Source organism: Psittacula echo (assembly GCF_963264785.1).
Source record: "Psittacula echo genome assembly, chromosome: 6".
In the NCBI taxonomy this organism is placed as follows: Eukaryota; Metazoa; Chordata; class Aves; order Psittaciformes; family Psittacidae; genus Psittacula; species Psittacula echo.
The window spans coordinates 20203488-20448039 of record NC_137743.1 but is presented as its reverse complement, the minus strand read 5'-3'; the positions used below and the strand labels follow the sequence as shown (position 1 = coordinate 20448039).

General features: G+C 40.4%; 4 protein-coding genes across 4 annotated transcripts in view; 1 reads left to right on the top strand and 3 right to left on the bottom strand.

Annotated features, from left to right (window-relative positions):
- Positions 1 to 18831: 18831 nt before the first annotated feature.
- WDFY4 (WDFY family member 4) lies at positions 18832 to 162707 on the top strand (the record flags this gene model as incomplete). Its single annotated transcript, XM_080620258.1, has 61 exons — positions 18832 to 19092; positions 26351 to 26465; positions 27078 to 27181; positions 28604 to 28747; positions 29183 to 29372; positions 30705 to 30894; positions 33903 to 34063; positions 34378 to 34830; positions 36117 to 36221; positions 37092 to 37282; positions 39881 to 40488; positions 46037 to 46130; positions 52558 to 52772; positions 53449 to 53561; positions 54522 to 54729; positions 55002 to 55078; positions 55747 to 55965; positions 56997 to 57181; positions 59630 to 59861; positions 61855 to 62006; positions 62525 to 62636; positions 62750 to 62940; positions 64513 to 64665; positions 65074 to 65147; positions 65975 to 66136; positions 67988 to 68079; positions 69099 to 69198; positions 69978 to 70183; positions 70784 to 70953; positions 71495 to 71620; positions 72090 to 72251; positions 72358 to 72555; positions 74047 to 74164; positions 74721 to 74878; positions 75316 to 75554; positions 77931 to 78040; positions 79556 to 79747; positions 80291 to 80430; positions 93749 to 93826; positions 94679 to 94882; positions 95613 to 95664; positions 96990 to 97156; positions 105593 to 105741; positions 106855 to 106975; positions 109230 to 109315; positions 110217 to 110279; positions 133210 to 133252; positions 134057 to 134176; positions 134846 to 134963; positions 135668 to 135777; positions 140988 to 141141; positions 142573 to 142664; positions 147873 to 148085; positions 148588 to 148735; positions 149646 to 149803; positions 151486 to 151644; positions 155395 to 155574; positions 158367 to 158549; positions 159140 to 159227; positions 161463 to 161574; positions 162641 to 162707. 61 exons carry the CDS (start codon positions 18832 to 18834, stop codon positions 162705 to 162707), a joined length of 9585 nt encoding a protein of 3194 aa, XP_080476384.1.
- LRRC18 (leucine rich repeat containing 18) lies at positions 115295 to 116074 on the bottom strand (the record flags this gene model as incomplete). Its single annotated transcript, XM_080621107.1, has 1 exon — positions 115295 to 116074. The coding sequence occupies one exon, from the start codon at positions 116072 to 116074 to the stop codon at positions 115295 to 115297; it is 780 nt and encodes a 259-aa protein (XP_080477233.1).
- A 9740-nt stretch (positions 162708 to 172447) lies between the features above and the next one.
- On the bottom strand, positions 172448 to 209659 carry VSTM4 (V-set and transmembrane domain containing 4; the record flags this gene model as incomplete). The annotated part of the gene is made up of 8 exons (XM_080621040.1): positions 172448 to 172573; positions 184461 to 184522; positions 185319 to 185425; positions 190132 to 190165; positions 194209 to 194316; positions 195873 to 195941; positions 203825 to 204223; positions 209605 to 209659. The coding sequence occupies 8 exons, from the start codon at positions 209657 to 209659 to the stop codon at positions 172448 to 172450; spliced, it is 960 nt and encodes a 319-aa protein (XP_080477166.1).
- Positions 209660 to 230579: 20920 nt separating this feature from the next.
- Positions 230580 to 244552, bottom strand: part of TMEM273 (transmembrane protein 273) — a 20092-nt gene continuing 6119 nt past the window's right edge. Inside the window, exons 3-6 of the mRNA XM_080621272.1 lie at positions 244428 to 244538; positions 242198 to 242222; positions 231513 to 231539; positions 230580 to 230679 (exon numbers count right to left, since the gene is read on the bottom strand). Of these exons, the coding sequence (XP_080477398.1) occupies positions 230634 to 230679; positions 231513 to 231539; positions 242198 to 242222; positions 244428 to 244538 (209 nt within the window). The 3' untranslated portion in view covers positions 230580 to 230633. The remainder of the gene's footprint in view (positions 230680 to 231512; positions 231540 to 242197; positions 242223 to 244427; positions 244539 to 244552) is intronic.

Genomic DNA, 244552 nt, shown 5'->3' with positions numbered 1-244552 from the left:
AATGGTTTGCATTTACCCTAATTCTTCTGTGTGCTTCATAGCTCCTTTTCATCCCACAGCTTCTTTTTCAGGGTGTGTGTTCCTCAGCAGTACTGACCCAAAAGCCACAGGGGCCCTGCTGGTGAAGCAGAGCTGGTAATACACTTTACCTGTAGCCCAAGTCAGTTCTTCACCTGTGTCTGTCCCACACCACTGCCAGCTGCCCCTTCAACACACATACCTTGCAAGAGGCATTTTGAACATATATAAATATATATATATAAAGCCCCTGTGTAAAAGGTGTCAGAGCTCAGAGTAGCCTGTGGTGATGCAGGAAGGAAAAGAGCTCAAGTAACGGCTGATTTAGCTAATTCTCCCTACATCAAGTTTTGTCTGACTCAGATGCTGCTTCAAAATGGCAACAGTATTGAAGCCTTTAATTGCTTGTGAAGGACAGTAATTGCAATCTGAAGAGTACATAAATTAAATATACTGAAGTTCATCTGGCAGTTCATCTAGGGACAATTTCAGTGCAGTAATTTTTCTTAAAGGAAAGGATTGAAAGGATTGTAAAGACATGAAATATGAAGGAGTAAGCTTTGCAAGTTTTACTTCCAGTGGATTTGCATCAGGTCTCTCCATGAATATGTAATCATGTAGTAGAAAATAAGGGATATCCGGCCCAGCCAGGGATATATTAGCCCCATATTTCATTGCTAAATGAAAGTTAGTAAGTACAGGGGTGATAGAACTTGGGAAAACAAAGATACAGTTCAGTGACACCAGTTCTCCTCTCTCACCTAGCAAAGGTACTCTTTGAGAGGAGTTTGAAAATACCCTGATTAAAAATTTTAGACAGAAATGCAATAAAAGGCACTTAAGGTAGGTTCCCCAGCTTGAGAGTACCTGAAGTTGTGTGCTATGTCTCAGACAGTCCTTACATCAGCAGTTTAGAGTAATGCTTGCCTGCTATTCCAGAACACAATTTCACTACTGAAGCCTAGGGCTATGATACCAGAAAAAAACCTTACATGAATAGGCAGAAGAAGTTACAGTGAACTCACAGCAAGCATCAAATTTGTTCTTGCATCTAAACACACTCTACAAAGACTACAAAAACCTTTATTATGGACCTGAACTGCACAAATAGCCTTAAGAGCTCTGACTAGCCTCACCTGGCAACCACCCACATCCTCTGTCCATAGGCTTAGAAGTTTCATTTAAGTCCAGGCTTGAGCCTTTACTCTTAGTCTAAGTTATCTTGTGGAAGTATTGATCTTTAACTCAGCTATACTGACATATAGGTTTGGACTATGGGATGTTTTCCCAGCTTGACCTTGTATCTGCCTTGTTGCTGTGTATCTATGTAGTAATCGCTAGATTGTGGCTGATACTGGTAACTTTCATCCAAGCCAATTCTAACTATGACATGTGGGTGGTTTTCTTGGCTTGACCCTAAACCTGTTTTGTCATCATGAATGTGCTTGATCTGGACTCTTGATTGAATGTGACTATCATGTTGAAGTCCTTCTTCCTTACCTCACTCAGGTACTGTGGGAACTACCTACGCTACTGTGCTGTTCCTCCTTTTCCCTTAGGGAGTAAATGGGTACTGCTGGTCATCCTATTCCTGAGCTAGGCTAAAGGGGTCCCAATATGTCAGGCTTCTCAGAGAGACTTAAGCTACTGGACTCTAAGGTGTAAGACTTCGGTGATCGACTGATCTGAGGCAAGAGATTCCTAATCGTTTGAGATACCAACGTCAAGATATCTACCAGTTGTTGGAAATCATTGCTGTCATGGTTATCTCTCTCTGCTTGTCCAAATCCAGAATAGCAGTCTAGGACTAAGCATCTACAAGGCTAGCAAATAGAAATCAGCTGACTAACCAAGTGCTAGAGAAGCACTACTATTTGTCTTTCATTTGAATCTAAAAATAAATGTGCTCATTAATTATCTGATGCCTGTTTAGAATGTGGAAAGACTCTTCTGTACCTCACAAGTGTTTACCATTGATTGTTAAGCACACATAATGAAGAAAGGTGATATGGCCTAGGGATTAGAAAACTTAAGAGAAGTGGGGAGGTATGGCCTCCAGCCTTAATGCCAACTGATTTTCCATGGCTAAAGCAAGATATTCAGTTCCAGGTCTCATTCACCTCCATGCAGTGTTTTGAGACCTGGGACTGGCAAGTGCTATCTAGTTGCAGTGAATGATAATGATAACAAGCTACTGCAGCAGGAACACTCACTGAAGATATGATTCATCTGTTGGTGCCAAGGCTGACGGCTGGAGGCTATGAAACATGTCAGGTGCTTGAGATGGAAGACTGTGTGGGTCAGTGAAGTTGCTGAATCTGGGGGATGAGTGAATGGATCTCTGTTTCCCCAGGCTGTACACACAGCATGTTGTCACCTACCAATTATTATATTACATTTCCTTTTTCCCTCCTCCTCATCTTCTGCTTCCATATGCAGGCCAAGGACTTGTTGTAACTAGCTGATTCTTATATTTTCTTTACTCATCAGCAAGATGCATCTGGATCTAAGCCCAAGATCTAATCACCCTGGACTTTGGCACTATTGAAATCCAGAGACAGTTTATTTAGACTGCAACTTTGGTAACAATCTAGTCCCATTTGGTATAAAATGGAGTTGATGGAAAAGGGTCCAAAGAAACAAGGAGGATGATGGTGTGCATTTTGAGATCAGTAACTGCAGCAGCATTGCCTCTGCAAGGCAAGCTAGAATAGTTATGTACACAGGAACTGCAGGAATTCTGCTGAAAAAGACTGGGCATAAATTGACAACTTTTCAAGTATCTAATGATCAGAAGGAATTCCAGTTTGATATGACCATTATTTCCAGGCCAAGAGATCGCTGATTAGAACTTCTTGATGGTGATGTCATCTGGTTTTCCAGGTGAAAAGGGCCACTGGTCTTTCAGCACCCAGTAACTAGCCATTTTATTGACAGCCTTTGGAGATACAGCAAGAAATCTGGAGACTGTGGAGAGAATTCCCATGTTCTCCTTTTAAGTTGGCCTCTTTAGTACCAGGTAAAAAACTTTCTTAAAAGAAACAAATCATCTATAAATCCAAAGATTCTAGGCTTCTCTAAGCCTTGTAGATAGTAAGACAAAACATATTCCTATGTCATACTTAATTGTGTGTATATTCTAATCTGTATTAGTCTTTGTGGTATCATCCTTATTACACCAAAGGCAACACCAGGAACAGAGATAATATGTCACCTTAAATACCAGAAATCCTTTTGCTATTGCGGTATTCCAAAACATGTCTACAAGCAAAGTTTCCGTTACTAATGAAGGCAAAGGGCTACTGAGACAGGGTGAATGCATGTATTGCACCTCATTTGCCTTTCACAAGGTAAGGAGAAAAATTGCATATGGAATGGATACTAGCTATATGGACAGTCAATACTTATTTTAAATGGTGTCTAGATGATAGCTTTAATAATGGGACAGACAGAAATCTTTTTACCTTTGCAATATCTACTGGAGACACCCCAAGGCAGATCAGAAATTTTTAATTAATTTTTTCTGCTCCATACAAGACCTAGTAGATATTTTCCAATCTGAAGCAGAATGATAATGACACTGCAACTTGTCTCAAAGCCAGATAAAAATCTGAGTAACATAATTAAGGCAAATACAAATAAATTGTTACCAAATTGTGCTTGGTTTGAAATCTGTTTCAAATCTGAGAGGCTACTCGGATGTTTGAGGACTAAGGCGCATCTCCTACAAGGCTGAGGGACACACTTGTTTAATCTTGCACAGAAGTTAATGGGGAATCTAATAGAAATCCACAACTAGCTAAGGGACAGCTTCAAAGACTATGAAACCAAACTATTCTTGGTAGTGGTAGATGCTAAAACAAAAAGCAATGCTCCCACATTTCAGATTAGAAACTCAGATTGGAGATTAGAAAAACTTTTTCACCAGGACAGTGGTGCAGTACTGGGGCAGATACCTACAAAGTAGGTGAGATATCAGTCTTCAGAGGTTTTCAAGATGGCTAGATTAGTCTGGATTTGGTGCTAGCTCTGCTCCAAACAGAAGGCTGGCCTAAGTAACCTCCAAAGGTAATTTCTGTGAGCCTTTCCAAAACCCTGTTTTCTGATGCTATATCTGTTGGTTGAACAAAATGCTACCTTTTTCTCCAAACTTTGCCTTACTATCACCTTCAGAAAAACTCTTTTCAGAAACTTTGTAAGAAATGAATTCCGATTTTCCCTGAACTTAATTTTCTGATTCCAACACAGAAAAGCATTTAAAGGCTTAACTTAAACTATGAGAGACTATTCACATGCTTCACATCAAAATACATGGTTAACTGACCTGCTGGATCAGAATTTATTGGAGTAGTTCATGTTGCTTGGATTTTGCATTATGTAAATAAAGCATAGAGCCTCAGACTTCAAAGGAAGCTGCATGACTGTCACAGTTAACTGTGTTGTCCAGCCCAGGTCTCTGATTCTAGTTGTGTTATCTACACAGGTATGTATCCAGTTGAACCTGACATCAGTCTGCTCCCACTGAGATCTTCCAGTAAAATTTGTCTGAATTTCTCTGAGATTCCTGGGACAGGTGGGATTTGGAAGTCTGGAGACATTATTGATTTGTCCCTCATTCATCTGTTCCTCTACACCCCCAGACCCTCCCTGCACCTTTGAGAACATGACAGCAATATAACCTGTCAGGAGCTGCAGGACCTCATGAATCAGCCACATTAAAATGCGGTAACCTGGGCCATCACTTATCCTAGCTGTCATCTATGGGCCTAGAAGAAATGAGGTCCTTGATTCAGAAATGTATTATTGAAAACTTAAATGCTGTCTCTGCAGAATGGATTTTTAATTTTAGTTTCTTATTTATTTATTTTTTTTTTTTAGTAGCAGGAACCAAAGAGCAGTGCATGCGTATTTTAAATACTGGGGACTGAGGCTGGCATCCTCAGGAACATATCTCCTCTGCTGTCTCAGGGAAAAATATCGTCATTTAGGCCAATCTGATTCAAAATGAAACTAGGGTGAAAACTGGAAGCTAGGTGAAAAATGAAGTGAGCTAAAAATTTCAGACATGCTCTTATTTTAACACTGACCCATTTTTCTTCTGTTTCAAATCTTTTTAAGCAGAGGAGGAGAAAATAATGAAATTAAAATAGACTTGCAGTTACAGACTTCTGGACTTAGGTTTTGGAGGCCCAAGTAGTATCTGTGGCTCTGCCATTGGCTGATAATGTGGCCTTGGGAATGTCACTTCAATTCTCAATGTCACTGTTTCCAGCCTGTGAAATGGAGATTGTAATATTGATCTCTCTGATAAACTTTTCAAGAGGTATGGAAGAAAAACACCCAATAAAATGGGTTTAATAGAAGCAATATTACTTACGTAGCAAAAATGTGGCCTGAAAATTTCTTCCTGTAATTATTTTTCGATCAAAATGTAAGAGAAAATTGTGAAAAGTATTTTTGCTTTTTAAATAATACTGTTGGCATTTCCATGGGTGGGGGAGGGGAGATTTAGGGACCATAGTCTTTTTAAATCATCATTCAGTTTAGAGCAGATATAATCCTAATAAAAGTAACCTAAATTTTGGTAATCGGCATGCATCATTTCAGTGATACTTGTTTCTCAGAAGCTGTCACATACTTGTTTCTCAGAAGCTGTCAAATACTTCTTTCCTTTCGCTACCGCAGTATTAATATATGTAACATACTTATTTGGACTATCCAACTGTGCATTTATACAAATGTCTGCTCAGAGACAATCTCCTATGAAATCTGTCCACTCATAGCAGCTGCAATGTAATGAGTCTGCATAGAAACTTCATTTGAAAATCATAAATTTGTAGCATAAAAATCTCCCGTGGTTCTAAATCCTTAGCAAGATAGTTCTTAAGTGTGTGTTCCTACAGGAAATTTGCAGCTTGGGAGAAAAACGTACCGAAAAGCTGTACATTACTGGATTTAGAGGCAGAACCAAACTGCTAATTAAAGTTGTATGAATAGGATTTTTTTGTTTGTATGTTTAAAACCAACTAAATAACCCTCTACAAATTATTAACTTCCCACAAATGACACTTATTTCAGGATAATCTGTTTCGTATAGTCATAGAATAGTTTGGGTTGGAAGTGACCTTCAGAGCTTATCTAGTACAACCCTCCTGCAATGAGCAGGGACATCTTGAACTGGATCAGGTTGCCCAGAATCACATCCAGACTGGCCTTGACCATATCCAGGGATGGCACATCTACCACCTCTCTGGGCAACTTTATTCAGCCTTGCTCATCTTTTTGTTCAATGTTTAAAGAAAAATGCTTTTTTAAAACAAAACATCAACTAGTTTAATTTTAGAAGTATTGAAAAATCCTCTTCTATTAAATATCCTTTTTTTTTTTTCTTTGCCAAAGCTGACCCATTTCACAAGTAATTAGCTTTCCCCTAAAAGTCCATTCTTCATTCACAATCTTTTATCTCCTCTGCTACATGCTGACACCTTTGTAATCTGTACATCTAGAGTAAGAGAGTCAAAGTAGACAATTGTTTTCTAAGTGGCTTCTCTGCTGGGTACTCAACTGAAACCTGTCCATTCCAGAGACTGGTGAGAGTCTGCAAGTATCATCCTATAAATGCTCAAATTGCTGGAAGTAAATAAACAGAAAAGTAAGTCGTTATCTTTTGTGCTACGATACTCTCCTATCTCATTTAAGATGGACTGAGGAAAAGAAACAGAAGCTGCTAACCATGACAGTGAGCTGCATACCTGCAGCTGCGTAGGATTTCTGCTGTCTCATATAACAGCAGACCTCGACAGCCCTTCTGTCGTACTGCCACCTGGTGACGCTCGGGGAGGAAAGTGCCAACACAGAAAATGCTCTGAATTAAGACGGCCCGTGTTACCGCTGAGATTCCCCAAACCAGGTAATGTGTGGAGCTCGCGCAGAGGCTAAAAGGCTGTAAGATGTTGTTTTGTATTTTGTGGTCCGTATGGAAAAAACAGGTGCCTGGGAAAGGAAGAGCTCTGAGCATCTCTGCCAGGAAATGCCTGTACTTTGCAAAGGCAGGCTGTTTGAATTTTCCATCTTCTCGTATCATTTGAGCAACAAAATATGAAGTAGGAATAGAAAATAAAAGTTTAAAGGAAACTAAAAAGGATAATAACTTAAATAGAAATAAAAATACCATTAGAGCCTGGCATGTCTACATTATTTAGTCATACACTTGTCATCTGTCTATTTTGGATGCCTTTTAAGATGGCTCCGATCTCTGAGCTACTTCTACAATAGTGCAGAATAAAACACAAACCTTGGGACTGACTTTGGCAATTTTTTTTTCCATTGGTAACTTCTCCAATGGTGTGAACACAGGTTCTGGTATTAATCTGTTGTTGCATAGTTGACATGAAGGGGGCAGACCTTGCAGATTACATTCTGAATGTATGTTGTTCTCAAACTTTTACAAGGTAGACTTCTGCTTCACCCAAGTTAGAGGCATCTTGCACATTCCTCTAAGCATGGTATAGTGAGCAATACACTGCGCTATGAAATAATTATTCAAATTTCACCTCATAACTGCTGTCTGGTTTTTAGACAGTTTAACAACTCTGCTACTGAATAAGCCTTCTTAGACCTCCGTATGAAGCCTGCTGTTCACATTTCCCTGCCTACAGGCAGGAAATTCTTACATGCAGGCAGCCCTAGAGATACTCTATCTGGACTGGTATCTTAACATGCAGCTTTGCAGAAGGAATTTGCCTGTTTGTGAGCTCTGAACTACTGTTCTATGGCCTTGGAAAAGTATTACAGCTAAAAGGACTCCTATCTAAGCCTGTTGCACTTCCCTCTTGTGGTAAGCCTCTCTGCAAGGTAACTATAGCTTTCTTTTACCAGTTCCTCCTTTATTCCATGTGGTAGCAGCCTCTGCTTCAAATGAGAAAGCCATGCTTTCAAGTTCCGCTGAATACACTGAGCTTGCAGAAGATCCCACAGCCAATGACTAGCTTTTTGTTGCTCTAATTTGCTTCTTTAACCAAGTTTTTCAGTGTGTTTAGAGCTAGGGTTTAATTTCAAGTCTAACACTACCTCTCTGCTAAGCATCAGTAGCAATTTTGTGTATCCCTATAGGTCCAGTTCCTAGCACAAAAGAAAACACTAATGTAAAATCTGGCTATAAGTGAAGTTGAGATGAAGGAGTTTTTTCTTATTATTTTCCAGCCTAGAACAGATTCATCTGAACACCTTAAAAGCAGTCCTTTCCTAGGAAAAAAAAAATAAAACCCACTCCCCAGGGAAACCACTTGGCTTCAAGAAGTTTTTTTACACCAGAGCATACCAGGTAGCAAAACTACTGGTTTCATCAGTTTGTCCCCATTCCTTCTGTCCAGAATTTTGTATGGCAAAAGCTAGCAACCAAATGAAATTGGAGTATATTAGTTCTATAAATGAAGAATTAAAGAGATGGGAAGAATACAGGAGTATAGTTTGAGAGCTACAAGAATATTTGTAGAACTGCTAGACTCATCTATGAATGAGGTGTGACAGCTACTTAAGCATGCTTATTAGCTATTTGAAGGTACCTGAGTAGTTACCACTGTGGGAAAGCAGCCTTCCTGGGTATGTGCAGAGACTCTTGGAGTACAGCTTATAGGAGAGCAAGGTCACAGGAGCAGGCATTTATAAATACACTTGGAAGCTGTGAAGAAGTGAATATTAAAATAGTAGTAGTTAGTAGGGGATACATCAGAGATGGAAAAATGTCTGCTCTCATACTTGAGTTGCAAGGATTTTGCTTAATTCATTTAGCCTGAATTTCAGGCTCCCTATTTCCTCTAAGACAACAATGAGAGTTCTGTAGCTACACAAGCTACACAACATCCTTGCAGAGAGTTAAGAGGTGTGTTAAACAGGAAGTAGCACCAGTTTCTGAGACTTAAGAAAATGGTATTTGCAGAGGTTTTGGTCTTGCTTTTGCAGAGAAAGTAAGAAGAGTAAATCTTCTAAGAAAACAGCTCTTGGTCGATATGTACTTATGTAATTATATCTTTAGTCTGAGGCTGTGTCCTGGAGTGGTATTTTCTGATAAATACTATGTGTTAAAGTCTACCTTTCTGTTTTGTAAATATTCATTAAAAATTTCCTGTATCATGAGTCTTCCACTTGATAACTTTTGAGTTGATCATGAAAACAGTGAATTCCTGTATATCCTATAGTACAAAGTTAATCCGAGGTACAGGAGACGGGAGAAATGGTATGCCATTATATTTTGCCTTTCAACTTCCTCAATCTCCTTAGATTAACATGTCTTCCAGTGGGGAGATCATGTGTTCAGTCAAGCTGCCCGAAAACTTTTCTGCACAACATTTTTGCTACTCAGTGGGTGGCATTTAATCAAAATAGCAGCTTACCAGAAGAACTTTCATATTTGATACTTTTTTGATTCTGGAGAAAAAAAAATCCATTCATTTGATCAAGGTGTTTGGGCCTGGCAGTTTGAAACCAAGAGTGTTTTCACTTTTGTTACAAGCATATTTTTAAGTGTGGTTTATTTTTTCCTGTGTCTTTAAAAGCTGATATTGTTTTACTAACTGTGGAGTAATTTTGGTAGCATTTAGTTATGCACAGAATTTAGAAAAATGTAGTTCAAAATTATTTAGGGTATTTCTGTGATTATATAGTCCAGTGATTTCCCTCCCCTCCCCCGCCCAACTACTTTTAAAGGAACCAAAAAAGATGAGCGGGGGGGGGGGGTGGGGTGTGTTGTCAAGCAGCAGACTTCCTCTTGTTGTGTAAGCGTTCATAGAAAAATACTTCAGGATTGCATAGATTGAAAAAGGCTGAAAATCACTGCTCCAGCCTGACCTTTAAGATGCAGGGTATTGGATATCCTTTGGTTCGTTCCTGTTTAAACAAAAGCATTGGAGAAAAAAAATTTTAATTTACAGATTTTTAAATTTTTGTTGATGGAGGGAATTTGTTCTGATTTCCAATGAAATGTTTTGAAATAGCAGAATTTCATGTAACAAAATTATTCTTAACATGTAACACTGCTACTGCTGATCAAACTTTACCAATGCCATGGAAGGCTAGATGCCTGGAGACAAAGGATGGGTTGCAGACTGCCTGGTCTTGCTCAGGTGGAAATGCCAGGGGAAGAAAATGGATCCCTCTCCAGAGACAACTTAGGAGCTTGAGCCCAGCACTCTGCATTACCTTGCCTTTTAACAGTCTGTCAGTCATGCTGCCAGAGTAGTCGGTCATGTAACCAGACCTCCTGATCCAGACTCAGAGTGCTCAAGTCCAAGGGGTGATGGCATGTAATTGGCAGAGAAACGCTGCCTTGCATATACGCTGTACGTCTTTACTGGCTACCAGTCTCATGGTTTCATCAGCATGACCTCCATTTAATTTAAAGCTGAAATTTAGTTATCTGTGCAGGTGTACAAACATGCAAGTTACCTTACAATCTGAATAATGCGGTCATGCCTAGCAGTACTGACAGAAGCTGGCTTTTACTTCTCACCTCCTCAGGGAAGCTGTACAGAGAAAACCAGGCCAAACAGGTGCGGTGGCCATCTCCGCTGCCCCAGGCCTCTATACTGGGCATGATGTGCTGAGGAATGCAATGAAAGCATTGCGTTCTTCTGTATGTGCACCACAGGGAGAGGAGCTGAGCTGCTCAAGCACACAGTACTGTGGCTTTTCACTTCATAGCCTGCTGCTTTCACTTCTTTGGGAAGATTTGCTGAAGGAGCTGAATGCCTTTTTCATTGCAGATTTCAAGGCTGCTGAGAAAAATGATGAGTGAAAATGATGGTTAAGTAGATGGTTTAAATTTTTGCATTGCCTTTCTCTGTGGTCTCTCTGGCAGCTTCTGTTCTGCCATTGAAAAGAGGGAAGGAGAACGAAAGCCAAAGCTGCTTCCCTTTATGATGTTAAAGAAATGAAAAATGATTTGAGGAACATTTTTTAATCAGCATTCTTTTTATCAAGAAAAAAGATGGATTTTAGCAGGAATGTTGAAGAGTAAGAATAAAACCCCTGCAGTTAACTTTTGGACACTGCAATGTTGAAAGGGACATGTGTTTAACTGGCTTTTTTTTTTTTCTAGATTGAAGGTTATGAATGTGCAACAGAAAAATGTATTGTCTCAGCAAAATCAGCTGCATTTCATTTCTTACATCTACAAGGAGAAAAATTTGCTGAAGGGAGAGATACAGGCTTTTCAGCAAAACTCCATCCTATTTGGGCTTGCAGCTGGGTTGAGCTATTAGCCCCTGGGGCAATGGTAACTGCACAGCAATTGCCGGAGGACATGTGTTGCTCTTGGTGTAACAAGGCAGCCCATTTGGCGAAGCTAACGCAACTGAAATGTACTGGAAGCCCGGTTTCTGAAGAAATCTGTAGTAGCTGACCTCTAGCCTTAAGCTGACAACTGCTGTGTTTCTAGATGTTCTGGACTACCAAGATACCTCTGTGTGGGTGATATTAATGTAAATGAAACAGCGTTTTTCCCACTTGTCTGTGGAGATTGGAGTGACAAAGAAAAGGGAAGTTAACAAGAATCAACATAAGGGACACTATTTGTGCTACGAGACAGGTGGACCTTATAGTTATCTCCAGATCCCTGCCTCAGGAAGCCACTCTAAGTCCAGCTCAGGCAGGACATCTCATCTCCACTGGGCTGTGCATGATCTAATGAAGAATGCTGCTCCTACCAGATGGCAGTTTCCAGTTGGTGCTGGTAAAGGTAGCTCTTGAGTTAGAGAGGTTATTAGCGATCTTTCTAAAAACCTTAAACCAAGATGAGGGTTCCTTTGAACTAGGTGCCCTGCATATAGATGCAAATGCAAGTATGTGGGAGACATGCCCTTTTTCTTCTGTGAGATTGGGTGAAAAAGCACAAAGAAAGGAAGGATTTTTCTCTCCATTTTTGTGGGTGGAAGAACAGTGCAAGGGGTTGTAATGTAAGCAGCCCAAACTGACACAGAGCGTTGTGGCACTGTCTCCTACTACACTGGTTATTAGCTTGTCTTTACCCCTTGAGTTATTTTTGCCACAGATAATTTGATTACAGCTGTTTTGCTCCAGTGAAGCAGAGATTAAATGGGAGGGCATGTTGAAACTCCTGGCTTTAGCAGCAGTTAGCAAACAATGAAAAACAGAAATGGTGCTTCCTCTACTGTGTGGATTAGAAATCTACTAATGACTGTGTGGCTGCTTGAGCCCTGACAGCGTCTAGTGAAGGGAGCACCGTGGGATAAGTTTCCCAAAAAAGCTCTTGGGAAATAAACCTCTCTGATGGAACAGCATGGAGGGGCTGCTGCAAATGATCATGTTTTGTGGTTTTAAACTGATGCTAAAAGGGTAAAGGGTGGAAATGGAGTACATTTAGGCCTGCTTCTGAGTTAGGAATGGGAAATCAGCTATGTGCTGAGATGATATGAGTATTCTCTTCACAGTGTCTGTGCTTCTGCCATTCATCTTGCCACTGTGGTTTTGGCTAGATTGCAGCTGGGAAAGTATCAGCTAAGAGTGAATGACTTCAGGCAGAAAAGTAGTGGATGTGTTGGTACAGCCTTTCTCAGGCTGTGTGAGCTTCCTCAGCCTGTGCTCAGAGGTGCCCTGAGCCCCCACAGACGTGTTGGTGCAGCACTGAGCTCAGCCAGACCTGTGCTTGCTTCAGTGGGGCTCACGGAAGTGTAACATTCACTCGAGCTACCCTGGGTGTGTGTAGCTCAGTTTGACCTTGCATCTGCTTGGAAAACACTCTGTAGATTATACTTGGTTTAGCTAATGCTTTCCAAACCCTGATCAGTTTAAGGCTACTCTCTGTACAGACAGGAGTATTGTCCTCAGATTCTGTATTTCCATTTGCATCAAAGCTATAGAGCTGCTGAATCCCTGGTAAGATCTGTAAAGTGGTGAACTAAACCCACAATTTTTCTGCTGCTTCTATTGTTGATCTTCCTTTCAATGAGTACGTTTCCACAATAAGGGAGGAGAACAATCCTCTAGAATTGTTCTGACCAGAAACATCGCTGCATTGAGAGGTTGCTGTGATGTACAGGCAGTCTCTGTCCTGTCTTACTACTTAACCCTATCAAGCAGTTGAATTCATCTCTTCATGGCTTCCCTTTTCCACCTGCAGAACTGTCAGGAGTCTCTAATCTGGATACTGCTCTACCTTAGCCGGAAGAGAAAGCTAGTTTTCCTCCTGAATACTTTCTTAGGCATGTGAGTGAAGCAGGTGTTAACAAAAACCAGATGGCTTTAACTACCTAGGGTAAAATAACCTCAGGTTTCAATCACTCTAAGGCTATGATCCCACTGATTCTCAAAGTTATCATAAAATTTGCAGGTAAAAGCAGTTTAGAAAACACTTGAATTTCCTGACTAAAAATGTTTAAACTCCACCTCCCCTTAAAAAGCATATATAAAGCCTTTCAGACGTGTTATTATATAGAACAAAGAAAAAGCAACTAAACAACTGAGAAGTAGCTTTCTCCCAGCCCTGTAGTTAATCTAGGCTCCTATATATTGTCAGTGAGCTCTTGATTTTAGTGGCTGTCTTGACCATTTTAGCAGCGAGGTCAAGGACTTAGCATTCACCTCAGCATTCAAATGTATTTATCTTTTGGTGAGGCACTGGAATGGGTTGCCCAGGGAGGCTGTGAATGCTCCATCCTTGGCGGTGTTCAAGGCCAGGTTGGATGAGGCCTTGGGTGGCATGGTTTAGTGTGGGGTGTCCCTGCCCATGGCAGGGGGGTTGGAACTAGATGATCTCAAGGTCCTTTCCAACCCTAACTATTCTATGATTCTATGGTTAAGGATACTGGCTTTGAGGAAAGATTCCAACTGTTGCCTTTCCTTTGGGCACAGGTTGCAGAGAAAGCATGAGCTTTGTGGTACTGTATTCCTGTAGCAGTCTGGAAAGCCTTACATTTAAAACCAAAATGAACCAACACCCCCAACACACATACACCTCTTATTTGTGAATATGGTATGTGGGCAAATACCTGGTTACTTTTGACCCCGGGAGAAGCATTCAATGCCTGCCACTTTTGTGCATAAACTGAATTATTCTAAGTTGCTTTGGGAGCTTGGTGGCTCTTGAACATGTGGTTCATTTGCTCTTCACTTCTGCTTTCCTCAGGAAGTAAGTGCAGCAGCTAATCAGGTGATTCACAGTGGAAATTTTAAAGAGCAGAGTGGGAGCTTCATACAGCAAGATGCCTAGTAGGACAGAAGCAGTAACACTCATTTCTCTGGAAGTTGTTATTGACTTCAACAGGAGCTGCGGAATCCAGGAGCCTAGGTATGTCAGAGATTTGTTGTGAAAGCAAAAGGAAGAGATTGTTAACCGTTGGAAACTGCAGCACTGTCTGCATCTGGTTTGTTGTGGTAGGATCATTTTTAAACAGCAAAGGTTTCAGTCAAAGTTCACCCTAAACTTCAGTACAAGGAGGAAAAAGGATCAGTGATTTGCTTGTATTTCTTAATCTAGGGATGATAATAGGATTGCTGCTGCTAGTGAAGACTTGCTAAATTTCATTTAACTAAATGTCTTTATCTAATGAGATGCTTGGAATTGCCCTGGTCTTGTTACGACTAGATTGTTCGTGACTGACCAGAAGTATTCTGTTTGCTCTTGAGATGAGTGTATTACTTCATTTCCAGGAAGACCAAATCTCAGAAGCAACTATACCAGTATCTTTGTTTCTCTCTTGGCTGCAGTAGGGACGTATGGAAGTCGGAGAAGAAACTGTTCTCAATTAGCTACTTAGAAGCTACTTTTAGAGCAGAAAAAAATGAAGAGTGGGTACATGAGAGAGGTCCAAAGTCAATTTTATAGCTACTTCTGGATTGCCTAAAGATGCTCTTCAAACAAACATGAAAAGCAATGCAGTTAAGTGTTCAAAACTAAATTATTTGTGAGATTGTACCACAGAAATGACTTGTCCAGCTTAAACATACTCAGAAAGTAAAAATATGCTTGGACATATGAAGTCCTAGTGTAAATGAATGCAGCTCCTTTGGTAGTGTCATATCTTCGTGAAACAAGTTGCAATAATATTTATATTGCTGAAAAAGAAGGGGCCATGTCCTATTGAAGTGGAACTAGTTCTCTGAACACTATTCAACCTTCTCTAAGTAGACAAGTGTTTTAAAACCCCTCTGTTATTTGTATTTTGTCAGCTATTTGTATTTCAAGGCACCAGTCAGGTTAGGCTTCTGTTGTGTAAAGAACCATGCCAGACTTAGGAAGAGAGAATACCTTCCCCATAGAATTTATAATTAAATGGACTTGGCATGGATTAGTAGGATATTGAATTTTGCTACTTGTTTTAATTCATTGCAGCCCTCTTATTGGAGAAAATAAGTAGAGCAACATCAAAGTTTAACTACTTTTGATGATGTGTTTAAGTTTGCTTCATGAAATATGTAAAGTATGACGACTAGATATAGAACTAATAGGTGTAGATAATTTAAGAAAGGCAGTTGTAGATAATTTAGGAGGGACAGAGATAAGAGAGTAGTAGATGGTCAGTGTCTGGCATAGTGGTCATTATGAGGTACTGTTATTTCTTGTGAGCACAGAGTGGTGTGAGCCATAAAGAGGCATAGAATCTGTGAGATAAGATGGTTCATTAAAAAACCCTTTCTTCCCTTTTGTCTTACCAGTTTGAAAAAGCACGGCCACAATGCAGTGTGATTTCATACAGGCTTTATTTAGATAGAGCAAAAGGGAAAATATATGAATAGGTTCCACTTCCTCTTTGTTACCTGACACTACTTTCTGAATTATAGCATCAGGTTTATTTGATATATTTTCACTTTTATGTCTTTTAAAATCTTTATTGTTTAGACTTTACTTTTTGTATCATTGTGATATTTGCAACTCATCTAAACTGAAATAAGACATTAATTTACACTGATGATCAGGACAAATGGTGGGATGTAGACAGGAACCAACATGTAAAACCTTTTCAAAATATCTAAGCTATCCTATTAACTGGGGATACTGGAATGCTGGACCCTGTGATGAGTAGTCTAGGAGAATAATTATCATCCAAGAGGAACAGAAAATTTGAAGGATTTAGAAGTCTGAATGAAACTGTAGATGCAGAAAAGGCTACTTGAGGAAGGAATATTTAACGCAGATAGTGCAAGTGAACACAACAGTTTTATATCAGAAGGACTGATATTCAGCCTAACATGCCTCTGGTAGTCTGGACAGTTGGAGTAAAGGAGGTAAATCATAATCCTCAAATGTCTTGCATAGTTTGTTGCAATTAGGTCTTCATTAATGCAGCTGTGTGTACACATTTGGTTTTAATAGTTTCCACAGGGAGGGGAAGAATTCTTTCATTACATAGATCCATAAAGTGAGATTTTTTTTGAGTGACAGCTCTGCTTGCCTTAGCTGTGCCACCAGCAAGAAAGGCCTGCTAAGTAAGTTATGACTAGAAAGAGATAAAATTGGTGAACACCTTTGCAGTGCCATTCAGTGTAGTACAGTTCAAGCAGTGCCATTGATTGGTCAGTCACTGACCTTCTGAGGCCAGCATAAGCACTTCATTTCACCTCTCCATGCCTCACTTTCACAATCTGTAAAATGTCTCTGTAAAGGACTTCGGGCTTCTCTGTACCAATGACTAAGGTGGAAGCAGTCACTGCAGAGTGAGTTACTTGTTACTTAGCATTGATTTAGGCTTAGCAGAGTAGCTTCCAAGGTGAGAGATTTCCCTTAGGAAGAGAATGGTGCCATTTGGGGTGTGAGAGCATCTTCATTGAAAATGTAACTCTGAACTATGCTGAAGCCCCTAGAACCGTACCCAGGCTTTCTCAATACACTGTATAACTTCATGATGACTCAAGTGGGCTGAAAACCCATACCAGGGTTAAGTATAACATATGACAAATGTAACTCCCACACAGTCATGAGGAACAGAGTCTTCCTGTTTATTCTGCAGACAGTCATTGCACTTTTTCTGCTCGCAGAGCTGTGTTGTCTTAACACAGATAATTAAGGAAAATGACAGCAGCAGAATATAAAGTGTTGTTGAGGTAGGAAGTTCCAGATTGACATCCTTGGAGGCTGATCAAAATTTCATACCACTCCATCTCCTGGTGAGAACAGAGTATGGGCTCTGGTAGAATAAGTTTCCCTCTGCTGTACTGTGAAGGATCAGCTTTTACATCCAAGTGTAGGTGTCTGCTGGGATCATCAGTTTGCTGCAGATGGTGTGGTGCACTGTGACAAGATAAAGTCACCCTCTTCATCTCTACTGTATGGAGCTACTGTGTGAGTGTGTAAATGAAACTGGTTCATCTGGCTTGGAGTGGGCAGGATGCAAGCAGTATGCAAGCTGTATAGTTGTTGGTCAGTGAAGGAAGAGAATCCCCAATATAGTATTAGTGTTGGCTCATAATTCCTAAACCAGGCTCATATGTTTTTTTTAAGATTTAAGAGGTGTATGTCTTTGTAGTGCAGATCTGACTTATTTTTTTTATTAAATTTGCTTTTTGGCATTTTTATTGACAAGCTGGGATGGCAATCAAAGAGACACTGTAGAGAAGAAACCTATTTCCCAAAAAATGGAGGTACTCTGGTGTTTTTCTTAGAGTAGGTGTAATGTTTCTAGGCTCTTAAGAGACAATATATTTAGTTAGTAAAGTGATGAGCTACGTTCATCTTGGTTAAAACTGCCCAGCTGCCTGCCCACACTGTGATAATTAATGTGTCATATTTTGAGTAGTCAGATGATGTCCTAGACATCAATAAGCATACGCCTGATTTTGCTGGAAACTGGAGGTGCCTGATTTCCACTGGGGTAAGCATTGTCATCGGGTAGGCTCTGAGTAGCATGTGAGTTCACAGAAGGCTATGGCAAAGGAGTAGGGTTGCTGTGGATTTAAGGCTGTGTCAGTGACCTCCCAGAAGATGATGGGTGTAAACAGGGTTATAGAGTAGATCAACTCATCTCAACCTAGGGTTGAGATGAGAATGCCAGTAGGATTCCTCTATCTGTAATGCAAAATGGACCCCTTGTAAGTTCAATTTGATGGAAATGAGGCTGCTGGAAGCACCTTGCTCCTTCACTGAGGCACATCAATTTCAGTTTACAGAATGAGCAGAGCACGTAATGTTGTGGTAAAAACACCTGCCTCTTGTACAGAGCTGTACATCTGCAGTATGAAAGAGCTGAATGTTGCTGCCTGTTTGGGCCAGCACACCCATGTGGGGAAACCTTGGCTTTTCCACACAGTTCCTATTCCAGCCAGTGCTTCAGCCCCGCTATAGGTGTGGAGTGCATCAGAGATGTGCAGCTTAGTTTAGCATCTGTACTAAATGAAATGTGTTATCTGACTTTTAGGTAGTGTTCTTCTGTTGCAGATCTGATGATGATAATAGCTATGACTTATTTTGCAATTGGGGTGACTGAAGTATAGGGAGATCATCTGGCTCAGTGGCAAAGTCGGGGCTGAAGTCCATATTTCCTGCATGGTTTACTTGGTTTACATGGGTTTTTTTTCCCAGTTTGTCCTGCTAAAGCCCAATGAGTTGTGTAGCACTTGGACATGTGTCTCATGGGAGAGAACTTGTTCATGTGATTGCAAGGTTGTAATGCTCTTGTCCAGGAGCAAAGTGCTTTGCCATCATAATTGGAGAAGAGTCAGTGGCTACCAGTGTTTCCATACTTCTAAACTCCACACTTCCAATGGTTAAAACTGTTAGTGTCTAGTGTCATGAGGCAGTTGACTGGTAAGAAATGATACTGACTGTAAATAACACCATATTTTACCTTCAGGTCTCATATCAGCATGGACAATGCAGCTGAACTCATGTGGCAGCTGGAAGATTTGCCCAGCAAAGCAGAACAGCAAGAGCAAAGCCCTGATGATGGAGACAAAGCTGAAGTGCCAGGAAAGCCTGCAAAGAGCAAAGAGAAGCCACCTCAGAGCCGTACCCTTCAGTGGGAGACTCTAGGCAAACAGTTTGTAGAGTATGAGCAGCTGGCTCCATTTCTAATCCCAGAGGAGCAACAGAGAAGGCTACTGGACTTTCTTCCTCTGTTCTTAAAGGTTTGTTTTCCTTCCTGTCTTTGTTGCAGATGCCAAGGATGTAAATTTGAGTTTCTCTTGCTCTATCTGCCAGTGGAGTTAACTGCAGCATGATCCCTTTGTCTAGGGGATAATTACTTTTATTCCACTGGGAGTCTAGGGAACCAACTATGTTAGCATGCAAAGAATATATGGGGGAGCACTACTTTACTTTCATAAGTGGCTAAATTCTGTTCTTGGAGTCAAGGGATATTTTGATGAGACAGGCATGTTTCAAACTGAGTACCCTGTGAAGAGATCACTTCATGTCTGCCCATCTATTTTACACATTTTGTGGGGGGCTGAGCACAGTTTCAGTCTGGGAAAATGTAGTTGTGGAATGCAGCCAGCTAGGGGGAATGCAGGGTTACAGACTTAAGATAGATTTTTTGGGCTAATGACAGCACTAAAGTCTAATTTTAGGGTTTGAGAAAGATGTTGTGTTAGAAATGAGAAAACTGTGGCATGAGGAGAGGAAGGTCATACTGTGGGTGAGGGACACAGCTAAGAACTAGAACATTTCAGTTAGCAGGATGGCCTACCTCATGCCCTTCCATCAGCAAAGAATTTCTGAGATAGTCATATTAAAAGATGAAACTGGAAGAGCTCTGTATTGAATGGAAGCATTATGAATTGGTTTTGCTTGTCTGTGAAAAATATAGGAAACTGAATGGACCATACAGTGACAAAGTAGCAGAGCTTATACTGAGAGGAGCAGAAAACCTGGCCTATATTTGAATGTACCGTGGCCATGTTGTAGTACAGAATTGTTTTCTCTTGAATTACCTTGGGTATTTATGGGTATCAAATCTGAGTTTTTACACTTTCTCACTGTGTGTATCTTTCAGTAAGAAAATAAAAGCTTTTTTTGGTGAAACAATATTTTAATGATGGCATATTTCAACCGTCTCTACTTGTGAGTGACCGAACTCAGATCTGTCTGTTTCCTACCTAGCTGAGTTGGTTTTCAGAAAACAAGTCAGTGGGTAGGTGAAAAGTTAATGGTATGGTCACCCTGTTTAAATGGAACATAGAATGTACCATTTATATGGGACATAAAAAGTGATGCTGTAGTGAGAGGGACATCTTGAACTGCGTCTGCAAGGAAACCACTGTGCTCAGGGCTATGAAATCTTTGGTGTCCATGACAGCAAAGCATAAACATTTCCTCATCTGGATGGAGCATGAATCTATGAAGCTTGTAAGTCATTGTGCAGAGCAGGGCTCTGAAATCACTGTGGATGCTAGTGTCAGTTAACAGCACTGAAATAGGTCACTTGGTGTCAGTGTGGCACAAACAACTAAATTGTGAGTAGGATCTGGTCATGTTTATGGTGAAGAGTTTGCTGTGTTCAAGTAAAAGCTTGCCTTGGTCCAAGGCAGTCCAGAAAAAAATGAATGTAAGGGTCTGAAAAGGCAATGAGTTCATAGCCTGGAGACACAGAAGCATCCTTCTCATCTAAATGACCTATAGATATTTGTGAATAGTGAACAAAACTTGCATTTTTCACCACTTCCTCAACTTCTGGATTTGTTGGCATTAAAGAGTGTCCCTCCTGAACCAAAGGCTATATTTAAGCATAAGCAGTGTTTCTGTGCATAATGTGCCCATCACCGGCAACAAATCTCTCTCTCTGCTTATGGCACTTACATGTAATAGCTCAGGCTTGGCTCTCTTGAGAGCTCACCACTGCTTTAAAAGGTCTCAAAAATTCTGGCTTTGCAAACGGGCAGAATTCTTTCCTCAGCCTTCAAAGAATGTTCTTCAAAATCATATCAGGACTGATATTCTAAGTCTTCACCTTCTTATGCCATGGATCTGCCTTTTAAATGCCACACCGAAAACTGCACTTTCCTTTTTCTGAGACAGCACAACAACAAGATACAATCTTTTTGCTTTGAGAAAGAGCCATCTATTCTGCATTTCCTAAAGCTGTTTTCAGACCTTCTGTCTTCCTTCCTCTCGAAGGTCCATGGAAAATATATGGTCGTAATTCTTTGAGCATATAAATTCATCACAACAAAGATAAGCTTTGCTGTGGAAGATCCAAACTGTCTCCAAACTCCTCTATCCCCTTCTTGTAAGCAATGTATTGCAGGCTTTTTGTGAAATTCTTCTGTTGAGATTTTCCTGTCTGAAATTTACAATGAAATATAAATTCCCAGATGTCAAGGTTTCTGAGTTCTGTAATGGTTTTTGTTTTTAAATACCATACAATGAATCTGAAGTAAGCAAGTCTTGGCAAGATAGGATTATGTAGAACAACTTCAGATTTGCTGATCATTAACTAAGTATGAATATAAGAATGCCTTCCACGTGAAGGTCATTTTTTGGAGTGAAACTTTCAAAGGACTGAGGAAGTTGTTGTTACTGAATGAAGGTGATGAAAGCTATAAAATCTAGAAGTGTTAGGAATTAAAAGTTGGAGAGCAAACCAGGAAATTACTTATTTTTCATGACATATGAGAAATAAACTTTAGTACCAGTGGGATCAAAGACAGCTATTCCCCAGGAGGCAAGGTATCGCTAAGGGACATTCAATGTTGTGCATGTGTATACCATTTCCCTTCTGTACAGCTGAACTTCACATGCTCTAGGGTTGTAGAAAGCGATTTCCTGAATTGCAGTAATGCTCACAAGGAGGAGATTTTAAATTTCTAAAAGATATTTCAGCTACAGAATATATTCAAAGTAGAGATGTGACTTCTCATTAGCTTAACACTTGATTTTGTGTCCTAAGAGAGAGATTCTTCCCCTTCACTTTTCTTTGATGTATCTGTGGAAGTTCACAGTGCTTTGTAGGCGTTTAGATTCAGATGCAGGGCTAGAGCAATTTGACCTTGCACCCTTGATTTAGGAATACATTGTGGAGGACCTGGCCCCTTAGCTTTGAGTAATCATGTACTTCACCATATGACTTGTACTCCCTTCATGTACTAGCCCTCTGCTTTGTGCTAAAGCCCTGGGCTGGCCTGGGAAAACACATCTCAGTTTGAGTTATACATGTTATGAAGTTCTTACAGAAACTACTTCACTTCCTCCTGTTTACCAGGGGACTCTGTATAAGTCATCTCCCTCCTTGGGAGATTTTCATCTCCTGCTTTTCCTTTTCTTATTTGATTATGCAGATGCCAGTGCATCTCTGTCCTTTTGTTTCAGAGTGCTTTAGCTCTTACTCAGTTGGCTGGAGAGAGAGGGCACTAACCAGGAGCCACCTGGGGTGTGTGGGCTCATTACTCACTGATACTCCTTGATGTAGAAGGGAAAGGTGTAGGAGGAAAATATTAGCCATCTGCTTGTGATTCAGGCCTAGGCTGGGAGTCATTTTAACGTGCCTTCTATCTTTCCTTTGGGGGCCTCAGAAAGTATCAGAATGTTCTATTATATGGATGGCTTTTGAGCTAGCATCTGTCCATGGAGCATGGAAAAGGAAGGACAGATGGCAATAGCAGACACGGGGACCTTGTGACAAAATCTTAAACATGTAGAAACCGACATAAGAGGAAGAAAGAAAATCAGATTACATTGATACCATATTATTTGAGTTTCCACTGAAGGCAGATATCGTACAATGGAGTCAGGTAGATACTCTTCCAGATATAGATGTTTTATAGGCTCAAAGATGACGATGGAACTCATTAGGTCTGCTCTTAAAGGGGAGTGTATTCTAGAGGTTGGTGTCTGAGTCACAGGAAGATCACCTATAAAATCATAATCAGAACATTAGTGTCCTGGTCTGTAGTGAGATGGACTAGCTAAATATTTGCACAGTGATAGCATCTGTCAGTTGTTGCTTTCATGCTGCATCTTTTAAAATTTAGTCTGCTCTTTCTGTTAGCAGAAGAATGATTATAACAGGTCTTTTCTGAAGTGTTTAGAGCGTGTTTCTCTTTGAGGCAGAGGAGCAGGAAATCACTGCTTTCTTATGAAAAGAGTACAGGTTAAGACAAGCATTGTGTATTCTGTGGTTGTAGGTTTCTTGTCATTGTGTTTGCCCAGCTTGCTTCTGCTCTTTACAGATCTTCCCTCACGTCTGATTCAGAAGTGCAGGAATTGGTGAATTTTGCTCCTGCAGCTGAGGTTTTCTTAAAACCATTTGTGGTCAAAATCTGAATAAAACTAGTGCTTTTTAAATAATGTTGATTGATTGATTGAAAATTAATTGGTAGGTATTCTGTGTGATTGCATTTCACTCCTTTGTAGCCCAGAAAAAAAAAGAGTTGAGTGCAGTTCCAGAGTTCAATGCAGTAAAATGAATAAAAAGTAGGTGCTTGCCTGATTGGCAGCAGATGACTGGCAGTTCATGAGGAGAGAAATAGCTTGTCCACAAGCTGCCATCTGCAAGGAAAGAACAAGTAATTAAAAGCAATAGTAGGGAAGGAAATAATGTTTGTAGAGGATGTTCTTTCACAAAGAGTTGCACTAATTTTTTGGCAGACAGTGTTATGGAGCATCTGCTCTGAAGTATTTTAGGAGAACAGATGTCTTCTTATTTCTGTTACCTTTCTTTCCTTGTCTGGCCTTACGGCTTGATTTTTCTGAGCTTTTAAAACAAGGAGACTTTTGTATACAAAATTTTCAAGGTTGCTAGTACAAAGGTGTCTCAGCCTTGTATTTAGGGGTGAATGCTGCATTATTGCTAGTACATTGATGTATGTAGTGTTAGATGTTCTGTGTAAAAGTAATGGTACCTGATTCTCAGAGTTAGGTGCAATAGTATTAGTCTACTGCAATATTTTTTATTGGTTTTGAATTCTCTTCCTCCCTCCCCCAAAATTCAAGGCTAAGAAACATTTGAGAGGGAACATGTTTGTCATACTCAGAGCTGAGAACCATCAAGACTTGCTATTGTTACCGTTGTCAGTTTTGCATTTAATTGCTTGTCCTTTCTTGAATATATACATAAACTTATGTATAAATTGTTTATAAACTTGTCTATAAATTTGTTTTCCTTGGCTAGTTATACATTTGGGCCTATACCTTCCACTCTAAATAGGGGTGCTTATTATTTCATAGGAAATGTTTATAAATCCTGATCTGGTAAACGTTTACTGCCATCATTTCAGCATTTTAGAAGTGCTGTTTTTCCTATTGGCACCGACCTGTACTAGTGATGTAAGCTGGCTTATAATGTTGTAAATTCCTAGTCAGACAGGAGTGTCACTCCAGGCCTGGAAGCCCTCTCATAACCTCATAGCCAGATTGGTTAGGCAACTCCTGTTTCTGCAAAATCGCATCCATATAGAGTTCTTTTTTCAGCTCCTTTCCCCATGTTTCCTTTTAGAATCATAGAATCATAGAACAGTTAGTATTGGAAAGGACCCTAAGATCATCAACTTCCAACCCCACTGCCATGGGCAGGGATACCTCACACTAAACCATGTCACCCAAGGCTCTGTCCAACCTGGCTTTGAACACCCTGAGGGATGGAGCATTCACAGCTTCCCTGGGCAACCCATTCCAGTGCCTCACCACCCTCACAATAAAGAACTTCCTCCTTATATCCAATCTAAACTTCCCCTGTTTAAGTTTCAACCAATTACACCTTGTCCTATCACTACAGTCCCTAATGAATAGTCCATCCCCAGCATTCCTATAGCCCCCCCTTCATCTACTGGAAGGCTGCTATGAGGTCTCCACGCAGCCTTCTCCTCTCCAGCCCGAACAGCCCCAACTTTCTCAGCCTGTCTTCATATGGGAGGTGCTCCAGTCCCCTGATCATCCTCATGGCCCTCCTCTGGACTTGTTCCAACAGTTCCATGTCCTTTTTATGTTGAGGACACCAGAACTGCACACGGTATACCAAGTGAGGTCTCACAAGAACAGAGTAGAGGGGCAGGATCACCTCCTCCGACCTGCTGGTCACGCTCCTTTTGATGCAGCCCAGTATACGGTTGGCTTTCTGGGCTGCAAGCACACACTGAAGCCGGCTCATGTTGAGTTTCTCATCGACCAACACCCCCAAGTCCTTCTCCGCAGGGCTGCTCTGAATCTCTTCTCTGCCCAACCTGTAGCTGTGCCTGGGATTGCTCCGACCCAGGTGTAGGACCTTGCACTTGGCATGGTTAAACTTCATCAGGTTGGCATCAGCCCACCTCACAAGCGTGTCAAGGTCCCTCTGGATGGCATTCCTTCCCTCCAGTGTATCAACCGAACCACACAGCTTGGTGTCATCGGCAACCTTGCTGAGGGCACACTCAATCCCACTGTCCATGTCACCGACAAAGATGTTGAACAAGACCAGTCCCAACACTGATCCCTGAGGGACACCACTTGTTACTGGTCTCTAGCAGGACAGTGAGCCATTGACCACAACTCTTTGTGTGTAACCATCCAGCCAATTCTTAATCCACCGAGTGGACAATCCATCATATTTATTTCTCCCCAATTTAGAGACAAAGATGTCACGTGGGACAGTGTCCAGCGCTTTGCACAAGTCCAGGTAGATCATGTCAAGTGCTTTGCCCCTGTCCACAGTTCCGTAGCTCCATCATAGAAGGCCACCAGATTGGTCAGGCAGGATTTCCCCTTAGTGAAGCCATGCTGGCTGTCATCAACCACCTGCTTGTTTTTCATGTGCCTTAGCATGCCTTCCAGGAGAATCTGCTCCAAGAGTTTGCCGGGCTCAGAGGTGAGACTGACTGGTCTGTAGTTTGAATTTTTATTTGTAGTTTGAAGTTTTATTTCCTTACTTTGGAACAAAGATTATTTCTGTATGGCAAGAAATTCTGAATTTGAGCCTTACTTTCCTTCCAAAATGGGGTAGAATTGAAAGGTAGAAATATGATGAAGGTATTAAAAATATCTACAACAGCAACAAAAAAAGCCAAGAACCAAACAACCCCAAACCAAAAAAGCTGTAACCTCTTGAGGGTACAGGGTGTTTATGTTGTATTTTGAAAGGGACTACCATGCTTTTTGATATAAATAATTAGAGATACAGGGGCTATGAGAAACACTTCCATTGTTTTGATTGTATTCAGTGTAGAAAATAATGTAAATGCTGTCTAGTAGGTGCATTACGTGATTCAAAAGGTAGCTCCAAGTTGACTTCTGTATCCTTAGTATCAGGATCCTGCCTGTCTGGTAAATACTGCTTAATGGACTACACTGGCTGGGGAAGGGAATTTTGGAGGGGAATACTAGCTTTATGTTTGCTTATTTATATTTATTAGTACTTCTCAATCTACCATAAAGATGCTGTATCAGAAAGACTTAACAGTTATGCTTGGATTTCAGGCCTGTGAAGAGTCTGCTGGAGTAATTGTATTCCCCAACATTCAGCTGTTAGCAAGTGAGGTTTCCAAGCTTCTGACAAAGGAAATTAAGAGGACCCTCAGTGGCAAACCTGCAGGTAATGATCTGATATCACATCCACTAGATCCACTTCTGCCAATGTGCTGTCATTCAGCTGTCCTCTGTGCTTACCATGAGGGGAAAGAGGAAAGTGCTAAGAGTAGCAAGCCAGATCTTTTGGTAGGGTTCAGCTAGCATAAACATCCTAGTTTTGGATGTAGCATCCCAGTTCTGGATCATTACCAGTGAAGAGCTGGCCTTGTATGACATGTTGACTTTGGTTTTGGAAGTTCTGTAGCTTGAAATGTATAATACTGAAGCTAGGAAGTAAAAGAGTAGGCTATTACACTATTCTGAGGAGCTCTCTTTAATGAGAAAAATACTGCTAGCTACACATGGCTTTCCTGGTGGCTGTCATACACTGGTCAGTTGGCAGACTTCCTATACTGAGCTGCTATTCCCAGTGAAGCTTGTCAGTTTGAAATACGTAGTTTACACAAACTGATCTGAGCCTGATGCTGAATCAAAATCCTTTTATGTCCATCTACTCACTTCAATGGACTCCTGCTACTGTAATTTTGTTAAATTTGTCACATCTGTTAAGAAAGGATGAATACAGAATTTTCATCTTTCATTAAGGAATTAAAGTTTAATGTTTTTGTGGCAACAGAGGAAGCTCGTCTGGCTTTGGAGCAATTGCTACAACAGAATGGGGAAGGAGAAGATGGCCATTTGCTGCTGAAATCAGTGTATCTGCTCTCACAGACTGACTTGGTAAGAAAAGTTACTACAGAGTGGGGGGGTGTGTTTGGTATTTTGTCTTTGTTTTTTTCTTTTCTATTTGAGAAGCTGGGTAGCCACCCCAACAGTGGAACACCTAAGTTTAGTAATATTCATGTTATCTCCAATGCTTTGTGCTTCAGCAAGCCCAGGGTATGCAGTCTGATGGAGGACACACCCACAGGTTTATAGTCCAGGCTTTTCTAAAAGAGGGAAGTAGGTCCTCTGTACTTTCAGGTACCTTTTGTTTTGATCATTGGGCAGTTGTTTGTTCTAGCGTTCCCCTGATTTTATTTATTTTATTTTTTCCTCTGTATATCACTGCTCTTCAACATTTCTTTGTCACTCCAAGTTACATATCAAAAAGATTACTACTAAGGATCTGTCTGTCTGGTAATGCAGTGGTTGGATTTTCCATCCTGAAGCTTCTCACTTTGAAGCATTTCAGAGCACTTCGGAAGTTCTGCTCATACAGCCATTCTGAACGCTGTATGGCATCAAGAGTGTATTTATCCCTGACACTGAGCTGAGCAGCTTGTCTCATTCTTATTCAGATACATGAAAATAAAATCTCACTGTCAGTTTGTAGTGGACATGTTCTGTGTCATAAGGAGCTCTATAAAATTATATATAGTTAGTCACAGCATGACATTCCTGGTGAGGTTTGCATTTTTCATGGATGTAAGACATTGATATTTTTTGTAGCACAGACACTTGCAAAACTTCGTATCACAAACCTCACTTCTCCGTTTAATTTGCTGCGGATTCTTCTTGTCATTATTGTGTGCCAAGCAGGCACACTGGGACTTCTCAGTAAGTTGTACACAGCAGTAGTAAAGATGGGAAGAAAATAAGCATTGAGAAATATTGTAGAGGAACAGTATCTTTTGTATTTATAAAAGCTATAATTAGAAGTGTGTGTGCAGCTATTCAATATGTTACAAAAGCAAAGGTGTTATAGCTAAATTGCTATGGTGGGTCAAGGAGGGAATGGAGAATTTGTGCTTTTAATATACCAGGCCTCTATTGCTGCAAGGTGTCCTGTGAATTAGTGATAAAGGGGTCAATGTCTGCTTCTGGACTTACTATTTTAGTTGCTAGTTAGTTTGCTGTTTGTGTGCTTTATTGACTGTAGTTCTCCTTATGCAGGATGTAATAGGTATCTCTGCCAAAGTTGTAGTTCAGATGGAGTGGGAAGTCCTAGGAACACCTATAGCAACACATAGTGTTTACTTCTGCCAAGTGGATTTGTACAGCCGTGCTGTATGTATGTATACACACAGTTGTGTGCCCTAGAGCACTTGTATGCATACAATGATCAACTTTTTCATCTGCCATGACTACACTCCGTGTGTTGAAACACAAGGAAACTGTGGTCAGCTTCTGGAGGATGTGATTTTTCTTTTCCTTGCTTAGAGAACTATGTGGACTATCATTGGATCTGGCCTTCCAGCAGCTCTGATGCAGTGCCTGTACCTTTTCTTTACTTTTCCTCTGAAGAAAACCAGTGATGGACAGACAAGTGAGGATGACACCCAAACTCAGGAAATGCTTGTTAAGGTGAGGTGAACTCTCAAGAAAGAGTTCATTTGCCCTGGATACTGAGATGTTCATTTAGGCTTTTAGCTAGTGATTTACTCAAACTGCCAAAAAAGGAGTAAATTTGGATGGAAAACTAGTGAAGAAGCATAAGGAGAAGTATAAAACAATCTGAGATGGTGCACTGTATATCTTTTTTTGTGGTTGTTAAACAAAACACCATGACTTTAAGTGGGAAAAAAATCCATGGAAAATATCCTAGTGGCAGTTCTATTTGTTCATTTCACTTCATCTTTTCTCCTAGTATTAGGGAGCATTATTACTAGGCATTAGTATCAAACTATAATCCCCAAATACCCCAATCTCACACCCCCCACCCCCCCCCAGTGGGTATTTCTTTATCTCCCAGGTGTTTGTAAAGGCTTTTATTGTAGCTGATGTTTGTTTGCTTTTCAGATAATGCTTAACATGTACAGAGAGGAACAAGGTGTAGAGGAACTTCTGGCAGCTGATAAGCTTCAGTCATTAATTATAGCAACTGCTTCCCTCTGGGACCAGTGTAGCCACTCCTGGAAAGTACCTACAGGCCGTGTGCTGAGAACAATTTCAAAGGCTCAGACCAAAAACAGCATTGTGTACCTACAAGGTTTGGCTTAGAAATTTGGCTTTTCCTTTTCTGATAGCTCCACTGAGAATGAAATCTCAAGAAGAGTCTCCCTGGGATAGATTTTTATCTCTACACTCAGTTGCAAATCATGGGCTCTTGGCTTTCTAGACAGGAGCTTTATGTAGTACTGATAGCCATCCGGAAAGTGAAGCTTTTTCTACAGAAAAAAAGTAAAATTACAAGCAAGGGCCAATCCCACCTGATCACGGTAATGCAGGAAAGGATAATGGTATCATGGTTTTTTTATGGTTGCATGACTCAGTGTGTGAGTCTAAGGCTCATGCATACTCTAAAAACAAAGTTGAGGGCACTGCCAGAGGAATGAAGTCTTTTGGGACAACTTTATGACTGATTTAACCACATCCTCATTTCTTCCTAGATTTTACTAGTGTAAGAAATATTTTGTTGTTAGGTGCAAAGACAATGAGTCTCCATTTCTTAAAATTCAAAAAAAAAAAAAAAAATAATTCTATAATCCAGACTTTGCTGTCACTATATCGTTTCATGGAGTAGCTGCATGAAGGTACTTTTATTTTTCAAAATAAAAATTTGGCTTCCTGGGTGAGATTGAAAGACTGAGGAATAATATTTCTTAAAGTACTAAACTGTTGAGACATTTTGAAGCTGCCCTGGAAGGACTAGCCATCAGATTAGGCTTTATATTAGGTATTTAGATTAGGCATTAGATTCAACCCGCCTGGACACATTCCTGTGTAAACTTATCTAGGTGTTCCTGCTCTGGCAGGGGGATTGGACTAGATGATCTTTTGAGGTCCCTTCCAATCTCTAACATACTGTGATACTGTGATACTGTGATACTGTGATACTGTGATACTGTGATTAGACAGGAAAACTAGGCTTCATTGCTCAGAGCAGTATGTATATATTCCATTACATATGCCTTATTGAGCAAAGAATTAATCTCTGAACTCTGCATAGAATGTGTGATTGACTTAGTCCAAGACAAATATGTCAGCCTCTACTTACCTTGTAATCAGACAGCTGGATTCACTGCATATGAATTTTGGTGAGTGTATGTTTTGGAAGTTTATACTCCTGAAACTGAATATGCTTCTGGGGATTAAATAAAGAAATGCACACATACTTTAGAACCAGAAATGTTCTTCACGTAGCCTCTGAAATGAATGTGATGTTCATCTATCCTCTTATCTTTCCTTTCTAGAAAAAAAGTTAACTGACTGCTATTTTGCTGGGAAATAACTTTTCAGACTTGATGTTCTGTTGTTGTTAGTAATTTTGAGCTTGTTTTACTGTCATTTCTTATAAACCTGCTATATTGTTTCCCCACAGCTGTGGACTGCATTAAAATAGCTATTCAGAATCTCTTTAAAGTGGCTGATACCCTACCTGCTTATGATGTGTGCGAAGCTGCTAGTATGGTCTTGTGCTTTGTGAAAGATTCCTATCCCATATCCTCAGCTTTATTAACAGAGTTTGAAAACAATGATGGCTACCAACTCCTGCTAAAAATTTTACTGAGGTAAGTAGAGAGGTTTTGAGTGTAATTCTAGAGGGTAATAAAATGTTATTTTCAGAAACGCACAGTGGTCTTTTTTACAATATGGCTTATGTAGGTAATCCTGTGTGGATGTAAAGCCAGTAATAAAGACCCCAATAATGGATCTTTCACTGCTGTTTTAGGAAGAGAAGCAGTACCCAACTTCTTCTACTGAAACCATAACAGAAATTAACAGTAGGAGAAGTTAGTCTACAACTGGAACAGTGACTTACTGAACATAAGACAAAGGTTCTTCATCAATTAATATTAAAGGGGATGTAGGTCAGAGACATATGTCACAGTTAAGGTGAATATAGGAATACAGTCTTTTTGGGAGGGAAACCTAATCTCCTTGCTGTGCAGAAAACAAACAAACAAACAAACCCCACCCAAACTTATATCTGAAAAGGTTGCTCTTCACAGCTGAGATGAATATGAACATATCAGGAAAAAAACCCACTAGTTATCCTAATCAGAAGTACAAAATGGAATCTTTTACTGTCCTTGCCTCCTTACATTGTCTAACCAGGTTCTCAGTTTGCAATGTCAAAACAGTACATTATATCACTTCCCTAGAAAGCACTTAGGAACTTTGTTCTGGTTTTCTTTTATATCATATGAAGAGAGCATTTCCAGATCTTCTCAGTTTAATACTGTTTCCATTCTGGCTTTGCCTTTTATCATAGAATCATAGAGTAGTTAGGGTTGGAAATGACCTTAAGATCATCAAGTTCCAACCCCCCTGCCACGGGCAGGGACATCTCACACTAAACTGTGTCACCCTTCCAATCTCTAACTCACTGTGATACTGTGTGATACCCAAGGCTCTGTCCAACTTAGCCTTGAACACTCTGGGGAATGGAGCATTCACAAATTCATTCCAGGCAACCCATTCCAGTGCCTCATCACCCTCACAGTAAAGAGCTTCCTCCTTATATCCAATCTAAACTTCCCCTGTTCAAGTTTTAACCCATTACACCTTGTCCCATCACTGCAGTCCCTAATGAACAGTCCATCCCCAGCGTCCTTGTAGGCCCCCCCTTCATCTACTGGAAGGCTGCTACGAGGTCTCCACGCAGCCTTCTCCTTTCTCAGGAGAGAACTAACTAACTTTCTCAGCCTGTCTCCATACGGGAGGTGCTCCAGTCCCCTGATCATCCTCGTGGCCCTCCTCTGGACTTGTTCCAACAGTTCCATGTCCTTTTTATGTTGAGGACACCAGAACTGCACACAATACTGCAAGTGAGGTCTCGCAAGAGCAGAGTAGAGGGGCAGGATCACCTCCTTCGACCTGCTGGTCATGCTGCTCTTGATGCAGCCCAGGATACGGTTGGCTTTCTGGGCTGTGAGTGCACATTGCCAGCTTGTGTTGTTTCTCATCAACCAACACCCCCAAGTCCTTCTCTGCAGGGCTGCTCTGAATCTCTTCTCTGCCCAACCTGTAACTGTGTATTCTTGTATTATTCTTGCTGTGTATTTCTTTTATTTCTTCTCCAACACTTGCAAGATCTTTGGTCCCTGGCCAGTACATTAGACTGAGGGGAGTGTTTTGTAATTTGGATCTAGGGGACTGTAATTTGAATCATGAATGCAAAGGTGTCTGTAGGTGAGTGTGATTTCTCATGATTTTTGGATGGCACAAAATAATTAACTTACAATTGGAAAAAGTCTGGTCTTTTTTGGCAGTGTTTTCTTTAGTTACCGTAGATTGACTAACTCTCTCTTATAAATAACCTGTGTGTAGATGTATATCTCTGGTTGAATTGGGACCACATAAGGACAGAAACACTCAATCTTTTATCAGTTAGGGATATGGCTGCCCCCGTCCTTTGAAAGTGATGTGGGACAGAAATAGCATACAGGTGCTTAGTGCTTCTGATTTATCTCCCTTGTCGGCATATACTGGCAGAAGGAGAGAGACAGAGCTGCTTTCCTGAACATTTTGCATGACCAAGTTTCATTTTCTCTGATGTTTGGGATTTCTTTTTCAGGTAAAAAGAATCTTGCTGACCACTTGCTTTCCTTCGAAAATGGATACTGGCATTTGCCCTGGATTTTTTTTTCACACCTCTCTTTCTTGTTTGGATTAAACCAGAATATTTGTTTTGTTTTTTTCCAAAATTTCCACAGCTTCCAGTATCAGTCTATTGGTCTACCACTATCCATGCCTAGATACTGCAGTTGTCTTTAAGCATAGATTCAAAACCCGCCTGGACACATTCCTGTGTAACCTTATCTAGGTGTTCCTGCTCTGGCAGGGGGATTGGACTAGATGATCTCTTGAGGTCCCTTCCAATCTCTAACATACTGTGATACTGTGATACTGTGATTCCTCTAAGCAGTACATAATAAGATGACATGATAAGCAGCTCTCTGCCTTTGACAGACTCTCATTTCAGTCTAAACTGTAGCATATCCGGGGTTACAGTTCAAGCTATTTCCTTACTAGGAGAGACATGCCATCTCCATGTCTGAGTCACAAAGCTCAGGAAATACAATATTTTTTCCCTTTTTAAGGGCTGAGATTTTTCGGGTACTTATCTCAGCTAGCCCCTTACCTTGCCAGCAACATGCCTACCTTTTAATGTGAAGTGCCTGTTTTAATTTTTGATTTCTCACAAAATTAAATTTTTTTCTCCCCAAAACAAGAATTTTTTGAGATAATTACTTTTTTTTTTTTTTTTTAAAGTACATGTATCTAGACTAAATTTCAACATTTATTTTCCTTTTCTTCAGAAGACACGTACAGTGGCACTTCAGTTTTCTTCTTTAGTTTTTGTTCTAATTCAAAATGTGCCACTCAGGTGTGGAGTTACTGTTTGTAAGATGATTAAACAAGTCACAGAATAAGACAGTAAGACAGCAAAATAGGCTGGGAAGGAGCAGAGACTAAAACAGGTAGCTCCTATGTGCTCAGTACCTGGTGATATATCCAGAATATTTGCATTACTAATGCATGAGCGTATGACTGTCCCAAATTTTGTTCCTAGATGTGAAGGGTTGCAGCAAAATGAAGGAGACCCTTATCTAGATGAGATCTTGGACATGCTGACCTGCCTTACAACCTGTGGAAAAACTGAATTGAAAGTTTCTGGCAATATTGTACATCCGCAATTACCACACTTTAATTTTGAATGGACACGGTCTTCTGGTACAGTATATATATATATGTGGTTATGTAGGTGGGCTGTAGAAGAACAACATTCTATTCATTATGTGTCTTAATATGGTAGGAAGAGTAGAAGATGGAATCTTCTGATCTATGTACTTAACCCTGTATCAAACTGAACTCACTGTATCAACTGTAGGGTCCTGATCCAAGGTTGAGAATCTGCTTCCAAATCACATCCCTTGTGTCTGTGATTTCTTTTCTACACTCAGACATGATTTAATATTGTAGTTATGGTGCTTGCAATCTTAAATAGCATTGACCTAGAAGTGATTTCACCTGTTTTTATCCCACAGGAATGACGGTGAAAAACCTTCAAGCTTTTCAGGTGTTGCAGTCTGTTTTCCAGAAAAGTAATGATCAGTACCTGTGCGAAAGAATCTTGGCAGCAATTGGTACCATATGGGCCTGGGACACAGTCAACTTCTTTCTTCTGGAATGGACACTACAACCTATCAACCAGTTTATTGACATAATCCATTTCAAACCACACCCAGTCCAAGTCCAGTTCTTCAGACTGGTGGAGTCCATAGTGCTAGACCTGTCCTATGTCCCCCATGAAATTTTGAAGAAGGTTCAGTATTTGATAAAGGAAAACATAGTGCCATTCTGCACCTTAACAGCTCTCCGGTGCCTTCTCACCATGACCAAGAAGGACCTGTTACTCAGTGATATATTCCGTGATTCTGGGCTCTTAGGCCTACTGCTGGCACTTTTAAGGAAGCAAGCTAAGATCCTGAGGAAGTCAGGTGCAACTTAATGTTATTCATAATAACTGTTGAAGTAGCCTGATCAATAGGAAGAAACTAATCTCTTTCTACAGTCAAATTACAAATTTTATATTGTAACTAGATTTTTTCTGGCCAACTGGTCTAGAACGTGGTGATATATTAAGCTGGGTTTTCTCTGAAACCTTCACTGTTTATCATTCTGTTTACTAGCCTAAACAGTTCTAGGCTATTCTTCACTAGTCTATTATTAATTATTCTAGAGAGTACCACTCAGACTACACTTTAAAAACAGGTCTCAATTTGGGGTTCTGTAGAGCTCAAGCTTGAGAGTAGAGGAAAAAAGAGTTTTTCAGAGTGCTTAGTTCCTCTGAAAATGATACTTAATCCTAAGAACTGATTGAAAGCAGTTTCTTGAATTTTGGCCCTATATTACTACCACCCATTGTCATCTGACATCTCTTATCATGAAAACAGGAAGGTAATAGTCCTGATGTGGTAACTGTGGGGTACAAGCCAACTTAGGGGACAGACTCACATAATTAAAAGTTCATAACTGCTATTTTTAAAAAAAGAAAAATGCATTAGCACATTTCCTGTGATATATGAATTGGGAAATGTCTTAAAGTTTCAATGCGATAGTTGTTTAATAAAGTAGGAGGGACCCATAATAGTAGGTATAACTTCTGATGCAGCAAGCACAATTGAATTATTTATGCACATTTATTCCAAGCAGCATAAGGAATATGAATTGCAACAGAAGATCTGGAGTGCACACATCCATTACCTGTGAGGACACTTAGATTTGTGTTCTTGATGTCAGAGAACTAGTTTTGTAGAAGAATACTTAGATAAGGATTTCAAGGTTCTTGAAAACTGACCTGCTTATGAGCTGGTACAGAGATAGTTTATTCTGTCTTGACATTAATTTCACTGCTTTAGATCACTTGGTGATCTAAATTTGATAGAATGAGTGATTGAATGGCTACATAATTTGTAAATTTAGGCACATAGATAAAGAGGAAGTAGAAACACTGCTATTACCACTATTGCCTATAGTTATGTGTGAGGTCCGAGCTGCAGAATGTGGAATCAGACCTGTGTTTTCCAGTCCCAGACTAGACCCTAATAACTAGAGAATGTCTTGTCTGTATTTTGTTGCTCATATTAGGGCTCAATATGAGCAATATTTAAGAGAAAACTAGAATTTGCTGGAGAACTGGTTTTCTTTCTTGGTTTAATATATTTTAGGTATAGGTTAACCAGGTCTTGTATAAATTGTATTATGACTTTTGATATACTGACAGCTGGAACCCATCTGCCTGGTCTGGAAGATGGCACTGAGAAGGAATTAAATGCTGTGATGCTGCAGATGGTGGCTGCTCTCACTGTGAGGTCTGTGAGGAACACCGGTAAGAAATTACATGACTACCTTACTTTTGTGATATTTGGCAGTAAGTGGCCATGATGCCTATTAAGGAGCACCAACAAATTTTCCAACTTCCATGCTTCAGTAAGAAGTGGTGGACAACTCTAGAAGAGTAGGGATAACAGTTTTTTACACCAGGAAGAAATGTGGCAAAGATGTTCGCATCCTGCTTAAGGAGCCTTATCCCAGTAGTCACCCTTCTTCCCTCATCTGTGGGATAATTCTGAATTGTTTACATAGAAAATACGAGTCATCTTGTAGAAAGCAAAACTGTGTGAGAGTTTTGTGTGCTGTTTGCTCATCCAGATTTTCTTCCATAGTATCTATTATTTGAAATCTTGATGGGATCAGACACATGCTGGGTAACACTTACACATGTAGAGTTGGTATACCTAACAGGTGTATATGTAGGAAATCTTGTGGAACATAGTAATACAGAAGTGAACTCTTCTGAATACTAGAATCCACTCACTTAATATTCACTCTTGAATCCTAGAATCATCATGCTTGCAGCATCTTACAGTGCAAATACAGTCACAAATTATCAAACAGTCCCCTTCATAAACTGAAGAGATTTTTAAGCTGAAAACTAGTAAGGAGTCTTTTCATTCATTATTGTATTGGGAAGCTGTCATCTCTGATGATTAGAAGCTATGCTCATCCAGTAATTTTTTTCCCTAGCTGTACTTGTGCTGTTCAGTCTGTGTCGTCTTTAGCGTAACTAACTGCTCCTCTTGCCTCTCCTGCTGTATCTGTAGAAATGTGGCACTTCACACCAACACTGAAAATCTGCCTGTGAAAACTATAAGTAAAGGATAGTTTAAGTAACAAATAACACTATGTTTGTCTCCAGTTGTCCTGAAGGACTATGGAATGGTGCCATATATCAAGATATTTTTGGATGATGAGCGCTACAGGAGTGCTACTCTCAGCATCTTGGAGCAGCTATCAGTCATCAACTATGAAGAATATATGAGCATTATTATTGGGGCCCTCTGTTCTTCTACTCAAGGGGAACTACATCTGAAACTAGATCTGCTGAAGGTAATTAGTGTGGCTTCCCACTTGGTTGCTGTTTTCTTGGCAAATTGCTCTTAATCTCATACCTAGCACTGTGGTTTTTCCAAGGAAGGTAATGTCAAACTTAAAAGAGCCATGGGCTAGTTTTTAATTCTGGTAAATTAGGCACTTTAATTTTTAGCAGTGTGTGTAGTCAACACCTTCACTCAGTATCAGATTGTGAAGTATTTTGGAGACTTAAATAGGAAGGATAGAGAACTGGAAATGGTGAAGGGCACAGTTGTATGAGCAGTTCTATGTAATGTGACAGTGAAAGGAGAAACAGATGCGAATAAAAGTAGAGGAGAGGTAGAGGGAGGATGTGAGAAGAGGTAAAGGGGTAAGACTGGAAGAGACAGGGTAGGCATGAAATGAACAGCTTGAGACTCTTAGGTTTCCAAGGTTCAGACTTTGCTATCCTTAATTTTGTCATCTCTCACATTCATCAGTGTCATTAAAAACGAAATGTGAGATGACGGAAAGAATGTGTCTTGTGAATGTTTGGAGGAATAAATTAGAGCTATTCATAGCCTGTATTGTGTTTATATAGGATATGATCCTGAATATACAGGTTCTGATAAGCAATGAAGCAGGGGAAAGAATTGGTGTGCTTTATTTTGGTTTAGATCATGGGTATCAAATTGAAAAGCAGCAGTGTTATATGTTATATAAAGATTCATTCTACCTTCTCTATCAAGTGTGAACTGAATTAACCTTTCAGCACAACAATAACAGCTGCTTCTGTGATAGAAGAACCATGTTACTTTAAAAAAACAAAAATGTGACAAAGTTTATAGCTTTGATTTAAACAGTAAACTTTAACAGTATCTGTGGAAAAGTTGAGTACAGTGTCCAAACTAATATGAAAATAATTGCAGCTTCAGTGTCTAATTTTGACAAATGATAACTATATTAAGGCATAATGTAAGCAAATGAATTTATTATCTACACCCATTGGGACTGTGATTGTGTTACACACAAATTCAGATTGATTTGCTAATATATATTTAGCTGTTAAAGCCTGAGCCCAAATGCAATTAGCACTGCCATATTCCAGAGTGGCACATGGACAATTATGAGGAATAACAAATAATGGAATGTGAAATAAATTCTGTTAACGTTAACTGAGTTAGGGGATTTCCAGCAGACATGAATTTTATAGATTCAGGACAGAGGAATACTAACTCATAGGCAATTAAATTCTAACTGAGTTAGAGCTGGAGGAAATGTGGTTACTGCTGACCTTCTCTGAAATGTGTTAAAGCCATCCTGATAACTTCAACTCTGAGTTATTAAATTTACTCCCTGTTCAGAAGTCTCTGCCTGGTTTGATACATTATCATACAAAATTGAATGACAGTAATAAAGTTCCTCCCTCTCCCTGCAGTTCTGGTAACCCTTTCTCACAGTCCTAGATCCCATTACAGAGATATCTACTTGTGTTAAAACTGTTCCTCTTCAGCAGGTTGTGAAGTGGAATTCATTCATGGGATATCTGTTGGGAAGCTCTCTATGTAAAATAAGCCCTTTCCAATGTGAAAAGGTACAGCCTCCAATTTCAAAGGTCCCTGGCACCTGAAAGAGCATTACATTTATAAAATTAATTGTGCAACATCCCCAAAACCTGGAATGGATTACATTCAAAGACAGTAGACGGTTTCCTTGCAAGCCCTTTTTTCTTACTGATTTTATTTCCAACACTACAGATCTTAACAATTTACTTTAGATTTGTTTTAAAATGGCTCATTTTAAAAATAATTCAAAATTTACAAGTGGTATAGGTTGCTTTTTATACATGTGTAATATTGTCAAATGTCATTCGCTTATAGTCTGCTTTAAGCCTGTTGAAGTTAGAGAAAATCTAATTACTTTGTTATCTTGGGATCTGACTCTATGGCTATTTTCCTCTAAAGTATTGTGCAAACTTTAAAAATATATCTTCTGAGAAAGAGAGTTATTCTTGCCTTCCTCAATGAACAGAGCTTGCTGCTTGCAGTATTCTTCCGGTCATCCTGAGTCACTCCTTTTTTGAAAAGGGTCTACTCAGTCAAATGAGCAAGTCTAGCATATTCAGGGCTGTACGAAGACTTGCCTATAGAGAGCTGTACCTTTTTGTCAGTTCCTGTATATGGTTATTTACAGTTGTATCACTGCTTTCGTTTTAGGCAAAGGCTGATTTCTTGGGAGAGTTCGAAATGACTGATGAAAGAATAGCAAAGATTTGAAACTACCTCTGGCCAAACTGACTAGGACATGTAATGCAGGATTAATGAATAATAATGATATCTTTGCTTATTCCCATGTGCCCTATTCCATACCTGTTAAGGTGACTCCATGGGTTGCTCCTGAGGGTGCATTCAAATCTCAGTTATTTGACTCACTGGATATATAGGGGAAGGGAGGAGGAGAAAAGTTTTGCCGGGATGAGCTTTACTTTGACCAACTTTTATTTTTATTTTGAAGAATGACATTTCAACAAAAGGATTTTGATGTAAACTTGGAATTTTAAAATACTCTAAAGCTTCTTTGTCCCTTGATTTAAGTGTTTTGGGTTTTTTTTTGTCTCGTTCTTAACATTTGTAGTCACTCCTGAGGATACTCGAGAGTCCCAAAAGCCATTCAGCTTTCAGAACCTGCAGTGGATTCAATGGACTCCTGTCCCTTCTATCAGACATAGAAGGTGCATTGCAGGACCCTCCATCTGGGCTGTGGGCATCAGTTAGACAGAATTGTATATTGGAGCTTGTTTTCTACACACTTCAGGGAATAACAGCAGCCCTGCACCTGGACCCTGTCAACAGCAGCTTCTTCCAGAGGAATGGTTTCTTTGAAAAGATGGCAGAGGATCTTGGGTCACTTGGATGCTTCTGGACACAAGCGGAATACCAAATGTCTCTGAGCCTTGAAAAGACAAGGACATTTGCAGAATTCTTGGATGCAGCTTTCTGTTCTTCAGAACCTTTCCCAATGTGGCTGAAGAACTGCATATGGATTCTGAATTTTCTTGATCATATGGTTAAAGGAACCCTCCATCTGGAGAGTTACTTCAAGGAGAGAAAGCCAGAGATGGGAGAGGCATCAAGAGATGATCAGGAGGGACCCCAAGCTCAAGAAGAGCATCCTGTTGCTTTCAAAAGACCAGGCAACAAATTACCTACCTCTGCGTTTAGGCTATGTGGAAACCCTGAGAAGTAAGTCTTTACTACAGGAAATATAATAGCAAGACTGGTATCTGGATTTTATACAGCAGTAAACTGAGGTAAGGTGTGGCATAACCTGCCTAGAGCAAACAAATCAGTCCCACAGTTCCAACTCCCAGGCCTGCAGAGAGTAGAAATCACCTCTTTTTAAAAGGTAAATGATAGTAAATATTGGGACATAAGTCCTCGGTGGAGCAGTGAGTCGCACAAGCCAGAGAGTGGCAGAGTTTGTGCTGGAGGTTCTGACACATGCCATGTGGAAGCAGGAATGGGCTGTAGGAAATGGTTGTTGAGTCTTGATGGTCTTGATGTTTGTTTTTAGTCTCAGCTTGAGTATGCCCTGATTAATTTTGACTTTTTCAATTATGTGAAAAAATGTTTTCTGGTCATCTAATACATTAAAAATAAAAGCTATTTAAATTATTTAGGTGGTCCCCCATGCAGGTGTGTACAGGCACATATGAACAGACACACACAAACAGACACACACACTCTTACTCATTCATTCATATAGCTGAAATAGAGAAAACTGGAAAAGGAATAGTAATGCTGCCTGCCTGGATTATATAAAAAATATATGTCCTTTGCAGGAAGGAAAGACTACACCGGAAATCAACATAGCTGTTAGCTATGAATCAGTTCTGAATAACTTGCATTTCATAACTTATGAGATCTTCTGCCCCTTCATGTGTCTGTAGCTTTATCTTGGATCTCTCAGTCCTTTTCTCAAAAATGTTTCTGGTTGTAGTTACACTTAAATGGCTACATTTATAACTGAGATTCCTTCAGCCCTTATTGTAGGTTATTCCACAATCATTTTCCAGGTTTAAAGACCAAGTCGTTAGCTCTGCCACTTGTAGCTAGCAGTCACTGAAGTCAGCAGAACTTTTATCCCCTGAGTACTGAGGCTGGCTGCGTAAGTATTTCTGGTAGTATTTGTATGTATTTGAAGAAACTAGAAAAACCTACAGTAGAGTTCTTTTCTCCTTGTGCTACTGTTTGTAAAGAGTCATAGGTATGTTTGCTCTCTATTATCACTCTTTCAATTACAGTTGAAACTTCTGGTTAGATACTTAGTGCTGGGGATAGGACTTGGTGGCCAGAAGGAAAGAATAGTTGTTTCAAAGTAGATCTTCCTAGCCCCGTTTGGAAGAATGTGGGTCAATGTCCATAGCCTGTACCTTAACTGTGTGTATAAGAGGGGCCCTGTGAAGACAAGGGAGAAAGAGTAGGTCTGTGGCAATACTGGGAAGGGTATGGTGCTCTCTTCTGCTTGTCTTTCTCAAGTTACTAGATCTGAAACATAAAGCAAGGCTTCCTAGGTCCTTGTGTTGTTTTGCCTGCTGAGCTGTGAGTCTGTGCAGTAAGTGAATGAATACCATTTGTGAAGAAAATAATAATGCAAATTGGGATCTATTCTGTTCACATTGTCTGGTTTTGAATAGTTTGGCTTTGGTTCTGGGATGTGAAGACACAAAAGGAAGCCAGATTAGCTTGAGCTAGCTGGAGAGTGTTGAGGACAAGTGTGTGCAAACACAGCAGAGGAACATGTCCTGGCAAGATGTTGATCTTCCAAGAACCATAGAACAATTTAGGTTAGAAGGGACCTTAAATATTATCTAGTTCCAAACCCCTGCCATGGGCAGGGACACCTTCTACTAAACAAGGTTGCTCAAAGCCCCAGCCAGCCTGACCTTGAACACTTCCAGGGATGGGGCATCCACAAGTTCTCTGGGCAACCTGTTCCATTGTCTCACCATCCTCACGGAGAAGAACTTCTTTATATCTCACCTAATCTACCCTCTTTCAGTGTAAAGCCATTACCTCTTGTCCTATCACTACACATCCTTGTAAAAGGTCCCTCTCCAGATTTCTTGTTGGTCCTCTTCAGGTACTGGAAGGCTGCTATGAGGTCTCCACGCAGCCTTCTCTTCTCCAGGCTGAACAACCCCAACTTTCTCAGCCTGTCTTCATAGGAGAGGTGCTCCAGCCCTCTGATCATCTCTGTGGCCTCTTCTAGACTCGCTCCAACAGCTTCACATCCCTTTTGTGTTGGGGTCCCTAGAGCTGAACACGGTGCTGCAGGTGGGGTCTCACAAGAGTGGAGTAGAGGGGCAGAATCACCTCCCTTGACCTGCTGGTCATGCTCCTTTTGATGCAGCCCAGGATATGGTTGGCGTTCTGGGCTGCAAGCACATATGCCAGGTCATGTTGAGCTTTCCGTTGACCAACACCCCCAAGCTGTCCTTCTCAGGACTGCTGTCAATTCAGTCTCCACCCAGCCTTCATTTGTGCCTGGAATTGCCCTGACCCAGGTGCAGGACCTTGCATTTGGCTTTGTTGAACTCATGAGGTCTGCATGGGCCCACCTCTCAAACCTGTCCAGGTCCCTCTGGATGGCATCCCTTCCCTCCAGCGTATCAACTGAACCACACAGCTTGGTGTCATTGGCAAACTTTGCTGAGGGCGCACTCAATCCCACTGTCTGTGTCACTGACAAAGATGTTGAACAAAACTGGTCCCAACACCGATCCTTGAGGGACACCACTGTCATTGATCTCCACTTGCACATCAAGCACTTGACCACAACTCTCTGAGTATGACCATCCAGCCAATTGCTTATTCACTGAACGGTCCTTCCACTAAATCAGCATCTCTCCAGTTTAGAGAAAAGGATGTTGTGTGGGACAGTGTCAGATGCTTCAGGCCACACAGCCTGTGTCATTTTCCAGCTGTAAATTTTCTGAAAATAAAAATAGGAAATCAAGTTCCCAGAGTTCCTGCAAGCCTGTGGTTTCCCGGCTGCAGCTTCCTCTTAGCTGTGCTCCACAGTCACACTTCCTCCTGAAGAAGGGTTCAGCCTGAGGCTATGCAGCCTGAAAGGAGGAACTTGAGTGTAATCAGTGTAAGTGGCCTGTAATTCCCCATCCTGCAACATGTATTTAACATCCCCAAAGAGAGGGAAAGGAGGTCATCTTGCGGGAACCTGTGACTAAGATACAGGAAAATCATCATTTTAACTGGATAATATTCTAGCCCCTTATACTGTCCTGTGATCAGTGGCGCTGCAAGCTGCTGAGCCATAGGGGAATCAGCGTTTTCATTCCCATCTCAAAACCAGTCCTCTGTGTCCCTGCTCCTGCATTAATGTTTGAGACACCTTCTGCAACAGATGGGGTCTCTGTTTCTCTCTAGCTCCTGGTGATTAGAGATAGCTTGCTGCAAGCTGTTAATTGAGACTGATCTTTCTTTGGAAGGGAAACCCGTCCTCATGCCCACCCTATCAGAATGGCTGCTACTGCTATTGTTACCACAGATTCACAGAGCTAATGGCTATTCGCATTCTTTGCAGCATCTCATTTTGTCCCCAAACCCTCTTATTTTTCTTAATTTTAAGTAGCAGCCAATGCAGAGCAGATTTGGGATTCATACCATGGTACTGATGGGGTAGATGGATTGGATCACAGAGCTGACTGTGTAACCCTGAGGCAGGAATGAAAAAGATGGGTATTTGTGGGAGTGAGGAGTTGGTACATAGAAACTGTTTTTGTACTAAGACAGAAAATGAGGGCAATCACATTGGAAAACCACACAGAAAGCTAGAGACAAGGGTTATATAATATTCTGAGAGGGGAGTGAGTGTGCAGTGCTGGCAGGGAATTTGAGGTATAGTTCAATGCTGGCCAGGGACTCTGGATTTTCTTTTTCAACAGCCTTGGAGAGTGCTAAACCTGCCAAGCAGTTCTCAAAGATAAGAAAACCTCTCCTTATAGTGATAGCAACTTATTAACCATTTCATAATTTTGTTTATTTTTAAAGGATCACTTTCTATTGTTGTCTTCTAATAGTCACATTTTGTTGGCTCACATTTTACCTTTATCTTTACTTCATATTTACTTAAAAACTGGACACATGGCTTGGCAATATAATTTTAGTGTTAAGATAGAAGTTTGAGTTGAACTGGGCAGCCTCTTCCAATGCTTGACAACCTTTTTGGTGAAGAAATTTTTCCTAACATTGAATCTAAACCTCCTCAGTGCAATTTGAGGCCTATTGCTTCTTACATGGGAGAAGAGACTGATACCCACCTCACTACAGCCTCCTTTCAGGTAGCTGTAGGTCTCTCCTGGGCCTCTTTTCTCCAGGCTCCCCAGGTCCCTTAGCCATTACTCATGAACTTGCTCCAGCACCTCAATGTCTTGTAGTGAGGGGCCCAGAACTGAGCACAGTATTCAAAGTGTGTCCTCACCAGTGCTGAGTACAGGGGGATGATCATATCTCTAGCCCTGCTGGCCACGCTGTCTCTGATACAGACCAGAATGTTGTTGGCTTTCCTGGCTGCCTGGGCACAAGTTCATGTTCAGCCAGCTGTTAAACAAGGCCCCCAGGTCCTTTTCTGCCAGGCAGCTTTCCAGCCACACTTTTGGTCCTATTATACTAGTGGTCCTGGATTTTTGCTTTTAAAGGTTGTTAGGTTTTGCAGGAGATGGGAAGAGAGTGTAATTTCAGGATACTTTTTTTCTTGTTCGGCATTTAAAAACTCATACATATTCATGTCAAGTAAAGGTGTATGTATCCACACTGGAGCCACTGCTGCAGTAAGTACTTAGATCTGATTTCAATTAATCACACAGAAAATACCACAAATAAGCAATTTCTTTGAAAGTCTATTTCTTGAGAGTGCAGTAAGAATTATTTGTCACTGTGTGGCAGTGTGCTACACATTACTTGCAGGACTGATGTCTTAAATGAGCCTTTTTGGAAGTGGCTAATATGTTAATTATGGTGTTCTTACCCTTCTTTAGGTCCCTTGTAAAAGCTATTTTCTTCAATGTTCATTCTTTTACTTGTAGCCGTTGTTTTATACAGCACATAAAGCATATTGGTTTTTTTGAGTCTAATTATGGCTGTTAGATGTTGCTTTTGCTTTTCTCATGACATCTATTTGGGACAGATGTTTCTGACAGCGCTCGTCACAACTCCAGTTCAGGGGTGCACCCAGAAATGCTGATGATACTCTGAATGTGATGAACCTGCAGTGCCTAAACTAGAGTTACTGCTATGCTGTGGCTTCATCATTGAGATATATCTGACCTCTGGCCTGCATCACGGCATAAGCAGATCTTCTCTGTGGTAACTCTAATACCTCAGTTCCCTGCTGTGCCTGAATATGTAAAAGTGGTACTCCGAAAAAATGAAAACTGGTGAGGAAGCATCAGAGATATCCATCTGGTTGTCTGTTCTCGGTACTGCAAATACCTTCGAAGGCAAAGTTCATTTGAAGTGGCTGTGGCATACCTTTAAATGTGCAGGTCCCTAAGATACGAGCTTATGAGCAGGTTATGTCTTGTCCTTGTTACTTCAAGAAGACCTCCAGATGCTCCAGGTCCTCTGTATTGTTTGTTTAGCTTCAAATGCTGACCCTGGTTACTGCCAGAAGGATTTAATGCTGTACTCAGCTGGAAAAGTGTTAAACCCTCTTTGCTGTCATTAATAATGATAATTATGATGGTACATCTTACGCTTCTTTTTCCTGCAGGTGGGAAACGGGAAACTACACTATTGTACATCCGGGTGCTGTCTGTGTCATGGTGAGGTTGCTGCCAAAGCTGTACAAAGATGGACACTCTCAGGTGAGCATGAACGTATCAAGTGCCATCTAAACAGCTACTTTTCTGTAGCTCTATTTCCAAGAATTGCTTGCTCTTTGCGGATGTGGATGTACTGAAATTTAACTAGAACTCCGGTAGGAGGAACAGCACAAATTTTACTGAGTCAGCAGATGTAAGAACAACACAGGCTCTTGGCTATCAGTTTGACTAAGTATTTCTATACCTGTCTGATGCAGTGCCTTGTCCCAGGCAGGCCTTGATCCCAGAATACTCACTGTAAAGGCATAAGTGTGTAAATCCCTTGAAAATAGTTTAAAATACTGCTAATGAACACAGAAACTGGAACAATTTGCCTTTTAAGTCCAGCAGTCCGTAAACTTTCAATGTAGCTTAGAATTTGCTTCGCTTTTTAACCTTCCATACACACCCCCACTCTGAACAATTATATTGCCTGTATTGTATCTGCTATCTGGTATAAAATACTTGAATACAATTAAAGTACATATGGAGGGATTGAAATAAACACAGATTGTTCATCTGGAGCTATAGAAGGTAGGAGTACAACTAACTGCTGGCACATCCCAACTCTGTGTAGCAGAACCAAGACATCAGCTGTGAAATTTTGCTATTTACAGTAATTAATTAGCTTCTGAAAAACAAGTAGAACAGTAAATTGGATGAGAAACAATGTCCTCAAGTAACTAGGACCTGGCTGTAGGACTGAGCTCTGTGAGAGAGAAGACCTGTCAGACCTTCGGTAGATGGCAGTGTTCTTAAAAGTATGAAGGACTAGAGCACAAATTCCAGCAATTTCGGTTATATATTTAAGTGCATTAATCTTTTTTTCCTTTCTCCTTTTTATTTTTAGTCAACAAGAAATTATTGTTCAAAATGTTTTTTCAGTATTTCTATTGTGAATGAGATTGCCTCAGGTAAAATGGGACCCCTGTTATGCAGGATCTTGAGTCAGACTCTGGCTAGAAATTAACACATGTTCTGAAGAGTTTTTCAGCAAATGATCCACAAAAACAATAGAGTAAAAATAGATTTTTTTTTTCTCACAAATTCTGTTTAAAAGCATGTGAGAGAATGTGTGGAAGCTTATGTCGCATACCTTAGGCAGCTCACTGATGCTGCCACGTAGTAACACAAATGACGGGACTTTAGCACCTTTAATCATAACATATGCCATTGCATGACCCCTTGAGCAATGATATGCTACTCGCAACATAGGAGTCAGGAAAGATCTGATGCAAAAGGTGGACCTCAATGGCTAGTGAAGGGCAGATACTTGGTTGGATAACTGAAAGGTTCTCTCTGAATAGCTATATTCTTTTCCAAACAGGGTACTTTTATTTCTTTTAGTGCAATAGTGTTTGACAGCTATATGAGAGATGAAATAATTTCTTTGTGGATGGAGCTTTTTTACTGCAGGCATTCACTCAAAAATAGAGTCAAACAGTACATTTTTTTTAGGAGCAATGATGAAAACCAGACAGTAACTCATCCCTTTCTGCTTGTTTTAGTGCTGTGGTAGATCTTTAAGGCCCAGGTGTTCACGACTAATCTGGAAAAATCTTCAGAATAAATTGAGGTCATGTGCAAGTCCTTTGCTTTCACATAAACAGCAATGAGAAAGAGCTGCTTTTACAGAAACATTAATAGAACTCAATAAAATTAATGTACTTGGATTCTGACCCTCACAGATAATATCCATTTCCTGCCAAAATTGCAGCTTCTCAGTGACCTTTGTGAAACCCAAGCAGTGATGGGCTGAAGCAATGTCAAGCCTGCAGCACAGAAAAAAACAGTAGCAGACAGCGAAATAGGTGATCTTGCACTTCAGCCATTTCTTCTGGCTGTCTAGAACAACAATTTAAAAGCTGAAGCAAATAGATTTGTGGTTGTATATTAATGCCATTCCTAAGTACGATCAAAAATCATTTGAATATCCTGTGGGTATGAAAATTTGCTTAAAAACTTTAAAACCACCTAAAAAGACAGTCTTTGAGTCAGTAAGTTGTATACAGAGGATCATGTTCATGCCTAGGACTGGTACTAAAGCTTCCCATCAGTTCACATCAGACTGCATACAGTTTGATCAAATGCAAGGTGGATTTTCCCTTTATTAATATGCTGCCTGTTCTGTGATGAAAGATAGCATTGTCACGTATTTCAAAAACTAAACAAAGTGAGAGTTAGAGGTTAACATCCTACTTCAGATAAGTGGCTCAGGATATTCACAGGGGTTTTTCCAACCTTAAAAAGAAAGAAGTTTCCCCTCAGATTGTATCTCATCCTTGTCTGGCATTTTGGAACTGTGGCTTTTAAGACTCCAGTGTCATGCCAGGTCTTTCTCATTTGCGATGTCAGACGAGGAGATCTAGATCTGACAAGGCTGGGTAAGATAAAGAAAAGAACTTTTGAGAAGAGAATCAAATAATTCATTTCTGTGTCGTTGTCCTGGCAGGTTTCTTGTATGGACAAGAAAAATCCTCACATGATCAATTATGTGAATTTTCTATACTTATATTAAATAATATTATTGCTTCCACAGCTGGATTTGTCCTCTATATTTTTATCCATGTCTCTACTACAATGAACCGCTGTCATTCAGTGTTATCAAACTAAAACACTGTGCATCAATAAGGACTATACACCTTTTGTAAAAGATCTGTATCCCTGTTTTAAATTTAGCTTCAGTTGTTCTCACTGTAGATGTTAATAGCATAATTCTTGCTAAGTATTTGTATTTCTTAAAAGCGTAAACTCTTTCTAAACTGAAAAAGTCTCTGATAGAGTTAGATACAGCCTGACTCTGTGGCATGTGAGACTTGTCTGCCTTTAGACTTGTATTAGTGATATCACTGCTAATGTAACTGTTATTATTACAGTGATTTCCTAAATTACTGCACTACATTATCTGCACAAGGAAATTCTTTGGGTATTTAGCCTGAGCTTTATTCCCCTTTGGGTTGTGCAGTCAAAGCACCGGGAGAAAGGAAAGGAGAATGAATCAGAACTCTGGTAGGAGGAAGGAGAATATAAACACCCTGGCAGTGGGTCCTCCAGCCTTGAGGGGTAACCGAAGGTCAGCCCTTTTTCCCTGAGCACTTTCTTGTAGGCTTTGCTCCAGCCTTGTCTCCAGGGGGACTTTTCTTTGCTGAGCCTGATTACTGCATTACTTCTTTTTCTTTATAAGAAAATGCACAGCCTGTCTCTATGTTCTTTTCCAAGGTTATTTTGGGCTTTTAGTAAGAAGTTTGTTTGTTCATTGATCAACCGACTTCTGAAGCTTTCACTGTTTATTCAGACCAAGCAGTTTTCTTTCTGTGCTTCCAACCCCACAGCCTGCCCTTTTATTTGTCCTGTTTCTCTTGTTCACTTTATCCTTAAAAGGCCGCCAGTATCTCTAAAGTTGCATTAGAATCTTGATACCATACCATAGATTGAAGACATAGGAGCTCTGCCAAGAAACCCTGGCTAACTGTACCAGAGATAATTTTCTACTTTGTCTCATATCAGTTATAAGGTGGCACACAGACACAGCTTTGCCTTCCTTTCAGGTGTCTGATGAACGTCACATTATAGCACTGCACAGTAGCTTAGAAAAATGAGGAGACACTGCATTCAGCTAATACTGTCGGGAAAAAAAATACTGCAACTAAAGGTAATTTGATGAGCAAGAAATCTGTCAGACCACCAGAATTAACAAAAGGATTCTTAACATTGCAAAGAGATTTTGTTGCCTGGCTTCAGATGGACAAGTCTTGTTAGTATATTACTAGGCAAAAGGAGCCCTGATATTCATATGAGGAAATCTCTGCAGCTTCTCTTACACACAGTCTGTACCTCAAGGGGAAATGTGAAAAGTCTGATGGAGATCGTGAAATTTATGTGGGGCATTTAACGAGGCCCTGTGTAGGTCCATGGGTTTTTTGAAAAGTAGAACCAGTTCATGCAGTTCATAGTGCTTTTTCCCCTGTCTACTTGCAAGGAGTGCATGAATACAAATTATTCTGTAACTTTGTAAAACTCAGTTATACATACTGTCAGCAAAGCAAGTTTTGTTTCTTAAGGTCAGTGAGCGAAAGTTAATCAGAAAAATATTGTGATAGAATGGAAATGCACTTGCAGTTGAGAACTGTGCATCAAGAATTTGAGCTGTGATAAAATTATGAATTTGTTTCATAACATTCTAAGAAAAAAAATTGCACAGATGATTTTCAGAAGTGACTCAACCTCTCTACAGACAATGGGTTTTAAGGTGATGAATTTCTAACTTTTCTTTTGAAAACACAATTTAAAATCCTGGGTTGCTTGGAACCTTTTGAAAGCATTATTTTCAATGCCTGAATTGCTTCTTCATTAGTAAAACTAAATCTCTGTGGTATGATAGGAAGTTAATCCTAATTTTCTATGAAGGGCTCCTAGCTTTTCAAGTGTGACTCACATCCCTGGCAGTGTTAAAGGTCAGGTTGGACAGGGCTTTGATCTACCTCATATAGTGGAAGGTGTCCCTGCCCATGGCAGGGGGGAGGAACCAGATGATCTTTAAGGTCCCTTCCAACCCAAACCATTCTGTGATTTTAGGTGCTCTGAGATTGAAAAGTAAGTTCGCTTTTTCCAATTGCACACAGAATTATTACTGTATAATTGTTAAACTTAAGGAAATTGCATCCTTTTGAAGTGAACACATACTGCCAAAGGCTCAAAGTTCATGCTTGTATTGAGCATAGCATAATCATACTGAAGATGGGTTACAGTGAATTAAATTCAGCTACAAAGTTTTGAAACTATGGGCTCTAAGGAGGAAGAATCTGGGAACTCCTTAAGCAGATTGGGCAAATTGCTAGGTGATACATTGCACTTTAGACTTTAATCTGAAATAAAGCTGTGAGCTCAACTACATTCTAACTGCACCTTCAATATCCTGATTCATGGTGCAAGTAATATGTGTTAGGAAAAATCAATCCATGCATATAGAAACACACAGCCTGGTTCCTGGCTACCATTAATATTTCTACTAAAATCTCATTTTACTGGAACTAAGATCCATGAAAACAGCGCATTTTATTCAAAACAAGACAATACTGGTATTGACGAAGCTGCTAAGCTAATGAAAACAATTTTTTTGTATACCATTATGCTTTATAGGATTTATTTTGGATTGAAACAGTAGTTACACTTAATCAAGACCTGTGTCTTTCTCTGTTTTCTCATGGTTTCATACATTTAGATACTTTCCTGCATCCAGTCAAAAAATGAGTAAAATAGTAATTGGAAGATCAAAAAAATTAAGTGAGGCTTTGATATACTGTAGCAGTGCCTTTCTGAAGAATAGTGTAGTTTATTCTGGTGGGTGGTTTCTGCATGTAATGAGGTGCACAGTGAAACTTCAGTCACTGGAAATGAACAGTCAGAGAAAAGAAAATGTTGTCCAAAGGACTTGCCCTTCAGATATCAAAAATAGTTACGTTTACAAAAGCAGTATGTATGTTGCATTGTCTAAGTGTTGCAGTTGGGGCTTTTGATTGCTAAGCGCTTTGAAAACAAATTGCTTGTTGGCTTTGAAGTTGTCCTGTACTGGTTTTGTTCAGTCTGGATGCAAAAGAGCTGAATTCCTCTTCGCACTTAATAAACCAGCTTATTCTGAGTCCAGTGAAGTAGCTTCTCTTTGTGTTCTGAAATCAAATACTAATGTCCTAATCTGTGTGTCTGCCACCATTGCTGTCCTTTTCTTTGAAAGTTTGCATAGATATTTCCTAGAAAAGCATATGAAAAAGCCAAATAGCTCTTGGGGGTAGGGAACACTTCATCTTTGTAAGATTTGTGTTTAAATATATGATGCACTGTTACTTTTGTGTCAAATCTAGTTAGGTCCATAGGGTAGGCTCCATTCCTAATTCCTCTAAATATAATTTATTAGAATTGAGGTACTTCTTGAAGACCATTAAGAAGCAATAATGAAGTAAAGCTTCAATTCAGCAAAACATGTAGAGAGGTGTATTTAATAAGTATTTCATGCAATTGCTAAGTACAGTTTTATTTAAGAACAGTGCTTTTAGAACAAAAAGTAGGTCATGTCAATGCGACACTCCATATATTTAATGTTAAATATATTCTGATTTACTGCATTGGTCTTGGAGCTTATGCCTAGTAATCTGACCTTGATGGTGGTCCCTTTTGAATAACAGCTGATTGCTCTTTTCCTTCACTACCAGGGGGCTGTGGCAGGAAAGCTCAAATGTAGGTGGCTGAGGAGCTACTCGGATATATACACACTGTTCAAGTCAGAGCTTTACAGAGCAGCCGTGCAGTTGCACTTGAGCCTCTGACTTTAGAAGCTTCTTTTCTGGGGGCCAGATTTTTACACCCAAAGATAAAAAATCAGTCATGATGTGGTTTTAGCTGCATTCCACTGACTTCAACTCTATGTCCATTTCAGCTTTCACAGGAAATCCAATGTGCTGTGGTTGATCATATCCAGTCCCTGGTGAAGTCAGAGAAGAGTCGCCAGGTTATGTGTGGAGCTGGCTTGCTGAGCACCATCATAACCTGCTGTGAGGATGCCTTTCGCAGTGAGAGCCATCCACTGCATCTGCCCCTCACTAGAGTGTTTGAGAAGCTTGCATCACAGGCCATTGAGCCAAATGTGTTAAGGTATCAGATTGTATCTAATGGAAGCAATTTGCTTTAGTGGTGCAAATTTTTCGCAAAGTTTATGTAATAATTAGATACTTTGTGTAGTGCTGTAATTCAGCAGGACTCAGCTTTTTGTTTCAAGTCTGAATTTATGCTGCTTACATATTGATCACAGGACATATGCTTAAATGACTTGCTGAAGATAGTATAAGTCTGTAGTGTTCTGCTGCTTCATCTCTGTAGGGGTTGTAAAGCTATTTATAAATGGTAACTAATTAAGTAATTACAAAACAACTAGGGTTATTCTCCTTTGTTATTCATATGGAGAAGCTGTTTCTTGAAGAGTTAAAGTGACTTTCTCTTAGCTTGGGCCCATGTCAATGACAGATGTGTAGTCTTGTTTCTCAACCTCTGTTGTTTTGACTTTGAGGATGTACTTTCTTCTTCAATGCTAACAAATTCTAGGCATAAGAGTACTTAATAGGGATCAGAGTGCAGGTGAAATTGAATATGCAGTGGAAGGCTGGATTTTTTTTACTCAAAAATGTAACAGAATTTCTTTGGGAAAAACAAACACAAACAAAAATATTAGTAGTATTCAAACATTGCTGGAGAAAATAAACCTTGATACCTTGATTGGTTTCTTTTTTTTTTTTCTTTCTTTTTTTCACTTTCTTTCTTTTTTTCGTGTTAGGCAATTTCTTTGGTTGAGAGGCTCACCACCACTATCTTCCAGGCCCAGCACAAAAAAGACTGAGATGCTTTCATGTCAGGGTGGTGATTCAGCTAACACAGCTTGGAATGAAGGTAAGCACACAATGAACAATGTTGCTGATACAGTGGCTCGATTATAGATGTCTCTGTAATGACAGGAAACTGCTGTTGGAGTAGCTCGCTCCAAGACAGTCACAGTAAAGGTGGAGTATGCCTGGCTGTCTTAGTCTGGGTGTTGCCCAGGTTGGGTGGTACTTGATCAGCACTGAGCTGTTCTAAGTATCAGCAGAGATCAAATTATAACACATGGGCTCAAGACAAATGATAATATAGGCTCGGTCTTTGCTGGATCAGACATGGAAGTGATCTATAAAAATACTTATCACATTCCACAAACCAAGTGGAGTGTCTTCTGGGTTTGTAGCATGTTTTCCCTGTGGATTATAGCTAGAAATGGAATAAATATGTGAATAAGGAGCACTGCTTTTTGTAATCCCTAGAGATATCCTAGTAGTCTGTCTTGATTATACAGGCCATTTTCCATCCAAGTCCTTTCTCTGTTCTAACATATTCTGTAGGTGAAAGGCTACAGCAGTAGTATTTGGTGCTTAAACTACTCTCGTGCCTATGAGACACCTGATACAGCATGGTACAAATTTGAGTCTTACGTTCTTTGCAGTTATTCTTCAGATCCCCTTCCACATGTTAGTTTTAACTATTTTGTTATGGCAGAATTGAATGGTCTATGTAGAAATAAAATGGAAGAATGTGTCAGGAACTATTTTTTACCAGAGGTGAAGTTTGGAGCTGCCTGTAGATGTGTGGGGAAAAAATATGGCTATCAGTTCTGTAAGCTCATTCTCCTACCAGCCTCCCAGTTTGAAATTCCATCAGTGCAATATTGCTGAGGATTTCTGCAGGCTGCTGAGGATATGTTATTTGAAGAGCATGCAGTGCTATTCTTAGCAGTCATGAATTGAATATGGACAAAGCCTGTGACTGAAAAAAGTATTGCAGACACTGATCTGGTTAGGCACTATGTTGATCTTCTAGGTTCAGAAGAGGACATGGTGGACAATAAAACTGATCCTCAGACAGTTGTGCCTGTCAGCAGCAATGCTTGGATGTCTAGGGGATCTGCATTGGCACTCCAGACTGCAATGAGTCTCATCTCCATGACGTCACCTAGAAACTTCCAGCTCCGCAACACTGCTTTGGCTCCATCATTTGTGGAGTTTGACATGTCCATTGAAGGATACGGGTATTGCTGCTGTTGTTTTTCTCTTTAGCTGCTCTGCAGTCCCTGAGACAGTTCTGGACACAGAAACTAATCACTTCTCTCTCCATCTTAGTTAATCCTTGTGCCCTATCACTGCCTTCCTTGCAGCAGTGTTGCCAACCTATTTTGTTACTGTCTTATTGCTGATGGCTTAGATTCTGCCTTGCTGCCATGATTCTGCTCTATTAACTCACTGGTAACTTTCATGGAGAATTTTACATTTCTAATGAATGTCTGCTTGCTTGCTTTTGTAGGTGTTTATACCTCCCTACCTTGGCCACTGTCATGGGACCCAGTGCAGAGAAGTCTGTCTCAGGAGGAATTGGCATTGGTAAGCACATTGACTCCTCTACAGCTTCCTGAAACCACTCAACATTCGTAAGAAATGGCAGCAAATAAATTGTGTATGTCAAAACATTTCTGCCTCTGTGTTCCAATCCAGATCTGAGCTGTATAACGCAGAATGCTAACCAGAATGTATTATCTGATGCAGCTTAATAGTATGATGCACTAGCTTTAACATTAGCAATATGAACTTAAAGCAGGCTGCTAAGAAAACGTTCTTAACAAGTAAGAGCCACCAGATTTAGGGTAATCTGCCATGGAAGGAATAGAAACTGTCACTTAACATGAAATGTGATTTTCCTATAGATCAAAATAATCTATTGGGTGAACTGGGAAATGGCTGTAGCTTTTGCTTCCTGATTTTTTTGAATTTTGATAAAACTTGTTTCTACCTTTTTGCCAATTGATGAGCTAGTAGTCATTTCTCATCAGTCAATTCTAGGTCATTTAAACATGTACACATGCTCATATGAGCAGTCTCTATGATACTGAAGATAGACAGTGAAATCTAATAGAATGGAACAGAAATTAAACCTCATATTCTAATGTAGGTTCTTAGATGGTTTGGGCTACAAATGAAGCAGAAAGCAGTTTGTTAATGTGTCTGCACAGAGAAACCAACTCCCTTACAGTATTTTTGTTTTCTGTCTACAGGCACCAGAATGTTCCCTCCCTCAAGTGGCCTGACACTCTCCTGCTGGTTTCTGGTTAGCAAGTTTGGTTTGGTGCACAACAGTCACCCACTCCGTTTCCTCACAGTTGTGAGGCACATGTCAAGAACAGAGCAAGAATTTGTTTGCTTTTCAGTAAGCTTCCTCCCACAAGACCTTTCTTTGGTCATTTCTACAGAAGAAGTAGAATTCCAGCCACTCGGTAAGGCTCTTCTCAGTCAAGCTGCAGTGCTGTGTCCCCTGATTATCTGGATTTTTTCGTTAAAAAATTTCCTCTTTTTCAAGTACCCAGGACATCAATGAGACCTTTTATCTCTTCAGTTTTATTCTGGCAGCCTTTTGTGATTGTAATTCTTAGTCATATTTCAGTTTTAAGTTTGCTGTAAGCATTGAAAATTATTTTGTGGCCTGCAATACATGATAAAACTTACAGATAGTTTAAGGAAATTTTTTGGATGTCAGTTATATGGTTGTGTGCAGCTGTGGGGGCTGGACTTGAACCAGCTACCTGTTCTGTGTGACAGTAGGCAGGTTTGGAGAGGAGGGCTGAGGAGTTTGGGTGTGATCTAGCTTCCTAAGCAAACAGCTCATTTCCTTTTCTCACTTTCAATGCCAGGTGATTAAACTTTTTTCCTTGTTGATATTTATCCTTTTCTACTTAATGACTACAGTAGGTGCTTCAAATGTGAATGTGATTGAACATTGCAGAGGAGGTTGGAAATGGAGTAGGAATAGTAGCTGGGATTTGTCATGCACAGCTGACGTTGTGCGAGTGCTCTGATTCCCTTGGATGATGTTAAAAACCCCAGCTTGCCTCTTTCATAAAAACCACAAATTAATGTGCAGAGTTTTATCTTCTCGTGAATTCACTAGGAAATTTACTCTGTGTCAGCTAACTCAGTGAATATCCAAAGGGGTTCTCCTCCTGGAGAGTATGTTGCCTTTGTCCTAGTCCACTCTATGTTTGCAGCATTGAGGCAGCCAGCAGGTGTTATTTGAGAGGATTGGATAGCACATGGTATGCTGGAGGGATCTTGCAAGTTGTGCAGGTCTCAGGTCCTGATAATGGACCTTCAGGGAATGTTTTAAAGACGTTGAATGGAATAGCACCAAGTGACTTTATACACAGAGAAAGAGTTGTGTTCTTTGTGTCGCATTAGATAGTTGTGTTCCAGAGGCAGGGGAAGGTGAGAGAGACTTCCTATTGACTGCTGGTTGGTTTTGCTGTTACAGATATCATGGAACCTGAGGATGAGGTCTTAAACCCCTCCCCAATTCCAGGACAAGTCCAATTTGGCTGTGGCAAGCTGCTGGTCACTGGCCAGTGGCATCATCTCACAGTGACAGTCGCTAAAGAAGCAAAGAAGAACTGCATTGTGTCAGCTTATATAAATGGTCAGATGCTTGGCTCTGCAAAGGTAAAAGATGTCTGCACAGATTTTGTGCCTGACATTTGCCTTTTATTGCTCTTCATTCTCATCCTCCTATGCATACTCCATGATGTTTCAGTATTAACCTGAGACTCACAGCATGATGACTTACATGTATGACATCTGCCACTCTGTGCATACTAACCAGGATATATTTGTGTTGCTTTTCAGAAGTATGTTATCAGCTTATACTGGTGCTTTGAACTAGTTTACCCCGTCCCCCACAGCATGTGGATAACCAGAGTAATTTTTAGTGGTGAAAAGAGTAATTTTTAGTGGTGACAGTCATCTGAAAATTGGGGTTACCTAGTTTGCTGGTAGCTCAGGGTTATGTTCATGAAATCCAGTTGTACCCTTAGGCCAAAGTTTTCTGAATTGACTAGCAATTTTGAGGGCATCTCAGTTTAAACCCAAGATTTTCACAAGCTGTCAGCTACAGAAAGTACATCACATTAAGGTGTGATCAGTGAATCCTGAACCAAAGGTACTTTGGATTTAGGCTAAAACCTCCAGAGGTGATGAGTTATATAGGGATCCTCAATTTTTTAAGAAAGGTCTGGAAAAGTAGAAGGTCGCAGAGTATTAAGCTTGTATGGCTGGCCAGCTCTTTGCAAGAATCCCAAGATGGATACAATTTCCTCAATTATCTTACATGGGTATGTTTCAAGCTATCCTCTTCCTGTTACACCCATTGAACAATCAGTTGATGAATCAGCGGCTTTTTTTCCCACTGGCATTCTAAGTATTCAGGAAGATAGGTGTTCTTCCTGGCTAGAAGTTTTGTGAGAAAGCTCTTGAATTAAAATAGTAATTTTTTTTTCAAGATAATAGAAATGAAATAAATGTTCCAGTTAGGAGAAATTTGTAAATTTCCATGATATCAACTCATGAGTTCATTGCAAGTGTTCGTGAAGCTAGTATTTCCCATAGTGTGCTATTTCTTGTGATCTGATTGCACAGGAATCAGTTCTCAAATGGTGAATTTCTCAGGTTGTATGAGATATCACAAGAAAGCAATCTGAATGCACCTGAAGGGTTAATAATCTACAGGATAACTGAGAAAAACCCTGGTTTATATTATAATTATTATCATGCTCCTGTTTTTTAAGTTAATCTGATATTATTTCTGAGATCTAACTTTTGGATTTTGAATATTGTGTATTGTAGCTCTGGTTAGTGTAGTATGTTCTTTTGTTTTGTTTTTTAATAGAACCCTTTTATTAATTAAAACTTGTAACCTTGTTCTCTTCTTCCTTTTTCCCATATTTCAAATCAATCTCAGTACATGCAAAGCTCGCTTGTGTGTTTTATACTTCCCTGGTAAAAGCAACCTGTTTCATTCTGAATATTCTCTTTCCCATACTTAAGAAAAATGATCTGTCTTCTAAATACCTTTTGGGACCTATATCCTTTTCAAGAATGAAACTTTAATTTAATTTGCTTTCCTTCAAATGAGATTGTGAAAGTCATCAATAAAACTAGGCCTAAGCATTGCAATTGATTAAAGAATTCACAGCAAATGTGTTTAACATACAATGAAACAGCTCATAATAAATAAAACAAGCTTTAGTAAATAGAAGATTGTCCCAGTGCTGGGGTCTCAGACATGATGCAAACTTTCATCTTGATGTGTACGGTAAAGAAAAGATTATGTAAGAAATTAGAATTGTACAAAGGCTGTTAACAATTTTGAAAGCTATATTTGGGTGGTTTGCTGCATTGCTTCAAGCCTAATATTTGTTCACTTAAGTATCAAGTCCTGCCTCCTAATATTGACCAGCCCTGTCTTCTACATTTCAGCAGTCAGAGATCAGTAAATGCTAAGAGTCTGTCATCCTAACAGCAAATTATTAAAGGCAGGGCTAAGCTCTGAAGTACAATATAGTTTCTCTATACCAAAATATTAAAACTACTTCCTGTTAGAGCTGTCCATATTTAAATAAAATTATAGATTCAATTTAGGAGGTTGAAGCCTTATTTTGATAAAAAAAGTCAATGGTCCAAATTCCTAAACTGTGTTGCTTTCATTGAAGCTAATTGATACACTTGAACATTCTACACTCTTCAAAAACTGTTCTTTCCCTGGACGCCCAGTGCAAGGTGTGATCTGTAACTTGGCTTTCTGTATTGAATGTCACAGTCTGTGTTACGAAGTTTAAAACAGGAAAAATAAGCCTGGGATCAAGATAGGGTTTTTCTTTGCCAACACTTGAAGCGATTTTGACTGTGCTTTTTGAACAAAAAGTAGGCTTGAATGTTCCAAAATACTTACATTTTTGATACTTCTGAAAGTCCAAACAGTAGCTGATAATTGTGTTGAACAGCTGTCTGAGACTTCGCAGAGGAAAGAGGCAGCAGGCAGTACCTTCCAGGAAAAAGACCTTAAGTTACCCCAAGTGTATTGAGTCCCCTAAGTGAATTCTTCCTTGGTTGCAGATGCAGTATCTCCAGCCCTTACCAGGTAGCTGTATTTCCATGGAACCCTCTTCCTTTGTTGATGTCTATGGGTACATAGCTACGCCCAGAATTTGGAAACAGAAGTCCTCCCTGACCTGGCGCCTTGGCCCTACATACTTGTTTGAAGAAGCCGTCTCTGTGGAAACCATGGAGGTGATTAATAAGCTTGGCCCACAATATTGTAGCAATTTCCAAGCAGTACAGCTTCAAGGTATGTGATAATTCTCATCCACCAGTATTTGTCAGGCAGTGCTCTTTTTATTCTTATAATCTGCCATTAGTATTCCAGCTGTGCCTAAAACTTGCTCTAAAAGCCTGGAACTCTGTGTTACTGAGTGGTGTATAAGACTGTAGTAAGATATCATAAGGATCTTGTAACATACTGTAAATTGGGAAGAAGAAGAAAGCAGAAATCAAGCAGCAGAGAGAGATGGAGAATGAAGAGGGATAATGTCCTTCAGGAGATGTAAGACTGCAATTTCTGTTGGACAAATGTTAAAACAGCAACTTTAACTGAAGTGTTCTGTATTTATGGTGCTACAGAAAAAACACATCAGAAAAAGAAGCATTGTCTTTAATTGCAGGTGTCTGCAGAGTAGGACAGAGTGCAGAGGAAAGAGGGGTAGGGGAATAAGTTACATTCCATTTAATGAAGAGGCTTTTTAACTAAAGTATGCTGTGAGCTTCAATTATTAAACAGGCAGACAAAACATTTCAGTTATTGATTACTATTTGTTCAACAAGTAGTGCATTCATCTCTGTACTAGAGCTTGGGATGAAATGAGATGGTCATCTCCTGTTTGAAAAAAGAGGATAATCTCACCTGCTGATGCTCCAGCCTCAAGCAAAGAGAGTGCTGTCTATATAGACAAAAAACCCTAATAAAATCTCCAAGTCAAGATTGGGAAGGGGTTGTTGAAAGAGAAATTATATCAGAATAAAGCCCTAAAATTATATTACCACCAATAGAAGTCAGAAGGTTTAAATTTTTAAAGTGTTGAGTCTATGAAGTCTGGGATGTTGGTTCTCTGCGTGGTGGTCTTCCTAGCTGAACTTCAGTTCTAGTCATGGATTGTGGCTGTCTGATTCCAGAAATGCCCTGATGCAGGGAAGTCACAGGGCGCTATGCAAGCTGTAATCTCGTAATTGTGAAATTTTACCTCTCTCATCATCTCAGATCTTTTTTTGGGGGCGTGCAGGTGGGATACAGGAGCAGAGGGGGAATATGGTACCTAACATCTCCCTGATTTTTCAAAACACCCAATGAAGCTTTTCTAATGGAAAGTTTTACTTAAAAAAATGTCATCCTAAACACCCAGATGTTATGGTTCATTCCTTGAAATGGATTTAAGGCCTTGTTGCGAACAGCAGTTAAAATTGATTCAGCGGTGTTGTGTCCCATCTCACCAGTATCTCACTAAGCAGCAGCAGCTGTGCAAAGGCTTAGCCATAAGTCTGTGATCTACTGGAAGGGAAATAGGTGACACAGTTTTTGCACATTTACTTCTAGTTAATCTTCATGAAGAATATAAGCTAATTGTTTTTGCCTATAAGGCTATGTCACAAGCATTATTAAACAGTTTCATAAATCAACCGCTTTCCTAGTCTATAAAATTGTCAAAAATACAAGATTTTTTTTTAAAGGTGCACATAGTTTTTCCAAATGCAAGCAGAAACAGAAAAAAATTGAAGGAAAAGTATTTGAGAATTTCATATAATCATTAAGCTGCTGAACTTGGTAATTTTCAGAAGCCTCCCATATGTTGTGAGTTGGCAGCTCTGACTTTTGCCTCTGTCCTTTTTCTTCCACATGAATCTTTGCTCCTACTACTCCTGAGAAAGCTCACAGTAAAATGGAAGGCCTCTGTAATGTTTTCTTTGTCCAGAAAGTTTATTTATATTGTGTGGACAGAGAAGGTTTATTCTGGACTCTACTGAGCTTTCTGAGATACTGAGAGAGGTTGCAGGATCTATACAAAGCAGTGACCAGAGGAGACAAGTAAAGCATATTTCATATTGGTGCTTATACTGGCAAGACGCCATCGATTGTGTTGCAAAGGGCGAAGGTTTTTCCTCATTATAGTTAAATCAAAATCAAATCACTACCTAAACTTTGGTTAACTTCAGTTATTTTTCATCTCTTTCTTCTGTCTCATGTGCTGAGGATGCAAAGTGCCTCCAGAGGCAATCTCTCTTTGTTTTAGGAGAGGACCAGTACAGTGATCATAATCCGACTTCTCTGGTGGCAGAAGAGAAGATTTCTTTTGGGATCAATGCCATATGCTCATCTCTTACTACAGTCCAAGATATAAAGAGCTTCTACAATGAAGTAGATGGCCGGCTGATTGCCAAAGAGGTCACAAATTTCCCTCAGTTATCTTAAGCACACTTTTTCTTGTTTCTAGAGCAACTTTTGTGACTTTGTCTTAGTTGTGCACCTTCAGTGATCCCTCCCCCACCCAAGCTTCTCTTCCCATTCTTTAACTCCATTCTACACATCTGTGGAGAGGAATAGACTGGACATTGTGAGCACAATGTTAAAAGCCTTTCTTAAAACAGCAACAGAAGCCATAGTTTTCAGGATTAATGATAATTCATTTCAGTCTGTGATTTCACAGTCTTCAAAATGATCTTTCACATGCTATACAAGCATTCCTGCCAATTCCAGGCCTACTGACATGTCAAAGTAATGGGATTGTGGGAAATTTTAGGTGGGTGAATGCTTGTCCTAACAATCAACTTTGAAGGAAAAATAAAATGTTTTAATAGTCTAAAAGTAATAAAATAAGCTAAAGTATTAGAGTGTATGCTTGTAACTTTACTTCTTCCTAGAAGTACAAGGGTTTTTTTTAAGATGTCTTTTATCTGCTTTAGATTGGGATTAACTCTCGGGACAGTTCAACTCCAATATTCCTGGCTAAGAATATCGCTGGACACCTCTCAGGTTCCTTGAGGACTATTGGGTCAGTTGCTGTGGGCCAATATGGTAAATGCACTATGCTTTAATGTTTCATATTTCTTAAGAGTTGGGCCTTTCTGTGCCCAATAACAAATTCAGTCCATGTAACTCCCTGATAGATTAACACTGTGATTTCCTAGGGGTAAGAGTGTTCCAGTCCTCTCCAGCAGCTACTAGCCTGAACTTTATTGGAGGACCTGCCATTCTTCTGGGTGTCATTGCTATGGCCTGTGATGACCACACCATGTATGCAGCTGTCAAAGTCCTGAGCTCCATCCTGAACAGTAGCCCAATGAGTGAAAAATTGATGAGGCGCGTGCATGGTTACCAGGTAGGTAGATACTCTTTTGGTCATTCATTCTGGTTATAGTCTGTCTCTTGGAGAACCTTATCTCAAAACCTATCGATGGTAATAAACCAAACATATCCTGGCTGTTGGCACTTATAGTTGGAACTTAACCATAAATTAGGTTAGTAAGTTAAGTAAGTTAGAAGATCTTTGAGAGGGGGATATAGGATAGGGCTCTGAATCCTGTGCTTACAGTCTCTGGTAACCTCTATAACAGTGTGTCTGCTGATGGGAAGGTGGGGACAGGTGTCTCCTGGTCAGACATAATTTAATAATCTAAATAAACCAGTGCAACAGATTTGTGAGCTGTGCACCCTTAACCTTTTATCAGACCCTCCCACAAAAGACCACTTCTCAGGTAGATCTGCTCTCTCCTCTTGGTTCGTCCAGCCTAAGATTCCTCTTTACAAAACTGCCCAGTGTAGGGCTGACAATGGATTCCTATGGTTCAGTCTTCACTGTGTGTTAGGAATTGTTCTGATATAAATAAGCGCTGCCTGGATTTTATTGATTAGGTCTTTCCTAAATTCACCTTTTAAACTGGAAAGCTGTGCAAACTGAAGGGCTTCGATGTATCTAAGCACTATATACATAACATTGCATGAGTTAAAACTCACATGTGAAGTTTCAGTTCAGTATCCTTTACTTTATGCTGTGTAGACTAAGTAGTCTTGTGAAAAAGAGAAGACTCTTTAACAGAGACAGTTCCAAATGAAACTCGTAAGATTAGGGCTTCATAAATTATTTATTATATGCTTTCCATTTTCCCAGTTTGTGAACTGTTCATAAATTGATCCTGATTCATATGAATATATTTATAATACTTAGATATTGCTTGCCTAACCCTTTCTTGTAGGTGAATGCCTGTCTGTGGATTGTGTACAAGCTGTTCCTTTCAACTTTATGGTATATAGTGTTCTTCTCATGTGGTTGATCATCATATTGCAATGGATACTCTTTGTTTGGTTGTCTGAACCTTTTTTTTTTTTACAGCCAATTAACAAAAATGTCTTTATGTACTTTCAAATGAATTCTGTTCCTCCTAACCTATAAAAAGGTAGTGGCTCTCTGAACATTTTTTTCTTGCTGTGTCAGGAATTCATTGAATAATCAAAGATAGACTCAGTTGAGAAACTGGCAAGGTTTCACACAAATGTCTCATTTGAAGAGGTCGATGTTCATATTTGTTTCAAACTAACACCATTTAGAAGCAACTAAGAACATACCCATGAATAATGATGTAGAAAACCTACTGTGGTTATTTCCAATTATACTTGCATGTTGCTTTTTGTAAATTCTATTCAGAAAAATGTGGCATGTATTTTGCTCCTGTTCAATGCTAGAGAGCTATCAAACTCCTTCAAAAATTTACCCTTTCACTTGCTACACAAAATTTCATGCTTGGACTGAAATCTTCACTTTCTTCATGATGTTTATGTGCATTTGTCTTGAATTAAAAAATAGTGTAATATGTTAGTTTATAAATACAAATTTATACTCAGCAGATACTTAAGTTGGGTTTTTTTGTTGGGTTTTGGGTTGGCTATTTTTCAGTTGCTGGCCTATCTATTGAAGATGAAGACGCAGCTATTAAACAACAGGATTTTGCAGTTAATTTTCTCCCTAGTGGGCACAGCTGAGCTTGGCTTTGAGTCTTCAGTCATAAAGAATTATAGTGCATTCCAGTATGTTCTCTGCAGCTTCGAGGTAAATCTGTTGATATTACTTCGTGGGTTTGGCCTTTTTTTTTTTTCTCTAATGACTCTATAGTATGAGGTTTGGTTTGTTCATATCACCTCCTGGATCCAGTATTTGGGATGGGGTGCTGTAAGGTGATTTTCCATGCTGTGGCTCATGGTCATCTGTCACCATGGCTCCCCACTGTCCTCTGGTGCAGTTTCTGGAGTGTTCCTGCAGATCCTGAGGGTCTACTCCTCAGGGCTAACTCAGGAGCAGCAACTCCTCACACTGGTAGGAATTTCCCACTGCCTGCAGGTTGTCATTGCTGACTGAGAGTTTATGATGTTATCCTCCCTGAAATACATGTAGCTGCCACAGGTACTGTCCTTGAAGCTCAGCAGAGCAGTAAAACGTCTGCTTTCCTTTGTCTTTCAGCTTTGGATGAAAGCACCAGAAAATCTTGACCTTGCTCTTTTTTCACATCTTGTGGAAATCTTGCAGTCCTCCAGGTATATAGCTAGTGTTTGAATCAGAAACCTGGGAAAAGCTCATCTGTAACCTGAAGCTGGAACTGTGAGGTGGATATTAAGGGTCCTAGTTGGAATCAGTGAACTTTGGGAGTGAATCATTCCTTTATTGCTCTTTCAAGGCTGGAGTTAGTGACTTGATCAGCCCCTGAGTTGGCTGTGGGGTCAGGCTGGGAAAAGCTATCTCGTAACCTGGTTCTGTACAATGAAAGTTCAAATGTCTGCTGGGGAGGGGAGATCTGAGTACTTGAGCTGAGTGTGAAATAATTAATAAATAAATAAATAAATAAATGGTTGAAGGTGTGTTTAAGTCCAAAACACAGCCAGAAAGATTTTTTAAAACAGTATGCTTTTTTAATCATCTGTACCGGAGTCAACTGTATCTGAAGAGAGATTGCTTGGCAGAGGGGCTGAGTAGAACAGGATACTAGATTCCTCCTTTTTGGTACCAGAAAGCTTTATGCAGAGCTGTTTGGTGTCCCTTTCTGAGTTTTACAGGAACAGCATTTATTACCACCAACTCGTTGCTTTAAAATAGAGTAAGGGTGTTTTCTTTGAACTCATCGAAGTGCAGCAGTTTCTAGGGGAGAAGACAAATGGGAATGGTAGAGAACACACAAAGAAGTTTTCAGATCTCCATCGCTGACACATATTCAATTTGTCTGACGATGTTTGAAATGTTGCCAAGGCAACATTAGAAGCCAAAGGTGCAAAGTATCAGAGCAACCTGAGAATTTTTTTTAGCTGAAATACAGCAAATTTAGTTCCTTCCAGTAAAAGCTTCTAATAGTCCCTGTGCTTTTTTACAGAGATGGATGTCAGAATGCTGCAGTTGCCTACCAGGTGCAAATGGTGCCCAAGCTCATTTTCCTCTTCAATGATCCTGAAATTAGTAACTCCAGGATTACTGTGGCCTGCACTATTCTCTCTCATCTGTTGCAAGGATACTTTAACACAAGGGATGTTCTTAGGTAACCTTCAAGTCTATAGCTCTTTCTCAGTTTGCGGATAAGCTATACCTCTGCCGGAGTTAGAGAGCACTCTATAGTAGAACTTCCTTCACCTCATCTTTGCTAAGATCCCCCATATCTGTGGCAACTGAAGGATCCCCATTGATGAAACCCTTTTTCATGCCTTCAAAACAGAGTTCAGTCCAACCTTACATTTGTGTGAAGATGGCTTGGGTGATGATCATTACAATAACGATACAAACAGTTCTGCTGGTATGACTGGAACTAGTCAAAGTCTGTACTTTGGTTTCACTAAGGCCTGCCCTGAAAATATTGCAATCGTTATAGTATTGCAACTTGGCCACAGTCAATTATGTACCTAATTCTCTTGTTTTGGCTTATATCACAGTAACTATCACTTTTGTTCTTGAATTTCAGTCAGTTAATGCATGTTAATGTATGCATGTTCCTATCCTGGGCTTTCATGTGTTAACCTATTATTTTTTCATACAAGTGTGAGAAGTGGATTTAGTATATCAAATTTGTCATGTAGTAAGGAGTGTGAATGAGCATTTTTCTTAAAAGATCATATTTTTTTATTCCATGGTAATTTGATTGGTTGTCATGCCCAAGAGTGATGGGCAAGTGGATAAAGACAGTCCCAATCCTTCCAGCTGCAGGACAGCAGAGACTATAGTACACTCTCAGTGTGCAACAGTGAAAGGTGTTGGGGTTTCTGCTGGTCCCAGACTTTTGATGCATCTAATGGATGTGGACACACTTAATGCATGTGGACTGTTCAAGTGTTCTGTCACTTAAGAAATGTCCTTGTGGACAGGAGGAGTTATGCACTTTCACTAAATGTGTACTTCACATTATCCATCCTTAGAACCTTACCTTAGGTAATGTGTTAAAGCAAACTACAGGTGAAAATAGATTGCCAGTCCTCCCTAAGTATCTGCTGAGGTTTCTCTGCTCTTCTTTGTGTGCTTGGAAACCAAGTGGTGACAGCAGTGATATCTGAATCATAGAATCGTAGAATCATAGAATAGTCAGGGTTGGAAAGGACCTTAAGATCATCTAGTTCCAACCCCCTTGACATGGGCAGGGACACCCCACACTAAACCATGCCACCCAAGGCCTCATCCAACCTGGCCTTGAACACTGTCAGGGATGGAGCATTCCCAACCTCCCTGGGCAACCCATTCCAGTGCCTCATCACCCTCACAGTAAAGAATTTCTTCCTTATATCCAATCTAAACTTCCCCTGTTTAAGTTTTAACCCATTAGCCCTTGTCCTGTCACTACAGTCCCTGATGAACAGTCCATCCCCAGCGTCCTCGTAGGCCCCCTTCATCTACTGGAAGGCTGCTCTGAGGTCTCCACGCAGCCTTCTCTTCTCCAGCCTGAACAGCCTCAACTTTCTCAGCCTGTCTCCATACGGGAGGTGCTCCAGTCTCCTGATCATCCTCGTGGCCCTCCTCTGGACTTGTTCCAACAGTTCCATGTCCTTTTTATGTTGAGGACACCGGAATGTCACAGGCAATTCAGTCTTTTGTATGAACAGAGTGCTAAACTCAATGTTGCTTTTCTCCTGGTGAAAGATCTTTAAAATCAAGAAATAGGTAAAAATGTTTCTCTAGTAAAATAGCTATTACTTGCATTTGTAGATACATGTCCTTCTTATTTGCTTTCTAGTGTATGAACTTTTGCATTCCTATTTCAACCCTATTTCTACAATGATTAGCATTTCCAATGGTTGTTACTAACAGTCATTGTCAATGAGTACTGATATTTGCATGTAATCTCAAAGTAATTAAATGAACGTTTGTCTTTCTGCTGACCAAAATTGCTTCCCTCTTTCTCTGCAAGGATTGGATTGTTTCTTGTTTACACTTTGAAACCTTCTTCTGTGGATGAAAATCATATTTGCCTGGATGGTGTGGCTGAGATGCCGAATGAAGGTGAGAAGCTACCATTGGTGTATGTGTTCAGATAGATCAGTAAAGTACTATCCTTCTTCCCCAAGTCACGATGAACCACAAATGCAACATAGTGTTTCTGCCTGCAGTGGCAGGAAGAGACAATTCAGATGGCTTAATATGGAAGGTCACCTGCATTGAGGTGACCTGAAATTGTAGGGAAAACTTCTGTTGCTACAAAGGCCTGATGTGAAGAATAGTGAAGTCACAGTCACTGTGTGTATACATATCTCCTCAAGAAGATTTGACCTACTACAAGATCCTCCTCCTGCTAAAGGAGTTCCCCTTTTGTCCTCTCTCTGCTAAAACACCAACAATACTTTGGCTGCATTGTCCAGAAACAACATAATGTTGGATTTCACAGATATACAGAGGGATGAAGGCCATTAAATTAAAATTATCCTAAAACTAACGTACTAGGCTGTTACAAGGAATAAGATTTCACTTGGCATCCTGGATTTTCTGTGAACACTTTGCTACATTTACAGTTGTACCACATAATGTGGAAGTCTGCACCTTTTAAAGCGTCTGCATATTTATATCAACTTTGTGTGGGGGAGCTTTCAGGCAGCTGACTCTTTCCTTGTGATATTTCACTTGAGACAATATTGATTATTGTACCTCCAAACAATGTATTAAGGAGGCACTGATTACTGTAGATATATATATAGACATCACAGCTCAGCATTGCAAATCAGATTGCCTATTTACATTTCCCTCTCTAGTTAAACTGAGATTGCTTCCTGTGGATTGTTATTCAACATGTAGTCTGGATGAGTTTCAATTAACTCTGAAGAGAGGACTTTGACAATATAAGCAGTGGCCTGATGTTAGCAGGAATTCTTATATCTAAAATCTGATGTCTGCATCTTTTTATTCTACAAAAGACTGATATAAATACTTCCACTGGGCTAATCTAGTGCAAACAAGGTTGTTCATCAAAGCAATGGAACATGTGTTTCATCTCTTCATTACTCTTTATTACTTTCTGATATTTGTAGCCTTAAGCCACACATCTGGAAGGACAATCTGGCTTCGAAACCAGTTACTGAAGATGCTGTTAGATGTAATGCGCTCAGACAAACTTCATCTGTCCTCTGAGTAAGTAGGAACAATTTAGGGAGGTATATGTAAGTGTCTCTGCCTTCTAGATTTCCTCCTTGTTGGTGCTTGGTCAGGACACACTGATAATATTTGAGTCTCAGCAAAACAGTAAGTAAATGCAGACTGGATTCTGAGTTATTTTTTGTCAGTGATTTATCTGGCATTCACATATCTGATGCCCATTTTGAAAAAAATATGTTTTCAAAAAATGTCTCAAAGTAGGAACTCATGTATTGCTGTTTCTTCTGCATTGCAAGGGTTGAAGAAATCACAGCTGTCTTTGAAAATCAGTTCAAGCTCATGTGGGATTACTTGCACCCCTCTATTGTAGCCATGAGCATGCAGTTACTATAGTTCTTCCTTGTATAACTGAAAGACAGAGGTCTTAGTGCTGGGTGCTGAAACTGCATTTTCATTTGTTAAAACATGTTGGACTTCAAGATTTAAGCAGGAATTTTGAATTTCATAGGTTGAAAAATATAGTCTGTGATGTAGTTTACTTCAGTTCTTGATACACACTATCAGAAGGAGCTTTATGTTAATGAACCTTTTTGTCTGACAGTAATATAAGGTTGGATTTAGTAGGAATTGAGTGCCTTGAATTGTGTGTTTAGTTTTATAATTCTGTGTTGCGGTATGCCCTTAATCAGACTTAATTTTTTTTCCCAGAGAAACTTGAGTTTCTAGGTCACTTAGAGATAATTTTAAAACAAAATCTCCTTTCTGTCTTCCACCATGTCTCCTTTCATTTGTTTTAATTTCCCTGTTTGTCCTAGGCAACAAGAAGAGACATTTTTGGCGCTGGGACCAGACTGGTTTCTGCTGTTCACACAGAGCTACCTGCACTCTAGCACAGTTGTGCTAGGAATCAAGCTCCTTCTGTGCTTCCTCCACAATCGCTTGCTGCTGAACAAATTCAAGGAGGGGATAGTAGCTGGGCACTGGCTGGAGAACAGCTCTGCAGGAGTGACTATTCTAATGGGTATGTGTTGGTTTAATGTTCCCAAAACAATCCCTTGATCCAGCTCAGTGATAGGAAATTGCTGAAATGATAGGAGAGTTCCTACTGATCTAAATAGACCAAGAACCGATACTACTTTCTAGGGCAAGTCTGTCCTAGTACTTCAGCTTTTCTGTGCTGAAGAGTGGAGAGCATTGCTTCTCCCTTGCATTTCCTATTAGCAGTTGCAGAGAGATGGCCCTTTTTGTCCTGTATAAAATTGGGCTAGTTGGTAAGCTTGTGAGGTGTCAAGATGCCACCTTATGCCCTGAAACCTTCTACTTCTTTAAGATGCATTCAGCTTGCTTTTTTGGTAACTAGACCTGTGGTTCTGAGAAGGGGAAGAGAAAGGAAGAAGAATTCAGGAAGAATCTCTTGTAACAAAAGTGATAGTGGGAAAATCTGTGATCTGCTAATATAGGGAAGTTTTTTAAACTGTTGCTATTACAGCTTAGCAGAGTACTACATGGCCTGGAACACATACAAATAAGGATAAATATCTGGGTCAGTAATCCTTTCTCTGATACGACATTAATCTTTACACACTTCCTCAGAATGTTTTATTTTTCTTTTCCTTTAAAGATAATTTAAAAACTCATCCTCCAGTGCCTGACAATGGCTCCTTCTTGATTTTTGGGTTTTCTGTGTTGCAAAGATGTCTGACTGATCATGTCCACATCCCTGAGGTCTACTTGCTCGTAGCAGGGCTCTTTCTGGCAACTCCACCATCTGAACCACCTGAAGTGGCTAAGGTATGAAAAAAATAGTCTACAAGCATGAGGCTGTTATTGCTTCACTACTTTGGCGTTTTGTGGCCTTTTCCGTGAGAGGATTCTCAAGCAAGTTGACCCTATTTGGTTTTTGTAGTAGTTAAAATTAGTCATTCATACTTTACAAATAAGTAAGTTAATTTTGATTTAAAGAAATTTGTGTTCAAATTGTTCATGTGGGTCTTAAATGCCATTTACTGTACTTTAGAATGTATTTTAGATTGGCTTCCTTGTCTGCTCTTACATTGTTAAGACTTATTAAAGTCTCAGAATCAGTGGATTTGGTAGTGCCCTCCAGTGTTCAGAGAAGCCATAAGGCAGTTTTGTCCCAGCAGTGCCAAAGATGTATTTCAGAAAACAATCCATTAGTGCTATCCTGGGGAACCATATTTAATAGTTAAAGGAGGAGCTGCTGGAGATGAAAATGTTTTGGTGTTTTTTCTGATGTGGAGAGCAGGCATTTTTCTTGATATACCCTATATAATTCACATCTTGCCTTGAAATAACTTTCCTCCTTTTGTAGAAAGATCTTGAGTCTATGTTGCAGTGGATCTTACAGCACCACCTTATGGAGAATGTCCTCAAAATTGGGTTGTGTCCAGAGGCAGCTGCTTTACTGCTGGAAATGGTTAGAGTCACTGTGGACAAGGTAAACATTTCATTGCAAAGGCAGTGCAGTATGAAGGGCAGAATAAACTGCCTGAGAATTTCAGATGTCAGTAGCAGTCTTCACCTGTAGCCACTAACCTTTCTCTGCCCTCGCAGGGAACTACTGAGCATAACTGAGCAGGTGCTTCAGAGCATCAGCATAGCTATTGGTCTGGTTATGTACATAGCTGATGATGTGATGGACTCATGTTTAAGAGCTTCTGAGCACAGAGATGGATCCTACACACAGTATTACCCTTTGTTTTTTTTCATTCTTGAGGATGAGGATATGCCCTCTTTGTGATTGGGTGTATCTTCAGTCTGGGAGTTGACTGCTTGTGCCTTGCCTGACTTCTATGGCCATGTCAAATTTACTTAGTTGTTTAGGAATACCTAGAGAGGAAAAAATATGAGCTTATATGAGCGAGAGGAGTGGTACCTTGACTAAATGCACATTTGTCTGTGTTCAGCCTGTTACAGACACAGAAGCCTTCTGGGAAATTGCCTATCCAGGGAACGTTATCCAGTTTCTGTGCTTGCTGTATCACATTTATACTCAGGACCCCGTTTGGCATTGTCCTGACTTCTTGAAAGCTTTAGCTATGGTTGCTTTCCATTCTGGACCACCCAAGGTATGTGTGTCTAAGTCAGCATGAGTCCTTCAGATCAGAGCTGGGCTGCTAGGAGGAAAAATCAATTTAAAGATGAATGAAAATGCATTGCTGTCTGCTTCCACAGGGAGGCGCTGAAGGCCTTTTGACTCCTGATGGTCCAGCCATTGCTGAAGGGAAAGGCTGTCTTGATCCCTCCTCTCTCCCACTTCTACCACACCCTGCCAAGAAACAAGTGTGGGATTTTGTGCAAGTCCTCCTGATGGACAGTCTTGTCAACATCCCAGCAAACAAACAAGGGCATCCACTTGAGCTGCTTCTTGAGGTCTCTGTTGTAGTCATCAGGCTTTGCTGCTCTACCTTGCACTGGGGGTGGAAGGACAGGAGGTATCCTGCTAGGGTCCTAGTGAAAAAAGTGCTAACATTGATGAAGACATGTATATTCATTCAGCATTTTCAACAGTCTAGGAAAAGGATGGGATCACAGCTCTTTGAAAGATCCTGGTAGATGGACAGCCAGCTTAGTGGAATGGAATTCCTACCTTTTCAACAGGGAAGAAAGGCCTTTTCTGCCTGCTCTGTATTCATGTGAACTAAGAAAATGCTGCCCCTAGTTAACAACAAAGGCATTTTTCAGGCAATATTTAATATTGAAGTATGGTGTGAAAAAAAATTACTCTTTTCCCTAGTAATACCTGCTTGTCACTAGAGCAACCCTTGGATGTGCTGAGAACAGAAAAATTCACATAAATCATTCCCGTGTGCTGTTTTTTGAGACAACAATTCTTTTCCATTGTTCAAATAAACCAAAACCAACTGTCTTCACTTTTAGTACAGATTAATACAAGCTGTAGTAGCTGAGTCTGAATCATGGACTTCAATCAGTCAAAGCACTGGAAACAATCAGAGTAGCCTGAAGAAAAGGAAAATGAAAAATCTAGGCTTCAGCTCCGATTGTCAATAGTCCAGGTGTTCCAGATATGAGTTCTGATGCAGACATAGCTTAGTAATACAAATAGTAATGAACTTAAGCTTGACTGCAACTGTCATAAGTTAAATAATTTTGTGGAATAGCAGTTCCCAAAAGGCTTATGCAGTAACATCCTGAGGGTTGGTAGAGTACGACTCTTTTGACTGTCTGAATCTTGACCTGCTAATGGAGCTGAAGTTCCCTGAGAGTGAGATCTCTTGGGAATCACCTGTGAGCCTGGCTTCTGGCTCTGTGCAAAACCTTGTTTGTACTCAGTGTGCAGAGGGCAATAGTGCTGGCTGTCATCCAGAGCATGTAGACCTTTGTAGAATTTCTTCCTGTTTTCCTAGCTAGGGTGTGAGGTTCTGGCATCTCCCCTGCTGCCCAGTAATTTTCCGCACATACACTCTTGCTAAACTCTGAATGGGAGGTGCTATGTTGCCTTGCACAGAGGAGTACACCAAATCTCTGCATTTATGTATCACTGTGGATTAGCTGTCAGAGAAAACTTCTCATTTTACTGCAGCTGTTTCATGTGCTCACAGGAAGAGCTAAGGTGTGTGAGGTGGAGTAGTTGTCCTTGCTCTTCTTGCTTTTCCTTTCACCTTCCTAATATGATGTCTAGTTGTTTATGAGAAATACTGGGCATTTTGAATTATCTCAGATAGTACTGAGTATCTCTTGGAATTACTACTTGTTTCCTTGAGCAAAACTTCTGAATCTGATTCTTTGACAGACATAATCTGCCAAAGATCCAATGAAATCAAACTGAATTGGAATCTGATTTCCTGGCTGTTTTCGTGGATGTTTTCCTGCAGTACTAATATGTATACGGTCACTGTATAGGCTTCACCAGAGGATGCCACCAGTGAGCAGAAGAGACATTTTCAGACAAAACTTTTACTGTCTGCTATAGATGTCTTCAATATTACCAGCCAAGGGGAGGGGAAAACAAGACCAAGAGGTGAGTGGTGAGAATCAGGTCATTAGCTAGCTGGTATTTAGCATGTAGCTGTAATTGCTCCAAAGGTTTGGAAGCAGTAGCTAGAAGGACAGTTCAGCTAGCAGGCTGGGCTGTCCATTCACTCCAGCTGTAGGCCAGTTTGCATAAATTACTGTGAGTTTACCATTTTTCTGGAGAGCCTCTTCACTTTTTTCTCTTTTAGAGAACAGATTTTGGACATTAAAAGGGAGTACTTAGAAAGAAACCTAGCTTTATTCTTGAGTGCTTCTATAAACAACTGTGATAATTTAGTGGTTGCTGTTTTCCTTTCTGGGTTGTTAGTTGCACCAGTCCTTCATGATTTTAGTGAGACTGGTTCTGCCCTTAGAATGGAGCTATCATTTCTACACTGAGTGAAGTATTTCTGCTAGACCTGGAGTTTCCTTAGACATGTCCATGTCTGAGACATGGCATCAGACTGTTCCTTCTCAGCTCTAGTAACCTCACATATCACATCATGGGGATTATTGCATTTCATCTTGTTTTGGAATAATCAACCCTCTTGTACCCTCTCCAGGGAGCAGTGATCCTCATGGCACTTCAGAATCAACTGTGCCTGTATCTATGATGAATATTGTTTACTTTGCTCAGAAGCTGGTTGAGAAACTGAACAGCAGAATGTTTGCTGCTGACCCTAAACAAATCCTGATCTTCTCTGCCAAACAGATTGCAGGGGTGAGTTACATGAATTTTTTTTTCCAACTGTCAGCATGTTGTAATGGGCTCTTTCACACTGACATTGTGATACCACAATTCTCTAAAAGATGGCTGTAATCTGTTTGGTAATTGTGCATGTTCCTGTTTTCTTACATGAGCACATAATGGCTCTAAATGACAATCAGAGCTAGATGGTGCAGCATAAAGAAGAGATAGTTAGCTTTTTTGTGCTGCTGTCTGTTGGCTACGTACATGTTGCTCAACAGGAATAAATCTTTTCCATAATTCCAGGAACTTCAGCAGAAATACAGAAAAATTGGATTTGTATCTAACAGGAAGTTAAGAGGAATTTTGTTGAAATAAGTTTGCAACAGCTTAAATGAAGTGAGAGGAGAGGATCCTTGGGGAGAGAGTTCTTTGAGCAAGCCAAGTACTCTGCTGTTTTGTTTTCACAGGTCTTAGGAAGCTCCATTTCTCAAAAGGAAGTTCTCCTCAATGCCCTGTACAGCTGTCTAAACAGAGCCATCCTATACTGCCTATCCAGACCGCAACAGTCGCTGCCTGAGCAGTTTAATGTCCTGAACACTCTCAGTGTCCTGCAGGAGCAGTGGGACCTTATTTTTGCAACTTACAACTCAAATAATAATTTTATCATCTGCCTAATGTACTGCCTTTTCCAACTGAATTCGGGCAGGTACAAATACTCATCTCAGTATAATGTTTGTTTACATCTCTGTGCTTTTGTCTATGGAAGTGTATACAGAGGGAGTTTTCACAAAAGTTGGGCAATAGTCATTTTGGTGAATCACTAGAAGCTGAGACTAAGCTATATTTAGATAGACTAAGGACTTTGGATGTTGTACATGTACTGCATCCTAGCAAGCATTTGACCCATTGGGCTCAGTGCTCTGAGGGTTTAAAGCACCAGGATGCTTTAAATATGACAAACCTTCCACTCTGATTTAGTGTCTGTTGAAGTGGCGGATTAAAGCCCCTTAGGGAAAGACGGCTGTTTTCCTCATAGACTTAAAAATGAGAAACACCAACAGAAATTTTTTTGCACAATTTTTTATTATTTAGAGGATAGGAAATTTACTAATGTGGGTAGTATTCTGGAGGCAATGGATTGTCTTTCAGCAAGAAAGTGGAAGGGATAAACTGTTCTTCAGTATCAGAAGGCTATTTTTTCCTTGAAATATGCTAGTAAGCAGAAAGTTTCCTACCACCTCTCTTTCTCAAAGACGAACTAGTACATGTGTTCGTTGCTATAATATGCAAGGGATATTGGATAGTAATAACAGTGCCTTTCTTTTTTTTTTTTTCAGTTTGAAAAGAGCAACTCAGTTCAGAGACACCCAGACAAGCTTGCATGTTTGTCTAAGTAGAACCCTTAAATTTGTACTTAGGTTTAATTGCTACTCTTTATTAACCAAAGCATCTGTGTTGTATCTGTTTTACTCATCCAGCATTTCCAGCAGCTTACTCATTTCAGAGGAGTAACTGCAGTTAACAAGGTTGAACTGATTTCAGTGGAGCTGGCTCACAAACCCATCATTAAAATGAGAATCTGGAAATCTTCCTGGGATGTGGGCTAGAAGCGTGCAGGTGGTCAGTCTCTGAGACATCTGCATGAGCTAATTTAGGGAGACGTTTTTTCTGATCCAGCAGCTATTCTTGTGTGGGTACTTTCAAAATTTATATAAAATTGTGCATGGGTCTTGTGAATCTGTTATGGTTATTGTTACTTGGATCTGAGCTGCAAAGTCCTGGTCATACTGAAGTTGGGAGTTTTGCCATTGACTTGGATAGGGTTAGAACATTCATACCCACTCTGTTCACTATTTTTACAGGTGATGTATCAGAGGTACTCTCACTAATGTAAGATGGGGAACTATTTTTGAAACTGTGTTTTGTAAAAAAAAAAAAGGCAATATTAGGTAGTGCTTTGTTTACTATAATGATGTTTGCTGTTTCAATTAAAACCTTCTGTGCTGCTTAGTTGGTCTGAATTGAATCCATTAACACAATGTCACAACAGAAATAAGCTGCACTTCCTGTGGTCTTTTCTTGATTGTTCTCATTCCAGTCAGATAATAATTTCCAGGGCAAAACTGTTGAGATGGGTAAGGGTTGCTTGTATGTAGCAAGAGCAGAAAACATAAATTATTTTTTTTTTAATGTATTACAGTAGCATTGGTGTTAACCAAAACCAAAACACAGCAAACCCAGAGAATCAGAAATGTGGTATTTAAAAGAAAATCAGAAATTAAAATGGCAGCTTTGCATACCCAAGAGGTCTGACTCCCCCACGTAGTAGTGCCTTTTTATAATTGAAAGAACGTAGTATATTACTAGTGCTTTTATATAATATATAAATTATTGACAGCACTTCTGTGACTGAGTCCAGGTTCTCTTAACTAAGCCTGTTATATTTATTGTACGTATTACTGCTGTGCTGAAATTCCTGGTATCTTTTACCTACTGACTGGAAAATTACCTGACACACATCCCACTCCCAAAGCAGCATTAACTTTTTATGTCCATGGTGATGTTCTCAACTATAATCTAAGTGATACTAATACCATGGTGCTAAAGTTTGCAGCTTCTTTGTGTGAAGTGCTTTATAAACTGAATAAACAATCACTGGTGCAAAGAAGTTAGACTAAGCAAGCAGTTTTTCCAACATAATGGCAGATACCTCTAGTGAAGGAATTCAGAGCAAAGTGACAGCATACAAGATGCTCAGGGAAGTGTAAGAAATCTGGATGCAATTTGGCTACATTAGTACAGGCCCTGTGTTCTAGCTAATTGAGATGAATGGTACATAGAAGTGCACTAAGAAGTGCAGGGGTAAGACATATATAACAGAGTGATCCGTAGGATCTTGGTGACTGCTCCTTGACTTCAAAAACCGGGATGGCAGTGGTTTAGTTCCCACCTCTTGTAAATCCTGCAGTATCATGTGATTGTAAGTCCTCAAGCCTGGGAATATTGATCTACTGAATGAACTGGAGTGAATGTCTCAAAATAACTCATGTGCCCTCCCTTTTTTTTTCTTTTTTTGTCACAGCTACTCAGAAGGTTTTGGGGTGGATGCAAAACCAAAGCTGGCTTCGCATCACAAAATTTTCCTCACACCCAGTGAAGAGGAAAGGGGCAACCTGCCTACTCCAGATGATGGTAATTTATAGCACATGTTGCCTTTGGCTTACTGAGAAGGAAAGTGCCTAGCCTAAATAGTTATCAGAGCATCTCATGCAAGTGCTACTTAATTGCTTCTTCAGTGTATAGGCACTGTAAGCACAGCATAGAGAAAGTTGTGCTAAAAATCACTTGTGCTTACATCATACCTCTTTATTCAAAATTCACACTCCACATGCTCAGGAGTGATGGGTATCAGTCTGGAGATCTCTTCCTTTGTTGTGGCTGTCCTGGGTTCAGCAGTAGCAGTCATTTTTCTCCTTCTTAGTAGCTGGCGCAGTGCTGTGGTTTTGACTTTCAGCCTGGGAACAATGCTGATAACACCGATGGTTTTAGTTGTTTCTCAGTAATGTTTACTCTGACTCAGGACTTTCTGAGTCTCATGTTCTGCCAGGGAGGAGGGAAAGCTGGGAGGAAGCAGTGACAGGACATCTGACCCAAACTAACGAAAGAGGTATTCCATACCACAGCACGTCATGCCCACTATATAAACTGAAGGCAGTTACCCAGAAGGGTTAGATCACTGCTCGGGCAGGCTGGGTATCAGTCAGCGGGTGGTGAGCAGTTGTATTCTCTTCCCTTGTTATTTCCGTCATCATTATTATTATTGATGGCAGCAGGAGTGATTTGTGTTATACCTTAGTTACTGGACTGTTCTTATCTCAACCCGTGGGAGTTACATTCTTTCGATTCTCCTCCCCATCCCTCCAGGAGCCAAGGGGGAGGAAGAGGGAGGAGTGAGCAAGTGGCTACGTGGTTCTGAGTTACCGGCTGGGCTTAAGCCACGACAGTGGCCAGTATCAGTGCCCAGATGCATACTATTTGTAGCTCTATTTCTTTTCTCAAGGCCTATACAAAGCTTCTGTCTGTTGTACACAGGAAGAAACATTTTGCTCTTTTAAGAGAAAAGCTGTAAATTTGGGGGCTGGATTCAGTGTGGAGGATGAGCTGCAATGTACAGCAGAGTGGTGCTCTTTTTTTATATAAATATTGGCTTGGATATGATGCAACCAAATAAGTCTGTTTTGAAGGGAAATACAGCAAAACAGATCAGCACTTCCTTATAGAGCATCCTGTTGCTATGTCAAATTATTCCATGACTCAGTTACCCTCCACCCACCATCTCTAATAAAGTTTGGCAACGTAAAAGGATGTCCTTTGTGTGCTTTAGCATTCTGTGTATGATAGTAAGATCATCAAAATTCTGACCAGACGGTTTTTGAAGGCAGAAACAAGTTAGAATCATCTATCACTCCTACTTTTTTCTTTCAGAGCATTGAAATATAATAAAAGTAATGACCTGCTGTTTTCTGGTTTAGACTAAGTAGTCTGTCTTAGAACCTATGGAGGCAGTAGGCAAAATTGAGCAACTCCTCTGCCTCTAACTGTTACTCTGGACCAATGCTGTTCGAAATCAGACAGTTTTCCTTTATCTGCTGCTTGACTTGTTATGCAAAAAATGATTTTTCATTTGTAGTTTCTTTTGTTTCCTAGTGCACCAGGAGATTCTGAGAACAGTAGAAATCATCTGGAAGCAGCTCATTTCTCAGAGGCGGCAGGCTCTGGAGGACACTTACAAGATGGATCTTTCTGTAAAAGGAAATGACAGAGAAAGGGACATGAAGTTAACAGAAATCACTCCTTTATGGGAAGAAATTATGACAAAAGCTTGGCAACACTTGATAGGTCTCTGTCTTTTATGGAATGCTCATTGTAGTGAGCAAAGACATTGCAGGAAATGTAGCACTTAATGGAAAGTCAGTGGTGCTTTGGTTATAACCTTCCTCTGCATATCACCTACTAGATAAAGCAGATTCTTGGTGACGGTCATCAAGGAATGCGATTGTTTTCTGTATCATGCCCTAGCCCTTCTGTAATCACAGATGATGATGAGTGATGTAGGGCTTGACAATTGTATCCCATAGGAGAATTTAAAAGGGAGGATAATTGGGTGAAGAAGAGTGTCCCAATGTGTGTAGTGCTGCAGTGATTCAAAGTTCATGTCTGTGTAATGAAACAGATCTATGGCAGACCTCTGTGAGGTTTTTAAAGATTTGAGAAGTACCCGTTAATTCAATGCTTCTCCTATATATAGAAGGACAATCCAGCTGGAGTGAGGCACTGCCATTTTCTTGTGTCTTATGTAATAGGGATACAAATCCTCTACCTTCCCACAGGCTCAACTTCAAGTCTTACAAGTTTGGGTTTTTTTTCTGTTCTGGCCCGCAGCATCTGAAAAGAAGCTTCTCCAGCATAAATCAGGGCCAGGCCTGACACAGAGCAAGCACAATTCCTGGAGCGGAAGCCTCTCTTCAGCTATGAAATTGATGCCTGGCAGAAATACAAAGGAAATTACGTGCAAATCTGAGGTAACTTCTGCTCTTTGTCTTCCTTGACTGTGTCACTGGTCTGCCTTTTATACAGCTCTGAAGAGTTTGTCTGGACTTGGGAGACTTCTCAGTATGTCTGTTGAAATGTTCCATTGTAAACGAGACACCCACTGCAGTTAAAGTTCCTTTTCTAGACTACTAGAAATAATCACTAAGAAATAGTCATTGATATGAAGAACTTCGGTTGGCAGACTTAACATATGATGTATTAATGCATACTTTTTGCTTGAGGCCTAATTATTGCACTTGAAAGGAAAAACTTAAGCAACCTGTGTGTGTTTGTGCTCACAGGGCTCTGCTTGGGTCAGAGCAAGGTGAGAGGATGCTGGCTTTACTGCTGCTTTTGACTTACACTGCTTATGCAAATCTTGTCCTTCAGACACTAAATTAGTAAAAATCATCAGGTATTACCATAGTGCTGTCCTTTCACTTTATACTCATTATGAAGTATTAAAGGTCCACATTTTAGTTTAGCCTCAAGAGATAAAGAAAGAAGTGCTTATACAAACCAGGGATGGGTCTGTAAGGTATGCAGCATTCCCACTGCCATCAATGCAGCTGGACTATGTTTTCCATGTGTAAGCTTCTCCTTTGCTGAGAGGGCCATTTCCATGTTTTTGCTGGGCATCGGAAGTACAAATAAAAAGCATCAGTTAGATGTTATTTAAGTGGGTTAGGGCTACAGTAACTAGCTATAGGGTAGAGCAGCAGTGCATTGACAGAATATTCAGAGCTTTGGACTGAGCTTGTGTTACTGCAGTGATGAACATATTAAGGTCTTTTTTCCTCCTGCTGAGGAGACAGTGAGTCTGCTACAGCATCAGTTTGGGAGTCCTAACCCTCTAGCTCAAGCTACAGCAGATTACAACTTTAAACCAATGATGGCTGTTTCAATTCCAAATGTATGGGTGAGGAAGTTTATGATACCCAAGTAATGTGTCTGATAGTACCTTACTGAGCTGCCAGCTTTTTTCTCAGCATGTCACAGAATCCTTCTTTTTCTTTAAAATCACTTTGCTGCTTACTGAGTGAGCAAGTTCTTCCCAGGTACATATGTAGACTGTGATGTCATACTGCAAGAGCATTGACTATTTGCCCTGGGGTCTGTTTAATTATTTTTTAAAATTAATTTTGATTATTACAGCTGATTACACCTCAGTGAGCAATGTAATTGATATTTGTAAATGTATCCCAAGGAACATTTTGTACAACATGCTTTTTGCTGTTGAAGGTTAAAGACTCCGTTATTGGTTTTTCCCTAAATATGCCCACATCATTAGTTCCTCCAGTGAAAAGGTTGCCATCTGGAAAAGGCAGTGCGGAGACATTACTCAGGCACAAGTGCATGAAATTGGTGTTTCTGCATCTTCTGTCTCTCTTCTGCAAGGAAGCAGTTTGTAATTAAAGGAGCTGGTTTTGGAGGAGACATTACTCATTTGGTGTTATTCCTTATCATGTCAAAGACTGACAGCTCCACAGCTCTGATAAATTGTTCCTCTCAATGAGATATCAAACTACAGCTCCAAATGTTCTTCTCCTTCTTCCCCTTTGTCCCTCCAGCCTCTTTGAAAGAGTTTGATGCACTTTTCAGGGAAATGAAATCTGAGAGGAAGAAATTAATTTCTTTGCTCCTTAACACCCCTCTTTCTTTGTACACTTCACAAGTAAGGTAAATAGTAAAGATTTCTGTATCAAAGGAAGTTGGGAGCACAAGGTAAGGTAAAAGTACATGGTATTCGTGCTTTTAACTCGTATTTTTGACCTCACTTAGGTAGTCACTCTAGAAAGTGTTGTAATGTGATTTTGAATAATTTGGTGCCTTCTGTATTCACTTGAGGAAAAATCTTCAGATTCTGGCCTCTGCCTTCACTACTGCAAGTATGGACCTATATGTCCTACAGCAATAGGCACCTGGCTGAAACATTGCAATGCAAGGCCAAATAGCAGCATGAACTGCATATTGAGAAACAAAGCATTTAAATCCCATAGTGAAATAAAAAATCTTTGCATTTACCAAGAGCTAAGCATGATTGTTCCTAACTGAGCAAAACTTATTAAATTTGACAAAAGTGCAGAAATTCAGCCAGGATTTCAAAACTTTGCTCAATAGAAAAAGGAAATGAGTTGGTTACTTCATTATTTGTTGATTTTCAGTCAATAGAGGAATCAAATTAGGAAGTTCAAGCAGTAGTAGCATTTGCTGCAGACTTAAAAAAAAAAAGCCCACAACAACAAAATAACTTTTCAAAACTATTAACTTTTCCCCTTATGTCATTTACAAGATAAAAGAATGCTTTTGAGAACAAATCCTCAATCTGTAAAAAACAACAAAACTCAACCTATTCACTCTAGCAAAGAGTCAGGCCCCATGTTTCCTCTGTACTTTCACTCAGGATCTCCAGCACCAGTGAAGGCAATTCCCTGCAATTTGATGGCAAATGTCACAGTTGGCAATCAAATGGAGTTGTGTTTTCCCAATATTTCTGAATCCGCTTTACCATCTCATGCTGTGATCTGGGCTGTGTCTGGAAGGTATGATCATTCAGAAGCGAAAGCATGATCACATTTCTGGTAGAATGTCAGTGATCTGCTCTGGTAATTGCTTTTTTGTGCTTCCTTGGAAGTCTGAGTAGCCATGGAGTAGCAAGAAGAGCACTGTAGAAAGTCAGATTTTTTTAATGCTTACAGGTGACAGGTAAATTTGCTAGCAGAAGGGTCTATAAGACTGAATGCAATGCCAAAGGTTTTCAAAGCATTTACTTTCCTGTTTCAAAATGAGACTTCTGATCTCTTGTTCTTTGTCCTCCCTTCTTCCCAGTCCCTATATCCATATCTAGGATATGTATGTAATTTTTAGGTTAGCAGTGGCCGATTGTTTTTGTCATCTTCAACAAGCTGCAAAAGCATCAAGGGACCACTATAACAATCATATCTCTATAAGCTGTAAATCAGTCAACAGCTTCTACCATGCAGCGTTGTGAGGTTCTTCTTAAGGATGAGTGCCTGAGCAAGGATACAAGCAGCATACTTCTAATGACTGTAAGACACACTGCTTCAGGAGTGTAGATGTTCTTCTATACAAGATATATAAAGCCTCCTCAGTTTTACAATAGGCCTGATCATGCTTGTCCTCTTCCGTTTTGGTTAATTAATCACATTTGTTTATGCCAGAGACCCATGTACCATGAGAACGAAATAGAAAAGGTATTTTTAATCCCAGACTTCAGAATGAAGAGGTTAACTGAGACCTTCTAACTTGTAATTGCAAACCCAGAAACTTTAGGGTAGGATTTTGGTCAACAAACATACACTTGTGAAGACAGCTATAGAGAACAAGCTGATATCTGACCTCCTTTGCGCTAGTTTCGTCACTCTGCCCATTGCAAAAGAATTCCTTCTAGTTAAATGATGGGAAAAGGAAGCCTTTGAACTCTTAAGGATTTTTGAACAGTTTGATTGATAGCTTGGTTTCTGCTCTGCTGCTCTTAGTGTCTGCAATGTTACTGCAGAGCTAACAGCAAAAGAGCATTTAATGGTGTAGCTCTATGAACCAGAAGATACTGGGTGCAAATTTTGGCTTCACTAGGAATAATTAATTTTTCTTTAGTAGACTGTATAGTAACAGCCCATCTCTTGTACTTACTTTTGTAAGTAGCAGCCAGATTGTTAAACCCACAGCAAACCTGTAAAATGTAACTGCATCAAAACGTCAGTGAGAGCCTTCTCTATCCCTGTGAATTACTTTCTGAAGTCAGGAGCTTCGAGAAAAGACCTCTTGGCTGAGACTTAAGTCACTGTCAGACACAAAATCTATTTCAGGGTGGCCTTGAACAAAAAAAAACTTGCTAATTTGGGATGAAGAATGAACAAGCTCAACTTAGTTCACAATAGCTGAAATGAAGATGATAGAAATATTTGAACAAAATCACAATTATGACTTAAATATTTTTCTTACCACTTACTTGGGCTTTTACCAGCTTTTCAAGTTAACTAACTTAAAAAGAGCAAACATAATGATATTGCTTTGAATAGTTCATCATTTGTGTAGCATCTTTATCTTCATAATAGAAGAATAGTTAACATCACTAATTATCTAATTAAGTTCATTAACTATCCACCAACAGTGCACGATGAAGTTGACATTATGTTCTTCTGTCAACAAATCCTTTGATTTCTTAGGAAGTAATTAAAATGTAAATTAGCATGTCATTAGATGCACAAGGGAAGTTTGGAATCAAATATTCATTTCAAAACTGCTCATAGCACGCATTTTTTTACTTTGATGAAAGTAGGCACTTTACTATTAATGATGTATATTGAACAATTTCCATTATAGTATTATTGTCTTGTTTAATAACTGGCTCAAAGCTAAATTACAGTATGCTGCAGCAAGCTGGAAAAAGTTTCTTTAACTTTGAACAAAGAAATTTTTATGTCCTTTTAAGCAGCTATCTGACACATTGCTCATTTATCATTTTCAGATTGTTTACAAGATCATAAAGAAATAATTTAGCAGGTCAATAAGTTAAATAAGAGCTGCATGATAACATCAAATGTGGAGCTGTCTGACTTTATGTAATACAAATCACTAAACTTTCTGGAATATATGGGAATAATTTCCATGTGCATTGAAGATAACTGTTTATCAGAGAAGTTGAAATATAAAGGTTGCATGTTGATGAATACAAATTATTAGGCTGACTCAGATCCACAAGCCACTCTCCCCACAGTCTGGCCCCTGAAAATCCAGTACTGGTTGTTACAAGAGATGGTGTGTGACAGCACAATGCACAGTAGAAGAATTATCCTAGCAAAATTTTTTTTTTCTTAATTGATATCAGTTTCATATTAAAACCTGAATTAAAAGACATAATATCCCTTACGAAACTTTTTGTGGGTAACTGGTCAGGGGAAGTTCTGTGATTTTAAACTCAGTGGTATCATATGGCAGTGAAGTCCCTTCATTTAATTAAAAAATGTATGAAAAGATGTTTTCTTTTTGCTTCCAGCATACTTTTAAAAATATACTTCTGCCTTTCAAGCTAGAGATTATGTCTGGTTCAAGTTTAAGCTTGGGTAAATGATTTCAGTGAGTAGAGTTAAATGTTTTAAGTTGTTGATATTGAAATCTCATCTTTCAAGAGCTGCTGGTTGCAGAGTTTTATTTTTACGTAACAGAGGTGATACCAAGAGATTTGAATGGCATTAATGTGGCTTAAAGCAGAGTTTTATTTGGTTGCAGAAAAAACACAGAAAAAAGTGCTAGTCACTGAAATAGAATTGTTTTTTCTTTGTTGAGTATATAGAAAGACAAGTATTTTTTTCATATTTCTTGGATCAAGTATGTCATTTTATATAAAAAAAAATCTGAAATAAATTGTTTCAATTAAGTTGCTTTATATAGATTGTTTGATTCAGAAGCCTAAAGTGACAATTTAAACTGAATCAAACTTATGTTTTTGTTTTAAAACTTTGAGTGGAATCAACATTCTCACCCCCAGTTTCCCACAAGAAATTTTTTTTTGATTATTCATTAATTTTTAAGTTCTATGTTTGTTCTATTTTTAAAGTAAAAGAATACATTTTTAAAATCATGTTAGTTATTATTAGATAACTTTATAAGGAGAATAATTATGGATAAACTTGCTTATCAACAAGTTATGATTTTACATATGGTGTCTTATCTCATGCAAGGAGCAGTGTAAAATGCACACAGGAGTCTGGGTGCCCAAAAAATTAAGTATAAGTTTTTATATAAGACAGCAGGGACTTAAAACTGTGCAGAGCATGGACTGGATGGTGGTACATGCAAGTAGAGAACAGGAAACCAAGGGAGGTCATAGAAATTTTTCTAAGATGAAATTAAATATTTCTTCTAAGAGAGGGTAAAGTTCGCTACCCTGTGCTAAAGTCTGTGACCATTGATTTCTTGTTCTCATCCTTGTTAGCCAAATTGAGGATAAAGCTTGGTTATGCTTATCTGTGTTCCATTAATGCTTTCTGCTTGAGGAGTCCAGGATTGTTCTACAGGCACTGAAAAACTCCAGAAGTAATTTTGTCACCTTTAGATGCATGTTATTTTAGGAAAACTGATAATTTTAGGGACTAGTGAAGAGGTGTTTCTTTGTATTCTGTGCTCTGATCTCTAAGCATACGTTAATGTTTACAGAATTCTTTTGTCAGCTAACGGATTAGAAGTGCATATTTTTCTTAAATGAAAGCCATGATTCAATGACCCCGTTGCTGTTCCCCATAATGCCTTCACCTTCACCTTCCACTAGAGGTAAAAGGTAATGCCTCTGCTGTAACAGGATGGAAATATCAACAGGAGTCCATCAAGAGGTTGAGTGACTTATCCCAAAGTCACAGAAGTAATTCTCAGAGATAGGATTAAAGCACAAACATGTCTTTCCTCCCATTGTGTTTTTTTGTTATTAGGGTACAAGTTATTGGTTCTCCCAGGAATTCACCTCTTCAGTAGTATCATCTGTTGAAGGAGTGTATGTATGCACACATACATACATACATATATATAGTTGCTATAGTAGCAATGCTTCTGTGCTGCCTGAGTTTAGCTGACAAATACAGTTTGGAAGTCTCAATATATGAACACTATACTTAGGGTTTATCATCTTGAAACCCATCCCTCTGTGTGGGTACATTTATGATGCACTGAAAAATTGAGTTTTTTCTCATTAAGTTTGCTATTCCCCAACCAACTGGTGATGCCAGGAATCCATCCATGATCCTTAGGAGCAGTTGGCACTGTGCATTAACCTCCTAGTGGGTTGAGGCACAAAGCTTCCATGCAACACTTAACTGCTGGAACTACAGTCTGTTGAAAAACTAAATTAATTTTGGCAAAGCAACAATAAAATCCACATGGCTATAACAATTTTGTGATTCAAAAGTGTCTGCAAACAAACCATAGTGTGGAGAGTGTATGCAAAGGACTGCTCTTTAATCTGCTAAGGAAAATGCTATCTCCCTTAGATTAATGCTTGTTACCTGGTGACTAATGAAACATTTTTCCTCTTTAGAAATGAAACTACTCGCCTCCTAGTGCATAGTCAATTACTTAAAAAGTAGTCTGATCACAAGATGCGTGGGTTATTGTTTGCACAAGGCAGCTGTGTCTCTGGTTCACCATGTTAGATTCAGCAAAAGCAGTAGATTTGGAGATGTTATTGCACTTGTCCCTGTATCTGAATACAACAAGGGTGGTGGATTGGAGACTTCACCCAGCTCTTGTAATATACTATAACACTTGTATTCTTCTCTATAAAACTGCCATGTTAGCTGTAATCTTATCCTCTGCTTGTGATGCTGATGAAGAAAGTATTGTTTTATTCTCCCTGATTTAGTAGGAAAGGACCAGAAGTATTGGGCTTTAATTGTGCACATCAGGAGGGAAAAATCTGGTTAAATGTGTGGAAAAAGCAGGAGCATGACAGCTGAACTGAATACAAGATAGTTTTCAGACCTCAAAAGAGCTTAGGCTCTTAGGTGACAGGAGATCCATGCTAGCTAGTGCTTGAAGTCCAGAGGACAAGACTAGGATGTGGGGCTGTCAAGAGGAGCAATGCTGCACCACAAGCAGATGCCATTTAATGTTGAGCTGCTGGGAGATACATACTTAAGTAAAACTCAACAGTTTGCTCTTTGTAAAATGGCATTTTCTTAGTGTTCATCAAAAAAAATGCAGATTTTCTGTTTGGTTTGAAGTGGGAAGAGTATATCACATTAGTATCATGTCATTTTTCTCATTCTAATGATGCTAATTTTCTGTTTCCCTCCTTTGCAGTCATCATCCACAGAGTTTTTAAGCATGTTAATTTGCTACTTTCAAAGTTCAGGTGATGTGTATATGTTATCTGTATGTTGGTGCCTTAAATGCTTGAGTTAAAGGCAAATCTACCCTTCTTCAGTAGCAGACAACCTGTATACGAGTTGTGAAGTATATGCCTAAACATATTCTAAAACATAGTTATTTCTTAAATCTGTTTCTGTCATGCATAAACTCTTCGCCACTGTCACATATGCTATTTACATGAGGTTTGTTCTGTCCCTGAGAGCTCTTTACCTGCTCTTCAGTTTTTCTGTGCCCATGGAATATTTTCTTAAAACCTAGTGATTGCTTGAATAGCTGTAATTAGGTCAAAAAACCTTACATGTAGAATTGCGAAAGCACAAGTTAGAGGAAAAAAATATGTAGACTCTTCTTGTGATATAAGATTTAATATCTGGTAAATCAGCTAATTAGAATATGATCTGACACTGGGAGCATAAGGGTAGAAGGCATTTCCAAATTGGTTCATCAAATTCTTTCTCCCTCTCACTACTGCATGTTGTCACCATATGCATCCTCTTTGTTGGTCTATCAGGCTGCTTCAAATTGATTCAGGTTGGGTTTTCCCAATCACCAAACCCCCTTTCCCTGCAAGCAGGTCATAGTGGCAAGATGTTTCAGAAACTCATCTTAGTTTCTCCATCTGTAAGCTAAAGAATATGACCTATCTCATAAAGACCTCTGAGATGTGGCAGCGAAAAGTGTTATACAAGAGTAGATACTTTAATTGTAGCTGCAACACTATATGAATGCTTTTACTGTGTGAGCATGTATATTTGTAATATTTATTTTGCTCAGAAGAGCTAAAGTTGTAAACTAATATCACTAGTTCTAGTCCTCACCAAGAGATGACTAAAGCACATGCATCAAAGCAAGTATATGGGTATTCTCACTTATCATCCATAGGATTATTTAGTTGGCACAATGAGGGATCTGGATATCTGGGCTTTCCTTTAGCTCTCTTTGCGTGCAGCCAAGTCCAACCTCTTCCAAGTCCAAAATTGTTTTGCCTTGAGGTTTATTTTTATTTATTAAGAGTTTTGGCAAATACTTTGGTGTGCATGTGTGTTCTGTAATACAACACATAGCCTTTAATTCCCCAAAGGCAGCCTCAAACTGCAGAGCTCCAATGACATAATGTTTCTTTAAGAATGAACTTTGGCATATGTGGTGTGTGTATCATGCAATGTGAGTTTATTATGGCAAGCCTGGATATTTATGGGGTGCAGGAGTGTTAAGTGATATATATATATATATATACATATATATATATATATATGAATAATAAAAAATCAGACATAAAACATTCCAGAGCTCAGTAAAGAATTGTTAACTTAGAAGTGACACTTCAACTTTTTTTTTCTACTTTTTTGTTTCAACTTTCTCTTACTACAAGCAGCCTTGAAATTTCTTTAGTTGGAAGAAATTATAGAAAATCTGCTCTCTGGTTTTGGTTTGGTTTGCTAATTTCTTTGTTTGACAGCATATTTCTTCTTGCTGGTTTTACTCTCCTATTTGCATGATGTCTCCATGCAGCAAGAGGAGAAATGGGTTTTGACTCTGTTGTTTTGGGTTTTTTTTTTTAATAGGGAAATAGCTTATAAATTTCATCACCTTTTCAAGCTGTAAATATTGGCTGTGGAATCTGAGGCAGCAAAACGACCTGGTTCTACTTAGAATGTGATTGTCTAAGGCTGCAAAGTAGAGAAATCTGTATAAAGAAATACTTAACAGCATAGTAACATACTCAGATTTTTTTGAAAGGATGGATCAATATGGCCTTTTAGTCTGCTCTTTCCTTCAATACAGATCTTATTTCCTGCATTTACACCTGCTTTTATGCGTATAAAACTCACACTTACGTTACCAATATTACAAGTATCAAAGCTGGCATACTGTTTTGTTCAAGATAGATATTACAGTTTGCCACTACTGTATTTTATAAAGGGTTGCCATTTTAAAGGATAACCACATACAATTCTTAATGGAAACCATTTATTTGTTAGAAATTTGGTTTTGTTTGTTAGTTTTGTTGGGTTTTGTTTATTAGGGGGTTTTTTTTCCACTCACAGAGATCTCCAATTTTGTTAACTGTTCATTTAATTTTGCAACCAGATGGTTTTCCTGTGAGGATGATCATCAGGGACATGTTCATCTGGTTGAAAATGGCTAGATCTAGCATGCAGAAGCCAAAATGGTTAGTCTTCAGTTCACCAAATGTGGTTGGCAGAATTTTTCCTTCTTAGGACCCTTCATGTGTTTCAAAGGCTAGAAGCTGGGTCAGTGAAGTTTGTGAGAATCTCTTCAATGTGGGCTTTGACCTTAGGGGTCTGATTGGTGACCATGAGCAAAAAACAAACTACAAGCAACTTTGAAACAGCTGCCAGTAGAGCACTGACTAGGCTTGAATAGCCTGTGGGTATCTGAAATCGTTGTTAATACCTGGAGGAATTGGTTATCTGCTCTGAATGGCTTTTACCCTGTGTCCACATGGAGCTGGGAACTCAGCTTTTCTCCTGTACTGAGCCCAGCTCAACAGCACAGAGAGGGTGTTGCTTTCTAGGTCAGCCTTTATGGGAGTTTTATATGAATTATGGAATAGTTTTGTGAGGCCACAACTGTGATTACAGGTTTAATGATGCTTTAAACAAACAAAAATGTAATGACTTTCATCAGTGTAAGAACAGGAGCTTCCTGCAGGGAAACACCAATAAATGGGACTTCACGGCAGGGGCACAAACCTGGCTGGCAGCCAGCAGTAATCAGCACACCACATAGACCTTGTGTGTTAACTTAATTATAGCACAGTGTAAGCAGCAGCTAGATAGTTTGCTGTGAGGAATCACTGCCAGCGTGGCACAGAGTCCATGCATTTAAAAGTTACCCATCTGATCTCTGGCTTTCGATAGTGAGAGGCTGGGACTTTCACAGCCAGTTTAGCTTTGTGCTGTGACTCATAGCAGTATCACCTTTGTCAAGGAAGTTTAGATGGGCATGAGAGCCTTGGAATGGTACTCTAACTTCTCCTGTATAACAAAAAAAATGTAGTAGCTATCCTTGTGTTTGCATAGAAAAGTCTGTGTTACAAGACTCAGACTTCGGTTTTGTTTGGTTACTTGGGTTTTAATTACAAATCAGAGGGTTGATTACTTAGCCATGGGACTTGCTTTGGGAGGCAAAGTCTACTGGGAGCTCATGGGGCCAATCTGACAAAGGGGAAGAACTGCTTTGGTAGGAGACTTGCCAGGCTGGTCAAAGCAGCTTTAAACTAGGTTTGTTGGGGAAAAGCGGCATTGATCCTTCCCAAAACTACCAGTCAGATGTCAGCACCTGTAATGAATTCTTGGAGTGATGCAGAGCTGTTCCAGACAATGAGTCAGATTTATTCAGAGCTTGGCTCAGATGCCTGTATACAAGCACTTGCAGTATGGGGAATAAAAGAGAGCAATTAGAGATGTCTGCATGTCTACAGGTATATGATGTCATTGGCATCATGGAAGCATGGAAAAGAAAAGGCTGTGTGGACACCTCATAGCAGCTTTCCAGTATCTGAAGGAGGCCTACAAAGATAACAGATAGGGACTCTTCATCAGGGGCTATAGTGATAAGACAAAGGGTAATGGGTTTCAATTTAAACAGGGAAATTTCAGGTTAGATATAAGGAAGAAGTTCTTTACTGTGAGGAGGGTGAGGCACTGGAACAGGTTGCCCAAAGAAGTGGTAAATACTCCATTGCTGGCAGTGTTCAAGGTGAGGTTGGACAGAGGCTTGAGAACATGGTCTAGTGTGAAATGTCCCTGCCCATGGCAGGGGGGTTGGAACTAGTTGATCTAAGGTCCTTTTCAACCCTAACCATTCTAGGATTCTATAACTGTAGAAAGTCCTGTGAGTGTTGGACAGCCTGTTAAAACAGAGTCCTGTGCTGGTTTTTCAACTGTCTGCACGCAATAAGATAAAACAAACCAGTAGCTTACTCAGCAGATGTTCAGTGCTTCAGGTATGCACACAGCCCTTCCATATGCTTTGTCTCTCTGATCAGGCAAAGTAAATGTCATGAGAACACTTTACTTCAACTCTCTTTGGTTCCCAGAATTTCATAAATGGGTAGGAGAAAGTGGGGAACAAGCCTAGCATTTTCAAAGCTGGAAACTTGTCTTTGATTAAAGTTTAAATTTGATGAATTAGTATGATAATGAATGTCCTAGGTTGTATTTTCTGGTTATTTGCATGATGATTTGGCACCTGAGATATTCCATTGAGTTTAATAATGTTTCTGCTGATCTTTTCAAAAGAGAGGCTCCGGTAGGACGTGCTGTTTGAAATTCTCTGGTTTGTGTTCTGTGTAGATCTTGGCTATGTGAACTGTGTGACCCCAAAACCTGTGGGTTTTGGTGGGGTAGTTAAGATAATGAAACCCATTTCATTTCCCTGCTTCCTAAGTTTAAGGATCTCACACAGTAGTCCATTGTTCATGATTTTAGCGTGTGTTACTCTGAGGTTAATATTTTAGTCTCTGGCTTTTGGTTGAAGAGGTAGTGGTTTAGGGCAATAGCATGTCTTGCTGAAGATCACGTAACAATTTGTTTGCATAGTGGGGACTGCAACTTGTAATTTCATGACAGCAGTTCATCAGTCTTGTACTTGCGCAGAGATCCTTAGCTTGAGAAGTTAGTTCCAGTAAAACATCAGATGAAATGTATGATTGTTAATGTAAGTTCATTGTTCTGTGAGTCTAGTGCATTCTCAAAGGAAAGGAAAGATGGCCAAGAAGTTCTGTCAGACTGCTTTGGAAAACACCTGAATAGCACTGGTGTTTAGGGCATGTCTGTGCTCTGTAGTGGAGCAGAGGCAGTTATTATGGGTGTCAGTTCTACAAATTTCCAGTTCTAGCACTAGCTTAAAAATCTCTGCATCACAATCCCATTAACTAATGTATTTATACTCCAAATCACTAATTGTCAGAAGACTTAGGATCCTAAATCTCAAAAATGTTTCTGGAAACAGTTGGTTTCCTGCCTGCAAAAAGGGAACATGGACTGTTCCTTTGCAGTTTATGTTTATGCAGCAAGGAGCAGGCCTATTGTTGTGCATCCTTACATCAACTGGGGTCTCTACAAAGAGATTAATTGTCTTTTATGCTACTTGCAGTTCTAATTCAGCTCCAAAAAGAGGAGCCTTAAATTGTATTTGCTGTTATTTTTCTCCTTTTGAGTAGTTCCACTAATTACCCTTGTTAAGATCATGGTATGTTTATCTTTGTGGTGAATGTGTGCAACTTGCTCTCAGATGATGGCCTCATCACTATCCTGTCTGGAGAGTCACAGACTTGCAGTCACAGGCCATATTCCCTAACTTTTCTTATAAAAGAGCAGCTAACAGCATCCTCTGTCCTTCACAAAGGTTACACCTGCAGCACCTTGGTGTAATGTGCTATAATGTTTCTTCCAGGGATTTGTATCATGTATGGAGCGATACCGAAGAACTGGGCAGGAGCTGTATGCCTCTTTGCACAAGAACCACATACAGGTAAAGAACAGGAATGTTGTGCAACAGCTTTCTGTTGTTGGAAGGATGACCTTGGACTTCCCTGAGAAACTGGCCATTTCAGAAGTGAGATGAGTAGTATGCCCAAAAGAATGCAGAGAGTTGATGAGTCAATACTCCACTCCTGACATCACCGCTGAGGTGTGATATAGCATCACCAATCAGATTCCTCACTTTATCTTCAGAAGCCTTTTTTCTTTGGTTTAAATAAATTATTGCACTCTCACAATGGCAGAAATGAAAGTGAGAACTTTGACCTTGTTTTCTTAGTGGCCAGTAAAGCTTTTCAGGAGGCTTCAATCTCACAGCCAGTAAAATCTCACTGTTTCTGTTTCAGGGCTGGCTATCAGAGACCAGCAAGCGTTTTGTTCTTGGAGATTCTCATTTCCTATCTCTTTTAAATTGATATTGTAATGCCCCCCAGCTTCCTGCACACACTTCCTAAGTAGAAATAATTCAATTTTTGCTATGCTTTCAGTGAACATGGTTGTTGTCATTTGACACAGACATTAACCAGATAAAAATGGAGTGATGCTGTTCTTCTGGCTCACTGCTTTTGAGTTGGAAATGTAATGAAAGCAGCCATTTTCAAGGAGGCTGAGGTTTACAACATGCTTATATTTGTCACTGTATCTTAGTTTAAGTAGTAGCATCTCACACAGCACATTTTCAGTGGTCAGCTGTACCTGTGTTTTCTGGATCTGCAGCCCTTCCTCTGTAGTAGTTCTATCCAGTAGGTTGGCTAAATCTCTCTGAATCACTTAGAGTGGTGCCATTGCTAGATGTGAGGAGGAAAGTGTGCAAAAGGTGGCACAAGGTGGTTCTGTCCCACAGATGCTGCAGTGTGGTTACAGCAAAGCAGCCAAGGACTGGATGATACTTGAGGAGCAACTTTTCTATGGAAGGGGCCCATGGAGAGATGCATCACGATCGTTAGAGCCACGATGGATTCTTGATTGTTATGAAGGGCCTTCACGAATGAGGAGGAGGATTCAACTTGTAAACACCCGAGCCACAAGGATGCGAATGAAGAGTGAGGTAGAAAGCATTTGCAGGAGGCACACAATTTCTGTAGCAGTTGCTGGTGACTTTTTTCCTCTGGTTCTCACTACCTGACTCATCAATATGCTATGACATACATAGAGAACCTACTGAACAGGTCTTGTTCTGAGAGACTAAGAGGGGCTGCAATGTGTTTAGCAGCTACAGAATTATTTTTCCTCTTTTCTGTTACAGGATCTCCCCAGACAGATGAAAGCATAACCCAAGCGTACTTTCTGCCTTGTAATCTCATGGGCATAGCGTATGCAACAGATTCCAGTTAGAAGGGGGCACTGTCCTGTTAGTCTTATGTTTCTTAGGGATGATCAAAAAGGGATTTAGAGTGGTTTGAACTAAGCATTGAAATGTGTATGTGGGGTATTTACTACTGTCTGTCTGTTGAGTATCTAAGTGCCAGATCCTACCAACCTACCAAATGCTTAAGCATTTTAATATTATCAAGAAGTTCCCATCTCTAGCACATTTCCAACTTTCATGGGAAGCTTGGATTCTGGCAGTTTTTTGAAACAACAATATTCCTTTTGCCTAATGTTGACATTTGTTCCTACATTTGATTGTTCCTTTGGGTCTTTTAAAATAAGTTTATTTGAATTTCCAAGGCATATATTTACAACATAGTTCCAAATCTGTGTTTTTCTCTGAAACAAGGTACTGAATTGTTTACCTTTCTGCTTATTGCGCTCTAATCATACTTCTCTCTTTTCAGGTTCTAATAGGAAAGAGAAATGAAACAATCTCCTCTGATGAAGTGAATCCAGGTAATGTTTTAGGGCTAAAATCACATCATCAAGAGAGTAGACACAAACAGACAAAGAGAATTAGAGTTAGCTTAAGGATTTCTAGGTCAGAATTTCATCTAATGAAAAACCCTTATTGTCAGTTCTCTGGACGAGAAAAGTCACTGTAACATCAGGCGAAAAAGCATCGCAGTTGTTATAGGTGGTGTAGAAACTATCTTCAGAATTTGTTGATCTCTTGTTGCCACCAGAAAGATCTCAAAGCAAAAAAAGCTGTCTTGAAATGAAAGCGTTGAGCATTCTTGGCCACCTGGAAAGCTTCCAGCTGCTTAAACTCAGAAGGAAAAGTGTGGACTTTCCCTCCGGTTTTAGTAGACACTTCAGTTCTACCTCTGAAACAGCATTTAAAACCAGGTGATATATGGCTCAGAGAAGTGGTAATAGGAAATGTAACTGTCCAAGAATGTGGAAAAAAAGGTGGAGAGTGGAAGGAAATCATCAAGAATATTAATATGCCAATTTGTTATTTAGCATTCAAAGTAGAAGCAGATTTTTCAAATATGATAATTATGTCAATGCTTTTCTTTTTCCAAGGCCAGGTTTTCTGTTACACGGGACATTAAAAGAGGATATCTTGGAGTACAGAAGTCAATAGTTAATGGGGGGGGGTGGGGGGGTGGAAAGACCCCAACATTGGGAAAGAACTGTAGTTTGGAAATGCCAGCCAGGTCTAAGACTATGTATTTCAGCCACGTTTATGGCTGCTTCATGTCAAGCTTCTAGTGTACGTAGTGTAAACTGTTGGAAATAGGCAGTGTTGTTGTATGCTTTTAATGGTGATAGGGCCTAGCAAATAAGTGAGAATAGAGCTCATTGTTCAACAAGACTGAAGAACTATGTAGTTTCTGCATGAAAGTGATTACACTCTACCCCAATAGGAAGGCAGATTGTGCTTTCGTTAACTGTGTGCACCACAGAAAGTTGCAAAACCTGGGACACAGCTTGGACAAGATATGAGTGAATTGTCTCTCCTTGGGTTCTTTTCAGATCCTGCTCAGTGCATGTTCCCAAAAGACTACCATTTTCAGTTTCTCTTAATTTTTTAATCATCAGTTATTATAGGAATTTAGGTTGAATTATGACTGATTGCAGCTATGTGGTTTTAGTCCCTTGAGCTAAGCATCCTTCCTTAGCAGTCACAGATTCTACTTCTTTCTTGCCTGTTTTTTTCAGGAAAATAATGCTATTTCCCAAGGTAGAACAGATTGAGTTAAAATCTAAATTGCAAATGCTTTTGGTGTCATCCTGCTGCCACTAAAACTGCAATCTCTTTTATACTGATATAGGAGAGCTGACATTAAATGGAGCAGAAAGGGAGATGGATAAGAAGGGACTGGATTGTAACCAGCTAACGTTCTTCCCTGCTCTACATGAAAGTTTCCATTCAGAAGACTTCTTGGAACTGTGTGTGGAGAGACAAATTATATTGCAGGAGTTTGCAGAGAGTGAAAAGGTAGGAAATATGAACTAGAAAATTTTCTCTGGAGAGATGGCATTTTAGAGAGTGAATTGGATGTGGAGGCCTACCTGTTCCTTTCTGTTCGGGGTTCAGGTTTATTTAGGCTACAGTAAGCATCATCACTGTTTCTAAAAGCAATCACAACAAGTCCTATATAGACTTATTGTTGAAAAGTATTTAACATTGAGTCTTTGAAGTAACAGAAAAAAATCTTGGCATGTGACCAAAGTATTCTCATACCTGTGAGGCAGTATTATCTGAATTTGCCTAAGACATGGCAAATGATGAGACTGAGAATTCATGTTCTGCTTCTCCACCTTTACTCATGTTCAGAGCAGTGCTTGGATCAAATTTATTTTTTCATTTATTACCTCTAGAAAAGTATGCCAATTTGTATAGGCTGCTAGTTCAGTGATGTTTAAATCTCTTCCTGCTGAATACCAGAAAATATTTTCTTCCTCTCTTCATATGCCTTTTTCTTCTCTGCTCCACCCTGAGTACTGGAAAGATCTGATTTTTTGCAGTGTACCTGTTTTATCCAGTAGCATCATTAGCCCAAAAGTTAGCATCCCAAAGTAGAAGCCGAGGCTCAGACTTGAAGTATTTAAACTCAGCCATCACAGTGCTGCGACAGTCATACATAGATATAGAGATAATTATTTTATTTTTATGTCTCAATGCCAATGCTAAATTTTCTTAATGCTAATGTCCAGGGGGTCACATTCATGTTCTCTAACATGAAGGCTTCATCCTGCTATTAGAGCTGTTGGTACACTGTCTGTCTATACAACATAATTAATTTCCCTGCCCCTCCTCCCTTTTTTCTCCTCACCCCCTTCTCTCCAGCAGAAGGAGACAGGCATGAAAATGTAAGGCATGTTTTCCATGCATTGATCTCATTTTGAGCCTTAAGGCTGTCTGTCTCTTCTCCATGTAACTCCACAGGAAGCCGTCAGAAATGCCAGGCATGGTTTTTTCCAGCAGCAGTCACCGTGTTGCCGAGCTGACAGAAGTATTAAAAAAGGCAGTAGGGGGTGACATTAGCTGTCCCGCACTCACTTAGTGCGCTGCGGTCTTGCCTCGTAAATGGCTGCCTCGTGGGTTGTTTGCACTTTAAGCAGGCAACTGGAACCATCTTACCTACTACACTGCACAGGAAAGTCATTGCAATGCTTTGGCAGATACTAGATTGATTTCTGGAACACAAGGGTAGCCCTTGTCTGGAAAGTGATAGTTGTTTTATAATGTTACTCAGTACTATTTTTTTGCATTGCTATTAGAAACTTTTGTACATATTCGGACACATGAGATGGCTTTTTTTGCAGAAGCAGTAGATCAAATGTTTTTGACATTGTTGGTTCAGAGTCTGTTCCTCAGCAAGTTAAATATGAAGAATATACAGGTGCAGCTGGGATATTCTTATTGCTAATATCATCTAATATTTTGGTTTATCTTACTTGAAAAATACAAAGCATTTCTAGGCATTCCTGTGAAAATAAATTTAAGTATTCAAACAATATGAGTTTACCACTTGGATTGCAAGAGAAAGAGACTATAAAGGAGAAAGCAAATGGATATAGTTTGACTATAGGCTAAACGATGCTACTGAGTGGTTAGTCCCTGAGAGAGTGGGGACTAATAATATGAGGGAGCAGTCATGCTCTGCATGTTTGAACATCACCCAGACCATGCAAAAGAGGTATTTAGATGTGTCCTCTTTTTTTGTCCCATTTTAAAAGCAATATCTACCCACAGACTGGTGCATTTCCCAGATTTCAAAGTCAAACATTCTGAATTTAGAATATGCCAGAAATCAATAAATTAATGCCAGATCTGTGCAATTACAGTACTCTATGACATATTCACTTGCTGATTTTATTGTAAGACTACCCATTCTGCTTTACCAGTACAAAGAGTGGGAGGTATGTATAGCCAAATCCATACCTTCAAAGTAGTATTTAGTTGTATTAACCATAAATCTGTCTCTTCCAGCCAGGATCTTTGTAATATATATAACTGTAGCTTCTGTGTTCTGCAGCTAGCAGGAATGCTATAGACTACAGTCATCTTCCTTACACAGAGTTAATATATCACTAAAATATGACCCTCCTGAGAAAACTCTATGAAAACATAGTATTTATTCCTGCAGTTACATAGTAACATAATGCATATACAAAGGGGCTGAATTCAGGCCAACACCTGAGGATATGATTTTGCAATCGTAATAATACTTTTTTAAATTGTGTGTCATTCCCAAAGCTTAAAACCTGAAGCCTCTATCAGACCTCCCAGGAATAACAGGTGAATTGCAGAGATGGAGGCTCAGGGCAGCTGCTTGCAGGCTAGAGGAGAATGGTGGGCTGGTAGCTGGGATATTTTGTTGCTTCACCTCCTCCTGTACAGATGGGTCCAGCAGGGACCACTTGTGAAAGCTGGGCAAGAGGACTCTTCATGGTATGCCTGGGACAAATGTGACTTTGACCTCAAAGCTGGGAATTGAGCCATGTCATTGCTGAATGTTTAGAACTGGTGTTGTAGTTACAGTAAAGTGGTATCTATGGTATTATGCCCAAAGCACAAGGAGGTGGGTTTATTTCTGTGCACAAGTTAGTGTATCAGGATACATCAGACTGCAGGTGCAGATTTACAGATTGTTTCTGTTAGGGCTGTCTCTTCAGAAGTTACTGAGCTGTCATACTGTGGCTGCTTGGTTATAGTTTTTGCTGAGAAGTCATTGAAGTTATAGTATGTGAAGATTATATTTTGCGTTTAGTGTACTGAGACTGCACACACCATATGCATGGAAGGAGATGTTATACAACGTGTGTTGCTGCTGAATTTTGCAAGAGAAATTAAAATAGGATCCTGTCCTGGCCTAATCTATCAACATGCCAATCAAAAGCAGAGCCAGCTCTTTAAATAACCCTAGCTTACCAGCGGAGACAGGGAGATTAGATTCCTATATCTGCAATCTGAGCCCCCAAGTGTGAGATTGCCTCGCTGGTCTTTACAAGCCTGAAGAAGTCCTGTCACGTTGTTAATGTGTGGTTAGCATGTAATAGATGAAGAAAGTGTTGGAAGGCTTGGGGAATGGTCTTGGTGTAGAAATTCTGAATTTTGGAACAAAGTAAATCTCTGTTTGCCAGCAAGTCATTCGAGGCTAAGAAATCCAAGCAGCTGGGGTAGTGAATCTGAAGTTAACAAGAGGGCATGGCCTAGCAGAAATCTGGGCACAATGCCTTTCCTTGAAAGAGGGGCTGGAGAGATCACAGGACATGCCAGGAGCAATAATAGAAGGGACTAGCATAAATCAGAGGGACTGGGATCCATGACTGGGAGAAAGGAGCTGATTAAAGAACAGGCTCAATCGAAAGAGGGAGCATCTATAAAGTTCTGCATTTAGGATTGGCGGAATGGTGTAAGGGGTCTGCATCCACTTGGTGGAGCCAATGTTTTTAGGAGCATCAGCACTTCCCTCTGCACTTCTCAGGAAGTGAAATGCAGAACACCAAAGCAGGCTGTTTTCATGGGAGCACTCTTGCACTTCATCTCAGCATGAGGATGTAGCAGTACGGAACTTTACACATGCGATGTGCAGTAGGAACAGAGCCTAGCTATGTGGTCAAAGCGAAGAACTCAGAAGCCAGGTCCTTGTCACAAGCCGTTTCCCTTTTGTGTGTCTTAATTTCTCATCTTCCCTCCCTGCTGCAGAAGCAGAGGTTGTGATGGCTACACCACTGCAGGAAGGAGTGCTAAGCAGTAGTAAGGGTTTTTAGTGTGAAACTCTGTCTGTGTTCAGATGGGAGCATATGAAGAAGGACATAGTGTGGCAGATGATTACTCCTCTGACTTGCTCTATCTGAGTTCCTGCTATAGTAGAGAAGATACTGGGAGCCCCTTCCCCAGCCTGTGCACCTCCACCCCTACCACAGCTTAGTGAACAACTTTGCTAGGAGGTGCAAAGGACAGGGTCTGACTCATACTCTAAGTGTCACAAAAAAAAAAAAAAAACCAGAGCACCTTTAGCCAGATCTCTGCTCTTCTGGATGTGCTCCACCACACTACTTCATTCCATAGATATACTTCCTAGTATTCCCCTTCATATCTCCTTCTGGGTTGGTTTGGTTTCTTTGTTTGGGTTTGTTTGTTTGGTTTTGTTTGGTTTGGGATTTTTTGCTGTTGGTATTTTGGTGGGGTTTTTTAATTTGATTTTTTTTTGGAGGGTGGATTGTTGGTTGGTTTTTTTAAGTGTTCTACTTAATGAAAAATGTCTTTCAATTATAAGGCTGTAGCTGCCCCCTGGATTTCTTCAGAGTTCCAAAAACCCAGGGCCCTGATTGCTGCCTCAAGCAAGCACAGCTGATTCCCTAACACTCGCTTTCTGTAGAATGATGCAGCAAGGAAAGGAGCAGGCAGACTTTGCTGTGGTTCTTCCCTAGAGAGCCATAGGAGCAGTGGTAAGGACATGAACTTCTGTGTGCTGAACTAAGGGGAAATTTAAAGGATTGTGTTAGTTTTTGGCAGCATTTTTTTTTTTTTTCTGAGAGGAGCCTGGAGTGAGACAGAGATGTCTTGGTGTGCAAGAGGTATGAGCACAATGCAATTGGAACTGTCTTCCAGATGCTATCATCAGCTAAGGGGTGCCAGCCTCTCAGGCTCGTGATGGGCTGGGACAGATGTCAGCTTTCATTACAGAAAACAAGCACAAAGAGCAGTCCAGGTGCCCACAACCATGGACAAGACAAGAACCACATTGTGCCACCCTCTTTTCTCACAGATATCTGATATTCTTTCCTTGCAACATTTGGGAAGTTGTTAAAACCTGAGAAGTGCACACAGAAACGCCTCCGACATGGGGTTTTTGCTCCAGTGAAGTAAGAGAGGGAGGGTGAGTAGAGGCTATCTGCAATAGAAGGGATGTGTCCTGGGTCTTCTAAAGCAAAGTTGTAACCACAAGGATTGCTTTCTAGTGATTGCAAATGGCTTCACTCAAGTATGAGCAGAATAAATTTGATCTCATGTTTGTAACAGTTCAAATGTGACAAAACTTGAGCCTAGAGCCCCCACCACTAAAGACTAGGTCAAGCAGATTTAATTTCCTTTGATCGCTGAGCAGCTGGTAAGAGTGAAGCAACCTGTCATGTATCCTTAAGTTGTGATTTATGAGACGTGTGTGTGATGGTTTCAAAGTAAGATGAGACTTAAACATCAACCAAACCAACAATCATTGCAGGGAAGGTCTTGTGAGTAGCACAGAGGGGAGGTGGGACTGTATTGCTCTTGCCATGATAACACATATTTGCTTCCCTAGCAAAAGTTGTGGAAGCAATGTATTTTATTTCATCTACTCATAGTAATTTTAAACTCTGTGGCCCTAAATAATATTAACCCCACTTTACAGACAAGTTCTTTGTAGCTGGTGCAACTTGGGATCCCTCAAGACACCAGAGAAAGGGCAGAGAGAATATGTAACTGCAGGTTTCATCTCTGTGATTCCTGGTCCAGTGGTATCTGAATGTGTTGCTTTTATGTGTATCATGCAAAGTTATTGTAGCTTTTGCTGAGTAAGTGATTAGAGACAGCTAAGAGTATTTACAGAAAAACACAAGATGTGACAATGAGGAGGAAAGGGCTTTAGGAAGCTCCCTAAGCCACGGGGTGTTGAGAAGGTCAACATGAAGATCAATATGAAGATCAAGAATCACTCCTTACCTAGCTTATTTCTTATACTCTTTCCATAAGCTTCTGTTACTAAGATGCAGGATACTTAATTAGATGGGCGTCCGAACTGACTTGGAGAAGCCATTCTTTTGTTCTTATTCTGTAAAAATGCTATGTTCAGGAGATTTGTATGGGATGGGTAAATGTGTTCCATTGACATGGTTTTGTGACTTTAACTTCCTTGCATTGTATTTTTCCCTGGAGGGGCCATGTTAACACTACTAAAGTCTGCAGGAATAGATGGCTAATGCTAACCTCCTCCAGGGTTTTTGAAAACTGTGTGAAAACTGTTTGCATCAGGTAATTCCTTTGGAAATCTGCCTCTTTAACTCTAGAGCAGATATGCTTGTATTGCTATTTGCTTAAATGCAACTGGAACATTTAGAAACAGCACTGCTAAAAAAAAAAGAAAGAAAGAAAAAAACCAAAACCATGTCTTTAATTCCCACTTACGTCTGAATGAACAGAGCAATCAAGAGATGCAGGGCTTGGGCAATACCTTAGAAGATAATTATTCAATTATTTTATGTCATGTTTGCTTCATTGGTTAACGATTTTAGTGGCTGGTGGACTGGATTTCATTCTGTTTTGACAGAAAATGAAAGTTTTTATTTAATCTATGGTAATTTCAGGATGCTTGGTGTTTCAAGCAAGATTAGATACAAAACTGTTGTGGTAGGGGTTCTGTAGTACACCTCTTTGTCAGATCTTTATTACTCACCTGGAATAAAATGAGCCCTGTTTTCCAAATAAGAATAATTGACTCAGCCCAAGGGCCTTAGGATTTCTAACAGTGCAGATGTGTTTAGTTCTATTTGGGGGTGATATAAAATTGAAGAAATGGATTTGGCACTGGTGGCTATAACTGGTTGAATAGTACAGAAGACAACGTACTGGGGCTTGGAGTTTTAAGGTTTGAGAAAGAGTGGTACTTGCTTTCCCTCCCTCAAGGCCTGCTAAAGTGTCCTGCTCCTGCCTTAGGTGAAGTAACAAAGTGATTAGTGCCAAACCATATTAGTGATCATGAGCAGGTCCCCTTCACAATCCATGTACCTCCCAAAACTACTCATATGATCTCTGGCACAGGGGCTGGATTTGCTGAAGTGGATTTCTTAGAGGTCTGGATTTCAACTGTGTGTTCATTTAGCTATTTTACACAACTGCCTGAGGTTTCAATATTCAGTTACCTTCCTTTTGGGAAGAAGAGATCTTTCTGCTGTTTAATTACTTCGGGAAACCCTGTGGTTTGCTAATGTGAGCAGAATTCCCCAATACTCTCAGCACAAGCATACATATCTCTAACCATGTAATGGCATGCACAAACAGAGGCACTCCAGTTTAGAGACTTCTGTCTACAGAGACAGATGTTCCTTTGGGATCTGCAGGAGAAGTGATGGAAAAATGCTAACTTCCTCTTAGAAATAATTTAGAAGAGAAAGACAAAGAGATTGAAGGGATTTTCATCAAAAATTACTCACAGAAATCTTCCATGATTGTTTGTTTTTTGTAAACCCAGAGTTAAAAAAATCTTCTGTGCCTATGAAGATTTAAAAATGAAACCCCCCCCCCCCATTTTGCTAGTAAAATACTTGTTTTTCAGTAAAAAAATAAACAGAAACAAGATTTTATTTCAATTATTTATTAATTTATCATTTAAGTTATGCTGGCATCCAAGACTGAAATCTTGTGTAGCAGTGCAGACCTGAATTAGCCTATGTGTATTTTGGGATGGAGACAAGGAAGGTTACAGACTTGGTTCCAGAACTAGTGAGGTAGCAACAAAGGCAAAAAGTGAAGGAGAACCATGCTTGTTCTACATATCATCATGTAGACTTTACATGATGTAGTAGAACCAATGCTATTTCTGGGTCTTCTTTGCATGCACAAAAAATAATACACAACTTTTGTTCTTATGAAGTTTGCTAGAGCTGAGATCACTGAGCTCTTAAGAGTAAAAACAGACTTTGTGACACTTCTCATACTTGTGAATCAGTTCTGTCAAGAGCATTGAACTAGATTTCAGAACCAGCAAACTTCTATCGTGTAAATACCTCTCAGATCTATTCCCTCTGTATACAGCCATTTGGTCCTTGCAGGTGGACTCAGGCTGCAAAATTCTACACTCGTATCTGGATTGTATATAGTTCAGGATTGTGTTGATTTACAGGTGGAGCTCAGCAGTGAGAAGTTTTCTTAGTATATAAGGTAGCATTTCTGGTTTAAGATTGTGGGAGCATTTGAGTTTTGTTGTAGTATGAATGTTTGAAAAGATTTTTGCAAATAGAGGGTGCTTCATCTGAGATAGGCTAATAGGCTGATGATTAGCTCCTGCCTCCTTCCCTGTGAATGTAGGAGATACTGGTTGGAAGTTCTGTTCCAAACTGGGCACAGCCAAGAGAGGTTTCTAAACTATTCCAGAATGCTTAACTGAATCTTTAAAACAACTGGAATCATAGATTCATATATTTTGATTGGCCTTATATTTACTGAGGGGAAAAAGCATCAGACCCTCCTACTACTAATACCACAGGGGCATGCACTGTCAGTCATATGGTGATTTTGTGGCTGCATCCCTATAGACTTCCCAGACAAGATGACAGCTGGTTTAGTACATACGTATGTCTTTCTGCACCATTGGGTCTTGCTCTTTGCTGTCCCTGTATCCTGTGTTACTCACCCCTGCCTTCATTATACTTGCTTCCATACTAGGTCACATTCAAGTGCTCTGTGGCAGTTGTGCAGAGGCATAGAGCATTGGAAGGAGTGCTGCTCTTTGGCAAAGAGCACTTTTACATCTGCGAGTGCTTTGTGTTATCCCCTCTAGAAGAAGTGTACTGCACACGTCACTGCTTGTCCAGGTGAGTCATTCATTCCCCCTAGGGACCTGCTTGTTTAACTTCAGTAGTGGCACATGGGTACGTAGAATTTGCACGGACTTTGAGGGAATTTCAAAAGGGATATTAGCACAAGAAGTTTGCCATGCTTTCCATCTGTTCACAGAATTGTTTAACCTAACTAACAGGTGCTTGTTCACAGGCTTTGTGAACTCTTGTCTCCAACAGATGGAGATGGTGGACAGTCTAACACATACATTGCTGGTTTTCAGTTTTTTTAAAGTGTTGTTAATGTTTTTTTCTGGTTGGCTTTTATTCACATGGAACAGTCATTACAGGAGCCGTTAGCTCCATTGTCTCATAAGGTTTTTATTTGTTTCTCCAAGACAGAATTGTAATTAATACTTGGCACACTGCTACCATCTTTGCCTCATGACTTATTGAAACTGATCAATATGGAAAATGAGTCTGTTAGACTTTGCTCTTTGCACATACTGTGTGCTCATGTGCAAAGCCTAGTGAGACAGTGAATAACTCTGTTTTTACTCCCCGACTGTCTGCACTGCATCTAATTCTTATGAAGTCCAATATCGATCAATATGGTCAGGTGACTTAAGGATGAATTGAACTTGGTCTGATAAAAGCTTAGGTTGTTTTTCTAAGGGATTTGCTATAGGCTAGGCTGAAGACAGCAATAACAGTACATATACACAACTAAAGTAATAATGAGTTAACTACTTAATTATTAGATCCAATTAATTGCTATTTGTAATAGCTGTGTGTCCATATGATGGTTGTTCTTGACTGAGGCTTTCAGGTTCTCCCACCCAGTTCCTTACCTTGTTGATTGTCAGACTTCAGTGTGTGCAAAACATTGCTGTCTGCCTACTTGCATGTACTAAAATGTCTTCAAACCTACCCTTAGCCTCCACAGGGTCTTTATTTCATTTTGTGAACTAGTACAAAATCTGCCTTCAGTATTTAGTTTTGTTTTCAATTCATGTATGCCCCAGTTGATATTGCTATCTTAGTATTTTTATTCATTTTTAGGGATTATTTGGATGTTCATTAGGGTTCTTCTGATTCTTTTTTTTTGTTTCAAATTAATTTTTATTTCTTTATGTTTTTCACTTCCAGCATCAGTGATCCATTTATTTTCAACTTATGTCATAAAGATCATGCTGTGGGAGACCAGATGTGTTCTCGTTATTCATATCATGATATAAAAGAGATTCATTTGATGCGCTTTCTTCTGCAGGTAGGAATTAACACTAATGGAATTAATGCCTCAGTCATTTGAGGGAAAGCTGCAGCAGGAGTAACAACTTGTGACTGAAAACTTCTTGCATGATTTTTACTAAGACTGCTGAGATTTCTTTGCTTGAGTCCCAAAATGCTTTTGCTCCCATCATTGCTTCATTAGCCTTTGGTAATACAAACTCCTGCCTATATTCACCAGGGTGTTTAAGCACCCTCACTGAAGTGGTTGGCTTATTAGTTATTAGGCTAACAATGTTCTTCAGAGTTTATTTCCATGTTTTTGAAAATAAGACAAAGTCAATTTCCTGTGTTTAATAGAAGCTCCCAGTTAGTGTCTAACTTTCAGTAATACTCAGCTCCCACAGACTTCAGTAATTTTGGACATCAGTGGATTTATGGGTATGTCTAACTTATTTACTCTAGGCCTGTTGGAATAACTTTCAAGTTATGCAAGTGAGTCAATAAATGAATCATAAATTGAAGCAGAGGTACGAGAGCCTGTACTTGCTCTAAAGGGTTTTGGTACAGTCTAAAGAGTAATTCAGAGATTTCATTTGACAAAAAATATGAAGTTTTGAAGCAGCCATGACTAGTTACCTGTTAGTTTGAATCCATTTTTGGAAGGTTGGAAATCATTTGGAAAATTCAAAATTTGGAGAAAATAGGGCTGATAAGTATGGCCCTTATCCATGACTCAGCCCCGTTTTATTTTATATTTAATTATGTATGCAAAATGGACAATTTTGGTAGGTGAGACTTGCTTCAGGATGTAACATATTTCAGTGATTAGGTCACTGTCTAATCATGTATAGGAATATTAAGTCTTGTTCTGAGCAACTGCATGAAGCTTATTTTCTTACATCACTGATGAGCAACCTGAAGAATAGAACTGTAACCTCTTCTGGGTTTTTGTGAATAGCATCAAAGTTGGCAGTGGAATCCTGCCACCACCTCCTTTATTCACATGTCTGTGTATGCATAGATTTTTTTAAACATGTAAATTGAAAATGCTTTGTGTGACCCAAAATGAAAAATGGAGGTGAGTATAAGCAGTCTTTGAACGGGCCTAGGGCAGAGGTGAGGCTTGTTGGTTTGAAGGGGCTTTGTGGTTTGTTAGTTGTGAGGGTTTTGTTTATTTTGTTTCTGTTGTGCTTTGTTATGCTTCAATTAATGAACTGAAAACACAAGTATCTGTATCAGGCTCTCAAAATCTTGTACCGAACTCCATGTCACAAAGTGCTTTGAAAAAAATACTGCAGTAAAAGAAGAAAACTGATTTCTTGTGCTTTCCCTGCAGAGCAGGTGGATCAGCTGTTTGGGCAGCTGCTGTGCCTCAGATTGCTGATCTCCTGTTCATGCACATAACCCAGCTCAGAGCAAAGCACTGTGAAACTACACGGCCCAGTTCTGCAATGGTGACACTTGAGCAGACTTGGTCTGGAAAGCTGAGCTTCAGAGCAAGTGGAGTAAGCTATTTATTGTCATAGCTGCTCTCATATTACCTTTCTGCATTATACTTCGTTTGTGAATCATGCATGGAGCAGTTAGTTGTCATTGTGGTGTTTTTCTAGGTTTGTATTGTGCCTGCCACATTTGGATTAAAACTCATGTCTGGGTTTTATTTGCTGACTTCGGACAAAAAAGGACCACTTACTGAGAAAATCATAGGATTATATGCAAACACTTAATATAACAATGTGTGGAAACATTGGGGAAAAAAGGGAACTAATTTTTCAACTTTGATTATTTAAAACATCAATGAGAAATGTTACAAACTCACATACCTGCTCTGCTGCTTCTGGCCAGGAGAAAATATTTTGGCACTTCTGTGGAGTTCGTTCTTCATTTAGAAAGCAGCATAGTTGCTTTCTTAAAGAAGCTGTTAGTTAGCATTCCCTTTTCATATTATCTTTATCACTAATTATAAATTAATGCTACTAGTGTCTTGTTAATCACACTGAGATTTCAAGAAAAATGCGTCGGAAGCAGCAGGAAGAGGCAGATGATGGAGCCGATATCTGAAGTTTGCTTTTTCCTCAAGGCATTTGAACTCCTAATCAACCCAGTAGGACCATTCTTACAGTTGGAGAAGTTTGGGATATTCAGCATATTTTGCTATACTTCTTCACATTTGATACAAAGTCTAGAACTTTTCATTTTCAAAGCCCTGAAGAATTGGACAGGCCATGATGGACTCTTTGCAGCAATAGGTTTGTTCTGCAGCTCTTCAAACTGTAAATTTACCTTTCCAGGAGATCGCCTTGGAAATATTCTTCAAAAATGGCTATTCCAAATTTCTTGTCTTCCACGACACTGACCGAAATAAGATATTTAAGAGGTAATCATTTATCCTGGCTTCAAAATTTTGTCTTGTTCTGCCCCAGGGGCTTTTTCTTCAATTGCAGCTTCTTGGTCTTTAATGAGTTAAACTCAAACAAAGCTATGAAATTTTTCTTTTACTGACCTGTAAGTTCTTCAGAGCCATTGATTTAATAAGGGAGCTAATGCTTGTGTAAGACTCTTCTAGCACCCAGAGGTGTGTTGTATGTCCCTGCATCCCAAGAAATTGCAATTATAGATGTGTTGCTGCTTCTCACTGAGATAAAAGCCGCCTTCATCTCACTTCACAGTACTGTATGAAAGAAGGTTGTTTTCTTGTTTTCTTCTAATATAGAAAGTTTCATTAGATTCTTTAGGGATAAGATGTTTGGTTTTGTTTTTTTTCTCTGGCTCTGATTTTGGTGTGGAGTTAACTATTAACAGTGGAATTTTTGTTTTAAAAGAGTTCTCTTTATGTGCTTGTTTTGTTTGTTGGAACTTTAATGTAAGACTATGAAGTGAATAATTTGCACTTTGTTTTCTTGCTCTTTTTTTTTTCCCTACTGCATTTCTGGCAGTTATATCAGGTTTACTCTCACCATCCTTTACACAAGAAAAATACTTCAGTATGTAGTACTTCTGGTAAATTCTGCATCCTGGACTGAGGATTGGTACTGTTAATTTCTAAACAATCATTGAAGTTCTTTCTGCTCCTGAAATCTCTAAGCAGTTTCTAATGGATTATTGCTTTTGCTGTGCTGTCTTGCAGCTCTGTCCTAGGTTAGAGTCTCAGTGAAATGCTGTGGTGTCTTTCAGAAAGAAAGTTGCTATCAGAACATGATAAAGATTACATATACAAATGTAATGTGTACAGATAACCATTTAAATTGTTATAATGTGACCTTTCATATCTTCTGTAGATTTTGCTCTTTCCAACCTGCTTTGAAGTCAAAGGGAATAACAGAAGAGTCCCTGAATATAAGGTAAAACATAAGAAACATTGGATAACTGTAGATAAGTGCAATTATAAAATAAGTGTAAATAATTTGCACCTTAAAAAAACATCTAGAAACTTACCTATTTTTGCCCCTGTTTTAAAGACTGAAAGGTATCCCCAGAACTCTGAAAAGTATTCTGAAGTGCAACGTCCACAGTATGAAAACATGAAGAATGTGTTGAGTAGCTGATTGTGCATAGCTGATTAATAATTATTATCTCCCTAATATGATTCATTAGTAAACTCTACACAGATGGCTAGTGTGGGAAAGAGACAGACAGTGAGCTGAGGTTAGGGCTAATACATAACCCTTCTGCATAATGGCCTCTTTATTGTGTGGTTAAGGGCAGACAGTGATAGATGTACATATGGATGTTTTGGCATGTTATAGTAACTGTGCGGTGGAGATTCCAACTCGTCCCTCAGATTTACCACTGCAGGAAAAAAAGTTTTCTCCTGGTGGGACGTGATTGAGAATATGTTCCATGCTGACTTTGAGTTACTTGCATACCCGTAGCTCTTCTCAGTTTGGATATCTGAGGAACACAACCCTAAGTGCCTACTTGGTGCCCCCTGAAGTGATCACCTGGAGGCCAGAATCTGTTGAGACCTGAGGGGCAGATTGACACTATGAGTTGTTGTGTCCTGTGTCAGCCGTCTTCTTTTTCATTTTCACTCCATCTGTTGTAGATCATTATTGATCTTGTAAGAGAACATTTTCACCCTTAAGTACTAGCCACCAGCTTGCAAAAAATATAAGTGCAGTGTGCAATCAACTCTGTCGAGAGCCTAACCTGTGCCAGAGGTGATGGTTAACTCTATGGAGATGTTCTGTATGGAGTAATCAATAACTCTTCCTAGGATTTCCTTTCCCTGTTCTTGCTTGGCGCTCAACAGGTGAGAATGTCTTGAGATAAGACCTACTATGGCTGCAGGAGCTTTGGGCTTTAGCTGGGCTCATGATTGTTGTGAGAAACTCTAGACTTGTGTATGTCTTGGAGGTTGAAGCAGGCTGTATGTCTAGGTTTGAAGTAGCCTGTCCTGAATTCCGTAAGGCTCTGCCTTCAGTTTTACTCCACTTGCTGAGAGAGGACCTTATGCACTTTTAGCATATTTGAGAATGTAAGCTGCCTTTGGCATAGCTTTGGCAGGGCCATGTTAAAGCACAAGCTAAAATAAGGTAAAGAAGATATTGCCACTGCCTAAGAAAAACAGCTCTTGAGTGGAAAGTTAGAGAAAATTATCCCAGGGGGCATGCTTCCCTTTACCAAGCTCCAGTCTGGGAACTGAAGGACTGAGGACTCAATGAGTTTACTTTTTCCTCGTTTGAATTCTGGAGCCTCTTCTGAGTTATAAAAATTCAAGAGAAGCACAAGGGTCTCCTTCCCCATCTAGAGGTCAATGGCCATGTTTCCATAGCATCCCAGCTTTTCCTGCCCTATCTGAAACAGGGAGGCAGGCCAAACAAAGCTCTTTGTCCAGACACACTATTAATAAGTGCACAGCTGATGCATGGAAAAAAGAAATTGCTAATTTGATGTATCATACAATGTTGAGGTGATAATATTTCAGTGAAATGCCATATATTTTTTTTCACCTAGTTCATAGGAATAATACACAGTTCTGACTCACAGACTCTACTATAGCCATTTAAAAACAGTAAATTAAAAACAGTAATGTGTGGAAGACAACTTCCTTCTGCAAGTAATTGAGGAGCCAACAAGGAGAGGTGCCATGCTTGACCTCGTGCTCACCAACAGGGAAGGGCTGGTTAGAAATGTGACGCTCCAGGGCAGCCTTGGTTGCAGTGACCACAAGATGGTCGAATTCGAGATCCTCGGGACAGTGAGAAGAGCGTGCAGCAAGCTCACTGCCCTGGACTTCAAGAGAGCAGACTTTGGCCTCTTCAGGAACCTGCGTAGTAAGGTTCCATGGGACACAGCGCTAGAGGACAGGGGGGCCCAAGACTCTTGGTTGTTATTCAAGGATCACCTGCTCCAAGCTCAGGAGTGTTGCATCCCAACTAGAAGGAAGTGCAGCAGGAGGGCCAGGAGACCTCCTTGGATGGATAAGGAGCTGCTCAGGAAAATTCAAAGGAAAAAAGAGGCTTATAGGAGGTGGAAGCAGGGACAGGCGGCCTGGGAAGAATACAGGAATGTTGTCCAGGAAGCTAGGGACCAGGTGAGGAAGGCTAAGGCCCAGTTAGAATTGAACTTGGCTAGGGATGTTAAGGATAACAGGAAGGGATTCTATAGGTACGTAGCGAATAAAAGACAGACTAGGGACAACGTAGGCCCCCTTCGGAAGATATCGGAAGAACTGGCTACCCAGGATTTGGAGAAGGCTGAGGTTCTTAATGACTTCTTTGCCTCAGTCTTCACTGGCAAAGGCTCTGACTGCACCACCCAAGTCTTGGAAGGCGAACGCAGGGACTGTGAGAATGAGGACCCTAGGCCCACTGTAGGAGAGGATCTGGTTCGAGATCATCTTAAAAACCTAAATGTACAGAAGTCCATGGGACCTGATGAAATCCATCCACAGGTCCTGAAGGAGCTGGCGAATGAAGTTGCTAAGACACTGGCCATCATATTTGAAAAATCATGGCAGTCAGGTGAAGTTCCCGATGACTGGATAAAGGGAAATATAACCCCCATTTTCAAGAAGGGGAAAATGGATGACCCGGGGAATTACAGACCAGTCAGTCTCACCTCCGTGCCTGGCAAACTCTTGGAGCAGATTCTCCTGGAAGGCATGCTAAGGCACATGAAAAACAAGGAGGTGCTTTGTGACAGCCAGCATGGCTTCACTAAGGGGAAATCCTGCCTGACCAATTTGGTGGCCTTCTATGATGGGGCTACGAAACTGATGGACAGGGGCAGAGCAGTTGACGTCATCTACCTGGACTTGTGCAAAGCCTTTGACACTGTCCCACATGACATCCTTGTCTCTAAATTGGAGAGACATCAATTTGATGGGTGGACCACTTGGGTGGATAAAGAACTGGCTGGATGGCCGCACCCAAAGAGTTGTGGTCAATGGCTCGATGTCAGCTGGAGACCGGTAACGAGTGGTGTCCCTCAGGGATCGGTGTTGGGACCGGTCTTATTCAACATCTTTGTCGGTGACATGGACAGTGGGATTGAGTGCGCCCTCAGCAAGTTTGCCGATGACACCAAGTTGTGTGGTTCAGTTGATACGCTGGAGGGAAGGAATGCCATCCAGAGGTCAAAGGAGGTGATCCTGCCCCTCTACTCTGCTCTCGTGAGACCTCACTTGGAGTATTGTGTGCAGTTCTGGTGTCCTCAACATAAAAAGGACATGGAACTGTTGGAACAAGTCCAGAGGAGGGCCACGAGGATGATCAGGGGACTGGAGCACCTCCCGTATGAAGACAGGCTGAGAAAGTTGAGGCTGTTCAGCCTGGAGAAGAGAAGGCTGCGTGGAGACCTCATAGCAGCCTTCCAGTAGATGAAGGGGGCCTACGAGGACACTGGGGATGGACTGTTCATCAGGGACTGTAGTGACAGGACAAGGGCTAATGGGTTAAAACTTAAACAGGGGAAGTTTAGATTGGATATAAGGAAGAAATTCTTTACTGTGAGGGTGATGAGGCACTGGAATGGGTTGTCCAGGGAGGTTGTGAATTCTCCATCCCTGGCAGTGTTTAAGGCCAAGTTGGACAGAGCCTTGGGTGACATGGTTTAGTGTGAGGTGTCCCTGCCCAAGGCAGGGGGGTTGGAACTAGATGATCTCAAGGTCCTTTCCAACCCTAACTATTCTATGATTCTATGATTCTTTGATAATGGGCTGTTACTGGACAACTGGGTATTTTGCCCCTGGCACTTTATTCTTCATTTAAATATACTTAAATGTTTGCTGTTACCGTATGTCACTGCAGCCACAGCCAGTGCCTCTTCTCATGTCATGCTTGATTGCTTTTATAAATTGCTCATTGCTTATACCTGTATATTGCTATTTGCAGGCTGTCAGCACTCTCTGTCCTAGGAATGTGATTTGAGCAAGTGAATGCATGTGCTTAGGTGCACTGGTGGATGTGCACATGTGAACAGACAGCTAAAAGTACCGTGGGGACACCAGATCTGATTTCAATTCACCAGCTGCCTCTTGCATCATGGAAGAGGGTGACTTTTCTTCTCTTAAGCATTACTTAAGTGGTATACCCAGGACACTTAAAAAGAGCAATCTTTTCCCTACTTCTCCTCCCTTCTGTGTGTTTCTTGGAGTGAGAATCAGAGGCAGATGAAACATGAGGAGTATAGGTAGTGGTGCTGATTGTGTCATGCAAGTTAGAGATCATTGCACCCAGGTATAGCACTTAAAATCACAGAGAACTTGCTTATGCAGAGTCTGGCCCCTTGATGGCAAGAAGGATCACTGGTTTTTAGCTTTTAAGATTGTGTCTGCGCTGCTTATTTACTCCTAAGTGTAACATTTGTGTCTGTTGCCTATGCTGAATTGGAACAGGCTTATAGTTCGTTTAGTGATAGTGCCTATCTGAGATTGTCTGAGGGGTTGGTGACAGCCACCAGCAGCAGAAGTTTCCAGGTCTGTTCCTTTTCCCCCAGGCATTATTTACTGAGACTAGTTCAACTGTGTCTTACCCTAAGAAAATGGACAGAACTAATGTTTAGTGCTCAGTGGAGTGCAAGTGAAGTTACTAGAAAAAGACCTATTTTTTTTAAAGATTCCTTCACCAGGGATGTGCACACACAAAAGACAAAAAAAACACCAATTAAACCCAAAGAGGGAGAACACATTGTCGAAACAGGCCCAGATGGAAACAGTCCTTCCTTTCCCAAATGCACCCTTTCCCAAATATCCATCTGGTTTAGTTGGTTTGGAGACAGAGATCTGCTGCTTCTAAAACATAATAGATCTTTAAGGAAAGAGAACCACAGGAAAAGGGAGGAGGAAGGTCAGCTTTTTATTAGCTTGGGCTGGACTTCATGGGACATGGTCTGTGGAGTACCTTGGTATGTTTCAAGCCTGTGTGTCTTTTAATCTCCATTCTTCTTGGTTATCCTTTGCAGTGGAATTGGGTGTAAGGAGTAAAGGGAAACTTAGCTTCTTTGAAGAGCTAGGTGTCTCACTGTTTAACTTACTCAGCTTGTCCTTCTCACCCTGACACACCTTCAGGCAGGAAGAGCACAGGTCTTTCTCTTGTACTAAGTAAAGGGTTTCTATGCGTTTAACAGTGTTGGCATACTCTTCTTGCTCTATTGAATCTGGAAAAGGATTTCTGTCTGCATTCAGTTTCTTGAGCTTGGGAAGATTTTTCACACTGTTTGGGATGGTGGTCAAGGAATTGTCAAAGAGACCTATCTCCTGAAGCTCCTTCAAGGCCCCAAGGCTGGTGGGGATACTGTCAAGACAGTTCAAGCCAAGGTTGAGGATATGAAGGTTCTTGAGAAGGTTCAGCTCCTCTGGCAAATTTTTGGTGGTCAGCTTGTTGTTGGATACATTCAGATAGAAGAGGTTCTGAAGTGTACCTATTGTCTTGGGCAAGTCCTCAAGTTGATTACTATGCAGGTCCAGCCAGCGCAGTTTCTCAAACTTCTGGATGCTGTTCGGAATCTTTTTTAACATGTTTCTGCTCAAATCAAGTTCATCCACATCAGCCAGTTTCAGAATGCAGTTGGGGAAGGTAGTGATACCCATCTTGCTTAAGTCAAGACGACGTCCTCCATCAGGAGCTATCCGGATGGAATTTTTGGCAATTTTCAAGGTGATCTGCTTCGTTTTCGGTTTCCCCTTAGCCATCTCTCGCTGGAAGACAGACAGATACACCAGTCTCTGTGGATAAAGTGTAGAAACTCCAGTAAAGCCTTTGAAAGCAGTGGCTGCTTGTCCCTAATTAAAAACAAAGTAATCACATAGTTAAAAATGTACTGCTGGAGTCTTCAGAGTTTGTTTAGGGTTTTTTTGTTGAGTTTTCTGTTGAGATCAGGACTTTTCAACCCTGAAGCTGCAACTCTGAAAGCCCTTCCTGAAAATACTTTGAGTAGGTGAAATTCTAACAATTTACGATATTGTTTTATTGCATTGTAGCATCTATATTACATTACAAGGTGAAATTATTGCTTTCATCCCTAGATACTGATTTGAGCTCAGCATGTAATGAAACTGAATGAAATGTGTTATTATCCATCAGCTGTTTGAGGACCTGAGCAAAATGTTTTGTGGGTCTCAATCCAGTCCTAACTTTAGGGCCTGCACTAAAAGAAGCTATCCAAAATTGTACGTATTATCCCAGACCGAGTTGCCTTCTTACATGGCAACATCTGTTGACAGGTTGGTTAAATGTCCTGTTTAATGGACCTAAGTTTTGGGCTCTGTCTGATGTTGGAAGATTTAGATATTTAAAGCAAATGATAAAGAGTATTGTTTAAACCAGGAATATAGCAGGCTCTCAGATTTGCCAGACTGCTTGCAGTTCACACATCCCTTGCAGGGCGTACCGTAACAGGGGGCCTGTGTCAGTGCTGCTTAACCTTGCCTTTCCAGCCATGCTGTGGGATGGATGAACTCCCAATACCAAAGTGCTCTGCTCCCCAAAAATGCATGTAAATGTTGTGGTCAAACTTTTGATTCATCCTGATGCTCTCAGCATGTGTCATGTGCTTTGTTGAACTGAGCCCTATATGAGTAGTAGTTTACTGTAGTCTTAGGTTTGATGAACTATCTGTCTAATCAAGGGTCACCATATACAGCTGCTAATTATGGCTAGTGGCAAAGGAAATAATAGCTGATTCCTTGAAAATGGATGACAATGTCCCTCTCAACAAGAACACAGAAAGGAGCATGGGTTACAGCTGGCTAATCTCAGGATGGTACTGGCGCGCTGGCATTTAATTGAGATAAGACTCAAATCACAACTTTGATGAATGGTTGTTTAGGACAAAATGTGGATTTGTCAACAATACATTTCCTTATTAGAAAGGCTTCACTACAAACCCTTGAGGCTTTTTGGCTACTCATTAATCATGTGCAAATACATGAAGGGGGAATTCAGGCTACAACTAAGGCATTTCAGCTCCTTTTCAATCATATGCAATGACGCAAAGTAATGCATAAGCAAGGGGGTTGCCTGCCAGCACTCAACCTCCCAGGAGCTCTGTAATGAGATATATGTTTTAGAAAATCCTGGAAGCAGCACAGTGGGGTCAGTCTTGCCCTAAGGTTATGTTTCCAAATTGAATCTTTGTTATTTTATACAAAAATATTTAAACACAGTTAAATCTTTCTATGTCTGTCACTCCCACATTTCTGTCTCTCACTAGTACTTACAGGGCCATGTATCTGAAGCCCTCTCACTCTTTGCTGTATTTAGCCTTAGAGTGTTCCTGTGGCAATACTAATTCTATTCTTTCTATAGTATAGACTGGTAACTGAAGCACTCTACAGTGAAAAATCAAGCACTTTTTTTACCTTTGTTGATGTTAATTTAAATAATTTGCCCAGGAGTGGGTAGGAGTTTCTAAAGATTAAAACAACAGGGTTTTTTATCACAGTTCACTAATTTTAAGGTTTTGATGCAATATTCTGGCTTGGCAATTCTGCAATGAAGTTCAGCTGCATGGGAAATGCCAGAGCCCTACTGCTGATACAGGATACCGTAAGTCTCTTACCAGTGCACAGAGAGTGACTACCACGCTTCAGAAAAAGATCTGCAGGGTAGCTTCCTTGCATTTCTTCATGATGGAAAGAGAGTTTCTGCTTCCTGCAATTGATGTGAATCTTGTGACCTGGTCCAGCTTTCTCTTTGTCTGTTTTTGTGTTGGATGAGTTGACCAAAACATTTTGATCAGTGAAGCTTTCCAGACAAGTTTGTCTTTAAAAATATGAAAGGGAGCCTCAAGGGAATTTTTTAATTGTTATTATTAAAAATTTGAATTTATTTTAAAACACTTTTTAAAACATCTTTAAAACTCTCAGAAAGAAAACATTTTGCTCAGCTCCTAACAATTTTTTCTATTACTTTTCGTTTAAAATCCAAGGGGGAAACACTGATTCAAACCTGTTCTTTTCTGAAGAATGCCAGCTAGCCAAAAAGTCAGCCTGTTCTGCAGCTGTCTGCTAATGCTGGTTCCCAGCGTGGGTGTCCCTCCGTGCTGCGCAGGCCTAGGAGCACTAGAGGGAGCCTGGTGTACAAGGTTGAGTACCGCAGGCTTTTCAGGAGTAACAGTAGAGTTTAACCTTTTGGGTGAAGGTTCTACTCTGTCAGTAGCCTTTGCCAAATTGTTACGAAGTTTGAAATCGGACCTTTCAGATTTTTAAGAAGTCCAAACAGGCAGATAGGCGCAATTTTCCTGAAGATAGATGCCTTTGTATGATGTGCTGGATAATGCCCAGACATCAGAGATTAAGTGCCTCCTTTAGTCGGATTTTTTTAAAATCCTGCTGTGGACCTCTAAGATGCACTGATCAGGAAAACATGAGTCCCTAGGGAGTGTTCATGCTTTCCAAATGCTATTTCCTTTCAGTTAAAAGTTGGAGCCATGTTTCAAACTTAGAAAAAGGTGATTTGCTATCCCAAAGATAGGGATTGGAATTGGAAGTCTGCAGAAACACCGCAGTGCACCAGACAACTTGACAGGGATGTGAATAGCTCTCCTGTCTCTGCATGCTTAGAAACAAATTATCAATGTTTCACAGGGCTGTAGCTGGAAATAATGGAGCTTACTTAGCCATGTGTCATTTTCTTTAGCTCTGTATAAGAGGGCTCCAGTTCTGTAGCCACTGATAATAAAAATTCAGGAATCACAGGAGCCCTCCTTGCTGTAAATGTTACTTATGCCTGTTCAATCTCATGCTCACAGTGCATCTCCTGGAATAGTACATGTGTTGCCCTACTACCTAAGAAATGATGGAAAGAGAGAACTCTCTTATTTGCTTTATACCCTCACCCCACTGTCAGGTTCACCTTCTGAGTTGCTGGCAAGACTTTGCCCAGTGGTGGTGCATTTCTATGTGATATAAGGTCTTGCTAAAGAGGATCTTAACTAGAAAATGCTTTCCTGTTTTATCTGCACTTGGTAAAATCTTTGGTCTGGATTGGGCTGTTGAAAGCCCAGGGCTAACCCCAGAGCTTTAGGAGTGTTTCACAGGCACAAACCTTTGAAGCTGAACTGATACAGAAATAAGTAGAAAATGTGTCATGCCGTCTGTCGTGCTCTGTGTTGCTGGGAGGTGCAGGAACAGAATAGACTTTGAGCATAACGGCTAAGACTGTCAGTGTGTCTCTGAGGCAAAGGAGGATTGGAGATTACTCCTTAACTGCACTCAAGCACTTGCACAGGGCCCAATCATGACTGATTGCAGCTTAAGTCTGTTTTAAGAGGGAGATCCAATCCTAGAAGAATACAGATTTGGACCCTGGTGATGCGTATCTTCTACCTGAACCTTTCTTCTTTTCTCAGTATAGGGCTGTGTCGTGGCTTAAGCTCAGTCAGCCGCGCAGCCACTCGCTCACTTCCCCCTCCCATCTACTCCCCCCGCCCCCGCTCCCGGAGGGATGGGGTGGAGAATCAAAAGAATGTAACTCCCACGGGTTGAGATAAGAACAGTCCAGTAACTAAGGTATAACACAAATCACTGCTGCTACCACCAATAATAATAATGATGATAAGAGAAATAACAAGGGGAGAGAATACAACCACTCACCACCCACTGACCGATACGAAGCCCGACCAAGCAGTGATCTAACCCTCCTGGGTAACTGCCCCCAGTTTATATAGTGGGCATGACGTGCTGTGGTATGGAATACCTCTTTAGTTAGTTTGGGTTAGGTGTCCTGTCTCTGCTTCCTCCCGGCTTCCCCTCCTCCCTGGCAGAGCATGAGACTCAGACAGTCCTTGGTCAGGGTAAACATTACTGAGCAACAACGAAAAACATCGGTGTTATCAGCATTGTTCCCAGGCGAAAGTAAAACCACAGCACTGAACCAGCTACTAAGAAGGAGAAAAATGACTGCTACTGCTGAACCCAGGACAGGCTGGTAGGAGCAGAGCAAGCCTTCTGCCTGTGACACTGGGTGTTTCAGGATCTCCACCTTGTCCTGGGTTCAGCAGTAGCAGTCAGTTTTTCTCCTTCTTAGTAGCTGTTGCAGTGCTGTGGTTTTGACTTTCGGCCTGGGAACAGAGCTGATAACACCGATGTTTAGACTGTCCAAGGACTTTGTGAGTCTCATGCTCTGCCAGGGAGGAGGAGAAGCTGGGAAGAAGCAGGGACAGGACACCTGACCCAAACTAACCAAAGAGGTATTCCATACCACAGCACGTCATGCCGAGGGATGTAACTGGGAGGTACCCGGAAGGGCACGTCCTCTTTTCGGTCGGGCTCTTTTTTTTCCGGTGGGCGGTATCGTATTCTCTTCCCTTGTCATTTCTCTTATCATTATTATTATTGGTGGCAGCAGGAGTGATTTGTGTTATACCTTAGTTACTGGACTGTTTTTATCTCAACCCGTGGGAGTTACATTCTTTCGATTCTTCTCCCCATCCCTCTGGGGGGGGGTTGGGGGGGGAAGTAGACTGCGTGGTTCTAATTTACAGCCGGGGCTTAAACCACGACAGTTCTTTTTGGAACCCAACGTGGCGCACGAAGTGTTGAGATAACGACAGATCTGACCGGAGTGTGTCTAATCGTTTTTGTGATAAGCATTCAGTGTTTTGGATTAATAGTCACTCGTCACAATGCTGATTTATTGGCTCTCAAAGTTGTTGTTTTTGATCTCACAGTCTCAATATGCCGTAGCTTACTTAGAGCCGGTATTCGCTGTGTTAGTGTTTTTCAAGTGTGGGGCTTGGGCTAAGGTTATTGTCTCATTGTATTTTATGGTAATGACTTGTAATACAATAGAAAAATTGATCATGAAACTGATCTGGCTTATGTTCCCAGTGTGGTCACCACCTTTATACTTTGGGAAGTATATAATACAAGTGTTTAGCAACTGTACATCTTTTTTCTCCTTCCTGGGTGGTCAACCTATGAAGGAGACATTCTTTTACCCTCCCAGTGCCCCTCCCAGACTGTTTACAGCATCGTTTGAGAGTTTTGAAGTTTTTGAATGGCCTTTTAATATTGTTGAGACCTGTTTGCTGATTGTGATGGGGGTCACCATGTTGGCACGCATACAGAGTGTGTTTTGTCCACAACCATTACGTCTGATCTCAAGAGTTAAGCAGAGTCGGGTTTGGGCCTTGTCTGGGGTAGACGACAATATAGGGGGACCGAGAGATTTTCCCCGAGGCTGGACAGCCATGAGTGGCAGGGTGTGTGGGATAGTATGGGCAAGTATCTAGGTCAGTGAGCCCCTCCAGTGTTTTGGAACTTCACCACCGAACAAGTGCAAAATCCAGAAGAATTAGTAAAACACTTAAATGAGGTGTGTTGTCATCCTGGTCATACCAGAGAGGGACAAATCATGTCAACGTGCTGGGGCTTGGCCTATGCTTACCGGGCCTTGTTCAACACTATCCAGCACCTTCAAAAGGAAAAAAATGTCCCTGAATCTGAGGGGGAAGCAACAGACAGCGCAGCTACTCCAGCTCCGAGCACAGCAGCTACACCACCCCTAGCGACAAGTACAGCCACTACTCAAACTTCGACTGCAACAGACAGCGAAGCTACCCCAGCGACAAGCACAGCAGCTACACCACCCCCAGCGACAAGTCAAACCACAGTCATAATGACTGCAGCTAAACCAGAGGACCAATTCGTACCAATATCGATTGCCCCTCTACGCAAGAGAAAAAGCAAAAAAGAGGCAAGAAGGGTGAAGCAAGATGAAGAAACAATGTATTCACCACCCGGGCCACCATCTGATCAGGAGTCATCATCACATGACGAAGAAGAAGAGGTGACTTCTCGACCTCAGACCTCAACCGAGCTACGGAATATGCGAAAAGATTTTACCCGTCACCCAGGGGAGCACATCATCACCTGGTTGCTCCGATGTTGGGACAATGGGGCTGATGGTCACAAACTAGAAGGTACGGAAGCCAAGCAGCTGGGATCACTTGCTAAAGAAGGGGGAATTGACAAAGCAATTGCAAGAGAGAAAAGTCTCTCAGTCTTTGGAGGCGGCTCTTGGCAGCTGTGAAAGAAAGGTTTCCATACAAGGATGATGTTATGAGTCGTTCGGCCAAGTGGACTACTTTAGACAAAGGCATCCAGTCTCTGAGGGAATCAGCCATCGTAGAGATGATCTATCACATCAAACCGAATAACGGAGATATACCCATAGACCCAGATGAAGTCGAATGTACATGACCCATGTGGCGAAAACTTACACGGAATGCACCGTCATCATATGCCCATTCATTGGCAACAGTAACCTGGAATGACATAGTACCACCAACAGCGGATGAAATGATTCATAAACCCCGAGAGTTCGAAGACAATCTCACCCCTTCCATCATCTCAGCTGTGGAAAAACTGTCCCAGGATGTCAAACAATTGAGGGACGATCTATCTGATTTATCCAGCTCCTCACGTGTACCAACACACGTCTCAGCTGTTAACAAAAGATGTCCTATTGTTCGAGACAGAAGATATAGAAGGCAAACACCACGGGCCACCCTATGGTTTTACCTGCGGGATCATGGAGAAGGCAGGACGAAGTGGGATGGAAAACCTACTTCAGCTTTGGAGGAACGGGTGCATGAATTGAAAATAGGAACAAGGGTCAAGACTAATCATCCCATGAGAGCTGCGGCTTCAGTCTCTGGTGAGCAGGTTCCTAGATGGAGCGGAAGAGCTGATTTTACTCCAGCTCCTGTGATAACGAAGAATAATCCCTTTCAACACGACTTAGGTGTCCAACGTTGTGATGACTGTTAGAGGGGCTCTGCTTCCAGCCAGGTGGAGGTAGGAGACAATCGGATTTACTGGACTGTGTGGGTCAGATGGCCTGGCACATCAGTCCCACAGAAGTATAAAGCTCTCGTAGATACTGGTGCACAGTGTACCCTGATGCCGTCAAGCTGTCAAGGGGTGGAACCCATCTATATCTCTGGAGTGACAGGAGGATCCCAAGAATTGACTGTACTGGAGGCTGAGATCAGCCTGACTGGGAGGAAATGGCAAAAGCACCCCATTGTGACTGGTCCAGAGGCTCCATGCATCCTCGGCATAGATTACCTCAGGAGAGGGTACTTCAAAGACCCAAAAGGATACTGATGGGCTTTTGGTATTGCTGCTTTGGAGACTGAGGAAAATGAGCAGCTGTCCACCTTGCCTGGTCTCTCAGAGGATCCTTCTGTTGTGGGGTTGCTGAAGGTCGAAGAACAACAAGTGCCAATCGCAACCACAACAGTGCACTGGCGGCAGTATCACACCAACCGAGACTCCCTGATTCCCATCCGTAAGCTGATCCGTAGTCTGGAGAGTCAGGGGGTGATCAGCAGGACCCGCTCACCCTTTAATAGCCCCATATGGCCAGTGCAAAAGTCTAACGGAGAGTGGAGACTAACAGTAGACTATCGTGGCCTGAATGAAGTCACACCACCATTGAGTGCTGCCGTACCGGACCTGCTAGAACTTCAGTATGAACTTGTTCATACTGAAGTAGTCAAAGTAAGTCAAAGAAACATAGTCAAAGGCAGCCAAGTGGTATGCCACGATTGATATTGCCAATGCATTCTTCTCAATTCCTTTGGCAGCAGAGTGCAGGCCACAGTTTGCTTTTACTTGGAGGGGCGTCCAGTACACTTGGAACCGACTGCCCCAGGGGTGGAAACACAGCCCTACCATCTGCCATGGACTGATCCAGAATGCACTGGAACAGGGGCAAGCTCCAGAACACCTGCAATACATTGATGACATTATCGAGTGGGGCGATGCAGCGGAAGAAGTTTTTGAGAAAGGGACGAAAATAATCCAAATCCTGCTGAAAGCTGGTTTTGCCATAAAACGGAGTAAGGTCAAGGGACCTGCACAGGAGATTCAATTTTTGGGAATAAAATGGCAAGATGGACGTCGCCAGATCCCTACAGATGTTATCAACAAAATAACAGCAATGTCGCCACCAACTAATGAGAAAGAAACACAAGCTTTCTTGGGTGCTGTGGGGTTCTGGAGAATGCACATCCCAAATTACAGTTCGATTGTAAGCCCTCTCTATCATGTGACCCGGAAGAAGAACGATTTTAAATGGGGCCCTGAGCAACAACAAGCCTTTGAGCAAATTAAACGTGAGATAGTTCATGCAGTAGCCCTTGGACCAGTCCGGACTGGGCCAGATGTAAAAAATGTACCATACACCGCAGCTGGGGAGAATGGTCCTACCTGGAGCCTCTGGCAGAAAGCTCCAGGGGAGACTCGAGGTCGACCCCTTGGCTTTTGGAGTCGGGGATACAAAGGATCTGAGGCCAGCTATACCCCAACTGAGAAAGAGATACTGGCAGCCTATGAAGGGGTTCGAGCTGCTTCGGAGGTGATTGGCACTGAAGCACAGCTCCTCCTGGCAGCCCGGTTGCCCGTGCTGGGCTGGATGTTCAAAGGCAGGGTCTCCTCTACACATCATGCAACTGATGCGACATGGAGTAAATGGGCTGCACTAATTACACAAGGAGCTCGAATAGGAAATCCCAGTCATCCAGGCATTCTAGAAGTCATCATGGACTGGCCAGAGGGCAAAGATTTTGGAATGTCACCAGAGGAGGAGGTGATGCGTGCTGAAGAGGCTCCACCATATAATAAACTATCAGAAAATGAAAAGCAGTATGCCTTGTTTACTGATGGGTCCTGCTATATTGTGGGAAAGCATCGGAGATGGAAGGCAGCCATATGGAGTCCTCAATGACAAGTTGCAGAAACTGCTGAAGGAGAGGGTGAATCGAGTCAGTTTGCTGAGGTGAAAGCCATCCAGCTGGCCCTGGACATTGCTGAACGAGAAAAGTAGCCAGTACTTTATCTCTATACTGACTCATGGATGGTGGCAAATGCCCTGTGGGGGTGGTTGCAGCAATGGAAGCAGAGCAACTGGCAACGCAGAGGTAAACCCATCTGGGCTGCTGCACTGTGGCAAGATATCGCTGCCCGGGTGCAGAACCTGGTGGTGAAGGTACGCCATGTAGACGCCCATGTACCCAAGAGTCGGGCCACTGAGGAACACCAGAACAACCAACAAGTGGATAAAGCTGCTAAGATTGAAGTGGCTCAGATGGACTTAGATTGGCAACATAAAGGTGAATTATTTTTGGCCCGGTGGGCCCATGACACTTCAGGCCATCAGGGCAGAGATGCAACATATAGATGGGCCCGTGATCGAGGGGTGGATTTAACAATGGACACTATTGCCCAGGTTATTCATGAGTGTGAAACATGTGCTGCAATTAAACAAGCCAAACGGTTAAAGCCTCTTTGGTATGGAGGACGATGGCTGAAGTATAAATATGGGGAGGCCTGGCAGATTGATTATATCACACTCCCACCAACCCGCCAAGGCAAGCGCCATGTGCTTACCATGGTGGAAGCAACCACCGGATGGCTGGAAACATACGCTGTGCCCCATGCCACTGCCCGGAACACTATCCTGGGCCTTGAGAACCAGATTTTGTGGAGACATGGCACCCCAGAAAGAATTGAATCAGACAATGGGACTCATTTCCGGAATAACCTTATAGACACTTGGGCCAAAGAGCATGGCATTGAGTGGGTATATCACATCCCCTACCATGCACCAGCCTCTGGGAAAATCGAACGGTACAATGGGCTGTTAAACACTACACTGAGAGCAATGGGTGGGGGAACTTTCAAGCATTGGGATACACACTTACCAAAGGCCACCTGGTTGGTCAACACCAGAGGATCTGCCAACAGGGCTGGCCCAGCACAGTCAGACCTTTTACGTATTGTAGAGGGGGACAAAGTTCCTGTGGTGCACATGAAGAATTTGCTGGGGAAGACAGTCTGGGTTATTCCTGCTTCAGGTAAAGGCAAACCCACTCGTGGGATTGCTTTTGCTCAGGGACCTGGATATACTTGGTGGGTAATGCAGGAAGATGGGGAAGTCTGATGCGTACCTCAAAGGGATTTGATTTTAGGGGAAAACAGACAATGAACTCAATTGTACGCTGTTGCCTGCTATAGCCATCAACTAGAAGTCTGCAGGGCACCAGCGACTGGCCTTGACTTCCCTCCAACCATCATCCCAACAGAGAATGAACTTTGATAGAACCGGACGAGTTCTACAGTAAAGGAATGATCAGCATCAGCAGGCAACGATCCAACACTGCACACAGCCTCTCCTGCCCTGAAAGACTGTTACAAGAGATGGAGCCCAACATCATGGACCGAATGGACTCAGTAGCTTTATAGGAATTGGTCCATGCACTAAGATAACAGTGCATGAGATGAGAGTGAGGGTATATGGAAAATGTGGGATCTGAGCATGACGTGAATGGTATGGAATAAGGGGTGGATACTGTCCTGGGTTCAGCAGTAGCAGTCAGTTTTTCTCCTTCTTAGTAGCTGTTGCAGTGCTGTGGTTTTGACTTTCGGCCTGGGAACAGAGCTGATAACACCGATGTTTAGACTGTCCAAGGACTTTGTGAGTCTCATGCTCTGCCAGGGAGGAGGAGAAGCTGGGAGGAAGCAGGGACAGGACACCTGACCCAAACTAGCCAAAGAGGTATTCCATACCACAGCACGTCATGCCGAGGGATGTAACTGGGAGCTACCCGGAAGAGCACGTCCTCTTTTCAGTCGGGCTCTTTTTTTTCCGGTGGGCGGTATCGTATTCTCTTCCCTTGTTATTTCCCTTATCATTATTATTATTGGTGGCAGCAGGAGTGATTTGTGTTATACCTTAGTTACTGGACTGTTCTTATCTCAACCCGTGGGAGTTACATTCTTTCGATTCTTCTCCCCATCCCTCTGGGGGGGGTTGGGAGGGGAAGTAGACTGCGTGGTTCTAATTTACAGCCGGGGCTTAAACCACGACACACCTCTGTGCCTGTTCTTTTCCTCTCATAGGTTCCTGCTTCCTACTTCACTGCACTCAAAGCTGCACGGAGCCATTTTAGTCTCATCTTGAACTAGTCTGTGAGAAAAGTTTTCTCTGTCTTTCCTCCTGAAAGCCTGTGTATTACAGAGCAGGTTTGCTGAGTCCAACAGGACTACACATGCTCTGCACCTCTCTGTGGGCAGGAAAGCAGTGAGGTTACGTAATTCACCCATAGAATAGCTCTGTGGAAATTGTAGGGGCATAGAATGTTTTGGGTTGGAAGGAACTTTAAATATTTTCTAGTTCCAACCACGCCGCTCAAAGCCCTGTCCAGCCTGGCCTATTGGTACTTTCATACAAAACTTAAAACCAACATTCGTATAGTAAATGATTTTGCATGAACCAACTCAGTTCCAGCTACAGTAGGTTTTTATTTCCCTGCTTACAAGCCTCTTACCATTTCTTTGTTGTTGGATACAACCTGTTGTGGAAGAGAGATTAATCCACTGACTATATAAAATGCAATCTCTTGCTAAAAGGGAGGCTTAGACTAAATCTTGCCATGAGCAAATAGGAAAAAAGAGGTTTTCTTCCTTATTTTTCTTACTTTTCTAGATCACTTCAGAGCTATCACACAGTTCAAGGTCACTTATAAAACCAAGGCCCACCAAGAGTTAATAAAAATATAGTTTCATTTTTACAATTCTGCCAGACTGCCCCCTGCATAAGATCTTACCGGCTAGCAGCTAGGTAGACTTACAAAATGACGTATAGATGTCACAAGCTCCTTGGGGCTTTTTCAGTAGTGTAGGATGAACCTTCGTTACTGTGCAGTTCTCCTCTGCCAACTCTTCTCTGAGTCATGAATCAATCTTTCAGTCTGTAAGTAAACACGTGAGCAGAGAGCACAGGACAATCGCCTTTTTGCAGTCCTGCAAATTCCGAATCACACTTCCTTGATGGAAAATGGCAGCCCTTCAAGAAACTTGTGTGTGTGAGTGTGCAGAGGGAGGAGGAGTGGCAAAAAGGACTTCCCCCACTCCAGAGTCTTTCTATTCAATTATTCTGCCACAGCCCGTGAAACTTCCGTTCCTAAGCAACAACAATGCTAAGTCCTTGGAGATCGTCAGCATAATGTTTGGTTCCAGCATGCAAGTTCAAGCTGGAGGGAAAAGAACTGAATGACATGCAGTGCCTGGAAATGTTAGATTTCAAACTATGCAGAAAGAAAAAACATCTGGACCTCGTTAGAAGCTGTTCATCAGATTCTACCATCGTCTTAACTGTGCATTTTAGTCGTTTGGATATTTCATTTTAGTTGGCTATAACACAGTGTGAGATATTTGTATGTGTGTGCTAAAACTCACAACATTTGTGATACCACCCTTGGCACGTGCCAGATCAGATAGATATGGACACAGAAGGAAAGGTTTATTCAGTGGCGCAGCAGAGAGGATAAGAGCTGCAGTTTATATTCCTTTGTCTGTGACCCTTCAAAAGTGCAGCTGGTACAACAGTTTCCCTTTGTAGCATGTAAATTTGCTGGAATTTCTCTCTATAACTAGGGCTACCAAGCTCAAACTTTTTAGTAATTGGTTGCAATAATCTCAAAATAGTATCTGGAAAAAAGAACTATGGAAGAGAAGTAGCTGTGTGTTTCGTGGTAGATATTGTTCACAGGAGATGCAACGTTGAGATCCCTCTCTTGCTGATAATGGATCACAGATATTATTGGCATCAAGAAACTGACAATGTTGACTTGCTTGCCTGATTCTGGGATGCAGATTGCATTCTGCTCACCTCAGTGAATTAATTGAATTTACCTGATGTTTTTCTTCACAATCTGAAGTATGTCTGAATGCAGCATTTCTGCAGTGGAAATGTTATCCCTTTTTCTAGTTTAAGCCTGTGAGTATACATGGTGCAAACAGTGTTCCATAGAAGAGGGAGAATCCTTTCTCCTTCCCTAGCCCCTTCAAGACATCTTACTTCAAGGAGCTCTGCTTTAATATTATACTTGTTTATAATTTTTTTATTATATTGCTCTATTCTTTGAGCACAGAGTCAGAATATCTAGAAGGTAGACTGGTACACTCAAACAAGGAGGACACTGTCTGTACCTTTAGAATAAAGTAATGTAACCTATCACTTTTCTGAGTCTGATGGAGACTTGATTGTTTCATGGGGAAAGCTGACATTGCTTTTGTTCTCTTTCTTCCTCTTTTTATAGTAGGATTTGGACCTACTTTGTGGCTTACCAGGAGGGGGATTTTCCTTATAGTATTTTTGGTAATTGCAAAGATTATTTAAGAGAAGTGGGTTAGGAGAGCCTTGGCACTGTTTTGCAGACTTAAGAAGTCTGGAGGATGGGAGACAAAAAGAAAATGAAAGCAGCTTTGTGAAGTCTAAGAACCCTTTAAGTTTATTGAGATTTTAGTATTAATTTCAAAGGGGGCAAAAATCTTATCCTTTGAGATTATTTCATCTGCAGTGAATCTCCAAATGCATTGAGGTCCACCTGTCTAGCAAATTAAGAGCACTGGCTATCACAGGAGTGAGATCATAGTCTGATGTTAATGGAAGAGGGATTAATAAATCACTTATGTATAGTGTAGCCAAAGGTGGATCATCATTAGTACACATCATGCTTAAATTCTGCTGGTGCCCTATGAATACCTTGTGGATTTAGATATGGATAGCTATACAGGCACACCTCTTAACGTCACATAACTTCACCCCCTCTTGAAGTTTAGTTATTTACATTTATAAAGCACTTTTGTTTCTTTTTCAAACCAGCCTTTTATTATCTATTTATTTTTAAATGCACATACTGTGGTTGATTAGCTGCAGTTGATCTACTTTGAGCTTTGCTGTGCTGGCTAGAGAGGTGTTGGCAGGAGGAATGCTGATGGATTACCACAGGGAAGGGAGGAACAGGCTTGAGCTGCCTGTAATGTGATTCACATTCTGAGCCCTTGTGAGTCAACAAGGGAGAATATAGAATTCTAGATCTCTGGGGAGTTGAAGGGAGCATCCTGCCTTGTCCCCTGAGACCCAGAAGGGTAGCTCTTACAGTGGAGTGACTACATTTAGCCTTGCCTGTTTTCATGTCATAGTGAAGTTGTCAGCATCTTTCAGTTGGCTTCCAAAGTCCAATTGGAGGATTGTTTTGACCGTTGTAGAGTCCTTATTAACTGTTTAGGGCTTGTGACATGCAGAGCAAGAGTTCCACTAGAAGGTCATGGCACCCACGAGTCAGCATATGTATATTTGCATGCTATACACACAGACTTGCCCAGCTTAGTCCTTTGTATAGTATTTTATAATGCTCCCACTTTGAAGGTTGGAGGACTGATGTATTGAGCAGACTTGTACATTACATTATCCCCTGCTTCCTAACTCAGCTGTAAATCCAAAATAAACCTGAGTGGTTCTAGTTAGCCAGTCTGCCCTTGTGGAAAGGGAAGAACCTAACTTGATGACAAACCTAACTTTGGTGACAAACGCCCTAATCCAAAACACACACAAAGCAATGTCAGGAATCCTGATCCTGTTCTATCCCTTTGAGATATACTCTTTGAGTTCTAAATATCTGTTGGAAACCTTAGACAGGGCAGTGGGGCAAAGCTCTGTGAAACCTATGATAGCTTCATATGCTGAGCAGAAGAACTAAACAAAGCTTAAGAGTTGTAGACCATGTGCTAGAATTGGTCCTGGGTTTCATGTTTGTTCACGGAATAGGTTATTACTTAGGCTATGTAAAATACTTCCCTCAGATACATGCTTTTCTCTGAAGAGAGTGCCTAAGCAAGGAATAAAATACTGTGTTGAGTAAATGCTAATGTTTTTCTTTTATGTACACTATTAACTGGTCCAGGACTGAATAAGCAGTAAAATAATGAGTCATAAACTTGAGAGGTTGTTTGCAAGAATTTACTACTGCAAATTCAATAAAACTGTAATGATCATAGACGATTCTGGTGTTTTATTTAGATCTTTGAGGCTGCTTTAAACCTACCTTTTCTGTGGGTTTCTAGTGTGATCCAATACAGAGCACAAGAGTGCAAAGTAACAGTTAGTTATTCCTGTAGCAGTTTTATAATCTATGGCTGAATTGATTTCCTTCACTTCAGGAATTTGGTAGTCCTGCCTCTGGCTGCCACCTTAGAATTAGTTTAAAAATATACATTCAAAGGGAAAAGCATCTCCCACCACCAGTTATATCATATCACATCAGTAACCCTGTTTACTTTGGCAGATCAGAAGTTTCTTTAATCCATTTGCTGGTTTTGGTTGGGATAGAATTAATTTTCTTCATAGTAGCTGGTATGGAGCTACGGTTTAGATTTGTACTGAACACTGTTAATAACCCAAGGGTGTTTTATTGCTGAGCAGTGCTTACACACAGTCAAGGCCTTTTCTGCTTCTTATCCACCCCACCAGTGAGTAGGCTGGGGGTGCACAGGGAGCTGGGAGGGAACACAGCCAGGATAGCTGACCCCAGCTGACCGAAGGAATATACCATGCCATATTACATATCCTCAGCCTATAAAGCTGGGGAAGGAAGAGGAAGGGAGGATGTTTGCAATGATAATGTTTTTCTTCTCAAGTAACTGTCGTATGTGATGGAGACCTGCTTTCCTGGAGATGGCTGAACACCTGCCTGCCAACAGGAAGTAGTGAACTAACTCCTTGTTCTGCTTTGCTTGTGTGCACAGCTTTTGCTTTACCTGTTAAACAGTCTTTTATCTCAACCCATGAGTTTTCTCATTTTTACTCTTCTGATTCTCTTCCTCATCTCACAGTGAAGGGAGTGAGAGAGCAGCTGTGTGGGGCTTAATTGCCACCTGGGGTTAAGTCATGACAATCCAGAAGCTGTCACTTGTCTCAGTTTGGTCTCTAGGAATTGACAAGAGCAAGTCCAGTTACTGATACACCTTCTAGTCCAGTGGAGGTGAAATGTGACTTTTGTTTGCTCAGAACCTTTAACCCTTTCATATTTTCAAATTATTTCCCCTGTTTAGAACCAGCCTTCAGCTCGTTTGGTTATTTGTTTAAACTTGTAGTAAAAAGTTGCATTTTGAGAACTAAGAAAGTGAAAAAAACCCCACATTTACTCCATTACTTTTAAAAAATACAGAAATGGCAGCCCTCTTTTTAAGGACTATATTTGTTTCAAAGTGCTGTGTGCAAAAAAACATCATTGATATGGAGACTGAGACACTTCTGTCTTCAAGCCAGTATTTTTAGAATGCTTCAGAAAAGCATGAGCCTTTGAGAGTCAGGCTTCAGAATAGAAACAGACAGCCTTAATGGTACCTGTCACTAGCACTCTAGATCTACAATGAGATGAGACTGGGAGCAGACTGATTAACAGTGTGGCTTAGCTCAGAACAGCTGAGGAGGTTGCTGTTCCCATCTGTCCGTCTGCCTCTGCTGCAGAGGCATTCTCTGCCTGTGAGTCAGCTTCTGAATTCTTGCAGTTTACTATGTGGCACTACCACCGCAGTTCACAGTGGTATCTTAAGGCAAAAAGAATCCATTCTTAGCACCGCCACCCTACTTCCTTCTTTTTCCTTTACTAAATATCATACTTAAAGTGGCACTTCGTTCAAGAGCAGATTGGCAAGTAGGAGAGTCAGCATGTCATAGGAGTGATAAATTCATCAGCTATCTGAAGCTACACCGTCCCTGTTCATCAGGCAGAGCCTTTCTTCCTAATGAAAGCAGTAACAAAATTTGATTGTGCAGCACTAACCTAACTGATGACCTTTTGGTTTTGGAATTATTTGGTCTCTGATAAAACCTCAATATTCTTCTAGTCTTGATGTTCTCTCATTTCTGTGGGATGAGAGCAAGGGAAATAGGGAGCACAGATGTTAGTTTTGACTTTCTCTTGCTGTTCTGAAGCACGCTGTTTCAATTGAATGCTTGTTCCATACAGGAAGCACTCAGGAGGGGAAAAGACAATGCTCCAGAAGTGGCAGGTAAGCTAAATCTTGGCTGCACATGGTTGGGCAAAGAATTTCAGCACCTGTCTGTATGTCCTCACACAGATACGTGTGTGTGTTTATGTATGTACTTCAAGGCCTAAGCTTTTGTTTCGCTGCTGGAGGTGAGGTTATTGGCAAGAGGAGCAGAGTATTTACATCTGGTTATTGCAGAGGTTTTGCTCCTCCTGCTGTGAAACATGGTGCTACTGTCTGGCAGATTAAGTGTGATTTTATGCACATTTTTAAACTGAGACCAAAGACAGACACCTAGTTGAATGACTTCACAGATCATTTGTACATCTAAATCAATGCATCTCTTGTTTTCCCACGTTTTACTGAGCTGAGAGATGCATTTACTTTCCTGTACCCCTGATCTTGGTAACTCAAGAAACACTGAAGAAATCTATACCTTATTTTTTATATGTAGCACTTAGTGCAGCCTTTTCTGTATAGGCAGTTGTCCAGGATTTTCCAATATGCAGACTACATGCATTTAGCCCACTTTTAAATTGGGAAAAAGTGCTCTGTTATGCAAATGCAGCATAAAAGCGCTGCATGATTATAGACAAATGCAAATGGCCTGTCTGAGGAAGAGCCAGAATAAGGACAGATTCAATTGAGTAGATTTTTGTATAAGAGATATTGTGCCAATCTGAATGGCAATGGATGACTAATTACACTATTTATAATTCTTGTCCTGGTGGACCTGGGAACCACAGGGCTCTGAGGGTACCTTTGAAGCATGGTGTTCAGGGGTGGTGTTAGGAGATCTTAATACTTGTTTCTTTTCTCTGGCAGAAAAGGGAGATCAGCAACTTTGATTACCTCATGTACCTGAACACATTGGCTGGCCGCAGCTACAATGATTACATGCAGTATCCTGTGTTTCCATGGGTCCTCGCTGACTATCATTCCGAGGTCAGTGCTTGCTGCAGCTTTCTGTGCTTTCTGTGACAGCATCTGTATGAACGTTTGTTGAATGATGCCGCTGAAGCAGAGGGGCCTAGACCAAGGGTTCGAAATTTGAGATAGTTAATTTGAAATCATAGAATCATAGAATCATAGAATCATAGAATATTTAGGGTTGGAAAGGACCTTAAGATCATCTAGTTCCAACCCCCCTGCCATGGGCAGGGACACTCCACACTAAACCATGCCACCCAAGATTCTTCATAAAATAGCCTTATCTTCAAATCAGCATGCTGAGGAATCATGTTCTGCCTCAGAAAGGTGTATGAACATCTGTTAAATACAAACTTAGTTAAGGAAAGGCTGCATTGGCTCAGCACACAGGCTGGGACGGGTTTCTGTGACCCCTGATAAGGTGCTTTGGAGAAAAACGCCTTGACAGCAATTTGCAACCTGCCGGATCATTTGTGAAGCTCCTTGTGCATCTTCCAGTGACACATGCTGCTGCTCTTTCCAAGTGCCATCCCAGTTCTGGAGATGGGAGTTTTAGAAATGAATCTGTGACCTTCTTGTACAGGTGAAACTTCCAATGCAGCTGTGCTATTATCCAATGTCACTGAGCTAAACATGATGTCTAAGACTCTAAAAATCTACATCTTTGCTGGTTTTGCTTTTCAGATACTAAACCTTACTAATCCTCATACGTTTCGGGACCTATCAAAGCCCATGGGAGCACAGACTGTGGAGAGGAAACGCAAGTTCATCCAGCGCTACAATGAGGTGGAGAAGAGTGAGGGTGAGTGGTTTAGGACATTAACAGACAGCAGAGGCTTCAGGCCCTCAGGCCTTTAGAGATGCTCATGAATCCCTTGGAAAATGTCACCCAAAACTTTCCAGAACTGTGGCTAAGGGAAGCACCATGTTGAGGTGATCCTCTCACTTCTGGATACAAGCTGGTTGAGGATTTGAATAGACATTACTCCTGCAACTACTGCCTTATGTGCCTCTTACTGCTGCATTCTCTCTGCTTCCCTTGGGCAGGAAAAGAGGCTACAGCAAAAAGCAATATTCCCTGGAAAAGACTGTGCTGTTAGCCAAGCTGAACACATTAGTCTTATTTGTTAGCTAAGCTACACATAGAAGACTGCTGCATGCAGCTTAGCTAACAGCTACTTTAAGAAAAGGAAACAGAATGTTGAGGCTGTTGAACTGTGGAGATCAAGACTTTTTCTGGCACTAATGGGGAAAGGGATGGTCTGGAAAGTAAAAGGCCTTATTTTTCAGAAAATGAAATGTGGAAGGCAAAAAAAGAACATACGGAGATGGTAGTAACTGTCCCTATTAAATGCAAATATGCAAAGTGTTCTTTTGCTTACAAATCCTTGAACATTATCTGCTTTACAAAGCTGCTACCTATTTAGTTGTGCTATGGTAACTGGATGCTATGGGCTTGACTTAGTGATATTTTGCACTGGAACATGATTTCTGTCCAATTTCCAGGAGACTTGTCAGCACAGTGCCATTACTGTACTCACTACTCATCAGCAATTATAGTGGCATCTTACCTGGTCCGAATTGAGCCATTTACCCAGACGTTCTGTTCTCTGCAGGTAAGGGGGCAAGATAGCTTCAATACTACACCTCAGTATGAACCATGTAACAGATTATAGTGGCTGTGTAGTGTAGGGGGACTAATTCTTTTGACATTTTCTGTGGACTCTGGGCTCAGCAAGGGCTCTCAGCTATGTCTGTTGAATTCAGTTAAAATGTCTTCATGGGAGCATGATTGATGCCTGATAATCTTGTTTTCTTCAACGTGAGAAGGTTTATTTACGTTTTGGCCTGCAATGCCTTTTGCGAGAGCTGAGGCACATAATCACTTAGACAATGTTTTACTATCTGTCTAAACATAAGCTTCTGACTGTGGGGCACGTGAGACTTTCATGGTAGGTATTCTAAAATCAAGTGTCCATACATTAAGGCAGCTATGGGCAAGAACTTGAGGTTGGCTGTGGTGGCATAAAGAGCATTCCTGGGCCATTTGAGGATGCACAAGTTCTAGTGGGTGGGGAATGATAGCGATCATGGGATCAGCTCCCTGACAGATAGAGAAGTGAAGTGAGGCTACATCCACTGCTCTGAAAGGAATATTTTATTTTAGCTTGTTTTGAACTTGACACTGTTTTATGGTGCCAAAAGCACTCACCATGAAATTTAATTTCATCGAAAATGAACTTTGACCTTGCCTTTCCCAGCTGGTCAGCATAGAGTGGCACCAAATTTCCTGATTGCTCCCTTCAGCAGGCAGTTGATGATGCACAAACACAGGCGAGGGCTTTATCAGACAGTTGTTCCCCTTATTTCTGTAATATGTGTTGTGTTATAGCACAGTCTGCCAGGAGGACAGATCCTTAAAAGTGTATTTTTTAAGGAGTGTCTTGCTGAGATGTACCTATCCTTATGGAGCAATGTGAGACAACAAGACCAGAACATTCTGCACTCAGACTTCTGTATGTATGATAAGGGCTGGCCATGCCTCCTGCAGCTTTCTAAGTGCTTTGCTGTTGTGCTGGTCTTTATTTTTTTCTTTTAATGAACTAATACAAATAAAGCGCTGTGCTAATTAAGTAATAAGCGCTATGATATTGGCTGTTACCAGCAGTAGCTGATGGGTTAGCGAACCACCTGAGGCAATAGTTACCATCACACTCTGTGAGCCATATGTTAGCTGCAGTCATGAATGACTGTGGAGCAGTTATTTCTTGTTGTAAACAACAAAGGCTGCTGTATCTCACTGGCACACTTCATGCCTAACAAGTTCCCAGTCTGAGTAGCTGCTTTACGGCTGTGATTATGTGTGATTAGCAGGTAACCAGTGTTTATTGTGGGGATAGTTATCCTCAAAGGCTGCTGAGAACTGAAGCACTCAATTTTGTATAGATATGGATCCACTGAAACTGTTGAACTTTTTCCATTCTCATTCCTTTGCTCTTATGTTGTTGCATGTTCAGCTGAGCTCATTCCTGTCAGTTCCCCCAGGTGACTGGTCCTATAGTGGCATAGGAATTGCTAACTGTGAGACCTAAGAATTGTATTATCAAGGCAAGAGCAGGTTGGAAAAGGAGTACTCCCAAATTTAAGACCTTAAAAGGGTGCTGAGCTGGGAGCTGTGAAGGCTTCTCAGCATCTTAAAAAGTGGAAAAGCAATGCTTATAACTGCAAACTGCCAGTCTGAATGCACAAGGAAGTGCGACAATTTGGGTGCACACCTGATGAGAAATTGGTGTTGGCGTAACATCCTGTTTTGCAAGATTTGCACGTGACCACAGAAGAAGGCAGTGAGGAAGCTTTGCTTCTAGTAAGGGAGCTGTACAGGAGTTTACAAAACATTATCTCATGTTTCATATAAGTGTATTGAGATCTGACTCTGGAGAAAAGTATGTATGTGCTTTGCATTATTGTACTGGAATGGGTGAAAAACTGGCTTGTCAGGCAGCTGCTAAAGGGTACCTTATACTTCACCTTAGTCAAGTGCAATTGCAGTTCCTGCAATCCTTTCAGGAATTGGTCTCAGTATGACAAAAAGCAGCAAAGATTTCTGTGTTTAGTGTCTCTGTTGGAAAGGAATTCCAGAACTCCGTGGCCTCAATAGTTAGTGAGATTTGCTTTTGATTCAGCTTGGCTTTTTTTTTTTTTGGCCCTTATATTCTTATCCCACTGGTGTTGCATTTCAGCTAGCAGGCTGATCTTTCCTGGCATTTACCTCTCATAGCTACTTACAGAGAATAGGGTTCTTACTCTTCATTGTGTGCTGACTCTTGAGCAGTCATTTAAGCACTGTCTGAAGGTAATTGCTTCTTAGCATCTCTGGGCATGTGGTAAGACTGCACCTTCACAATTATCTCTTAGAAACACTTTGAGGTCTTTGGGTTTAAAACACCACCAAGTATCAGTGATACTTAGGGTTATAAGCATGAGAAGTTCTAACTTCTCCCTAGAGATCACTTTGGCTAGTTGTTTTGTATATACCCCACTGAACTCTAGTTTTAAAAAGCATATTTTGATAGTATTTCTGATGACAGTGTTAGGCCTCTACTGAAAGGAAAGAAAACAGAGATATGTTTCAGAAAAGCCGTGACAGTTTGTGTTGGCTTGCAATCTAAAGGCATAAAGCAACTCTTGATACTCTTTTTCCCTTTCAGTGCAGTTTTTGCATTCGTAGAGAGAGAAAACTCATTAATTCTGATATAAATATATGCAAATAAATTTATTAATATAGGAAATGGGAAAATCAGTTATTGCTTCCTTTATAAATAATACAGGCTTAAGTTTTAAAGATATTACTTTTCCCTAAAATGAATTAGACAGCCAGGGAAAAAATCACATTTTTTCATGGTGGTAATATCTTTAACCAGATTTGTCGCGCTAACAGCATTTCCTATGTATATATTATTTTTATTTAATACAGGTAATCTTTTTATTACAAATCATATTGTTTCTCAGGAGATTACCATCAGCTCTCATAAAAGCTGCAAAAAAAGATGAAAAAGCATCAATCACCACCAGACACAGCGTGCTGTGTGCAGATTAAATATACAAAGCCCTTTAATATGCTTCAATGAGATACTTGTTAGCTGTTGATTTATTTATAGTCCTTCTTCTACTCTGTTTTAATTTCAGTTTGAATTTGACTCCAAGGGTCCCTGCCTAATAATGATCAAGAACAAGATGACCTTGTGCATCAGATTAACTCCAGCTAGGCTTACTCATGCGATTAGCCACTTTCTTACTCAATCCCTTGAGTGGGTGTGGGAAGGCTTCACAGTTGTCAGTGGTATAAGGAAGAAGGACAAGGTGATACAGCAGAACTATGCTGTCATTTAGAAATGAGGCTGAACCAAAAGCCAGATCAGAATTCACTTCAAGGGAAACAGGGACGAGTCTTTCCATCTGGAATATATGTTGACTTGTGGTGAGAGTCTATTTCAAAAGACAAGCAAAGAGATATGGCTTCAGAACTTAGGGTTTATTGCCTCCTGTGTTTTGATAGATTGTCCATGAGGGTAGTTTCTGCCTAACAAAAGATACTGCAAAAGTTATTTCTTGACTTGCAGTTTGCAGATTTAGCAGAGTTTGCAGGTCCAAAGGAGTTGCATGGTAAGTATGCAGGTACTTGGGGAGTCAAAAAGGCGGTGCTTCTTACTGTCAGAAACCAATCTGGCAACTGCTGTACATGGTTCATTTGGTCCATGGGAGTGGGATCCCATCCATACAGCATGAGGATCCTTATATGTTATTTTTCTATTTAATACATTGCAAATCAAAGCTTCAGCTGACTGTTGTGCAGGACAGCATCCTCCTCATCTGGCACATGCGACAGTCTACAAGCAGAGAGAAAACTAACTAAAAGATATCAGATTTTCCCGAGAAGTCAGACACAGACAGAATCTGACTGCATCTCACATTCATGAACAGGTTTACTCTTGCACCAGCTCTGGGTTTTAGTGTCTTCATTCTGCAATCTCAGTCGCTTATTCTTTTTGCCCAGTGAAATGGCTTCGAGGATTGAATGGTTGAGGATAAACAGTCATCCATACATTTTCACTGCACTGCAGAACTATTTAAAGATACTTGTTCTACCTCTGTCAATCTCTCTTGAGCCCTGAGAGTGAGATGTAGTGTTATGTCCGATGATGTATAATTCAAATTAGTTAACCCCAATGAGAAGTACCTATATTAGCTTGGGAGCATGCAGCAGCTGGGCAACTATATTGCTGCCAGAACCTGAACTAGGTATTAAGAAACAATTTGGTTCTGTCACATAAACTGTTAAAAAGTCAGCTATTTCCTGAAACAGCTTGTTCTTTCTGACAAACTCGTTCAGATGATCTCCAAAACAAACCCTGATTTGGTTATTTTCATTATTGTAGAAAATTTAAGTTAAAATAAATCCTTTCATGCTTACTGTAGGAATCCTTATGTAAAAGTAAACCTGGATTTTCACAAATGCCTACAGTATCTGCAATCCCATTAGAAAATCATGTATGGTTCCAATGTAAGGCATATAGGCTTCGTTCACTGAGTTAGTTATTTATTTTCACTCTTCTTGAGGCCTTGCTTCAGAATTATGTCCTCTGCTACTAAGGCTGCTTTTGTCTAGTGTTTGACTCTCATTAAACTGAATGTGTTTAAATGCTCTCAGGATGTGAGGTAGTTTGTTTCTCCTTCCTTACACAACAATTCTGCTTGGGACCCAGATGTTCTTCCTTTCTTCCCCTCTTTATGCTGCCCCTCTATCCCATAAGGAATGAACAGTCCCTGCAGGTTCCTGCCCACTGTGCCTTTCCTCTTTGGCTGTATCTGATGAATGTTATTTCAGTGGTACCCCACCTTCCCAAAGTTTTTTCTCGTGTATAATTGTTCGTAACTGTTTGGGTCATAACTGAAGTGAAAGCACTGAAGTTGTGTCTACTGCTTGCAAATCACTTTGGGGAGAAAGGAATTAATTGCCCTAAGAAGCATTAGTTATGGGTATGCTGATATCCTCTAGTTGCCCATGATTATTTCTGCTTGCCTTGTGTTACTGAAAGCTATGCTAAGACTCCAAGCTTCATGGTATTCTCAGCCTACATATCTACAAGTTAGGTCTAAGACAGTCCCTAATAAAAGATCAGTAAATAGAGTTGGGACAGATCTTGAGATATCACCTAATCAAATATGTGATAGGGTTATTATTGCAAAGTTTGTTAGGATTCTGTATCTGCTTCTTATTTAACAGATTATTCACACTGCAGGCTTTCTGTCTGTCTCCATTTCACAGGGTGGGAGTTTTGATGTTGCTGACAGGATGTTTCACAGTGTCAAGAGCACATGGGAATCAGCATCAAAGGACAACATGAGTGATGTCAGGGAACTCATCCCTGAATTCTTCTACCTGCCAGAATTCCTAACCAATGCAAATCACTTTGAACTTGGTAAGTTCTAGCAGGGACTTCAGTGCTCCCCTTCCTCTCCCCAGCATCCTGCTGGGGAAAATGATGCAGATCATATGTTGAGAGTTGATCCCTTGACTATGTGGACTGATGAGGCTGTCCAGCAATAAGAGATCAATTTTTATCAAAATAAGGCTACAAGAATACAAGCTTCTGATAGCTGAATGATATCAGAAGAACCAAGTTTCCAGCTCAGAAAGGATTGTATTTCCTCTTAGTTACCATGCAAAGGAATTACACGTTTTGTCAGACAAAGGCAGATTTTTATATAAGCAATCTAGTTGGCTCCTTTTGAAAATTTGGGCTGTATCATCACATCCGTGTTGCTGTGAACAATATATTAATTTGACTTTTGGGGGCAGATCAATTATTAAATCGTGTCAATGAAAGGTGGGGCTTTTTAAAATCTGATGTGAGATCACAAGGTGATTAAATTTGCTAAATGTCCTCATTGTCATCCTGAAAGGTTCTGTAAAAGTTGCATGAATTTGATATACTGTCCCTGACCTCAAGCTGCACCATAATCCCTTCAGGATGTACACTGTCTCTAGACCTTTCTGCACCAGTGATGGAAGGTCAGAGAGAATCCAGAAAAAAAAAATGTATTCAGAAATAGGTATGGCAGTCACAATTCACTTCGCTTTACAGGAAATTCACAACTCAGTGAAATGAGACATTCTAAGGTAAAAGCAGAATGGAAAAAAAGGTCTTAGAAGGTTGTTAAAAGATCTGAAAGCATTGAAATAGTTTTATCCTAAGGGGAGGCCAAGAAACAGAGCCTGGCTGAAATCAAGTTCCAGAGACTGACCCGGCTGGAATTAAGGGACCTGAAAAAGACATGAGAATCTTGACAGTAGAGGACAAATATAGAGGAAGCTTTTACAACAGGAAAAGCCAAGAACCTGAATCTGTTCATCGCTACACCATAAATAAACTTGCAATAACAGACCTGAACCTCAACTTAGATTTTAATTCATCCAGTTGTGCAACACTGTGCTCTGATGTAAGAACACATGCTTGCCTTCTGAAAGGAATCAAATTGCAAAAGACTTGAGAACATAATCCTTCTGAGTGGCAGATTTAGTAGGAATATCTGGCAGTTAGGCCTACAGGATTATGTATAAAACCGAAATTGTGCCAACAGGTTTGTCTTGTCCGAGTTTGCAATCTGTGCTAAAACGGTTTGTGCTGAGAGCATGCTTATTTTTACTGTATTAGTGACAGTTACTAGAACATCTTCTCAGTGCTTTATTACTGGATCAGAAGTCCCAAGAGAAATTGTTTCTGCAGTGTTCTGTGACACTATATTTGATGTAGAACCTGAAACTTCGTGTGAGAAAATCACCTCATTTTCCTTTGACTTCAGTGTTTTAGAAAAGCTGCAATATAATTCTCCCTTTGTGATTCCTGCAGGCTGCATGCAGGATGGAACAGTGCTGGGAGATGTGCAGCTTCCTCCTTGGGCAGATGGGGACCCCCATAAATTCATTCTCCTACACAGACAGGTCAGTGAACATCAGGATTTGTGATAAAATGCTGAACTGGGTCCCAATAAAAATGGAATTCTGAAGGCCAAAGTCACAAATCAAAATGTTAGCTACAAATGCATCCTGCCTGTGTGGAGTTTGTGTGAGTTCTTAACTTTGCATGTCTACTTGTCTGCCTAACAATTCACCCTGAAACAAGGCCAACTTTCCACACCAGGTGAGGTTTATGTCTCGGTCTGTGGTATGGATCTATTTCAGCCCGTAAGTGGATGTGAATATAATGTAATGCATACAGATAGCATTTACATGCATACAGTTCCATGTTGTTGCTAACCCATTCTGTTTATATTTAAACTATCTACTTCCATCTGAGTCATGCCAGGACTACAATTATTTTTTTTGTTTTGGAGGGAAAAGCTAATGTGACTTGCTGCCTTTAATGGAGTCAGCCTTGGCAATTCGAAAGCAAATAGCTTTAAGGTCTTGAGACTTACTGCAATTAGGGCTATCTATTAATAGCTAGAAAGTCTTAACTTCTGTATGATGTCACCTGCTATGTAGTAGTGAGTGCAAATGCAATTCTGTATGAAAGATGGTGCATTGAACACAGACTGCAGCAAACTATCTTGATGCAGGTCTCTTTGTTATTGCTAAAAAGAGGAGGGGCTGTACTTCTGTGCCCCTGTATTACCTCATCAGATTTCCTCTGGCAAAAGGAGTCAATCTGCATTTGCGAGTGCATGCGGATTGTTGATGTGTACAAAAAGTATGATGATTCTATTTGTTAGCATTGGTAGAACTATATAGTCCACGATTTTCAAGGCATTGCATCGTCCTGCTTTGTTGTATACCTTCATTTTCTGCCCCAGTGAGTTCTTCTCACCTCTCCTATGCTATGCAGGTCCTGCCCTTGGGGGTTCAGCTTTCACTCTCTATGATCTTTTTGTATGCGACTGAATCCAAACCTGTGGATACAACTATCTTCTCTATTTTGGTATCTCCAAACAAGCCTTTCCTCAGCTGACCTCTCCAAATGCTGTTTTAAATTCTCTGACCTCTGACCTGAGTAAACATGGATATGATCTAAGCCTGTGCTTGCCACGTTTTTGTGTAGTAGTCCTGCTTTCATTTCTTTTTAAGGACAGTTGAGTATATAGTGAGATATTTAATTTTTTGGCTTAATCAATTAAAAGGTTTGTGTTAGTCTCTACTGTGAATTCATGACCTGAACACTTCGTATCTGTGTCAGAACAATAATGCTAAAAAATATTTAAAATAAGCTAAATTTCTGTCTTGCTACTTTACTTTTTTTGAAATGCATAACTTTTCCATATATTTATTAAAAATGTTGTTTTCAATCATTTGAAAATGTGATTGAAAGTAGACATCTACCACTTTTTTCCCCAGAATCCTGCCTCTAATATATGAAAGATTGTGAATTAATGGTATTTCAAGTTACGTGGTGTGGAGAATAGCTGCTTACTATTATTAGCAGGTCTCAAGTATCTCCATGCCTAGTGGCTTGACTGTGGTGTGCTGCCACACAGTTTAGTAACCTAAGACAAGCCAGCACATTGAATTTACAACATATTCAGTAACTAATTAGTCTCTTTGCAGAAGCTACATTAATCTTCTTGTTCTTTAACTTCTATTTGTGTAGCAGTTACCTGCGTAACTCAGATCACAGCCCCATATTACTGGTCTGATAAGCACATAGTGGGAAGACCTGCCTGGGGAAAAAAATGTGTAGGAGAGCTTTTCACCAGAAAACTAGCCAAGTCGAAATGGGAGTGTGTCAGTAGTAACAAGACAATGTCTTAATAAATCCTTTCAACTTTCTTTGTTATCAGAAAAAATCAAAATGAATTTTTCATTGCAATGTTTATATTAGCTTACAGATTGAACTGAAATAGTATTTTATAATGTAGTTGTTATAACTAATACTGTATGGTATAGGTATATAGCCTCATTCTTAGTAAAATAAAAGGATGTATTTTTTCCAAATTTAGAATTGGGGAAGGGGAGCAAATTTTAATACATGAGAAAACTTGAGAGTTGGGCTTTTTATTCTGATTTGGAAAGAAAATACTATTCAGTGTCTGAATTTCTCCCAGAACCTAATTCTTATTTTTACATGTGCCTGTAACCACATGATGATACATTTACAATGAGGAAGGGGATCCTTATGTAAGTGCTGTGTGCACTGCAGGCTTGTTGCTTAACGTACAGTCCTTACTAAAATGAAGAGTTGAGCTTAGGGAGTGTCCAGTCCCTTCCACTGCAGGGAAACAAGTCAGTGCTACCCACTGCAAATAGGTTTTGATCACTGAGGTCATGCAACAGTTCCCTGGTGTTCCGCAGTGACTCCAGCAAAGGCATGGAGGTGTAGGGGCTCTCTGGTTCCTTTCCCTGCTCTCTCTCATGCTCTCCAAGGTGCTTAGTCTCTGTTCTTCAGTTTCCCAAATATGGGAAAGACAACACTGTCCTTCCCTAACAGAGGTTGCTACAGACAGAAAAGCATGGATGCCTGAAAGCTGCTGCGATTTTATGCTGTTGGTTTTTTTAAGAAAAACATAGGGAGAAATGCTGTCTCTTACATTGTGGCTTGTTTGGAATGTGAAGTACTGAGCTGTACTCTTTACTGCTTGTGTAATGATGAGCACTCTGAAGGTACATAGATACAATGAGGAACGTCTGCTTTTGCCTTGCACTTTGGAGTAAGGGTGCAGTTTGGAAATTAATCTATCCATCATCCCTGCACAGCATGGGTTTGCTCTCATTGTAGAACAATCTCAGATTGTGTGAACTAGATTTAGTTTGGATGAAAAGAAACCAAAGGCTGCACTTCAGTTGTGTGCTCCAGATGCTGATGGCAGTCAGGCTGTTGGAGCAGACTAGATCTAGTTTCAAGTAAAGCTCCCACAGTGCATGTAATGGGGATACTGGGCCCTCTCTACCATCTGTTCTGTTCTATAGACCTGCTTCCACTGAGCTGCACTATTTGATAACATTGGCACAGCTGATAAAGCCACACAACTTTCACAAATTAATTCAAATCTCAAATAGGAACTGTTTAGCACATGAAAGATCATGTTTATAGACTCATATTCTTAATGATTTGCCAGACCTCATCACACCTTATGTATGGTCGGTGCAATATTCTCTCTTCAACCAGGGCTAGTACTAGGTGTTACACAGGAGGGTGCAAGAAATCTTGCTGCGGAAAGAAAATTGATTAGCTTGCCTGGGAAAGTTCACTGAAATGAAGAGCTAGAGTTCTTGAATTCTGAAACATGATAGTTTCTGTCTCCTCTGAAATCATCTGCCAGAAGGGAATGTACTTGTTACTGGTATCACGATCATTTTTAGAAGGCTTCACAGAAAGTTTGATGCATTAAGCAGATCCAGGTCAACATTGTTTTGAGTTTTGTTATTGCTTTAAATAATACGAGAGAGAAGAAGTGTTCTTGACATACAACTTGGAGTAGCTCCTTGTTTCACATTTAATAAGTTAGGAATCTAATCTACTGAAGAATTTATTTACTTCCTCCTTAAGACCACAAGTTCCTCCTCCCTGGCTGGGCTTGTCATAGTGCTCAGTGAAATACTGAGGGGCTGCACAGTTGCTGCTCTGTTGGTTGCTTTGTTTTGCTCTGGCAGTGATGCCAGGCAAAATTTACAGTTTGTAATTCATAGACTAACTGCTTTTATTAATAAGGATGAGTTCTGAGTCTGTTCATAAGTGCTTTCCTGTTGTTTGCAGGGGACAGATTGTATGCTGTGCTTGTTCTCTGAGCTGCTGTGTGATTGTTATAGCTGTGGGCAGGGTCATTTAAACCAGCTGCACTGGGCTAACTGTCTGCTCTGTGAAATGAGCCATTGTTCTGGATCCCATTAGTTTGCTTATTTCTGCTGTGCTTTGGGTGGGATGGTCTGCTTGGGAGACCTTTAACTGAGCATCAGGGAGTATTGCACAGTCAAATGATTCGGAGACAGGAAAGTATTTTTAATAATGCTTAACACTGCTGCTTGAATCATTGGGCAAGGCCATTTGGGAATGCACAAAATTTTGGTGAGGTAGGTGATGGCAGTACCATTTAGTGAAGCCTCATGGGTAAGGCTGGCTAATGCGGAGGTGGGAAAAGGTTCAACTCAGACTTGTGTCTACTGCTTCTGAACTTGTCTGGGTCTTCTGAGCACAAGTTTTCTGCTTGATTACATTGAGCTTTTTAGGGAGCCCACATTAGGGTGGATGTATTATCTTACATTTTACCAGTTTTCTTCAGTAGTAGTTGTTTCTTCTAGTCTCATTAATCCACACACCTGCCACTATGAGTGGCAAATCTGATCAAAATTAACTATGTCTTATTTTGGGAAAAAAGATCAGACCCCAAGTTTCTCCAGGATAAGGAAATCTGATGTTGCAACTGTCTGCACTTGAGCCCTGCAAAGGTAGTAAATATTTGACCAAACCCAGACAATCTTGAAAATTCTGTCATACAGCTGCCCTGCTGCACCCCAGCTCTGCTGGTGCAAAACCCTTCCCTGTCTTGACTTGCAGCACTCCTTGCAATTTCACCACAAGCTCTGCATTCTCGTTGCTGGTTCATGGAATGCAGCCTCTCCTGATGTATCCTTCAGACCCAACTTAAAGCCCGTCTTCTAGTCATCTCACTTTCCAATCTATGTATATATGTATCTTCTCAAATAAAGTCTCTGCTATTCAGTGTGTGTCTTAACTAAGACTAGCTTATTTCTACAAATAGAAATTCACCTGTGGTTTGTCTGTAGAGCCAAGTGGTGGTACCAAATGCTAACAAATGTTTTGCTCATTTAAACCATCTTGCTTATAGTAGCAGTATTGGGGAAGACATGATAGCACAGGCTTTAATGTATGCTGGAGGTTGGAGGATGTGCAAAGATCTGTGGAGTGCTTGCACTTTGCTTTGTGGAACCTGTCTGTGTTGTCTCTGAGGATACTGTTCCTGCTGTCTGTGAAGTCAAGAATTCATTGTGCAATGTCCTTTCTTTTTCTGTGGGGATCCATCTTACATCTCTTCAAGAAGTCACATTCTGTGAGGATGTGCTGAGAATGGTAGTATTGGTGGAACAGAAATTGTGAAGATTTCTTGCCGACAATTTAAGTCTCCAGCAAGGATAAGAAAGAGGTAATGCATTTGTAACTGATACAATCTACTGAATTAAATAATTTTCCGTTGGTTTTAGGCACTGGAAAGTGACTATGTCAGTGCACACCTTCATCGCTGGATAGATCTGATTTTTGGCCACAAACAACATGGCTCAGCTGCAGTGGAGGCAGTTAACACCTATCATCCTTACTTCTATGGAGACAAAACAGATCTCAACAACATTAAAGATCCTCTGATTAAGAGCACCATCCTGGGTTTTATTAGCAACTTTGGACAGATCCCAAAGCAGGTACCACTTTATCATGAGAATAAAGAGCATAATTTATTTTGATGTTATAGTATTTCAACTGGAAAGCAAGAATAGAAACTCTGCTGAAAGATGGGCTATAGATGTCTCCAGACTGTGTAACACATCAGTATGCACCCACACATGTGTGATTCCACTTTTCAATCATGCTATTCCTGTTGTAATGCCATACAGCTGTGACATCAAATCTGGGTTCTCCTTTAGTACAGCCACATGAGTAACCCCTAGTCTGGGAATTGGTACAGTCAAAGAAAAGCAGCTGAAAGTCTCACCTATACTTTTATCTCTTCTTCCAAATAGCTGGGATTAGCTTCCTGTTTCTGTGAGGAAGGGATGTAATCTGATGAAAATGTAATAAAGTTACGACTTTGTTGTAATGAAGAGGCTCACATCCTAGAGTCTATGATTAAGGATTTAAACAGTGTCTCTCCTGCATGATCTGTCAAAGAGAGATTAATTTTTCAATGCCATTCATTTTTTCTAGCTCTTCACAAAACCACATCCATCCAGGAATGCCCACGGGAAAAGTTTGTCAGGAAGAGAGTCCGTGCTGTCCCTTCACTCAAGTGGAATTCTTCCTCCTTTTATGAGCAGCCTACAAAATCTGAAGCTCTCACCAGTTACAATAAAAGGTGCTGTGGGGGCTGTGCTCCATTTTATGAGCTAATAATTACAGAATTCTCGGATGGAGTGAATCTGGCTTTTCAAAAGCACAAAAATAGTCACACAGCTTTGTATGAGTGGGTACAATCAAGATCCCTTCTGCCAATCACTAGTTGTGTGTTGTGAGTGGGCATTGAAAACACTCAAATAGTCAGGAGAAATCTTGAAACTTCTGTTGTAGAGTTCAGCACAGATTTATTTTATTTTATTTTATTTATTTTATTTTATTTATTTTATTTTATTTTTTTTTTTAGTAAGACACTTTAATCTTTTCTCTCTTCTACATTCTGAGTATGTTAAATTGAAACATAAATCTCACTGTTTTCCTTTCACATTCTCTTTTTATATTTAACAGCAAAGTAAATACTGTCTGTGTTTCTCAACTTCTTAATCTTCAAATCTTTTATTTTTCTTCATCTTTTTCTTAGTCTGCTGCTTTTCTTACCATGAATAAGCCTGAAAAATTTCAGCGTCCATGTTTTCATCCCGTGGTGGTGTTCTTTACATCACACATCTTTGTGGGCTGTACTACAAAGGCTGTGAGTGACATGCCCAGCATCCTCTGTAGTGCATGGCATAAGGAAAGTCTGCCAATAAAAAGAAGCTTAATGATACTGCTGTTAAACAGTGTCATTATCATGTCCTCCTTTGGAGCACATCACTCCCCCTGCATGGATTTATGTGGTCCATTGGCGAGGAGTATTTCCACTATTCTGTCTGGAATCTCAGTTGTAGAGTCCATTTCTGTCTGTGGACCTAGCCACAGCACTGACCCCAGCTGCAGGACTTGCCAGCTTCACCCCACAAACTGTGCAAGGAGGAAAGTTAACTTAATTGGTCTAAACCCAACAGGATTAAATATGTTCTCTGTCTTGACAGACTGCCCCAAGGGAGCTATTGGGCACATTGTTCATACTGAGAAAGGCATTCTGGCTGTTGAAAAAAATAAAGTTTTGATTCCTCCTCTTTGGAGCAAAACATTCTGCTGGGGATTTGAGGACTTCACCTGCTGCTTTGGCAACTATGGGTCTGAGAAGGTAAATAAGAAAAAAATCTATGAAGAAAAATAAATTACTGATATGTTGTGGTCTTTGGCTGGTTTAGGCACCCGTTTCTGAGGCTACTGTGAGCTGGTTTCAGAGGATGTAATATAGGACTTCTCACAGTCAGGCTTCTCAAGGTGGATATCCCAAGAGAGTACAAAGTCATTCTACACTACTCAAAAATGTAGCATTTCCTCTCTAAATTACCTCTAGTTTTCCTTCCAGTGACTGTGTTGTCCAGCAAAATGAAGAAACCCATTTCATAGGTTGTAAGGACAATACAAGGTCTCCTGGCCACTGATTAGAAATTTCATTGTGCAGAACTTTCTGCTGAAATTAAAATAGGACCATCTGTCAATTCCGCTCTGGCTCCCAAGTTTAGCCCAGTGCATTCATTCGAAATAATGTCTTCTATTCTAGAAAGTTAATTCTCTTATTTCTCTACTGTTAAAAATCAACAGTCTGTGTCATCACACTGCTTGCTAGGGCATTTGACTGATCCAGTTTCTTCCTCTACCATAAACAAACTGATTTTTAGACATGTCTGGGACAATGTTATGACACATGAAGTTATTTGATTTAGCTTGGGTACCACAAGAGCAGATTATGTCATTCAGCAAGATACTGACTCGGGTATTTGTGGAAGTCACACCATTATGTTTTTAGACATAACCACAGTCAATGGAAGTGAAAAAGCCTTGAGATGTATTTTACTTTCTGCTCCCTGGTAAAAATTATTGAGGGTTTTCTCCACTGATTTCAATTACACTCGGTGCTTAGCAATTCATAGCGCTGCTGTAGGTGTAAATTACTTGGTTTGGCTTTTCAAATGTCAGGGTGTCATTGAGCCTAGTGACACTGAGCGTAGTGAGTGTGACTTCTCACATCCAACTGTGAGAAGTAGTTGAGAGTCCAACTTAAGTTCTCTATGGATCAACCATGCCTCTGCACATGAGCTTAAAAGAAATTTTTGTCTTCATTGTAAGTAGGTAAAGGTGTATTCTGTCTGTGGTATGATTTTGTAGCTGTGCCATCCAGCCCCTCCAGAATCATTAGCACCATAATGTTGTTCCCATTTTGTGGGACAGAGCTAATGAAGAAAATGAGCAAAAGGATGTTTGTGCTATAATTGTAGCAATGTGTGATAGACCTGACTTTGGTTTAGGCTGTTTTGGATGCTACTAATGGAGAAGTTGGCACAGAATGGAATTTAATGCTTTGGCTTTTGGCTTTTCAGTCCAAGTAAATAAGAGGAAGGTTGCAAAGCCAGGCACTGTTATCAGTGGCCATCGCAACCTGAACTTTCCCTTTAATCTACACTGAATGTTTGCATTCTGTCACTATATGGTGGCAGAATGAGCTTGCCTTATGTTACGGAGGACATCTGTGGCACAAGAGAGATTGGGACTCAGGTGCCCTAAGGCATAAGGCACTGACTTTTGTCCAGCCTTCTTGTTTGGTGCCTGGAGGATGGCGTAGCTGCATGCAGCCGCAGCCTGTGCATGTTCCTATTATGCAGCTGTGCTGTGAGCAAAAAGACTGGTTAAGATGAGCTTTTCTTTCATGGATTTGAAGAAATGGAGGCTTAGTTCAGAAAATTGAATCTATGCTTTGGTATTGGTAAATGCATGGTATCACCAGATGATCACTGATCTTAAAGCTGCTTCCTCATACAGAACATGACTACATTTGAGTGCATGGCAGACTGGGGAAAGTGCCTTTGTGCTGTGTGTCCTTCAGCAACTACCATAATCACATCTGGAACAAGCTCAGTTGTGTGCGTCTGGGAATTTTCCTTGGTCAAGGACAAAGTGAAATATCTGAACCTGAGACAGGTCAGTACTGTGGTTCTTTTGCTATAGAAACTCAGTGAAAGCCAAAAGATTTGTTTCTTTCTTTCATATGACTGGCAGAAAAAATACCTTTGGGCAAATCAAGAAGGCAGAAAAGAAACCAATCAGCAGTATCATGTGACAGCCTATTATCAGGACAGGTGCTGATAATATGCCTTATTCCCACAGTTTATATTTACAAAAATGGTTGTTTTTTATCCCGCCTTTGGTAGCATTTCCAAAGTTTATTATGATCACAGAAACAGTGATGTTAAGGCATATGCTCTCCTCACTTAAGTGCAGCCATTTTACAGCAGGATTACTTTCAAAAACCAGTATCACCTGGAAATGTTAATAGTTCTTTCTGGCCTGCTACAGGAATGGGCAGGATGTCCAAAACACCCTGCTAACTTAGCTGATGAAGATGAAGGCTCAGCTAGGCAAAGTTCTTGTTTCTTTTCTCTCAAACTGAATTCAGAACATAGAAAGTTTATCTGTCACTTCATGAGGTAGGGTTGCATCCAGTAAGAATGATATAGTTTGTGTCCTCATTGTCCAAAGTCTTTAGTTGTTGTTGATTTAGAGCTCATCTATAGTCATCAAACAGCTGTGTAAATGCTATTTCGTTTACAAAAGCAAATTCACATACAAGGTTTGTGTAGTGCAGCTATGGTGAGTTCTCAGCTTTACAAGTAAAACTAGTATACACCTCTATTATAGCTGAAAGGCAACACGAGACCCTTTTTCCCTGAGAAATCAAGAGGTCACAAAACACTGCTACTTTTAGGTGAACTAATAAAGGGTTCACTGATCAACAAGTTCTCCCAGTGTTAGAACTTCTTCTGTTAATTTGCTCTGAAGAGATATTCAGATGGTATTTCAGTGCTTTCTGTAACCTGAGCCAAAACATGTTTTGTTTTTCATTAAATGATGTGAATTTTCATTAAATCTCTGTTGGGATGCCAGAGAAGGGTTTAGGTCTTCGTTTATCTGGAATTCTTGTGTGTTGAAATTAGGGGAGAAATTGTGTTTAGAGAAGTCTCTCTTCTGAGGTTTATGATGTTTCCTGCTTGAGAAGCCAGAAATATGAGATGAGATCTTCAGTGATGACTTTTAACCAGATGATTATTAATCCAGAGCATGACATGCACATAGAAATGGAAGAGATAGTAATAGAGAAAAGCATAAGCAGTAATTTTCATCAACATCAAGATGATACCAGTCAGGGGGTCAGTAAAGTGGCATGAGATCATTCAATGACAAATATTGTATCTTTCCTTCTTTTTGCTAGCAGAGGCTTTTTTTGATGACCGTCTGGCATAGATGTAAATTTGAACTATGGTTCTATATGTCTTCCAGTGAATTACTTGCTGCTTTCACGTAATTCACTGTTCTGTGGTGGCTGCTTTTTCTGCTGAACAAAAAAATTGTATCATCTTTCCTGAGAGAGTGAGTTTTGCTTAAGTAAAGCTGATGTGCTATAAAGCGGATGGTATTCACTTATCAGCTGTCTCATGGGATTGGCATATTCTGGTATGGAATATAGTAAAGTACAAAAACTACATTTCAGCAGAAAAAAAGACATTCCCCCCCCCCTTTTTTAACAGGGGCTGCTTACACAGTTTTGTGGAATGCTAAAGATTGAGCATAATAGCCTCAGTATTGATCCATGCAATTTACTGGTCCCCTCAGTGTTCATGAGGAGAGCAATGTGTACAATTCAGACCCCAGAATTTCTGAGCCAAATGAAACACTGAACTGGGAGAAGCATTCAGGCAAGATGTGCTGTCTGCCACACAGACCTCTCAGGGACATGTTGAATGTAGCTGTGAAGTGTCTGTGTCCATGTCAGCCAGTTCAGTTGGATGGTCAAACTTGGTTTAAGTTTTCGTGGGCTAAGTATTCCTGCAGTGAACCTCGTCTTTTTCTGTCTTTTGCTATTTGGGAATTACCTCTGGAGAGAGGTCTCACAGTTCTTTCTGCACATATGCTGCAGGATATTCCCCATTAAGGGAAAACCTGAGCAGTAATGAGAAAATGGTAGGGAGCTGAAATCATGCAGCAGTTTTTGCATGAATATGCATTGAGACATTGGTGGATTGAAGCAGGGATTATAATTGGGCTCAGGTCTAACCCTCTGCTCCACACTCAACTTTTATTTAAAGGACTTCACTGCCGGGTAGGATCTTACTGGCTTAAAAAAAAAAACAAAACAAAACAAAAACAAAAACCCCACAAACAAACAAACAAAAAAACCCAAAAAAAACCAAAAAAAATAAATAAAAAAAAAAAAAAACACAGAAAAACACAAGAAATAAAGCGGGGAAAAGGGAGTTTAATTAGAATTTGTGCAGGAGCCTGGCTTGACTTAGCAGTTTGGATGCCATCACAGTGGGTGTGCTTTCTTTCATGCTTTGGAGGAAGGAAGGGAAATTTGGAGCCCTTGAACCTGCCTTGTCCCAGCTCTTTTTGCAAAGGTCTTGTGCAGTTTTTGAGCACAGGCACCGGGTTATGCCCAGTCCTTTGTAAATAGACTGTTCTAAAGCCAGTCCAAAAATCCCCTTTTTTGTGACAGGATTTTTAGTCAACAGGTCTTGCAAGTAGAATAAATCACAAGCTGAAATTCATCCCTCACAATTGCAGTTCGCCTTTAGTAGTGCATAGCCTGCTGCAGCTCAGCTTCTGCACCAGTGGACTGTTTGAATGTTGTTGTCCTAGTAACCTTGGCAAGTGGCAGCACATGTTAGCCAGCAGGATTTCAGTCTCACAGTCACACGCTGGAAAGGAGTGAGAGATGTGTTTGCAAAAGCCATCTGGGACATGTGGCTCTTCTGCTCCATGCTGAATTGAGATAGACCCTGAAGATGTGCTGATTATGTCATGTGGAGAAAAGCAGCAGGGAATATGCATTTACTGTTAAAACTTACATTAAAACTGGTGAGTCTGAGTTTTCACAGTAAGGCAGCTAAAAACTGAGCCCTGAAAAGCTTTTTAGGAGAACTATGAAGGACTTTTTCTCTGTTGCCCTACAGGCTTTATTGTCATTGGTGGTTATGCAGCACAAATGTATACTGCTGTCATTTAAGAATGCTGTATTAATCAATTGTCATCAGTATACTTCAATCCATACTTCTATCTCTGCTATTAAATTGCTTTAAGTGTAATCTGTCATTATGAAGCTCCTTTATAAGGCTAAACTGGGCATTTCTTATGTCTCTGGAACCAATAAAACAACAAACAAAAAGAGAATGTTGTGTAATGATGGAAGGGAAAGGAATTCCTATCTGGCTTTAAAGGAAAATTTCTCCCAAAAATGCTCTTTTTCTTCTTAACTAAACTTGGAAAAATATTAGGACAAAGATAAAGACTGAGAAGGTCACTGAAATACATCCTGATAAGTTTTATTTCAAAATGTTTATTAAATATTGAGAAATAGTAATTTCCAAGCATAAATTTTACTTAAAACTGCATGAACTTAAGTGAAAAATGGTGTGTTATTGCTGAGGGCAAAGCACTGTTATAGTCTCAAATGTACTCCAATGGACCTAAGTTACTGTGCAAGTAGTATAATCACTTGGAACCTCAACTTTTTTCAACCACAAGTTAAAGGCATTGGTATTTCCACTCATACCCTTTCCAGTTCTTCAAAGAATAAGTTGTTTGTTCTTACTAAGCAAATGACAATAGGGCTGTGGTTCCTTAGTAAATCAGCCAGCCTTTATTGTGGCTTATTGGTTGCTTTTTTCCCACCAGGCTTTGTATGGGCACACTCAGGCAGTGACCTGCCTTGCTGCATCTGTGACCTACAGCATCTTTGTGAGTGGATCTGATGACAGAACCTGCATCATTTGGGACCTGAACCAGCTGATGTACATAAACCAGCTTCCTGCCCACAGGGCAAGCCTGTGTTCTGTTGCCATCAACAATTCAACAGTAAGATCTTCATTTATCATCTTTCTTATGCATCCATGAACATTTCATGATAATTTAATGGGTGCTCTTCCCAACATAAAAACATCCTGAGAGTCTGATACATTGATTTTTTTTATTTCTACGGAGATTGCTAATAGTGTTCTTAATGATGAGATGTGAGCACTAAAAGCAACATCTTAGACTGAGTAGCTAAGTAGAAGCATCTTTGGATGGGTAGATAGCAGGATTAAACAACTTCTAGTTTATGGAGCATGAAGTATTACCCTAGTAGCTCCTGGATTTGGCTCACCCATAACCTTATTGCCTCCATTATTTCATTAATTTCTCCTGACATTCATGCAGCAGAGCCATGTCAGCTGAGACATGTTAAACCTCAGTCTGATGCCTCAGCTAACAACTACCTTACAACTTTGTGGTGACAATTTTAGCTTTTTGCTTTCGTGTCTACTCTCAAGTTCAGGGGGAGCACTTGATAGCAGCAGGTATAAGTCTGCTGTGGTCTGTGTCTTGTCAGAATTGCATGCATGTTGATAGGAGTGTACTGTATTTTGCTGTAACCACTCTGAATGATATTTTTTCCAACCATCTACCTCCCATAAATGTTGCTTGCACATTTGTATTTTCTGTCTCTGTTAATATACCAGAACAGGGTTCCAGCCTCTCAGACAAGTCAAGGCTAGATTCGGTAGTGGAGCTTGAACCAAGAGAGGCAAAATTGAGTTCATAGCAGCTAGAAACCAGGCAGACATTCTCTATTTAGTCTGTGCCAAAACAGTCATCTCCTATTAGAGTTTTATTAATCATGCAGTCTGATGGTTAATAATTGGAGTGGGGGGAGAATTAAGTAGCCTGTCCAGTGCCAGCTCAGCTTCCACCCTTGGGGATCCTGGTTAGTGTAAAATATCCGGTACAACAGGCCAGTTCAGAATACCTCAGTGATGCCTTATGAAGTCAGCTGAAGCAGTGTCAAGCATTCAAAACTGGGGAGGTGGCTGGTACAAAGCATGGACTTGAGACCCAGAAAGAGTGGAGTCCTCTCTTTCCTAGGTACCAGCCCACCCTTGACATTAGCTTTTTTAGTTGTAGCTCCTCTTCTGGAGCTGTCTGAAACAGAGATTGTCTGTGTCAGTAACAGTCTGGTAGTTGGTCCAGGCATAGTTCTCCAGCTTGTGGGGTGTAAATGTTTAAACTGATTGGACACTAGTCTGCAGAAAGGTTCATTTAAAAGAGGAAAGGCCTTGGAGAAATATGACTGAAACCTCAAGGAAAAAAGATGAAGGGGTCCATATATTGTAGATGAAGAAATTCTTTTTGACATTATCAGAACAGAATGCTAAATTCTGAAATGTGTTTTTGTTTAAATTTTAATTTTTAAAATGTTTCCATTGTGCTAAATTAAATATTTTGATTGACACAAAATTACGTGCTCAGCAACAAGTTTTTTTCCTAGAAAATTCAGAGCAATTTGAAGCAAAGCTTTGGAGGAAGCAAATCTCTGAACCACATACATTTCTGTGAAATAAGAACCCTAAATCTTGTATGATTGTTGATTTTTATATTCTAGCATCTAGAAGCTACATTTATAGATCCAAATCTCATAGTGTTTGTATCACGTAGATGCAAAATAAAAGCGCTTTCCCCAAAACTTTATAAGCTAAGGAGGATTGTAAAAGCTTGCTATAACTAATGATTTCAGTTAGTTTTAAATCCCTGGTCTAGACCTGAAAAATACTGCAGATCATTATCAAATGCCTGGACATTATGTGCTCATATGCAGATAAGGTAGCTGAAATTTGATCTCTTTAACTATTGGCAACTCTGTTTCAAATGTGCTATTCTTGTTTTATCTTCAGAATTCTGCCCTGCAGTATGAAGAGCCCAAATCAGACAGGGGTGAAGTATGGTGTTAGTTGATCTTATCCAGATGCATGCTGCTAATTTAAGGGCACAGTTGCCTTTGCCAGAATCAGATGACTTTGCTGATGGTGTTCTATTTAGCTGGCTCTTAGCATGCATCAAGGATGGAAAGGTTGGGTGGAATTTCAGTTAGTAACTTGATCAAAATGCACTTTTGAAAAAAACATTTAAAATTGCATCATTGTCTCATGTTTCTTGCCCCTAAGGAATTACCTTTGTATTTGCTCCTTACACATGCTGCTGACGTGTAAGACTGCAACCTGTAAGGAAGGGAGAGGAGAGGACATATTCAGTTGCAAAGGATGTTTCCTGCATCAGAAATGCAGATCACTGAATGCTGAGCTGGTCACTGGTCAAATGCAAAACACAGTTTAAAAATGCGATGACATTAAGCTCCCTGTGAGGGGCAGAGGAGGATTGTGAAATCACCAAACGCTTCTTAGAGAAGCATGTCCTTGCTTAAGAGGATGCCTATTTGTAAAATTTAAGAGCACTTGTCCTGGCCCATTGCCTGTGCACAGTCCCTGTGAGTACGTCAGTCTGACAGTCTCTTCTTAACTAAAAGCCTGATTTTCTGGAAAATAGAAAGGGAAGGTTTAAATAAATGTTTTCATTAAAAATATATAAGAAACCCTCTGCATTATTTTGCTAAATCTGACAAAGTTGTTTTGGATTTCTACAATACAAAAATGTCAGCATTTTTCATGAGAGAAAAAAAGTGACATTTTTATTTCTCTGGTTTACATCATCTGCCCAGAAGCAAAACAAAGATCAGAATTTAAGTCAAACCAACACTGTAATTTACAATCAGCATTTAAGAGTTGTGAGGAGGATGAGTGTAGGATTTTGAGACATTGCCTCTTGCTTTGTTACAGGGTGATATTCTCTCTTGTGCTGGTTCTTACCTATACCTGTGGACAGTCAACGGCCAGCTTCTCACAAGCATTAATACCACGTGCAGCCCCAAATGCCATATTGTTTGCTGCTGCTTTGCTGAAGTGATGGATTGGGACATACAGAGCGTCATCATCACAGGAAGCACGGACGGAGTAGTGAGGGTAAGTAGATGGGAGAGGAAAGGGAATCCTGATTCACTGTAGAACAGAGGCAGGATTTTGCACCCCTAAATGAAAGTACAAAGCTACTAAAAGCCCATGTCACTTTCTTAACAGGGCAGCACAGGGCAGAAGCTGAGAATCAAAGTGAAATGTTTGCTTCCTATCAGCTTTTATCCTCCCAAACTGAGGAGTCTTTGCCATTCAGGAAGAGTTTTGAAAATGTGCTTTTCCTTCTGGTGTGGTTTTGAAAGAAAGAATTATATCATCCACTGGAAATATGTTTGAGCCTGGTTTCTGAGACTTGATTCACGGCTCAGCTTATTAAGTCATACTTTCTCAGAAGCAGGATTCACTGCTGGTTCTGCTTCCAGTCTGGTGGGTGAGCTTCCTGGGTTACACCAGGTCCCTGCATACATTTCTCCAGTGTGACACCCTGCAACACAGTGGCAGAGGGATTGATGACTGAGAAATCCATTTCTGATGTTAGAAGTCCATTTTCAACCCCTTGCTGGGAAGCAGGCAGCTGCTTCTCTCTCTTGTTGCATTGTTATAATCCATGCATTTCCACTTCTACCTCCTTGCTGGCACAGCTGTGGAAGACTGAATACACCAGTAACTCACACCAAGCTGCTGGACTGGGACCACAGGAAAGCACAATGGAAGAGCCTGACAACACAGGTATGAATACAGGGTGGGCTGTGAACTGCAATGTGACTGTGTGCTGCAAACCTTGTTTGACTGGGAGGAAGAAGAGGTGGTGTGAGCACAGTAGCGTGAAGGGTAGATGATGCAGGTTACTGGTGCAATGTTGCTGGAACCACAGTGGAAGTAGTGGGTAGCCACTGCCCTACCTTAGAGACAGAACACCCCTGAGCCACCAGTTTTATGGGCACATCTTGCCTGGATGAAGTTAAAAGCTTCTTCGTAGGCTCTATCATGGGCTCTGTTGAGCTTAACAGACCACCTTTGTACATAAACCCATGAAACTAATCAATTATTCTGGCTCCAGGAAGCCCATTCCCTTGGCACCTTTACTGATGGCCTGTACTAGAGTGTCCTGGAATGATGTTAGAGAGGATAGTGCCACATCCTGCCCTGGGATGAAACATGGAATTTTGTTGTCTTTGCCACCTTAAATGAGGTCAGAGGCCCTTCAAACTAGTTGGAGGCCAGGAGCAGCTGAGCCTGGTTTCTGTTAGCATGGAGCTGTTTATTTAAGGCAGTGCCAAGCTAAAGCTGATACACTGGAGTTCTCACAGAGCTGAGGTTAATAAGATGATGAGGTTGTGGTGCTGACTGGTATTAAAGATAACTTGAGCTCACTTCTCTGTTCTAACAAATAGAGGAGCTGAAACCTGCCAGGGAACTTTAAAGGCACATCCTAAATAGCACAGCTTGCTTCTCTTACAGCACATTTTAGAAGAAAAGAATTGTGGTGTTATCATGTATAATTCACACCACTTATTTGCTATGATCCTCATTACAGATAATTTCTATTACTTCAATTTTAGGCACACAATTTGCATAAATATAGTGATATAGATGTAGCATCTGCATAAAAAGATATTATACAGTAATTGGGCATTACCACTGAGATCTTCACAAGCGCTGTTTGTGGAACTTGGAATCTACATTACGTAGATTGCTATATGAAAATATTTATACATACAGAGGCATATTGGAAATGCCAGACCAGGTGCCCATCTTACATTTTGTCATGTCTCAGAGTAGCTAGAGCCACATGCTTCTATGGAAGGTGCAAGAACACCAGAGATGCCAGATGTGAGTTAGTCTGGCTGTGGTGGCTACATATTTAGTTTCGTTGTGGTCTCCAATCAGAGATTGCTGTAAGTCAAAGCTAAAGACTTAACATTCCTTCCAAAACCCTTGTCGTATTCTGTAGGCATTTTGCAGATTTTCTTTTTACATGTAGGAACATCCCATTTGTTTTAAGAATTTCCTAAGCTCTTGTCCATAACTTCTTGTTGCAGACGTTTTCATGTCCTATGCACTCAGGTACAACTGCTTACTCATGTCTTTGCACAAACTGAGATTTTGGCTATATGAAAAATTTATACCTTAAACAGTTTTCTAAATGAGGACTTAAAAGCTGCCCATGGGAGCACAGCAGAATACTCCTGTTTGTGCCTTTTTCAGAGAGGACCATAGAAGACATGCACTGAGTGCAGGCATCTGTTGATGTCTAGACACACACATCTGTTCGTACATGAGCGATGTGTGTTCTCAGATGCATACAGCAACAGCATTCTTTATTACAGTGGAAAAGTGTAATCAAAGCAGTGACATGTTCTCTTTAACTATTCAAATGACTTTAGGATTATTTTAAATGGCCAAATATTCCCAGATTTCATTCTATGCATTACAGAAAATAAAATTAATACAAACCACAATCATTAAAAAGACTAAAGTAACTATGATTATGTTAGGGGTGTGTGTGTATGTACGTGTGTGTATGTGAAATGTTCTCAGCATTTAATTATTGGTTCTGTTATGAGCAGATTTAGATAAGTTGATAATACCAGGGCTTTATGTAATTTCTTTTTACTAGGCAATTATGGGCTGTATTATATCCTGGCAGCAAGGTATTGTGGGGCATCTTATTAAGCATAGAGCCAGTGAAAACTGATGAACAATTTTGCTGAACTAGGCATGCAATTTAGAAAGCAATAATACACAAATCCAATTTAGTACACAATTGATACAGCCGCACGTCAGCACATGTAACTATCATAGCCACAAATTAAATTGGGATGGGCCTATTTTGCAACAGCACAGACTGAGATTAAATATATTTGTTCTCAACTTAACAACTTGCTGACCGTAAATAATAACAATCCCATCCATGCTGCCCCCAGATACTTTCTAAATATTTATTTTTAAACCACACAACAGGTAACAAGTGTGGAAAACATTTTGTTCTCTGTCGGGAACTGAATCCCAGCCTTGCCTTAACTGGAAAACCAAGCAAGACCAGCCCAGCAGTGACCGCGCTGGCTGTATCCAGGTACTGTTCTTTCCTTTTCATGCCAGCCGGGGTCCAGCAGAGGGCACGGTGCTGGCCTCAAGGTCTCCACCGCTCTGCCCTAGATCCTCAGGGGTTTTGATTGTTTTCTGAAGTTTCTAATAGTGATGGGGTTTTGTGTTTGGGGGATTGTTGTTGTAGGGTTATTTGTTGTTGTTTGTTTTATTGTTGTTTTTTTTTTTTTAAATCTCAGTCAAATTGCTTTTAGCCAAACACAGTCATTCTGGGAGCTAGTCAGGTAGGAGACAACCCAGGAGAATTAGCAGATTTCAGCCAGAATATCTGTAAAGATCTGTAGCTGCTACACTGTCTCTGCTCCATAGAAAAAACACTATCCTAGGAGTTCCTATTTCATTAAAATGTAAACGGGAAGTTTTTGGCCAAAGGACAACTTTGTTGTTAAAGTTTGCACAGCCAGCAGTATTTTAGTTTACTCAATCCACCTCCTGCAGCTTCATCTAGCTGTAATATTTGTTATCTCCTACTCCAAGATGTTATGATATACTGTAGAACAATTGCTGTATCTGTCTCCACAAGTGCTGGCATTTTGATAGTTGCCAAAATTATTCCTATATTCTTCATTCTCATCTTTACAGCACTTAGTGAGTATGATGTTTATATGTATTGAAAATGGGAAACTTGGGGATGGGTTATTTTCATTACTGTTGGTGGCATTGCGTGCAGTAGAGATTTCAGGGGATGATGCTATGACATTATCTACTAACGAGTCTGAATTCTGAATCTGGCCAGCAGGTTATTTAACATTCGTAGAGTCTCAGAGAGGGGTAAGAGCTTCTGATCTGGTTAGATTATCTGGAACTAACCCACTGAACTACAGGAAAATTTGGATGCACTTCTAAGTTCAATCTTGGAAATACTTTGTCTACTTACGGTTTTTTTCTACTCTATATCATTGCTCTTCAAATTTAATGTTAAACATAACCTACTCCCCTGAATGTTGCATCCTTCTAACTGCACTTGCAGAAGAAAGCCTTGATCCTGTTTGTATACTGTCTTAAACCTTTTTCTCTTTTCTTTCTTTCTCAAGAAATTCCTCCAAGCTTCTAGTTGGTGATGACTGGGGAAGAGTCTGCTGCTGGTCTGTGGATGGGTAGGAAGAAATAGCCAAGAATTCCTGATTTTTCAGCCTTCTGAATGGAGAGAAAATTACCCTTCAGATCATGAAAGAATCAGAGAAACTGGAAGCCTATGGTTGGGGTCAGAATTGCAAAGGAGTTGTTTGGCTGACCCTGCAGTGAAGTTTGATTGGAATTTTGGAGAATGGACTCCAAAATTGTGTGAGATACTGACAGACACATGGACAATGAGATTTTGCAGTATTTGTCCTAAGAAAGTTTTTGTATTTTAAATATTATTAGATACAGAATGGCATATTACATTGCATTTCATAAATAATAGCTAGCAAATAAAACTGCCTTGATTATGCCAAAGAGCAGTGTAGTTTTTAATAAAATTAACATTCTAATTTTAATACAATAAGATCAGAAAATACTGGGGCTTCAAGCAGATGTAAAGTGAGTTTGTTGCAGTATTGTTATTCTTCCTAACATACAAGCACGTTAATATCTCCATTGCAATCTTCCTCCTTCCCTGCATGAAAATGTATACATGCCTCCTGGAAAGCTATTTTGTTTGCAAAGTGAAGGTAGGAATTCTTAGGTTGATAGTAATGCTTTTACCAAGCCCCATTGTGAACATGTGTTATGGTGCAATCTTTAGTTTCCTAATCTCTGACTCGTTCTTTTTCATAGTGAGTAAGGCAGGCAACATGCTTGGAATGGGTGAAGATGAAGATCTGACACAGCTGGTCAGCATATTCTTTCATTCTCCTTCACTGCCTTTTTCCTGGCCTTGTCCCAATGTTCTCTGAATTATCAGTATATGAGGCATACTTCAGGATTTACTTTCACAATCACTCTGCATGGTAGAAGTGGGTATTTGTAATATAAGAAGGCTGAGGCCATAGTGTAACAGATTTAAGTGCCATTTGTGTTCCTAATGAAAATGGAGAAAGTGTGAGAAATCAAGCTCCTTAACATTTTGTGAGAATTTGACAGAACTAAACTGATAACTTTATTTCCTTTGTGCCCTGCCACTCCTTGACCTGGTAAAGAAATTGAGTATCTTGTCTTAAACACGGGAGAGCTGAGTAGCCACTTAGGCATGGCAACTTCCTGAACACTATACACTGGGTCATGGCAGAGCCAGGAAAAACACGAAGGACATTATGGCCATGAAGGCCATTGTGTTCATACCAACAAGCACAACCCTGACAGACAAAGCCAGGATTGTTCCCTGATTTCCACTGCATTGGAACTGGTCAGCCCTGCAGAAGTGAATCCCTGTGTGTGCTGCACTGGACTGCCAGAGAATGAAGAACTGCCATATGCCAAAGTCTTGGTGCTAGAGACTTGCCAGCGTCATTAGAAAAAATCTGTTTTTAATGGTCTTCCTTTAACTATGCCATTAACTTTCTTCTTCCTGTAGGACACTGATTTGTTCATGACTCTTCTTTTGAATTATGTTGCTGAATAAGCAAGGCTTCCTGTGGCAAACAGCTTCCTTCCTTACACAGTGCTGCTATGTCCCTGACCCAACCCACCCCAAAGCTTGGTCTAACCTCCACAGTGAGTGAGGTAATCACCTGTGGAAAATGTAGTAATCAGAGGCTAGCTTATGATGCTAGGCACTCTAACCTGGAAGTCTGCATTATGTCTACACAGATGACCTGGCTGGTTATCCTTTCTAACCTCCAAGTACATGACTTGATGACTCTAATACTATCCTTTCTGTGCTCAGTGAAACACACAGAAAACAGGCCAAAACGCACCAGTGTTTTTGCAGAAAAAGTAACTCTATGGAGCAAAGGTGGGCCATGTCCATCTTTCCTTTTCCTGAGGACTGTGAAAAGGTCAATTGTCATAGACTGCAGCAAAATAAAGTGCACTGCTTCTTTCTTCTTCCCTCTGCACATTCCACAAAAATAAGCTGTGATTGGGATATATGGAGAGCAAGACTTGTACTCCTGTCAACTGTGAATACAGCTTTACTGAACCATGATAAAGCTGATTAAGAGCCATGAAAGACACTCACTACCTGTGTTTTCATTTACCTACTAGGCATCTTGATAGCTTCTTAATTGTGTATCCTCCCTTAGCTTTTTCATGCAGCCTGTCTTTGCCAATAGCAAATACTCCCTCTCCTAGAGCTGGCGCTGGCACATACTTGGCAGCCTGGACAGTCACACTAGCGACCTCAATGCTCTAGACATCATCCTGACTTTGATGTAAGAAGAGGCCAGCTGTAAGCTAGCCATGCACAGATTTGACATTCATCTCCTTGTGCCTAAAGTCAGTTCTTTTACACCCTCAAGAGAAGGACGAGGTACATCAAGCCATCATTTTTGATCTCAGAAAACAAATCCAGAGTGTACACGTGTGAATGGAAGTCAGCAGGTTAAGAATGAATGTCTTCCTGGGTCAAGCTTGTTCTAATGTTCAGGGAGTTGTAATCTGGGAGAATATAAAGACAAATGGATAGAAATGGGTTGCAGTTTCCTCCTGGTGAAAATTCTGATGAGGAATGATTTTCTGTGCTTGGCTGAAAAAGATTTGATTTCTTCTCTAGCTCTAGAGGATTTTTCTGTAGAGTCATAAGTCATGGAAAGAAATGCATACCATGAGTACCAAAAGAACCACTCCTTGCTTGAAGAGTTAAAGCACAAATGTAAGCATGTTGCATTAGTCAATTTTCTTAGGCCTAATACAGCCAGTGTATGTGACAGTGGCAGTGCTATCTGACCATTTTTCTGCAGGCAAGTCTCTGTGACATGAAGGTTTTTCTAGAAATTCGTAATATATGATTGAGCAATTAGCTGAAACTAACCCTCTTACAAGCACATGCTTCTGTGTATTTGGTAAACAACTGGCTATCAGGTCCAGATGTGGAGGTAGCTTTCACTCACACATAGTCAAGGCTTGGTGCTAGCTCAGGGACAATGGCAGTGCCTGCTTGGTGGGTATCCTGATGTGATACTGATTCTCTAGTGGCCACATGGGAGGTAGGGATGGCAGATCTAGAATATACTTGACAAATTAAGCAAGTAGAGCAATTCCACATGTGGTACTTTGAGCACAACTTTATTGTTACTGCAAGTGATACAACAACAACAGTGTTGTAATTGTCTCAGAACCAACTTTTTCAATGGGTAAGTAGCTCAAGGTGAGAATTACTCTTAAAAAAAATCCAATTCCATTAGGATAAAATTACAGGATAATGGCACAGGCTTAACTCTGCCCTTTAGGGAAACCAAGCACAGTCTTTATAAGACTTTGAACCTCAGTCTAATGTAACCATAAACCCTAAAATGTATTAATTACTTATGTATGTTGTAAACAAGGGATTCCAGTAGTGTTATTGAAATAACCAGAGTTGCTATCAGACTGTGAGGTGATTTAGTTGAGAAGGTGAAATCCTGTAACCTGGCATTTGTTGATTTGAGTTGTGTAAAGACTCAGTTGCCACCTTGCTGTGTGTAGCAGTCTGTAGTGTTTGTGGTGGCTGTCTGTTTGAAGCTTTGGGCAGCTCTTGGCTCTTCAGATCCTTATTATGAACTGAATATATACTCTGTATTTGGGCTGGATATTTGCAGGCCTTTCTGTGGCAGTGCTGGGACTGTGATAAGTGGGAGGAGGCCCACTAGAAATTTACTCAAGCAGGTCTAATTGTGCCAAATAGAACAGCTCAGTAGAGTGGAAAATAGTCCTTATATATCTATCTGAAGAAGATAATGACCTTTTAAATAACAGAAGCAATTTTATTTCAATACCCCAATTAGTCTGAACTCTCAAATGTCAAAGTGCCTAGCACTTTCAAAATAACTTAATTTAGACATTTATAGCACTTAGACACTGCTAGTTTCTTATCTAACCTAATTATGGGTTGTACAGGAAATTGCAAAGCATCCCAATTAATGTTATTTTTTATAGTGATATAGGAGTGGCCTTTACCATTTGCTGGTGCAATGTACATAATGATTTACTAATTTTGGCTTTTGAGTTAGTTCCCTGGCAAACCAGAGCTCTTCTATCCTCTGGTTGCTTTTTGAGAGCAAGCAGGGAGGAAGTAAATTTAGAAGTGGGTATAGCTATGTTTGCCTGATGATTATGAAGGGCACGTGTCCTGTGAGAGTAGAGTGTATGTGCAAGGCAGGACCATTTAAGGCATAGAGGTGCTATATAGAATAATAATGGCTGGCTGTCAATCTTGTTGATCCAATCTGATCTGAGTACTTAGGCCAGGATTCACCATTTGCTTGACTCCCACAGGACTAGTGCAGGGGAATTAGATTTGTAAAGCTGCTTAACTGACTGCCTGAAAAATCACTTCACAGATGCTGCTGAGCAGTTTCCATCCTAGCTGCTATGCACAGCAGGCAGAATCAGAGGTGGAGGAAATGGTGTATCACCACTGAGTAGTATTCAGTGATTCCTTGCTTGTTTTCATTGTAAAGGGAGGACACATGTCCAATTACCATGTTTGAAAGTGATAACTGTTGTCCATCCCCAGGTACTTTTTGCCCTGTATATTTTATGTGATGTCTTGGTCCTGTGCTGTGCTCTCCTCTGGTGTCAGGAGAGAGCTGTTAGCAGTCAGAAAAGTTCCTGCAGGCCACCTCTTTCCTGAGGATAATCCAAAAGGATCAATGACTAATTTCTTACAGAAAGGTATAGGGCTGTGTGTAGCCACTTTAACTGCTTCAACTGTGCCCAAGTCTGTGACAGCCCAGAACCAGAAGGCAAAAGCCCCCAGAGGTGATTTTGTCTTGTGCAGCTCTATGTACATACCCCTAAAGCACCGCTGTGTTTTGATTCGCTTCCTTACGATAAAATCTTGATGCAGACAATATAGATAGGACTTTAACATAGCTTAACAATTTTAATCCAAAAGGGAAGTTTGAGTTCATCTCAACAGCTTGCATTCAAGAGGAACACAGGGAACAGGCGCGCAGGGAGCTAAGAAGTCCCTTTCCCCAAAGTTTTTCCCTAGCCAGGACCAGAAACCAGGTGAGCTTGCCAGGGGAGTCTGTGCACATGACCTCCTGCTTTCCTGGTGTGAGATGCAGGAGAGTCCCATGTCCTGCACAGCAGGCAGAAATACAATTGCAGTGACTAGCTGTGTTATGTACTACAACAAAAAGCTGAGTGTGTCTCAGCTGGAGGCTCAGAAAGGGCTGCCAGAACATTTCTGACTGGGGTGGTCGAAGACTGAAAAGCCTCTTGTGGTATTTGCAAACAGCGCAGCAACGCCAGTGAGGAACAAGAGAGCTTTAACAAAATATGGTGCCAAAACAGTAGGATTCTTGCCCTACCTATTGCTATGTCAGTAGGGTACATTGCTTCAGTATTTAGCCTCTGAATAGAAATGCTGGAATACAAAACTGCTGTGAAGTTTGCTTGAAAGAGCTAGAACAGCCAGTGAGAGGTGTTGTTTGAGATCGATGTGTTGGAGCTATGGTGTGTTTTGAGAAGTTGCTTCAGCAGTTTTCCTCTGTGGGTTTACTCAGGATGAGATCTGGGAAGCCAGCTCAGAACCCAGCCTTAACCATCCCCTGAATTTCCAGGGCTGTTTTTTTCTGGAATAATTTGTTACACTTTTCTGATATTGGGAATCATTTGTCCTTTAGAAGGGGAATTGAGGTTGTTAATTCTGTTTGCAAACTTCCCTCCCATAGAGCAGGCTGTTAAGAGAAAAGGTGGATGTTCTGAAGAAAAGGCAAAAAGATTCAGCCTATATCCTAAGAAACATTCTGAATTATTAGGGCTGTGGAGACAAATGGTGAAGCAAGTATGGAACCTTATCACTGTAAGCTTCTAAAAAGAGGTCAAACTCTTTTTAGATCAACCTCTGCCAGGTTCACTCAGGCTGAGTTGGTCCAGTCTTGGGATGAAGAGCTAGACTAGCTGACATCTCAAAATCTGTTCTAATCCAGTGCCTTCCAACCAAGGCAGTACAAAGGAGTCAAACCAAGTGGTGGAACAAAGCACACCAAATGAATGCATTTCAGATTACTGCAGGAACTCAGAGGAGAAATTGCTCTGCAATGGAATTTAGGAATTTTATGGTTTGCCCTCACAGGTTGGACTGACGCCAAAAAGGATTTTTGCACCTTGATGTCACTCACCAGAGGTCTTGTGAAGAAGCCTTCAAAAAGTAGAATTTGACCTCCAATCAAACGTACAAATCACAAGACCTCATTTGATCTGATTCTTGCTATGTCAGCAGAACTTGGCCAAACCCTGGCTAAAGACACAGGTTTACTGAACTTCTTAATGAAGAGAACTCAGCAATTATGTTACAGTTATACTAAAACAAATAATTTGCTTGTAATTACAGAGATAATGACATTCTGACCACACCTATCAATTAGAAAGTTGTAATAAAAAGTAATAAGACACCTTTTCTTTGGGCTGCAGAATCAACCCCTACACAGCCCACAACACTAATATGATTTACTCCTATTTGCTGATGGAGGATTCTAGTAATAAAATTTAATGTGGAGGAACAAGGTGCATTTAACCAAAGCTGTAAACATCTCTAATTCTATTTAAAGCTATAGGATGCAGTACATTATCATTTAACATTCTGATACTAAATCAGTGTGAAGCTTAATAGAGCTGTATTTCTTAAAATTTAAGCATTAGGCAAAGTTTTACCAACGACAAAGCAAAGTAGTATGACTCGGCAGACTCCAACTGCTGCTTAGTAAGGTATTAAGAGTCTTCATGGGAGTTCCTGTCATAAAAGAGCAGTGGACCACATTCAGCTTTGCTGCTGTTCTGCTGAAGCCAGAGGGAGTTAGGTCAGAGATTAATTCAGCCTTGCAGTTTCTGTTATAAGGAGCTAAATCAAACTTATTCTTCATTTCTCCTACAAATGAAATTTTCTTCTCCATAGTATTTCCAGTGAGTTGCTTTGATACTTAAAGTTGTGAAATTAATTACAAGGTAAAGGATGACATTTTTCTTTCTCCAGTTCTATGATCTGATGTTATTAAAGCTGGGTGGACACTGCATAAGAAAAGGCATCGGAAATGTCTGTGCAGGAAGATGGGTGTACTCCTAAGAAATATTTCTGGCCTCCTTTCACTCAGCTGGTCTGTTGTCTTCCAGGTTTCTGCTGTCATCTGAAGCCAGTCACAAAAGGAAAATATTTAAAAATAATGGAATTTTCTGCAAAATAAAAATCCAGTTCCTACCTATTGGCATTGTCTAAGTGCTGAATATGAGATCAACACATATCCTCGAATTGTTCTTTAAGAAACAATAAATCCTCCACAGACTAAGAGAATTTATCTCACAAAAAAAAAGTAATTTATTTAGCTCAATTAACTATTATTTGGGTGAAATGGATATCAAACATACACAAGAATATATAGACTATTAATACACAAAGAATGGTATTCATTAAAATACTGGGCATAAACATACAATAGAGGATTTTTCTGAACAATGGGCACAATGTCCAGTTGTACGTAAAAGGAATGTCCATATACCAAACTTTAGGAAATTTTCAAAAGTGGTCAACTCATTAACGTGTTAGGTTTTTATTTTTAATTCCAAAGGAATCACTAATAATTTTCATACTTTTCTAAGGCCCTTAGCTGTCTGAGTAAGAGATGTACTCTCTGAAAAGTCAGTCAAACACCATCTGTTCCAAAATTGATCCCTGCATGTTTGATCACTCTTTAGCACAAATTTATTTTGGTCAGTGAGTTGATTGCTGTTTTCCTTGAAAGCCTATCACCCAATCAAAGAACAAGGAAATATACCCTGCCCTTTTGGTGGGTGATTAAACTCCTGGGATAATGAAAAGTTGAATTTTTTTCTTGACATCTCAAAAATGCATAAATTAAAAATGCAAATAATCACTGGGAAACCTATTGATAAAAGCTGGCCTTATTTTGAAAAGAACTGTTTTTATGAGGGACTAGGGTAGGAATTAGTACTGTACATAATGGACAGCCTGACAAGCTTGTCTTAAATTCTTTTTTTATACAAGAGGTTTTTATCTAACATGGAAGCAGGTGACTGCATTTTACATTTACACATCCTGGCTATATAGTAACAGATTATGCATGCTGCATAATCTCTACCCCCATTCAAAAAAGTAAAAAAGCAGTTTACAGGCTTGCTTATTCTGGTGAAACCTTCCAAAAGGTATTGATGTGCTCTCTCCCACTGTCACAAGTCCCCATCCCTGCGTTTTCACCCCTGCCCTCCTCTCCTGTGCTCCCATGCAGTAACATGAATAAGGGCATAAGTTTTTCTGTGATGGTTTCCAGCTGTGTCTGAGCCCTGGTAGGAAGTTTCTGTATCACTAAAAAGGCCTTACCTATAAAGGAGGAAGCGTAATTTCAAAACCCAAGGCCTGCAAGTTCTACTCCAAAATCCACGCTCAATACTGCTGAATGCATGGCCTGTCAAGCAGCTCCCTCCCAGACCTGGAGAGGGCTTGCCACATGACAAATATCAGATCTCTATGGCCTGATGGTGAGCTAAAGAGCCTATGCTTTTGTGTCTCCATTAACTCTGCTATTACTCAAGGGCTAAAGCTTCCTAAGGGCTGAAAGCTGTTGGGTACCCAACTGTCCCTGAGCTTTGGTAGAATTTGGGCATTGGAGATTCAGGAGCTTGAAAACATCAATCCAGCTATCCTGCATGACTGAAATGCCCAGTTTGCCACAGAACAGCCTATTTTCCATGAATGTATATAAAAGAAAAAGAAAACTCCCTTCTCAGTTATCAAGAAGTGAAGAAAGAGTATTTTGTGCTCTCACATTAGGCTCATTTCAGTAACTCCTGAGCCCTGATCTTTCAAAAAAAATTCTAAATAAGTGAGCAGGATGCTAATGGAGTATTTTCCATAGCAAAGGAGAAACTCTGCAATTTTTCCTCTAAATCAGCAGTTCACTAATGTACGCCACAGGAGAAAACTTTTGCAGGTCTGGGAGCACCAATCTAAATTAAGGCCAAAAGCAGTCCCGGTTCTGTTGAAGTATTTAACTCACTAATAAGTTTTTCCTATTCCCAATCAGAATTAAAAAAAAAAAAAAAAAAAAAAAAGTTCCCAAACTATAAAAATTCTTCCTTAAATTTGTTAGGGTTTAACTATGAAATTTGTCTCTGGATTATTTTGAAATGTTTGATTTCAAGCACCAAAGAACTTTACTGAAAGTAACATAAGTTTTTAAAGATTATGTCAATTAGAAAGGGAATTTGAAAATATAGAAAGCAAACCTTTTTACAACTATTTCTGGAAAGGAAAAAAATCAGAAAAAGTAACTTTAGCTTTTTCTTTGCCGTAGGGAAAACATCTCAGCTTTGCTGAGCGAGTATTTTTCTTACGGGAAAAACAGCATTAAACTGACAAATTTCTTGGTCAGTGGTCTTTGTCTTCAAAAGCAGATTATGTGCCTGGATCCTGCCACTACTCCTCCTGAGGCTTGCTAAGATGTTGATGTTTGCAGTTGGACCTGTCGCATTAGTATCAAAGAGGGAATGATGTTTAATATTGAAAATGCCCCAGGTGGAACTTCAGTCCATTTAAACCAGGGGGCAAATTCTACAAAGGATGGCTCTGGAATATCACTTATAGACCAGCTGCTTTTTCTATGATTACTTTCAATTACATTTTGTTTAAAAGTCTCATAGAAAAATAGAAGTACATGAATGGAAATAAAAAAATAAGGATATTTGTATGATTTTTATAAATAAACAGCACAGCAAAAATTAAATAGAACACAGACAAAGGACATTTATACAGGCATGAACTATTACAGCTTGTTCTCCTCAAAGAGTATCTGTGCGTAGACTGTCATACTGGGAGTGCCTTTGGCTTCCTGAATCGGCTTCATAAGTTCAAGTTCAGCATATGTTAAATTCTCCTCTGCAATTTTTGGCTAGGAAACAGAACCAACAAATTAGTTATAATGTTATTACCGCTGAATGTAAATATTCTACAGAATGGGCTATATTTCTTCTCTCACACATGATAATTCTACCATGCTGTTAATCAGTTCAGTCTGCACTGGAGTTAGTTCATAGAAGATGAAATAAAAATAATATTAAAAATCAGAAGCAGGAAATAGTAAGATTTTCCCATTCATTTCCAATTTATCCTTGCTTCTCAAACACTAAATTAAATAATTCAAATATTGCAAATTTGAAAAATTAGCAAAATGTTCAGCCTTTTTAATCCCAAATTTCCCAATTTAAGTTTAGTTATTGCAGATTTCTCAATTTGAAATATATATGCCAAATATGCTTCCCATCTGTAAACTTTGGACCAGTTACATTTCTTATCACAGACATTCTCAGTGCCTCTCATTGTTTCTTAACAGAACCAGAAAAGATGTTAAAAATATGTAGAAGGCAGCAAAAATTAAAAAATTGAGTTACTGTCATTCTAATGGGATTTCACTGCTTTTGCCTGGTATAGATGAGTTCAGTGTTTCGAAAAAAGGCCATACCACCAAAGCTGTCTAATTCATTGCAGCATTGAGTTCTAGACTTAAAGCTATAAAAGTTAGCTAAGAGAGATGTTATTAAGAAAATTTACTGAACAAATTTCACATAGGTGACAGAACAGCTGCCTACTGCTGTTGGGGACTAGACTACATCCAGACTCAGAATGGGGGCATAGAGGAGGAATGTCTTGTCTTGTGTTCCTTTGTGTATGCTGGTTCATCAGTTGTGAGTGGGCTGTTCATATCAAATTCACCTAAGAAAGTGTAGTAACAAGCAGAAGAGTTGCTGTGGAATTGTATGTGTAGCCCTAGTACTTTAGATGGATTTCAGTTCATTGGTAGAAGATTAAAGTCTCTGCTTCCCAAAGAAGGATGGAAGTGCTAAGGAGAACTACAGAATTTGTTCTTTTATCTTCTTGGGTACTGTGTTCTATCTGAATATAACTGGTCCTCAAGTTTAAGCCTAAAAAGGACAATTAAAACAAAACAAGAAACAAGACTGTACCTTATAGAAAAGGTTTAATCTCTGAGAAGAAGAAAGGCTTTTTCAGTTGTAAACTAAAATCTGAGTTGAAGTTCATAAAGCAAGGATTTTCCATACAGTACTTAAATCTTATAATGAAGAAATTGTCAGTATTTTCCAAGAGTTTCCTTTATGTTTTATTACTGCTATTTATTTCGTTCTGGTTCAACATAAATGATTTCTGTTTCCTTGAAATGTGTTTGAATACTTATTATATTGTCTTCTGGCTAAAAAGATAAACATGTAATATCCTCTGAAATCAGTCCCCGTGCTCCTGTGCTTCCTGTCTTTTGCACTGCTCTGGAATACTCTCATTTTGCCTTGACAGATGCTCACACTATGCATTTCAGATTGTTTCCCCTGGGTGGATCAGTTTACACTTTTCCAGCATTAATTTAATCTTATTTCTTCTCTGCAGATATGATCCTGAGATACTTTCTGCAGCTGCTGCTGCAAGTGGTGTCATTGAAGGCAGTTGATCTGTGCATGTGAGTAAAGGCCATTTGCAGGGATAACTTTTCGCAGGACTGTAATCTTTGCATTTTATTATTCACATCTTCTTCCCTCCCACACTCCTTCCCCCTCTTGCATGAGTACTCCTATTTGATGTCAGCTTCTGGTCCTCATTCACTATCAAATGCTGCACTGTTGACCTCACAGAAAATTTCCTGCTTTAGTTGAATTCTCTTGTTTAAGGATATAAAAGGAGTTTCTGTGGATCCCAGCCTGATCTTGTGTGTAACAGAAATAAAATCAGACATTTCTTTGTTCATGTACCTGGACTAAGCCTAGACACAATGTTTAGAAAGACATTTGTCCTATCCTGGCTTTGGCTTAAAGAGGTAAAAAAACCCCTATGGTCAACTGCTGTGATAATTAATTTTTGTATTCTCCTTTCTAGCTTAAGAGCATTAGGCTCAGTTTCTAGGCATTTAAGTTGGTTTCGCTGTTGCTTTTTGTGATATATTGAAGATTCCTCTTGAGATTTCAAAACTGTATGTGCCCATCCACTCAGTAGCTAGTTTAGATGCTAAATACAGGAGTTAGGTTGAGGCTGGGCATCACAGCAACAATAGCAAATACTGAAGATTTTATTCACAGTGTAGGATAGCACATCTAGTCTCTACTTGAAATTAATAGGAGTTTTGCTGCTAACCTCAGTGGGTGTCATCTCAGACCCTCAATGCAGAATTATACACTGAATGTGAAAAGCCTCCTAAAGATGAATCTGATAAAAATTTACAAACAAGTTGTTGGTCACTGCCAGAGTAAAACTCTACACTTCCTAAGACTGACCCAGTGTATCTTTTGAAGTAGAAATATTTTCATTGTTCTGTAGAAATCAGTAGCTCAGGGCAAGCTGAATCTGTATATGTTTTCGCCTTTGCTGTTTAATGGTATTTCATGTTATGTTTCCATTTAGAAAATGCCGCATGTTTTAAAATAGCCACCCCAACGCCCAGCTCATGTAAATTTTAGAACTAAGATTTATGAAATCATATTGTCCAGGTGTTTTATTATATTATCTCAAAATTGCATTGTTTTCCAGTGTAGATTATCTCTTTATTCTTACTTTATTCTATTATGTTTGGATATGAAAAATAACACTAGATTCCTCAAAACAAGTCATTGGGCAGTAGTGGCTGATGTGTTGCTTTCATACATTTTTATGATGTTCCTATAGTAAACATAATTTAATAAAGCCAAAACACACTAAATAAATAATTGCATCTAGAAAAGCAATAAAACCAAATAAAATTAGTACTTTCATAAGTGGAAAAGGTACTTCAATTACTGCTACAAGCAACAGCAAACCATAAAATGTGTAGAATAATTTCCCTTATGCATATTTCTAGTATGTAATAATTTGATTGAAAATATGAGGAAACACACAGGAGGTTCAAAATTGTGAAAGGTATACAGTTTTCAGCAAAGGATGTGTAATAACAGTGCATGGAAGCCAACTTTACTTTAAAATACCTATGGTAGCCAGGGTTATATTCTGTATACTCTTTCTGTATCAACCACATGTTTAATTTAATTGTGCTGGTTTGTTTGTCCAAACCCAATTCTTTGATTTTTTAACTTTTTTTTTAACAGGCAAAGAAAGAAAACTTATTCTACAATTTCACCTCTCATTTGGATTGGATAACGTGTTGGCAATGTGAACCTGGAACCCTGCCACCACCTCCTTTTTGGAACTATAGCGTGACTTTAATTACTGATGTTATAGGTGGGACTGATATTAGGGCAGAAAAGGAAGAGATAATGACTAACCAGCCATTCACCTCTTTCTTTCCATCCTAGCTCTTCACTTAGAGGGTCAATGGGATTTCTATGTCTACAACATCCTTTCCTGAAAAATTACATCACTATTCTTAAATAACATTGCAATGATTTCTTCAAATAGGGTTCTATTCCAATGCGATATTTCTAGATACAGTCTTTATCTTGTATATCTGTTTTCTCATCTTGGGATCACACACTTTGCAGAAATATAAATTAGGAAGACTCTTCATTTTCCAGTGTATCTTCTGGCAAATACAAAATGATTCCTCCTTCAGATTTCTTCCAGTTTAATTTTAGTTCATTCCAGCCACAGGTCTTCCCATGGGGAACAGTTTGATAGAGCTCACTTATAGGAACATTTTTCTTAATAAACAATCTGCAAAGTCTATCTTGAAAATATTTAAAAGAAACTAAAGTATGCATATACATAGTTTTGGTTTTATTGTGTTTGTCCAATATACAAATTTGTTAGGAATTATCCAGAATGGTTGGGGTTTTAATGAAAATTACTCAGATTTTTATGTCATAATTATCAGGAATGTCAATTTTGCTCTTCCTAGGCCTGGCTGTTTTGTTTCTTAGCAGTCTCAAGGATGCCTACTGTAAATACTGTCGGACTGAAAGTTCTTGAAGTGTTCACTAAGAACACTTTAATCCAAACTTGCAATTACTTATGAAGAAAACAAGCAAATAATAACCTCATACGTTTTTTTTTTTCTGGAAAAACGACTGATGCCAGTGCCAACTTGCACTCACAGATTTCTGCGATGTTGCTGTTCCATGATGACACCACTTTTAATGAACATGACAAAATGAATGTGAAATTTTAAATTTCTAATTTAAAAAATAATAATTCCCCTGATTCTTGTTTACTATCAAAAAGAAGAATAAAAGGGCTCACTTTCAAGTTCACTTCAATCTTAAATATTTTAGTGACTACTACTGCAGACATTTGCTTTGGAATTCTGTGTCTGTATGACTGCATGTGATGGAGTTTCTGGGATATGAAGAAGAATGACTTTAACATGAGACCATGGCAAGAAAACTATGCTTTCTATGTATATAATTTTCAGCTCTGGATTTTCTGAATTTAACAAGCATGTATCCCAAGTTCCAGTCAGAGCTTCATATTATTTTTAGTAACTCCAATTTCCTGCAGCAATGCATGAAAATGAAACCCCACCCCTGCTGGCATGCCATTTGTCATGGGTGAATGGATTAGGTCAGCAAGGATAAAACCTTGCCAATTATACATATGTTTGCTGGTTTGATTGCCAGTACATGGCCAATTGCCACCTGTGGACTGGCCGTGCTGTGCTGTTGGGTGCACACTGTGGTGCCACAGAGGTGCTGTAGGAAATGCAAATGGGAAAGGTATAGCATCAGGAGGTGGTGGTGAGGTTCATGTGATCCAGTCTCTAAGAACTGCACTTTTCTCCAGGTTACTCCACAGCACAAATCAGTCCTTCCCCGGTGCCATGAAATAACTCTTTTTGTAGCAAGCACGTGCTGAAACTACCATTTTTTCTCTCCCTTTCTCTTGCAAAAAACAAACTTTGTCTTTGGCCTTTTCTCTTTCATATTTAAGAAACATCCTGTTTTGTAGTTACTCTTGGTAAAGAGCTCCACAGGAAAAATGAAGATATTGTCCAGATGGCACAGCTTAGGAGCATCCTGTTTCACTGCTTGAGCACACTTAGTCTAAAAGTGTCTGGACAGGACTCTTCAGGCCAACTGAACGGGCTTTGGCCGTAAGGACTGACTGTTGCTTCTCTGCATGCATTCCCAGATGGGAGGAAACTGCATACTGCATGCAGCCTAAGGGAAAGGGCCAGGTCATCTTCTCCTTTGCATATCTCCTTTTTGTAAGCATCATTTTTGAAGCTATGGGAGGGGATGGCCTTTGACTGCTAGACTGGCCATCACCAGGGGGTTGGTTATGTTAGTGAGGGCAAGAGTGTGCTGAAGCGAAGATTCAGTGTGTTTGGTCAATAGGCTGCAACTCCTTTGTCTGGGCCACCAGGACAGGAGAAGACCACGCATGCTAGCAGTCAGATTAGGCAGGATTTTGCAAAGTTAATAGTGGGAAAACTGATTGTAGCTTCAGAGAGAAAAGGACTAGCCTTTGACAGTCCTGTTTTTTAATATACAGTGGAAAGCCACTCTCCCTAGAATGTGTAGTTTCAGCTGTGCTGAAATCAGTAGTGCTCCTCAGGGATATAGGTACACTTGATGCTCAAACCCTATGAACTTTAGTGGGATGGCTCCCTTGTTAAGGTAGTAACTTAACTCAGGAGTCAGAGAGGTGTTTTTTCTTTTTAGAGCCTTGGGTGTTCACCACTGTCAACGTCCTGACTGCAGGTAGAGAGTCAGAGATTGCCCTGGAAGAGAGAAGCTTCAAAAATTACTTCTGCAGACCTTCATGAAAATCTGAAGCTAGATCTGCAAGATGAGTTACCCCTTAGAAATGCAACTGCTGGCCAGTAGGAGTGATGAAATATCAAGGGAGACATCATCTTCCCAGTGCTAAAGCTGAGGAATGTGACATTGGAAAATATGGGAAGTAGGAAGCATGACTTTTAGTGGCACTATCAGTTAAAAAGGATGGGTTCTTTCCATTAAGTTACCTATTTTTTTACTCCCTAGAGTGAAAAGTACTTCTCAGACTTCCTGGGAACAACATCTACAACAATTTGTGAAGTCTTTCATCATTGCATCTGAATTTTGCTATTGAATTCACACAAGTTCTGATAACAAAGTCAGGAACAAAAAAGATTTACTAAGTCCCATTGAATGATTTTATTTTAAAGAAACAGAATCCCACAAATGTAGGGCAGGCGGTGACTCTAAGGGGTGAGCCTGTCCATCTTTCTTCATTGATAGAATTAAATATAACTGGCAGAATTTTGTCCAGCCTGTTTTAACAGCTTTTAGGGAACATCTTTGCTAACACTTTATTTCTTTTACAGTTGCAGTTATTCCCAGATTCTAAACCAATATGGCTGGAAATCAGGCTCGTTTCTTCTTATCCTTCACAAAGGCCCAAGGAAGTAATTAACCTTCTCTGGTGACACTTTTATTACTCCAAATGTGTCATTACACAAAAATCATCTGCTGTGTGATTTTGTAAATGCACAAGTCTCGACACAATTCCTGCAAGAGATTTTATGTATTTATACAAACTCTTCCTTCTTGGGGGTAAGATAGCAACCTGTGATCTGAATGGGAAAGTAGCCATATCTCAATAGTTTTGAATATGCTGTGTTCTGAGTGTCAACATGAACGTGTAAATAATATTCTTGTTCCTATGTACATCTTAGATCCTAAGGAGAGACTGCAAAAGAAAAAAGAAAGAAAAAAAGGAAAAAGGAAAAGGAATATTTGTTTTGGGAGAGAGAAATTATGTGGACTGGATGGAAAATTCAAGACTCACAGGGAGTCAAGGAAAAAAATGTTACTCCTTTGTATATCATATATACAATGTTACTTGACATCTGCGGAGATCAATAAAGCCTTAAGAAATTGGGAGCTTAAATCATCACCCATTGTTACATATTGTGGAGGAAACAACTCTTCTAACAGAGGGTGGCACAGCTTTTAATTTAAAATAATCCAGGAGAAAATAAGACCTGATTGTTTCCAGATCCAGAATCCACAAGTTAATGAACAGTTGTACGCAAGTTCCTTTTTCTTTCTCTAGGAAAGGACCAATGATACCTACAGGTTAAGACTAATGAGGAATCCTACTAGTTGTGCAAAAATATTATTAGTCCATTTTTTGCAGCTAGCTTTTTGCATATGGTATAAGACTGCTTTCAATGATGCAGTGCTGAATTGTAATATGAAAATGAAAAAAAGGGAAAATGGAAAAAAAAATAGGGAAAAAAGTCAATTCGTCCATCAGGAACAATCTTGCAAAGGATAAATTTGTGAGTTGTGAGTTGTGAGGCTGAAGCTGTGGGACGACAGGCTGGAGCACAGCTTAGAAGGCACAAATTTGCCAGCAATCAAAACCCAGAGCAGCTCTTCACGTTTCACAGCTCTGACCCACCTAGACCCCTTTCCAAAAAGGACTGCATGGTCCCTGGTTCTGATGTACAGCGGATCTGGTTGTTTTGTTGTACAATGGGAAATGCACTCCTGAAACATAAGGTTTTCAGGTAAAGAAAATTTAAGCTTCTGGGCAGCTTAAAGGGCACCTGCCTTCATTGCTTGATTGAGCAGTATACACCGATGCGGAGCACTGAGCCAAATGTGTAATGCTGAAAGCTTGATTTTGCTGAGTACATGCAGATGATGAGACCAAGTCACAGCCTTCTTAGTTCCACAGGTGAAACGTATGTCAAGTTACTGCTCAGCACCCTTCTGCTTTAAGGACACGGCAGTAGCAGGGAAGCTGTCCTTTGAACAAATACTTGCAAATTTCAGACTTTCAGACATATTACTGATTACAGAGTAAGCACTTTCAGTACAGGGACTATCCTGTCTTACAGTTGCTGGCACTCAGTACACTATCAGCATTTGGTCTATAAAGCAAATAAAGATGGAATTTTCAAAACTGCAGAAAGAAACCTGAGCTCCCCACTTGTTACATCTATAAACACCTGGGAATCCAGATTTCTGAGCTGGCTTTGCAAATCTCAGCATAAAATATAGAGGTGGTGCCTGAAAAAGGCAGGCAGGTGCCAAAGATCATGCTTTCAATTAAAGTAAACAAAATTACTTCCAGAAATTTCCCTCCATCTTAGATAACCATAAGTCCTTCCTGTTTCTCAAGTAGCTTTTACATCATCATCATCATCAAAAGAAAATCTCAGTCATCACATGGTGCTAGGCCACTGGCAATCAAATCAATTCTGAGATAAACATCCCTGTATATGCTGTATGAGCTGAAGGTAAAAGGATGCTTCCCTTAATTAGCTCAGCTACCCTCACTGAGAGTACTCTGCTTCAGAAGTCACACAGGACCAATATGTATTCTGTGGTAGGGAACAAAAGAAGCCAGCTACACTCCAGTAAAGAGGTTACTCAGTGTAGGAACAGCAGAAGCCAACTCTTACGTACTGTGTGCATGTACATGTTTGAAGAACTAAGATCATTTGTAACACAGGATATGTTTCCCTGATTTCAAAGTGGGATGATTTATGATTTAGCAGAGGCCACATAAGTCAGCAACAGAATCGGGAAGATTCACTATAGCCTGTCTTATCAGTGCATGTAATTCCTTCCCTTCAAATTTAGTGTGCAGATGATGAAGTCAACAAAAATTTTGCTCAAGTAAATATTGCAGGATTCGGCCTAACCTGAAGTCTCGTCCCTTCCATTTGCTCTAGTGAATCACACAGGAGCTCCTAACCTTGGTGACGCAAACCTTCAAGAAAAGACACTGGAACCTTTTCATTTAGATGATGTTCTGCAACTGACACTCTCGGGCTATGACAACTAATCTCTAGGAGGCAATGAAAGGCTTACTGGAAAATCTGTTTGAGGAAGTTTAAGATTTATCTCTGCCAACTCAAAGGGCTAAGGCTATAGCAGAACAGCCCTTGGAGAGCAGAAATTGTGGGCCCCTAGAATTTTCTTCTTCCTAATGACTCTCTGTGCTTCTTGCATGCTATAAAAACCATCCCTTTTTGCATTTCAGCATCTCTGTTTCTTTTGATCTGTACACATTTTTCATTGATGCTAATAGAGAATGACGCTGATGGGGAATATTTTTGCAACAAGGGGAGCATAGAATTGTTATTCTGGCTAAAGCAAAAGCAATATGACTTAAACAGAGTTTTAAAAAGACTTTACTCAAGGCTGTGTAATTGAACACAATATTAGGCTTTCTCTCTTTTTTTTAATTTTCATTGAGATTATGTCCATATTTTATCCAGGTTATTGTATTCTTGTAAAATTATACTGCAACCCACTCCAGCACGTTAACAACAAAAGAAATTCTCTAGCTTATTATAAACATCTTTCAAGAAACCAGAAGCACATGTCCTCTGGAAATAATTTTGCTGGTATTTAGGTTATTACAAAAAATTTCCCAAAACACTAGAATTATTTTGTAATGTTCCTTTATACTCTCGCTTGTTTGCTTAGGTTTTCTAAAATATTCTCCTTGTGCCTGTACCTTCTTTGGGTTGCACAAGGAAGTTGCAGAAGTCATCCAGAAATACAGCAATTTGAGTCTGTCTTTGTAGTGACCATTATCATGTGCCATCTGTGAGAAAAAGACCTAGCGCAAACACCAGCTGTGCAATAGTTACAGCTGAAAAAAAAAAAACAAAACCTTAATCCTGCAGAGATTTGGCAGGATGATGGTTGAGTTTTGTTTGGTTTGGGTTTTTTTTCCCTAAAGCAGACTAAGAATTTGAAATCTGAGAATTTTTTGAAAACTAAAAAAAATGAAGAGGCAAGTTTGTTGCAAATCAATATAGTGCTTCATTTAGATGAATTTATTACAATTTTGTATCTTTGTTGAAACTTCTTTTGCTTCAATTTTTTTAAAATCATTTAAAAGCAGAAAAAAAAATTATTTTTTTTTTCACTGATAATACTAAACCATGGAGGTTTAACCATGGTTAAAGGGAGGGTTAAACAAGGTTAAAAAGGTTAACAAGGGTTAAAGGGAGGCAAGAGAAACAGAAATGGAAAACAGCTTTGGGGACTATCCTGCTCAGCTGCTGAATGCAGCCTGATAGACTGACTTGGTTTTAGTTTACTTTGCCCTTTATAGCACTTTATTGATGGGTGAGTTCAGGTCTTGAAAATATTTTGGATAATTTTTCTTTGATTACTTTTTGACTTAAAACTAATGTACATAGATCGTAGGTTTTCTGCAGGCTGCGGTGTCTCCCTGGGTGCACTCTGAGGTGAATATGAAAGGGAAAAGAGCAACATACAGGAACAGCTGCCAGACTCGAATCCAACTGCAAGACATTACACTAAGTCTGCTGACTGGCAGCGTGTGGATCCTCAGTCACGCTAGGGAAGACAAAGCTGATTTCATTGTTTGAAAAGGCTTATTCCTGCTCACCTCTAAAGAGGTTGAACCTTGACTGGGGTTGCATAGGAAGAAGGGAAGAGCCAACAGCTATTTGTTATTCTTGGATTTATTCCAGAAAGAAAAAGCATCTGGAAACAGATTTACCTCAAGTTCAGCATGTGTTGATGTGCTTTATTGACCTGCAGGAAGAGTCTGAGTGCTTTAGCTGATGAGGGCTTTTCCTAGGAGGGCTGAAGACTGATTTCTGATGTATCTGTGTGCCTTGGTGCAGTGATTAATGTAGTGTGTGCATAGCAAAGGGTGGCTATCATTCCCTGATGCCAAGTGCTCTCATCTGTGTCTTTGTACTATTAGCGTATCTGTGGCCTAACACAATTACCTACTTGGATATAAAGGTTTTATCATAGACTTAGGGAACTCTACCTCTTCCACTACTGAAACCTGACCTGCATAAGCAGTGCCTGGGCAAGAAGCAATCCCTGCAGGACAAGATGTGAACTTCATACCCAAGCAGCAATATCGCCAAAGTTTTTACCTGAGCTGTTCTGAAGTCACCAGGTATCCTGGGCTGTATGCTGACCATGCTTAAAAGGGCAGAGGGTATTTAATGAAAATTGGTGGGAAGGTTCCAAAGTCTAGGCCCCACTTGAAAGTCAAAGTCATCATAGGGGCTTTTGGATTATTCACACGACTTAAATTTAGGCACATAAATTTTAACTTCATCTAAGTTAAGGAGTTACTCACTCTGGGCTTTCTGTATTGCCAGAGAAGAAAGGATTCAGAGCATCTAGTCTGAATTAGTAGAAGCACCAGGCTCCTACTCTCATTCACCTCTCTTTCTGATGACTATATAGAAAGTCTAGAAGACTACCCTCTTTATAAAGGCGGCTGAAGTTAGTTACATAAAACTCTATGACCCCTGGATATCTTGTTCTGGTATTGCTTTTTTACTATAGCAGAGAAGCACAACTCCACCTATTTGTTTTTTCTGGCATATATCTGTATGGGTTCAAACAGAAATTATCATGTGAGGCTTTTTTCCTTAGTATGAGCTTTATACATACATCTTACACCTCCAATTCAGTTATTCCTGACTTACACCATGGTAGGGTAGAATCAGGCTCCCCATTTCTGCCTTGAAAAGTCTCAAAAGCTGTATGACCGGTACAGTTATAATTCTGTCAGTAACTGGTATTTTTTCCAAATCACCAGCTGTCAGAGGAATGTGAGAATCACCAGCAGGTTTTATTTGAGAACAGGATACATTTGTAGACATGATGACTGCTTAGAAAGGTGGAAAATATCATCCAGTGTAACCTAATGCTCAATGTGAAGAAAAAAAAAAGCCACAATAATTAATTACTTTAAAAAATATTACTTTTAAAAAAATACTTGTACTATTTTTAAAGCCAATTTATAATTTCTGAACCTAAAGTTCTGGCAACAATACAACCATCATATTGAGAGAGAAGAATATGGAGAAACTAATGTCATAGAAAATTACTTACCAGGACCAATTTTCTTTGAGGCTTCAAGAGCTTGGGCTTAGGAAAATTATTGGCTATTGGAGCTATAGAAATAAATATTAAGGGAACATTTTCATCATCATCATTCACTGACATTTTTAGTATATACTTTAGCAGTTTATAAAATACAGATTACTAGCGGATTAGGAGCAAATACATGTATTTATACCAGAGTTTAACTGTATTTCAGGTAACATTTTAAAATGAAGCATAGGGTTTACAAATTAGAAAAAAAGAACCCCATAGGATTAACAAATATGATATGCAAAACATGCTGTTTGTGTGCAGAATCCAAAGCAACTAAACCCCTTGAGAACTGGCCACTTGTGATCTAACCCACAGTAAGGCTTCAGGTCCTTTCCCTCCTCTCTCCCAGTATCTTGGCACTGCCAGTAGAGCTCAGAAAGTACACTCGAGTGCTTGTGAGACTGACCCCAGAGGCAATCACAAATCTTTGAAAGTGAGGTCCCCGAGATCAACCCAAGAGGTTGATCATTATCTGCTCAGCTTGCTCGACTTCTCAAGTGACCTGAAATTTTAAGAGTGCAGTGTGCTGGCTTCCCTCAGTCTACCCCCAGCATGAAATTTCATCCTGCCTGAATATTGCTATAGAGGTTCCTCTGCCTCTTCTGATTACTGAGAGGTGAGACCTTTTGCTTGGACTTGGTGACTAGCTTTTCAATAGCTAAAGCTGCAGGGAGACAGAATCCTGGTCCCAGGAGCAGGCGTGGACCATTTCTTCCCCCACCGATGGGAGCAAGCACAGGTCACATCCCACACTGCTGTCCCACTATAATTGTGCTCAGGATTTGAAACACCTCTACATCTCTGTTTTCATACCTTTTGCTGGGATGGCTGGTGGCTGCTCCAGATTCTCTTTCTTTTTCTTTACCTTCTTGGGCTGTAGAGGGGACATGCTTGTCACACTGGTAACTGTCTCCCCAGAGCTGCAAAGCAGAGGCCCATATGTGAGGGAAAAGTGAAGGCAATGCAGGGAAAGACAGTTCATTCCAGTGAGTTCATGCAAACACATCATCTACTTGTGAGATTCCCTGACCAACAACTTGGATTTTGACCTGGGGATATACTGAAAAACTTCTTACAGGGGTTGGACATGCTTTGGGTCTTGCATTTTTTCAACCATACAAGCTGAGAAACTCAAGAGTGTGATCTGTCCTGGGGCAGAAAATGCAATGTCAAGCATAAACAAAAATCATTTTATAGCACCTATTCCTTAAAAACATGTATGACCCATTGCTTCACCCAGGATGAGCTTGTACCTGGCTGTCCTTGAGGGCCAGAGGTGCAAACAGGTTAGGTGACTTGTATAAGCTCCCATGGGATTTTTACCCTTCACATCTCCAAAAGCCTTAGATCATAAATCCTGCTTTGAATATTTAGGGTTTGGATACACAGTCAAATTGCAGTCACTATCACTGTGTGTCAGCTGAGCTGTGGTTACTGTGCAGTGCTCCTAGCTTGCAACTAATGTGAAATAAAATTGTATTTTCTTAACAGGTAATGAAAGATAACTTACAGCTGGGATGGGAGGAGAGTGTATAGCAGTTAGTTATGATGACTACGGTAATGGAGGTGACTTGGTAAGCAGTTGTTGCTCAGATGCATCTGACCATACCTGGGACTCTGGGAAAAATTAAGGCAGTGTGGTTGCGGAGATATTTCTGTTCTGTGCTGGTGAGTTACACCACATAATGGGATCCAACCAGGGTCTCCATAGTCATAACACTGACAATACTGATTTCACTGAATCTTAAATACTTTGTCCCAAGTTGCTGTTCCTCTCCATGTTCTTCTGCATAATGAAACATTCTCTTTATATTAATAGAATAAAATACTCAAACTGGGCCAAAACCTTAATGAAAGTTAAGATGTCTCAGCTATTGCCCACACAAGAATAACAAAATAACAGACATTATCATTTCACACATCCAAATGAATGTCACTGCCATTGGTAAAATCACTCTGTATTTACACTTGTGTAGATTACAAAATGACTCTGGTTTGCTGACTTTTCTGAGTTCTGTTCCGTGTACTCAGTTCAAAACCTAAGTTTGCTGCCAAGCTTTTTTTTTTTAATGTGTTTAAAAGGTAAAATATTTTCATGATGTATAAATAAATCACACCAGCTATGTAAACTGGCTTGCATTAAAATAATTTCACAGTCTGCCTGCACTGTTGTGAACCTATCCCACAACAACTATTTGTTTCTATATTAAAAACAAAACATGAAATGGTTTTAAACCAGCAGGAAATGAAGCTGTCCTGACTGGCTCCATTGCCCAAACACAGCAAACTGCAAAGAACAAAGAATGCCAAAAAGGGGACAAGAGTGCTTTTTTTAATGCTTTTGGTTTTAATAACCCAAGGTCATTAAGGCAGATGTGTAGCTTAAAGATAGTATTATTCTGATATAGCTACTTTAAGCACAATACATGAAAAGACTTAGTGTCAATTCATTGCATTGGTTATTCCTGATTTGCCACTGAAAAAAAGTGAAGCTACTGAGAAATGTATCTGTGGCTTGTGCTTTTCTTTTAAATGCCAGGGCCATACAGGGTTAACTAATTCTAGGAGATACAATAACTGTACTTGCTGTCTAAGAACTGAGCTCCTCAAACTACACAAGAAGGCTCAGAAAAGACTCCTTGGCTCCGAAACACTGCCTCTTTGTAAGCCAGTCTTGTTCTAGTTCTAAAAGGAAAGTTAGTTTTTTATCTCCAGCTCCTCCTCCAGCCTCCTGGCTTCTATTTCAACAGTGTCACATTGTGCATTTCTTGTGGGATCTAATGAGTTTTTTGAGAGCAAGAAAAATACATGAGTTTGGGGGGAAAACCTGTGGAAGGTGTCTAACCGTCATGGCACTGGGGCAGCATTTTCTCTGGAGGTCATGGCTGTCCAAAGAGATGTCAAACTACTACAGTTTTGGGTTTACTATCCTTATTAGAGTCAAGGAAGTTGGACTTGTCCTGTTGTCATCTAAGTCGACTATTTTCTCTTGTCAAAGGTCTGCAGAGAGATGACAAAAAATCCACTTGAGTGAACTGGGAGCTGCTTTGATATTTTCCAAAGAGGGGAGCTCTGTGAAAGGTGCCAGGGATGGAATGGGTACTCAGTTCTGGTTCAGTCTGGCAGGATTTGACCCTGCAGTGTTGGATTGGCAGTGTGGAACCAGGACGTCCGTATGGGCAGATTTCTGGGTGAATACTTTTTTCACCTTGAGCTATTTGTTTCCAGAAGAGCAGTCACCGAAGGACTAGGGAGTTCAGGCCAAAACAAACACAAAAGACGGAAAAAAATAATGCCTATTTTCAAAGCTACACCTCCTGAGGCTTTCTGGGTTTGAAAACTGACCAAATGATCTAATAACAATGAAGAAAATAAGAAGGATGATATTTAAAGGACAAAAAAAAAAAAAAAAACCAACCCCAAAAATTAAATTACATGATTTGAAAACCCCAAAATAGCTATACTTTTTATTTAGGTATTTATTTTTAAAATGTGGGAAAGAAATGGGTTTAGGTTAACTCATTCTTTTTTTTTCCTTAACTTGTTCTTGGTCAAGTAGCAAACCAAAACCTAAACATTTGCTTTACTCTGCACAGGAAATCTGGATTTAATTTTCTTTTCTACCAAAGCCATTTTGTGAGACCTGGGGCAAGTCATTTAGCCCTTTATGCTTCAGATTCCAATAAAGTAAAAACACCATTATGATGTCAAGACATAAAATATTCTAAGATGCTTAAATATTACTGCAGTGGGAGTACAGACATTTCTTAGACACCAAACTATCAATGTAATTTTGAAACTGGATTCTGCTTTGAGTTTGAAATATCACTAAGGGAGTTGGAGCTGAGCCTCTCTAATCAAGGCTGAATTTTGCAAAGCATAGTCATTTTGACTGACAGGAATCTCATACAAATGAGTTCATCAGTTTGGCCTAATGGATATTTAGACACTGGGGTTTGGGTCTAAATGTGTGAATCAAGTTCCAAGACAAGGAATTCACAGGTGAAGAGAGATGAGTTCAAAGGAATTAATGGTTTGTGTTTTGAGCAGAGAGTATAAAATAAGTGGTACCAAGAGTGAAAAAATATGATACTGGTAAAACTTTCATAGCTCTTTAATTTGCAACCCTGAAGTCAATGCACTTTACACATGCACTTGTGGGAGGGGGCTTTCATTAGCATATCTTGTCACACTTAAATGCGTGAAACTGTATTTTTATCCATATAGAGTTATGCATTTCTTCTGCTTCAAGATATTCCATTTTATAGTGAAGAAATCACGTTGGCTTGTTTTCCCCCAATATTCAGCCATTTAAGTTTAGTGTTTGCAGTAGTATCACACATCTATTCACAGAGAGGCAGATTCTATAGCACAAGCCCTTTTATCTGAATGCCATGCTCCATAGTTTCAGTCATCTTTTAAGTCTGGTCTCATTTTTCTCCTCTTCTTGTGTCCTCTACTGATTCACTTTGATTTCCTCCCTCTTCCCCTTCTTTTTTTTTTTTTTTGTTTTTGTAATTCCAACTTTGTCCCAGCAGCTGATAAAGAAGAGGAAAGAAAAAACATCCAGGGGAAAATGAAAACTGCTAAGCTGTCTGTAAACTTTTGGTGTGGTGCAATTTCTGGTCAGGGTCACAGAACAAAGATCTTTCCATGAATAACATGAAAGTTTCACTTTGTACTGGCCTTTCCTGAACTCTCTTTTGTTTTATTGTGACTTTATTTACATCCAAATGTCAGTTAGACTGAATACAGAGATAATCCCATGAGAATGCACTAAAAAATACACTATTTGAGGATGTAGAGTATGCTGTACTTGGCATTGAATCTCACAGAATCCTCCTAGATACTATGAGAAATAGTATCTGTGATACCAAGTGATACTGGGTTTAAACTACAAGGCTAGAAACACATGTTTTATGTCACTGAAAACCGGGCAACAGCTGTTCTTCTGAGTTGTTATAAAGCATCTCTCTTTAATCTTTTTTGTTTGTAAAATACTTCTGTCATCTATTTTATTTTTTTTTTTCCTTTACTGCATTTCCAGCACAATTTATATCTCAGGAAAATCATATGATGGAAATCAGTTTTATAGCATCACACAATCAAAACCTTGTGGATGTTGGTGCTATTTAAAGAGACAGGGATTAACGACTGAAGCAAAAGCAGAATTTTTCCCATCACTTGGGGTCTTCAACTGGGAATAGCCTGTGGGCCTTGAAAAGCTGCTTTGGAACTCCAATCTTTTCCTGGGTGTGAGAATCACTGGGCAACACTGTGGTTTGTCCTATATACATGGATGGTTTAAGTCATTACCATCTAGAGAGGTGTCGGGAAAGCCTGGAAAACCATACAGGATGAAAGTAGGCTTCTCCAGAAAGCAACTCAGAGCCTCAAGGAGAAGCTTGTCAATGAAGCACCTGCAGGACCTACAGCTAGATAGCCCAGAAAGATCTCCCTTATCACGCACAGCAGAAGTTGGCTTTCAGGCACGTTCACGAGTCATGGGCCTGGGATCTTCCTGTAAGGATTTTGGAAAATATTACTCATCTTCTTCAGCACAGACAGCAAAACAAAAACAAAACTGGTGCCTTGGGTTATAGCAAAGAGAAGTGCAATCTCCTACCTGTTCTGGGGGCATTTCACCAGGTAATGTTTCACTGTTAAAGGAAAGAAAAAAATAAGGAAAATGTGGCTTCACACCAACACAGTTTATGAGTTACATGAGGCATTGCAGATAGACCTATGTTGCTGAGACTGTGGATTTGCCAGGTTGTTACACTGGGAGAGCTTCTAATCGTCACCATACATTATATTGTGCATTAAAAAAACTGACTAAATCACATAGGCTTGGGAAAGAGGAATGTATCAAACAACAGCAAAAATCTGCTGTGGAAGTGCTGGGCAACACACATTCCAGTGGTCAGGCCAGCCAAAAGACAGCTTCGTAAAGACAAGCACAGCAGGCCAGTAATTTTACTTTGAAGACTTTTATTTCTCTTGTGGTGCCTCTATTTATTTCCAGAAGCCTGAAATAAACCATTCACCCACAGGAGCCACTACTGTTCCTAATGTAAGCTAGACTGTGGCCTCAGGCGTAAAAGGATTGCCTCCTGGGATCAGATCAGAGGTCCAGTCCAGCCACTATCCTGTCCCTAACAGCTGTGTGTGTGAGCTATATAAATCCTTCTGCTTCACATTCCTTTGACTCAGTAGTCCTGAACAAGGGCAGCTCCCCCCACTGCAGCCATTCAGGAGCCACGGTTATTAAGATGCTCTTTGTAGCTTAGTGGCTTCTGCGCTCTGCCCAAGCTGTGCAGCATGCAGAGACATGCAGGCAGGAGGAGAGGCTCTGGCTCTTCTGGTCAGCCTACTGCCAACTTACTTCTCTGAAGGAAATGAGGGTGCATTCCTGGGCCATGATATGAAGTTGGATATAACATAGGCTCCACCCTCCCTTTATGTTCTCCATTCTTTAAAAGGCCATGGAAACCAGACAATAGTGCACTACATGATCATGCTCCTCTCTACAGAAAGTTTTCATATTTGGTCTTACCTCAATTCTTCCATTCTAAAGAACCTCCTAGGGGGCATATTTTAGTTCTAAGGAAAGGGAGCTGAGAGCACTAGGAACTGGGGCTAACACAGAGGTCAAGTCTAAGTTAGCTTCTATCTGGCAGTGCTTCCATCTATCTGTCTGGCCTTTTAAAGATACACATGAGAACAATAAGTCTGACCCTTCAGAAGTAAGGGGATGCTCATGCACACTGTTGACATGTTTCTATAGAGCATCTCTAGGTATGTATTATTTTGCTTTGCCCTGCACTAAATACTCCAAGCCTTTGAACCAGGGATTGGGAAGAGCAACCACTCCCGTAATAAATGGGCATAGGTTTCTACATTACCACAAAGGAGTTGCCAGCTGCAACCACTGCTGCAACCACTGCTGCAATCACTGCTGTGAGCCAGCCCTAGCTGCATTGCCAATTCAGTCAAACCAAGCGACCTCCTCTGGTGAGGAACTGAGTTCAGTGTTACCCTTCTCATGTCAGAGCCCTGAGGTGAGCCAGAATCTGCTCAGGTTTCACAGACAGACACTCCAGAGGGATCATTTCCAGCTTCCTCTACTGCAAATCTCAAATTCTAGTTTGGGTATGAGTTGCTCTTTATCCCAGGCTGGGCTGTTCTTGTAGAGGGCTGGGCAGAGTTTTCCCTCCCTCTTCTCCCCTTACTTGGGTGTCTGCCTTCACTCCCTATACACAGTGGTAGGGCAGGGCAGTTCACCCTCTTTGTGGTGGTAGGGCTGAGGAACTGGGAGAGGAAGCTGGAGTGGCAGGAGAGCAGAGGGGGCTGTTGTTGTCTCTGTGACAGGGGTGGGGTGACTGAAGAGGTTCAGGGAGAAGCCCTGATGGAAATCTGCCCAGCAAGGAGGTAAGGAGATAGTTTTGCTTGTCCTGGGCCCCTGACCTGGTCTCAAGGGGAAGAACAGAGCCAGGAGTTTCTGGAGGGGCCTCAGAGGAAGATGATGTGGCAACAACCTCACTGAAGGCGGAAGGCAGCTGTTCATGTAGCCTGCCTGGATGTTTGGGGTGATGCAGAGGGAGAATTGCTTTGCTGTTCCTGTCTTTCTCCTTTTCTCAGGAAAGGATGGACTTCTTAATTTCACTGCAGGCTCTTTTCACATGAATACTAGCATCTGCCTAGCCCAGCTCAGGATGGACATACAGAGTGCTGGGGATGGAGAGGAAGTAAGATAACACTTTTTGAGGAGTGACGCTTTATTCTAACAGTCTGAATGAGAAAGTACTGCTGTTGGCTGGCAGGCAGGTATCTTATGGTCAGACCCTAACCCCTAGAAGGTGCTTCTAGAGGGTGTAGAGGAGTGTTGAGAGAGCAGGGAGCTCTTTGTGCCCTATGCCCCTATGGCAGAGCGGAAACAGCACCTTCCAGGAACTGCTGCTCCCTGGGGCAGAAGTTCAGGGCTGAGCTTGCTGCCATGGCCCAGAGGCTGTGGGGAAAAAAAGCCATATGGGGCTGGTGGAGACTGTGTCTGTCACTGCTGCTTCTTCCACTGCTGCTTCAGAAATTTTAATTCCCTGAATGCCTGACTGGATGCTGAGGCAATTAATGTGATTACAGAAAATACTCTGATCAGGTGGTCCTGGCTGAAAGACTTGCATGGAAATCTTATCATTGTGTCCTGAGTGCCTGTCTGCTAAGCTTTATTCTGTCATATTTCCATTGAATCCATAAGTTTAATGTTGCCAGTGTTTACTGGAAAATGTTCAAAATCTAAATAAAAATTTGGTGAAGCTTGCAATTATTCAGATATTAAGGTAGTGAAGAAAGGATCCAGCAGCTCAGAAGAAATTACTTTTCCTCTGTTTGTATATGCTTATTCTGTATTATAGTCTATATTAGTTCTATATTTAACTGATATTGGTTCAATGTAAGAAGACCTCCAAGTTGCTTCTATGCTTACACTAACGTAAATCAGCAAAAACAGAGGCAAAGTCTAGCCCAGTGTCTGCTCAGGAAAAAAAAAGGTACATCAGCATGTCTACTGCTTGGACCTTCAGGGTGACTCACCATGACCAACGTACTTAAGTGTGGGTACTCCCTTGGCACAAAACCAGGGAGAATAACGTTGATCTTGCTCCTTCCTCTTGGCAAGCAGAGCTGTTGGATTCAGTTAGAATCAGTTACTCTACTGAGTGCGCTACTGGGAAGATGGAGCCACAGCCTGAAATGTGTTTGTGGTCAGGCGAGGACTTCTGTATACATCTATATTTGGTTTACATGTCTTCTGCCCTGTGTATCTAAGTCACTCATTCCTTCGTGATATGTGTGTGGTGCTGAAGAAGCAGTAAAGTCACAATTCTCTCCTGTCATTAACAGGAAAAACCACTAACGAAACTCTTTTGGAAAGCTTCTGTGCAGGCATGGTCCTCATGCTCTCCTCTATCATGGTGGCTGCTAAGTACGGTGGTATTGCAACCCCACAGCTTGTGTGAGGTCTTCAAATAAACCACTCAAATCAAAATGAAAGTAGAGCTTGCACCTGTTACTCCACAGATCTGAAATAGCGCTTTTGATTATAACAGGGCTGCTTTCATGCAGATGTAGCCTCTTTGAGAAACTCTCTGAGGAAGAAAAGAATGAAACAGTAATCCTTGATCTTGAAATATTATTATGAAAAATCAGATCCAGCTGATGAAATGATACTTTAGTTTCGAAGAATGTTACAACAGAGAGAGGACTAGTAACAACCCCCATATTTCCAAGAATATTGTCAGCTAGTCTGGAAAGGAGAATAAACCAGGACAGAATAAGACTGTTTTGAAACCCCTCTAAACATCTGCAGAAATGTCACTCATGCAAAATGTTAGCTAGATCTGATCAGAATGCAATTTAATGATACAGTACTTTGTCTTCCTTGAAAGAAGTTCCAACAACCTTCAATCTATGTTTACACAAAGCTGAAAAGTTTTGAAAAGCCCAATGCAAATTTAAAATATCTTTGTTCTACTCTTGCTGGCAGAAATGTTTTTTTTACTACCAATTTGTTGTTGTTGTTGTTGTTGTTTCTATTAAAATCAAAGCAAGGAGTTCCTGCATTCCTGCTTTTTCCTGCATCCTATTTCTACCTCCTCTCCCTCTTTGGTAAAGGCGTTGAAGACAGCGAGAATGACATTTCACTCACCTGTGGACCTCCTCCTGTTCGTAAGTGACTGACAGAGAATGACAAGTGTAAAAAGGAGGACGCTGGCAATTCCTATTGAACACACGAACACTGCATACACGTACAGATCTGAAAGCCAAGCAGAGGTGTCTGTCAGAGTTGCAGCTGTATGCTTCATGTTTACAGGATAGAAGAAGGTTACATCTACAAGATCTAAATAGGCTCAAAAGATTTAGTGTAACAGTTCAAAGTAATTTGACTCTCCTGAGACTTTCATATAGTATCCTGCTCAGTTTAAAATTTGGTTGGTGTTTCCATAAATGCAAAGAGGTGTGCTTAAAGTAAAGTAAAGTAAGAGGTCTTACTTTCATGAGAGAGGAAAGAAGTGCTGACTTGGTGGAGCTTTTTCCCTTTTCTTTCCCTTTTTGCTTGTTTGATGGCTGGTTGGGTTTGTGTTGGTTTTGGTTTGTTTTGTACACCAACAAAAAACTAAAAGGAGCTCAGTTGGATTATTTCCCAGTTGAAACAGCTGTACTTTTTAAAACAAACAAACAAACCAAAACACCCGACAAGCAAACACAACAAGAAAAGTGGCAGTGGGGAGAGTACTGAGTGACTGAGGAAGAAGAATGAAATCTACCATTGCTTCTTCTGGTCGCAGCACTAGCTTGAAACTTTTGTATATTTTTTTTCTTTTTCAACCTACAGCCTCAGTCTCCCTTTATGGCTTTCATTTGGGTGCCATAACACATTCCCAGTGGAGCTGACAGGAGTTGTACCATGGCAGATGAAGATGGAGTATTTTGTTCAGAAGAAGAAATCTCTAATGACTTATTTCTGCTTTTACTAGAACTCTAAGTAGAGTACTTTAAGGATGCTCTACCCATTAATGTCTTGAAATGTCCTAAGGGAGCTTTACTGGCTTCTTTCCTGCTTCACAGAGAGGAAACTAAGCCTCAAAGGTCAAGCGTTCTTGTAGAAAATAGCGTTGCTGGAACTAGACCCCTGACCTGCAGTTCTGTGCTTTGTTGCCCTTACACAGTACAACAATATAGTTTGTAAATTGTGGTTTAAACAGCAAGGGTCCCCATAGAATCAAGACCATCCTGCAAGCAAGCAATCCGGCCTGGCAGGCAGTGCAGTGGCTGCAAATGCTGTGCTGGTGCTTTGCTGATGTTCCAGATTGGGGTGGGAAGAGGAGAAGGGAATCCCAACTGTGTGCAAATTCTGGATTTCAGTCTCCTGGACAGAAAATACTGCTTGCCTTGAAAATCAAGGGAGCTTTAAGCTTCTCTTGTAGTGCAGAGCACGCTTAGTAAACAGTTTCTAAGGCTAGCAGGAGCATAGTGTGCTCAGTGCCTCTTCAGGCATGCTCAGCACCTTCCTGAATAAAGGTTTGCATTTGTGTTATGTGATTAGCCAGGCATACGTTATTTTCCCATTGACCATCACAAATGTATGAGAAACTGCATATATATGAGAATATATGAGAAACTGAAGCTGAACCTTCCATTCTCTTTTCTCCATCATTCCTTGTACCTTGTGGGATGCTTTCTCAGGCAAGGCCTGAGTTTGCACGAGAACTAGCAAAACTGATCCTGATTGAGGCATTTTAGTTATCCTGTAGCACTGGACTAAATTAACATCTTGTATAGAACCAGTAGCTGTTATAGATGCATCTTTACCTTCGAAAAATTTCCAGGCTTCATGGTTTTTCTTGAAAGTGGGATCATCATCAGGTTTTGATGAAATCACTAAAAAAAAAAAAAAAGCCATGACAAGAACTGAAATTGTATGGCAGAAAAACTTAGGACCTCTTGAAGTAAATGTAGTTCTGCCTTAGACTTCAGTGCACCATGATCTTGTTTTATCTCACAGGACATTTGCCTTCCAATGAAACACTTCACTTCTAAAGCAGCATTATAAAAATGCTTCCAGTAGATCCAGTAGATCTCATCTGGCTTGGCACCCCCATGAGGGCTTCATTACTTGATACTGCCTCCCTGTTGTCATCTTACTCATTTACATATGCAATGTGTGGCTTTTCAATCGAAAATTAAATTCAGTGAAGAACAGCAAGAGAACAGAAATGCACTTCAGAAGAGCCTAGGCCTTAGATGCCTATGTTATGATATCTTATGATGGCATGTGCTTGTAAGGTCTGGCTTTGTTGCAGTCTGAGTATTCAAGGGAAAAAGCTGCCATTATGTATGCAGCTGGCTCTGTAGTTATTCCCGCTTGGTGTTCTTAGCCAGAAAGACTGCATGACCACAAGTTGTACCAACTCACCTTTACAGCTTAGAAAAAGAGCTGACTGAATCACTATGTTCTAACCTAGTTAAGAGGGAAAATAGCTGCAGAGTGTGCACAGAATTCTCTCTGTTTCAGAAGGAGAAACAGACTACAGAGCTCTACAGACAGCAAATGGATGAGTGTCAATGTCGTAACAGCTGTACAACCTAGCACTAGAATCCAAATGCTCTGACTGCTGGATCACTGTTCAAAATGTTCTCTGCCCACCCCAGCCAAACTGTTCATGCATGCTGACTTTTCTTGATGACATCAGATTAGATGATGTCTCTCATGTTAATCCATGTTTTTTAATTCTGCTAGCAACCACTGCAATGCAATAAGAGTCTAATATTGTCCTCCATATTGCCAGTGAAGTCTGAACATCCGAGAGAATTCCACATGGCAAAGGATTACAGAACAAGTATCTTACTGGAAAAGTAATCCATTAAGGCGTGCTCCATAGAGATGTAAGGTGTGGAGCTAACTCAATGGATATGGAACTGCTTTCAGGGCTAATGAAATGTTCTGTTCAGTTATGATGGGAAACCCATCCTGAATATTTTAACATCTCTACTAATTTATTACAAGAAAGTATCACACATGTAGATTTTTGGCAAGTGTTTCAGAATAACTGCCCTGGGAAAAAAAGGCTTTTGTTCATTTTTGGAAATAAAAAAAATCTTGCCTTCCTGTATCTTGCAACATTTTTACTGTTAGAAAATGCCACATGCAACTAATATTTAGTATAACTCAGACACTGTTCTATGGGAAACTCTGACACATAAACTTTCCAACAAGACAGACTGTTGCTATCATCTCTACTTGTTTGTGTTATCCATGCCAGTAGGATTATAATTGGACTGCCTGATTTTCTGTGTTTGTCCTCCTACTTGTAGTGTCTTCTCTTGAATTGTAAACCATTTGGAACACGTATTGCTCTTCTTAAGAAATGTGCAGTACCTTTCATAACAGGCTTGAGGGATTACTAAACTGTAAATGATAGTTTGAAGGTGCTGCATATTGTTATGAACAGACTACTCACTATTTTGAGGTTTCTGATAGAAAGGCAGTGGGATAACCATCTCTCTGATGTCTTTTTTTGCTCAAATATACTGTTTTCTGGTGTATTTTTTATTGTAATAAAGATCAGTAACTTGGTTTTAGACTAAATTAACCACACAGGTCTAGGAAAAGGACAGATGCCTTTGATAAGAAGATGTGGGAAGACGAAAATTTGACCTTAGATTAGAAGGAAGATGTTGCATGGCTGGAGTAGAAGACACTTCTTGGCAACATCAGGACATGGATTTCTTTTGGTTTTACTACTAAGATTTAGCAATAACCTTTTATAAATCCTACTTGATATCTTGTGTTCACTACACATAAAAGGGCAAACCAACAGTTCAAATTTCAGCTGGGCCTTCTGAAAATACTACAGAGTTGCTGTGGCTGACATGTGAGTCCATGAACAGAAGACTGTAAGGACTCCATCCCCATCAGATGATGCTCCTTTTCTTAAGAAATGTATTCATAGCAGCCTTCCAATATCTGAAGGGGGCCTGCAAGGATGCTGGAGAGGGACTCTTCATCAGGGACTGTAGCGATAAGACAAGTAGTAATGGGTTTCAACTTAAACAGGGGAAGTTCAGGTTAGGTATAAGGAAGAAGTTCTCTACTGTGAGTGTGGTGACGCACTGGAACAGGTTGTCCAAAGAAGTGGTGAATGCTCCATTGCTGGCAGGGTTCAAGGTCAAGTTGGACAGAGCCTTGGGTGACATGGTTTAGTGTGAGGTGCTCCTGCCCATGGCATGGGGGTTGGAACTACATGATCTTAAGGTCCTTTCTAACCCTAACTATTCTATGATTTTGTCCCTACAGGAGAAGCCAGGTATGTAGCTAAACTTTTAACTGCCATCATTGCACATTTAGAAACTATCACCTGTAACTCAATTGTTTTTCCACAAGTCTGATATGTGTATCTGTATAAATTTATGTATTGCAAAAAAGTGTATTTGCAACTTCTTAATGGCCTGCATAAATTCACACCTGCAAACTTACTACCAAGTAACATCTGAATAAGTTAATAGCAGGATATATTATAGACCACACTGCAATCTGGTAAAGCATTTTGCTTTGTACAGTGCTATGCTAGGTGGATGATAAAGGCTATGTACTGAACTGCTACAGGTTTTTCCTGCTTCAAGATTCTGAAGAAGCCAAATGACCCTTTTCCATTCCCTCTGGAAATTTGTCTAACACAAGTCACCTCCTCTTCCTGTGTGCATAAGAACAGGGATATAAATGCTATTTCTTCATCCATATGATACGCAAGGTTCTAAGAAATTTACCTGGCACTTTAACGTAAAGATACTGTTTTGAACTTGGGCATAACTGTAGACACATTAACTGGAACAAAACATTAGACAAGACGGCAACCATGATGTGTGTGAACACTGTTACCTTATTTGATAAAGCACAAGCAGTATAATTTTAGTATCAAAATGCTTCGGGCAATTTGTATTGCTCCTTTTGTTTCATCCTGGATCTAACTGTAATATAAGCAAATCCCTTTGCAATAAAAACTGTAACCAATCATAATATAAAATACAAAATATGTTTGGAAGAAAATTTCCTTGAAAAGCCCAAGTGTTACCATTGGAGAAATTGGAGACTTTACCACCACTCTGGAAAGAGTTGCTTTCCCTCCCATGTGTAGCAAGTCCTGTACACTCACAGTGCATTAACAGAACGCTAGATAAGGAGGTCCTTTGTTTGCAGTAAAGAGGCTTTTAGCAGTAACACAGTTGCGATGGCATTTAAAGATATGTCATTTTTCAGATGTCTTTTAGTATCTTCAATCTGGATGTAGAATTAGAATAAATACTCTTTCTGGGGGGCTGGGGTTGGGATGATGTCTGCCTCAGATCCCCACAGGGCTTATTGTTGCTGTGTTTAGTCTACAGGTGGGCCTGACTTCCTTCCTTGTCTCAGGATTCTGGCTTTGCTTTGGGTCACGTTTGAAGCATTGAGAAGCAGTACAGCTGACCAGTGTGAGAAAGATGAAATCATGAGCAACTTGGTGTAGTGGAAGGTGTCCCTGCCTGTGGCAGGGGCTTGGAACTACATGGTCTTTAAGGTCCTTTTCAACCCAAACCATTCTGTGATTCTGAGTCTCAAATACTCACCCTGATTTTGTATTCATAAATCATACTAAATATTGGGAGAGAGGGGGGAGGGAATGGTATTTAAGGGGTAGACTGAAAATCTAGTTTCCCTTTTTTGCAGTAACTAAATTGATCTGGGCTCACACTTTGGCTATGAAGAAAAATGAGAGATTTCTGTGTTTAGTTAATAGCCTGAGTAGCAAAGAAAGATGCAGACTGGCTTTTGTGAGGGGGGGTATGACAGGTAATCTCATGATATTTTATATTGCTTTTTGTTCTGCCATCCATACTGGAGCATGTCCTTCCCCTTCCAAGCACTCCTGACAAATCCATATGTTTCCCTATAGGCATTTAAGAAAGTCCATCTTTCAGTGAATGAGAACACTCTTCAAACTGCTGACCTGCCCCATGAAATGACATTATCACAGAAAAAATCTAAAAATTATTCTCCATCTGATTTTCTCTCTTTCTTATTTTTTTTTCCCATAAGCCTGCTTGTTATTCTGCACCCTTTGGGCACATCTATTGGTCTATTTTGCGGGTTCTTCATGCAAGAAACACATTACTTGTTATCCATTGTACGTTTTAGTGTACTGCTCATGGAGACAGTTACCTGGTCTGGTGCAGCTGAAACAGCACTCTCCTCCTTCACTGCTTCTCTCTGTCTCTTCACATCGGACCTTGCCTTTCCTTCCCTCAAGTTACCCTCAGAAATTCTTCTTCAAAACACTGGAAAGAAAGCTTAGCCTATCGTCTAGAAGACTCTGGGATTGAATGATGGCCTCCTAGCCTTGCTTGTAGGCTTCCAAGCTTCAGCCCTGATCATCCATTCAAGGTATTGTTGAAAGTGACCACATTTGGTAGTTACTTTCAGTCTCTCCTCTTCTCCCCTGGCACAGCATTTGAACCACTTGTTCTTTCTAGGTTGAGATGAGAGTCTTGGCTTCCCTTTCCCACACCAGTAACCAGCTTTGCCCCTTCCCAAAGGTAGGAGGCTGAGGCAGTTGAGATGATCAGACCTCCTGGTTGCTAGTGCCTGAATTTCCCCTTTCAGTCAAATCTAGAGGAATGAAAGGAGAAGAGATGGGGAGAGGAGGAGAAGAGCCAGTTCCTAGACAAGTGCAGAACCAACAGGGAAGAACAGCTGCTGAGCACGAGGCAAACTATGCCTGAAGTCTGTAGGGCTAAATCATGCATGCAGTAAAGTTTCATTTCATATCCCTGTGTGGTTACAAGACTAACCACTGTGCCTTGGCTCCAGCCACTCAACATGGGGTCAGTGCTTATAGAATTTAATGCCCTCCAGAGATTAAAATGGCTGAGTTCAGGAGATGTTTTTACTCTAGTGTTTTTAGTCTTCCTTGTTTAAAAACAGAAGAGTGAAAACAGCAACAATAATCAAACAAGAAACTGTTCTTTGAGCTGTGAAGCTAATGAATCCTGTGGTACATCCAGGAGCCCCAATTACTGACTGCGATGTGGAAGGTCACTGGACAGAAAGATGGAAGCTCAAGGGTAATAATTACCTTTTTTGTTCTTACAGCTTTCCTTCAGTGAGGAAGTTCATACAGATCTTCTCTCCCTCCCCCCCCAAGACAATTTCACATTACTTGTACAACCTTAATATCTTTAAGACTGTTATCTCAAAAATCAGCCTATGGATTCAAAATGGTGCAGACTAGTTGATAAGTGTGATCATATAGGCTTTGGTTTCTTTAGGATATCAGGTTATGGATTACAGATGGCATTTGGCTGCAGGATTACATCTCTGACCCATGGTACTGATTGCCCTGGTGATTTGTATTTAGGAGTCTAATGTACTTTGGTGGAGTTTTCTTTTAAGTCCTGGTTCTGTAATCTTCTGTGCAAAAGAAGTGTGGCTGGTGTCTGGGTGTTGGAGGGATAGGTATTTCCCTGGTGGAGACAGGTAAACGGCTTGGGTTCCCATTTGGACTTGGGTCCCCATTTGGACTTGGGTCCTGCTTTGTTGTTATTTATATTTCTGACTGTCTGCAGTCAGGAAGCAGAGGAAATCCAAAATGAATGTCATGAAGGTTTTCCAAACAAGTTTTGCGTGCCCAATAGGACAAAATAGTTTAGACTAGGATTTTCTTGCTGTTGCTTAAAATTGATCCATCATCTTTGCTACTAATCCAAACAGAATTTCAGCTTTGGATCATTAGTGTCTTTCATCGTTGCTAGTAATAATCAGCTAATTACATTATGTTAATGCCATGATTCCTCAAGGCATATTTAAACATTGCTGGTCAACATAAAGTTGTTCTTTATCTCTTGTTATATTGTATTTTTCACGTCTTTGTTCTCAAACTTCTGATAGATCAAAGTGAAAGTTTGTGGTACCTGAAAGACATCCATGGGAGAAAATGTGAAGCTGGCATTGAAGGAATATGCTTTAGATTAAGACTACATAAACATGTTCAAACCCGTCTTGAAAAGGCCTGTAGTCAGTAGAGTTCCCTCTGACCAAAACTGGTTTCAAAAGAAAGCTAGGGCCATTTTCACCAAAACACAATGTAGATAAGCAGGATTAGGGTTTTCCAGCTACAGGAATAATCTTTTGGGGTCTAAACACAACAATAAATTAAGCATGAACAGGAATTGCAGAAAGTTTGTGAAATACAGTTTCCTCCTACTAGTTTTTCTGTGATTGCTGGATGAGATTCTTGAATTTCCAGACCCATGGACCAAGCACTCAAACTTGATTTTTGGCAATATCTTTAAAGCTGACTCTGGTAAGCCAACTTTTCTGTTTATAAAGCCACAATCAGAGGGCTAGTTTGACAGGTAGCCCTAAAAGTACAACTGCTGAGCTCAACCACCTCTTCAAAGGCTTCTGTTCTCTAAGTCCAGTTTCATCCATCTCTGAATGTGTGGGTGTGGTGGTGTTATAGATTCGAGCTGACCCATCCCAAACAGGAGGCTTGTTTTCAACTTGGTTTAAACCCACACTTGCTGCTGGTTCTTTCTTTATCTGAAGTTCAAAGTCAGCAGGCATTCACTGCTTTACTAGCTCTGCTTTGTGGCTATAAGTAGTATAAACAAAAGTAAAAAAGTGATACTAGAAATGTTACTTGCCAAGTGCTGCTGGACTAGAACTGAAAGCAATGAAAACACCAAGAGAGATGCCAAACACAAATCTAAAATATAATGGTTCTATTTCTGGCTGACCCACTGCATATTCTTCAGAAAATAAATTCATTTCTCTCTGTTTCCCTTTCTTTGTATTTAAATAATAATAATAGCATTCATTTATTCCCACTAGCAAAGTTGTAGAGACCTTTTATTTGGTCTGACTGAGGTGGAGTTCATTTTCTCCACAGCAACCCTCATAGTGCTCTACTTTGTATTGGTAGCTAACAAGGTGTTGATAACACACCAGTATTTTGCCACTGCTGATCAGTGCTCATAAAACATCAAGGCTGTCTCTCCAACATTACCCCCTCACTAGCAGGATGAGGATGGGTAAGATCTTGGGAGGGGACATAGGTAAGACAGCTGACCCAAACCAACCAAAGGGATATTCCATACCGCATGGAATCTGCTCAGCAACAAAAGCTAAACAAAAGGAGGAAGGGGAATGGCGTTCATTATCACAGTGTTTGTCTTCTGGAGCAACCACTACACAGACTGAAGCCCTGCTTCCCAGGAAGTGGCTGGACATCACCTGCTGATGGGAAGTAGAATATAATTTTTTTTTCTTTTGCTTCTGCACATGGCCTTTACTTTTACTTTATTAAACTGCCTTTATCTTGACCTACAAGGGTGTTTTCATCTCGTTTTCTCCTCTCCCTGTCCTGCTGAGGAGAGGAGCAATAGAGTGTGCAGCCAGAATCCAGCCAAGGTCAACCCACCACAAACCTGTAGTTGAATGGAAAGGAATTTTAATTACTGCTATTCTGGTAAAAGGCAAAGGAAATAGACTACCTGCTACAAATCTATCAATTAACCTTCTCACTTCTTTGCATTTTATTATGAGCTAAATAATGTTTAAATTGTAATGTGTAGGTGAAGAAGTTGAGTATTAGGTTTTCTTCTCATATCCTCTTATAACACTTAAAAATAACCTAACTTCAAATGTCTTATGGATGAACTTAAAAGAAAATATTTCAAGGCATCATGGGACAAGAAAAATAATAAAATTGAAATCAGTAGTCTCTCACCTCTTATTTCAGTAGCTGCTGTGCCATTTGACCATGCTGTCCATTTATTCCTGTGTTTGCCAATTTCCTGGACTTTGCATATGTAATGTCCTTGATCTGTTTGCTGGAGACTTAGAATAAGAAATTTGTACATAGTTCCATGTTTCTCTTTAAGAAGATGAAGTCTTTGTTTGTGGAAATTATGAGTATAATTTCCATAATACTGGACAGACCCAAACTTTGTCATTTTAATCATCAGATGCTCCTGAGTAGGTGATGCAGCGAAGACCCACCGCACAGCCAGCAAATTGTCTGTCTTTCTCTTTTGAGAAATGTGGCAGTAGAGGGTAGCATTATCTCCCTCAGAGTATCGCACTGTTGGTCCCGGAGAGACTGTCACATTTAAAGCCTCACAAACATCTGCAAAGGAGATAAAAGATGGTGAGAGCCCTCCATGCTGGCACAACAGCATCCGTCCCAGTGTGCAAGTCTGCAGCAGGTAAACTGATGGCATTCATTCAGTATGCAGCGTTAAATAATGAGCTTTTAGAACCTGACATCATCTGTCTGTCTGTGAATATTTAACTTGGTATGAGGCCCTCCTTCAGTGAGTCTCCTCTAGTATTCTTGCAGTTGCTAATAAATAAGATGGGGCTGAAGTGGACATCTTGCTGCTGTCATAAGCACAACATCACATAATCTTTCATCAGTCTGAACAAGTGTTAGTCTAGAACTAGCTTGGAGTAAGAGCCAAGAATATCTTTTGCAAAGCTGTTCCACCACCAGCAATTCCAATGATTTTCACCCTTCTTAGGATTTCCAGGCTAAATTGTTTCAATAGCCACCTTATGCCTATTTTTCCTGTCCCAACTTTAAGATTAAATAGTGTTTTCTTCTCTAGCCCTTGCTTTCTGAGTCCCTATAGAAAGCAACTATCTGGTGCCTCAGCCATTGCTTTGTTGAGCTGAAGAAGCAAAGCTGTTACTCTCCTTTAGCGAAGTACTGTCTTTACTTCTCTGTTCACCTTAATAGCCCTTCTCTGTATTGGTTCCTGTTTAAATTTTGGGTTTGATTGTAATTACTTACGTCTTTTTCTAATGTGGGTGACTGGAATTATAGGCAGTGTCTGGAAAGAAGCTCTTCAATGTACTGTGAAATAGTCATGGTACTTCCCAGATTTGTCTGGGATATACCTTGCCTGGTATATCCCAGAATTATGTTGTCCTTTCTCATGATATTTCCACGTGCGATTGTATGTCAGTTTGAAATTAAATAAAAACTTGAGCATCTTTCCTTCTTTGTCAAATTCTTACTAAAGAAATTCTTACTAATCCCGAAGTACGTGATTTTGCTTTACTAAGTTCTGCTCCACTTTTGTTAATTGGTCCTCAGTTTTTCCTGCATGCTGTCCCAATCTTATGCTGACTTTAAAAGGTCACATAATTTCAATGTGCATGCTTCTGTCTACTTCTTTTAGATATCATTTGTGCAAACCTTACATGATGTTGTTGCATAGATTACCGCTGAAAGACTGCTAATGTCCCTATATGACTGTAACCAGCTCCTCACTTTGCAGTTCTCCATGTCCTCTTCCTGTTGTTATCAAATGGTCACCTCAAGCCTGGGTTAAATCTGGCAGATTAGTCCTTCTGACTGAAAGTTCAAATTAAGCTGATGTCATTTGCATGACAAAATATGACATGAGATTATATTGGGACAAATGATTATTCCATTGTTCCATTTATTTCTAACTCTTGTTTTTCTGTTCTTCATCATCAAATTGGCTTAAGCCAGCTGTTTATCTCTCTGCTTTACTTCTAACAACAGCCAGTATAGGTGAAGGTTGAAAGAAGTCCATAGCTGTTCATTACAGGAAAATTTTCTTTCCTGACCTAACTGATTTATGCTGGACTGGTTTTCTGAGTCATGGGAATCAACAGTCATTTTATCTCCTTCCTAATGTACGTTAATAATGTTCTTATTAGTCATATCAGAGACTGATCATTCCTTTTACTAATGGTATATTGTGGCAATGTGTTTCCCAAATGACTTGCAATGTATAACCTACTGGTCTGATGGCATCCACTAGAGAGAGCACCATATTTCAACAGTGAGCAAGCACGCTCTGCAGTGCACTCTGCAAAACATGAAATGTCCTCTAAAATGTGAATATTAAGCTTCCTGTTATGTGAATATACTGTAGTCAAATCCTAATGAGAACTGCAACTCTGGGAGAATTATTTTTCATTTCTAGACACTTTTCTAGCACATCAGCTAGGAACATTTTAACAAAGGGGATGAGCGTTTTGGCAGTCTTCTGTCTGACATCAGCTCCTGAAACCCAAACGTATATTTATCTTCAAAATAAGCAAGTAAAGGATTTCCATGCTATTTCTGAAATAGTATTGGAGACAGAGACACTGTTTTTATGTTCCAAATGAAGTCATGAAATGGAGTGGTGAATTGTAGCACCTTACTTAAAGTAAATCCACTAAATTTGTTACATTGCACATGTTTGAGAAGAACCCTATGAAAATTAATAGTACAATAATTATTTTGGTTTCATTTCAAATACACAGAGTGGTATATTTTTTCCAAGTAGACATTATTTTTCTTTATGAAGGAGAAAATAAGTTGCATAAACAAGGAGTTCCTAAATTGTTTTAAGAAACTGCTATTGAGCATGGCCTAGATTATTGATATAATTATTTGTGCATGATGCTTGTGTGTGCAACTCATGTAAATGCCAAAGCAAGAGATTATTTTGGATTGTAGAAAGCACACAAGTAGAACAGGATGTTAAAACTTAAAATGAAGGCTGAATACTACAAAAAGCTTTCCAGGCATGAAACTCCAGTTATTACTTGCTGAAGTTACCTGACCACCTGACCTTGGTGTTTTACAGGCAGATGTGAAGATGGCTGCCTCTGCCATCAAAATAAGATCAGATTTTGAAGGTGATGCTGCTCAGTAAATAAGTTTAAGATTTTCAGCACTTTTGGGGTTCTCATAAATACTTGGGCTGTAAATATTTAATAATTCAAAAATGTGGTTTGGGTAAATGAAAAACACAAACTTTTTCTACTGAAATTATGAACATATCGTGAAAAACTGTAAAGAAAAACAATTATGTCATTTTCCTGACATGTGAACTTCTTGTTTGAAAAAGCTGGCTAGGATTAACTGTGGAATAGAGTCCCAAAATAAAAGGCCAAGGAATCATTGCTTAATTCAAAACTAGGCAGAACATAGTGCCAAAAAGTACCCAAGAGAAAATACAGAAGAACTCAGATACGGTGATGATGGAAGCCTATGCAAGAAGATAAAGAAGCATTGTACATGGAGTCTCTGATCCCTTTCTAGATGTTTACACTCATACAAACATTAGTATTTTTTATCTGAGGCTCCTACTTTTCCTCTGGGGACATGCCTTTTTCTAAGGAAATATCAACTTGTGCACGCTTCATGTTGTCTGATTAGTGGGAATACACCTCCTTGTCTTCCTTCTGCAGCTTCAGTTGGTGTGGCTGTACAAGTGCAGCTATGGGGAGAGTTTTGGAAATTTCCTGACTCTTTTACCATGAACTCATCTTATGTTGAACAGTGTCAGGTGACGCTTTCTATAAAATAGAAAAACAGTGTCCATTTGATTCTATTCTCCCACTGCCTTTGGAGCAGGAACAGTGGTGGGTTTTGGAGGAAAGAGGTCATTTATGTCTTATGTGGGAAGGAAAAGCTTCATTTAGGGCTCCCAAACACTACTGGAAATGTTTCTCTTGCCTTTAGCAGGCACTGGATCAGCCCCAGCATGAGGTTTACCCTTGTAAAATGGGCACCTTGCCAACACAGGAGACTCCTCCACAACTTGAGAGCAGGCTTGTGTGCCAACAGAGTACTGAATTTCTAGATTTCAGATTACTGCTTCAAGTGAGGAATCACTGTTTTTCTTCTCCTGCCTTCCCAGTATAGCACGATGTAGCCACTCAGGTGGAGCTTACCACAAGTTTTAGTCGTGCTTTTGCTTAGAAAGGGAAACTATTTAAAGAAAAAGTGAGAAGAGTGAGTCAAAGACTTGAGGATTCCTTTGCAGTGCGCTTAATCATTAAATGCATGTCTCCTTTTGCAACCAGCTCACTTAATTGCCCCCATCCCAATGTTTTAGCTGTTTATTTCATTGGTACGTTTCACCTGCATGGCTCACTAGCCTGTAAGGAATCAGGGAAGGTTATTGCTGGTTAAAGTCTGTTTTGAGAAGTCATATTTTGAGAACAGTCCACTTCTGCTTATACCAGTTCAATTCCAAGTATTAGCTAGGTTTGACTTTGTTGTCTGCCATGTTACATTGCAAAGCACTTTGACAGCACTGTCAGGAGCAACAAATTATACTTTTAGGAGCCAGAAACCTGTCATTGCCAGGGTCGTCCGATCTCTCTGTGCTAGAATTGCAGCAAAGGACCCTCAGTCACTGCTGGGTCCTTGTGTTTGGTGAGTAGTTTCAGTGCGGCTGTGTTTTAGTGGAAGAACCCCAACTACATAAGTGGAGATAGGAGTAGAGTTGCTACTGTGCTCACAATCCAGATTTAGTGTTATGTGTCAGCCCTTCTTCCTTTCCACATGGAGTCTGACAGGCAGAACTTACAACCCATCATCCTTCAGGGCTGAGAGGACTTTTATCCTCAGCCTTTGGTGATAGCTGAGGAGTTAGAGGCATGCCATCAGGGTATCTCTGATCTGATCTCAGATTTGCACACCAGAAGCATATGGGATGGCTTTCATCTGTGTTGTAGTTTGTTGTGTGAAACAATGTTACTGTCAAAGCCAGCTTTATTTTGACTCCTCTACAATTAAAAAGTAAGAAGAGCAGATGAGCCAGGAAGAAGCAAAGCTCTTTGTTTAAATGAAAATAATTAGGAGCTGGCTAGCAAGATCAACAACAGCAGCCAGCTGGTTTCAGCTGAATTGATCGGTCTGCAAGTTTCACAAGTCTGAGGCTCCTTCTCAGGGAAAGCTTCTGTACTGACTAAAGATAGACTTGAACCAAACCTCTGCCTCCACCATCTCCTGCCCTTTTGAGGTGAAGATGCAAGCTGAATCTTGAACTCTTGAATAAGCAGGGCTTCCTCACTCCTCTAACCCTCACTGCACCCTGAAGTTCAGATCTGGCCTCTGTGTCTCTATTGCAGCTTTAGGACACAACACTGGCCAATACACCTTTGATTTTGGAGGGATAAAGGACTTGAACGAAGAAAGTTTTTTGCAAGTGACCTACAGGTTCTGTTTTGCTGGATGTCTATGGGACCTGTGGAAAAAAACAATGCCGAATTTGTCTTTGGCTCAGCTTTGCCTGCAGTTCCCCGGTGCAGCTCAGCGCTGTCCCGCCTGGCACAGTAGGCAGTGGAGAACGTGCTTCCATAAACTTCTGCACGGGAAAGGTTTTCTTTTTTAAAGTCTACAGTTGCGGGTCAGGTCGCTGTGCAGAAGCGCTGCCGCCGGGAGCCCGGGAAGCGGCGGCACAGCGGGATGCGGGATCCCCCGGCCCCGGGGGATGACCCGCCGGCTGCAGGGGAGCAGGACGGTGGGGGCTCCTGCTCCCGGCGGTACTGCCGGGCTTCCCAGAACATTTCTGTAAGCCCCCTCTCCCGGCGCCCAAGCTCCGGGTGCTGCCGCTGCTCGGGGCCGCTGGGCCAGCCCCGCTGCCGGGGGAGCCCAGACACAGCTCCAAGGCACGAAGGGGAGGGCGGCAGCCCACGGCGAAGGGGTCTGCCCGGTACCGGCCGCTGAGCGCCCGCGGTGCCGCTTACCTGGGGCCGGGGCCGAGGCCAGCAGGGCGGCCAGCGCCGTGGCCAGGAGGCGCATGGCGCGCGGGGCGCCGGGTCCGGTCCCGTCCCGTCCCTTTCTGCGAGCTGCCTTCCTTCTCTCCTCCCCAGCCTCTCGCCTCCTACCCGCCCGGTCCTCCCTTCTCTCTTTGCTTTTCATCTCCTCCCCTTTCTCCTCCTTTTTTTTTTCCGCTTTCTTCCTTCCCTCCCTGCTTCTCTGCTCTTCCCACCGTCCTGCCCCCTGTTCAGCTCTCCTCCTCTTTTTCTCGACTTCTTTCCCTTTCTTTTCTCCCCACTGAGCTCAGGCCTGTGGGGTGGCACTAGGGCTAGATAGCGCTGTGACCCCTTTCCCGTGCACACACCCCCTGCCTAAGGACACGGATCTGTGCAGATGGTAAGTGGGAAGCTTCCCTCTCTGAGCACAGAAAGCCTCTTTGCAAAGAGGTGAGAGGCTGGCAGCTAGGGGTTGTGAGGCAGGGTGGTGGAATGGGAAAAGCTGTTATGCATCCTCTCTGCTTTCCTGGAGGTGTTTGAAATTCTGCAGGCCCTCATGCCCATGCCCCACTCCTGAACTGGAACAGGACCACCATTTCTAGGCAGTTTTAGTTAATGCTGTCCCCATTTCCATGGGCTTTCCTGGTGGCAGCATGGGAACAAGGAGGTCTGGTGGGCAGGAACCGCTCATCAGCAGGCATGGATATGGATTCTGTAGGCTGTTTGGACACGGGTACCAGGACATTACCCACAGTGCTCTGGTGTTGGGAGGATTTTGCCCTCTGCTGTGGCAGCAGAACTACTGGCCACTGACATTCACTCTCTGTCTAAAAAAGCCCTAAACTAACTGATTTTAACATATTAAAGTGCATCACCCCAAGGTTACTGTGCTTATTTTGCTAAATGGATCTACACTTCTAGGCCAGAAAGGACAAGAGAAGTTGCCATCTCGCAGTCTACTCTTTCCCTTTCCCTTTGCTCCTTTTGAAAGCATTTGTCACTTAAAAGCCCACAAATCTCCAGAGACATAGACTTAATCCTTCTACTAGCAGATACGATGGGTTATGACTGATTTTAGTATTCACATTTTGTGAAGTGTGGATGATACAAACACTTTGGCACTCCTGCTTCCCAGGATAGGGCAAGCATGACTGATATAGCTCCCCACCCCTCTCCTAGTAATCACTTAGGCAGGATAATACATGTCTGCTTTTAAGCATCATGAAAAATTTAGGGTGTGTTTCATATGATACTTATGAAACTGAACACTACCTTTAATATAATGCAATTCATTTACTTCAGGAATGGATTTTTGTGTCTGTACAGCAAACACTCCTTGTAAGAGAATGACAGGTCTGGATTATGAACAGAACCACCAGCAGACCTGAAGAAACAGAGGGTATTGTTAAAAGTTGTACTGCCTGGGGAGCTAATTAGGATTTGTAGATTCAAGTCTACCATAGTAAAAGGAAATCCTAACACAGAGATAAGCTAATTCAAAAAGAAACAGACAAATTCACAAAAGATGTACCATCAATTACTTAATTTGATGATCCTGATGAAAGCTCCATCTCAGGAAGTCATTGGACTGCCAATTGAGAGGGAAACCAGGGATAACTGATTTTGCATGCTCTTTTCCAAAGCATTTTCTGCTTGCCATTGTTGAAGAAACATATTAGTCTGGATAGACATTTTAGACCTTCTCATATAACTTTGCTAGATTCAGTCATGCCTTACTCTATGTCTCATAAATTCCTTCAGTCTACTAATCTTTTAATGGTGTATACAAAATACTGATGTAAAGATATCAATAAGAACTGCCTAAGCTCTCTTGTGAGTGCTGGACAAAGCTTAAATATGCACTATGAGAATCAGTACCAATGTTTGTCATTGTTTATCAACCATCCCAGTTACCATTGTCACCAACAGTTCTTTTGACTGCATCAAGAACCCAAACGAGCTTTGTGGCAGAGCTAGATCGATTAATTGGTGAGAAGGCTTCATATGATGTATTTGCATGTGATAGAAGATAAATAGAAAAAGAAGTCAGAGACACAACTGGGCATCTCTCCAGTCTCAAGTGTTTGCCAGTTTACTGAAAATATAGTCTTTCTGGTTTGTAACCTGTGATCTCTGTACCTTTGACAGTTCCCTGTGTGTTGTGGGTTCTCTCTTTTATGTACAATTATCCAGTTCATTTCTCCCCTATTGAAAGATCTTCATTAACATAAGAACATGAGAAGCACTCCTTATTTTTAAAGGGACATTTCTTTTAAATTTCAGAATGTGCTTTTAAAAGTGGTTTAAATTGAAAGTCTTCTACTTGCCATTGCATAAATAAGCTCTGATGATTCTGCCCTTTTAGTTTTTTTACCAAGGTACAGTTTTTATTTTCATAGCTATGAACAGAATCCATAAGCTTCTATGCACAGATTTCTCTCTTGCCCCTGGAATACCACTAGCAGCATTCATTAGGCATCCCAGCACCTAACATAAATAAATAAATACACATTTTGCCAATCTCTTGGAATATACTCATGGGCCAGACAGCACTAGTCAGGCTGGTGAGCTGTGGGGAAACAGGCTGCTGGCCTCACATCTTCTCAGATTTGCTGCTGACTGTTGGATAATTTTACACAAATTGGTTCCAAACTCTGTGTTGCAGCTGAGTGATCTGTAGCCTTCCATTGTGCTTGGATTGGAAGGGTTTGCTAATGGAACTGAGGCAACCTTCATGAAAGGTTGCAGTTACGTGGTTTTCATTATTTCACTGCTAAAATCCTTCAAACCCTTTGTAGCAGCTAAGATGTTTCTGCTTTTGTAAAATGTTGAAGGTTGTTGCACTCTTACCTGATAACCATCACAGTTTACCCATACACCAAAAAATTCCAGAGGCTAAATGAATATGCAGTACAATTCCCTTTTTCTCATTCACTCACAGGCCAGACACACAGCTCTGTAAGCCAGCAGACGTCCCTTTGCCTCTCTGGAAGTGTGCTGACGCACATGAGAGGAGCCTCTGACCCGAGGATATGGCTTTCTCAGCTTTGGCAGCACCTTTGTGGCCTCGTTTCCTGCCGGAATGGGTCTGTTCTGATGAGGAAAAGTGCCTAATCAGCACTCCAGTGCAGCTGACACAGCTCAGATTGCCTGTTGGCTCAGAGCTTGGAGCCCCTTGCTCCCTGGGGCAGTGTTATTGAAGTCGTCAGCCTCAATCACTCTGGGTGAGACCTGCTGTGCAAAATCCCCTTTGGCTCTCTGTAAAGTCACATCTATCAGGAGAGGTAACCACAGCTTCTTGGCTTGTGCTGTCCCATCCTCCCTCCCTGGCTGCTCTTCTTAACTTGCCTTCTTCTATTGGAAGGTCTTACTAGTGTCCCCAGACCTGTCTCCTGCAGGATTCCTGTGACCACAATAATGGCTTGCCCTTACAGCAATATTGCACTGCAGCAGTAGGATACAGTAGCATCCATTGCAACTCATACAGGGCTGCTTTGGCTGTGCTCTAGCCCTGGGGAAAATGTCTCCATGACACTGCAAATCTCACCGTGTGTAGGTGGATTGGGGTGGGTTGATCACCTGTTTTCATACCTGATATATTGTTAAGGAGAGTTATGCTTCTTCTGGGTGATGTATGGGAGTTTGCTACGCACCTGCAACAATAAACTCTGAACTTGTCTGAACTTTACCTGGACTGGTCAGCACAGCTACAGCTTATCATCCTCCTACACTTCAGATGGTACCTGCCTGCCTGAACCTTATCACGGAGACATGAATTATGGCCAGGTCTGCTTCAGAACCCAGCAGCTGGTAGCTCACATAATCCAAGGAATCTGAATTACGAATGAATGTTCAGTGATTAGAGATGGATAAAATCCAAGCCAATTCCATGTTGCCAAGCATGGAGGGAATTTGGATCTGTATCCAAACTTTTCCTTCCCTTTGATGAGCAAAATTAACTTCAAACTGTAACAGTGCACAACTTGTGTTTTAGGATTAAAAACTGTACCCTGCTATTTTTCCATGGCTATTCTGTGGACTGATAGGTAGAAAATGCTGTCTTGTGGATCCAGCTCCATGCCAGTGGGAAAGACACTGTGTAAATCTTCCAAAATATAAGCATCATGGGTTTTACGTCTCTGAATATCATGTAATGTTTACACTGTGTTTGGGGCTTAGATGCTAGTTTACTTGTTGCCATTTATTTCTGACTGATTGGCAAGTTGATAGGTAGGGTGATGTTGTTAGTGAAGATAGCTTACACTGGCAGAAAAGATGTCCTTCCTCCATTCCCTTTTCCTTTTTCTTTCAGGGTTATGAAAGATACTGATATATCTGGGTAGGACCTGATGTTTCAAGCAGGGCAGCCATACTTTTCTGGGTAGGTGAAATCCTTATTATTGATGCTGTAATGTTATTTTTCCATTTTCTCTTTCTTCAAATCAGAGCACATTTTTTTAGTTTGGGAAACTTGCTTTTGTTACTACTTTTATGATTATGTGCGGGACCACATAAAAGCACATAGGATTTATGATGTTTTTCTTAGCTCTTGCTTCGAGTTTGATCATTCCAATTTGCAGGACACTGCTAATCCTCGAAAAAAAAAAAAAAAAGAAAAGATTTTGTGGATGTTTTGCAAGAGTGTCATGTGTACTTTCTGGTTATTAGGTTAGTGCAAGGGTTGAAACCTGATTAAGTCTTACTCTGTGCTCTTCACACGGCCTTTGCTGGCCTCATATTTAAAACTTCATGGCCATAATTTGCCTCTGGATCTTCAGTCTAAGAGATGCCTCACTGCCTGCTTGTCAACAGGAGATGTAAGAATGACTCTACCTGGAAAGAGCAATGATCCACCTAGCTCAGTGCCCTCTTTCTGGCAGTGGCCTATAGCAAGTACTTAAAGTGTCGTATGGGCAGGGCAAACACAATACCTCAATACTGTGGTATTCCATTTGCCACAATACCACAGGAGACTTCCAGCTTCATATGGTTTGCAGCACTCACTGTCTCAGCAAGACATTACATCTCAGACCATCACTGATCAGACCCAACCACATTACGTGCTCCTTTGTCACTTCATTCTGGGCTGAAGGGACAGAAGTTTTCCAGTGTATCCCTCCTCCCTCGTTAGAGTGGCTCCATGGCTCCCACAGTACTAGGTATGGCCCTGATAGGAATAAAGCTTAGTGATTACAGAGGAAGAATTTTCTGGGGTGATCATGAAAGAATCACTGAGACCACACAGGGACACTCCAACAGCCACTGCTGTCAATTGGCACTACATGGCTCATGAAAAGTCACATTACAAAAGCAGCAAACTAGTATCAGAAGGTGTACTGTACTTGTCTAGCAGTTGCCTGGTTATGTTTGGATTTATTGCCTCAAGTTTTCAAACATTTCTTCAAAATTTTTTCCAAGTCAGCAAATTTAGCCTGGACATATCTTAAGAATAAGGGCTTTCACATAAAGTCCTTGGGCTTACCCGCTCCTGCTCAGGCCAGAAATATGACAAGAAGTGCACCTCTTGCCTGCACTTGTTATTTCAGATATGCCCTTACTCAGCTACATCGATTGAGGAGAAAGATGAAGGTAGTGTCCAAGCAGAGAAGAGATTGTTGTGGAATTCAGGGTTTGGATGAAGGTATTAAGGTGAAGGTGTGGGCAAGATATGAATCAAAACAGCTCAGGTATTGCTCCTGACTGATATCACATTACATTACATACTTTATCTCTATACATTAGTTATCCCTACCTGCAGAGCTATGATATATGCAGAACCTACCTTCTCCAGGCTGTCTGTTTCGAAAATTGACTGTGAAGCTCATAATTCTAACATTTAAAACCGAATTACTATCTGCACTTTACAAACTTCTAACTCAGCTTTGGAAAGAGCTGAAGGTCACAGCTAGAAAGCAACTACAAGCTTGGAAAAAACTTACGCACCCACTGGGGAGACCTCAGAGAAGAGCCCAGCAAGGAAGATCACAGCTCTAGAAAATACAGCCTGTGAGGGAACATTGAAAAGCTGGGATTGCTCAATGAGGCCTGGGAAGCATAATAAATCTCCAGGTACTGTAATGCTTTTGCAAAGAGAGGGAATAAACAACCATCTATGTCTACTGACAGTAGAATGAGAAACTGTGGATCTAAATTGAAGGAAGCAAGATTAGATATTAGAAATCTTTTCCTAACCATGAGGTTAGCTAAGGGCTGGAATAGGGAAACTTCTCATTGTAAGAAGTTTTTAAATACAGATAAGACAAATATTTGTCAGAAATAGTCCAAGTATACCTGATCAGCTTTTCAGAAGGATGTTGAACTAAGTAAGACCTCAAGAGCTCTTCTAGCATTGCTTTCTTTTATACTTTATGTTGTCTCCTTTAATAGAAATACTAAATCTGTGAACATGCCACAGAAAAGACATTTAAGGTCTTCACATCCCAAGGAACAACACTTTGACTCTGACCTACTTTGTCCTACTCAGACATAGATAATATCTTGACCTCTTATCTCCATTTTCTACCATGTCCCCTAAGATTTTCTTCTGTTTCTGCTTTTCTTAAGTTCGGATAATAAATCCTGCATCTCTGTGTTTTGCATTTTTTAAAACATTCCAGGCTGGAAACAAAGTACCCACACACGTACCCACAGTGCAGCGTTTGTTGTTGGAAAAGTAGGGAATCCTTCCCTAACCTCAGGAATGTCCCTGGAAGATGTGATTGCCTTTTGCTCTGTTGTCAGGAATGGTGTCACCACACTTTGGCAGCCGCTAACTTAAAAACAGATTCTTTAAACTTAAAAACAGAAGTAAAACCCTACTGTTTCTTAAGGAATTCTTTGAGTAAGGGTTTTTACTTTACTCTAATCAGTAAGCTCCAGTCAAATTTTGTGTGCTATATAGGGTTGAGTAGTGGTCGAACTTTGATCTCTGAGCTTCAGGAGGGGTTATGGATGAGACAAGTGGTTATGTTTCCTGCTGAGCAGTGAAATCATGGACAAATATCCATCCAAATATCCAGCAGGTCCATGAACTACTTAAAAAGTTACCTCACTTGTGTTTCTAAGATGATGTCTCCGAAGAATTTTTGGCACAGCTTTGAATAACAAAATATTTCATGTCCTTCAAATACTGAGTATTTTAGGATAGATTATCTTTCATGTTGTAGATGTGGACATATAGTATCTGCCTTTAAGTGAAAAATATGTTGATACTGTAGGAAGTTAAAGGCATCTCCCTTGAATATCTGTCAGGTGCTGAATATTGTGTGTTTTTCATCGTATTTCCTTTGAAGGTAAAAATAAGGAGCAAAAGAAATACTTTGACTGATCTTTTTTTTTTGACTGATCTTTTTTAAAGTACAGAAGTTCAGGTGGCAGTTGTTAAATGATTCTTTGGAGAGAATGTGAAAGAAGCCACATATTGCATACCGTACATACCGTATGCTTGGATGCATCCTTTAACCAAACACAGACATTTTTCCTAGCAATGTTGTGGCCATGTGGATAAAAGGTAGAGCTGTCATATCACAAAATTAGCTTGTATTTTTTTCTGGCTGAAAGGTTACCTTGTATAAACTCTCAAATTTGCGCTACTTATTGGAAAAAAATTTGATTTTTTCCCTACATTCCTTTCCTTATATGAGAAGGCAATAGGTAAAATTCCTCATTTATCTTCTAAATCAGGGAGAAGACTCCAACAGCAGCCCTTAGAAAGGCACCAAATTATTTGCACTGTTTGATGGAGGAGGGGAGGTCCTGACCCATTACAATTAGTGATTTGATGAGGTGAATTAGCAGCTAGATCCTTTTTGGCTGTGTCCAGTCTGATTTGCTGGCTCCATGGCTACGTGGAACAATAGTCTGTGCAGGGCAGCAGGGACATGGGCAGAATTACAAGTGAGCATCTGTCAAATTCCTCTGTGCAAGTTCAAAAACTGGTTTATCCTCTGCACTTTTTAAATGATGGAAAACCTGTATGAATGATTCTCTGTGACTTGGGCAAGACAGCTTTGAACTCCAGATTGTCCCCTGGAAGCATGACAAATGATTTTTCTCACGTATGAAGGTATTAAAAGTTTATTGTGTTGATTTTAAGTCAGATGTTGGCAAAGCTCCCTGTTTAGTTCTTTTTTTCTTCAAATGGATGACGAATATTTGCTCAGTTTAAACAAAAAAACAAGTCCTTGTGGAGAGCCTATGCACAAAATATTTTTACTCTGATAGTTAAAATCTGTCAAAAGTCATTAATAATAGGAGTAGAAGGTTATGGTGGGGATTGAAGATGGAGAGTGACAATAAGCAGAGGCTGACTGCAATGGCAGAGGTGATATGGCAATGTGAACTTCAAAATGTGAAATTTTTAATGGTCAGATACTGAAAACTTAAGGTAAATTGCCAGCAAAGGTTACAACAGCAATGCTGAGAGTGGATATCTCACATTTGGGGATGACTTCACCAGACTAAGGAAGAGTCTCAAAGGTTTGTGTGTCCCTTAGTAGCTGTGGAGAGACACAAATGGAAAGAAGGGCTCAGCCCCTTCTTTTTTAAAGAAGTCTGTATCTGAACATACATAACCACTAAAATTAAATAAGGTAGGTGGGTGAAAGCATCTAAATTCTGCTTGAATGGCACATAGAGTATATTAATACCTTGTTGAATGTCTGCTGGTGATGCTGTTGGGTGACATGGTTTAGTGTGATGTATTCCTGCCCACGGCAGGGGGGTTGGAACTAGATAATCTTAAGGTCCTTTCCAACCTTAACTATTCTATGATTCTATGATTCTGTTGTTGAGGTCTGTTTGCTTTTTATACAGACTCCTCTCTGACTGTCAGTGCAAAGGCAGTCAACAATTTGACAGAAAAGAAAAGCTAGCTGTGCAGTACATGACAACAGTGCTAAATGACCATAATAAAAGCTATGGCATATGCAAGTAATTTTCAAAAAGGAGTGTATTTGGACATTGCTCTGCAGAAAAAAAGATTGTAGGAAAAAAAGGGAAGCAGGATACCATCTTTTAAAAGTAATAACACACCATGCAGTCTCCAAAATGTTCCATAATTGTTTGTGGTGTAGCCTCAGGGTAAGGAAGTATTATCATTAAAAAGAATGAATGAAGCTGGAGATCATAACTTTCCACTTACCAGTTGCAAATGCATATGTCAAAACACAGGTTTACAATAATACACAGAGACTTTCTCTGCTTTTTTTGATCTGCATGTAACAAATATACTTTCCTTCTCTGACACTGAACTTAGGGAAGTAAATAAAATCAAAACCATACTTAAAGCACTGACTCACAGAAAACATTATGCTTATATATGTCAAAAGCATGTGTTATATTAGTCATTATAATTAAAATAATACACACATCTGGTTTACAATGAAATGTGACTAATGTGCCACTAATTACTGACATCTGTAGCTCTTTCTGGCTATGATACTTCCATTTTTAAAAGCTGCACATTCTGTGGATTAATAAAATGTGCAAAAGCACATTTAAAATTTAAACTTAAAAGTTATAATACCCTGAGCTACACTTTGATTTTGCTTATATCAGCATTTGTAGTCAGGGAGTTCCTGGCTTTCCATGAATTGTCTGTTTTGTTCCCTACAGCAGCCAGAACAGATGTTCAGCAACTGGACTGATATTTCTTCCTTGCCTTCCCAGAGAAACAGGCCTAAACTTAGTTCCTTTTTAGAGGAAGAGTAGCTTTCCTGAGGGCCTGTGTCTTGGAGTAATTGTGTTCTTCCAGAGCTTTCAGCACTCTGTGAGAGCTTACTTATTTCCTGAAAGGTGTACCTAAAGCCTTGTTTGAGTTGTTTTGGTCACTCCTTCTCTGTGCTCAGTCTTGATCAGGCTTACAACCTTAAGATCAGCAGTAAGATTTTCCTTTTTCACCAAGTCTTAGAAAATTGTCTTGTTTCCAATTTGTTAACTGTCTGTACATCTAATTCTCATAGCTCTTTAATGGTCTTTGCCTTTGACCTATTTTATCCTTAATGTAGTGCTAATACAACTGTTCCTCGCATCATATTGACTTGCACATCATAGAGGAAATTAGCAAGCATCCCACAGTTGGCAGTCAAATCATGTTCTGTGTCCACACTGTCCAGATTTCTCCAGAAGTTGCTGCGTTGGTGTTGCCATCGTTGAACTTGCCAGGCCTTGCTTGCCATCTTGTCAATAATTATGGCTCTCACATAGTTGTAGAATCTGAGCATGGTTTTGGCTCGTGTGCTGAGTCACATACTGTTGTTTTGGCCTTGGAGCTCCACGGACAGGTTCTGTCTTGACTTTTTTACTTACGATGCTTTCTGCATACTGTCATGGCCACAGTATCAGAGCAGCCTGCACTCTGTAAGCTTCAGTTGAGTCTGGGTGACTTCCTTTGCTTGGCAGATTCCAGATGTTTTGCCAAAGTTTATTTCTGGGTCTTTCATGAGCCCATCTCTGACTTCACCCTGTGTGTGTGTCTCAACACCAGTGAAGAACTGTCCTCTTATCAGAGTCTTGGTCAGACAATTCCCATCCTCCCTAACTCCCTTTCTCCCCCCTCCAGAAAAAATGTTCATCTTTCCAGTCTTAGGTTTGTTCTTATAAACTTATAAACTGTTCTTATACTTTTCATTAACAAATCTTGTTCCATTTTTGCATAGAATGCAGTCCTCCTTAAGATTCTGCAATCCATTTTCATTGTGAACCTCTTAGCTGTCTTAATTGAAAACTATTGAAAACCTCAAGCATTTGAGATCCAACTTTTATCAGAAATAAAATTACTTTCTGCCTAGTCTCCTGATAGCATTCATTGTTTGTAGCCGTAGAAACTGTGCAGGTCTTCTCTAAGGGTTTTTTCACTAGTATGGATTTTACCCACTCCATTATTCATTCCTGCAGAACAGTTTGATTCTCCCCAATACTGTACTTTGCCCTGAGATAATGCCAAGTCTGGGAGTTTGACAGACTGTAAATGTGATGTCTGAACATGTCAGCATTGCTCCGAATGAACCTCCATCAAAATTAACATATTCTTCTACATGTGTCAAACCAGCACTTTTTAAAGGCACAGATCCACACATGCTGTGAACACACTTTTTTCCCTGGGATATTGACTTTTTCACCACTCTTCTCTGTGCCCCACAATAGCATTAAAAGAGCTTAATGCAGCCTGCAGCCCAGGGCTGTGAATTCCTCGCAGCTGCTTGCACAGCGTTAATGGACACTATATAGACCAAAAAGGGACAGAGGGAATCTGTCCCAATAGTTTTTAAAGCTTCACCTCTGCTGCTAATGACACCTTTGAGAGCTCATGAAATAGTTTTCAGATATGGGTCTGGTCTCTGCTAATGCTCATGATTATGAGAATACAAGTAGGATTGCGTACTCCAATGGGAAGTTTACTTGGGCAAAGTTCCCACTGAGGTCAGCTGGGCTTTCTCCAGAGCAATGCTTGCCTAATAAATCCCTTACGGGTAATAATTATTGAGTTTAGGGTTGTAGTTAAATATAGGAATATTTTAAATTAAAAAATGCAGAGGCTGTGCTCTCTTCTTGTCTGAACCTCTCTTTCCTGCAGTAATTCCATCAAGTTACTCCCAGTCTTTGTTGGTGTATAGCTGAGTGCAGAATCATGTCTCTTATTACCACTTGAAATAACTCATTAAAAAGCCTCAGTTTTGTACAATTTGTTTAATGTATAAATTTATGGCTTTACAGTAGTGAACAGCATGGCATCTAATGAGTTCTGGACTATCTTAACCATAAAATAAAATTAAGGAACATTCTTATTTTCCCTAAATGAAGGTGTGATGCCAGAGTGGTTACAACGTCTGGCTTTTTGCCAGAGGTATAAGCTCCCTTGTGCTAGCAATGACTGTTTTCAAGACAGAATCAGATCTTGCTTCTTCAAAGCTTTTATTCACCAACTCAGCTGCAAATGGGTACCTGTCATTCCAGCTGAGAGTCAGATAGGCAGCTGTCTGTGATAAAAACCTTTCTGTTTCCTTAAATATGGTTTACCACAGAGTTGGCAGGTAATTGTTGTGCCACTATGATGGGCTGAACTGGCTTGTCTTAAATTGTGGCCATTTTCCTACTACTTCTGCTGGGAGTGTGCATTTCAGCTGCAAGCTTGTGAGCAGCAGAACTGATGAAGTCTGCTTCCCAGCAGATTTGTGTTATGTACTTCGTTGACGTTAGCTAAATAAGGCTATGGCTACTATTAGGTGTCAGGTAATCCGTAAAGAGAGATCTAGAGAATGCCCCAGCCTTGAGAAAAGCTTCAAATGGGGTTTTGTGTCTTCTTAGATACTAGGATCCACGTTGTAGAGAGGACTAATAAGGTTTTTTTTCTAGCTGCTCGTCTTCATAAATGTACTGGAACTAAGTTTCTGGAAGGATTTTGCCTTTCTGTTGAATTGTGATAGAAACTGGAAAATGTATTCAAAAAATGGGAGAAGACTGCCCTAGCCTGAGTCCCAAAATTCTCTGAAAGAAAAGATTCTCCAAATCTTAGCACTTTATGGTGGATTCATACTGTCAAACATGAACCCTCAAATGATCTGACATGGTCAGGTTACTACGGGGTTTGCTAGCAAACACCCTGAGTTCTGTTGCTCCTGTGGCCAGTTACAATATTCTGAATCCATGCTACAGTCAGGCCGCAGCCAGCAGTGTGTAGGGATTAGTCTGCTTAAACTGACTCTTCACTTTCAGTTTAGGCAAAGCCTCAGTGACCCTGCTATGGTAAAGTAATTAACACTGCTTTAATACTGAATCTGCTTCTGCAGTTATGCCTTTTAAAATCCACACAACTCAATAGCTTTGGTTTTCTCTTTATTTCCCCCCAGCATGAAAGAGGCTGATTTTCACTCTCTGCATGAAGTTTCATCGACTTCTTTAATGCCATTACATTAGTATCAATTGGCTGTGTCCAAAAAGACTAAAAGGCATAATCCAGAATGAATCAGAGAAGAAATTCTGATCTGACAGGCCGCAGTCAGGTACTCCTGTTGGACACTACAATTTTCTCAGGAAATTGCGGTATAGAATATAGGAACTTTGAGAACTGTGAGGAGAGTTAAATCCATGTATACTATAAACTTCCATGATACGCAGGAACTCTGAAAATAAATATGTAAGTATTTCTCATTGAATTCTTAGAGTTCTTATCCAAGTCAGAGAAAGCCTCCTATTCTCCAGAGTCCTTAAGCATGTGCTTAACTCACAGAAGAAGGGATTTTAAGGAGAACTTTTGTGGAGTCCTGTGTACTTCCTATCAGCCTCTTCCATGTGGGAATCAAGCCATTTAACTATACAGTTCCTGACTCTAGGGCAATTAAAATCTCAGCCATAATGTTATATTAACACAGAATTTGGTGTGCCTAATGACATATTAAATCTTCCTAAATTATAGCTAAATTACAAAAAGGACTAATTTACCAAAACTAGTTAATAAATGTTTAGAAAAAGAAAAGCTAATTGAATTATCCCTTGTTTGTCAGAGACAGATAATCTCCTTGAGAGAAATCTCATTTTTTCCGAAGCATGATTAATTGGCCTGACAAGTCAGAGATTATGACAAATTATGCAGGAGGAGATAATAGATAAGTCAGTAAGAAGGCTTGGAAGCAGAGAACTAGCAGCTGTTACTTGGTTTGAGGCTTAGTACCTTCTGGATTCACCCCAAACTTTGTGTGGTTTCCTTGCTCCTGTTGCAGACAAGCCACGCAGCAGCCAAGCCACCCTTTGCTCCTCTCTCCCACATGTTCTAAGCCTCAGCCTGATCTAGATCCACAGCATCACCTCCCTGAGAAGGATGCCTGAAAAACCACATGCATCTGTGCTAATGACTGGTTTCTACTCACTAAATCATAGTAAATCAAGATGAATTTTTTATTTTTCTTTATCATGGTGGGAAGGCATTTATGGCTCACAGCTTCATCTTGTTCCCATTAAACTCATTGGAGAAATAAAAATCAGTTGTAGCTGTGCCCAACTCTGAACACAAAGTGTGTCTAAGCCCTTCAACGTGGTGAACCTAAGGGACTACGCTGTGCAAGTCTATGCACTCTTAGGAGAAGGATTCACTGAGACAGCTCAATTTTAGCACATGTTGCTATGCCATAGTTCTGTTACGGCTCAAGCTGCAAGCTCCAGCAATGAGCAGAGAAAGGCAAGGGTGCAATGTGTGCTGGTGCACCAAGCTGCAGACTGCTCCATCTGGGCACAGACTGTGGATGTGGCTGGTGCTGAGGTGCTAAATAAGGTCTATTGCTCTTCCTTTCAGGAGCATCTCATCTGATCTGAGTGTCTTTCAGTCTACTTCATGAAAAGCACAGGGCAAGGGTGTTAAAAGTTGATCTTCATGTTTGAACTCTGCGTAAAATGTTGCCTGCATTCATCATCATCTCTGTAAAGCCTGGCAGGTGGTAGAACTGAATGGAAAGTTTATTGGTTTTGTCGATGTTATATCACATGGGCTTGAGAATTGTTTTCCATTTCACCCTCTTGTATGTGTAGATTATGCTATTTAACAGTAATTAGATTTGAGTTATTGTCTCATTAGCATTATTTGGAAAATATTATGAATTAGATGCAAATTATTAATGTGCAGCATTGGTGTCTGGATAATTGTACTCAAGGAAACTGAATGTAGGAATAATTTTTATGCAGGGGATGCAGGACTGAGGCAGTGATCTTATTGGGTAAGTGTAAGAGAGGTCTCAATATAATGGGGGAGAAGAGAATGGAGAAGGGCAATCTCACTACTGCTGGCACAGCCTATAGTTACGTATACATGACATTTACATTTAAATGCCAATGCAATACTTTTCATTTAGTCTACACGTCTAACTCACTTCTGTCAGTCTCTAGTGGAAATCATTTGCACTTGAGTTCCCAGCAATATGCAGTTACTTTCTTCTGGGCTTTTCCTCCACTACATCTTAGAGTAATTTTAACAGGAGATGCAGGACTAGGCTTTTGCCCTCTGTAAGCCAGGAATCTCATGGGCTTGGGGTACGCCACAGGGAAGGAACTGCCTTTTGAGAAGAAAGCAGGTATGGGCCCCTTGTTTACTGTGTTTGTGTTCGTAATCCTGAGAATTCAAAAATCTATAAGCACACTCAAAATAATCCTGACAGTTTAGAGGTTTTGGGGTTTTTTTTAATTAGCACTGTTGATCTCCCAGTTTCTGAGCCTTCATGATGTTGCAGAGATCAGAGCTTCTAACTGTTCCCTAGAGCATCGAGAGAAAGGTATATTTTAAATTAAAGTGGCAATTGTCACCACCACATGATTTGAAGACCTAGTGTCTCAAGTAGAGTATCAGACAGTGCAAAACTTCAAGTTAAATAATGACTGTTGACAGCACTCTGCTTTTTCTGTTGTTCCTTATTCTAGTAAAGCAGTGATTTGGGGCGATTGTAAGTTCACATATCCTGCCTTTCCTGCACAAGCACTTTTTTTCCCTTCCCAGCATAAGTTAGTTCTCTTTCATATTTGGTACTCCTTTATGTCATCAGTTTGCTCATCTGAAAAAGCAACTTACCACACATCACCAGCCAAGTCCCTTCAAACCTGCCACTGTCCCCAGTCCCATATCAAATGCATCCAGTCAGCCTCTCACACCAGGACCTCCTGAGGTACCTCAGAGTCTTTCCAAATCTACTTTGGGAACTGCATCCCTTTGGAAGGAAGGAGCAGAAGCCTCCAATGGGGACAGACCCAAAGGAAACAGCTGAGTACCTGTAGTCTTTGAGACCTGAGGTCAGGGGATGAACCTCAGGACAGAAAGATTCCAATAGCCTTCCAGAGAGGGACCTGGGATGGAATATCAAGGTCCCAAAGCTGTTAGAGATAGCCAATGTGTGAAGGGCAAATTTACCAACCAGCCTGCCCAGCCTTCATGGTTTCTTTACCAATTGCTGTTAGAACTGCCCATCCTGCAAATAGGCAGTGGCCTTTTCTTCTGAGTAGCTGTTTCATGTTTTGCATGTATTTCAAGGTAGCAGCTCCTTTGAAGGGGTCCCTGCAGGAGACCTTCTGCGCTCACTACAGATTTCCGTTTTTTCCCTGCTGTCACCCTCATGAGCTTAAATATCAAGCAGCTTAAAACATACAGGGGTTGTTGTTCACCAAAGAGGTGTTTTAAATTCATTGGAGCATTTCAGACAGTTTTAATCACAGCAGAATATGTTTGCATCTGGTCCCAGCCCTGTGAGTCCCCCCTCAGTACCGTGAAGTGATTGAAGAATACAATTAAATATAATTATTTTAATTGCCCATTGACTCAGAAAGATTCCTGATAGTGCTGAGTAGAATCTGGTTGTAAAGGAAAGAAAGACCTTGTGGATTGTCTGCATCAGGACAGACTGCCATTAACAGTGTGAGGGATCCAAATGAAACATCGCTAACCTACTGCAAGCACTGCTTGGATTACGGCAAAGGGGAACACATTTTATAACTGAATTCAGGAAACAGAATGTGTGCAGTGTGCCAGTTGGCCTGTGACTCATTTGGGCTTGTTATTAGTCCACACAGTGTTCAAGCCCAGTGTAATATCACTGACTTTGCTGAGGCTCCTCTTTGATGCAGTTGTGAATGAAAGCACAGGGTTCTTCTAGGGCTTAAAGCCTGAAGTATCAGAATTGAGACCATATATATTCAATAAGGTGGAATACTTAACACCTAACCATTCCAAAACCATCATTTTTGTTGAAGGCTGCAGTAAAGAAGAAAGATGGTCTAATAACTAGGTCACCCACGCTGAACTTGGAATGCATTGTCTGTATTCTCTGCTCTGCTGATCCTGGATTGGCCTTTGGTGCAGCACTTGCGCTGCTCCATGTCTCATTTCCCCCCTCTGTAAAGAAATGAGAGACATGTGCCTTCTTAGGAGTATGTGAGTTCCTTTCTTTCTGTGTTAGTAATGACCACACAAATTCACTGATGTAGTGACAGGAAGGGCAAAGGCTTTTGTGATTTATTTTTTTTTCCAATGTATAAATATATAGTGTCTGTGGAATAAAACACTTCTGACTATGGAAAGAAAGTACATTAGAATATAAATAAATTTAACAGGAACACTTTTGGCTTAATGACACTAAGCAGAAGCTTGTTGTAGAGTAGTGGGGTCTTCTAGGAGAGCACTGACTTATGCTAGCAATGCTTTTAGACTTCATCTAGATATTTGCTATTAGCCCCTGTGGAAGAAAGGCTATTGGAGAGGATGAACTTCAGTCAGACCTAGGCTGGCTATCCAGTGATTTTCAGAAGTGTGAAGCCTCTGTAGATCCTACTTGTGTAGTATAAACATCCTTTCTTTATCAGGTTTGCTAGGTAGGTACTTCGTTTTGCTTTTGTTTTTCCATATTTGGTTGGTGAGTCAAATAATTTTTAATAGCCTTAGTCTTTTGTATTTGATTAAGTGCAGGTATAAGAAACAAGCAAACAAAAAACCCCACAAAAAGAAATTCCAAAAAAAAAACCAAACCTCTTGACAAAAATGACCTGATCTTTCATTTACAGGCACTAGAGAGGCCAAGAATGATTCAGGTTGCAACTGTTTTGACTATTACATTTGCCATTCATTTTGTTTGGAAGGAGCTGAATCAGACTCTTCCTCACACTGCTCAGAGCTGATTAATATTAGTGAGGTCTGATTTACAGGATTTCTCCCACAGGCACTTCTTTTCTACCCATGCAGTTGTACTTAGTCCAGTGGATTTTTGTCTGATTTATTACCATGTGAGTGAGTGCTGTGCCAAGCTGTGTGACTCCTGCAGTTAGTCTCGATTTGCACCGATGTAGCTGACAGCAGGATTTGAACTGAATGATCCCACTGTTACTGTGGCACATGCATTGTAATCAAAGCCAATGCTGCATCGTTATCTCTTTAGAAATGAATGCTGTGTATGCACCTCTTAGCTCACTTCTTGTGTCTGCAACTGTCTTCTCTTCTGAATAACTCTATTCACAAGCATCATTATGTTGCTGTGCATCTGCCATGAGGAGACGGTAGGTCCAGCATGACATAACTGGGGCATGTGTCCAAATGCCAACTCCAAAGGCCTTCCCACTGTTATCGATTCAAGGGAATGCCAGCAAGCTCGGAGTGCTCAGCATGGGCCGGCGTAACCTGTGCTGGACAGTAAAATAGGCGAGTGCAGATGTCTATTGTGCTGGTTGTGGAATGCCGGGGCTGCATCCTTGATCAAGAATTAGTGAAGCGAACACTGTCTTTTGTCTTTTGACTGAATGCCTCCAAAATGCTCCCCTTTCATCTGGTTTTCCTTTACTGATTATTTCCAAGCAGTGCTGTGCTACTTGGCCCAAATTCAGGAGCTACTGATGCTGCAAGCAGTGTTGGTAAAACTGGTTGTAAGAATGGGCAAAATAAGCAACTCCTTGGGGTGGCAAAAGGTTGCCACAGCAGCCCTGTGCAGCAGTGGCAGCGTGCCCAAACCATTCAGTGGCAGCAGAAGCAGCAGCTCTGGGGGTCTCTTATCCTCAGCTGTCTTTCTCAGTACTGTTCATCTTTTTCCCATACCCAGTGAGCCAAGGCACACACCAAGGTTTTAGGAATCCATAATCTATTCACCACTCCAGTACATTTGCCTGATGAAGGTTACTAACTTTAATTCTCCAGGCTTTTCTCTTCTACCGCTTGTAGCTTACCATTTTTGGTTTATTTTCATATTTATTTCCCATAGTGTACTGAAACGATGTGAAAGAAATGTTTGTTCACACAAATAAGGGAAGGTAATAGCTTCCCTCCCTGACCACATGATCTCTTCTGTTCCAAGTCTAATTAAAATGGTACTAAAGGAAGCAAATCAATTAGCAGATACCTTACAAAATGGTTTATTCACTTACACATATACACATACACAATTACTTACAAGTATCACATTTCTGCTTTAGTTTATCTGTTAGCAAATGCTGCTAATGAACTGCAGTGTTACTGACCTGCGTAACAGACACCAAGGAATCCAGGAAAAGATACTATTTTCCTCTGAAAATAAACTTTACATTTTGCTGTTCAAAGTGTATAAAAAAAAAAAATCCAGTTTTCTTTGCATATTTGGAAAATTACATGCTTAGCTAAGGTCAGAACAAAACCATATTCAAATCCTTTCAGTTACAGTTACAAGTAATACACTATCTTATTCTTCAGAGAAACAAAATTCTGATATATCTGCTTTTATGATCTGACAGTGTGTTCACTCTAAGTCCCTGACTCAGCACATCAGCTCTGGCTTTAATGTGCAGGGTTAATTGCAGCTCTTCATGGTCCGAATGTTGATTATTGGATGGGAGGCCCTGGTTTCCATGAGTTTTTGAAGTTATATTTCTTAATACACAGAATTTCTAGGTTGGATTATTTTTTTAAAAGTTGGATACCTTGTGTTAGATTACAGTAGTTAAAAACTGGAAAAAACTTTATTATGATCTGTCACATGGCATAACTGAGAGCAAACACTGGTTTAAAAGTTAACTTTAGGAATGTATGTTAGATGAGAGATTAAAACAAATCCACATGTCTGCAGACATTGGCCTGAGTGTAAAGTTTAGGAGGATCCAATCTATTTACAGTTTGCGGTCTTTGGATCTGGATAGTGGGTTTTGTAAGTTGCAATTAAAAAATGTAACATCCTGCTTGGAGTCATTCTGTAATGTTACAACATAACAGTTATGCCTGTGAAATATTGTGATGTTCCTTGATGCTGTTTGTGACATCTACTTGAGGCTCTCAAGCCTTTGAATCCTGCTGGGTTTCCTGAGAGGAGCTGCAGGAATAGAAGGGGATGCCCAGTGTGGCATTGCTCCTAGCCAAGTAGCATTTGCTGCCCTGTCTTCACAAACTGAAAGGAAAAACTGGCTTGAAATATAAAAATCTCCCTGCTTTTCTCACACCTTGTGATGAAAATATCTGCTGTAATACAGCATTCTTGAAAGAAGTGGGTTAAACAGAACTATAGCATTATTTTCTGAACTACAGGCTCACAGCTTTGATAAAGGTTGGAATGTGTTTACAAAGCAACTTGGGTTTAACCATTTAAAATTATTTAAACTATTCCAAATATTCTGAGACAAAGCTCTATTTTTTCTTCTTGTCACGCTCACTATAATTGGAGTCAGGCAAAGCAATTATGATGAAAGCAAATTCAAGAGAATATATATTGCTAGAACAAGAATGAAGGGGCTGGGAGACTGAGATTATTCACTAATTCTGATTGAATTTAGTGCATTGTTTTATACTAAAAAATAGTGGTGGGTGAATTTTGGAATTGTCAGATTAGCTTTTTTGTAGAATGATGGCATTAAATGTTTTACTTTGGGTGCCCAGAAACTTTCTTTTTTTTTTGAGAGAGTACAAAACTGCTTTTATTTCAATGTTCTAAAAACAAACCATAAAAACTATTATTTCAAAAAGGAATTTTTAATTTTAAATTATGCTTAATTTAAAAGGCTGAGATTAGAACTACCACCTACAGTTATACAAGACATTAGTGCTAGAGTTAAAGAAGGTGTAACTTTGGTGTGAATGAAATGTTTTCCTATTAACAGAGATCACGTGTTTCCTGAAAAAATTGAGAAGCTTTGTTCTGCTTCAACTTCGAATGATTTTTTTTTCAAGTTACTTCAGTCATTATTTACCTACCTTGAAATACAGGTGTGACCATGAATTCTGCTGCTTAAATGTATTCCTACCTTTATTTAATTGATTTTAGAAATCAATCATATACTTAGCACAGACTAAACAGGATCTATTAATGAGCAGATCTCCTCTATTTGATTTTTCTCATACATTTCCTTCATATACATGCTGTTGGGGATGACAGGCTTCTTGTGTGCAGGTGATTGAAGTTAGCATGCACTAGAAGCTCTTCCTGTAATCAATCAATCAGTCTTTCAATTAAAGAACAAAGAAAGGAATTGGTATTGGTGAGATTCATGTCTGTGTGCAAGAAATTTTTATTGATCCTCAGACCAGGTAACTGTTGATTGCAAAAGGTTTATTGATCATTTGTACTTTGTTTTCCTGGTACATTGATGTCATCTCTGAAAAGAAAGAAAAATCACAGGTTAACAATAATTTGCTGACTTTGGTTTTACCTGGTATGATTCATAGCATCATTGTAAAAGCTGAGCTAAGAGACACCCACATAAAAATTGGAAGAATTCTAAAAAATTATTAATAGAGCTGCTGAAATTACACTCATGAACTTCCTTCCACTTAACTTTTCCTAGATGTATCTGTGTATCTTTGGAGGTATCTGTTTTTCCTAAGTGAATTAACAAATGTATGATTCTTGCTGCTGTGATGATTTCTCAATGCCTTCTTTGCTGCCAGGTAGGATTTTGCTGCCAGGTAGGATTCCACTAGCAGCAAGCAATGCATTTTAGGGCAGCATCCTACTATAAGAACTGCAGACTCTGGATTATCATCATTTGGGCCACTTCCCAGCATTGCCTTGCCACATGAGTAGAGAGCAACTCAGCAGCTCCTGGATCCATATCACGTCTGCATCTTTCCAAGAGCTTACCAGTTGGAGTACCTGCTAATGTTGGGGGAGTTGCATTGCAGCTGCATAGGGCAGACAGTATTGAAGTATGCCAGGGTCTTATGTTAGGGTATTCCAGGTAAACAGCTGGGAAGGATGAGGCAGCTAAATTATGTGCCTTAGGCTATGCAGAGTGTCTGGCATATCTGGGCTGTCACTAGGAAGTTAGGGTAGCCCCACAGCCTTTATTGCTGTGCAAGCCTTTCCTTTACCTACGTAAATGTGTAACCTTTTCCTACGTTGATGAGTTTTTACAACATCTACGTGTCTGCCTAGTACTGTCACTCCATCTCTCTGCTCCTCCAGTCTCCCCCTTGTCCCCGCGCATACCTGTTTTGGCTTGATCCCATATTTGACCTGTAAAGTACAGAGAGTGAGATATTGTGACTTTCAGAGCAATAATCAAAGATCAGCATTCAAAGAAGCAACACATTAGGAGCTGGGAAAATTCAGGAACTTACTTATTTTTTTCTTCACTGCTCTTATCTTTTATTCAGTTTTACTCCATCTAGCGTCAGTGTTTGGAAATAAGATCTTGCCTTGCAGCCTTCAGCTTATTTTTACTAGATCTCATGACTCTACTGGGAAATAGTATTCATCATAGTTCCTTTCCTTCAATACTACTTAAGCAGTATTCTGGTGACTTTGCTAAAGACAGAACTCACAGGAGACCTGGCAGGCAGGGAGGGATATCCTTCTTATCTTTTCCCTCAGTCTTTTTTCTTCTCTCGAGAGTAACTTCATCATGTGTCTTCTAGAAAGCTGTGCTGAAATTTTCTGTCCGTGTGAAATTTACTGCACTAATCATCAGTACCTGTAAGAAAGTTAAGACCTGATTCTCATTTTTCTAGTTTGAACTGGTCATACAACCCATGGGAGACCATATGGTGAGGCATATATAGACAGGAATTGGAGGGATTTTTTCTGCTCTGCTCCTCTTTCTCCTGTATTTCTTTCTCCAGTTTGGGGCTAGGGTGAGTCAGCATAGATCTATAAGGTGGCAGTGCCTGCACTGTCCTGCACTGCTTTCACAGCTGAATTTCCACACTGCCTGCTTTGCCAGGTCCTCAGGGAATTCCAGGGCATCCAGAGCTGAAATGCAAGGAGGGAAGCTCGTCAGCACCTAGCCAGCATCTGCCTGCCAGCTCGCTTTGTCTGCAACCTGGTGACAACACTGGAGGTACCTCTCAGCACTCTTTTGCCTGCACTGGCGTCTGGCACTTCACAGACACAAGGGATTTCTTTTAGTGATACAGCTCTGATGTTACCCAGGGTGTCACAGTTATACAGCAATATTTTTCAGCTTGCTCCAAACAGTTTGTGGCAGCTCTTTCCCAGAAAGAGGAGACATTTCAAAACATAATCAGGGGACCTGACATGGCATGAGCTTATGAACTTGTCAAAATTTCTTCAAACAAAATAACTTGAGCATGTGAACCAAGTTATTCAAATTCCTGCCTGTCTGGAACTGCAGCCATTAAAAACAACAATTCCATCCTCTTCTTCTGACTGTGATAACAAGTTAATGCAAAACAAGGCCAGTGCAAAGTGATTTGAGCTAACTGGGGTGAATCAGCAATGGATTAGGTTCAGGGGTGTTCACTTTATCCCTTCCCCAGCCTGTGTCTGAGGAGAAGGTGGCAGAGAAATACTGGGAAAGGCATTGTCTGTCAGTATGGTTTCTAAGTGATGTCCTGCCTGTGGCATAATCCTAAGTAACTCAGTCCTCTGCATACAGAAAGAGCAAACAAGGGACTAGATGGGAAGCCAATGGTCTTCTCTGTTTAGCTTAGTGTAATTGGTAAGTCACCTAAAGAGAATGGCCTTCTTGCTGATGCTCTCAGGCAGCCTTCCCACTGTTAACAATGCCAATGCCAGGAAAGGATGGTCCAGGCTTCCCCAGCACCTCAACTGTAATACGTTACTACTTCCCTTGTGACAGATGCCTTTGAACAGCTTGATCTCTCTGAAAATGATTTTTATGTTATACCATATAGATTTTTGGCAGGGCCAGTTCCACGAGGCCATGGAGATGTGCGACTGCCTGACCAGAATATGCAGCTGCACAGGGAGGCAGGGGGAAGCGGAGCAGAACTGTCTGTTGATCCCATGCTTTGATACCGTCCAGGAAATCATTGAAGCTCACTCAAAAGAACCAGTTCACAAACACTTTAAAAACAGTATTTCCACTTAAAGGGGTAGTTATTTTTCAGTACTTGTCTCCACCTCCTGGCCCTTTCTCCCAGACCTCTTGTGCTGCACAAGCATTTTAATGTCTATGTAGTAAATCACATTTGAGAGTGGGCCAGGTGTTGTTTTTAATGAAGAAAAATAAACAAACAAATACAACCCCACACCTAGTTACTTTTCAGCCAGTGTTTTTTTTTTTTGTCTTTGTTCATTTACAAGTGCATACAAATTTTCCATTGAAGCTGTGGGCCTCTTTGATGTATCTTTAAGGCCAATTTAAACCCATATGGAAAGCCTCTAAGCCCATGAACTTCTGTGAACCTATGAAAAATTCTCCACAAGTCCCCAAGCATTTGCAGCCTGTAAGGCAGAAGTCATCATCACTGATCATTTCTGTCAGATTGCTATTTGCTCTCTGACACCAGGCTGTAAAGTGCCCATAGAATATGGAGATGGATGGTTATAAGCAACGACCAGAAAAAAAAGACTTTGGATTTGTTGATACCTAGTACAGGTCATTCAAGGAAGAACTCTTGGAGAGTAAAAGATCAGGGAATTGAAATAAATTATCTGTCAGACTACATACATGTACTTAAAAAAGGATCTATAAACAATCTTATTTTCTGAGAAATTACTGAAAGAAGTTCCATCTGAAATTAGTGATTCCTTTTTCATATGTTTAGTGTGAACTTGCTTAGAAATTAAATGCAGTACATGCAATTCTGAGAGTTGGAATATGCATGAGTTCTGTTTTGATGCTGTTCTTTCTGGCTAAAAGCTGTAGAACTCTAAGTCCCTGGCGTCAGGAGGCCTTGTTTTGTTTTGTTTTGAAGTTGTCCTTTAGCTATGGCAGCAGCTTTCATTCCTAACTAATCCCTTGTTGTCACCTCCCTGACAAGCCTAGTCAACATAAAGCTGCTCAGTCTGGGTGGCAGACAGGTGCCACCTGGGAGCAGGGGATTCTCTGCTCAGTGACATCTAATATTTGAGTTACCCTGGATGTCTGTTGACAGGAGTGAAGAGGGTGCTCTTCCAGAAACATTTATCTTTTTTCATCCAGACTCACAGCAGCTCCAGGGAAAAGTAGAGTCGCTTATTTATTGCAGGAATCAGTGGCACCAGCAAGTTTGCCAGCAGAGACCACTATGGCTGTGGAAGGAATTCCCTCTAACAGGTGCCTGAATATTACCAGGAAAATATTCTCCTGAATCAGCAGGTTTGGCACCAACTCTTACAATGAAATGATTCAGAGACTAGCCCTGAACAGTTGTGCAGAGGGGTAGGAAGGAGTAAGGATTCCTCCCTGTTTGGCAGCTGTGAAAAGGTCAACCACAAATGCAGCCCCCAGATCTGAGGGGAGCACAGGCATCCCGGGCCAGATGCTCTCCTAGGGAATGTGGAGGGTGGCCAGGGAGGAGCAAAAAATAGCCAGAAGTGTGGCTCTGCCCATCAGGCTGGTAGCTGGCATCAGTGAAGTATGCTGTATCCTGGAAATGGGTTTAATGAATTAATCTTACCCTAACAGTCTGGGCTATATGTGTGTGGAGATATATATATATATATGAACTGTCTCTGTGTGTATGTGTCTGTATATGAAGTATTCCCCCCATTCAGGAATGGTGCTAAGAGGAATTGAGAGCCTGAAAGTGCCTAGAGAGCTTCTTAGTACTGCTTTTTAAACCCTGGTATCCCCAGCACAGTGCAAAGCTTAATGTCCATGGCTTTGAAGTGTGTGATATAAAGATCAATTTCATTTTATGGAAAGGGTAACCTAAGCCAAAGTAACTTGTCCAAGGTTGTTCAGAAGAACAAGTATGGCTAAACAGGACGTGACAGAAACAGGCAGAAAATCTCTAGTCACTGGTGGCCACTGCCTCAACCCAGAATAGGTATTTAATTTTTTTTTCTGCAAATATATGTGTGCAAGGAATTGAGACAGACATTTCTGCTGAGATCATGTGCTCATTTTTTAACACTTAACACAAGCATGCTTGGAGTTGTTTAGGCCATCTCTGTTTGTGTGTTACATTTATTTACAGTAACATACATTATTATGGCATTTGTGCATCTTTAAACTCATTAAACTCAGTTCCCAAGATGTGTACTAAGAAAACCTAAGGCACTGAATGCAGCCTTCGTTCTATTAGCCATCCATTAATCCCTACTGTGCTGAGTGAACTGAGCCTGCTCTGGTGTATCACAAGGGCCAGGCTCATCTTGTGCATGTGGTATCTGCTTCTTTGGCAGAAATGCAAAAGCACTTCACTAAGAGGACTGTAGCCCTCCAAGTTGTCTTCCACTCTCATTCCCCCAGTAGTGGATATTTGGCTGTGGTGGTGGTCAATAGTGGATATTTGGATTAGTGGATATATTCCCCCAATAGTGGATATTTGGCCAATGTGAAGGGAAACCTTGCAGTCAAAGCAGACCAGAAAGGAATCTTTTTGACTGATTTTGCAAAGCTTATCATGGAGGAGGCCAAGTGTCTTTGCTGGCTCTGTTTATCCTTCTTTGTAAACCTCCAACAACTTATGAAAACTTTATGTTGACCTGATGATTGGGTTGTCTGTAGAAAATGTTAGTTGGCAGAATGAAAGACCCTGCAAAGGGCTGCCTGGAGAAAAAAAAAAAAAAAGTGGCAAGTGAAAAAACAACTTAAGATTTAGCTGAGGGGTTTAAGAAAAAACACTCAAGTCTTTGACCCCAGAGGTGTCAAAGATTCTGCTGAATCTACATGACCATTTTCTCCAGATCCAAGATGACACTGATTGTCATAGGTTAAAAGGAATATTCCTGGGAGAGGAAAAGAAAAAGGAAGCTTGTTTTAGGAGAACAAAGACAGATGCAGGCAACTCAGTGGCTCTAAGGAAGATGAGGATTACTGAAGAAATCCAGGAAATTGTCTGGATTACTGCGGACTTAGGGAGAACAGGGGTGCATGTACAGTATGGCTAACTTTTTTTCCCTTCAATGCGTCATTTCTGTTGTTGCAAGATTCTTAATGACCATGCATGAGAAGGCTACTTTGAACTGGTCACAGCTCCTGTAAGGAGGAACTGGAACACTGAAACTCAGTTTTGCCTCTTCCACAAGTCCAAAAGATAGCTGGGGCCACACAGGAATGGAACTGTGAAAGATGAAGACTCAAGGCCCTCAGCCCAAAACAAGGTCAAGGATGCAATCAGTCTGTCCAAGAGCAGTGGTCTGCAAGGTATGGGGGGGAGCTGTGGCATACTTTGCATGGTATGGGCATTACCATTTCTAGTCCTTCAAATAAGAAATAGGTGTAGGATACAAACAAGGGATGAAGAAAGCCCAGGAAGCACTGGGAAAGATGGCCAGAATGGAGATAAGAGAATAGATGTGGGAAAATAGGTGCTTCCTAATCGGAAGCAACAGAGCTCTGCAATTTCCATCAGCTACAGTGATGGTCATAGGCAGGTGAAATCTGAATAGCCTTTGAAGCTTTTTGGTACCTTCTCCAGTTCTGTTTCTTCGCTGTTTTCCCATATTCCTCTGCTGAACTGTTTTCCCATATTCCTCTCTTTCCAGACCAGACAATGTTTTCTTTGTACGGCAGAAATGCCATGGCTGCACTCAACAAGGGCAGAACCGAACTGAGTGGGGAAAGGGAGGTAACCAGTGGGCTGAGGCAGATTCACTGGGGTGTGTTTTTGTGGAACTATATGAAGTGATTGTTGTTCCAGGGAGGCCCATCCATGCTGCAGTGTGAGCTGGCTTCTGCCAGGTGTCTTCCTGGCAGGTCTAGTTTTTGACAGCTGAAGCTCTGGGTTTTGTTTGCTGTTATAAAGCAACTTGGAGGATTCTGTCTGTTCCAGGCACTGTTCTGCTAATGCAGAAATATGAGGCCGCTCAAGGAAGGACTGCCCACATCTAGTGTCAGTGGTGTTGGATGGCTTCTGATAACAGGTGTGCTTCTTCCATTCCATTAGTCACCATCTTTTGGATAAGGGTTTCTCCTAGTTACAGGTCTGAAGACCAGGCTGGGAAGAGACCAAGCAGCTGGGACTCTACATGAAAAACTATGCCACCTTTCCAAACCATTCCATACCAATTCTTGCTCTTCTGGTAAGACTGGTAGCACTTGAAAGCTTTCCTTGGAATAGTAGTGACTATGCTTAACAAATTCCTTTCCTATGCCTGTATTTGTTACTTGCATCCCATGTGCTGAAAGAGGTGAATCAGAAAGATAACGTGACAACTGGTAGCGACTGAGGGAGCATGCTTAAGCAACCGGAAACTTGGAAGGTACAGGCTGAAATCTTGCAGGTAAAGATAGAATGCTATAGTGCCCATCTCCTGGGAGCATATGACAGACACAGGTTTATGCTTAGGAAAATGTGTGCTTCTTCATATTCACAGCTGCAGCTGACAATTTTTGTTAGTACTTTGTAGTGATAGACAATTCAGTTGTCACGTATTTTGTGTAATAAGTCATAGATTTAATCTCCCTCTGCAAAGGTGTCCAAACAAATCCTGTTAACTTCTTAATGGTGGTCTTAGCAGGAAGCCCATGGCTTGAACAAAATGTGGAGAATGAGCTAGCCTCATTCCAGTTGCTCCAGGTGGCAAAGTGAGATACCTTACTGCTGGGAAAAGCGTCCTCTTAAAGTCAGGTCAGTGGAAGAAAACATGTCTCCAAGTCTGACATACTTACACAGGAGGAAATCACTTCATTGAAAAGTAATTAAAGCTCACAAAAGTTGTAGCATGGCTTAAAACAAACAATACCTGCCCCTGTTTCCTGCTCTTTTCATATAAAAATCTTCTGTGGAAAAGACATCTTAGTCTGATTAGGAACTGTATAAAGATAATTTCTTTGCAGATTTATTTTTGGCATCATGCTATTTCAATTACTTTTGCCATTGAACATGCCTATAGTAGAGCAGCAATATGTTCTTGCATCTTAAGCAGATATAGTTTCAATGGATAGTAGAGTGGCTGAGACAGTATCACTCCCTGGCTGCAGATGGAATGTATAGTGTTACGTGCGAATAGCTGATGCAGTATCTGAGTCACTGTAATGCATTCCAATGCCCAGTGTCCTGTGCAACCTGTGTTTCTAGAACACGATCCTTTTTTCTTGTGCACCACTCTTCCAATGACACGTTCAGATAAGGCCAAAATCTCTTTTCTTTCAATGTGTGAATTTTTATTTGTAAATTTCGGGCCCATTTTCCAAAGGGCACACTCTTGTGGCGCTCTCAAGTACCTCTAGCATCAGAACTAGGTCTCCAGTTAAGTTTACTTCTGAGCTCAGACTCCAGTGATTAGACAGGTTGCGTCTCTCATTTGCGACTGATAGTATCAGTGATATGACTCATGCCTGCTTGACTGGCTTTCTGTTTGGTAAATGGTGCAGACCAGTCTGGACTATTTACATCAGAAGGAGATGCTCTCCTCTCCAAAACAGAAGATTTGTTTTTCTATCTGATTTTAAACTTGTTTGAAGGATATGAAATTTTCAGATCAGATCCTGTTCACTGTCTGCCTGTCAGTGCAGCCGGCTACAGATCTGAACATGACAAAATGCTAGGAAAAAGGTTCTTGGCTCAAATGTTTAGGCTAAGGCAGTTATGGAAGTTGGAAGAAACAGCAGCTCAACATTCAAACTTGCATGTGATTGCCCCTTTGTTATGCCAGCCACCTCTGATGTTTATATTTTCCAAGTGGATGATTTCACCTAACGTATTACCATGGTGCTGTTTTTAGTTAGGCAACAAGGAGACTGAAGACTTGCAACATGCAATAATATTCCAAGCCTGCCTCTGTTCTCCTAAAGAACGTTTTGATTCTCAAGAGTGCCTTGTGTGTCCTAAGCATAGTCTAGCAAGGAAAGAGAAGTCGGTCCCTTGCAAGAAGTCAAGTGGGGAAAATACAAGAGAACATCTAGATGCTGCTTTGGGTAGCAAGAGAAAATGACTGATAAGCTTGGCACTTGGTTGATGCACCTTCCAAGCTCTTCTTCTCCTCCATCAAATACCAGAATGACTTGTACATTGCATTTAAAATCTGATCTACTAATGAGTGATTTACTTGGGGATCTGTAAAACCCAGTGAGTGGCATGGGGAGTTTTGGTGTGTGCTGTTGAGTGTTGAGGCAACAGATTCTTTTTTGCTATTGCAGTAGGTTTGAAATATGTACCTTTGCCTTTTCAGTAAACATTCTCTCTCTCCATTCTTTTCCTTGTCTCTGTATGTCTCTTTTTTTGTTTCCTGTCAAAATAAATCTGGCTGCTATGCACTGTAGTTAACCCAAAATACTGCTAGTATTAAATGTGCCCAGACATTTTTATTAATACATTAAACCTGCATGAAATTTTTAGGCATTATAATTTACCAAGCTTACACCAAGATGGCATTTGAAACTGACATGAGCTATTAATTAAAATAGAGGGCATTAAATAATTGTCAGCTGACATCTAAATTACTGTTTTGTTAGCTGACAAAAGCTTGCCTCAAGCCTCTTTCTCTTCTCAAGTGTTAGTAAATATCCCATTGAGTTTAAGGGCATTCCATTATGAATTGATTATTTAAATCTTAACATTATATACCTGACTAAATAAAGTTGTAAATGCTGTTAATTATTTCACAATGAGCTGTCAGTGTCAGGTGGGTGTAGAAGCACTTCTGTTTTAAGTGTTTGGGAAAGTATCAAGGGGGACACATCGGAATGCTTCCTGATTTTAGTGGAAGCCTGTTCTTGCAATGCGTTGGTTAGGTTTAGCACCAGCTAATTGGGGTTCTAGCATAAAAAAAGATTATCTTCATCAATGCCTTCAACTGGTATGAGGCTGAACAACTCCGTTGGCTATGATAATACTGTGCTGGGTGACACCTACTCAGAGTATATCCCAGCTAGGGAGAGAAATTACCAAAGGGCTTGAGGCTCTTGTGGGAATAATGATGTGAAATTTACAACAAAATTTGGCTAAAGGTGAGTGCTCTGTCAGTTGGATTAAGGTTTTTTCCTGAACAAACACTAATAATCATAACTGGTCAAGAGAAATGAAGTTGTCTGCAGAAGATACACCAGCTCTCGTCTCCAGTCCTAAAGAATTGGAGATGATCTTGATTATCACTGAGGGTTTCAGGTTCCCTGCATTCCTGAGTGATTCAAGATGGCTGTGCGACTGTAATATTTGATATACATAGTTTTGCCCTCAGACATTGTGGAATTATGGCTTCTTTAACTGGTCAGTGTCAGTAGCTCTAAGGCAAAGAGTTTGAGTATTGTGTCACATTTCCAGCCTTAAAACCAGTATTTTGCTGTGAAGCTGGAAACTTCACTCTACCTTTTAGCAAATGCTTGTAGGCTGGGGTAATGTAAGGTCATCTTTAAAGATGTAAAATTTTGATGTGTGACAAAGTCAGTTGCTTTCCCTAGAAAGATCAGTGGATGGTATCATAGATGTTCAAACTGTTTCAAAAGAAAATATCACACATTATAAGCAGCAAGGGGATGTAGAAAACAACGAGCAGTTTGTAGATTGTCTGATCTATCATATCATCTGCATTTCACCCAGGCAGTAAATTTATTGCCTTCTGTGTCCGATCTTGACTTTGTGCCTCTTCTCCTTTTATTTCCTTTTTTCTTGGCTCTGGTCTCTGGGTTTTCTGCTTCAGCTCGGCTCTTTATCATGCCCTTCCCATCATTTTTCTGTTTATACCATCCTTAATACACCAGAAAGTTTACTGGGCATTCTAGGTTTGTTCCTCTGGCCAGATAATCATCTTAATTTATTTTAGGTTAATACACAGAATTTTTCAGTGTCTTATAAGAGAATAGTGTGTTACCAGAAAGGAAACATTTTGTGACAGTTGTGATAGTTTGGGGAAGTTTCTCCCTGGTAAAATAACAGATGCTTTGCCTTTCTCTGTTGGGCAGGCAAAATATTGAAGTACTTGCTGCAAGGGGTGCCCTTGCTTTGATCTTTAATTGAATGTAAGAACAACAAAATAAGCAAGGGATGCTTTGCTCTCTTTATGAAGAATGACTGTGATGGGGACATCCTTCTATCCAGCTGTCTCAGGAAGGCCAAAAGCCATTTCTTAGGTCACTGGATACAGCTGTTGCCTTCAGTTCATGAAAATGCTGATTAATTAACGTCTAATGGGTTTTTTTAGTCACTTACAAAATGTCTCAAAGGAACACAAAAAGGTATCTGTAGATTACCATCAGTCAACAGACAACTTGCAATCCAAATTCCCTGCTCCAGTACATCTCTACCCTATTGTTGGTCCTTGAAGAAGAGAAGTAGCCGTTGCCTAAGCAGTCTAGCACTGCCTCTTCTACCTGTGAATCCATCACATGCTCAAAACCTGAAATGGTCTCGCTGCTTCTGGGTTAGGGGAAGGCATGTGAAGGTCAAAAATACATTGTTTCCAGCAGGAATGATCACTGCATGACCTTGGCCTGTAAGAATGCTTTTGAAACAAGGCTTTTGGCTTTCATCCCTTAAAAATACCTTTTTTTTTTTTTTTTAATGAATTTGCTATTATAATACATAGTACAAACACAAAAAAGAAGCTTAATCAAAAGTGTTTGAAAGATTTTCTTTTTAAAAAGAATCTCAGTCAGCTGTGATTTCCTTCCTATTTCTGAAATGTCAAAACCATGCTATAAGAAATTTCCTTTTTTCCACACAGATCCACTAGATACACTGTGTATCACGGTCCACTACATGCTTTCATGTATGTTATGTGTTACTCAAATCACAGTTGTGGGGAAACATCATGCATAAAGAGCATTGCAGTTTGTGTATTGCACCACCTCAAAAACCACGTGGGACAATGACTCTTACCTTCTATCCAGTTTGCCATCTGACTCTAAAAAGACAACAGGAAAATATGGTTAGCTAAGAAACCGGGAACAAAATGGTGGTAGGCTTGCTCAGAAGTTATGAGGATGCAACTAGAACATAGTTGTACCTGATAAGATCCACTCATTCTTTCTGAGGCAACGATCTTTGATATTAGTAGTGTCATGCAACTTTCCTAAAGTCCTTACTCCTTCCAGTTATAATATCTTATGTTGATTTTCTCAGACCTGTATCTCTGCTAATATTTTGGATGTTTTGAGCACGACTGTAGCACATTTCCAGAGCATCACAAGAAGCAAATTTGAGGGCAGGTGCTTCGTGAGAATGAGGTGGAAGCAGTTTCCTGTTAGGCCTGCTATGTAGTGCCACTAAAAAAAGCATTAGCCATTTGTCTTTCAGGAAGCGGCATTACGTTGTCAGTCATATCCTCATGAGGTACTTGGGCTGTCTGTATTCAAAATTATCCTTTAAAAGACCAATGTGTACTCTAAATGGGATGAAATCAGATTGTGACTTATAGGCTGAGCTCACTGTAGCAGTACTGAGCCCATATTGCTCGGTCTGGTTCACTCCAAGCTTAACAGTCAAGATCACTGCTCTCCTCTTTACCAAGTCATGGTGTGCTAGTGGTTTAATAGAGTTAGACAGTTCTGGATGCCAGAATATTGCCTCTCATTTGATTAATGCAAAGACACAGCCACAGAAGCAAATTTTTCTGGATACAGCACACGGACAAGCAGCTCCTAGTCCTGTGCTGTAGCAGCCTGACTGAGTTCTCTCACTGCATTTTCCTTGTTTAATGTCTGGTTCATCTTTCAGGTTGGAAACTGGATACATTTATCAGAATAAATGATTTTTTATTACTTTTTTAAGTGGACTGCAAAAACTGACATTTTGCATGCAACCAGAGCTGTAAAGGTGCTTTTTTGAATTTCAACATGGAGATTTTTAAATCCACCACAGCATCCCTCCCCATGGCAGGGGGGTTGGAACCAGATGATCTTTAAGGTCCCTTTCAACCCAAACCATTCTATGATTCTATGGCATACAGAGAGCAAGGCCTTCAGTCCCCAAACTCTTTATAGTTCCTCTTCTTTCAGTAAGGATTATTTCCCCAGGTATTACACAAGATTGCCTCACTGCTTCCATTTCTGCTATGGTTTTCTTCTAAGCCAAATTCTCGTGTACTACTAAGAGTACAGACCTCTCTTAATAAGCAAAACATAGGTTGCAAAGATTTGCCTTAGCAGAGTCCCGGAGCTCTTCTTTTGCAAAAAAGAATACCTTATACAGAAGTTCCAGTCAATCTGCTAGAACTTCGATTTTCCTTATTTGCTCTAACTGTTGTTATTTTATGTGCTATGCTCTTTATTTCTAGCTCTTAGTTGCAGCTGAGTGTTACTGTGTGCTGTAACTTTATTTTGCAGATGACAGTTGTATTTCAGCAGTGGAAGAAATCATAGTATTTGTTCTGTATTGCTCTGTGAAGCACTTTGGAGTCCTGTCAAGCAAGAGAGCATCTGAGGATGGAGGGCAATGGGATAAATTCTGCCTATCACTAACTTCTGTCTACTGAAATGATGGTCATTATTCAGTTTAAGATTTTGGTTTTGAATCCAAAAGCATGGGTTTTAAATTGTATGAACTCAAAAGGAACTGTTACTACCAGCAGTTATGATTTTAGATCAAAGAGCCATTGCCTGATTCAGATGAAAAATGTGCTTTCTTGTAACAACTTGAAAACCAGTTGCAGTGGAAAACTTACAGTTTTGCTATATACTCTGATGGAAACTGCATGTCTTAGAGCCAGTGGCATTTGAAGGAAAAGTCCAGAATCAGTGAAATAAATAGTAATTTTTGTTAGGAAGTGTGAGCAAGCCTCTTGCCCATTCTGCAGATGCAACAGGTTCATTAGCTTATGTTGAATAGACAGAATTCTGTTTAAAAATTAATTATTCTAGAAGATACCTAAGCAGTATGCTGAAGTGGATCTGTTTCTTTGATAGGGTTAAAGAGCAGAGTTGGTTATACCAAGATGTGAACCTGCAGTTACAAGGACTCCAGCACTTCAGACGTTTTTTAAAATAGTTCTTCAGAGGAACACTAGAGCTGTGGCACATTCACAGTTCCTAACACTGAAGCTCAGATCCACTGTATTGGAACGTAAAGAGATCTAGATCTCTGACTAAGAGAGCAGGAGTATTCTTCTTACCTCCAAAAACATCGTCAATCATCTGTTTTTTGATCATGCAGATTATTACTGCTACGAAAGTGATCGCTAGAAATGCTCCCAGAGTAACTCCTATAATGACATATGTGAAATCTGCAAACAGATTT